The sequence below is a fragment of the Notamacropus eugenii genome, chromosome 3, assembly GCF_028372415.1.
Source record: "Notamacropus eugenii isolate mMacEug1 chromosome 3, mMacEug1.pri_v2, whole genome shotgun sequence".
Taxonomy (NCBI): Eukaryota; Metazoa; Chordata; class Mammalia; order Diprotodontia; family Macropodidae; genus Notamacropus; species Notamacropus eugenii.
This window is the reverse complement of record NC_092874.1, coordinates 397,997,600-398,263,123: the sequence shown is the minus strand read 5'-3', so window position 1 is coordinate 398,263,123 and position 265,524 is coordinate 397,997,600. Positions and strand designations below refer to the sequence as shown.

At 38.6% G+C, this 265,524-nt stretch overlaps 3 protein-coding genes, 2 long non-coding RNA genes and 1 other non-coding gene across 22 annotated transcripts; 3 read left to right on the top strand and 3 right to left on the bottom strand.

Annotated features, from left to right (window-relative positions):
* Positions 1-5,605: 5,605 nt before the first annotated feature.
* Positions 5,606-39,441, bottom strand: DCUN1D3 (defective in cullin neddylation 1 domain containing 3). 4 transcript variants are annotated; one of them, XM_072597947.1, is made up of 4 exons: positions 39,343-39,432; positions 31,453-31,589; positions 13,302-13,834; positions 5,606-10,948 (listed from the first exon to the last, which is right to left on the bottom strand). In XM_072597947.1, exons 3-4 carry the CDS (start codon positions 13,730-13,732, stop codon positions 10,453-10,455), a joined length of 927 nt encoding a protein of 308 aa, XP_072454048.1. In that variant the 5' UTR covers positions 13,733-13,834; positions 31,453-31,589; positions 39,343-39,432; the 3' UTR covers positions 5,606-10,452. The 4 variants fall into 4 exon arrangements, with proteins under 4 accessions (XP_072454048.1, XP_072454050.1, XP_072454051.1 ...); XM_072597949.1 differs by lacking the exon at positions 39,343-39,432 and adding an exon at positions 39,261-39,326; XM_072597950.1 differs by lacking the exon at positions 31,453-31,589 and having other exon boundaries at positions 39,343-39,441.
* On the top strand, positions 39,409-76,690 carry LYRM1 (LYR motif containing 1). 9 transcript variants are annotated; one of them, XM_072597958.1, is made up of 4 exons: positions 39,409-39,492; positions 53,741-53,899; positions 74,829-74,921; positions 75,508-76,690. In XM_072597958.1, the coding sequence occupies exons 2-4, from the start codon at positions 53,741-53,743 to the stop codon at positions 75,622-75,624; spliced, it is 369 nt and encodes a 122-aa protein (XP_072454059.1). In that variant the 5' UTR covers positions 39,409-39,492; the 3' UTR covers positions 75,625-76,690. The 9 variants fall into 9 exon arrangements, with proteins under 9 accessions (XP_072454059.1, XP_072454060.1, XP_072454061.1 ...); XM_072597959.1 differs by having other exon boundaries at positions 39,458-39,582; XM_072597960.1 differs by lacking the exon at positions 39,409-39,492 and adding an exon at positions 39,541-39,685.
* LOC140497242 (uncharacterized) lies at positions 53,906-71,916 on the top strand. The gene is made up of 2 exons (XR_011964587.1): positions 53,906-67,557; positions 67,908-71,916. It is a non-coding gene; the product is annotated as an uncharacterized lncRNA (long non-coding RNA).
* Positions 76,691-85,235: 8,545 nt separating the features above from the next.
* DNAH3 (dynein axonemal heavy chain 3) lies at positions 85,236-265,316 on the bottom strand. Of its 3 annotated transcripts, none has more exons than XM_072597924.1 (62): positions 264,959-265,310; positions 261,410-261,514; positions 260,117-260,339; positions 255,767-255,833; positions 254,374-254,424; positions 253,057-253,237; positions 252,370-252,559; positions 250,365-250,560; positions 245,750-245,875; positions 243,558-243,753; positions 241,078-241,257; positions 232,463-232,599; positions 232,158-232,263; positions 231,826-232,004; positions 229,390-229,574; positions 224,452-224,575; positions 213,257-213,410; positions 212,627-212,771; positions 209,056-209,267; positions 203,088-203,179; positions 198,161-198,275; positions 194,879-194,995; positions 189,120-189,299; positions 188,483-188,619; positions 187,322-187,523; positions 182,676-182,768; positions 180,883-180,993; positions 177,874-177,988; positions 174,204-174,402; positions 171,329-171,437; positions 170,768-170,881; positions 169,984-170,160; positions 164,606-164,697; positions 161,325-161,544; positions 157,928-158,062; positions 155,170-155,281; positions 152,034-152,275; positions 148,624-148,724; positions 147,600-147,705; positions 145,776-145,905; positions 143,021-143,263; positions 141,754-141,857; positions 134,383-134,677; positions 130,940-131,119; positions 124,295-124,418; positions 124,045-124,201; positions 123,166-123,309; positions 120,835-121,501; positions 120,117-120,282; positions 119,714-119,930; positions 118,891-119,073; positions 112,979-113,177; positions 109,885-112,026; positions 108,934-109,159; positions 104,710-104,954; positions 102,075-102,191; positions 94,396-94,550; positions 93,540-93,707; positions 91,897-92,039; positions 90,207-90,411; positions 89,548-89,685; positions 85,236-87,437 (listed from the first exon to the last, which is right to left on the bottom strand). In XM_072597924.1, exons 1-62 carry the CDS (start codon positions 264,992-264,994, stop codon positions 87,084-87,086), a joined length of 12,264 nt encoding a protein of 4,087 aa, XP_072454025.1. In that variant the 5' UTR covers positions 264,995-265,310; the 3' UTR covers positions 85,236-87,083. The 3 variants fall into 3 exon arrangements, with proteins under 3 accessions (XP_072454025.1, XP_072454026.1, XP_072454027.1); XM_072597925.1 differs by having other exon boundaries at positions 143,021-143,155; XM_072597926.1 differs by lacking the exons at positions 85,236-87,437; positions 89,548-89,685; positions 90,207-90,411; ... (18 more) ...; positions 143,021-143,263; positions 148,624-148,724 and having other exon boundaries at positions 145,817-145,905; positions 264,959-265,316.
* Positions 123,237-203,135, top strand: LOC140497241 (uncharacterized). 4 transcript variants are annotated; one of them, XR_011964586.1, is made up of 5 exons: positions 123,240-123,323; positions 130,967-131,131; positions 135,268-135,672; positions 178,042-178,164; positions 182,620-182,706. It is a non-coding gene; the product is annotated as an uncharacterized lncRNA (long non-coding RNA). The 4 variants fall into 4 exon arrangements; XR_011964585.1 differs by lacking the exons at positions 130,967-131,131; positions 182,620-182,706 and adding an exon at positions 201,963-203,135 and having other exon boundaries at positions 123,237-123,323; XR_011964584.1 differs by lacking the exon at positions 130,967-131,131 and having other exon boundaries at positions 123,237-123,323.
* LOC140497943 (U6atac minor spliceosomal RNA) lies at positions 181,240-181,369 on the bottom strand. The gene has a single exon (XR_011964943.1). It is a non-coding gene; the product is annotated as a U6atac minor spliceosomal RNA (small nuclear RNA).
* Positions 265,317-265,524: the final 208 nt, after the last annotated feature.

Below are 265,524 nucleotides of genomic sequence, written 5' to 3'. Positions count from 1 at the left end.
CAGGATAGACTAGAATGGAGAAAGATGAGGGTAGGAAGCTATTGCAGTAATCAAGGTGAGAGGTGGGAGGGGATGTACACACATAAAGGATAGTCCTGGACAGGAAGAAGGGTTGTCTGTCAGACTAAGGAAAAGAGAAGATGATGTCTTTAGAGATGAAGAGAAGAGGAGGAGAGGGCTCTTGTGCTAGGTATTCTTTTCCAGTAAAGGCAGGGGCACTCAAGGGAGGGAAGAAGCAGGAAGTTTGAGAGGAAGAAAACACTTAGGGTGGCTTCTGTGAAGAAGTCAGGTGTGATGTGATGGGGAAGATATCAAGGAGAGGTGGGAGGAAAGAGGTCTAGGTTGGTACGTACCATGTCGCCTAAAGAAGGGTGGTCCAGTGTCAATGGAGCAGACAGGGCAAGGAGGAGAAGGTTGGAGAACTAAGACAAAGTTTGTAGGATGTATCCATCCCACGGTTAGGGTAAGGGATGAAATATGAGAAACACAAAGGCAGAAGAGCAGGGACCAATGAGGAATGTGCTCATTGGGTTGGAGGGGCCATAAGGAAAGGTGGGAGAAGAGATGAGGAAAATCTAACCAGATCCATGATCAAGCAGGTCTAGGGAATATTGTGAGAAAACCATTGGACCAAGGTGTCCCTAGACCTACAGTTTTAATCAGGGAAACCTCAGAAAAGTAAGTGTTGGAATGCTTACTAACCATTCCTAACTGCGGTAAAAAACTGAGCTAACATTAAGAGTCAGAATGAAGGAGAAAAGGACTGGGGTAGGGGATGTTCTGGAGTTACTTCAAGTATTTATTATGACCTACTGTATATGAAACACTGTAGCCGGTGTGTAGATACAAAGACAAAAATTAAACTGCTTTCACCGTCAGGGTTTACAGAGAAACAACATGTAAACAACTAAGTAAGCATGAAGTAACTGCACTTGCAAGGCAATGCACTTCAATCAGGAAGGACTTGTAGTAGGTCATAGGTGAAGGATTCCAGAGGCTCTGGAAAGGGGAGGGGAAGGGAATTGCAGGTATATGGGACCACCTATGCAAAGGTATGGAAATGGCAGATAGACCATTGTATGCAGAGAAGAGCCAGGCCAGTTTTGAGTGTGAAGGGATGTAACCAGATTGGAAAAGATAGGTTGGACTGTGCTGTAAGATCCATTTATTTGAAACTGGAAGGCTATCTAGTCTAACCCCCTCTTTTTTATGGGTGAAGAGACATGGTCTCCCAGAGGATAAATGACTTGACCAAGGTCATACAAGTGGTGAGAGGCAGGATTCGAACTCATGTCCTCCATCTCTAATTCTGGTGTGCTTTTCCATTACCTTACTACAGGTCTTTAAATACAAACTAGGGGATTTGTATTTTATCCTGGAAGCAACTGAAGCTTCTTGGGTAGAGAAATGATGTCCGGCCTATGTTTAAGGAATGTCAGTTTGTCAGATGTGTGAAAAATGGATTGGAGAAGAGATGGTTGGTATGTCACATTAGGAATAACTCTTAAAAAACCTTTGTAGCACAAGTATCTTACTCCTTGCATTATGGTACTCTTGCCTCTTCTCCATTCCCACAAATTTCCCCCGTAGTGCTTATATTTCTTGTAACAAAACAAAAAATCCTCAGAGAGAAAAAGGAGATACTTTTGTGGAATGGGCAAAGAAAGGAACCTGTCTTTCTTACCCATGATTCCTGAGAGAAGCAAAAAAATTTGGAGAGCAGCAGCATACAGAGTCCTGGGGCAAACAAGGAGGCACCAGGAAAAAGTAAAAAGCCAGCAGTGATTTTTCTCATGCACCCTCAAAATCACAGTTGCAAAGTATCCAATCTTGTTTTACAACTCTAATTGTACAGACGGTTTAAAGAGGCAGCCTGGCATAGTGGACAGAGAACTGGGTTTGAAAGTTTGAGTTCCACTGGAGCTGCATGCTGTTGGAAAAGTTGGTTAATCTCTCTGAGTCCATTTCTTCATCTGTAAAATGAAATTAGTACCTGCCTCACAAGATTACGAGAAATTGCCCAAATAAAAGTATGTAAAGTACTTGGCTATAGAAATGTCAGCTTCTGTTTCTTATCATCACTGTTATTAGTCAGAAGAACTAAGTTCAAATCATCCATTTGCTACTTTTAATACCCATGTGACCTGGAACAAATCACCTCTTTTCTGTCTTCTCACTAAATGACTTTTTCTAGCTATTATTCTCTGAAAAGAGCTTCTAAGTGCTCGACCCACAGTTTAAGAAGTACTGAAGTGGTCATGAGTGGAAAAAGTTTTAAGAAGCCTTGAAAATACATTGTTTGAATCAGGGCCAAGACTAGAATCGAAGTCTCCAGATTTTCTAAATCGGTTTCCTCCCTCCAGTTTTATATTATGGGTACTAGCTTTCTTTGCCCAAAATAATCTGGATTTGCAGTAAAAGATCAGTCCTCTTCCCCTTAGCACCCCTTAAGCATTAAGTGGTCTTAATTTATGGACTGCAAAGTACTGAGATTTGGATTGCTTTTGGACTAGCAAGGACTTTTACACTGACTTTAGACAAGAGACTTTTACCTTGGACAGAAGCAAGGGGAAGCCTCCTGAAGGTTTTCACAAACCTTGTAATCATACCCATAGATGTCTGTCACCTACAAGATTTTAAACAACAGACACTCTGCCGGTCTTAGGGCCCTCTAGACTGGGACCTTGATATTATAGTCTGCAGCTCCCACCTTTTAGGAGCCAAAACTGCCATTTGGACTCTTCAAAAAGGCACATTCCATTCACAAATTAGTTGTGTTCCTTTTTCCCTCCCACGCCCTTTAAGCCAATTCAAAAAAGCCAAGACTGCAGTCAGTCGTAGCCAACACAGCTGCGATAGAAGCCGCTTCTTGTTTGGGTGGGGAGGTAGGGTGGGGGAGACAACTTTTGGAGGCACTGTGCATAAATATTTCTTCTCTATCTAGTCCCTTGTTCCCCAAGTTTGGCTAGAGAAACCAAATAACTTGGTATTTGATGTTGTTTTCCAAGTCTAGCATATGGCCTTGGGCATGTAAAGAGAAAGGTGCAGCTGGATTGTTTCTTTGGCACCTTGGCAGCAGAACCTCAATTAGTCAAAGCTGTACTCCTCTCCCCTACTCAGACCCCTACCATCAAAGTCAGTAGAGTGGCCAAGTTTGCTGTGATTTGCCCATTTGCTAAAGTACCTGGCAGAGTTACCTATGAGCTCATGGTCCCCACGGCAATCTTTCAACACAAAACAGTAAACAAAGTGGTTGTTGTTGGTTGTACCTCCTCCACAGCCAGATGCCATACAGGTAGAGCATTCACTGTGAAGGGGCACTTAACCAGGGACCCATTGACTGCGTGACTATTGCCTGAAAAGGTAAGTGGCAAGCTCCTGCCATAGCACCAAAATTACGGTCAAAGTCATGATACTTCAAGCTGTCTCCTCACCTAGAAAATGGAAATAACACCTGTACCAAGCTAAGGATGTTTAGAGGATCAAATGAGAATGTGAACAGTTCTTTGTAAGCTGTGAAGTGATGGACACATCAGCTGTTATCTAAGGAGTCAAAAAGACCCGGGTTCATATCCCACCTCAGACACATCACTTAATCTCTGTGCCTCAGTTTCCTCATCTGTATAATAAGTACTGTAGCCTATGATCTTATTACAGAAGGACCAATGATAACTCAAGACATGAATGTCATTCTCATGACAAAAATCTCATCCCTGAATCACTTGGTAACAAATGTGAAATTTATTGCACGTAGGACAAAGATTACTTCTTGCTTCACCTTCCACCCTAGACCAAGTGAGTACTGTTCAGAGACTGCTGAGCTATTTGCTTTGGAAAGCAAATCCCTGGATGCGGGGTTAGAGATTCTTTCCTTTCAGGGTGGGAAGCTTCTGATAATCAACATTTACCATCAGGCTATTTCTTGATAGCCTTGAAGTTACATTAAACTCCTGAGGGTCAGAAAAGGCAATTGCTTCTTTTCTCCCCGTGCCCTCCCCCCACCCCCATTTAAACGGGATTATGATTTGAAATCATCTGTACAGTATGGTAAGAAATCTTGGAATTCCCTCCATTGTGCTAATGGTATTTGCCACTTGAGCATGAAGCAGGCTTCAGCTTAGTCTAGTGAAGGCCTTGGGTTTTGTAGCTGTTACTCACAAATATTACAGGAACAGAAGTGCCAGAGATGAAACAGATTCAAGTCTAAAAGCCAGCTGAGAAAGTTTCCAGGCAACATCTTCAACTAGGGAGAAAATACTATAAACTATAAGAAATTGGTAGTTGATGCTGAATTTGGGTTATATAAGGGGACAGGGAACTAAGGTCGTATGGGGAAAAAGCAGCCCACTAATAATGTTCTCATGTTAGGGAACACTAATGCCAACCCTGTGGCTAAAGAGAAAATTTAGTCCCTAACTTCAGAGCCCATTAAAACTACATGATTTGTTTTATGAGAGATGAAGCACCATACAGGAAAGACAGTATTTAGGGGAAGGCAGGGGTCATTCGGTAAAGAGTAGAAATGCAATGTTCTCAATCCCCACCCCTCCCCTCCCCCCAAAAACCAAGCAAACTGGAGGAACTCAGCTGTTTCATATTAACAATCCAACAGAGGAAACTCCATGTACTTTTCCCTGTCTGGACCAGTGGTGTTAAACTCAAGTAGAAATAGGGACCACTAATCTGTAGAGAAGGCTCCCTGCAGGAAGCATATTGACTTAATTTTAAAATGTAATGTTTTCTATGTTTTCTTGTATTTTTATTTTGTTAACTATTTTCGGATTACATTTTAATCTGGTTTGGGCCAAGTCTGGCCTGGGAATGTTCAACATCCCTGATCTACAGAAACATATTCTCCCATCCAAAGAAAAATATTCCTCCCACCAAGACTATAGTGTTCCAAGAGTGACGCCCCATAGATCCACCACCCACCAGAAGTGACCAAGGTAGCTATAGATGGCTGGCCAGGGTGGTAAAATTTAAGAGTGATTTCATTCATTGTAAAGCGACCAAAAGGACCCCCCATAAATAGGACTATTTTTCATAAGTATATGAACTGCTAAGTCTCCCACAACAGTTTAGACTTCAATGACACATCATAGTACTGACTGAGGTGACCCTGGGTTTTTACTCTAAAATGATCTAAATTATCTAAATGATCTAAAATGATCACTTCTAAAATGGCCATAGGAAGATGAATTTTTCACTTAATAACAATTATCTAATCCTATCAACCAATTCAGAGAGGGACTGCAACATGTATCAATCCAGCAATGGTACAATGAATGGGAAGAAAACAGAATCTGTAGTCAAAGGATGTAAATTCAAATCCCAGCTTTATCACTTATTACTTCTATGACATTGATAAAATCATTTTACCTGAGGTTTTGGTTTCCTCTGTAAAATCAGAGAGCTGGACTAGGCAACCTCTAAGGTCCTTTCCCACTCTACATCTATGACCTTTGGAAATACCAACACACTAAAGCCAAAGAAACTTGAAATTAGAAGGATTTAACTGCTTCTAAGCCATTCCCCTTCTTCCCCCACAGGTTTCCTGTTTTTGTAAGTCCAGAATTCAAAAGACAACTTTACTGATTATTCTGCATTAATGGCAATAATCAAGTAAACAAATTTATTAAATTCAACAGCAGGTAACCTTCAAATAAAATACATTTAAGGGGAAAAATAGTGTAGACACCAAAGACAAAATGTGTAACAAGGTAACAAACATATTAAAAAGGGGCCATTTGAAGAGTGCAACAATGCAGAAAACACAAAAGGTAGCTTTTCAACAGTTTGTATAACCTTGAAGTAAAGGATACACTTATCAAAAAACCATTAAAAATACATAAAGGTGGAGGATTACAACATTAGTGATAAACTAATCAACCCAACAGATTAAGGCAAGTTGTTTGCAGGACTAATCTGTCCAAGCCCTGTTGCCTATTGCTTCAAATTTCCCTTTGAAACAAAACTGTGCCCATTAGTGCAACAGGTTAAGAAGTGAGTGACCATATAGACCCAAGGGATTTGTGTGGCAGGGCAAGGGTGAGTAAGATGACAATGGCTTTGGGAAGGATTTCTCAAAAAAAAATGTATTTATCAGGAATGAACTGCAGCAACTTCTAAGTAGTATCCTTTGGAAATTTCCAAGATTTGTGGGGGGGTTTTCTGAAGAGTTTTGTCTTCAAGGAGAGGAGAATGAGGGGGCAAAGAATATCATCTACGGAATGTAGGGTGGGCTTTAGAGGAACGGAGGAAGGCCTGTAAAAAGACCATGATAATCCAGCATCTGGATCAGAAACAGGACCCTAGAGTTACCTCAATTCTGTTCATACCTTTCTGCAACAACTGGTGCTCCAACATGAGGTTTTGTTCCAAACACACTCAAAGCAAAAGCTGCTATTCCTCAAAGAAAGGTGGCCCTGGAGGCCAGGACACCTTGAGAACCACTGACTGGATGCTCCAATTATAGCATAGCAAGGGAGATGAACAGTGGGAAAGCTTCCCCAGAGTTCACAAAAAAGATGGATAAAAAATGAATAATCTTTTGTTGGGATCCAGTGGATTCAGATGAACATATTTGAGCAGTCTAGTCTCATCATTCTTCTCAGTCAAAATACTGATGAACTCCCCTAAGGAAAGGCCTATGTCAGTTACTGAGAATCTAATTCAAAACACTACTGCCAGCAGCAACAGGGCAAACAGCAAAGCAAGGAATGGATCAAAAATCAGCTCCCGGCCTTTATCTTACATTTGGCTCTACCTGTGTGTTGTCCTTATCAATCTATACACCCAACTGTTAAATATGGCCAGTCAGTAATATTGCTCTTCTCCATGACACAGGATTGGTCCTGCTTTCAAGCAAAAAGCTTTCAGGATTGGTCACCACTCCCAGTAGACATTTTTGCTGTAACTAAAATGTACTATAAACTTTCCAACTTCAGAGTAGAAAAACTGAATATAAAACATAAGGTTGTAAAAACAAATCAACCAGGCCTCACACCTATGAGCACCCTGTACCCAGGGACAAATTTTGGCACCACCATCTGGGAGGTCAGCAACATTTCAGATAGCCTAATACTGCAGTTTAACCTTCCTTTTCAGGAGGTTAGAGTGTCCTTCTCCTAAGTAAGCATAACACTGAAAATACTGCACATCTCAAATGAGATTTTTCTGGGTCAAGGAATGTTGCACATTGGTATTTCCACTTAATTCCAATCTGTTTCCAACACAAGCATATCACCTTCCAACCACTAATGGTTAAAACATGTTCGTTTATCAGAATTAGTAGGTGTGGACTCCTGGTCTCAACTCACACACATGGACACAACTATCACAAGAAACGTGGGCAAGCCAGGATGCCTGGCCTAAAATAAGTAGTATTCTATTACCCAGGAGGCAATGTATTCCAATTGTGTCCCATTTCTTAGGAACAAAGAAGAGAGAATAATCGATGCCAAAGCTTCCTCTTACACTAGTGTCCTAATAAACTAAGGAAACACTAGCTCACAGATAGAAGCAATTTGCGAAAAGCAAGTTTCCCAATGTATATTAATTTGTTGTAATTGGCCACACTCAAAAGTTCCTAATGATTTCTAAATTACCCTGGTCTTACATCAACTTCTGGCTGTTGCTGTTAAACTACAAGGTTGTCTCAGTGTTTGCAGCATCCCAATGCTGTGCATATACACGCTCTATATAATTTTTCCTTATTCCATAGAAACAACTCAGCCATTACACAAGCTCATTTTCAGGTCAGAATTAATAGCAATGAACTTTTCATTTCCAAGAAGAGGTATCGTAACATAAAAGCCTATGCTTAACTTTATTCATGACCACAATCAATCCAGAGCTAATACAGACACATCTTAACCCCTTGCTTTACAACAGGGACACAAAGTGGGGAGGTAGGAACAGCATGTACTTAACACTCCATTTTCTGGCTCATTTGCAATCTGAACTGCTTTTGTGTTACATTTTTATAACGAATGGTTCATTAAAAATATTTTTTTTAAAAATGGCTCCTCTGAAAAATTTCTTTTTTTATTTAAAATAAAAACCAAACCCATAATACAGTACATCTATACGGAATGCCTTCTTCTTAGGCTAGTAAAGGAATCCAATGCCTCTAAGGTCTAGAGGATTCTTATGACTTCCCTCACCCCTTTTTTAACTGAACTGCTGTTTGTGGGATGTGCTGAGCTCTGCTCCCCTAGAAGCAACCATGTCTGCCTGCCCAAACAATGCCTGAGACTGCACTTCAAGAATTAGGAACTGTAAAACAAACTGAAATGAGAAGAGTCCTCTGGTCTTCACTCTAGCACTTTCAGGCAAAGGGAGTACTTTTTCAGTCTTTACGCTGCAATTAAACCTACCAAACCTGCTGGGGCAACCGAAGGCCTTCAGTGAAGCTGGCCTCAGCTAAGCATCTCAGCTGTGGCTAATCTAGGGAAATCAGCCAAATTCCCTTCAGTCTTACAATAGGCCTCCAATATCACCTATTCACTTTGTGGTAGTTTTAAAATGTAGATTTTTTTTCCCTCTCTCTTTTTTTGAAAGGGAAACTTGTCAAGTTCAGGGTTTTAAAAACTTACAATACAAAATGGGTTTAAGTTCAATAGAAAAACATTCACTGCAGAAACTCCACAAAACATTATTCCTGCAAAGATGTAAGTTCAAGCTCTCTATAGAGAGGGTGAGAGCTAGAAATGAACAGACCATGCCCAAGCCAAAGGATGTGCAGCACATGGGCAGAAAATGGGCTTAAATATTAAGAAATAAATTTTACTATAAAAGGGCATAAAAAAGTTTTCACTTGACAGATTCTCTTTTGAGTAAGTTCAAAAGCATTGGACACAGATCTGTACACTGTTAAGTCCCCAGTGCCATCCTCTTTTTCCTTATCAAATTAATTTATTAAAACATAAGAGATGATCCCTCCACTGGGATTAGGTTTGGACAAGAAACCAGTTCCTCATGGCCCAGTCTGGGAGATCAGTCACCCTAAGGTTTATCCCAATATATCATAAAGATCAAGCAGTACTATTTTCTGGGCAAGGAAAAAGCTAGAAGAATCCATCCCCTCTTTTATGAAAATGGTCCAGATTCTCATTCCAGAATTCAAAGGCTCCATCAACAGTGTTTAAAAAGCCTCCTTCATTCCACACTCCCACCTCCCCCCACACACTCTGCACCCTAAAGGCTGCTTTCCCTTTTACAAACCAGTTTAAACAGGCAATGAACCTAAGAAATTTCAGAGGAGAGGAAGGGAAATTTATGTAAACCTAAACAGTCATCACATCACCCCAAATGAGCCCAACATTAAAAAAAAAAAAAGATAATAAATAACTCACTGGGTCAGGTGACAACATTGCTGCAGCAAGAAGGGAGAGGGCATAAGAGTTTTAGCCATTAAACACACTTTCAAACATTTGTTTGGCAGCATTGAGGCCAACCTGGGCTTCCTGCACTTGCCAGACAAGTAAGCTGATGATACTTGAGAGATCAAAATAAAAATTCAAGCAGAGCTCCATACCACAGTTTTCCTTCAAGTCAGTTGGCCAGTGGGCACGGAGTTTGCCAACCATAGGGAACAGAACCTTTGGCTCCGAGTCAAATAAAAAAAAAGGTATTTCCACTTGGAACATGAAAATACAGCAACTTCATCAAAGACAGAAAACTATCAAAGAGGTCTACTTCCAGCAAAACTGAGGTAGCACTGCTTTCTCTGCATTTGACGCTTAAGTGGTTTTCAGTACAATGTATTAGAAACCGCTCACTTGAATGACAGGCACAGCATGTCGATGAATAAACTATGTAATGCAATGGGTGAAGGAAGGAATGAACAGGGAGAAAAACTTAGGGTTTCTAATGAATTAGTTTAAAACAGGATTTCACCAGACTGCAAACTGTTTTCCTTTGTTTTTAGAGCTTCAAATTGTCTGGGAATTAACAACGCACAGTGGTTAACAGTTAACACTGCTATTCAACTCTGTGTAAATCTTGTAAAATAATTATTACAACCTAAATTCAACCATGTAAACAGCACTACACACAGTACAGACCTGCCCTGAAAAATGTAGTATGCAAAACTGAGATCTGGCACTGTATCATTTTGTAATGTTAATTCAACCTAACCCTCTCCACCCCCCCCAAAAAAATCTAAATTGTGCAAGAAATGGCAGACTCATTCTATCTGAAGGCTTTAAAAAAATTACACAACATGTAGCCAGGGTCAAATATTTCAGGACCAAAAAAAAATGTTTAAAAAGAATAATCAAAAATGAAGAAAGTGCCTAAAACATGATACAGCATTTTAGAGCCCTTTCAAATACAAGGCAGAGAAAGGTGTAAAGTAGAAAATATCCGGATCCTCAGTAATTTCCAGAAAGTTCCAACTTCTCCACTGGCTGAAGGATGACAGACAGCAGGTGGTTCTGTCATGGCTGCTCACACATACTGGTAAGTCTGCTCCTCTTGACACAGGCTCTCTGTGTCTGAAGTTGTCAGACATTTTGATTCCTCTCCCTTTTTCCTTCGCTCCATCTCCCATTCCACAAAGGTATCAAAGAGACTAGGCCAGGCCTCATCTTCACTGTAGTTACTGAGGTCGGGTCCGATCACCTGAGTAAAGTTTAGGAACATGTTCCATGTGTCCCGGGAGATTCCCTTGACTCCTGAGGGATTCTCTGTTAGGAAGTGTAACCACTGGTCCAATACAGGGGGGTTGTTTTGGGTAAAGACGAGCTTCCAAAGGGCAATGGCTATTTCCCGATGCAGTGACCTCTGCCCTTCTTCAGAGTCCAGGCCAAACTGAAATGTAAAGCGGTAGAGATCCTTGAACTTATCCTCCTGCTTGGCTTCATTTAAGAGACTGGGAAAGCGAGCACAAATTCCATCAATGCTGTCTGCACTTATGGCTTTGCAGCCCTCAAAAAACTCCTTCCTATAAAGGGAAGTAGGAAAATAGGCATCAAAACACTTTCAGATTTTCCATTAATGGGTCAATTCAAGAAAGCTTATTTTAATTCAATGCATATTTGTTAAGCAAGCCAGAATGGGGACACAAAACCCAAACAAAACAATCCTTGCCTTCCATACTAGGCAAAAACAGCATATACGTAGATAATGAGCAAATACGAATTATATACAAAATACGTACAAAGTAATGAAGAAGGGGTAGGAAACATGAACAATGGGAGTCATCAAGAAAGCTAAACGCTGAATTACAGGCTTCTGCAAAGCACAAGTGAGAAAGAAATGCATTGCCAAAGTGCAGCTTAGTCTGATTGAGAGGGGAGATAGAATACTGTGTATGAGGAGTATCATGTAAGTTGGTTCATTTGGAATATCATGTGTTTGAGAGGGGGTAACATGAAATCAGCCTGGAAAGTCAGGTCGGAGTCAAATAGGGAAGGGCTTTAAAGGGCAAACCGAAGCTTTGCTTCATCTCAGAGACAATAAATTGCTGCAGCTTCTTCTGCAGAGCAATGACATGGTCACACTTGCGTTTTTAAGATCAGTTCAGCAGCTGTGTGGAGGATGGAGTGCAGAGAGGATGAAGTGAAAGCAGGAAGACAAATTAGGAGGGTATTGCATAGCTCAGGCAAGAAGTTATCAAGGGCTGTGATCTTGAAAGGAAAGACTATTATTTGCCTTTGTCTGAATCTCCAGTGCTTAGCACAATGCTTCACAGATGCTCAGACACTGACTGGCCAGCCAATTGAAGGCAGCGGTGTGAGTGGAAAGAAAAGGATATATATGACAGATGGGTTTTGTCAACTGATCAGACATGGGGATTGAGGGAGAGGGAAGAGCAAGGTTTCAAACCTAGGTGACAGTGGACACTCTTGACAGAAAAAGGAAAGTTAAAATTGAGTGGAAATGTCTGGAGATCAGGAGAAGATAAAGACTATCTATGCAGACTCAGAAGTCATCTAAATAGATATGCTAACTATCCATGGGTACTAATGAGGTCACCAAAATAATAGAGAGGGAGAAAGGAGCAAAGGAGAGAGTACATAGATGACAATTCTGGCTGAAGAAACTAGGAAGAAACAGTCAGGTAGATAATGGGTTTTCATCACAAGGAGACAGTCAGAAGAGTCACCATGGCCAAGATCTTGTTTGCTGGGTATTGGCTCCCTGGCAATTGAAAGATCAATTAATTCAGAGCCTCTGATGTGAAAAGGAATGATTCTTCATTTTCATTCAGATCTCCTGAAAGGTTAGGTGTGGAATTAGTATTGTGAATGAAGTCCTTCAGTACACTTTAATACAGGGAAGTATAATCTTTGAACAGTCCCATATCCCATAGGAATATTATGAATAGAGAGCACGGCAAATACTACTACGGATATCCTGGGGATGGAGGATGTCATTTTGCAGTTATCCCTACTCCTGAAGGGATATGAGGTTAGTCTACCACCACTGGTGACAGCTCTCAGGAGAAATAATCTCCAGGAACTAGAGAATAAAATATGGCCATTCTCCCTTTCAGAAACTACAAATAAGCTGCTCATTGTTGGACTGGAGATTTAAGAGTTGAAAGGGACCTTAGTCTGGGGAACTTGCCACCTAGTTTGAGGGAAGTAGGAAAGGACAGAAAGAAAGGGAGGCAGGGAGGTTGATTAAAAACTATTATATGCCAGGCACTGTACTAAGCACTTTACAATTATTATCTCATTTAATCCTCACAATAACCCTGGGAGAGAGGTGCTATTATTACTCCCATTTTATAGTTAAAAGAGACTTGCCATGGGACACATAGCTATTAAGTGTCTGAGGTCAGATCTGAATTCCAGTCTTCACGTCTCCAGGCCTGGCACTCTATCCACTGCACCACCTAGCTGCAGAGCTGATAGTGGATTGCTCAAAATTACAGAACATTAAATAAAAATTGTGTCCAGTTGGGAAAAATACCAGCACAGAACTGAGCACCATTCCATCTTTGTAGACCTGTGAGAAATTAGACTCTACTGGTTTAATTTTTGAGAATCTCTACTCTCTGAGGCACTTATGAATTATCATACTTTAAAAGGTAAGACGTGTATTTGCATTGGAGAGAATAGCATGAGTTCACTAACCTTCAGTCCTAAGCTTCTTCCCAATTTTAGGAAATCACTGAGACAAAATGATAAAATGACTTGCTCATGACCCTATGGCCAGGAAGTAAAAAACTAAACTTGAATCTAGATCAAACCCATCACATTCCTTCTGCCTCTCTATAGTAGCTCCCTTTAGTCCCTCCTCTCACCCTCCCCACCCTGTAACCCCAACAAAATGTACTTCTAACTAACCTTGTGAACTTGCACATGGTAGCAGCCTGAAACTTCCAAGCCAAGACCAGTACTTTAAATTCGGTGGGATCAACACACAGATCATTACAGAACCGCTCCATGCCTTCCTCCAAAATCGCCTCTTCCCGCTCATCCTTGTAACGCCTAAATAGTTCCTCCATCCTCTGCAGGGATGACTCCTCAGTGTTGGACTCAGGATCCCGCCTGGCATCTCCAGATGAGGTTGGAAATTGACATGACTCTGAGGCTGCCTCTGCCTTCTTGGTCCCATTGACAAGGATGTCACCACTGGGCTTCCCACAAGTTGGTGTGTGGTCATCTCGGTGGCTCCCACTGCGCTTACTGTGGGATTTGCCACTGGGATCCCGATCTCCATTTTTGCTGCCTAACGTAGACGATGGATTCTTGCATTTGGTGACACACTGGCCCATGGTGCAGGTGGCCCAGTCTTTATAGCGGCCGCCTTCTGATTGGACAGCCTCTCTGATGCTGGCCAGCGTGCCTCAACATTCCATCGACAGGAAACAAACCACCTGGAAACAATTTGAAAAGTCAGTTGTCTCTATGTATGGGAAAAACACAGCAGAAAATCTGAAAGACATAGAGTGTGCTAAGGACCATCCCACATGGAATCTCAACAGGTATATTGTTTCTCCTCAACAAGCTAACAAGCAACCAAATGAGATACTAACTGTTTATACCAATCACCACATCTATCTGCAGGCCAGTTTTGCTGCTTTACCTTGTAAGTTTTTCTCTCAGTGGCTACGGTACATTAGAAGAACTAATAAAGGAAATTCCCAAAATTCTTACTGTAACATAAGTTACAAAGACGTTGATTCATGTGTAGAATTCATCAAGGAAGTCTACTCCAACCTAGAAATATTCCAGAGGAAATAACCAATGTGCCAACTCTACAGTATGTATGGATATTATTTGGGCTTTAGTCTGCAAAGTAACAAAAAGTCCAAAAGATTTCAATTATTAGGATTATCTTGCAGGCTCTAACTCTTTAAATATTTTGTATTTCTTTCTTTTTGGGGGGGGGGGGAGGGTAAGCCTGAGAAGTAGGAGGAAAAAGGAACTGTCTACAGTCATAGAGAATACGGCTATTTATAAATTCAGACAGGTGAGATCATCATGTTCATTGGCATGAAGTCCCTGCCAGGGTACTGGGGAATATTAAAGTTAGTTGTCTGTCTTCTCCTTCCCACACAGTGCTCTCAACCACCCTGTTGCTCAAAGCCCCCCATTATAGGAATCTACCCAAGTCCAAAGAAACTCCTAGGCTTTATTTCTCTACCCCATCCCCCAATTCCTGTGCAGTGAATCCCTTCTAGGTGTTAAAGGATTTATATCTGTTTAAAGTAATACATACTAAAGTAGGCAGGGTAGATAGATTCATTCACCAGGCACATCAGGCATATTTCCTTTTTTTTTTTTAAAGGATACTAGCTAACCCATGTGTATTTATAACTGGTAAGATATGTGAGACAGGGGCAATTTCTCTATGCTCCTAGCCTACTTTGTCAAGAACAGGCACAAGTAATTGATACACCCCAGTTCTAAAAAGGTACCAACCTCTGTGCTAAATGCAACCACTCAAAACATCACTTTCAGAATGCCATATCTAGAACCTGCTCTTTTAAACTAGACAGGGAACAAACAGGTACTTGATGAAAAAGGAGGAAGCCCATTTAATTAGATCTAAATTAGTGTTTAAATTAGCTCAATCCTCTTCAGGGGTCAAAATGACTGTACCATTCATAAGCAAAAGCTCAAGGAGGATCCTAGTTGCCCTCAACTTCAACATGATTCAAAAACTGAAAACCTACTTTCTGTACAAGACTGTAACTTCATTGTTTCCTGGAAAGACAGCCTCCTCAAGAAGTGCCTGGATAAACACAGCTTTATTTGTATTCCTTATGGACAGCTTTCTTAAGTAAAATAAGTTTAAAATAAAGACTACAATAACTCCTTTTCCAAGTTAATCACATCAAAGTATCTTCCCCTATCCTCCTGCTATGACATTATAAGACCAGAAACATGGGTATATATGTCTTCTACCAGATGACTGAAAGAGCTCTATCTTTCCTATGTTTCTGAAGTCAGAGTAAAAAAACAATGTTTTTTTGATGTAGAAAGCCTTGTTTTTGTGGGGTGCAGGCATGGGGACAAGGTGGTTAAGTACAGTGTACAAACACTGTCAGACTGAAAACTTAGTACTTTTGAAATCTGAGGTTATTTAGTGGGAGCATATGGTTGGTGGTTGTTGTCCTTCATCTTCAAAGAGGACCAAAATGACATCAGCATTGTCAAGTGAAATTTCAATGTATCCAACTGTGGCTGATCAGACCAATACGAGCTCAGAATGCTCTACCATAGGTTGGGCACAGATAATCCTTATGAATGTTTGGGGTGGATATCCCAAATTATATCACACATGGGAAGCAACTGGTAGATCTTGTCAACGCTAAACACAAGAGATTAGACCATGTGGAGGGTCTGGTTGCCAGATTTGTGTTTCCAAAGACTGGAGTACTGCTGAAAGAAACAAAAGGAGTAAACTTACACAAATCCCACATGCTCACAAACTGACAACTCCAATTTTCAAGTCCTCTGACTCACCAGAATACACTGCTCTTCTTTCTGCTGCTGCAGCTAAGCATGTAGCACCCAAGAAGGGGTTTCCTGCCTTTATCTGACATACCCTAGGTCCCAATTTTCCCATCTGCCATCGGACAAAGAATATGGATTTCAGGTGGGCATTGAGAAAACTGGGCTCCAAAAATCCCTTCATCCTAACTGACCAAAAGGGCCTTGTGTAACAGCACCTTAGCTATGCAGCCCACTGCAATGGAAACACCGGAAACCTAGAGACTGTTTAGTTTGTTCAGAAAGATTAGGGGGAAAGGGACAACCAGTATATTTATATGCTGGCCAATTTGCTTATCTATAACTACATATCTCTCTCTCTTTATCCAAATCTACATATCCACGTAGGTATATCTATTATCTAGATATACCTATATAGATATCTATTCCTATCTATAGCTATTTATTGGCCAATAGAGATATCTCATGGAGAAAGAGGCACCAAGTTCTGTTACATAGCTAGAGATAGTCCCCATTTTATAAATACAGTTAGATATAAAGAGATTACATAAATTTCCTGAGGTCACATAGCTAAATTCTTAAGCATACCAATGACCATCACATCACTCCCACCATTCAAGTGAACTCTGCTTCCACAGGGGCAGACTCAGAAGGTCTCCCGGAACCTCTCCACTAAAAAACTCATCACCTTGGCAGCCAACCTGTGGATGAGCTTCTCCCATCTGGCTAGCTCTCAGATATCTGTCAAGTCTTCACTTCTCACCTAGCTGTTCTACTTTGGGAGTTCTCCAACTTTTCCACAACACTCCAAGCTGCTTATTATTGGGGAAAACGCATTATCTTGCAATATCTCAACAATTCTGGCACCCCAACTCATCATTACCTTCGGTCTCTAATGTTGGAGGGTCGAGCTCATGTGGAACGTCTCCAATTCTCACATGGCTGCACTATTTGGAACTTTTCCACCCTTCTCTACCCTGGCTTCCTCCGTGTGTTATTTTCCCCAATTAGATCATAAGTTCATGGTTGGAAGAGACTGGCTTCCTTTTTTTGTATTTGTACCCCTAGCTTAACACAGTACCTGAAACATAGTAGACAATAAATGTTTACTGATTGACTGATTAATTAACCAGGACTGAACTGGAAGCAATCCCAAGTTCTGCCTTTTCTTTCAAATGAAAAGTAACGTAGTCCAGAAAGATTCCACTGAACTATATTAGTGTAAATAAAGACACCTTTATACTAGAAGCATGATATTGGGCAAGTCACTTGACCTTCCTAAGTCTCAATTTCCTCACCTGTGAAATGGGAACAGTACATCCCCAGGGCTGTTGGCAAAAATCAAATATGATTATGTGAAAATGCTCTGCATGCTATAAAGTGATGTATAATCGCAATATAAATTTGCACCACTTGTTATTTAAACATCCCCAGCTTATTAATCCTACAAGTACCATTTGTATTGTCTTAAATAGAACACTATAATCATGAAGGCAGCCTGGTCACCATGGAGTTGCTTTTTTTTGCACCTCTACCCTGTTATCAGGTGATGGGGGGTATAGAAAAAAAAAGGTGGGAGGGAAGAAGAAAGAGATAAAAGTGAGAAAGGGAGAGGGCAATAGACATACTGCCATCTCTAATGGTTAAGCAAGACTACCTATGACTAAGTGAAAGTCTCCATTCTTATTTAATGTCCTCCAAGAAAATATCAAAAAAGTTCTTTTGATGCATAAAAAAATATATACCTATGTAAGAGTAACAGCCTAAATTATCCAACCCAAAGTGTAGCACCTAAATAAAGGAGATTGACAGCCAAGTAAGGACCAGGCCTATACCACAGGCAAATTTTTTTAAAAGGGACACAATAGATCACCTAGAAGGGAGCCATGCTCAGCAAAGGGCAGCTAGGTGGCACACAGGATAGAATGCTGGAGTCAGGAAGACATCTTCCTGAGTCCAAATCTGGCCTCAAACACTTAGTAGCTGTGTGACTCTGAGTAAGTCACTTCACCCTGTTTGCCTTAGTTTCCTCATCTATAAAATGAGCTGGAGAAGGAAATGGCAAACCACTAGTATCTCTGCAAAGAAAACTCTAAATGGGGTCATGAAGAGTCAGATACAACTAAAAGTGACTCAACAAAAACGAACTGCTCAGCAAGTGCTTTACGAAGAATGAAACTATTATTACTTCTAATTTAACACTCTATCCCACAAATAACAAGTTTAGGAGCTAGGAAACTTTTCCATACTTGCAAATCCAAAACCTCTAGATTTCTCTTCTACGTTTCTCCACTCAATACCCTCTTACTCTCTCCACCCACAGTTTTATCATATTCCTAAGACACAGACCCTGAGTATGTACTAGGCACCAATGCCAATTTAATAAATACCACCTTCTAACCCCACAGTATGTCCTATCTATATAGCTATAACTACATCTTTCTCTATATATCCAAATCTACATATCTATATAGATATATCTATCACCTAGATATATCTATATAAATATCTATTTCTATCTATAGCTATTTATTGGCTAATAGAGATAAATATTCCATAGAGAAAGAGGCAGAAAGTCCTAGGAAGATAGTCCCCATTTTATAAAGCAACTTAGATATAAAGAGATTATATAAATTCCCTGAGGTCACATAGCTAAATTCTAGAAAAGCCAGGTCTCCTGACTTCTAATCCAGTGCTCTTTTCAGCAGCAGTGAACCCAAATTCCCCTAGTACTATGGAGAAAAAGGCCTGGCAATCCCTTCTCATTCTATTAAGCCTCTGCACCAAGCTCACATCCCTTTTTTCTTTAGTTTTTCAGCCCAAGCTGCACCAATCAGCTGGATCATTATATGGCTTTCTAAATGGGGAGAAAAAAAATATTCAGCATACTCTGGAGCCACTGGCATATTCTAACAAGAAAAGTAGAAGAGCTGATAGGGATAAGTTGAAAGAAAAAAAACTTGTAAACAATTTCTATTATAGGTTATTGTTTAATTACATATTTGAAAACATAGCCCAGTGTAATAGAGCCAGCCTCAGAGCCAGAAAGTGTGTGTGTTCAGTTGTTTTCAGTCATGTCTTCGTGACCTCATTTGTGGTTTGCTTAGCAAAGACAGTGGAGTGGTCTGCCTGAGCTAACAGGGTAAAGTGACTTGCCCAGGGTCACACAGCTAGTAAGTGTGAGGTGAGATTAGAACTCAGAAAGATGAGTCTTCCTGACTCTAGGCCCAATACTCTATGTACTGAGCCTCCTAAATGCTCCAGAAGATCAGGCTCAAGTTACCTCTGAGACATTGTGGCTATCAGAACATGGGCAAGGCACTTACATTTTCCAGGCAACTCTAAAACTACAAGGTTTTAGAGCATTGGTAGAAGGAGTTGCCTTACTGAGGAGCTCCCTATTCTAATGAATTCACAGGTCCAGTCTCCATCTCCCTTACCTGAAAGACTAGTGACATACAGGTGAAGGTCAAATTACTTTCTCTCCCACAGTTTCTACCTCAACCCCAATGCCTGTGTTCTTCCCCTTACCATTCTCTTTTCTCTCACATCTCCCACCAACTGCCCTGCTGACAGTGGTGGCAGTTCCTGGGGAGATGATTGCTAGGTTTTTTTAAGCTAAGGCAGAAAGGCAGTCTGACTCTGTCACTGAACTCTAGTGTCCAGAGTTATATGATGGACCTCTCCCATGCTTTCAAACGACTATGCCATGTCCCAATCAGCGTATGGCATTATGGGAGGAGGGAGGGGACTGAGGATGGCATCTGAGGCCACAGCCATCTGGAGGTCCACACGCTATGATCCTTAAAGAGCAACTCGTATCCCATAAACTTCTCTCTTGACCAAACCTATCAGGGTGTAGGTAAAAGTTGTTTAGTTTTTTTAAGGAGAGAAAAAAGCTGCCCTAATCAAATCTAAACTATAGCTGATAGTACAGCAGTCTTACTTTCCCAAATATGTTTGATCTCTGCAGGGACAGAAGAAGAGCAGCATATGGGCTTGCCTCTGCAGTTAGATAGGTCAGGGTGCTGGTTTTGTGGAATGCTATTCTGGCTGATGATTAGTAGTATGTCACCCAAGAAATAACTTTATGAGACAAGGAACTAAGAAACTGGAGAATCTAATGTGCCAGTGCCAGCAAGGTATGTAAGAGTTATATCCTATCTATGACCTTGTTAAAAAGAGGCAAAGATGTGAGTAGTTATTGTGCTTGACTATGCATATGTTACAAGGGCTTCAGCTTTCATTTTTTTTTCTGACTGGGGGTGGGAGGGAGGTAGAAGGGAGGTGAGAAAAGTAAAACGAATGCTTGTTAATTGAAAAAAAAAAGTAAAAAGGCAACTACAAATCCAATCCCCTGAACCCCACAACTTTCTCTTATAGCTCTAGCTCCCATTTATGAAATGTACTCACCACTAATAAATTTCATGTTAAGTAAGAAAGTCATTGATGGACACATGTTGATGTCAATATTCTTTTGCCTACTGACCTTTCAGCCTTCAACTAAATAATCCACAGTGCTACTTAAATGTATGAGTATCATTGCAGGATTTTGTGCACATATTTTTATAGAGATGCCAGACACCAAAAAGCCAAAGAACATTAATGCATTAATTCCTTAAATAGCTTTTCTCCAGCTGCAGACAGGAACATTATATTGGCAGAGGATGGCTTCCAAGGGGAGGGAATCTATTCCTTCCAGGAAAACAGATAAAGCCACAAGAACATACATCTTTAGCTAAAGTCACTACACCACCTATTATACAACAATCTAAAATTGCTCCAATCACTCAGGATTCTGGAAATAAGAGGCATCAATCTAAAATATATTTCCTAGAAAGTAAGCTTTCATAAATAAGAAAGGAAACTGCTGTGAGAATAAATATCTTAACATTGAGAGTGATTGTTGGTGTTTATGCAGAAAAACGTTAGGCAGCTTTAGGATAAGGTCCCACAGCAAGCAACTTGAGAGAGAAAACTTTTCCTTTTTCCAAAGCAAACTAAACATGTCTGTCTCTATTTTCATACTTTTCCAAGACTTTTTGTCCTAAAATGTACTGCAGCAGAAGGCTAAAGCATCTTTAGCTTGGGTGAGGCCTGATCCCATGACTCCATCTCAGCCAATCATGAAAGCTCCCTTTAACTCCAAAAACCCAGAAAGATTCATCAGCAAGCATGTTAAAGTAAAATAAACTCAGGACACAAGAATAATCTTGGCCATCAGAACTGTGCTTGGCACAAAAATGATTTTGTGGGATTTTTTAAAAGTGTATTCTATTCATTTTTACTCTGCAACCCAATATACCAATACCTAAATTAGGGTCTGAAGACAGTGTTCCGTAGGCCGGCTCATATCACTCCTATTTGCCAAATTCAATTGAGCCAACAAACACACATTTTAAAACATGTCCAAATACCAAAAGTTCAAGCATTTTTTTTTTCTCTCCAGGTCTAGTTTAATTCCCTGTGGATCAAAATAACTAAAAAGGGCCACATATTTTATGTTGACTCACACTGGAAATTTTTTTCCACGTCACTAGTGATCTGGACAATTTTGCCTGACACTTTCCTAAACTCGAATTCTGTGTGTAGTATACACACATTAAAGAAGACTGGAAATTTTAGGCTGACCATCCATTTTTCTGTCTTTCTGCTTTACTCTTCTGAGTTACAAGAATAGCACATATATTTTTTGGGTTTGCAAACGCACTTTAAAAATATTAATTCATTTATCTTCACACAATAAACCTAGCTAAAAAACCTAGGTAAGCCTGAAGTAATTGGTGCTATCATTATCTCCATTTTTACAGATGAGGAAATTGAGGTAGAGTTTACCCACCTTCACATAGCTAATGTCTGATGCTGGATTTGAATTCAGACCTTCCTGACTCTCGGTCTAGTGCTCTAGTCACTGAACCACCTGACTACATAGCTGACAGTCATTTCCATTAACTGCTTAAAATTAGAGAGCCATCTTAGATATGCAATAGGGCCAAAAAAAGCAAGCTGCTCTGAAACATAGTGGACATCACACTTTTTCAACCTGTAGCTGTAGAGCAGCTTGCAGTTCCTTGTTTCTCTACCCTGAGGTTCAGCAATTGGGATTAAACTGTACTGAGGGTAAACTACTAATTCCCAGAGCTCCTGAAGCATCATATAGACACCAGCCACTTAGAGATCTATCTAATTATGGTTGATTAGAGCTCAGCACTCAATTACCATGGAAATCAATCACTTTTCACCCACCTTTCGAAGGATACAGAATATTCAGCAGCTGACAACAACAGCTAACTGCATATTAGGTTTTTGTTTCTAAGGAAAACAGGACACAAAGGAAACTATGGAAATAGCTAAAAGCCTACAGAAGGAACTCGATATAAAGATTACAAAGGGCTGACTTCAGTTGTATTAAAGCATACATAAATCCCCATATGTCTAATAATATTGCTTCTGGAGCCATACTTCCTCTAAGTAGCTACTGGTTCTATTATTAAATATCCTACATTTTTTTTTCTAAAACAAAGAAAAAGGCCAAATCCATTAAACCATACTTATCAATGTTTTTCTAGAGTCATTATGAACCCCAATTATTGAGAAAATAGTAAGGATGGAAGACGGGATCTCTGACACTCAAAATAAAGATCTGTTCTTAACTAGCATACCCTTTAAAACTCTCGACAAAGGTAGGCTCTCACTTTCACTTTACTTCCCCCTTCACTCACTTTCCATTCCTTTCAAACTGGTATCTGGCTATTATTGTCTGTATAAGATATTCCCTCATCTTTCTGTTTCCACAAGTGGTCCATCCCCTATGGCTGAAATGCACACCTTTCTCACTCAGAATTCCTAACTTCCTTCAAAGCACAGGTTTAATGCTACCTCCTTAGATGAGGCTCTTTTAGATTAGCCCTTTTTGACTCTTTCAAACTGTTAATATTCTCTTGAAATTACTTTGTATTTACTTATCTGTGTAAACGTTGTATCTCCCTGGAGGAAAGTAAACTTCTTGAGGTGAAGGGCTATTTATTTTTTGTTTTTACAGAGTAGGAATTTAACAAATATTTGTTGAACTAAATTGATTTTAACTGTCTCCATAATGTGCTAAATACTTCAAACTGAAGCCTCTATCTCATTCTGTCTCTGACAAAAGATCTTAAAATAATTAGATACATATGATCGCATACCTTTACAGACACATATGCCTCCCTCCATACAAAAACATTCATAGGAAAACTCTTGATCCCCTGCTTTATGAGCATGCATACACACCCATGAAAGGATCAAAAATTCTCTTTGCCACAAGTTCAATGAACAACAGACATACCCTGTGGCTTAATACCAGGGGGCAGCAAGCTCTGGTCCATGAGACAGACTTAGTCCAAATAGCATTTCCAGAAGGCCTATGATTTGACCACAAAAGCCAAAGCCTGAGCCAGATCCAAGGCTAAAGTGAGGAACATTTGAAAATATTCATGGGGCTAGTCAGTGGACTTGATGAACTCTAGCTAAAACTGTATGCATAACTTCTTTTCTTTAAATGGGCTCAAAGTACCATACAGACATCCCACTTAAGACTTACACATAATGTTTACTTTGGAAAGATTTTGTGGGGATACTCATAAAGGCTCCACTGAGAAAGGAAGACAGGTACCAAGGAGTTTATTTTACACAGTGGGGAGGACTGAAGTCCAAAAAAAGACATGCTTTTTAAAATCACTTAATCTTAATTTGAAGGGACACCATAGACCACCTAATCTCAGACATACCTAAATATAAGTACACCCTCTAAAACAAAACTGAAAAGGAGTCATCCAGCACTTGGCAACTCTATAAAGGATGGACTAGAGAAATGTTTGAGGAAGGAAAACCAATTGGGAGGTTGTTGCAATATTCTAGGAGAAGGGGAATGAGGGCCTAAGCTAAGATGGTGGCTACATGAGTAGAAAGGAGTAGTCTGGCACAAGAGATGCTGTGAAGGTAGAAGCGGTAAGCTTTGTCAACTACCTGGTTACAGGAGATGAAGGAGAATGAAGAGTCAAGGATAACACCAAGAAAAATGGGTGGTGCCTTAGAAACAGGAAGTTCAGGAGAGGAGAGCATGTGGGTGGAAAGATACCATATTCTGCTTTGGACATGTTGAGTTTGAGGTGTCTGACTGTGTGTGCATCCCTACTTGCATGTGCTCGTGTACGCGCACACACACAACTCTTATCTAGTGACTAGAGCATACCTCTGCCCTCAGCTTGGGATGTTTCCTAAACTTCTCATCTATTTTCTTTTACTCTAAGTAGTCTGTTATATATTCTAATGACAGTATTACTTCTATCTCCCCTTCCATCTTCACAAAAGTGTTCTCCACCATGCTTTCCTCCTGATTCCTAAAATATCCCACATGAATATAGCTTCTTCATATACAACACTATATACAATAGAGCTCTTTTCCCCCTACCCCTCTTTTTACCCTTTTTGTTTCTGTTGACTAACTTATTTCAGTCATGGGTATCATTCTAACAAATACCAGTGACACCAAAAAAAGGTCAATTCATACAGCACCTCAGTGTAGAATTAAAACTAACACCCAAAGTCTCCTGACTCACACATGACTCAATCACAGATTTATCCTAGCAAGCACAGAACCAATTCAGTCAAAGAGAAGAAATATACTCCCTAAAGTATAGCTTGGTCACTACTTACACGAACTGGTACCAGAAAGTATTTCTCTATAGTAGAGTTACCTATACCAGAAGAATGACACAACTACTGAATTAATAGGTCCTTTCCTGATTTAAATTTTTAAGAAGCTAGACCTCAATGAAATATATTGATAACATCATTTCTTCTCATAGGCACCTACTTCACAACTCCCAACATCTTTACACTTCCAGGTTAGAACTGTGTCAGCTTTTAGTTATACTAAAGTCTTTAAAAATATGAAGCCATAAAAATATATTGCATCAACTGAAACACAGTCCTTTTATCTAAGGTGTGTCCTATGAAAATCATCTATTTCTCACCTCATATCCATTGTGGCCTCTGTAAAAATTATTTAAAGTCCTATTCAAGTTTTTTGGATATTGAAGATATTGGTATCAAACACATTTGATTATTCTCGCTTTAGTGGAAAACATTTCTATTAGTTTTCAACTTGAGGTCAAGAAGTTTAGGTTCTGTTTTATGACATTTATTCTTTTAAATTCTTCATTATGTCATTAGACCTTAGGATAGAGGAACATAGTTTAAAATACACAGGTAATTATAGTGGAACTGCCCCTCCTCCCCCTCAGCAAGAATGTCTTTTAATTGATTAAAGTTATGGTGGTAGTTTATAAGGCATGTATGTGTAAAATAAAATTTGAATGGACTGTGACCAATTTCCATATTTAATTTCCCATTCTGACTTAACAGCCACTGATGGTCTGCCATCTAGTGGCCATTGCAATAATTGGGTTTTTTTTAGAACTTTCCCCCAATAGGTAAGTCTTACTTTAAGAAAAACCAGTATTACAAGCCCAACTTACATATATTCATAATATAAAATGATTTAGTACTCACCAAATATCACTCTCATCACTTAAGCAGTTTTTAAAAATTATTAATCTGTGAAAAGTTTTAAGAGAACTAAGTAAAGGAGACAGAAAAATTAAAAACTAAAATGGGGAGTCAAGTGTTTACTGACAACAAATCAAATGAGGATAAGGCATTAGCCAAGTTTAGACCCAATAAAGAGATATTAGAAGATACCTCCCCCCAAATTCTTTGCAGAGCTGGAAGTCAATAGATAGAAAACAATGGTTAGTTTCACTGAACTTTTTCTTCTTATTTTTTATTCTTTATTATAAGGGATGGGGGAGAGGGTGAGGAGAATTGTACAATGGGAAATGTAGGTGATGTAAAAACAACAGACAGCAATAAAAAAATTCTTAGAGCATTTCTGAAATTTTCTAACTCAAGGGTATGAGGAATTCCATTTACAAAAATTTATATGTAACTTTCTTGGAGAGTCTCTTGCTTAAAGCAAAGTAATATCATCAGTACTACATTAGCCACACCTACTCATTTCATCCAAGAATAAGCAGCAGAGATGTAGCTCATCAATGAGTAGTGCAGTAGTCATGCCAGCATTACTGCATATGCTCAGAAGACCCAGGGGAGAGGTTCCACAAGGGCATGATAACCAAATTTATTTCTTAAACTGATTCCAAAAGACTCATTTATACAGTAACTTTAGCCTTCACAATACTTTCAGAGAAGGACAAAGAAAAGCTAAAGAAATTTCTTCTTCATCTCTTATCCTGGAATCTACCCTGAAGTACTAATAACTTTGTAGTGTTCAGATTATTCTTTATCAGTTCCTAAGGTAATATGAAAAGAACACCACATTTATAAATTATCTCTCCCCTATCATCTTTAGTCAAACTAGGAAAATATCATTCTCTCTTCTCCAAGTGAGCTACATGGTCTTCTTGTAACTCAACGTTCCTGCCCTTTAAAAAAGGCCTACCAGCTTTACCTCTTCACCCCCTTTTAGTGCTAAGAAGCAAGATCCTAAAGTGTTCATCTGAGGCGAGATTATATTAAACAACAGAATGAGAGCTTCAGAAGTATGAGCAGGAGTGAGGATGGGGAGGCAAAGAGAAGGAAAGGGGAAGAGCTCAAGAAAAATTGGAATGGCACTCTGCTATTGAACCCATAAATGAGTCACATGTTTAACGCATTTGAAGATGAAGCACAAGAACAGAGGAAAAAGAGCATTGCTCTGCTTTAAAAAAAGATTTAAAACGTTAAAAGATGATTGATGAAAACAAAGTTAATGATAAGCACAGCAGGAATTATTCTTCTAATATTTCATCTTCTGCTTGTACACTATTTCATGGAACTATCTGATGACAAAGTAGCTTTTACCTCGGACTGAAACATGCATCTTGTCAAGAAGGTTAAAACAAGCTGACTGTCACACCTCTTCTAGGCAAGACCAAGAAGTGAAGGCAAACGACCTGAAATGCCAGCTTAATAAAATCTGGGCATAAAGCTGTCATTCAGGGCCCAGATACTCAGGCAGATGTAAACACCTGCCATGAAGATGCACAGAGAGGGTCACCTTGGAGGACCTACAGGATGATATTCTCTGCCTGTGCTTTTAAGCATCTCAAAAAACTAGCTACTGTTCCCCCAGCCCGAACCCTAGTTAAGGATTCAGAGTAGAGAACATGTGCAACTTTTCTACTCATGTAGGGCATTTTATAAATATCACTTCCAGTTTTAGGCTTAAAGTGAAAAGAAAAAAAAACAGACAAAATTAGAAACTTACTTTAACACAATACATTGAAGATTACAAGTTGAAGTGCTTGGGAGAATCAGGAGGTAGAGGGGAGAAAATAGACTACATGACTTCTCCATGAGGCACAAAACAGTGAAAGATTATTTAAACATGACCACCTTCTACTGATTTAAAAAGAAGTCCCCTTATTTGATGCCAAATGAAATTAAACGACCTCTCTTACACTATGTTTTAACTGTGGACAAAGTCAATAATCCTAGACAAGGGAACGTGCAGTAGTACTTCACAAAGTGGAAAAAGTAATAAACCTATTTTTGTGGCTATTCAAAGAAGTAACTTTGAAACTATGAACAAATCATTAACTGAAGTATCTCTAGATTTCAAACAGCAATTTCTGATTAACAAACCTTCACATGAAAGCAAGAACCAAAAAGACACACTGAGAAGTAGGCAACTTCCCTTCCTGAGATGTTAAACATCATGAAGAAACAAGATAGAAAGAAGGTTCAACGCAGATCAGTCATAAGGCTGAAGTGAATGATGATGATAACCAGGCTGAGAGGTTTAAGTTCTATGGCATACACTGCTAGGTGACAGGAACTAATTCTCTATTTCCAGTGAGCTATTCAATGCAACTAGACTTATCAAGGGAAACAGAATTATCAAGAAGGACTCAAGCAGAAAGGTAAAATCTTTTCATTTTACCATCTCACTTTTTTTAAAAACCAGACTAGGTATTTAAGGCAGAGGAAAAAAAATATTTAGAATGATTCAATGGAAAGAGAGCTGATTTGGAACCTGAGTCATTTCACTTCTCTAGGGTTCAGTTTCCTTATCTGTAAAATGATTCCCTTTGAGCTCTAAATCCTACCCCCCTTTAAAAAACAAAACAAAAAACCACCACCAAACTAAAACTTTAAAAATAAAAATCTAGAAATGAAAATTCTATCATCAATTTTTCTCCAGAGAGTTCTGACTTGGTTTTTAAAATTAATGGTATCTATGATTCCATTATAAAGTAGAAACCAAGCAAGTAGCACATTTATTCCACAGGCACATAAACATTTGTTTCACATGCAAAAAGATAATCATGACATCTATATAATAAAAATGCCATTTTCATGAAGTTTTTAAAATAAATTTTAATGAGCACAATTGAGAAGGAAAACATGATATTCTTTGGGGCTTAATGTCTATAGAAAGCTTGCTAGCTGTCCAGACTACAGGGTCATAACCAAGGCACCACTGTTTATATTCAACGGCAGCTTATCCTAATTGCAGGGCAACTCTCTAGAAGCTAAACAAACATCCTCATGGTTACTAGTTTTGCAAAACCAAAGTTATAAAATGATAACTGTCACACTCCCCACATTGGATAATTTATCCATTCTTAACAGCACTGACCTCACTCACATATGAACTAGAAAAGAACAATTTCATCAGCAAGTGCCACACTGAAGTGACCCAGCAATTCTAGTCTTCCCTGAAATTTCCAGTCAAATAAAAGTAGTAAAATTTGTTTGTTTCAACTGAAGAAGCTAATATCTTCAGAGCTGGCTACAGCTCAGGAAGTGCACAATTCAAACAGAAATATAAACAAAATTAGAAATGCAAAGCAGATCTTCAATTTTGCATAACAAGGCTTTGATCAAGAAATGCTTATCTATCAGTCCCCAACATTTCAAGAAACTTTTCTTAGCAGAATAGTTGATCTAAATGTCAGGTGACACTTGTATGAGATGACAAATCTTTAATTTTCAAACTTAACAAAAAGTATAGACTGCAATCTGGAAATGTACGAATTTCTCATTAAAAGATCATGTCTAGACATGACATTAAACAAAATGGAAGGGAAAAATTTTGGATTGTGCTACTGATAAGGTGTAACAGAGGCTAAGAGAAAAAAGACACTACTTTGTTCTTTTAAAAACTAATCTAAACAAAGACAACCACCACAATAAAAGTGGTACTAAGAAAAGAGAGATTTGAACTGCATTTTGGTAAACTGTATTTTTGTCACAAGAAAATGATTAGCTCTACAGTCTTTCGTGATGAGTTAATTACAGAACAAAATTAGCTGAAAAAAGATCAATAAACAAATACACACAGTGAAATACAATAGTTTAAGATCTGCAAAAAAATGTTAAAGGAGTAACAGTAATTAATGCTTTAATTAGCAAGCATATTTTCCATCTGGAAGCAGTTTTCTTGACTACTGTAATTCAGCTGAGATTCTGGTTTTTACACTCAGGGTTAACTAAAAAAGAAACCCTTTCTATCTTACATCAGTTCAACTACTACTCATGTTTATTATCTCCTCCACAGTTTTGGGCTACAAGAAATACAGTAGAAAATGAAAATATTAAATAGAATGAGCTTCAGTGCCCTTGGAAGTGGCATAGTGAGGGGCAACATGCTAGCCTGTATTGACCCTTGACTCTTCCATGATCCTCAAAAACACTGGATTAGGCTCATGATCACTAGCCACATGTTTCCTTCTCAGCACAGGCACTTTTTTTTGGTCTAAACTTGTGATTTCACTGGTGTAATGAATGAGAAAACCACCTGTACTAAGGCAGACTGGTACCTGCTCTGCAACTTAAAAGTCTGAGAGAGTTGCCTATGGCACTGAGAGGTTAAGGACCTAGCCTAAGATCACATAGGCAGTAGGAAGCAGGGGCTGGACTTGAACTCAGGTCTTCTTGACTCTGAAGCTGGCTCTCTATCCATGATGCAATAGTGCCTCTCTAACTGAGAGGAAGGACAATAATGACAAATGGAAGTTCTGTTGCAATGAACTTGGAACAGTACAAATTTTAATGAGTATCTCCAAAAATGATAGGACCTAGTGTTGGATGTCCCCTTTAATAACCTATTTACTGACATTTTTCCAAGAATGCAAATAAAAGAATAAAGTTTGGGTCATTTTGGGTTGGTTTAGGCAACAATATTTCATACATTCTGGAACTTTCCTTCTATTAATCATCATGAAAAAGACTAAGTGCTTACCTGGATGTGTCTCTATAGTATGTGTTTTACTAAGCATTAAACTAATGACACAGTTCTCTCTCACATGGCACTTTACAATATAAAGGGTACTCACAATAAGCATGAATTATTAACTATTCATATTTATATAGTGCATTAAAGTTTACAAAACATTTTTTTCACAAAAACTTGCGAGAAAGGTAGTTATCATCCACACTTTACAAAAGAGAAAACTGGGGCTCAGAGAGGTTAAATGACTTGCCTACGATCACTTGGTAAGTAGCAGAAACAGAATTCATACCCGAGTCTTTTCATTCTAAGGCCAGGGCTCATTCTACCACACAGGCCATCTGTCAAAAAACTCTTCTGTCCTCTGGGAATATATATTAATGACCTAACTTCATATGGAAGTAATCCTGTCCCTTTCAACTTACTTGGAGCCAGGCTCTTAACTTCCTCTGGAAGGGAGTAACAAAAATATGGTGCTTGCCAATTGAATCATTATGAGACTGTTTGAGCAGGTAAGATTGATGTTATAGAATCTGTCCAGTTATTTATTTCCCCAAATATCACATGGTTGCGTCCAACTAAGTAAGTCCCCTGGATCAATGTGTAGCAACCTATCTCCCAACATCCTTGTTCAAATTATATAAGGCCTTATAATTTAGGTTGTGTGAATTTTCTACCTCCACAAACAACTGAAAAAGCACAGTAAGTTTCAATTAGTCACTTACATATAATTAAGATACCTAGGGGCAGGATGTTACCTTCAAACCATTAACAACCTAAGCCCACTGGCTACATACTACTTTATCTTATAACTGTGAAACATAATAAAACACAAAGCCAGTAAAATACCTTCTAAAAGCTGATGACTGATGATATGTTACTGGGAACACTTCACCAAATTACTATACAACCAAGACCCTTTCAGAATTATTTAGAAGCAAAAGTATGTCTCTAATGCTTGTCTAAATAATGTTAGCTTCTAGGGTAGCAAAACATAGAGCTAGCACCTTTTTAAGCTCCACCAGAAGGCAAAGAAACAATCATATTTTGGGATACCTTTCCAACACTGATTTCAAGTTTTGAGGTTTGCTCTTGGGAATCTGAAGCTGTTCAATCGGTAGCATCTGGATGCTGAGGAGATTAAAACAGATCAGAGTAGATGCCCATCATCCAAACCAAATGTGAAGAGTATTAAGGACATTGAAAGAACAACTTCTTCCTTTCCCTGCTCCCCACCCTACCCTCTTAAAACCTACTTACTTTACTCTTAGAAGCCACTTTCTTGAATGATATCTAACCACTAATTATGGTCACTATGGCTGTCACCAGGTCAGCACATGCTGGGTGTCTGCAGCACTAGCAGGAGCTCTGACCCTACTGAGCAGAACCACGCACACCTGTTAAAGCAAAAATAAAGAGAGAGAGGGAAGTTATGACGGAGGAGTTAACTGATCCGAGTAGCTGTGCCCAGAAGTAAGACAAGCAATAAAAACGTCATTGTCTTAAATGTACTTCATATTCACAATAAAGCTATGATGTGGTAAATATTTAGTTCTCATATTCCAACATAATATAAGAATAGATGTATTTGTATACATATATGAGTAGATACATATTTCTAACAAGAAATAGCTAATTTCAAGAAGAGAGAAGTCAACAGCATTTTTTTGCTGTTTCAAAAGCTTGGGCAATCACAGATTATCTCATTTTTAAAAAGGTACTTTTCATTTAGGACAGGTCACATTAAACCAACAACAATAGTCATATCTAGTGTTAGCATCACAAAGTGCTCTCGAACCTAAGTTATAATTTAGATTCAGAAACATTTCATTCACTAATATTTACTGACTATTGCTTCAGACTAAGTAATAGAACCAAGAAACAAAGATCTCAGAAAAATTAGATGACCTCTCCTAACGATTAAGTCTTGATTAACCAGTCAATCTTGAAGATCAACCTAGTCAGCCACAAGACTAGAAGTTGCCTTTCCTCCCCATGGCTCAAAGGCATTTCAGATTGTGAAAGGAGACATAGTTTGTGTTCACTTACAAGTCCTACCCTCTGGACTCAGTTAAAAAGTATCCACCAACAATCACCTGACCCTCCCCAGTATCAGTTATCACATCCTCCTTCCACACTCCTAACTCTCAGTAATATTTTCAGCATTCTCCCTATTTACTGCTGACCTTAAGACTTGAGAGAAATAACAATAGGTTCTGCTGGAAGAGATTCTACTAAAAAAAAAAAGTCTGCTAGATTGTAAACTCCACATGAATAAGGATAATAATAACTCATTTTATTCACTTTTATAGTACCTTCCCAGCTCCATCATCCAGCATTGTTTAATAGATACATAATAAATATTTGTTGAATTGCAAAGACAGGCAACCCCTAAGTTAGGCTCTCTCCTACTGCGGGTAAAACATGCTGACTTCATCTTTTTAAAAAGACAGTACATATCTGATCAGGCAAGGAAAACCACTTTATGGGAAAGAAAGCCTGAGAAATCAAGCACTTAAAGATTCAGCCTACTTTGTCCAAGGAATATTATCCAGTGTCATTTCTTATTACCAAATTGTTCCTCTGCTTAAAAGGAGGACAACAGTACCATAGTTGAGAAAATGGTTATATCAAAGGCCTAGGTGGGGAACCCACAGCCTCGTGGTCATAGGCCTAGGCTGGCATCAGATGGCATAGAGAAGCTAAGTCTGAACAACATTCCCTGCTTTAAACCTACTCTAACTCTACAATGTCACATGTCTCTCCATTTAGACCATATTCATATAGCTACAGATATAATTCAGATAAAAGGGACAGTCACTGAGAAGAGACAACGTCAATTTGAGCATTTCAAAATAAGATTCTCTGTAGCTTTCTGATTAACATCACTTAAGAACCTGTAATAATACCTTAATTCCTAATTATTGTAATCTAGTTGTGCATCTTCCCCCCAAATTTTGTAAATATTTGGAACATTTCCCTCCTCATTTACAACCTAAACGTTCATTCACTGTCAAAGAAGATATATCGAATGAAATAATAAAAAAGTCCCTCTTTTTTTTTTTTTAAACATATTACATGAGACTTTTACCCTCAAAACATTTATGGGAACTGATAAACTCCAAAATAATCAAAATTTAGCAAAGTAGAAACAAAGAGGAAAGAAAGTTTAAGTAGCTATTTTTCCTTCTTCCTAAACTGTATATATAGGAACTGCAATCAACACTGTAAATGACGTGACTCAATGCCTGCACAGCTTCAAAATGATAGGTCACATACCACCCCAATTTAGGCAAACAATGTACACCCAGCCAAAAACATTCATTAATTGCACAAAATTGAAAGCTATGACAGCTCTGCTATCTTGACACAAAAATGATATACTACTAGATGAGGAGGTTAAAATACATTAACAATCAGTACATACAGTAGGTGGGCTAACTAGCAATACACAGGAGCAGTAAAATATTAAACACTAGTGAAAAATGTACAAATGCTAACTAAATACTAACTACATGAAAATGTTGTCTGGTCTCACTCATGTCTGGTACCAAGCTTGGAATAGACCTGCAACAGAAAATAGCAGAAGGAATTTCTAATCACAGTGGTTCTAAAGTTGGAACCTTGAAGAAAACAGATGAAATAATAGATGGATAACATTCACAGAGCTGTAAGATCAAGGTCCCTTAGGCAATGCTGTAATTCAATCTGAAATAACACAGTATGGCAAGGCTAAAACACTGGACACTGTAGCTAAATAAGTGAAATAAACCTTAAGAAGGAGAAATGGATCATTAACACAAGCTCAACCTTTTCAAGCAATCAGAGTGGCATCAGGGTGGTGGGAGGTGATGGTCACAAGCACTTTAATCAGTAACATCAAAAGAGTAGCTACATGCTTCATCTCTGCAGAATAACAAAACTTGGTGTGTTTCCTTTCAGCTAAACTCACATTTATGCACAAACCTAAACTCCTCCCAGTATCTTCTCCCTTAAGGATATATGATTCCAGGCAACTCAAATTTTGGGAACTTTCAAACTACCACTTCACCAATGAAATAAATTTGAGTGTAAGCCTTATTTTGTAATTAAGGACTAACTGGACCCAACTTGCGATTTCACTGGAATAAGGAACTCCCCAAAGTAAATGTCCTTATCAATGTATATAAGCCCTGCAAGTTATATAGCTTAGGGCACAGAGAAACTAAGCAATCTGCTCAAATCACACAGCCATTATGTGCCAGAGGTTGGTCTTTTCCATATTCCACACTACCTCAAAACTACTAATTAAGATATCAAATCATCTAAGGCAACCTACTTCCCTGCCCATCACTGCCTTCTTTTTTCAAGAGAAAAAAAGTGTTCTATCTACCTACCACTTGGGAAGAACAACATGAGAACTGATTGGTTCAAGTTTTGCACTGAAGAGATAGATGCTCATATAAGTATTCTGTTATGTTGTACAAAAGGCTATTGAACATTTTCCCGAATTTTATGGAAAACTGGTACCCAACTAGTTAGCTCAACATCAGTAAACAAGTACATAGAGGTAATTTTAAGTTATCAAGAGACAGAGTAACAGGAGTTACCATGTAATTACCATTGTTTCATCTGAGTTACCATGTCCCCACCTCAAAACAACCAGCAGTGAGTAAGCAATTAACTCTCCTTGCCACAGCATGTAAATCAAAAACAACATCAAAATCAGATTAAATTTTAAGTCATCTAATGAAATTTAAAACCCCTTAATCACAACTCCAATAGTCCAGTGGCCTCAATTGCCCTGTTGGGTCTCTCACTACTTCAAGAGGTTTTCTTTTTTTTTCTCCCAGAAGGCCCCCAGAATTTAAGAAATAAATCCACTGGCAACTTTGACAGAAAATCAAAACTTGGAATTAAAATTCATGTAGATAGGTGCAAGGTTCATTTCTGAAACACAACTAACCAATTTAGATACCACACTTCAGCATCTAAAACTTTTCTCTATTTTTTTAATGTGGAAGAAAAAAGCCACCAGTCTCTAAACTGGCTGATGAAATTTCAACCCACAGGATATTTTCATACTTGAGTTATAATAAACCATTGAAATAAGGATGAATAGTGGAAAGCCTGACAGCCCACTGGAAAGAGCATTTTAAGTGCATCATTAGCATATAGAGTAAGTCAAAATTCTTTACTGGGCCAAAGCCAAAAAAGCCATATCAATATAAATCCTCCACTTCTCTGAATGGCCTACTCTATGCAACAAGGGGAAAAAACTGAATTGTCTGCATAGTATTAATTGTTCACCTTTGTAATTTTCAAAGTAGTACGTGTATATATTTATGAGATTCAGCTACGACTCATACTCCTTATGTCATCCAAAAGGTTTTCATGGTTGGGACAACTGGGAGCTTCTGGCATATGATTAGTAAAACCTACCAAAATAATAACATTTGAAAATGGTAAACAATTTCTTAATACGTGATTCCATTTTCTGAAACACTAAAAGGTTTAAATTAACATTTGTGAAATTACGTGTGATGGTACAAGTACCTAAGCAATGTTTATACTTTCCAGCATTCTATAGGACAAGAGGCCATTTTGCCCCAGAATATTATTCACTGTTTTTTTTTAATATTTGAAAGATCCAATGAGGGAGATACTCCTGCTACAGAGGCATCAAAATCTCTCAATTCAGACATCTTTACAACTGATAGAAAAATCCATCATGTGAGAGCCAAGCTAGTAAGGAGTCTCTTTAAATCCAGCTATGCTGTTATTCTCAGGACAGAGAGTTAGTGGTGAGAGTCTCTACTTGAAGCCGTTTAGCTCTGCAGAAAATGACATAGTTCATGCTCCTATGGCACAGCCTTTGAGAAAGCTGAAGCTCCTCCACTGCATAACGTGTCAAGAGAAGGCCTCCAGTGAAGGTATGTTTCAAAGACAACAGATACTTAATTCCAAATACATCCTGTTGTGCTTTACTACAATAAGGATTATAGAAGCCTCTTTTTAATGAACTGTTATGTTGAGCCCAAAATATGAAGCTATTAGAAATTAGTGACCCCAAAAGCAAAAGGTAGATGGCTAATAGTTTAATGTGGCTGAGAGAATGGTACTCAAGAGGTAAAGAGTCATGAGTTCAATGATAACTAGTAATAATAGCTGGCTTGAAGGCCTACAAAATTCTTTATATATTATCTCATTTGTTCCTACAGCAAGTACAGTAGCTACTACAGGTATTATTAACACCATTTTACAAATGGGCTCAAAGGAGTTAAATAACTTGCCCACAATGACACAACTAGCAAGTGTAGCAGGCAGGATTCAAACTTAGATGTTCTTAACTCTTGAAGTCCCACACGCTATACCATGTTGTCTTTCCAGTTCAAGCCCCAAATTAGGCAATTAACTTTGCTCTTCCACTGACAGTATGGACCCCTAGCACAGGGGATTCATCTCCTAAAGGCTCTCCTTAGTCAGTGGTATGTCGGTAAATGTTTAACAACCATTTCTCTGGGGGGATGGAGGAAATGTATTCACAACACACTTTTAAATTTAATCTGCATTACTAACATTTTCTCCAGCACTTTCTTAAATCTAGACAATCAACAAAACAATAAATCAAGCCCTCATTTGTATCATTTGCCAATTTCTGAGGTGTAAATGTCATTGCATTGAGTCCAAGCTTGCTCCAACACACCCTGCCTTTAATCCAGTCAGAATACCAAAAGATACCTCTTGCCTAGGTATTATGTCCCTCAGTCACAAAAGAGACCAGTTAAGAATATGAGACCGTCAACACTGAACCATTCTCACTACAAAAAAAAGCCAATTCTTGGAGCACCAATCCTTCTGATGATAAGTCAGTAGTGTCATCTTTCTATACTTTATAAGAATAAAGCAGCATGTATTACTTGGCAAAATACAATTACAGAATTATACAGTAGCTGTCAACAGCGATTCCTATACTAGGAGGCATATAGGTTTTTCATAATTTAAAAGAGCAAATTCTATATAAACACTTGACTTAAGAAAAAGACTACATAAATTAACATCCTACTGAATTGTAATTATGAAGAATGGAAGACTCATCAGTTACAGAAAACCAAGGTGACTACTGCCTCTAACTTAGCCCTCATCACAGGATTAATTTCTGATAACAGTCCAACAGTAAAAGAAAAATTTAATTACAATTTTAAAAGCCTACTTGAGTAATGATGGAGTATAATGGAAATATAAGAGAACCCGTCATATTTCACCATCTTGACTACTTATTTTATCCAGGCTATCAAACAAAACACTATATTCATGTAAATTACAGCTGCAAAAAAACTTTGTAATCTGATTTGGGGGTAGGATCCAGGAAGTGTGTGCGTGACTTTCATTACTATTTTTTAAAACGACGCTGTTAGCCTGGTGCCAGTGGTCATCTTCTTTCAACTTTGATGTTTAGCCTTTGAGTTTAATCACTCAGAAATGCAAGCTTTGTACCAGTGGATCACAGGCTCTGTGACACTGAGAGCATCACTCAGTGCCTCACTGCTTCCTCAAGGAATACATACATGTAGATTTAAAAATACATATAGTGGCCAAACCTTATAACAGAAGAATGTAGTTCATGGATAAATGTTTCAATCAAGAAATAGCAAGAAATTTGGACACAGATTCTTAAAGTCTCCCAGAAATGCAGTTCATATTTCCAGATGAATAAAATGTTAGTGTCAAAACAGGAATTTTTACATAGTTGAGGCTGGCACCTTGCTCCAAAATCCAAATGATGATCTGTGAAGGCACTATATCTTCATTTATTTTCTCTTTAATACAGTAAGATACCAAAAGAAATGCCTTCTTTACAACTATTTTTAATTTTCCCATTAGTTATTGTTTTCCCTCTCCAAAACCAAACCAAAAAGATTTAAGATTAGCTATGTACACATCTAAATAAATAAAATGAAAAAAATCAGCATATGTTCTATAGGCCTTAAAAGTCTTGTGTGCCAAACACATTAAAAGAAAATAATAAAGAGCTGTTGTCCAATTGTGGAAACAAAAAAGTAATATGGGGTTTTCTGCTCTCTAAAGTGCATCATCAAGTGTGGGTGGAGAGAAAGAGAATCTAGAATTAGAAGAACACCAAATCATTCTAGAAATAATTGACAAGGTGTAAATTCCTCATACACAAAGTATTTAGAGCAGACTTTGATTACTAGGCTAGGATGCCATTTAAATCCTTGCAAGGGATAAGGGATCACCCTAACTCCGAAACCTTGAGGTCAGATTTTTTTCAAACGAATAAGTATTCATTATAATCTGAAGCAATTAGGCACTGAGTGATGCTCCCAGAGTGACAGAGCCTATGACCGCTGGTACAAAGCTTGCAGTTCTGAGTCAATTAAAACCCAAGGCTAAACATCAAATTTGAAAGACGGTGACCACCGGCACCAGGCTAATAGTGTCACTTTATAAAATAATAAGGATAGTCACCCAGACACATTAGCTGGGATCATGGGATCATAGTGGAAAAGAATGGGAATGGAAAAAAAAGCCAACATAATATTTGTCACCACATCTCATTTCCTACACAGGATATAGCCAAAGGCTCCAGCCCCATTACCCTAGGCACAGATGTTTATCATTTACTGCAAAGGTGCTGAGAGGCCTTCGGATCCGAGCTCCTGAACACTACAGTTTATGAATAGAGTTGGGGGGGGGGGGTGGTCGAGACTGGAGAATTCATCCACCCCACCCCCCACTGAGGCACGCACCCCAAAGCTCTTACCTGGGGCACATTATCCCAGTAGCTCCAGTTCCCTGACACACACCCAACCCCAAAGGGTCCCGGCCCCCTTTCCCCATCCCCCCACCCCCGCCCAAAGCCTTAGAGTGGGGGCTGGGGGGGTGGTCAGGACAAGGGGGGTGAGGAAAAGGTAAGTTTCCCGAGCACCAGGTGACTAGGCACAACGCTGTCCTCACAGCCACCTCCAGGGTGAACAGTTAGGACCAGCCGTCGACCCATTTCCCCCCCACAGCCGCCCCCCTCAGCTTTACCTCACTACTCCCCCTCCTCACTCCACCCAACTCACAGCTGCTCCCGAGGATCCTCCAGCCCAGCCAGCCAAACCCTTTCTGGAAACGACGGCAGCCCAGAGGGTCCAAACCACCTACCATCTCCGCTCGCGTTCTAGTTCCCTACACCACCGCCGCCGCCTCCTCCTCTTCCAACACCGCAGCCGCCTCCTCCTCATCTGCAACACCACCAGCGGCGGTCGCCCGGAGGCCCCGCCTCCTCCATCTCCTCCTGCATCATCACTTCCGGTAACCCCGCAGCTCTGGGAGGGAGGGCCGAGGGAGCAGGAGGGCAGACTGCGGAGTGACGCACGCAGAAACGTGCGAAGCTGTCGCCAAGTAAGGGCAACGACCCGACCTTCTCACCTCCTCCCCGTCGGGGGCGGGGTGGTGGAGGAGGAAATCGCCTGGGCGGAACTGGACCAAACCACAGCGTGGTTAGGTAGGGGGTGGGGTCAGACGCGAGATGGGTACTGGGAGGAAGAGAAGGAAGGTGAAAAGATCGATCGTATTTTTAGCGGATACGCCGAAAGGTAAATTTCGCGGCGGGTTGAGGTCTGAGACTCAAGCCTCCTCTTGTCTATGAATGATGCTCCCCACCTATGTTTCCTCAGATGGTTCGGTCCCACCTGGCCTAGAGGGCCAGACCCCGGTGTGTCCCCATCGGCTCCGGAGGACTGCCGACACGCCCTCCTCTCCTTCTCCGCACTGTGGGTGGGGGGGCAGGCGTGATGGACACAGCGTGAGTGTTAAGAAGTGAAGGTGGTCTACTCTGGGCGATGGAGATCGCGGTTGGCTCGCTAGGGCTGGAGGCAGGGGAGTGGGGTGGGAGCCGTGGCTTGGTGCCGCGTTGCTAGGATACATGGTGGCGTGTCCTGCCCCTCCCCCTAAAGCCCTCGTGGCCCGTGGGCTCGGGCGGCAGCCATTTCCCCGGGGTCATTTACCTGCGCGGATTTTATCCAACCGCCCTCTGCTGGTGAGGGTGGGGGTGGGGATGCGGGGGTCTCTGGGCCGGGCTCGGACCGCCAGTTATCCTCTTCCTTCTTGGCCTCGTAGCTGCTTGGACGCTAGGGCCTAGGGACGCCTGGGCGAAGGGCCGTGAGCCGCTGCCCTCCGGGAGCGTCCACTCTGCGGAGGCGTCGCTGCGCGGTGCTGTGTATACTGTCTGGCGGGAGTGGTGGGGGCGGGGATGACCCAGTCCGTGAAGGAAATGCGGCGCTGGAGGGATAGCTTGGAGCAGGTTTGGGGGAGCGAGTGGCGCGGGAGCTGAGCCCCATAGGGACAGAGGATTCCCGGGGTGCAGACTGGGAACCATCCCGACGATCCGCCTTCCTGGAGCTTACGGGCCGCGGCGGGGAGGGGGGTGTGGAGCGGTCCTAAGTGACGAGACTGGGAGTTGTGCCGAGTCGCTGAGCCGCTTCGGTCGTGTCCGACCCTTCGGGACCCCTGTTAGGGCTTTGTGGCCGTTTCCTTTCCCAGCTCATTTTATGGAAGAAGAGGCTGAGGTAAAGAGGGTTAAGTGACTCGTCCAGGGCCGCACAGCTAGTAAGTGTCCGAGGCTGGATATGAACTCGGTGCTGCCGGACCCTTGGGAGTGATGGAAGGTGAGGAGCCAAAGAAACCCAAGGCTAGCCAGGGGAGGGTTTGTGAAGGTCACATCGAAGGTATCGTACTGACGGGGGATGGGAGTGCGTCCCAATTGTGTGCAGTTTGGGAAGGACAGTCTCAGCCCTGCCCTCCAGGAGCTCACACCTGGGAAGTGGGGAAGGCAGCAGAGTAGACTTGTGTGTCACAAAATTGGAGGTGGGGGGATGGAGGGCGCCCAATGAAAGAAAGAGTGTTTTAGACCAGGTAAAGGTGTGTGAAGGACCACCTGAATTGAGCCTTGAGGGCAGGGAGAGAAAGAATTCATCTGGTTGGAGAATTACAGTTGGGTGGAATTTGGAAAGTGCTGTCTGTCTCCAAAGGCTGGTCAGGTTGACAAGCATTTGTCAAGCAGGTTTGCTGTGCTAAGTATTGGCAATACAAAGGAAAGAAAAAAAACAGTCCCTTTTCTCAGGAAGCTTGCAGTCTAATCAGGGGAAAATGTTCAAACAAGATATATACAGGATAAACTGGAGATGATGTACAGAGGGAAGGCACCAGCATTAAGGAGGATCAGAACAGGCTTCTTGTGAGATGTTGGGATTTTAGCTGGGACTTTAAAGAAGCCAGGGAAACCAGGAGAGGAGATGAGATGCGATGAGAAGGGAAAGCAATTCCAGGCTTGAGGGACAGCCAGTGAAAACGCACAGTCATGAGGTGGAATGTTTTGTGTGCAAGTAAGTGTAAGAAGACCACTGTGACTGGAGTGGAGTGTATAAAGAGTTGTAAGACTTGTGCATTAGAAAGACACATTTTGATGAACTTCAGTTGGAAGGGGGAGAATGGGAAAAGGAGGAATATTGCAGATTGGAAGAACAATAAGAGGCTGCTAAATAGTGTAATTAAAAAATGAGCACCCTAAAACTAGGATCCTAGAAGCTTAGTACTGTGAGAAGGACTTTGGAGACCATCCAGGCCAGGATGATCTTAACCTTTTTTGTTTCCTTGTACCCCTTTTGGCCATCAGGTGAAACTTGTAGAACCTTTCTCTCATATTTTTAAATGCATATAGTAAAAGATATAAGAATACAAAGGAAACCAATTATGTTGAAATATAATTATGACATTAAAAAAAGTTTAAAAGGGGGGTTAAACCCCTCTAGGGTGACCCCTTCATAAGGAAAATTAGACTTTGAGAGGGGATGTGACTTGCACCACATAGAAAATGAAAGAATCAGAATTTGAACCCAGGTCTTTTGACTACATATCCATAGAAAGGGTGAGTACAGAAGAGGGCATAAATGTGAGGAATGACTAGACAATATTTGGCAACTGATTGGAAATAGAAGATGAAAGAGATGAGAAGGAAAGATTTTTGGGTGACTCATCTTCAAAGGTTTCATTCTTCCAAAGTGACTGGAAGAGTAGGACCACACCAACAAAAATAGTAAAGTTAAGAGCAGGAGCAGTTTTGGGGAGAGAAGATAAGTTCAGTTTTGAGCATATAAAGTTTGAGGGGCCATGGTACAGCACATCCAAGGAGAGACATCCAAAAGGCATTTGTAAAGTATGAGAGCATGTCAAGAAAGTTACTGGTCTGGGTATTTAAGATGGTCTTGGCCAGAACCTTTAATCTGGTTCTCTTCCATCCCTAGTCATGGTTCTAGATCTCTCAAGTAGCTGAAACCAATATATACACTGAGGGAGATTGCAAGATTTCATCCTGTGGGCCTAGTTTAGCAATGGCCACATCGCTATTCCTAGAAGCAGAATAATTTAGTTTATCTGTCAACTAGAAATCAAGGAGCCAGTGCTGTTTTATGGATGTTGCTAAGTGCCTTAATTTTTGATCCTAGCAAAAATTGAAATCCTCCCTGTAGATTGAGAGTAGTGATAACAAGGTCCCAATTTTCCTGTTTGTTGGTGATGTAATGAACCTAAAGGAATAATAGGAAAAGCTATCTGTACTCATTGCTTGCTTCCTCACTCTTCATTCCTTAACTCCTTGGTAAGCTGGTTTCTAACTCCATTTTTGCGTAGTTCCCCTACACAGCCAATTTCTGGAATTCCTAGCTCCCTTCAAGCTTCAACCTGAGAGGCCCCTCTTCTCCAACACTTCCTAATTTTTTCCTCAGTTATAATTGCTCTTCCTTTCACCACTTCATAATTTGTATTTATCTAGAATTCATTTTGTATTTACTTGCTGTGTCTCTGTTATTTCTACTCCATAGAAAGTTCTTTGAAGGCGGGAAGTTTTTTCCTCCTTGTATACCCAGCGTAAGACTATGCCTTGCACATAGTAGGCACTTACATGTTTGTTTAGGGCAAACGTAGCACTTGGCACCTTAGGCCCCATAAAGAGAGAAGGTGACAGAAATCTCTCATTGAACAATTAAATTCAGGCTCATAGCCCACAAGAACAGTGTTGTCCTGTTTGTACCACCTATGACAACACATGAGAGTCCAGGAAAGACAGTTTGGCGTTTCCTGTAGGTCAGAGCACAGCTTATCATGTGGTGATTTATGGTCAGTCTGTATGTGGACATCCTTGTCGTCATGTGGCAGACAGAAATCACTTAAAATGCATTTAGTGAATCAAACATGTTTGGAATTTATAAGCTAATTTAAGGAATCTTTTTGAAATGACAGAAACTGTGTAATACCTTAGCTGTATTAGAAAGTTGAGTTGCATGCTAAAAAAGTCCCAACTCTAGTAATATAACTAAAGGCTTTTTGTCAGTTTCACACTTAACTTTGCTAGACAAATCATTACAAATGAAAGAATTATATTAGTGTTTGTACTTCCCATCTATATTTCCTAGATTTCAGAGAAGGCCTTTCTTATTTGACCAGTATTAATTATATCCTGTTTATTCACAGTACATTTCTTTAGTTCTAAAGCACGTGGATTTGATCTTTAACTTTGGGCTAGCTTTCATCTGTTGGTGGCTAGTTCCATATTCTATTCAGGATAACTGTTCACACCTGACTACTGCCTTTTCTTTCCTGTAATGTGCCATTATGGAAAATAACTACTCCATTTATTTTGAATCTGGGACCCAGGTTCTGTTTTAATGTAAATTTCTCTCTCTGGGAAAATCAACTACTATCCAGGTTACAGTAGCCTGATTGGAGAACTCCCCAATACATGCATAGTCTTGTGTGTGTAATAGAGAAATCCATAACATTTGAAACTGGTACATTTATTTGCTATGATTGAGATGTATCTTTTTGAGAAAATTCCCAGATAATAGTGTCCCCATTTGTATTTCGTGTTTGAGAACTGTTGTAAAGGACTTGTCTTTTTTAAAATTTGAATTAGAAAAGTAAACAGGTGTTTTTTTTCTTGTTTTTTTACATTGTGTTCCCAACATTTACACCTTCCATTTGCCTTTTACATATTTAGATATACTCTTACATAACAGTAATCGTTGTATAAACAGGGATATTATGCTTTTCCCCATTATTTGTACAGCAAGTATACAACATTAAATTTACTTTTTTAGTTTACGATAACCAAGATTTCTCTGCAGCTGTAAATAAAAAGTCCAGTCCCAAAGGTAGGAGAGAGTGGATGTATAGGTGGTGCAGATTAACAAAACTCACTGCTTTTTCTGTACCCATATCTGTGAGCATGTGTGTGCTCATACTCATAACACGTAAGGACTGAAATTAATGTGATCTCTCCGTTCACCAGAAAGAAGGGAACGGCATAAATTTAGAAAAAAAGGAACACACAAAAATGAATGGGGAGAAAGAGATAAAGAAAAAATAGGAAGGGAAGCATGGTGATAGATTTGGTTTTGGCAGATAGTGTAACATTTCCAATAAGAATCCGGACCTGTGGTATGTAGATAAGCTGGGTGTCCAGCTGAGAGTAATTTACTCACACTGAATAACAACAGAACTCTACTGTATGGGTATCATTAGTGATCAGAGAAAAACAGCTTTGGGAGAGCTTGGTAACCTCCACACAATAAATTCACTAGCAAGCAACAGATTTCCTCTTGTCCTAATCAGGAGTTAGAGAAACGTCTAGATAAAGAGGAGTTACCTAGTTCAACTAGCAGATACTTGCAGCAATTCCTTAAAATTGTGAAGAAATTGAGAAAGTGAGACACAGGGGGTCATCAATAAAATTTTTAATTTCTTTGACTAATATTTGAATTTGTGAAGGTTTGCAGAAATGCTTAAAAATTCAGCAGTTATCCTTGAATCTGTAAGTTGACCATACAGCTCAAAAGAATATCTTCTAAAAGAAATATATTCAAATCACACTTTTCTGTGGGGTATGCATTTATATTTGCTTCCAAGTAATGCATGTTATATAATCGTAAAAACACTATTTTTAGAATTTATGTTTAGTTTAAATCACCAACGGCAAGCAATATTTTCCCTAAGCACAGAAGGACATGTATTGCTGGTTATAGTATAGCTAACCCTTAATATGTAGGGCCTTCTTATGAAGCTAATTAAAACAATACTGAATCCGTAGCTCGTTATTCTGGGTCCTCATGTACAGGGAAGGCTTTGTAAGGCTTAATAAGTATTTAAAATATTTAGATTTTCTCTGACAACTAATGTTCCATCATCACCAGTCGTGAATATCCTATGATACAAATGTAATTGATCAGTTATTAGTGATTATTTTTAAAATTCTGAAAAATTATTCTGTATTTCTGAGTTTTCCTGATGGTAACTAAGTCATCTCAGTGCAGAAGAACCAAAAACCTAGGGGGATATCAGGGTCCAGAGACCTCTGAGAAATTGCTCATATGTATTACATCATTTTGGAACCCTTTCCTGCCCTTGTGGTTAATCTCACCCCATCTGTTGTACGTTGTAGGCCTCAGCAAAATGTAAAATGCTTGAGGGCAGGAACTTTTTATCTTTTTATCTTTTAAACTTTCTGGCTTTACACATAGGTGCTTAATAAATGGGGTTTTTTTTGTGTTTTTTTTTTTAGATAAGTTTTCATGGTGGAGTTCACACTATTTTCAGGATATCCAAAACCTAATTTGTTCTAAAACAAATTCGATAGAAATTTAGCTACATGGTAGTTTTGTCATAAACTATGAGGTAAAAAAAATCCCATCTTGGAGAAGAGCTCCCTAGTCTTTCATTTATAATTGTGAAGCAGCTTCTTAATTTTGTTTTGTCTAATGCACTATCAAAGGATCACCTTTTTACTCATTCGGAGTTAGGAAGCAGTGACTTACCCTTTTATCATGATTGCCTTTGGCTTTTTCTAATTTTCTTGGTAGTATTGTGTAACAGTTTCTCCACTAGATAGAAAAGCCTTAAGAGAGCTTTGTACTTGGAATTCTGGCATTCCAGAGACCAAAGTCATGTTTCTGTAAATCTCATCATTGAGAGGAATTTTTCCTCTGTACTCAGGACCAAGTTATTCATGCCAATAGGCTTTTATTTATTTTGGGGCATTTTAATTTTTTTTGTCATTCTGAATTTAATAAATGCAAACCTTTTCAATACAGAAAAAGAGGTTCATATATGAATCCCCAAATATGACATACAGCTTGTTTTTTCTTAGGTAATAAATTCAGTACATTAGTTAAAAAGTTGTTCTGTTTGCTTCTCTTTGAACTTCTTTCTGTCTTCTGTTCCTTTAAGAAAGTTTCATTGACACCTTTCTTTTCTAGGGACCCAGTATCATTAGCCCCTTTTCCCCCGCTGTCATATCAAACAAGCATTGCCAAGTAAAACAAATCCACACCTTGAAAGTATCTGAAAATATACATATTTTCATTTTGTCTAATGTCATTATGTCATTAGACATATTTTCAATATGCACTCTTAGTCCATTATATCTCTGTGAAGAGGTAGGAAGCATCCTCTCTCTATACCAGTCTTTGGGAGTTCTGGTTCAGATGTAGTGATCGAAGTTAATAAGTCTTTTGAAGTTGTTTTTCCTTATGACATTTTGGTAGTTGTGTAATTGCTCTCTGGAGGTAGCTGTTGGCATAGTGAATAAAGGGCTGGGCCTAGAGTCGAGGACCAAAGTTCAAGTGTAGCTTCAGACACTTGGCTATTTGTAACCCCTGGCAAGTCGCTTAACCTCTCTATGCCTTAGTTTCCTTATCTGTAAAATGGGGATAATAATAGCATCAATCTCACAGGGTTGTTATGGGGATCAAATGATATCGTATTTATAAAAGCACTTAGCACAGTGTCTGGCACGTAGTAAGTGCTATATAAATATCATTCCCTTCTAATCCCCCTAGATTCTGCTTTACTAAACATTCCATTAGTTTACACAGGTCTTCCCAGGTTTCTCTGAATCCATTCCTTTGTCATTTCTTACAACACACTAATAACCTAATACTTTCGTATATCATAATTTGTTTAGCACTTGCCCTCTTAATGGGCATGCCCATAGTTTCCAGTTGTTTGCTACAACAAATAGGTAATTGCAGAACAATCTTTGCAGCAAATTTCTTTACTACAGTTCTCATAAGATATATAAGGATATTTCAAAATTATGAGAATTAAGAGCCATTCCCTCAATTGATAAAATTTGTAAGGATGTAAACAGGCATTTTTCAGGAGAAGAAACTCTTGTGTTTCTCCTTGGGTCTTAGGAAAAAATACTCCAAATCAGCAATACTTAGAGAAATGTAAATTTAAGCAATTCTGAGATTCCACTTCACACCCATCAGATTGGCAAAGATGACCAGAGAACCCCCAAACAAAGGGAGGAGTTGCAAGAGAATAGTTGCATTGATACACTGTGGATGGAGCTGTGAATTGATCCATCTGTTCTGGAAAGCAATTTGGAATTATGCCCAAGAAGTTTCTGGGTCAACAGTGACCCAGCAATACCAGTATTAGGCCTGTACCCAAACAGATCAAAGAAAGAGAAAAAGGTTCTTTATAGGCAAACATTTTTACAACAGCTCTTTGTGGTGTCAAAACACTAGAAACTGGAGAGCTGGGTGAGGTGTGGAATCCTTATCCACTGGGAACTGATGAACAAATTGTGGTATATGAAGGTAACAGAATATTCTTGTGCTATAAGAAATGAAGAAAAAGATAGTTTCAAAAAAGACCTGGAAAGACTTGCATGAACTAATGCAGAGTGAAGCGAGCAGAACCAGAAGAACAATTTCTAATCAACAGGGAAAAAGTGAACAATTATGAAAAACTTATAAATTGAATGATTAACCTTAATTCCAGAGAACTGATAAAGAGCACTGCCCAACTCATGACAGAGAAATGATGGACTGACATACAGAATAAGAAATGTATTGTGGATGTGACCATCGTGGGATTTTGTTTCACTTGATTAAGTTTATGTGATACAGCAGTGCTGTACTTTTTTCTTTTTTAGTGGGTGGGGGAGGTGGGTGGAAGGAGAAAATGTTTGATAATTAAAAATATGACTTAAAAGAATTTTCTGCATCTGAGAGGTTTTCCCCTATGTTATCTTTTTAGAGATATAGGCCTATTAGTGGTATTACTGGGCCAAAGAGTTTTACAGTTTAATAACTTTTGGCACATGGTTCCAGATTACTTTCCGTTATGGTTCAATCCCTTCATAACTCCGCCTGTAGTGCATTTGTGTACTTGTCATATAAAGTCCCTTCTTGAACTGTTATTTTACTTTTTTGTCATCATTGCCAATCTGAGAGATAGTTGGAACCTCAGAGTTGTTTTAATTAGTGTATCTCATATTGGTAATTTGGAAATTTTTTTCATATGGCCTTTGATAGCTTGGATTTCTTCCTTTGAGAAGTGCCTATTCATACTGTTTGAATATTTTATCTATTAGAGAATCGCTCTTGTTCTTATTAAAGATATAGATATGTAGACCTGATATTCATGATATAAAAACTGACATGTATCAATTCAACATATCAACATATATTAATGTTACAAATATACCAATATAGCAGTTCTTTCTATATTGTGGATATTAGGCCTTTGTCAGAGAGTCTTACTGCAAAATTTTTTCCCAGTTAACTATTTTCCTTTCTGATTCTAACTGCACTGATTTTGTTTATGCAAAAAGCTTTTCAATTTTATGTAATCTAATTTTTCCATTTTATGTCTCGCAAACCTCTGTATCCCTTGCTTGGTCAACAACTCTTCTGCTATGTATATTTGTAAAAGATACCTCCTTTCCTGCTCTTCTATTTTTTTATGGTATGACCTTTTTGGTCTAGGTTATGCATCTATTTGGCACTTATTGTGGTACATGCTGTGAGATGTTGGTTTAAACCTAATTTCTGCAAGGCCATTTTCCAGTTTTTGCTAAACATTGTGTTCTTATCACCCTGGGATTTGGGATCTTTGGGTTTATTGGACACTGTGCAACTGTGTTCATTTACTTCTGGATCTTGTGTACCCAATCTGTTTCACCAATCCTCTTTTCAGTCTTTTTTACTGAATAGTTTTGATGTCTTCTGCTTTGTAATATAGTTTGAAATCTGGTATTGCAACCCCCCTTTCCTTCCCACTTTTTAAAAATAATTTATTTTCTATGAGGTTCTTGACATTTTGTTCCTCTAGGTACTGAATCGACATTTATTATGTTGGTAGAGTTTCAGTAACACAGTCCATAATGATTCTACAAGCTTAGATTAAATACTAGTTATTTGCATATCTGATCTTACAGAAGGTCCAGAAGTATCTACATAAGAAATACTATTTCCTTAAGAATCTTTCTCCAGTGATATAAAAAGGCAGTTCTCAAGGGATGAAAAAAGCTATCTAGAGTAAATTTTTTTGATGTTCCAAATCACAAATAAGAAAGAAATGCAAATTAAAGCCACTTATGAAGTTTGATTTCCCACTTCTCAAATTGGCAGAGATGACAAAAGAGGAAAATGACAGTATCAGAGGAGCCTCAGTTAAATAGGCAGACAATGGATTCACTTTTGGTGAAGCTGTGATATTGGCCAGTCATTCTCGAAAGCAGTTTGGAACAATGTCCAAAAGTTCATGTACATGCGCTTTGACCCAGATGTACATTATTAGGCCTCTACCTCCAAAGAGACAAAGAAGAAAAGGTCTTTTTTGTACAAAAAATATTTATAGTAGCTCTTTGTGCAGTGGCAAAAACAAACAAACAAAAAAACACCTCAAAAACTAAGCAGGAAGGGAGCAAGGGAAGGGAGTGCCCATCAGTTGGGTATTGGCATCTGTACAAGTTGTATGGTATGTGGAAGTAATAGAGTGTGGTTATGCCAAGCGTTGTGTTAGGTGCTGGTGATAGACAAAAATGAAATTTTATCAGGGGAGGTATTGTGCAGTGACCTTGTCAGCCACATCTTCCTTTTTCTCCAGGATGCACTCCTAACTCCAATGTTGTCTACTGTGGCATATTTCCAGCACTTAGCATGGTACACCTGGCACATTGTCAGTGCTTGTTGACTGGTTGGCTTGACTTTGTTGACATATTCAAAATATATACAAGGCAGTTTGGTGGGTATGAGTGCAATCTAAGCATAGTAGACAGCCTGTGCAAAGACATTAGAATGGGAGATGGAATATGGTGTGCAAGGAACATCAGAAAGGCCAGAAGAGTGAGATGTAATAAACCTGCAGAGGGAGGTGGTTTGTGAATGACTCTAAATAGTAAAAGGATCTGTATTTAATCCCGAGAAATAAGCAAGAGGGAGTCATGGGAGTTTATTGAGTGGGGAAATGACATGGTTAGACCTGTGCTTTTGGAACATTTCTGTGGCACGTGTGTGAAGGATGAATAGAAGAGGCAAGATACTTTAGTCAGGGAAGCCAATTAGATTATTGCAGTAATCCAGAAGAGACCAAGAAACTGTAGGAAGTGCTTAGTTTGATAAAAATATGAAACTGGTAACTACACTAGAGATAATTGGTAAAATAATAGTTTCAAACTTTTTGAGTGAGGATCCTTTTTAAAATTAAAACCAAAAGAATTGGTTTTGTGATTAGTATCTATTGGCTGAAAAGATCTTTAAATAGCAAAAAGTGCTTTGATTTCAGGAAGTTAATTTGTATTGTATTAATCACATAATATCTATAAAGAATGCTCTAGAAGTTTTAGTGCAATCTTTTAAGCTTTGGTAACCCAAAACTGCATTAATACTATTAGGACAACGTCTTCTTTCTAAAAGAATGGTATGAAACATGTTCATTCACCTACCATCAGATAGGTTCTCTAGTTACCTAATGAGCTGAACACCTAACAGAATCTTTGTAACCACTGACCCACAAGCTGGTAACCAGGATAGTAAGAGAAAATAAGATTTGTGCACAAGCTTGTCATTTCGTAAATTTTGAAATCAGCATAATAGACAGTAGAATGTGAACATAATGGGCAGGGCTAATACACAGGGCTAGAGAAGTTTGCAAAAAGAGAGATGGAACCCTTTTGATTGATTGTGGTGAGGTGGGATGTTGTGGTATTTGTGATATGAGAAACTGTATATATGGTAACTCCTTATACTTTTCCTCTGAATGTTTCAAACGTATTCCAAACTCAACGAACAGCTAAAGGGACAATGGTGATTTTTGCTATTGTAGAGATGCTGTCCAGTGCTTTTGAGTTTCTGTTGCTTACTTTCCAAAAAGACAAAGGGAGGAGCATGTGATTAGGACATGGGAATTGGAGTCAGCATTCATGGCTTCTAATCCTGGCTCTCTCATAGATTGATTCTGTGGAACTGAGTAAGCAGGGGTTTTGGTTAACAGTCTGCAAAATTTATGTAGGTATCCCTACCTTTACCAATACAGATTGGCATCTGCAACTTGTAATCTTTAAGAGAATTGCCTAAAACACTGATAAGTTCTGGGGCTTGCCTAGGGTCACAGTAGAGTCAAGAATGCTAGTATTCTTGGCTCTGAGGTCAGCTCTTGATCCAGAACACCAGAGCTGCCTTTCATGGATTTAGTAGGGACAGTTAATATGTATTCTTTAGTTGCTGATACTGGAGCTCTTGGGACATAGCTTTTTTCCAAATAATTGGGTGAGTGCTAAGCCTGACCTTATGGTGAGGCCATAAAATAGGGATTGAACTTTACTCAGTATTACCAGTGAGCCTTTTGACCCAGGACAAGCATATTTTCTTTCATGGTCTACTTTCCTATGTAGTCATATACTTATATTCATGCCCTCATACCTACATACATATAAGAGGAGGGGAATTGTGTCACTGTATCTTTATAAGGGACTTTTAAAATAGCTTTAAATACCATCTGTTAGTATTGCTATTAGCACCTTAGATATTTGGTGAAATTTAACTCTGTTTCAGACTTTCTCACTTCCATGCCTATGTGTCATGCAGTTAGGGAAGTTTTGTCTTTTAATCTCAGGGAAATGAAGCAATCACTAAGTAGAAGTCAGTTACACACTCCCTGTATTTCACATGAACTGACTCATACCTTTTCATATGAAACCTTGGAGTTTTGGGAGAGCCAGAAACTCAGAAACCAGTTTCTTTACCAAGGGAAAGAAGTGACATCATCTTTCTGGATTTGATTTGCAGTTGTGGGACCACAGACTATAAAGTTGCCTCTTGGCACTCCTACCTCTCCCTTCCCCCCAGCCTTCCCAGTCATCTAAGTATTTTGTTGCTTAGAATATCATGGAATTTTAGAGACTTTGAGTGTCTGTGTAGCAGGGTGTTTGCCTATTTATAGTATAAAACTGTTTTAAATTAACTGGTTAAGCATGGTTTATTCATCATAGGAAAGTGACTGAAGAAAAGTCACTGTAGTCAGGATCTATAGGTAGCCTAAAGAATCATTCTTGAAGTATGAGAGTTTCTTTAAGGGGAATGTCTTTAGCAGGTATCCTTTGAATTAAGAATATGTGTTTGGACTTGGGATTTCCAGCTCAAATATGCTTTCTTTGATAAATTCATGCAAGCTCAGTACCATCCCAGGTATCTGATTTCCAAATAGTAAAGCTTCTTCATGTATTAAGAGTGTGTCATGTTCCCTAACAGCAGTGATCAGTCTACTTCACAATCCTGATGATCCTGTTTAGGGAGGATTGGAGAGGGCATAGGAGGGACTCAGAAGTAGGTGTCATAGGTGTATTCCAGGACCTGCAACTCATTTACTGTGTGTGTCCCTGTTATTTGATTTAGTGGAGTGTGCATCTGTTAAAAGAGACTTAGTAAAACCTCTATTACCTGAAATCTGACCAACTGGAATCCTCTAATAACCAGAGTTAATTTTTTTTACAGAACTCTGCTTTGTGGATACAGAAGCAGATGCTGAGAACATAAACCCAAAGAAATTTTACCCAGCCTGCTATCACTTCCTCTCTTACCCCCTAAAATTAAAGTTCCTGATGTGCCCTAACTCCTTAGGTCAAGACACTTCCATTCCAATATCCTATGAACAGAGTATTTAAAAAGAAAAATTAAATGTTAAAGATAAAGACCCTGTAGGAGCCTTAGTCATTAAAGAAAATTTCATTTGTGTTCGCTAATTATTAGGGTAAAAAAATAAACTAATGTTAAGAAAAAATTTTTAAAAGGGTCGCTATGCTTAAAAGCTTAACTTTTCCTTAACAGGAAAATTCAGTTATCCAGAATACCCAAGACCTTAAGTATTCAAGTTAAAGGAAGTTTTAAGTAACCCACTAGGAAATGTATTAAGGAGTACAGATGTGACTCTCAAACCAACTGTTTCCCAAAGAGTTTAGGTTTCCAACATGGAAAATACACTGTCATTGAGCAACCTCTTCTTTTATAAGCAAAACATGAAGTAAAAATGGTTGAGAGGTAACTGGTGTTCTTGATTCTCCAATTCTGGGTAACTTTACCATGCAGATCTATTTAGAAAGAGTAATTATTTATGGACTAATTAAAGAGCTTGTGAAAAATGTACATCTGCCTGGCTGCCTACTATCAAATTGAATTTTTACACAAAATTTTCCTTTTCTATTTTGGTGATTCCAAAGATGACAGCAGCAACACGACAAGAGGTTCTCAGTCTGTACCGAAGGATTTTCAGGCTTGCAAGGAGGTGGCATGCAGCATCGGGGCAGATGGAGGACACTATCAGAGAAAAGCAGTACATTATAAATGAAGCCAGAATGTTGTTCCAGAAAAACAAAAATGTAAGTGGGATCCTCTGATACTTCTCAAGGAATTAAGCATTTCCTTGCGGTGTTTTCTTCATATCTTTTCATTCCTGAAAATGAGGAGAAGGAGGAGGAGCAGTTAATATTTTAGGATTAGGGGAGGTTAGACCAAAGTTGTAGCCTCAGCTATGGTTTTGTTGTTCAGTAATTTTTCAGTCATGTCCAATTCTTTGTAACCCCACTTGGGGTTTTCGAGGCAAAGATAGTCCAGCTCATTTTATAGATGAGGAAACTGAGGCAAACAGAGTTAAATGACTTCCTCAGTAAGAGTCTGAGGCCAGATTTGAACTCAGAAGATGAGTCTTCCTGACTCTGGATCTAGCACTCTATTCACTGCACCACCTAGCTGCCCTCATTTTTGTGGAAATGGGTTTTTGACAGGCCTTAGATTATAAATTGCCTGATGTGGCTTTCTCCTTTTGAAATATTTTTGTTATAAGATATGACTTGTTGGATTATAATTATCTGTGTATGTGTTATGTTCCTTACTAACCAGTAAGCACTAGGAGGGCAGAGGTCATGTATTATCTAAACTTTATGTTTCACCCGGCACTTAACACATTGTGCCCTGTATCTGTTTGCTTAATCAGTGTTGGCAGAATTGGATTAAAATATGGAATTAATTGAATCCTTCCCTACTGCCTCTCAGACAGATTCCATATTCCTTAAACTGACATCCAAGGCACACCATTACCTGCTAACCAATTTCTTACTACTTTACGATAAACCCTTTGTTTCTTTCAGTTTTATCACTGTTCCACATACTGCTCCCCTGTTAGGTCATGTCAATGACCTGTCTACCTTTGTTCATTCTCTCAAAGTTGACAATGTCTTACTTTTTCTCTATTTTTAAATTCTATCTTTCTTTCAAAACTCTACTCAAATAGCACCTTCTCCATGGCATATTTAACCATAGAGTCATAGAACATGAGAACTGTAAAGAACCAGAGAGAGGCCATCTAGTCCAACCATACCTGGAAAAAGAATCTCATATCCAGCCTTTGCTTTAAAAGACCTAAAGTGAAGGAGAGCATAATACATCCTGAGATAGACCATTCCATTTATGAATAAAATATTAAAAAGTTTTTTCATGCAGTAAACCTGAAATTAAATTTGGACTCTTATGGCTCTACCCGTTATCCTTGGTCTGCCTTCTGAGGCCAAATAGAACAGATCCCATCTTTCTTCTACTTGATAGCTCTTCAGATACTTGGAATCAGCTACATGGACCCCCTAAGTCTGTAATCTCTGATTCTTGCCTTCCATCAATCACTAAGCAATTATTTAGTCAGGAAGCATTTATTAAGCACCTGCAGTGTGCTGGGCATTGTGCTAAGTTCCAGGAATACAGAGAAAAGCAGAAGTCCCTGCCCTTAAAAGGGCTTACAGTCTGGCATAGAAGGTAACATGCAAACAAATATGCCGGTCACTTGTTTCAATCATGTCTAGCTCTTCTTGACCCCATTTGGGATTCTCTTGGCAAAGCTGTTGGAGTAGTTTGCCATTTCCTTTTCCAGCACATTTTACAGATGAGGAAACTGAGGCAAACAGGGTTAAGTGACTTGCCTAGGATCACACAACTAGTAAGTGTCTCTAGTCAGATCTGAATTTAGGAAGCGAAGTCTTTTTGATTGCAGGCCCAGCATTCTATCCATGGTGGCACTTAATTGCCCCAAACATATATGTACAGATAAAGTATATACAGGATAAATAGGAAATAATCAGCAGAAAGAAAGTACTAGAATTAAGAAGGATAGGGAAACACATCCTGGAGAAGGTGAGATTTAGCTGGGACCTCAGGAAAGCCAGGAAGTAAAGAGGGGCATGTATAGCATTCCAGGCATGGGAGATAGCCAGTGAAAATCCCTAGAACTGAGAGATGGAAAGTTTTGTTTTCTTTTGTTTGAGCAGTAGAAGGGAAAGGCCAGTGTCACTGACTGGATCTCAGAACACCCGGGCCAGTGGGTGGTGGTATAATACAAAAGTCTGCAGGAGGAGACTAAATTATGAAGGATTTTATATTTGTTTTTGAAGGTGATAGGGAGTCACTTGAGTTAAGTAGTGAGGAGTGACTTTATTAGATCTTTGTTAGCCACTTTGGTGGCTTAGCGAAAGATGGACTGGAGTGGGGAGAGGCTTGTGATAAGAAGACCAACCAGTAGGTTATTGACCATCAGGCATAAGGAGATGAGGGCCTGCAGCAGAATGGCGGTAATATCAAAGGAAACAAAGGGATATGTTCAAGAGATGCTGCAAAGGTGAAATAGACAGGAGCTGACAACCAATTGGTTACAAGAGGTGAAAGATAGTGAGGAATCAAAGATAACATCCAGGTTGTGAGTCTTGGGGATAGAAGGGGTGTAGGGTATGTTCAGGGAAGACTAGTACCTCTTATGTGAGGGCTGCTTTCCACCTTTGGTGTCCACCTGATCCACCTAACTCTCACCTGTGGCTTCAAGAAACTGTAACATGTACAATGGCCACACCCCAGTAAACCGTTTAGCAGATGGGATAAACCAGGTGGAGAGTAACTGAGGGATTTCAGACCCATCAATGAGTTAGTGGGGTGTCTACCCCCCAGTGGAATGGGTAGATGAGAACAATTTGTTCCAATTGCCATGAAAGTGGATGAAGCAGGTCCTGGGGAGCATTTAGAGCTTGATTAGATATTGAAGACACCAAGGTCATCCACTGCATCTCAAACCATCTCCCATCATGTTGATTCTGTCCTACCACTGGACTGTGATGACTTTGGAAGAGAGAGTCAGGCCGACTTTGCAACTCTACCTCACTTAAATCCAATTTACGCACAAAGGATATCACCTGTACCATTTTACCTGTCTCAGAATCCTGTGGCTACAGGCACGTGATAAAGCGGCAGGTACAGGTACACTAGGAGCTGTAGTCACAAATGTGTATATGGGTGGCTGAGGCCATAGGGTGGTCTTGTCCCTGGAAGCAGCAGTGGAATTCAGCAGCCCCCCTGGGTATCTGAACAGCCTTTTAAGGAACGCACTGCTCACCTCATGGTGTGAGGAAAGGGACTAGAAAAGGTGCCCTAAAAATTGTCTGCTTTCCCACCCCTGGCCTGATTACCATGGCAAATGGGGATCCCACCCTGTGGTCAAAACACCAAAAAATGTACAAAAACTCCTGCAAAGATGATACCATTCATCATTGGCACATGGAATGTTGTGTACACTTACAGACAACACAAAATCCAGTACACCTGAAAGATGAACAGCTCTTGTTCCAAGAGAACTCAGCAGGTATCACATCCAAATAGCGTCCCTGAGTCAAAAAAGGCTGGCAAATGAAAGCCAGCTTACTGAAGTTGGAGCTGTATACACTTTTTCTGGAGTAGCCACAAGTGAATGGGGAGCTTCATGAAGCTGGTGTAGGTTATGCAATCAAAACTAATTTAGTCATCAAGTTTGTATGCCTCTCAAAAGGAGCGACTCATAATAATGCAACTGCCACTTGCAGGAAAACGCCACACTACCATCATCGGTGCCTATGTTCCCACCATTACAAACTCTGATGAGGTCAATTAAAAATTTTATGAAGTCCTGGAGACTCTTGTCAGAAGAAGACAAGCTCATAATACTGGGGAACTTCAATGCTAAAGTAGACTCTGTCTACCAGACATGGCACAGAGTCCTAGGGAGGAATGGAGTTGGGAACAGCAATTGCAGTGGTCACCTACTACTGAAGACTTCTGCTTCTCATGACCTCATCACCAACACTCTTCCATTTACCTAAATGCAATAAAATTTCATGGATGCACCCTTGCAGCAAACGTTGACATTTAGTAGACTGTATGATTGTAAGAAGAAGAGACAGACAGGATATGAGAGTGAGGAAGGCAATTTGTGGCACAGTCACAGGACTGACCATAGACTTATCCTCTCCAAGCTAAATATTTGCATTCAACAAAAGTGGTAGCCCCCAAGGCAAAATGACTGCCAGAAAAATTAATGTCAACAGATTAGAGCTCTTCTCTGCGAGGGAACAGTTTGTTGCTAACTTGGAGGGGAAGTTGAGCCAATACACAGTTGGCAACCATGGAGCAGAAAACAAGTGGGTAGATTTCGGAGATTTGGTGTATAGCATTGTATTTGCTCATCTGAGTCAGAAAACTTACAAAACATCAAGACTGGTTTGATGAAAATGATGGAGAAATTCAGAAGCTGCTAAATGAAGTGAGGACTCCACAAGGTTTACTAGCAGGATAGTTTATCTATCTCTAAGAAGGCATTTAATTCCATCAAAAGTTAAAGTACAAGTGAACACTTACAGGGATGCAGGATTCTTGGCTCTCTGAAAGCAGATCAAATTCAGTTTTATGCTGATGGTAATGATCCAAAGTGCTTTTATGATGCCCAGAAAGCGATTTATGGGCCAAAGATCTATGGTGTATCTTAACTACTCAGTGGTGATGGAGCCACATCGAGTAGTGATAAGGACATGATCCTAGAGAGATGGGCTGAATGCTTCACTTCCATAGTGTTCTGAACAGACTATCATCAGTCAATCAAATCAGTCTCTCCTTAACTGATGTTCTAACTGAAGAAGAGGTTTTTAATGCCATTAGGCTTCTTTTGTGTGGCAAATCATTTGGTGCTGATTGTTTCTAACTGAGATTTACAAGGGGGGCGGGGCGGGGCGTCCATTACTTATACAAAAAATGACTGAAATCTTCCGGGTTATATGGCAAGGGGAGGTTCAAGGATACCTCCATTTTCCATCTCTATAAAGATAAAGAAAATAGATTGTTGGCTGTGACAATCACAGGGTGGGGCAGGGATCTCTGTCTTAGTCATTGCTGAAAAAATTCTTGCCAGAGTCCTTCTTAAAAGGTTGATCCTTCACCTGGAAGATGGTTATCTACCTGAGAGCCAGTGTAGCTTCAGAAAGGGCTGAGGAACGGTCAGTATGGTGGTTGCTGCCTGACAACTCCAGGAGAAATGCCAGGAGCAGAACAGAGGTTTTTACATAACATCTATAGATCTGACCAGTCATGAGGACTTATGGAAAATTATGTCAGAATTTGGTTGCCAAGAGAAGTTCATCAGTATTGTAGGTCAATTTCATGATGACATGCTAGCCCAGGTTCTGGATAATGGATGCTCTCAAGCTTTTTTAGTCACCAGTGGAGTGAAACAAGGCTATGTGCTTGCTCCCATGCTTTTTAGCATGATGTTTTCAGCCATGTTGTCCAACACTTTCAATGAGAATGAATAAGGGCATCCAGGTCAGCTACTACACTGATGGTAAATTCTTTAACTTGAAAAGGAATGTTGGTACATAATTTTCTGTTTGCAGATGGTTGTGCAGTCATTGTAGCCTCTGAAACTGAGATGCAACAAAGTATGGGTGGTTTCTCTGCTGCTTGTGCTAATTTTGACCTAACAACACCAAGAAAACATAGTTGCTTCATCAGCCAGCACCACACCATCCACGTATGGAACCATTGGTTATAGCAAATGAAGAAGTTTTGAATGCTGTGGATAAGTTAACTTACCTTGGCAGTGTACTTTCTAGGGATTGTACACATTGGTAATGAGATTGACACATGCATTGCCAGAACAAGCTAAGTGTTTGGGAGGCTCTGAAGGAAAGTGGGAGAGAAGAGGTATTAGATTACCTGTCAGACTAAAGGTCTGCAGAGCTGTTATCCTGATCTCATTGTTGTATGCCTGTGAAACCTGGACAGTATATCAGCACTATGCCCAGAAACTGAATTGCTTCCATTTGGAGTTGTCTTAGGAAGATTCTGAAGATCACCAGGTAAGACACGATACCAGGTACTGAGGTCCTTTCTTAAAGTAAACTGCCAAGCATTGAAAATTTACTGCAGAGGACACAACTCCGATAGGCTGGCCACATCATGGCTGGAAGAAGTAATACAAGGACACTCTTAAGGTTTCTCTTAAAAACTTTGGAATTGATTGTGTGACATGGGAGACACTGGCATAGGACCACCCAGCATGGCATACGCAGATTTAGAGAATCCACCCCAAATGTTCACATGGACTATTTGTGCCCGATCTGTGGTAGAGTATTCTGAACCCAGATTGGTCTGATCAGTCATAGTTGAATGCATTGTAACTTGACTCTAACATAGTGATGTCATTTTGGTCCTTTTGGAGAATAAAGGACAACAACTAACTAGTGCCCTTGATGGTAATAGGGAAGTTTGGACAGGGGGAAAATTTTAGGGGGAAAGATAATGAGTTTAGGTTTGAATCTGTTGAGTTTAATATATCTATGGGACATACAGTTTGAGATGTCTAACAGACAGTTGGAAACTGGAGGTCAGAAGAGAGATTAGGGCTGGATAAATAGATTTTGAGACTCATCAGCAAAGAAATAATTGATTCCATGGAAACTGATGAGGTCACTTTAACTGATGAATTCATCAAATAAAATAGTATTGATAGAGATAAGGGCCCACAGAGCCCTATGGGCCACCCAAGGTTAGTGAGTGTGACCGGGATGATGAAGATCCAGCAAAGCGCATTGAGAAGGAGTGGTCAGATAAGTAGGAGAACCAGGAGAGAGAAATTTTCAAAAAACCTGGAGAAAAGCTATTCTGTGCCAGACACTATTAGTCTCTGAGCTCTCAATACAAAAATTGATGTGATCTTTTGTCACTGTTCAGTTGTCGCCAGAGATCTAGCGTATTTTAACTTTTCTCAAATTCGGTCTGGGTCCTCCTTACATCTATTCCCTGTTCCATGTGACAGCCCTTCAAATACTCTTGTCTTCTGTGTGCTAAACATTCACCATTCCTTTAATTGATCCTCTTCTAGCATGTTCTCAAGGACCTTTAATATCCTGATTTCCACCAGCTTGTTAAATACCTTTTCTCAAATATATCCAGGGCTGAACACAAATTGTAGGAAAATGGTAGGAAAAGGACAGCATATAGAGACTGTCATCTCTTTAGTTCTGAACATTGTCTTTTAGTATAAACCTAATATCTGTCACGTTACTTTTTTTCTTTTTTGCTGCTGTTATCCTATTGTTGCCTTGCTTGAGCAACTAAACTCCCCAGATTTATGTCAGCTGAACTGTTATCCAGCTACACTCCCCCAGCCTTGTAACTGTGAGGCTGATTTTTTTCAACCTAAATGTAAGACTGCATATTTTTCTTTATCCCTGTGCATGTCTCCCTCATGTATCACCTAGCTGCCACAAGGCTCCTAGGTGGCTCAGTGGATAAGAGTGCTAGTCCTTGAATCAGGAAGAGTTCAGATTCACCCTCTGAGACACTTAGTTGTTGTATGAAACTGGGCAAGTCACTTAACCCCTGTTTACTTCAGTTCCCTAGACTGTAAAATGGAGATAATAATAACACCTACCTCCCAGCGTTGTGAGGATCAAATAAGATAATTATAAAGTGTTTATTAGCGTAGTACCTGGCACATGGTAAGCACTATATTAATGTTAGCTATCATCATCATCATTATCATTATGGTTTTAAAAAATAACCTGACCCTACCATTTCTTCAAGCTATTGTCTTATATCCCTTCTACCTTTCCACAACAAATTATCAGAAATAACTGTTTATACTTGTCTGTACTTTGTTTTCTGAAATCTAGATTATGACCCCTCCCACCAATTGAAACTGGTCTCTCTGAGGTCACCAATATTCTCTTTTTATTTTTTCTCCATTACATTTAAACAAAATTTTTAACATTTGTTTTTTAAATTTTAAGTTCTGAATTCTCTCCCTTCATCCTTTATCTTGACCTTCCTTGAGAGAAGGCAGGCAGTTTCATAGAAATTATACATATGTATTCGTGTAAAACATTTCCATATTAGCCATGTTGCAAAAGAAAGTGCAGACCTGAAGAAACAAGAATAATAAAGTAAATAAAGATATCCTTCAGTCTGTATTCAAATAATTCTTTCTGTTGAGGTAGGTAGCGTTAATTTGTGTTTCTGTAATCGGTATTGATTTAGAGCATTTTTTTATGACTATAACTTTTATTTCTTCTGAAAACAGTTCATATCCTTTGACCATTTATCAATTGATGAATGACTCATATTCTTATAAATTTAACTTAATTCTCTATATATTTGAGAAATGAGACCTTTATCAGAGAAACTTTGCATAAAAAATTGTTTCCAATTATTTTCCTTCTAATCTTGGCTGCAATTGCTGTGTTCATGCAAAAACTTTAATTTTTGATATAATCAAAATGATCTTTTACATTCTGTAATGCTCTGTATCTCTTTTTTAGTCATAGGTTCTTCTCTTATTCATAAATCTGACAGGTAAAATATTCCATGTTCCCCTAATTTGCTGGTATCACCCTTCGTGTCTAAATCATGTATCCATTTTGACCTATTTTGGTATACAGTGTGAGATACTGGTTTATACCTAATTTCTGTCAAACTGCTTTCCAGGTTTCTGATCAATTTTTTTTTTTCAAATAGTGATTTCTTGTCACAAAATCTTATACCTTTGGGTTTGTCAAGATTACTAAAGTCATTTACTATTGCATGTCGTGTATGGAACCTTTTCCGTTGATCCACCACTCTATTTCTTAGGCAGTACCAGATTGTTTTGATGATTATCTCTTTGAAATACAGTTTGAGGTCTGTTACTGCAAAACCACCTTCCCATTTTTAGCTCTATAAAATAATTTCTTGGTAATTTGATTAGTGTGGCATTGAATAAGTAAATTAACTTAGGTAGAAATGTCAGTTTGTTATATTGTCTCAGCCTACCCATGAACAATTTTTATTTTTCTAATTGTTTCATTCTGACCTTGTGTGAAAAGTCTTTTATAAATGTGTTCATATAGTTCTTGGATTTGTCATGACAGGTAGACCCCTAAGTATTTTATATTTTCTGCAGTTATATTAAATGGAATTTTTCTTTTTTATCTCTTTCTGCTGGACTTTGTTGGTAATATGTAGAAATGTTATTGATTTCATGAGTTTATTTTATTTCCTGCAGCTTTGCTTGTTAAGTATTTCAACTGATTTTTTAGTTGATTCTTTAGAATTCTCTAAGTATGCTGTCATGTCATCTGCAAAGACTGATATTTTGTTTCCTCATTGCCTATTCTAATTTCTTTCTTTCTTTCTTTCTTTTTTTTTGGTCTCATTGCTGTGGCTAGCATTTTTAGAACAATATTGAATAATAGTGGAGACAGTGGACATCCTTGGCTTTCCCTTAATCTTACTGGGAAGGATTCTAGCTTGTTCCCATTCCAGCAGTGCTTGCTGATAGTTCTAGATAGATACGACTTATTTTAAGTAAAGCTCCATTCATTCGTATGCTTGATAGTGTTTTTAGCAGGAATGAATGGTGTATTTTGTCAGAAGCTTTTTTTGCTTCTGTTGAGGTTTTTGTTGGTTTTGTTATTGACCAGTTACACTAAGAGTTTTCCTAATATTGAACCAGCCCTGCCTGCTCTTAGTGATCTTGGTGACATATTGCTGTAACTGCCTTCGCTAGTGTTTGATTGAAAATTTGTGCATCAATATTCATTAGGGAAATTGGTCTATAGTTTTCTTTCTCTGTTTTTACTCGTCTTGGTTTAGGTGTCAGCATCATATTTGTGTCATAAAAGAAATTTGGAAGAACTCCTTTATATGTTTTTCCAGGTAGTTTATATATTATTGAAATTAATTGGTCTTTAAATATTTGGTAGCATTCATTTGTGATCCATCTGTGCTGAGGATATTTTCTTGGAGAGTTCATTGATGGCTAATTCACTTTCTGTTTCTAAGATAAAGTTATTTAAATATTTGATTTCCTCTTCTGTTAATCTGGGCAGTTCATATTGTCTTTCACTTAGATTGTCAGATTTATTGGCATATAATTGGGCTAAATATTTAGTTCCTAGTAATTATTTTCATCTTCATTGGTAGTGAATGGAATTCACCCTTATCATTTTTGATACTGGTAATGTGGTTTTCTTCTTTTTCAAAAATACAGTTATCCAGTGGTTTATTTTATTATTTAAAACCTGCTCTTAATTTATTAGTTCAATTGTTTTCTTCCTTTCAATTTTATTAATCTCTTTTAATTTTCAGGATTTCCAATTTGATGTTTAATTGGGGATTTTTAATTTGTTCTTTTACTAGTTTTTTGTTGTGTGCACAGTTCATTAAGCTGTTTTCTCTATTTTTTTTTTGTATTGAAGTGTTTAGAGATAAAAATTTTCTCCAAAGTGTACGACTTTGACTGCATCCCATAAATTTTAGTATGTTGTCTCAAGTACTGTCATTCTCTTTAATGAAGTTATTTATTATTTCTATGATTTGTTCTTTGACCCACTCCTTCTTTAGGATTAGATTATTTAGTTTCCAATTAATTTTTAATATATGTTCCCACAGTCCTTTATTGAATACAATTTTCAATGCATTATGGTCTGAAAAGGTTGCATTTAATATTTCTGCTTTTCTGCATTTGTGAGGTTTTTATGCACAAATACCTTGTCAGTTTTTGTGAAGGTGCCATGTACAACTGGAAAAAAAGGTGCACTTCTTTCTATTCCCATTCACTTTTCTTCAGAGTTCTATCATATCTAACTTTTCCAAAATTCTGTTTATCTCTTTAGCTTCTTTACTGGTTTTTTTTTTTGGCTAGATTTATTAAGTTCTCAGAGAAGTTGAAGTCCCCCACTAGCATAGCTTTACTATTTACTCCTGTAACTCATTTAACTTCGCTTTTAAGAAATCAGATGCTATCCTATAGGGTACATGTATATTTGGTATTCATATTACTTCATTGTCTATGGTACCTTTTAGCAAAATGTAGTTTCCCTGCTTCTCTCTTTTAATTAAATCTATTTTTACTTTTTCTTTTTCTGAGAACATGATTGCTACTCCTGCTTTTTTTTTAATTTCCCCTGAAACATAATAGATTCTGCTCCAGCCCCTTATTTTTACCCTGTGTGTGTCCCTCTGTTTCAAGTGTGTTTCTTGTAAGCAACGTATTGTTGGATGCTGGTTTTTAATCCATCCTGCTATCCACTTCCATTTTATGGGTTAGTTCATCCCATTCACATTCACAGTTATGATTATTAAGGGGCAGCAAGGTGGTGCAGTGAAACAGAGCACCAGTGCAGGAGTCAGGAGGACCTGAGTTCAAATCTCACCTCAGACACTTGACACTCACTCACTCACCTTGGGCAAGTCACTTAACCCCAACGGTCTCATCCTGGGTTATCTCCAGTCATCCTGATGAATATCTGGTTACTGGATTCAGATGGCTCTGGAGGAGAAGTGAGGCTGGTGACCTGCACAGCCCTTCCTCACTCAAAACAAAGTCATGTGCAAGTCATGTCATTATTTCTCTGATGGCGTGGTCTTCTTTGGCAACGAAGGACGAACACACACACATATGATTATTAACTGTATTTCCCTCCATCCTATTTTTTCCTTATTTATTCTTCTCTCTCTTTTTACCCTCTCCTTCCTTAGGAGTCTGTTTGGCTTCTGACCACTGCCTCCCTTAATCCACCTTCCCCTTTATCAGCCTCTCTTCCTTTCTCTGTTCTCTTTCTCCTCATACTTCCCTATAGAATAAGATAGATTTTTCTACCCAAGTATGTATGTTATTCCCTCTTTGAGTCAATCCAGTGAGAGTAAGGTTTAAACTTTGCTGGTCACCCTCATTCCCACCATCTTCTTCTCCATTGTAAAAGCTCTTCCTTTTGCTCCTCTTTTATGTGAGATTATTTTCCCCATTCTTCTTCTTCCTTCCTCCTCCTTCCCATGCATCCCTTTCTCACCTCAGAATTTTACTTTTTTCTTTTTCTTGGAGACACCTATGCTTTCTGTCAATGTATAGTCTTCCAACTACCCTAATAACGATCAAGTTCTTAGGTGTTGCAATTTTCATCTTTCCATATAAGAATATAAACATTTTAGCCTCATGGATTACCTTAGGGTTTTTCTTTCATGCTTCCATTTTTATGCTTCTTTTGAGTATTATATTTGAAAGCCAGATTTTCTGTTCACCTCTGGTCTTTCATCAGAAATGCTTCAAAGTCTTCTATTCCATTAAATGACCATTTTCCCCCTGAATGATTATACTCAGTTTTGGTGCTGGATAGGTTGTTCTTGAATATAATCCTGGCTCCTTTGCCTTTTGGAATATCATATCCAAATTCTCCGATCCTTTAATGTAGAAGCTGCTAAATCGTGTGATCCTGACTGTGACTCCATGATACTTGAATTATTTCTTTCTGGCTGTTTATGGGCGTTTTCTCCTTGACCTGGGAGCTCTCGAATTTAGCTGTAATTTGCATGGGAATTTTCATGTTCCGAGCTTTTTCTGAAAATGATTGGTGGATTTTTGCAATTTCTATTTTACACTCTTGTTCTAGGATATGAGGGCAGCGTTCCTTGATAATTTCTTGAAATACGATGTCTACGCTAGTTTTCTTTTTTCATCATGGCTTTCAGGTAGTCCAGTAATTCTTAAATTATCTCTCTTCAATCTGTTTTTCAGGTCACTTGTTTTTTTTTTCTTCTGTGGTCTTTTGTAACTCATTTTTCGTTTGGTTGATTCTGCTTTTTAAGGCATTCTTCTCATCAGTGGACTTTTGTGCACTTTACCATTTGACCAATTCTATTTTTTAAGGTGTTATTTTCTTTGGGGGATATGTGTGTGGGTGTGGGTGTGTCTGTGTGTATGTGTGCGCGTGCTTCTTCTATCAAACTATAAATCAAGCTCTTTTTTCATAGTTTTCTTGCATCACTTTATTTTCCCAATTTTTTCTCTATTTCTCCTATTTGATTTTTAATATCATTTCTGAGCTCATCCAGGAATTCTGTATATCCATTTCACATTTTCTTGGAGGCCTTGCTTGTAGCTGCTTTGACATTGTCTTCTTGGTTTGTGTCTTGATCATTTTCCCTGTCACCATAGTGACTTATTATGTTAAATTCTTATTTTGTTGTTTGCTTATTTTTCCAGCCTATTTCTTGACTTTTAACACTATGTTAAAGTTGTGCTCTGCTTCTGACACTGTCCCAAGTTTCTTTCTTGCTCCTATTTTCAGAGCCAGCTCTCAGGTTCTTTAAGTCTTTGGTGCTTCCAAGTTGTTAAGCTCTAAGGAGAGGTGTCATCACTGCTCTCCTGGCCTGTGTTCTGGTCTTTTAACTATGAAGGGATCTTATTTCCTTGTAGTTACTAGTGTTATCACTCCTCCACCACAGCCCTAGGATTGTGACCATGTTCCCTTCTCTCATGCAGCAGCAATTACTAGTGCTCCCCTGTGTCTTAGAATTGAGACCAGAGTCCCTACTCCACTGTGGGTGACCACAAGCATTCCTCTCCATCCTGGAACTGGAACTAACTAACCTGCTTCCCTGAGGCTGCAAGTGCTTTTGCTTCTTTTGGCCTTTGGACTACAACCCGCAACTACGTGTGGACAAATGCAACAGGTTCCTGGACCCAGCACCCGCAAAGGGTCCCCTGCCATCTCTTTCCAACCAGTTGTCCAGCCCCCTAATCCTCCCCACAACTGTCCTTGGGCTAGGAGTTCCCAGAGCCGCTTCTGCCACCCTCTGCAACTACCTCCAAGGCCCACTGCTGGCACCACAGCATGGCTTGCACTACCAGGTCTGTGCTGCTCCAGTCCTGACCATTACTCTGGTAAGACAAACCTTTCCTAACAACCTCCTGAGATTTCTTGGGCTATAAATTTGCTTAGACTGACCTTTTGTTTAGTTCTGCCACTCCAGAATTCTATTTTAAGCATTATATTAGAACTCTTCGGAGGGGAATTTGAGAGAGCTCATCTGACTGCTTCTCTGCTCCACCTCTCTCAGTTTCAAAATCCATGTCCTTTTCTCTGTCCTTATCTTCTTGACTTCTCTGCAGTATATGACACTGATCTCACCTTTTCCTCCTGGTTACTCTTAACCACTCTTGTTTTCATGAGAGTGCTCTCTTTTGGTTCTCCCCATGCCTGATTGACCATTTCTTCTCATTCTTCTTTGCAGGATCATCAAGTCTCACCTCAGGCATCTCATAAGGTCCCGTGAATTCAGCTGTCATCTCCAAGCAGATAACTACTAAATGTATAGATTTAGCACCACATTCTCTCCTGAGCTCTAGTCCCATATCACCAACTGCCCCTTGGACATCTCTGTACAGATATCCCATATACATCTCAAATCAACAAGTCCAAAACAGAACTCACTAGCTTTTCCCAAAACTCCTTCTGACAGATTTTCCTGTTTCTGTTGAAGTCAACACCGTCTTTCCATTCACTCAGATTTGTAAACTTAGATTCATTCTCTACTCTTTATTCTCTCACCCAACATAGCCAAGGCTTGTCAGTTCTGCCTTCACATCTCCACATGTCTTCTCTTCATTGACATGGCCACCCAGGTCAAGCTCTCATCACTTGTTTAGTGTAAAAGCCTCCTAACTGATCTGCCACCTCTCTCTGCACCTTCTCCAATTCATCATCCACATAGTTGTTACACTGATACGATCAAATCTGTGTTTTAAATATGTCATTCCTCTCTTCACAAAAAGTTTAAGTGCCTTTCAGTTGCCTCTAAAATAAAATGCAAATGTTAATTTGGCATAGAAAGCCCTCCACTGTCTAGCTCCAGCCTTTGTTTCCATGCTAATTTCATAAGACTCCCTCTCATATATTCCAGCAAAACTGATCTACATGATGTTCCCCATAAAATTTCATTCAGTCTCCTTCTTCCATACCTTTGCAGAGACTTATCACCTCTGTCTGAAGTGCTCTACCAAGAGGTACCACTTCTGCTTTGACCTTACAAAAAGCCTAGATATCATTATTTCAAGAAATCATGAATGGAAACTTCTGAGACCCATTAGAACTGGAAGATAAAAATTGAAAGAATCCACTGGTCAGCTCCTTAAAGAACCACAAATGAAAGCTACCAGGAATGAACTTGTAGCTCAAATTCAGAACTTCTAGTCAGAGGAAAAATTCTGCAAACAACTCAAAGAAAGAGTTCAGATACTAAGAGGCCTTAATCAGATTCACACAAGACCTAGCAGCTATCACCGTAAAGGAGGAGAGGACTTTGAATACTTTCCAGAAGACAAAGCAAAATTATAATCAAAAATAACCTACATGGAAAAATTGAGTGTAATCTTGCAGCAGAAAATAATAGATCTTTAATGAAATAGGGTACTTTCAGGGATTCCTGATGAGAAGATCAAAGCTGAGAAGATAACTGTGGATCTATTTTCCAGGTCAATTGTTTTTCCAGTTAGATATTTTAACATTTTCTTCTGTCTTTTCATTCTTTAGATTTTGCTTGACTGATTCTTGATGTCTCATAGTTATTAGCTTCTACTTGCCCAATTCTAATTTTTATCCAGTTGTTTTCTTCAGTTAAATTTTGCATCTCCTTTTCTTTTTTTATTCCTTTTAAGGAATTATTTTCTCCAGTTAGTTTTTGTACTCCCTTTTCCATTTGTCCAGTTTTCCTTTTTAAGGAGCTGTTCTCAGTGAATTCCTTTTTCATACTTTTAAAATCATTGGCCAGTTTTTCTTCTATTTCTCTAATTTGGTTTTTAAAATCCTTATTCAGCTCTTCCAAGAGTGTTCTTTGTACTTGCGACCAGTTCATAGTCCCTTTGGAAGTTTCAGATGGGAGTACAGTCTCAATACTGACCTCTTTGGTATTCATGTTTTGGTCCTTGTCCCCATAGAAAGATTCTGTGGTCTTTTTTTTTCTTGCTTTACTTCTTACTCATGATGATGAGGCTTTGTGTATTGTGGCCTCTGGTTCTTTCAACTAGAAGCCAAAGAACCTGATGCTGAGCCAGCTGGTGTGAGAAAGCAGAGGCCAGGTGAAGTCTTTTTTTGTGTTTCCCCAGATTAGCCCTGGAGTTGGCTTGTTAAGTGTGGGGGAGGTGTGTTCTGGTCATGGGAGGTCTTCTCAGCTGAAGTAGAGCAAAGACAAGCTCAACAGTTGATGATCCTGGCTACCCTAGTGTCTTCCCCTTTCCCCTGAGGTGCTGAGGCATGCCTGGGGTCCTAGTGTTTGTGCTTGTGAGGCTCCACCCCCCTGGGGCTCTGGATCTCCTCCCGGTTCGCTGAGGTAGGGCTGTCTGGGACAGCTTGGGTCCTCTACCACAGCAAGAGGGACCCTGCTTAGGGATTTTCTTAGCCTCACATGCTACAAGACTGTTTGCCCCTTCTGCTGATCCCACTGATCCAGGATTTTTCTGGGGAAATATTTTACGGTTCTTTCAAGGTCAACAAGGGGAAGAGGGAGAGAGCATTTACTGATCACTCCACCATTTTGGCTCCTGGAAGTTCAAGTAGGTGACTGACAGACATTTAATCTGTAGGCTGATAGTCTCAGGAGTAGCCACTGCAGGTACCTGGGGCTCTGCAGCTCTAACTTCCTTTGTTCCACTGGGCTCCCCTCCTAGGCTGATATGCCCAAGATTCTGTGGTGTTGTTGCTGCCTCAGATCACCCCAGGGCTTCCTCCTGGGCCCTGCTGCAGTGGGGGTGCTCTGTGCTGTACACTGTGTGCTTCTCCACCCCCATGAAACACAACCTTCCCATCGACCTTGCAGTCTGTCCTGGGCTGTGAATCTGCTACAGTCTATCTCCTATTAGATTCTGCCCCTCCAGAATTTGTTCAGATTCTTATTTTAGAGGTATCTGAAGGAGTTTGTCTAAGAGCTTAGGTGAGTAGTTGTTGTCCACCATCTTGGCTGAGTAGATAACTCTGAATTGCAAACATATGAGTAGAAAAGTAAATGCATTTGGAAGGGGACATACGATGAGGAAGTATTTATATTTTAATAGGAGAGAAGAAAGTTTCCCTATTTTAAATGTCATAGAGGGTGTTTAAATAAGACAAAAAACCTGGGACCATTTTATAATTTGGCCATTTCAAGAGGAAAAAAGGAAGGAAAGGGGGTTAAAGTTGCAAAGAGGCAAATATGGACTGTATAAAAGGAAAAACCTTAATAACTAGTCATCCAATAGTTGAATGGTATTCCTCATGAGATAGTGGGCTCCCCTCACTAGTGTTCTTCAAGCAAAGCTGGATGTCCATTTGGCAGATGTGTTATAGAGAGAATTCTTGTTGGGATTGGACTCATAGGCGATGTCCTTTCCAATTGTGATTCTTTGTCTCCCATCAGTATATTTCTTCTTTAAATTCCTTTAGAATATAAAGTTTATGCCACATAATCTTATACTTAATTACACATCGACTTATTTTGTTCTCCAAGTGGACATATGTACATATTACCTTAACAGTTCTTCCTGTAGCTTAGAAAATAATCATTAGGTCAAAGATTTCATTTTCAGGTTTCTTTCATGAGGAGAGCAGTGGGTTCTTGCAGTTTTCTCTTTGCCCTCTGGGTGTTACAGATCTGGGTGGTCTCCATTCATGATTTCTTAAAATATGGTATCTAAATTTTTTTTATGCTCACTAACCATCAGGCTCCCTTACTGTGTCAAGGAAAAATACATAATCCTTATCCTAGCCTTTAAGACTCTCTACAGTCTGATTTCAGCATAACTTTCTAGCTTTATTTTACTTTATTCCCTTTTGCAAACTATGTTCCAACCAAAATTCACTTCTTTGGTGTAGACCATTCCTCATGCCTGGAATTCAGTCTTAATTTTTGCTTTTCAGAGTCATTCCTGTTCCTTCAAGCTTCCGCTCAGATTTTCCCAGAACACCTTGTATTGTCTTTTCTTCTCCCTTTCCCAACCTACTGAATACATGTATCCCCCATCCTTTAGAAGAACACAAGCTCCTGGAAGACAGAGTCTAGCTAAGTCATTTAAATCCCCATCACATTTTCTTGCATTTAGTATGTGCTTAGTAGTCGTTTGAATTAATTAGAAGGTAAACTACTTCAGGGAAGAGACTTTGATGTCTTAATATTTCTTTTTTATTACACAGTACCTATAATGTGCTTTGCAACATTGTTGCTACACACCTTTATTAAAAGAATTAAATTATATTAAATTGAATAACATTAATGTTGTGATATGAGAGTCATCATTGACTTACTGAGAAAATTCAGGTTTTAAGTTAATGCTTATTAAATTAAAATTAAAGTTGTTTTAAGTTAACCCTTCCATTTTCAGGAAGTGGTTTGTTTTTTTGGAGGGGGGGCGTTGTCCTAAATTGGATTGGTCCAAGGAGTCATTGACCTGATGGACTATTTCATTAGGAGGAGGAGCCATCAAGCCTTTTAGCACTAGGGAACCTCTTTTTACAATATATTTACTAGGTATATTTGCTATCTTTTTCCCCTCTGTGACCTCTTTCATTCATGTGAGAAGATTTGCCATTTCTCTTTGTGGAAACTTTTCTAGTTTTCATGAAATGCATAAAATCCCAAGGGAGAAATGAGAATTTTGCAATTTGTTGCTAAAATAGATGTCACGATAATAGTTTCTCATAATGGGGAGTCTGAGACTACCTGCCCTTTCCTTTGTGTTTCAAAAAAGGAATCCTGGCTCACTGAAGAAAATAGTTCTTTCAAAATTAGAATGGAACAGATGGAGGCTAATGACTTTATGAGAAACCAAGAAATCACAAAACAAAACCAAAAGAATGAAAAAATGGAAGATAAGGTGAAATATCTCATTGGAAAAACAACTGACCTGGAAAATAGAGCCAGGAGAGACAATTTAAAAATTATGGGCCTACCTGAAAGCCATGATCAGAAAGAGAGCCTAGACATCATCTTTCATGAAATTATCAAGGAAAACTGCCCTGAGATTCTAGAACCAGAGGGCAAAATAAATATTCAAGGAATCCACAGACCACCGCATGAAAGAGATCCAAAAAGAGAAACTCCTAGGAACATTGTGGCCAAATTCCAGAACTCCCAGGTGAAAGAGAAAATATTGCAAGCAGCTAGAAAGAAACAATTCAAGTATTGTGGAAATACAATCAGGATAACACAAGATCTAGCAGCTTTTACATTAAGGGATCGAAGGGCATGGAATAGGATATTCCAGAAGTCAAAGGAACTAGGACTAAAACCAAGAATCACCTACCCAGCAAAACTGAGTATAATACTTCAGGGGAAAAATTGGTCTTTCAATGAAATAGAGGATTTTCAAGCATTCTTGATGAAAAGACCAGAGCTGAAAAGAAAATCTGACTTCCAAACACAAGAATGAAGAGAACCATGAAAAGGTGAACAGCAAAGAGAAGTCATAAGGGACTTACTAAAGTTGAACTGTTTACATTCCTACATGGAAAGACAATATTTGTAACTCTTGAAACATTTCAGTATCTGGGTACTGGGTGGGATTACACACACACACACATGCACACACGCACACACACATAGAGACAGAGTGCACAGAGTGAATTGAAGAGGATGGGATCATATCTTAAAAAAAAAATGAAATCAAGCAGTGAGAGAGAAAGATATTGGGAGGAGAAAGGGAGAATTGAATGGGGCAAATTATCTCATAAAAGAGGCAAGCAAAAGACTCATTAGTGGAGGGATAAAGAGGGGAGGTGAGAGAAAAACATGAAGTCTACTCTCATCACATTCCACTAAAGGAAAGAATAAAATGCCTACTCATTTTGGTATGAAAACCTATCTTACAATACAGGAAAGTGGAGGATAAGGGGATAAGCAGAGTGGGGGGGGATGATAGAAGGGAGGGCATGGGGAGGAGAGTGCAATTTGAGGTCAACACTCATGGGGAGGGATAGGATCAAAAGAGAATAGAAGTAATGGGGGACAGGATAGGATGGAGGGAAATATAGTTAGTCCTATACAACACAACTATTATGGAAGTCATTTGCAAAACTACACAGATTTGGCCTATATTGAATTGCTTGCCTTCCAAAGGGAAGGGGTGGAGAGGGAGGGAGCTAAAGAAGTTGGAACTCAAAGTGTTAGGATCAACTGTAATGTTCTTACCACTAGGAAATAAGAAATACAGGTAAAGGGGTATAGAAAGCTATCTGGCCCTACAGGACAAAAGAGAAGACAGAGACAAGGGCAGAGAGGGATGATAGAAGAGAGAGCAGATTGGTCATAGGGGCAATTAGAATGCTTGGCATTTGGGGGGGGAGGGGAGAAAAGGGGAAAAATTTGTAACCCAAAATTTTGTGAAAATGAATGTTAAAAGCTAAATAAAAAAAAAAAAAAAAAAAAAAAGGAATCCTGAGTTTTTATCTTAGAACTTGTCAACCAATCCAGCCAGTACCAGAGCACAAGAGGACTTTTGGAATATCCAAGACAGACATAGGACACAAACTATACAGTTACTTTGAGGTTCTTTGGTAGGCTGATACAAATTGAATTCTTTTCAGAGTCTCAGTGTAAACTTTGAGTGAGCACCATAATCCTGGCCCCTTCTCCCTCTTTCCTTAGTTTTATATTTTTTAAACACCACCATTCATTACATTCCTTGAAATTGAATGGCCTTTGTGGACCACATAAAGACAATTTTTGGAATTCAAAATGTCCGTTTTTCAAGCCTCAGACTAGAATGCCTGGCAGAAATTTATTTCCTTTCTTTTTGATCATTCTCAGGTGGAATTTCTTTTTTATTACTATTATTAATTTGTTTTCAGTTTTCTACAATCACTTCCATAAGTCTTAGATTTTCTTCCGCTCTAAGTCTCTCCTCCCTCCCTGAGATGGCATGTAATCTATTATGAGTTCTACACGTACGTTCTTATTAAACACATTTTTACATTATTCATGTTGTATAGAAGAATTAGAATGAATGGGAGAAACCATGAACAGGTGGAATTTCTAAAACAGTAAAATTTAAGCTAAATTACTTTTCCATTATCAATATTGAATTTATTGGTTGCATCTGTGAGGAAATTTTTTTAAAAAGGCAGATATTTTATGTAACATTAAAATATGCTAACCCTTTTTTAAAATTCATTTTTCCCATTCTAACAGCTTACAGATTTGGAACTAATTAAACAATGTATAGATGAATGTACAGCAAGAATTGAAATAGGATTGCATTATCAGATCCCATATCCAAGGCCAGTAAGTTTCAATCCAATTTTCATATCTTGTTACTAATCCACTATATCACTCAAACCTAGTAATTTCTGAGCATTCCTACTCATGTGATTGGTAGTTTCTGGGAAGCATGATACAGCTGCAAAGGCATTTAACACAATTTAGTTTCTAGGTCTGGGGTTCTTAACTTTTTTTTGTGTCTTGGAATCTTTTGACAGTCTAGTAAAAACTATGTACTCCTTCTGAAATTGACTCTTTCCTGTGTTCATAAAAAAAAAAAATTAAATTTCACTTTCTTGTTTAATTCACTAACCCCTTGAAATCTACCTATGAACCCTTGGGTAGAGAGGTCCATGGACCCCAGATTAAGAACCCTGCTCTAGATTGAGATGGTCTAATAAGAAACTGGGGGAAGAGGAGGGAAGAAGGGCATCTGCAGAATGTTTTGAAATGGAAGTAGCATTACCACCATCCTCTTTAAAAAAGCTCATTTGTTTCTTTTGTTTTTCTCATGGTGGGCAGTCTGGCCCAAAACGCTGTTTTGTTTTGTTTAAACCCATCTCTGGGTTTTCACTCTACCATCTTACACAGGTGTTTTTACTTTGTGCAGATTCACCTGCCTCCGATGGCCCTCACTGCCCTGCAGAGTCGTGGACTTCAAACCCAGGAGAAGCTAAGGAAACTTTCCAAACCATTATATCTCAAGTCTCACAATGAAGTTTCTTAATCGAAGAAACAGGTTTTCTACATGAACTGTGAGCCAGGCAGGGCTTGAGCACAAACTAGATGATGAATCTTTTCTCCTTAAGTCCAGTCAGAAAAAAGAAAGGCAAAGAATATAGAGTCTTTGCTGTAATTTCTCTTGAACACACTCAAAGATTTGGGTCCTTAATCTCAATAAAACCAATTTAATGTCCTTGAATTTATCAGTATCAGTGTTTTCCTACTAGATAGCAATATGCTAACTCCCAGAGATTATTCCTAATCGTTATCTTTAGATGAAAGTTTGAACATAGCAAGAATTGGGTTTAAATTTAAATTTTAAAAATTAAAATTTTTTTTTGGAAATAATGTAGCTGTACACACAGAGAAAGCTGCAGAATAGAGACAGGACAGTATCTGTTAGCAGCTTTCTTGGAAGTTCTTAATTATTATGACAATCAGATACTAGCCTCAGACCTGTATATCTCTGTGGACTTTATTGTGTTTTGTGTTTAAGTTATGGATATATTTAAAATAAGACGTTTTATGTGTTATTCTCCTGATATCCTTTTTTGGCTCTCGACTCAAAGATATACTTTTCATTAATGTTCAAGTAGCTTAGTTTCTCCTTTACCACACTAGCAGAGTTCATCATATATACGGTACCATTAACCCCTTAAGTATTAGTGGAAGATATCATAGTATCTCAGGGAAATTTTGAGGAGGAAGGAAATAGCCCAGATTTTCAGGAACCGATGTAGTATATTTAATTCTGTCCATTAAATGCATATACTGTATTAACAGTTTCTAAAACATGTGACTTACAGTTCCTGGCCTCAAAGCCTCACTGCAAACTCATACTACAGTAGGTAAAAGTAATCACTATTTCTACTTGATAGCAAAATTGGAATATGCTGTATAAATTATAAGGCTAGGCTGATTTGAAATTTTGTACAAATAGGAAAAGGAAAATCTAAATCAAAAGGAGAAAGGACTGTGCCTTTGGGATAAGCCTCTAAAAGTCACTGTGCATCAGTGTTTTCTTTTGTTTTCAGAGATGATGAAAATCTCCAATAAAAATTGTTCATAAATGTTTGTTTTTACTATTTGTACCCGTTCCCAGAATTACTTTGCAGCAAGTTTGTAGTCTATTGATATTAGTTAGGTAATAGAAAGAGCACTACACTTGGAGTCAGGAAGCTTTCTAATTTGCATAGGGCTGTATGACTCATATCACAGCAAACCTTCATTATCCATTATTTTGGGAATAAAAGAGTATCCTCCCAGATGAGGATTATCATGAGATAGAAGTAGAAGTCTTATTTAGAATTAGAAGAGGAGAAGGAAGGAGAATAACAATTCATTCTCCAGTACTTTAAGTACTACAGAACACTTTCTTCACAGAGGTGGCTGGTGACAGAGTGATAGAGCATTGGACCTGGAGTCAAGAAGTACTTCTGTGACCCTGGGCAAGTCACTTAACCTCTTTGGATATCAGTTTCCTTATCTGTAAAATCCTTATCTGTAAAAGAGGTTGGGCACAGTATCCTCTATGACGTTTTCCAGCACTAAATTCATGATCACATAAATGATCAAAGGATATGAACAGGCAGTTTTCAGAGGAAGAAGTTAAAGCCATCTATAGTCATACGAATAAATGCTCTAAATCACTATTGATTAGAGAAATGTAAATCAGAACTGTATCACATCACACCTATCAGATTGGCTAACCTGATAAAAAAGGAAAATGATTAATATTGGAGAAGATATGGGAAAATTGGAACAACAATGCATTGTTGGTGGAGTTGTGAACTGATCCAGCCATTCTGGAGAGCAATTTGGAACTGTGCCCAAAGGACTATAAAAATATACATACCCTTTGACTCAGCAATACCACTTCTAGATCTGTATCCCAAAGAAATTATAAAAATGGGATAAGGACCCACCTATACAAAAATTATAGCACCTCTTTTTGTGGTGGCCAAGAATTAGAAATTGAATGGTTGAACAAGATGTGTTATATGAATGTAATAGAATACTATTGTGCCATAAGGATGATGAGCAGGCATACTTCAGAAAAACCTGGAAAGACTTTTATGAACTGATGTTGAGTGAAATGAGTAGAACCAGGAGAACATTGTATGCAGTAACAGCCACAGTGTGTGATGACTAACTTTAAGACTTGACTCTTCTCAGCAGTGCAAGGATCTGAGACAACTCCAGAAGACTCATGAAGGAAAATGATGTCCACATTTAAAGAAAGAACTATGGAGTCTGAATGCAGATCGAAGCATACTATTAGCTCTTTTTACGTTGTTGTTTTGTTTCTTCTTTTTCGTGGTTCCTCCCATTGGATACTTCTTTACGATGTGCTTCAAATGAAAATAAAAAATAAATAAATTCATGATCAGAGTCATCTGCTGGGATATTTGTAAAACAGACCCACAGCTTTTCACTAATCTAGTCTTTAACCAGTCATCTCAGAGATGCTAGCCTCTAATTCACCAAAGTTTCAAGAGAGCGTATTGCTCCTGTGCATGCGTAAGCACTCATGCTTTGTGGATACAAATGTGATATTGAATTTTCAAATTTTTAAAGACAAAATTTTTATTCATTGACCCCTGTGGTTTTAGGAAAGTAAGCAATAGGTGCCCCTCTCCCCTTTTACTTTTGAGTGGGAGTCTGAACTTTGTGCTTATTTTAGCAATTTTAATACAGTTGTTCACTTAGCAAATCCATAATAGCCTATTTGCTTTAAGGTACAAAACTCCTCAGAGCTTGCTCTTTGAATACATTCTTTACAACCAGTGGGTTTCATCACTATACCTTTCACCTGCCATTCTCATAACATCAACTTACGAAAGGCAAGGAGGACTTTTTGTCTCTATAGCCATAACTGCCAGTTTGTATATTTTGGGCAAATCTTGAAAATTACAAAATATTCCTTCTCCTTTTGGAAAATGAGCTCGTTCCATTATCCACTGAGGGCTTTGAATTTCACTATAACACATGCAAGCTGGTTTATCCCAAGGTACCATGGAGAGCAAAATTTTCTGACTTTTAAAATATTAGAAGATGGCAGAGTAAAGTGAGCAGTTTTGTGCAGCTCTCATAACATTCCCCTCTAAACACTTCTAAAAGTTTGTCAAGTTGAATTTTAGGTGACATAACCAACAAAAAAAATCAGTCATTGTTCTAGCCCAGAACAGCTTAGGAGTAGAGAAAAAGTTGTCTGCACACACTGGGGTTGGAGCCTGGCTGGGACCTTGGCATGGTGGAAAATACATCAGCTTTGGACCTTGGAGTTATCAGTAGCAATGGTATTGGGCCCAGCAACAGTAAGAGGATTGAATATCTGGTCAGAAAAATTACAGGAGACCCCTGTACTAGCACCAGACACCAGACTAGGTGCCATTTGGCAGCTCCATTCATTGCCCATTACTCAGTTCAAACAGAGGCCCTACATGAATATGCACTAGAATGCAGATCGAACAGGCAGTGACCACATCTCTCCTCAGATCATATTACCTTAGAAGCACCAAAACCATATAGGCCCCCCTGGACCTAGTTATGAAACCAGCACAACATAAAAGGATGAAGTTCTGGAACAGTCCCACTGTTACCTACAGATGTAAGCAGAACCCAAATAAAGTCCAAAGTCAAGAAACAGGAAAAATGAGCAAACAAGCAAAAACCAAAAATCTGCCAATAAAAAGCTACTACAGAGACAAAAGCTCAAGACACAAACATGAGACAGCAATGGCTTGAAAATATCCACAAGGAAAGCCTCAAAGGAAAAAAAAATGAGGACTGGACATATGCTTAACAATTTAGAGAAAAACTTAAGATTTAAAAAAAAAAAGAAAATTAGGAAAAGAAAGAGTAATGCAAGAATATTATGAAAAGAGGATTGGTAAAAGGTACTAAAAAATTCTGAAATAAATAACTTTTTTAAGATGAGAATTGACCAAATGGTAAAAGTGGTGCAAATCCTCCCTGAAGAAAATAATTCTTTAAAAATTAAACTTGGTCAAGTGGGAGATAATGGTTCTATGAGACAGCAAGAAATAATAAAACAGAGTCAAAAAACTGGGGGAAAAAATGTGAAATATCTCATTGTAAAAACACCTGATAGCTCATGGAGAGATCATTTAAGAATTACTTGACTACCTGAAAGCCACAATCAGAAAAAAAGTCTAAACATCACATTTCAAGAAATTATCAAGGAAAACTGCCTTGATATCTTAGAATCATGGCAAAGTAGAAACTGAAAGAATTCACTAAAATCCTGAAAGAAATCCCAAAATGAAAACTCCCAAGAATATTATAGCCACATTGTGGAAACTAGGCATAGACCCATGCCTGACACCATACACAAGAATAAAGTCCAAATGGGTACACGATCTAGGTATAAAGATTGATAACACGGACAAAATGGAGGAACAAGGAATAGTGTATTTATCAGATTTATGGAGAAGGGAAGAATTTTTGACTAAAGAAGAGATAGAAAGCATTATGAAGTGCAAGATGGATAATTTTGATTACATTAAACTGAGAAGTTTTTGCACAACCAAACCCAATGCAACCAAAATTTGGAGGGAAGTAGTATATTGGGAAAGAATTTTTACAGCCAATCTCAGGGATAAAGGCCTCATTTCTAGTGTATATATAGAGAACTGAGTCAAATGTACAACAATACAAGTCATTCTCTGATTGATAAATGGTCAAAGGATATGAACAGACAATTTTCAGAGGAAGAAATTAAATATTAATCATATGAAAAAATGCTCTAAATCACTTTTGATTAGAGAGATGCAAATCAAAACAACTCTGAGGTGCCACATCACACCTATCAGACTGGCAAACATGACAGAACAGGAAAATGATAAATGTTGGAGAGGATGTGGGAGAGTTGGAACTCTAATTCATTGTTGGTGGAGCTGTGAGAGTGGTGTGGAACTATACCCAAAGGGCTACAAAAAATGTGCATAGTCTTTGACCCAGCACTATTGTTTCTAGGACTGTATCCGCAAGAGATCATAAAAATGGGAAAGGGTCCCACATGTACAAAAATATTTATAGCAGCACTCTTTGTAGTTGCCAAAAACTGGAAATCAAAGGTATGCCCATCAATTGGGGAATGGCTGAATAAATTATGGTATATGAATGTAATGGAATACTATTGTGCCATAAGAAATGATGAACAAGAAGACTTTAGAGAGGCCTGGAAAGACTTATATGATCTGGTGCTGAGTGAAAGGAGCAGAACTAGGAGAACTTTGTGCATAGCAACAACCTGTGTGTGTGAGAGTTTTTTCTGGTAGACTTGGATCTTCATAGCAATACAAGGACATAAAAAAAAAATTCCCAGTGGTCTTCCAAGGCACAATGCCTTCCATGTTTGGAGAAAGAACTATGGAATTCAGACACAGAATGTAACAGATCATGTGTGTGTGTGTGTGTGTGTGTGTGTGTGTGTGTGTGTGTACTATGTTTTGGTTTGTTATATGATTTCTCCCATTTATTTTAGTTCTACACAGCATGACTATAGTGAAAGTGTATTCAATAGGAATGTATGTGTAGGCCCTGTATAGAATTGTATGTTGTCTTGGGGAGGGAGGGGGATGGTGGGGGCTAGGTGGAGGGGGGGAATCTAAGTTTTATGGTAGTGATTGTAGAACATTAAAAATAAATAAAATGGATATATTAAAAAAAAAAAGAATGTTATAGCCACATTGACGAGATCGCAGGTCAAGGAGAATATACTGCTAGCAGACAGAAAGCAACAATTCAAACACTGTGAAGACAGGATCACTTAAGATTTAGCAGCTTCCACATGAAAGGAGTGGAGAGCATGGAATGTGATATTCTATCCCAAGAATATTATAGCCAAATTGAGAAGCTCTTAGATCAAGGGGAAAATACAGCTAGCAGTCAGAAAGAAACAGTTCAAACACCATGGAGCCACAATTGGGATTAGATAAAATTTAGCAGCTTCTACATGAAAGGAGTAGAGACCATGGAATATGATAGTCTGAAAGAGGAATTACAACCAAGAATAACCTACCCGGCAAAATTGAGTATAATGCTATGGGGTGGGGGTGGGGAATGGATATTTAATGAAATAGAATACTTTCAAGCATTTCTGATGAAAAGACCAGAGCTGAATAGAATATCTGTCAGTCATTCGCAGATTTCAGCATAAAAAAGCAAACATTTGTGAGAAATCATAAGGAAATGAATAAGATTAAAGTGTGTACATTCCCCAAAGGGAAGATGATACATGTAACACCCTGAGAACTTTTATCATCCTTAGGACAGTTAGAAGGAATCTACTTAGAGAGCATGAATATCTATCATATTGAGTTGATCTCAAAACAAAGATGGGAGGGTGAGAAAGAGGAATGTACTGAAAGAGGAGGGAGAGGAAAGGAAGAATGTGGGAAATTATCTCACATAGAAGAGACAAGGAAATTTTACAATGAGATGAACAGACAAGACTAACTTTATTCTCATCTGAACTGATTTAAAGAGGGAAGAATGAATATGTGTGTGTCTGTGTTCACACTTGAGTTATAGAAATTGATCGTACCCAACAGGAAAGTAGGAGAGAAAGAGCTAAGAGAAGGATGATAAGAGGAAGGGTCAATTAAGCTGGGCAGTGGTCAGAAGTAAAATAGACATTTGAAAAGGGGACTGTTTTTAAAAAGGATAAGTAAAAGAACAGGATGGAGGAAAATACAGGTAGCCATCTTAACTAAATATGAATGAGATAAAACACCCATAAAATGGAAGCAGAGAGAATGGATTAGAAATCAAAATCGAACAATGTTTTTTACAGGAGACACTTAAACAGACAGATTTAAAGAGGCTAGAGCAGAATCTACTATGCTTCAGCTGAAGTAAAAAAAAAAAAGGCAAGGATGATAATCATTTCAGACAAAGAAAAGGCAATAATAAACTTGATTAAAAGGGATAATGAGCAGGGAAACTACATCTTATTCAAAGAAGCCATAGACAGTGAGTTAATATCAGTACTAAGTATAGGTACCACATTTCATAGCATCCAAATAAATTAATTACAGGAAAAAATAGTGAAAACTACACGTGGGGAACCTCAGATCTAGATACATCTAACAATAAAAGAAGATAAGGAGATGAACAGAATTTTAGAAAAGATAAATATGATAGACCTCTGGAGAATATTGAATGGGAGTAGAAAGTAGTGTTCCTCTTTCCCAGTTGTTCAGGGCACCTTTACAAAACTTGATTATTTGTTCAGGTATTGAAGCCTCATAAGACAAGCAGAAATATTAAATGTAACCTTTTTGAACCATGGTGCAGTAAATTCAATAAAAGACCTTTGAAGCATAGATTAAGAATTAATTGGAAATGAAGTAATCTAATTCTAAAGAATGAATGGCTCAAAGAACAAATCATAGAAACAATAATTTCAAGATAATAAGTGCAATAAGAACACATATCAAAATTTGTGGGATACAGGCAAAGTAATACGCAGGGGAAGTTATGTCTCTGAGTGCTTAAATCAGTAAAAAGAGGAGCAGATCGATGACTTAGGCATGCAACTAAAAAATTGGGGGGAAAAACCAATTAAACACCAAAAATGGAAATCCTGAAAATCAAAGAAGTTAATAAAATTGAAAAAAATGAACTAATAAAACTGGGAGCTGACTTTATGAAAAGAACTAATAAACGCATAAATCATTGGTTAAGTTGATAGAAAAGAAAAATCAAATTCCCCATATCAAAAACAATGAAGAAATTAAAGCAATTTTAAGGATCTATTTTGCCCAACTATATGCCAATAAAACTGACAATTTAAATGAAATGAATACTTATAACAATAAAAATTTCCCAGATTAATAGAAGGGAACATAGAATACTTAAATAACCCTATCTTAGATAAAGAAATTGAACAAGCCATAAATGAACTCCCAAAGAAAAAATTCCCCAAGTACAGATGAATTTACAAGCAAATTCAATGAAACATTTAAAGAACAATTAGGTCTAATATTATATAAACTATTTGAGGGGAAAAATGAGTCCTACCAAATTCCTTCTATGACATAGGTTTTGATACCTAAATCAGGGAGACCAAAACCAGATAACTATTGACCAATTTCCCTAATGAATATTGGTACAAAAATTTTAAATAAAATACAACCAAGGAGGCCATAGCAATATATCACAAAATTCATATACTATGAGCAGGTTGAATTTATACCAGGAATGCAGGGCTGGTTTCTAAATACTACCAACAAAAATTCAGCAGGAAGAGATTGAAAAATTCTGTTTAAAATAACTGCAGACAGTGTTAAGTACTTGGAAGTCTATCTGCCAAGACACACACGCACACATGGAACTATGTAAATACAATTACAAAACACTTTTCATACAAAGATCTAAGCAATTAGAGAATTATTAATTGTTCATGAGTAGACCAAGCCAATACCATAAAATGACAATTTGCCTAAATTAATTTATTCAGTGTCCTACCAAACTACCAAAGAATTACTTTATAACATTAGGGAAAATGATGAAACTCACTTGGAAGAAGAGAAAAGGTTAAGAATATTAAAGGAATCAATGAAAAAAAACAAAAAAACCCACCACCTTTCAAACTGTTTTACAAAAAGAAAATCACAAAAACAATCTGGTGCTGAATAAGAAATAGAGTGACAGATCAGTGAAATAGCCGACATATGTAATATACAGAAGTAAATGACAACAGTAGTTTGATAAACTCAGAAATCCAAGCTACTGGGGCAAGAATTTAGTTTGACAAAAACTGCTGGGAAAACTGGAAAGCAGGCTGGCAGAAACTAGGCACAGACCAGCATCTCACATCATATACCAAAATAGTCCTCCAAGTGGGTAAGTGATTTAGATATGAAGGATGACATAATAAGTAAATTAAAGGAGCATTAAAATAATTACTTGTCAGATCTATGGATAATGGGAGAATTCATGATTAAGCAAGAGAGGATCACAGGAGGTAAAACTGATCATTTTGATTACAATAGAAAGGTTTTACATTTTAAAAAAACAATATAACCAAAATTAGAAAGAAAGCACAAAATCGGAGAGAAATATTTTATCTCAAGTATCTTTGATAAAGTTCTCTTTTCTCAAACATATGGGAAACAGCCAAATTTATAAAAATAAGTCATTCCACAATTGATAAATGGTCAAAGGATTTGAATAGGTAGTTTTCAGAAGAGGAAATTAAAGCCATCGATAACCATATGAAGAAATGCTCTAAATCACTAAAATCAGAAAAATAGCCATTAAAATACCTCTAAGGTACCATCTTGCAGTCATCAGATTGGCTAACATAACAGAAAAGGAAAATGACAAAGTCAGCAGGATATGGAAAAAAAGGTAAATGAATGCATTGTTGGTGGAGCTGTGAACCCGTCCAACCATTCTAGAAAACAATTTGGAACTACGTATTTTATAGCCCAAAGGGCAATAAAGCTGTGCATACCATTTAACCCAGCAATACCATTACTAGGTTTTTACCCCAAAGAGATTAAATAAAAAGGAAAAAATATTTATAATAGCTCTTTTTGTAGTGGCAAAGAATTGGAAATTGAGGGGATACCTATAAATTTAGGAATGACTTGAACAAGTGGCATATGATTGTGATGGAATACTATTGTACTGTAAGAAATTACAAAGGGGATAGTTTCAGGAAAACCTGGAAAGATTTATATGAATTAATGCAAAGTGAAGAACTAGAACATTTTACGTATTTTACAATAGTAACAATATTGTAATGATAACTGTTCAGGATTTAAGTTAGATGAAAAATGCTGTCTGCTTCATAGAGAGAACTGATGATCTCTTAGTGTGATTAAACCTTGTGTTTTTTTTTTCCACTGTTTTTCTGGCTTTTTTTTTTGCAACATAGCTAAGCAGAAATATGTTTAGTATGACTTCACGTGTATAATGGATATTATTTTTCTTGCTTTCTCAATGAGTGGAGAGGTCAAAGGAGGAGAAAATTTGGAACTGAAAATAAATATTTAAATTTTTAAAAATCCCATATTATTTCTTACTGTGGACTGGTTCTGCCTTTGCTCATAACATCCACCAACATAAAGCAATTTTATTTTTAAAGTTTCATTTTCTAAAAAAAAGCTCATCTTGTATTCTTGGCAACATAGTATTAAAAAACCTTGTCCGTGGGCATGGAAAATTTGGCTGTTTTCTTTAAACCAGTCATTAAACAGTTCTCAAAGGAGCAGAATGATTCTTCTGTTTCTTCACTGGCCTTTTGAATAACTTAAGTAATTTTTCTTGCGCCTTCTCATCATTCCTTACTACTTTACTGATTTTATGTGTTAGAAGGATCTTGGGGTTTGTCAACCCATTCATGCTATTTCTCTTAAAGAAACTTATCTACCCATGGAGTAATTTTCTATATGTGTTCAGGAAGAATCAGTCACCCAAGTGAGGATATTTGTTGGCATGCCTGACTCTGTGTCATCTAACAAAGCAATCAGGCTTTATAAAGATTGTAAAGGGGAGAAAGGGCCACATTTTCTTCTTAGTTCCCAGTTCAACCCAGCAAGACAACTTGTTTCAAATATGAATTGATCAATGTAACTTTGGAAAATAAGGACTGGGAGTTGAAGTCAGAGGAGCTAAGTTTCAGATTCTGGTTCTACTGTTAACTATCTTGGTCACCTTGGAGAAGTCATATAATCATCCTCTTAGCGTGAGTTTCAATGTTAAATGATAGGGTCAGATTTGATGATCTTTAAAGTCTCTTTCAGTTCAAAAGCTATATCCGGTGATTGTATCCTCTGACTTTGGGGATGCCTCAGATGCATGAGGAAGGTTTGTCCCTATTCAGATTCCTACCCTTTTGGCTTTGGCATATGCATCAACATAAGGAGAAGTTAGAAACTAAGAGAGTATAAAAACATTCTGTTACAACACAACCCAGACTGACTGCTTTGTTTCCTCTCCTAACTCCATCTAAGCAGAACTGTAGAATAGCAGAGAGGTGAGTGGAACACAAGTATAGAAACAGCAAAACAATATACAAAAAAGTGAATATTAACATATTAGTAACCCAAGAGAAGCAACATGACAGTGGATTTGACATTTTCCAGACTTGGGAAGACTAGATCTCAAGTCCCACATCTGATAGGTATTAGCTGTGTGATACTGAGCAGGTCACATTAGCTCTGTCATTTAGACAACTCTTAATTAAGATGATATAGGACACTGCAAACTATTAGTAAAGGTATTTTCCTTATTTAGGCTCTCTGAGACTCAATTTCATGATCTATAAAATGGACTATGGGACTTCTGAAGTCCCCTATCAGTTCTAAAACTATGATCCTATAATCTCTACATTTATGAGATCACAGTCACTGACCTGAACCAATTTTTTTTAACTAAGGGAAGAAAAGTGAAGTGCATACTAGAGAGTAAGTAGTACATATTTTTTTAATCATCCAACTGGCACAGTGATGCCACTCCACGGTTTATCCAGTGCTTCTGGGGCAGGAGTGTAGGGAGCTCAATGGAAAGGACATAGTTGGTTGAGTGACCTGTGGTGGACAGGGTGCCTCTCCGGGCACTTGTTTTGTAGACAGGACACTGATAAATGTTCTGATGCAGGAATGTGGAACTTTCCCCTGGTTTAAGCCAAATAATGGGGAGAGGGTCATAAAGGATTTTAGGTAAAGACTCTCCAATCTCCATTGTAGTCCTGTCCCACCGAGCTCCTTCCAAAAAAAGGCCTTTGACAAAGGCCCCATCTTCTGGTTTCTTTTCTACAGTTGATTCCTGTGAGGTCACCTGGAAGAATATATAACATAGTTAGCATTTTTCCTCTGGGATGTTTATCTCATATGGTGTTGCATTCACATACCTGAAAATAGGCTAGGGTTATTTAATACTTCCTCTTTCCCTTACTTCTCACATCTATCAGTGACCAATTCTCATAAATTCTATAGCTACAACATTCTGGCTTCTATCCCCTCTTCTATTCCCAGGGCTGTAGCCATTAAAACAGGTCTTAATTGCCAGTTGCCAGGACTGTAGTCCCCTAGTAGGTCTTCCTAACCGCACCATCTGCCCCTAACAATCTATCTGATATCTACCAGAATAATCTTTTCTTATGCAAAATCTGATCATGTCATTCTTCTGCTCAAAAAATTTAAGTGTTCACAAAGTATTCAACCTAATGTGTTTGACCTTGAAAGAATACCATCTTGGCCCTGCCCAGCCATTTCAGATTTGTCTTATATGACTCCTCTCCTTGCACTCTCTACTCCAGACAAAATGAACTATTCTTTCCGCCATCAATCACTCTCAACATAACCAGTACTCTACGGTCTCTATGCATTTGCTCATATTGTTCTCTACCAGAACTGTCCTGCCTCTCCTTTTTTGCCTAATGAAATCCTACATATTCTTTAAGGCCCGACTCCTCCATGAAGCCTCCTCTAACAACCTACCCCTTTGGACCTCACATAGTGCTTTGTTTGTACCTTTAATGCACCTATTATGTCTTACTGTGTATTATAGTCATGTCTTTGTGTCTTTTTCTCTATATTAAAGACTATAATCTCCTTGAAGGCAGGAACTATGCTACATCTAAACTTTGTACCTTTTCCTGAACCACTAACAAAGCTCTTGCACACAGAAAGCATGTAAACATCTGTGAATGAGTAACTTCTCAGGAGCCCAGAAAGCTACTTCTCTGTATACCAACAAGTCTTCCTAGCTATAATGACCCTGGACTCATAAGTATCCCATACAGTACTACTTTGTATGGGTGGTTAAGTGGTAGACGTCTCCCCAATCACCTGGGAAGCCCAGGTTTAATCCTGGCCAATCTTTTATAATCCTGTTTGGTTTGTTTTTTTAATAAGGGTAATATGGTGTGACAAATACAGTACTGGACTGGAAGTCAGGACATCTTATTCTAAGAGAACTATATATAGCACAAAATGAACAAGACTTTTCCCAGGTCACTGACATGGAGGGAAATTAAGATGTTTCCTCCCAATGGTGAGCTCCCTCCATTCACCTCATCTTACCTCATAAAAATCCTCTACCTCACCTTGCTATGCAATACATCTGCAACCCACAGGTCCTGCTGTCCTGCCTACTTTCTAATAGGCACACTTCCTACCTTTATGGGTACCAGAGACAACCTGTCCTTTCTCCTGGCATGACTGCACCAGCTATCAAACCTTCTTCTGCAGCACTGCTACCCCTACTCAACTGGTTTTTTGTTTTGTTTTGTTTGTTTTTGCCCAGGTGGAAAAAAGTTCTAGTTACAACTGTAGGTTCTAGTTAGTCCTGATTTTGCCATTAACTCAGTGTGTGACTTTGGGTAAATTAATTCCCAAACCATCTCTTGGCCTAAGCTTCCCAGCCATGAAACAAATGAATTGAACTAGGTGATCTTTGAGACCTCTTCCAGCTCTAATATTCTATTATCATAAGATTATTATATGCTTTTTCTGCTTCCTTCCTCTATATGCTTTGTTAGGTCAGTGCTTGACCTGCAGTAATATATTCATTTGCCTTTACCATGTGCTTCAAAGGAACACTTTATTGTACTCAGATGCAAAGTTACATAGTAACATTCTTCAGGATGATGGGCCCCATCAGACCTAGAACTCGTGTCCAGACTACTGCTTTCACTTAGTTTGGAGGTGGCAGGATATTTCAGCTGCATTTCTCCCTTTGGAAATGCATACTCAGAATCTGAGAACAGTCAGATTCCAATGGAAATAGCAACCTGTGTCAGCTTTCAGGAAAATAGATGCCAAATCATCTATCCCTTTAAAGCTCAGTAAAGTGAAAGCAATGAAACAAGAGGAGATCCTAGGACCATCAGTGATTTTTGGTTTCACCTTGATCGTTGAACTGAGCTATCTGAACCCAACCTTACCTCAAATTGAAATCCAATGTGATCAATGGGAATAGTGTACTTCCTAGCAAAATTCTGGGAAACACCTGTCAAAAAGGACTGTGTGAAGTAGAATCCTGAGATCCAGAACACGTCCGGGGCTCCATTGTTGATCCACTCCTGAGGAAGCACAGGAACAAAATGAAATCAACCCACAGATAGAGAATGGCCTACATCAGGGAGAAGCTTGCTTATAGTGGTAAAATGGGACAAACACACACACCCTAAACTACTGCTCCTATTCTTAAAAAAAATTCTCCCCTTTTAAAACCTGGAAGTAGCAGAGCTTGGCTGTTCTGGATTCACCTCTTCTACAAAATATTTCCTTAACAAACCCACCAATCAATTCATTATTTCACCACCCATTCTGTGTTGATATTGTTGATGACATTTCTTTGGGCAATAATTCAAATTATATCTTTACCATGTGGATTTGTCCTATTATTTTGCCTTCTATTTCTTTATAAACTCTCTCCTTCTATCCTTAACCTCATTCTCCCTCAATCCACCTCATGAAAGATGGTCTGTAAATATTAGGCCTTGGGACCATATTGTTGGTTAGCTGGTTGCCAGTCCCAAGGCCATTCATCTAGTGTCTCATTATCTTCTTTTGCCCAAACAAAACTAGTGGATTTTATTACCTGGAAGAAGGCCAGGCGTGCTAGGAGATCAGCCACATAGCCACCTAGAGGCTTCAGTGATGGGTAGGACTTTGATGCCCACATGCCTGGTACTTTCCCCACTAACATACTGTTAAAGACATCTTCTAGCTCTGAAGACATCAGGACTTGGCCTTTGATGGCTTTACCTAGGTTGATCAAGCTGCTCCGAACCACTGTTGTCAGTCTGTGGGGAAGAGAAGCAAAACTCAGTGTATACTTCTAAATAGGGATCATTCCCTCCTCCTGTCCCACTTATATTAAGATAGATACCTTTTTATTGGCACAATAATAAACACAATAGGTGAGGTGACTGGAGGCTGAACTGAGAGAAATTAAAGAGTTTAGCTATTCTTCAGAGAGGTTTGCTAGAATCCACAGAAGAATTTTCTACTTCAAGGGACCCCAGACAACAAGGACCTCTTTGTCCCAAAATCTGTCCTCCAGACCTCAGCTTGACTGGAAATAAACTGAAAATGCTAAAGGATCGATCAACAGGCACAGTCTCTTGTATCCAAGGTCATGTGGAACCTTCACATTTGGCTTATATTTATATGTCAATTTCCTTAGCATCTCAAACCTGGAATCATCAGTAGGATAAAGCAAATTAGGGCCCTGAACCCTAGTGAAAGTGGTGCTGGGATAGGAAGAAGTATTGCTACCTTATGGTTAAAAAACTAACAAACGAAATAATGAATTGAGCCTCCTATGTCACAAACTAATCCATTATGTTTCTGCCTTATCACTGTTACCAAGAAAGAGGGGTACAACTTCCTTTTCCTTCCCTTCCATACACAGTCTTCAAGGCTGCTTTTGATGTTCACTTTAAGCTGATTCCACCAGGATACAAAAGTTGTGCGAAGTGTTTGAGGGAGAGATGCATAGTTTTTTATTTATCTACTAAGCTATGCTCTATCCAAAATGACTTGCTAGAGAATCATGCCAATGCAAAACAGACTTATGGAACTACATTCACTGGGTGAGCCAATCTTTGGATCAGACCAAAGGCTCCTTGTCAAACAGGATAGGCAATGACCTCCTATGGAGACCACTAGACAAAATAATTGCTGCTCTATCACTTCAACTTTTAAAGGGTAAATGCCTCTATATCCCCTGGAATAGTTTCCTGCTAAATTAAAGGTCCTTTTAAGATCTGGTCTGGACCTATGATTTGATTGGAATAGGGAATTACTGGGTGAAGAAAATCCTCTCTATCAATGCAGGCCATCACCTTCTCTACAACTTATAATTGTTGTTGTTGAGTCATTAAGTTGTGTCCAACACTTTGTGACCCCATGAACCATAGCACACTAGTACTGTTCACATTTTCTTGGCAAATATACTGGAGTGATTTGCCATTTCCTTCTTCAGTGGATTAAGGTAAAGAGAAGATAAGTGATTTGTCCAGGGTCACATAGCTAGTACATGTCTGAGGTCAGATTTTCACTTGAGTCTTCTTGATGCCAGGCCCAATGTTCTATCCACTGAGCCATCTAGCCATCAATTTATTGAGGACTGCCTAAATCACTGAGAGATTAAATAACTCCCATAGCTAGTATGGGTCAGAAACAGAACTTGGAACCCAGATCTATTTGTCTTCAAGGCCAGCTTTCCATATACTACATGCCACCTAGCAGCTCTTGTGACCACAGAGAAAAGGGATCAATCCTACCTGTTAAATCGAATGAGCTCTTGTCTCAGAACAGTGTTCATAGACTCTTCATAGAGCACAGGGTACATGTTCATGACCATTTCCAGGTCAAAGTCCTTAGGAAGTTTGGATAGGACATCTTTAGCCAGCTCTTCAACTACTTCCTTAAATTTCAGATTGGTAGAGAAACAAATATGAAATGAGCTTTTTGAGTGGTAGCTTTTTTTAAAGAAATTAAGATGTAATAAATGGTTTTTTAAAATATGCTTTGATGGAATTTCTCTGGAAATCATCTCCAGGTTATAAAATGTAAACCAATTGCCATATATGATCCCCTTCCATTCTTTAGGTAGCTTATTCCCTCCCCCCCTCCATTCTCTATGTGAATTCTATCCACACTAGCATCAAGGAAGCATATGTAGGAAAATCATAACCTTTTGGTTTACAGCTCGCAGTGAGATTCACAAATATGGCCCTAATATTAAAGACTATGATCTAGACACAAACTTGCTCCTTGGCAAAGTGGGTCAGTAAGGTGAGATTAGTACTGGTCATCAGAGAATTTTTCATGCTTCCAAGTGAATCATCTTTGAGTTACTATCTATGGGGTTCCCAGGGAGACTGACTAGTGCTAGCTTTCTGCAAGTGCATTTTTTGGTTGTGTTGGTTACCTTCCTCAGCAGTTCCTAAATCCTTCTTACTCAGTGACTCTGTTAGCTGCAAATTTGCCTGACTACTTCTCTTCCTTCCTCCCCCCATTTATTCGTTTGCAGTATCCCCTCTAGCAAACAGAAAAGTCCACTGATGGATAGTGTCTGCTGGGGAGGTGATTAAGCCTAGAGGAGAGAGAATGAGGATGGCCTCTTCAATGTTAGAACAGTCCTGAAAAGCAGAAAATCTGATCTCTATACTCTTTCTTCGGTGTTGAGGGAATCATCAGTACCTCCATACTGAGAAACAGTGATACAGTCCCTACTCTGTGCAGAATCGTATAGGAATGCTCTTATAGTCAATTATATGACATCTCTCAAAAACTGAATGAGACCTATGCAGTTAGAAATGATCAAACTGGGGATAAGAAAGGAGTCAGCATGTTGTAGAGCTGGAATTGAGAGTCAGGGGATATTGATTGTAAATCCCAATTCCTTCATGAACTCACTATGTTTCCTTAGGCTATTTGTTTCACCTTTCAGAGGTTTATTCTACATTCAAATGACCCAGTAAGTAAAAAGTGCATTGAAAAAATGAATTTTTTTCTATTTCTTTTGAAAAAAAAATTATAGCAAGGGATGATTTGCTAGGGAGGAAAGGGGATAGGAATATTTCAGAAATAAAAAATGACATAAAAGCAAAAGATAACAATAAAATTTTACAAAAGGAAAATATAAAGCACTAAAGGAATACAAGGCGTTATTATAATAAGAGGTTTGGATGAGATCATTTCTAAGGTCCCATTTCTAGTTCTTACATTCCATAATTAGAATTCTGAAGTCCTCAGCCTACAGATTGCAGGTCTTCCCTAGTCACAGAGCATATGTTAGATCATTTCTGTCCAATCCTCCAAGCTAGCCCCATCTAGAAACTGATGCTACCCAAAAATGTCATTCCTTTTGGGTGGAGGGGCATGAAACAGGGTTTTGATATCATCTCAAACCTGATGTTACCTGAGGAGACTTGCCAGCTCCCCCACTTTGCCTGGGGAGTGTCAATAATATCCCATTAAGCAATAGATTGGTCTCCTGGTTGTCCTTGGTGATATCTGCATTCTCATGAAGGCCAAAAACTTCAGGGTGGGTTGCTATGGGCAAGCCCCTTATGTAGTCAATGTAGTCCTGGAAATAAAACCTCAAATTAAGGAAGGGCAAATTTAGGGTCCATGTGGATCAGACAGGGCATGTTGGGTCAGATCCTCAAGAGGTACTGACCAGTGAGAGACTCTAATGACTGATAGGTAAGTTATTGAACTTATCTCCCACCAAAACATGGTAAACGTGGTAAACCAAAGATCTAGCTACAGTGTATTCAATTGACTGTAAAGTCATTTGCAACTGTCTAATATCCACATTTGTAATTTTGTAGAAAAGCTATGGAGATAATCCCCAGATATTTCTGCCTATTCTCAGTCTGCTGTTAACCTTGGAAAATTCACACAGTCAAATCCATATACCAAGCCTCTGTGAAGAAAACCAAACCAACCTTTGAAAGTGAGAATGATGGGGGGTAGCTGATGACATGGGTGCCAGTGAGGAAGAGCTGAGATAATTGTTGGGAGCCCTCTACCACATCCTTTTCTCTCTCTCTCTCCCTCCCTCCTACCTTATGTCCTTATTTCCTACCTCATTTTGTTTTCTCCCTTTCTCCCTTCTCCCATGCCTATATATTCAGGCTTCACAGGATCAGACATAAGAATACTCATCACTTTGTATGCTTCAGAGCTAAAGGGAGTCACTGAACTCTGTCTTAAAGTAGACTAAGAAAGTAATGAGAAATGTGGGATAAAATCCTGGAGCAATGTCTTACCGTGTACGTACTATCCGGTGGAACAAAGTAGACCCCCCCAGGAGCCAAGCTGTAATAGTCAGTTTCTATATCCTTATTGTAGAATATGGAAAGAAGGGATAGGAGAAGGCGTCTGTCTTTGTCATCAGTCACTCTGCCACCGTAATTACATTCACCTGGGGAAAGTCAACAGAAACTGGGCAGAAATGGGAACTTTGGTTTGGTTATCATTCATTCATTTATTGAGCATCACAGATATTCAATTGTGTTAGGTGTTGTAGGAGATACAAAACTGAATAAAGACAATTTCTGCTCTTGAAAGCAACATATAGTCTCCTAGAGGGGATGAGAAATATATGCAAATTATTATAACAAATTAGAATGTAATAAATGCTTAGGACAGGAATAAATAAAGTGATATGGGATAGCAGCAGAAATCAGAAGTAGGAGGGGTTGAGAGGTCAGGGAAAGCTTCAAAGGAGAAATGGTATTTAAGTTGGGTGTTCAAGGATTCGATAAAAATTAGATGGAACTAAAGAAGGCAGGTGTCCCAGAGAAAGGATATAACATAAGCTAAGGAAGAGGGGTGAGAAACCTAGGGGCAAGTTTGAAGAACAGCAACTTGTCTAGTTTGATCAAATCATAGGATCTAAAGAGTAGTAGGAGATATGGTTGGAATTGTATATTGATGCCAGATTATGGAGGGTCTTGAATATCAAGCTTGAACTTTATTTTGTTGGCAATGGGAAGCCATCAAAGTTTTTTGAACAAGAGGTGACATGATCAGAGTCATGCTTAAGAAAAATTAATCCCACAACTTCATATAGGTTGAATTGCAGGACAGTGTCTCTTGCATTTATGTATTTTTAAAAATTCTCTATCTTTAATGGATTTTGGTAGGAAACCTCAAGTATAACATTTCTTTTGTAATTAGCACTCAATTGTAGAGAAATGATAGAGTGAGATTTCATGGTGGCCCATAGTAGCTCCTGAAATCCATCTCTAAGATAGCTACAGTCAGTCAACTAGCATTTATTAAGCACTTAATACATACCAAGCATTGTGGTAAGTACTGAGAATACAAATATAATTATAACAAATATACATATTTATAATTAATATAATTAAAACAAAAGACAGTCCTTAAATTATGCCCAAAGGGCCATAAAAGTGTGCATACCCTTTGACCCAGCAATACCACTTCTAGGGCTGTAGCCCCAAAAGATCATAAAAATGGGAAAAGAACCCATATGTACAAAAATATTTGTAGCAGTTCTTTTTGTGGTGACCAAGAACTGCAAAATGAGGGAATGCCCATCAACTGGGAAATGATTAAAGAAGTTGTGGTATATGAATGTAATGGAATACTATTTTGATATAAGAAATGATGAATAGGTGGACTTCAGAAAATCCTGGAAAGACTTATATGGACTGATGCTGTGTGAACTGAGCAGAATCAGGAGTACATTATACAGAGTAATAGCAACAGTGTTCGAGGAGAATCAGGAGAACATTATACAGAGTAACAGCAACAGTGTTTGAGGACTGTTTTTGATAGACTTAACCCCGCACAGCAATGCAAGGACCTAAAACAATTCCAAAGGTCTTGTGATGGAAAGTGTCATCTACATGCAGAGAAAGAACTGTGATTTGAACTTCCAAAAGCCAAGATGGTGGAATGAACAGTAAATGCTCTCACCCTCTCCTTGTTAACCTTGAAAAACCCAGAAAATACTGCCCCAGGAAAAATGCTGAAATACCAGGAGCAGTGGAAGGGGCAAACAGTCTCTCAGGTTAGGAGGCTAGGGAGATCATCAAAGAGTCCCTCTTGCTTTGGGTGAAGGAGACCAGTGCAGGACCAGAGGTGTCCCAGACAGCCCCACCTCAGAGAACCAGGAGGAGCCCCTGAGCCCCGGGAGAGTGCACCCTATAAGCGCCAACATCAGGACCCCGGGCATGCCTTAGCACAACCAGGAGAATTGGACAGACACCAGCACAGATGGTGGTTCACCAGCCACAGAGCCTTCCTATACTCTAGCTCAGGGGAGGAGGAGACCTTCTGGTCTCCCACACCTCATGCAGAGAACTTCAGGATAATCTTCAGGATAAACTCAGAAATACTTTATCTGGTCTCTGCTTTGGCACACCAGCCACCTTAGCACCAGGTAAGCTGCAGCATTTTAGCTTCTAGATGAAAGAACCAGAGGCCACAACACACAAAGCCTCAAGTTCTCAGCACAAGAAACATAGGACAGAGCCCCCTCTGCCCCAGAAGCAGAGATCCACTTTAAAAGTCAGGAAAAAGGCAATCATCATAAGTAAAAAAACATATCAGAAAAGAAAAGACCATAGTATCTTACTATGGAGACAAAGATCAAAATACAAATACCAAAGAGGTCAGCACTGAGACTGTACTCACTTCTGAAACCTCAGAAAGGAATATGAACTGGTCTCAAGCCCAAAGAGCTCAAGAAATATTTTAAAAGCCAAATTAGAGAGGTAGAAGAAAAATTGGCCAATGATTTAAAAAATACGAAAAAAGAATTCACTGAAGAATTTAAAAGGAAAATTGAGCAAATGGATAAGGAGATACAAAACCCAACTAGGACAGCTGGACAAATGGAAAAAGAGATACAAAAGTTAACTAAAGAAAACAATATATTAAAAATCAGAATTGGGCAAGTAGAATCTAATGACCATATGAAACATCAAGAATCAGTCAAAAAGAATCTAAAGAATGAAAAAAAAATAAAAGAAAATGTAAAATATCTCACTGGAAAAACAACTGACCTGGAAAATAGATCCATGAGAAAAAATCTAAGAATTATTGGTCTACCAGAAAACCATGATGAAAAAAAGAGACTGGACAATATCTTCCAAGAAATCATCAAAGAAAACTACCCTAAGGTACTAGATCCAGAAAGCAAAATGGTCATCGAAAGAATCCACCAATCACCTCCCGAAAGAAGTCCCAAACTGAAAATGCCAAAGAATATTGTTGCCAAATTCCAGAACTATCAAATTGAGGAGAAAATACTGCAAGCAACCAGAAAGAAATAATTCAAATATCAAGGAACTACAGTAAGGATCACACAGGACCTTCTAGCTTCTACATTAAAAGACTGGAGGGATTGAAATATGATATTGTGTAAGACAAAGGAGCTTGCATTACAACTAAGGATCAATTACCCAGCAAAATTGAGCATAAGACTTCAGGCAAGAAGATGGACATTCATTGAAATAAGGGATTTACAGACCTTCCATATGAAAAGGCCAGAGTTCAATACAAAATTTGATCTTCAAATACAAATCTCAAGAGAAACATAAAAAGGTAAACAGGGGAAAAAAATAAAACAAACTTGTTATTCCATATGTGTAAACTGTTTACATCCCTATAAGGGAGGATGGTACTTGTGAATCTTGAGAATTATGTATTTATTATGATATTGAAAAAGGATATACATAGAGGGAGCAGGTATAAATTAACTGATGTGATGACAAACAATGTGATTTAAGGGTACAAAAGGATTGTAATGGAAGATGAGAAAAGGAGGAAGCAGAAAAAAGTAAATTATATCACAGGAAAAGGCACAAAAACTATAAAAGTAGAGGGAAAGAGGGGAGGGAGATGAGCACTGTTTGAGATTTACTCTCATCTGATTGGATTCAAGGAGGGAACAACATATTCAGTTAAGTATAGAAATCTAACTTGCCCTATAGGCAGAGGGGAAAAGGAAAAGAAAAGGGAGGGGAGCTTAAAAAGCAGGGAAGAAGTAGTAAGGGAAAAGGGGGAAAAGAGAAGGGGGCTTATAGAAGGGAGGGAAGACTGAGGGAGGTGGTGATCAAAAATAAAACTATTATGGAGGAGAAGGCAGAACTAAAAGCATAAATGGGGGAAATAGGATGGAGAGAAAGACACAGTAATCATAACTGAATGTGAATGGGATGAACTCTCCCATAAAACAAAGGCAGACATCAGAATGGATTAAAAATCACAATCCAACAATATGTTGTTTACAAGAAATACATTTGAAACGGGGATGCACACAGGGTAAAGGTAAAAAGTTGGAGCAGAATATATTATGCTACAGCTGAAGTAAAAAAAGTAGGGGTAGCAATTCTAATCTCAGACAAAGCAAAAGCAGAAATAGATCTAATCAAAAGAAATAAGGAAACTATATCCTTCTAAAAGGCACCATAGACAATGAAGCAATATCATTACTAAACATATGTGTTCCAAGTGGTATAGCATCCAAATTCTTAGAGGAGAAGTTAAGGGAGTTACAGGAAGAAATAGACAGCAAAACTATACTAGTGGGGGACCTCAAATTCCCCCTCTCTGAATTTGATAAATCTAATTCAATAATTCAAATATAACAATTCAAAATAAACAAGAAAGAAGTTAAGGAGGTGAACGGAACTCTGAATAAGGTAGATATGACAGATCCCTGGAGAAAATTAAATGGGGATAGAAAGGAATATACCTTTTTTCTCAGTGGTACATGGCACAAGGCATAAAAATCTCACATCCTCCTCAGATCATAATGCAGTAAAAATTATATGTAATAAAAGGCCATGAAAAGATAGACCAAAAATTAATTGGAAACAAAGAATGAGTGGGTTAAACAACAAAACATAGAAACAATAACTTCATTCAAGAGAATGACAATAATGAGACAACCTACCAAAACTTATGGAATGCTGCAAAAGCAGTTCTTAGGGGAAATTTTATATCATTGAATGCCTATATGAATAAAATAGAGAAAGAGGAGATCAATGAGTTGGGCATGCAACTGAAAAAGCTAGAAAAAGAACTGATTGAAAATCCTCAAGTAATATCAAATTAGAAATGTTGAAAACTGAAGGAGAGATTAATAAAAAATAAAACTAAGAACTGGTTTTATAAAAAACAAACAATAAAATTGATAAACCCTTGGTCAATTTGATTTAAAAAAAAAAGAAAGAAGAAAACCAAATTATCAATATCAAAAATTACCAAGATTCAACAAGGAGAAAATTAAAACAATTAAAAATTACTTTGCCCAACTGTCTGCCCATAAATTTGACAATCTAAGTGAAATGGATGAATATTTTAAAAGATAAATTGCCTAGATTAACAGAAGAGGAAGTTAAATACTTAAATAACTTCATCTCAGCAAAAGAAATTGAACAAGCCATCAATGAACTCTGTAGGAAAAAATCTCTAGGGCCAGATGGATTTACAAATGAATTCCATCAAACATTTAAAGAACAGTTAATTCCAATACTATATAGACTATTGGGGAAAACTGGTGAAGGAGTCCTACCAAAATCTTTTTATGATACAAATATGATTCTGACACCTAAACCAGGAAGAGCCAAAACAGAGAAAGAAAATTATAGACCAATTTCTCTAATGAATATAGATGCAAAAAATTTAAAAAAGATACTAGTAAAAGTAATACAGCAACCTATCATGAGAATAATACATTATGATCAGGTAGGATTCACACCTGGAATGCAGGACTGGATCAATATTAGGAAAACTATCAGCATAATTGATCATATCAACAACAAAACTAACAAAAAACCAATTATTATCTCAACAGATGCAGAAAAAGCTTTTGGCAAAATACAACACCCATTCCTATTGAAAACACTGGAGAGCAAGGAAATAATGGATCCTTCCTTAAAATAATAAGCAATATCTACCTAAAACCACCAGCAAGCATTGTATGCAATGGGGATAAGCTAGATACATTTCCAACAAGATCAGGGGTGAAACAAGGATGTCCATTATCATCACTTTATTCAATATGGTACTAGAAATATTAGTTTTAGCAATGAGAAGAAAAAGAAATTGAAGGAATTAGAATAGGCAAAGAAGAAACTAAATTATCACTCTTTGTAGATGATATGATGACATACTTACAGAATCCTAGAGAATCAAGTAAAAAACTACTGGAAAGAATAAACAACTTTGGCAAAGCTGCAGGTTACAAAATAAATCCACATAAATCATCTGCATTTCTCTATATATTACTAACAAAGCCTAATAGCAAGACATAGAAAGAGAAATCCTATTTAAATTACAGTAGACACTATAAAATATCTGGGAGTCTACTCACCAAAACAAACCCAGGGACTATATGAACACAATTACAAAACACTTCGCACAAATAAAATCAGATCTAAGTAACTGGAAAAACATCAGTTGCTCATGGATTCTATCAGGCAGAGCTAATATAATAAAAATGACAATTCTACCTAGATTAATTTAAAGAATACAGTCCAAATGGATACATGATCTAGATGTAAGGGCTGATACTATAAGCAAATTAGAGGAGCAAGGAATAGTGTTATTTGTCAGATTTATGGAGAATGGAGAAATGTATGACCAAATACGAGACAGAAAACATTATGAAGTGCAAAATGGATAATTTTGATTACATTAAATTGAAAAGATTTTGCACAAGCAAACCCAATGCAATCAAGATTAGGAGGGAAGCAGAAAACTAGGAAAGAATTTTTACAACTAGTGTCTCTGATAAAGGCCTCATTTCTAAAATATAGAGAGAACTGAGTCAAATGTACAAGAATACAAGTCATTCCCCAATTGATAAGTGGTCAAAGGATATGAACAGGCAGTTTTCAGAGGAAGAAATTAAAGCTATCTATAGTCATATGAAAAAATGCTCTATATCACTATTGATTAGAGAGATGCAAATCAAAACAACTCTGAGGTACCACATTACACCTATCAGATTGGCTAATATGACAAAACAGGAAGAGGATAAATGTGGGAGAGTTGGAACACTAATTCATTGCTGGTGGAGCTATGAGCTGCTCCAATCATTCTGGAGAGAAATTTGGAACTATGCCCAAAGGACTACAAAAATGTGCATACCCTTTGACACATCAATATCACTTCTAGGACTATATTCCAAGGAGATCATGAAAATGGGAAAAGGCCCCATATGTGCAAAAATATTTATAGCAACTCTCTTTGTGGTGGCCAAGAACTGGAAATTGGGGGGATAAGCATCAGTTGGGGAAAGACCAAACAAGCTGTAGTGTATCAATGTAATGGAATACTATTGGGCTATAAGAAATGATGAATAGGAAGACTTCAGAGAGTCCTGGAAAGACTTATATGAACTGATGCTGACTGAAATGCGCAGAACCAGAACACTGTACACAGTAACAGGCACAGTGTGCAAAGACTATTTCTGATAGACTTAGCCCTTCACAGCAATGCAAGGACCTAAAACATTCCCAAAGGACCCTTGAGACAAAATGCCATCCACATCCAGAGAAAGAACTATGGAACTGGAATGCAAAATGAAGCCTACTATTTTCTCTCGTGTTATGTTTTGTTTTGTTTTGATTTTTCTCACAGTTTCTTCCATTCATTTTAATTCTTCTATGCAACATGACTAATGTGAAAATGTGTTTAATAAGAATGTATGTGTAGAATCCATATAAGATTGCATTATGTCTTGGGGAGGGAGGGGAAGAAAATATTTACTGCTTACCTGATTTGTGGGAAAATATTAGGAACTGAAAGACACTTTTAATTTAAATATTTTTAAATGTCTTCCTTAATTGATTAAGTAACGAAGAAGCTTGCTCCCTCTTTGGGTGGTTGAAGGAAAAGAGAGAACAGGTGGATGTGGTATGGTAAAGAAATATTTGCCATAGCAGCTAAACTGTTTCAATACCTGTTAGATAGGTCAGAGCCTCAAATGGCACTTCCTCATATTCATTCAGGAACATCTGGATCTGCCGCATGCTGATTCTCAAGTCAGACTCATTGAATTCATAGGGGATATTCCAACCTGTCAAGAGTCAGAAAAGTATAGACATTAGAACTCCCATTCAGTGATCACATACAGGAGAGTGAAGCCCTATGGGATATATGGGGTATATCAGCATCTTTCTTCCAGAGGAAAAAAAAATCAAATCTGCATTGATGTTTATAGTCAGCGTGAGAACCATTCTCCCTTTGACCACATTGGTTCTAAGTTAATTTCTGTACCATTCCTTCAAGCAGTGTGGTAGATGTCAGAAAGCTGGAATTTGTGAAGGGAAGATTATTTATCTTGGTTGTAATACTTTCTTAGAGTAAAAAACTTCAAAATTAGTACAATGAAAAAGTTAGAGAAAGGCTCTTAGCTCTTCCCAGGGGCTCTTTTGGTTCCAAATTCACCCAACTCAGAGAAGGTAGCCTAGCAGTCACTTGGGGCATGAGAGTTTGAGAGCAGGGGCACAAGTCTGATCCAGTCTGTAGGAGCCAGGGCTGTGAGATAGTATGCACACCCACCATTCCCCTCTGCCTTCATGTCCCATCAATGCTTAGAAGTCTGGGCTGTTTATTTCCCCCCTCCTTTATAAAACTGACAAGGCCATTTCTTGGGCTTCTTTCAGCTCCAAAATTATGCAAGTTTAAGAGGTTTGTACTCCATCTAACTCTACCTCACCTTTACTTTCAGTAAGAGTTGAATGACCTTGAGCAAGTCATGTCTGTGTGTCTGTGCCCACATGTGATTTCAAGACCTCTTTCAGCCCCCTTCATTAAAACATCTGTTTATTTACTGTGTTACCACTTTCTTCCTTTCCTCCCCATCTCCCTCTCCTCCCTTAAGCAATTGGGCTTCTTGGATGCTATGTATGAATAAAAACACCGAACTTCATACCAAGTTAATGAGAGTAATTTGTTAAAATAGGAAGAACAGGTGTGCCTGTTCTCCCCTAGAGTGTCCTTCAGCAGTTTTCTTGTGGTACTCTCTCTCTCTCTCTGTACTCTGTCTCTGTCCAAGGTGTCCCAGGATCTCTGTCTCCCTCATGGAGTAGTCTGTGATACCTCCCAACCCCCACTTCCTACACATCCCTAAAATAAAGTTAGTCTGGCTCATAGGGATCACTAGTATCCCTTTTCAAAATGCTGTCAAACAATCCCTATAATAATACCTTCTAGCATTTTGCCAAGAAACAAAGTCCAGTTCATTGGTATACAATTTGAAGAATATGTAGCCTTTTCCATTTTGGGATAACTGATTTATTTGGCTATCTTCCGTCTTATGACATCTCTCCTGTTATGAATTTAAATTTTTTTCAAATAATAATGTTAATGACTTTTAAGAGACCACTAATAGTAATTTGCAGTTTAGTTTATCTGGAACTAGTGACTCTGAGTCACTAGTCACTAGTTCATTGAGAACAGCCAGGTGCTTTCTATTTCTTTCTATTTGATATCAGTTTCCTGTTAAATACCATTTTCATTCTGTCCTTAGTTTGAAGCTCGCTCATAGAATCAAAATAAGAGTTGAATTCTTCTATCTTTTCTATATCATCTATTGGCACCATCCCTTCCACCCCAAGAAGCAAATATATGTCCTTTCTGGACCCCAACAGAGTGTTTTTAAAGCCTCATTTATTGCCATCTATGTGACCAGGATTACCTTAGGCCTCAGTTTCTTTATCTGTAAAATGAGGAATATCCTCTAATAGATATCTAAGGTCCTTTCTATAAAGAGCCTATGTTCCTGTTTAATTGGATAGTGACTAAAAAAATTGTGGTATGTGGATGCAATAGAATCCCATTATGTTGTAAGAAACAAGGAGCATGATCAATACAGAGAAGCAGGAAAAGACTTACATGAACTTACACAAAGTAAAGCTAGCAGAGCCAGAAAAACAATATGCACAATATAAATGGGAAGAACAAAACCACAAAACAATAAAAAATGAATGTTGCCAAATTTCAAAGAAAAAGATATATGTAGAATGCAGGGGAGAGAATGTTCTGTGGTTATGGAATGTTGCATGTAATGTAGATTTTTTTTCAGTGTATTGATCAGTATTACTAACTTTATTTTCTCTTTTTGTTTCTCTTTTAAAAAACCCTTTGTAACCGGGGTTGTTTGTCATGGTAGTCGGGAGGGATAAAGTGTGTAATCTAGGCAGTGTAAAAACCAAAGATATCAATGAAAATGTATTTGTTATAACTGATAGCTCTCTCTCTCTCTCTCTCTCCTCTCTCTCTCTCTCTCTCTCTCTCTCTCTCTCTCTTTCTCTCTCTCTCTTTCTCTCTCTCTCGGAGGGGAAGAGGAAGGACAATTGAGGAAATATAAAAAGAAAAATGTCAATAAAATTCTATTTTTAAAAGATCCTGTGCTCATCTGATCTTTAGCATTCATTGCTTTATCACTTCTGACACTGTTCTTATAGAAGGATGCCACTTTTTAATTTATCTCCTGTTGTCCCAACATATATAAATATAATGTATGTATGTATGTATATGTATTTTAAAGATCCTCTTTTCAAAAGAAGTTCATGAAGACTCCCAGAATTTACCTAGGGGTCCAAAGTTTCTTCTCTCTTGAACAATGGCATGGAAGAAACAGAGGCCAAACAGCAATTTGTGCCACATCTTGGCTTTCTCACAACTGTTGAAGAAGGCAGGATCTGAAATAGGGTCATTGAGGTAAGAGCGCAAGAGGTTGGCTCGGACACCTTTGGGAGGCTCATTGGTCATTTTGATTCCATTCTGGAGGATGCTGACTGGAAACTTCTCTGATGGATAACTAGTTAGCCACAGCCTAGAAGGAAAAAAATGTAATTCATTTGCTTAGCTGAAAACCAGTTTATCACTTAAAGACAAAAAAAAAAAATTCCTAGAAATCCCCAGACCTCTGCAAAAAACAAAACAAAACAAAAAAAACAAAACTGTTTTAAATAATCTGAGAACTGATACAAATTACTTATGGCCTAAACTAGACTTGATTACCTATTGATGTTTGATAATTATAATAATTGCTAGCATTTAGATAGCACTTTAAGGGTTGCAAAGCCTTTTCATATATTAGTTACTCCTTTGCTCCTCACAACAATCTTGTGAGGTAGGCGCTATTATTAGACCCATTTTGCAGTGAGGAAACTGAGACTGAGAGAGGTCAAGTGACTTGCTTAAGGCCTTACCTTGCAACATCCTTCCACTGCGCAAGTCCTCTTCTCCCCATTGGTGAGTGCCTCCCAGAAGCCTCCATTTTGGGGAAGGACTCTTACCAGACACCCTTCATTCCCCTCCCAGCTCTGCTTCAGACTCTCCAGACTTTGTGTGGGTACTTACCCTATCCCCCTGCTTGTCAGCTCATTTCTTCTTGATATCTTCCCTCATTAGAAAATAGGCTATTTGAAGGCAGGGATTGTCTTTCTTTTTGCTTGCTTGTCTCCCCATGCTTAGACCAGCATCTTGCACATATTAAGCTCCTAATAAATGTTTGTTGCCATACTGTTTGACTGCCTACCTTCTATCCTGCCCAGGGTCACACAGTTTGTAAATTTAACAATAGGTTCTCATTCTCAAGAGGTATGTAAATAGCAAAAATGCATAGAATTTACTTTCTTTTTTAAATTTTTTACTTCAGAGCCAATGATATTTTGAGGTGAGAACTAAGAGAATATTTATTTAAATGCCCTCATTTTACAGATGAAAGAAAGTGACTTATCTTTACAAATGTAAATTCATTCTAAACCAGAACTGAACAAAAACTTTTTCTGAGGCTGCTGTGAACATACTGCATTTGACATGGATGCAGAGACTGATTTCTGTGTGACATAAGGAAATGCTTTATAACAATTAGAAAGAACTATCCTAAATCAGAATGGTCTCTCAGGAAGCAGGGGCTCTTAACCTTTTTTTGTGCCATAGAACCACTGGGCAGCCTGGTGAATTCTACGAATCCCTTTTTGGAAGAATGTTTTTAAATGTATAAAATGAAATACATAGGATTACAAATGAAGTTAATTATATTGAATACAGTTATAAAATACTAAAAAAAAACACCCAGCAACAAATTCATGGACAATAGGGACAGCGCCTGATCATTGATGGTCTCAAGGAGAGACTAGACCACTACTTCTTGGAGATATCAGAGAGGAAATTTGTGTTTCAGGATTGCACTGGATTAGATCAATATTTTCCAATCCGTGGGCCTTGGACTGTTTTTTTTTTTTTTTGGTTTTTTTTGGTTTTTTTGGTGGAGGGAAGCAAAAGGTGGGGTAGGGATACTTATTATTGCATGAATTTTTATGATTGAAGAATTAACCCACTAAGTGACTGGTCTACTGTTCATGGACTTCTCTGCCCTTAGCTAGGCTTATCTTTAGAAAATAGTTTTGTTTTTAAAGATTGTACTCAATGCTTTTTCAGCCTTCTAGAATTTATGAGTGCAGTGGTGTAGACTTTATGAACCCAGGCTCACCTCCAGGCTCTGATAAGGCATAGGAGCAGGACAGCATAGAAAACAGTATATATACTTTCTATAGACTGAACTAATGATGTCCCGCACTTATATGTTCACTATTTCTCACAAGCCTGTAGGTACTATTATGATAAAATATAAATTCATGTAAATGCAACAATTAAACTCATAGGAGCTTATCATTATGCATTTTCTTAATTAATGGATACTAATAGTACAACTACTATCATATAGAGATTCATGAAAATTTTTGACACAAAAAATGGGTCCTTATACTTGAAAAGGTTAGAAACCACCAGATTAGAAGTTCTTTAATAATAATAGATAGTAGAAAGCGATGATCAAAAAAAGAGCCTAGACATCATCTTTCATGAAATTATCAAGAAAAACTGCCCTGATATTCTAGAAGCAAAGGGCAAAATAAATAATGAAAGAATCCACCAATCACCTCCTGAAAGAGATCTGAAAAGAAAAACTCCTAGGAATATTATAGCCAAATTCCAAAGTTCTAGGTCAAGGAGAAAATATTGCAAGCAGCCAGAAAGAAACAATTCAAGTACAGTGGAAACACAATCAGGATAATACAAGATCTAGCAGCTTCTACATTATGGGATTTAAGGACTTGGAATATGATATTTCAGAAGACAAAGAAACTAGGATTAAAGCCAAGAATCACTTACTCAACAAAACTGAATATAATACTTCAGGGGGAAAAATGGTCATTCAATGAAATAGAGGACTTTCGAGCATTCTTGATGAAAAGACCAGAGCTGAATAGAAAATCTGACTTTCAAACACAAGAATCAAGAGAAACATGAAAAGGTAAACAGGAAAGAGAAATCATAAGGGACTTACTAAAGTTGAACTGTTTACATTCCTACAAGGAAAGATAATATTTGTAAGTCTTGAGACTTTTCTCAGTATTTGGGTAGCTGGAGGGATTACACACACACACACACACACACACACACACACACACACACACACATATATATACACAGAGGGTACAGGGTGAGTTGAATAGGAAGAGATGATATCTAAAGAAATAAAATTAAGGAGTGAGAGAGGAATGTATTGGGAGGAGAAAGGGAGAAATGGAATGAGGTAAATTATCTCTCATAAAAGAGGCAAGAAAAAGCTTTCTCAATGTAGGGGAAAGGGGGGAGGTGAGAGGGAAAAAGTGAAGCTTACTCTCATCACATTTGGCTTAAGGAGGGAATAACATGCACACTCAATCTGGTATGAAAATCTATTTTACATACAGGAAAGTAGGGGAGAAGGGGATAAGTGGGGTGGGGGGGATGACAGAAGGGAGGGCAAATGGGAGGAGGGAGTAATTCGAAGTAAACACTTTTGGAAAAGTACAAGGTCAAAAGAGAGAATAGAATAAATAGGGAGAAGGATAGGATCTAGGGAAATATAGTTAGTCTTTTACAACATGACTATTATGGAAGTCTTTTGCAAAACTGCACATATATAGCCTATATTGAATTGCTTGCCCTCTCGGTGGGGATGGGTGGGGAGGGAGGAAGGGAGAGAAGTTGGAACTCAGTGTATTAGGAATGAGTATTGAGAATTGTTTTTACATGCAACTGGGAAATAAGAAATACAGACAATGAGGTATAGAACTCTATCTTGCCCTACAAGAAAAGAGAGAAGATGGGGATAAAGGAAAAGAGGAGTGTGATAAAAGGGAAGGCAGATTGGGGGAAGGGGTAATCAGGATACACAGTGTTTTGGGGTGGGGGAGGAGAGAGATAGGGAGAAAATTTGGAACTCAAAATCTTGTGGAAATGAATGTTGAAAACTAAAGATAAATAAATTTAAAAATAATAATGATAATATTTATATAATGCTTTAAGGTTTGTTTTATATGCATAATCTCATTTGTTCCTTACAACAATGCTGTGAGGTAAATGGCTGTTATTATTCATATTTTTCTAATTGAAACTGAGGCAGTGGAGGTTAAGTGACTTGCCTAGGATCATAAAATTAGCAAATGTCTGAGATACGATTTGAACTCAGGTCTACCTAACTCCAAGTCTAACACGAGCTACTGTACTACCTACCTGCCTCAAAGAAGAGGAAACATAGGTATTTCTAGCTCTGGGCTCTTAAGATTGTATGATTCTAACATGCAGAAAGTGGACAAAAAAATGATAGTAGGAACTGACCAGTTGGATTATTTATATGAATCAACGTTTTATTTTCTTTCATTTTTACTTCATGGCATTTCAAAAATTAAAATTAAAAAGGGACCTGCACAAATTAGGGTTAAACAAAGAATTAAGGAACTGTCTAGGTAGCCTCTTACCGGAAAGCTGGATTGGTGTTCTCCGGAATAATCACTTCCTCACATATCTTCTCCAAAGCAGGCATCCAGCTGGTGGCTAGATGACAGTTCTGTAAAACCACCCAGGTCCCCTCACTGATGGCTCTGTTAATCATGTTGGCAGCAATGGGACCCTGGCCCTGGCCAAGGGAGATCGTTTGAATGCTGTTACCTCCCATACCAAGATCATCTGCAAACTTGAGCAGACCTGTGAGCAGAGCCAATGGAGTTTTTAGAAAAGACCAAGATGACTCTTCTGAATTTACAATGATCCCACGAAAGCAATGAGGTAAATTAAAATTCCAGACTCTTGTAAAAAGAGTTCAAAAAAATTCTTCCCATGGTTTCAGCAAGAAAAAAGTTCTTCAGAAGACTGGTAGTTTCAACTAACTCTCACAGAGAAAGCTGCTCTTGGCCTGATCATCTCAAGGGCTAAAGTCAACAGTTCCCTCTATCTTTTGATAACTATGTACTATATAACGATATATATATACATATATAATTTATCTAGTATTCAAAAGTAATTAATAATAAGCCTTCATGCTAAGATATCAGCACTATATTTAATGCTAAAGGCTTTGTTGTTCCTCCTATACATAGAGATGTTCAGATTTTGTTTTCCCTCTTCTGAGTGCTCAGTAGAGCACATGTGTAATTGTAATAATTCAATCCAGCCTCTGTGACTATAATTTGTATAATTACATTGAATACTCTGACCCTGACCTAATTCTCTTTATTATTCCTTGCTTTTCCTCTTGAATTTCTTTCCCAAATATCTCACTTAGAGATATAAAAGGAAAACTAAAATATCCTGAAAATAAAGCATAACTATCTAGAACCCTCTTCTAATGATATGTGCAAATGAATTAGTTTTTTGTTATTAATTTGAATGCAGTTTGTTTTTTTTTTACCACTTAATGTTGGTTTCCTCACCTGCCATTGGGTCAGCACCCGGAGACAGCACAAAAATCAATGGAGCACAGCTGTTAGAATCACTGTAGGATCCCTGTAGGTCAAATGTAGGTGGTTCAATGTATGTCCTTCCCATGTTATCAACAATGAAGTCCTGAGCAGCTGGAACAATTTTGTCAGGTCTCAGACATCGGAGAACCACCAAACGATCTAATCCATAAAGAACTTCCCAGTTCCTAGGGAATGCTTCTTCATGGGGTTTAGCAGAATCATAGATCTCTTTCCAATCCAAAACATGGCTTTCCACATCCTCTCTCAGACCTCCAAGACTGGGCAGCTGGGATGCACGGACGATCTCAGCCCATGACTTTTCAGATAACCATTCAGGAGCGGGATTGGGATAGGGGTTATCAAGAGCTATACCTCCTGTCAGAAGAAAGCGCCAGACTTCATCATTAATTTCACCCTTCCCTTTCATGATCCCAATAGTAAGGAGGAGAGAGAAAAGTAGCTTGTCCTTCTCAAACAGGGAACGACAGACATTGTTGTAAATACTTATTGTGAAGTGGTCAATGATGTTCTCTATACGCTGTTCCAAGTCCTCACTCTTCCGGCTATGAGCCAGGGAGTGTACATATAAGTTGATGAACCAGATCAGAGAATACTGGTACATTGGTTCAATGTTAGCTAAGTCAGAAATACAAAAGAAGACAGTGGAAGAATGAACAGCCACTGGCTTGTAGCCCATCCTTGTATCATCGATCTGTGTTTCTGTCATGGAGGCAATTTTCTGTTTCTCAGAAATTTCCTCAGATAGCACTTTAGAAGAAGATAGAATTTTAATGGCAGTTTCATCCTCTAAAATGTTGCCTTCAGACTTGGAGAGGACCTCTAAGATCTTATCTTCTATCTCTTTCAGCTGCTTCTTATTGTCAGCACTTTCAATTATCAGCTTGTTCTTCTTCTCTTCTAGCTCTGGCTTTTCCTTGGCAGCAACAATACCGAGAAGTTGATCTTGGAGACCCAGAGGAGTGATCATAAAGTTGAGGAGACAGACTTTCACAGCTATTTCAGGGAGATAATGGGGATTTCTCAAACGGGTTGTAATATAAAGTTTAAAATCTTTTGAGTATTCAATAATATTTTCACCTAATCTCATATACTCTACCCCTTGCTGTTTGAATGTTGACTTAAGTAAGATGGGCTCAATGAAAGCATCCAGTTCTTCTCCAATGTTTTCTAGTAAGACTGGAGTGCCAAATTGAATAGCATTTTCCAGTACCCTCACATAGTTGCTATCAGAAAGCTTGATTACAGAGAGTTTATTGTATTTCTCCATATTTTTGACCCACTTGTTGGCCTGCCCCTGTGGGTCAATCATTAAAGCCCATCGTCTTGAATTGGACACAATGATGCCATTATCAATAGAAAAAGAGTCTATGGGCAGTCCAGCAATCTGCCAGGCTCGGATTTTCACAGGATCTCCTAAGGTGTTACTGAGACTGAAGTCATTAGAACCTGGGATCTGTTTTGCCTTGCAATACTCTAGCCATTGGTTTTGGCAGTAAGTGCGATAATCTACTGTAAAGGCCCCCAGATAGGCCACAGTGCCTGAGGACAGCAACACATCCCCTGTTAGGTTATTATAACGAATTCCCAACAGCCTGGCAGCTTCTGTCCATCGGTCTTTTTCTCCCCCAAGGCCACTGATCAGTTTCTCTGCTCGGATTAACTTCTGGGAGCAAAGTTCAATATTGTCTTCTAATGCCTTTTTTTTCAAATTCATGGCCTCAAATTCATCATTCAGGGCTTGGAGACGATCTTCCACCAGTTTCAACTCTCCCCGTTTTTGATTCAACTTTGCCATCTGTTCATCCAGCTTCCCTTCTGCCTCTTTCAGTCTTTCCTTCTTGGGGGCCACTACTTTGGCCACTCGATCATATACTTCCATGGCCCTCACCCACTTGCACAAGCCTTCACAAGCCGATGATACATTCTTAATGACTGCTGGTTGGAAGTCTGGGTGGTCAATGAATCTTTCTCGGATCCTCTTCATGATCAGAGCAGGGATGTTATCTTTATCATAACTTTTCAAACTATCTAAGAATTTCAGATCCCCAAGAACCTTCCTAGATGTACCCCAGTAGTCTTCTATCATCTTACCTGTTTAATACAAGAAGTATTTATTGAGTACCTATTAGTAAGTCATTCATAGTCAGTGAAAAGTTAAGAGTCAGTTTGATTGACAGTGATGTAAATACTTTTTAAGTTTGGCTAAAAATAAAAAGTTTAAAACATTTTATTATGTAAAGTCCTATTATTTCAACATTCAACGACATAGCAGATGACCACTGAGAGTTACTGCAGCCAAAAGAAATTTCTTATAGTATTGAATCTTTGTTAACTCAAAGAGAAGAAATCTCAAAAAGGTTTGAGAAGAGACCACAAAATGACAATTCAGTGTAATCAAAGTCTTAGATATTATGTGAATAAGAGGAATTGTTCAGATTTCCTATGGAGGTGACAAGAGACTTTTGATGCTACTTTTCAAAGATTCCATATAAAAGAGATATTACTAGCTTTGGTTGGACCTGTTACCTGTTCTATTCTTTAGGTGCATACTCAACTCCAAGAAACTGGTCTTAATATTTAAACTGAAAGTTAATCTAGTTTTTTAATAGAATGACAATAAGGACCTTAATACTGCTATGCTTCTAGAACTATTCAGATGTGGTCTATCTCCGTTCTCTCACATACTTTTTAATCTTTGTGCTTGTCCTGTTGTCTACAAGCAGTATTATTTCTGTCTGTACTTATCCTCCCTGTCTTAATTTTAAGCTCCTCAGAAGCTATATCTCCCTTGGTAAAATTCTTGCTTTTAGAAATTGAATGTTTTTTGATTAGTTAAATGACTGAGTGACTAAAAGGGAGAACTGGTTTCAAGATCAGCCTTTCTGTTTCTATGCAATTAAAGCCTTAGTTTCTTGGCTCTATTAATGTGCTGTTAAACAAGTCCTTCCCTGGAGGTGATTTGATTGTTGTGTGTTCATGCCATGTGGGTTATAGAACCTACAGGTCTTTTCAGAGGTACAGGGAGGAAGAATAGGGAGCTTACCGCTACCACTTGGGTCAGGTTTCCTCTCTGGTTTCAGCCCTTTCATGACACAGATACTCTCCATGACAAGTTTGACAGGGCCAGGAGGGTTCTGCATTGACTTAACCATGGTGATATCGGAGGCATTCAGGGTATCCAGTGCCGAGAGGGCAGCCTCCAGAGCTGGCATGGCCTCTGCCAGGTCACTCTCACATTCATCCTGTAGGCAGAGGATTAGAAATGGTTAGCACTACAGGAGTGATGCCAAACTATACCATCCTCATAGCAAGAGGTTCTTTACCTGTTTATGTCAGTATACTTTTAGCAATCCAAAGGAGCCTATGGATCCCTCTTCAGAATAATGTCTTTAAATTCATGAAACTCAAATGGGGTTATAAAGGAAACCAAATACAGTTATTAAAATATTTAAAAAAATAAAAGTTCATCAAAAAAAAATAAAATGACTCCAGCTTAAAACTTAAAAGTACTCTCAGTAGGAATGAGTACCCTCACATAGTTGCTATCAAAAAGCTTGATTTTATTAAAGTTTGAGTTTATTGAATTTCTCCATATTTTTGACCCATTTGTTGGCCTGCCTCTGTGGGTCAATCATTAAAGCCTTGAACTGGATACAGTGATGTTATTATCACTCCAATGATGCTACTCTCAAGAAGAGGGGATTACTGTTCAGGTATTCATGGTGAAAATCAGCCAGAGATCTTCTCTGCCAAGGGACACTCCTGCCAGAGCATGGGCCATCTAGTGCTTGTTCAGTTAATATATGTCATGAAAAGGGGACTACGCAGTTGCAGTTATTTCCGGGGCTAATCATCCAGTGGGTAGATAGTACAAGTTTTTCTACTCCTCTTCTTTTTCTGCCTTCCTTGAGAATTCTAATACTTTTCAGTATGTCCTCCAGAAGGTAAACAGCAGGAAGAGGTAGATATCATATTACTCTTGTGGGCAGCCCTGGCAAAGTGTTCGGTAGGGGAGGAGGTCAAAACTATTGGCTACAACAAAGCTTTTGGATTACAGTGGCCTTAACTTGTCCCAGTCCTCCATGTGCACCAAACAAACAAAAATCTGGCTGTACCATCTTCCTCTGAAAATAAGCAAATACTAGACAATGGACAGATTAAACCTCTGCTCCATTTCTAAAAGGGAAAGGATTAGAGACAATCCTAGTCTCAGTTCAACCTTACTTTCTTTTTTTTTTCTTTCTTTTTAAAAAACCCTTTTATTGATACATTTAGTTTTTACATAATCTATGTTTTCTAATTTAGCCCTTCCATGCTCTGCCTCCTGAGAGCCATCTCTTCTTTTTTTTTAATTTTAAATTATTTTATTTGTTTTCAGTTTTCTACGATCACGTCCATATATCTTTTTTTAATAATTATTTTATTTGTTTTCAGGGTTCTATAATCACTTCTATATATCTTAGATTGTTTCCCCTCCTTCCCCACACCCTCCCTGAGATGGCTTGCAAACTTATATAGGTTCTACACATACATTTCTATTAAATACAATTTCACCATAGTCATGTTGAATAGAAGAATTAAAATGAATGGGAGAAATCATAAAACAAAACAAAACATAACACAAAAGAAAATGGTCTGCTTCATTCTGCAATCCAATTCCATAGTTCTTTCTCTGCATGTGGAATTTTGCCTCAAAAGTACATTGGGAATTTTTTAGGTCGTTGCATTGCTATGAAGGACTAAGTCTACCAGAAAAATTCCTCACACACTGTGGTTGTTGCTGTGTACAAATTTCTCCTGGTTCTGCTCCTTTCACTCAGCATCAGTTCATATAAGTCTTTCCAGGACTCTCTGAAGTCTTCCTGTTCACCATTTGTTATAGCACAATAGTATTCCATTACATTCATATACCACAACTTGTTCAGCCATTCCCCAGTTGATGGGCATCCCCTTGATTTCCAGTTTTTGGCCACCACAAAGAGAGCTGCTATAAATATTTTTGTACATGTGAGACCCTTTCCCATTTTTAGGATCTCTTTGGGATACAGTCCTAGAAGTGGTATTGCTGGATCAAAGGGTATGCACATTTTTGTAGCCCTTTGGGCATAAGTTCCAAATTGCTCTCCATAATGATTAGAGCAGCTCACAGCTCCACCAACAATTAATTAGTGTTCCAATTCTCCCACATCTTCTCCAACATGGATCATTTTCCTGTTTTGCCATGTTAGTCAATCTGATAGGTATGATGTGGTATCTCAGAGTTGTTTTGATTTGCATCTTTCTAATCAAAAGTGATTTAGAGCATTTTTTCGTATCACTATAGATATCTCTAATTTCTTCCTCTGAAGAATGCCTGTTCATATCCCTTGACCATTTATCCATTGGGGAATAATATGTATTCTTGTAAATTTGACTCAGTTCTCTATATATTTTAGAAATGAGGTCTTTATCACAGCTACTAGTTGCAAAAATTCCTTCCTAGTTTTCTGCTTCCCTCCTAATTTTGGTTGCATTAGGTTTCCTTGTGCAAAATCTTTTCAATTTAATATAATCAAAATCATCCATTTTGCACTTCATAATGTTTTCTGTCTCTTGTTTAGTAAAAAATTTCTCCATTCTCCATAAATCTGACAAATACACTACTCTTTGCTCCACTAATTTGTTTATAGTATCAATCTTTGTACTTAGATCATGTACCCATTTGGACTTTATTCCTGTATACGGTGTCAGGCATTGGTCTATGCCTGAGAGCCATCTCTTCTAATAAAAAATACAAATGAGGAGGAAAAATAGTTCACCAGAACTAAGCACATATTGGAAAAAGCCTGACACTATATGCTGTGTTTCACACTCAAAGATCCTTACCTCTGCAAAGAGTGTGAGCAGAGAAAAATGTTGGGCTTACTTTCTACATGATTTTAAAAGGACCCTCTCTTTGAGCCAGAGATGCAAAAAAACAATGAGGATAAACCCAAAAGGTCCAGTGTTTCTTTCAAAATGGTTGACTCCTAGAAGTGATGCCAGTCCCATTGCAGATCATGATTATGGACTACTAATATAGTGCTTTAAATTTTGCAACATGCTCTTTATATTGACTTTCTCATTATAGAATCACAACAACCCTGTGATGTCAGAGGTGTATTTGAATCCAGTTCTTTGCTGACTTTAAAGTTCATCATTCTTTGCTAGACATGTAATTTGCTTACTGATTGTCACTCCCCAAATCTCGTTTACATCGGTAGTTTTCTATTTCATCCTTTGTACTGAAAACTAAAAGCCTGTGTTGAATGCACAGGGAGTGGGAGAAGTAGAGAGGCATACTTTGTGCCATGGTTTAAATCCACTGTGAGAGCCAGCTCCACCCTTTAATTGGTATGTCCTTTTTTGCCCCATTCACCACAATTGCCCTAGCTTTGTGAAAGGATATTTATCTTGCATAAAACCCCTCTAATATCAAGTTGTGTCCCCCAAAGCTCTGTCCTAGATCCTCTTTTAGACTCCTTCTAAACTTTCTACCTTGGTGCTTTTATCTGGGCTCAATTATCATCTCTCTTTATATAGTTGACTCCTAACTCTATCTTGCCCTAATATCTCTCCTGAATTTCAGTCTGCTAAAATTTCTATTTGTCTTTCCTACTAGCAATTTAATTACAACATGTTCAAAAACAGAAATAATCTTCTTTCCCAAACTTATCTAAGTCTAAGCAGATAAGTGGGATAATAGAGAGCTGGGCCTGGAGTCAGCAATATCTGAGTACAGATTTGGTCGAAGATACTTCCTAGCTTTCTGATCCTGGGCAAATCACTTAACCTCTATCTGCCTCAGTTTCCTCAACTATAAAATGGGGACAATAACAGCATCTATAGCCTTGCAGTGTTGTTGTGAACATCAAATAAGGTAATATTTGTAAAGGGCTTATCGCAGTGCCTGGCCCATAGTAGATGCTGTTAAATACCAAAGAGGATTGAGATCATCACTATCCTTCCAGTTACTCAAATCCGTAAGTGTAGAGTCATCCTTGGTACTTCTCTCTTCTATGCCCCCATATCGAATCAATTGTTAAATCTTATTTATACTGTCTCTATAAGGTCAACAATAACAACAACAACAGATGAGGTCACTCTTCTCTATATTCCCTTAACCACACCCAATTCAAATCCTTTTCAATTGATAAATTTTATCAATTTATCAATCAATAAATCAAATTTATCAATCAATTTATCAATAAAATTTCAGTTTATCCAAATTACAAAATACAAATTACAGAGATGACAGTAATAGCTTCCTAACTGGTTTCTTTACTTCTCATCTCTCCTTTCTCTAATCTACCCTCCACAAATTTGCAGAAATAATCTGTCTTCCTAAAAGAAGGATCTAGCCATTGGTTTCACCTTTCATATTCAAAGATCTTGCACATTCCCTTCAAGAGAAAATGCAAACTCTTTAGCCATATACTTGTGATTTTCTAAAACCTAACTCCAGCCTATAATTTTCACAATTATTTCCTATTGCTGCCTCACTTATGAAATGAAATGCCCATCACATTTTGCCTTTATAAGACCTCCACATTAAAGATATCAATCAAGTCTTCTTTCATTACAATGAAAGGAACATCGAGCTGAATATTAGGAGACCACTGTTCTAGTCCAGTGTTCACCCTTTTATTAGCTGTGTGACTCTAAGTTAATCCTTTCTATTTTTGAGCCTGTTTCTTCATCTAAAGAAAGATAGGGACTTGACCTGTGGTTTCATTGCTATAGGGAACTCCCAGATGTGGAAATTCCCTACAGTCTTAGTTTTAGTCCTAGAGAATTGTCTAGAAGAGTGATGTCAAACTTGGTTGTCCATAGGCCTGTGTGAGACCCACAGTACCCCTTAATGTTGCCTGTATCAGGTTAAAATCTAATTGGGAAATATTTACCAAAGTAAATAAAAATACACTAAAATATAGATCATGTTAATTTGTGTTTTTCGAAGTCAATATGTGGTCTACAGTGATCCTTATGTATGATATAGTGGCCCCCATTTCTACTTGAGTTTGACACCACTGATTGAGACACTGAGGGGTTAAATGACTTGCCCAGGGTGACAAAGTCAGTATGTGTCAGAGGAGGAACTTGACCCTGGGTCTTCCAGGCTACAAGGCTCTCCATCCACTACAACACACTGCCTCAAGGGATTGTTACAGAAATTAGAGGATAGCCTATATTTAAAAGTGTCTCAAAAATATGTAAGGCATTATAAAGCTCAAAATATTATCATAACTAGTATTTGCTTTCTGTTATTTGAGAAGTATAAAGGAGATGATCACAGAAATGGATGGCCAGAAGAAAACATAGGCTGATTACACAGCAAGGCGGGGATTCCCATGGTGTGCTTGTAAATGTTTAACAACTGATTCTCTGAAGAAAATGTGTATACTATACACTTTTAAATTTTATCTGCATTATTAATATTTTCTCCCTCACTTTCTTAAGTATAGACATCCAACAGAACAATAAATCAAGCTTTGATTTGTTAATTCCTGAGATGTAAATGCTCACACTGAAAATATAACAGATCAAGCTGGCTGTAGCACACTCCTTTTCTAGAGGTTTTTCTAGTCAACCAGTGGAATCCATCACAGACAAATACATACACACACACAAGATGAAGACTCTCTTCTCTAGAGGAAGGTAACTTCGTGTGTTAGGTGGATTCCCTTTGTCATATTTATGGAAGAACATGGGACAAGAGTTCTGTAGGTATAGATTGGTCATGATCTGTATCCATGGGAGAAAATGTTCCTATATCAAGGAGATCAATGACGGACCTATCCAAGTATCCAAATATAAGGATGTGACTGAGAGAAACCCAGCCTCTAAGGTAGCCTGTTGTCTGCCTACATCTTGTGTCATAATAGAGACTTCCATGAGGGATTTGGTCTTCACAACTATTCAATGGAAAACGTGTACCTTAATAGCCTGTGAAATGGCAGCAGCAGCATTAGCCTTTTGTTCATCTGCCTGAACCAACAGCTTCTTAGCATCTGCTTCCACTGTCTCTGCTTCAATTTTTACCATCATCTTCTCAGTCTCTTCAGAGGTCTTGATCAGCTCGGGTTGAAGGGCAGTTAGTTCTACCTGCATTACAGCCACCTAATAGAGAAACAGAGAGTAAGGGAAAGCAGCAGATTGACAGAGGGTATTTTTCAGAACTGGAATTTTGTTCAGCAGAAAGCTGTGGAGATAGATATGGTTGAATAAATATGGTTTTAAAAATATGGTTTAAAAGGACAGTTTACCTACCACTTGAACAAAAAAATAGAGAACAGCTATCAAGTTCAACAAGGCTCTAGTTATAAGTAAATGCATTGGTCAGGAATATTTGTCTTTCTGATCAAAGATGCCTAGAGTCTATCCTTATTTTTAGATTAACTATATATGGCCACATCCTATATCTTTTAAACAGCAGGTTTAAGTATCTCCACTTTCAACAATTCTGAAAAGCCAGATTGGTCTGGAATTTTACCTCCTGACTTCAGAGCTAGTGCTCTATCCACTGTACCATCAAGCTCCCCCTGTACTCAGCATTTTTTTAAAGCAAATATTATCTCATTTGATTTGGTAAGGATCAAATAGCAAATACTATATGCTCTAAGTCATGGGAAAGTTATTGTTGTTTGTGTTTTTTGTTTGTTTGCTTTTACCGATTATATGCCAGCTGTTTACATTTGAAGGCTAGACACATACTAAGATGTTGAAAGCCTATGTTTATTTCTTTTCAGTGTCAACTCACCTGTGATGATGCAAAGTCAAGTTTCTGAAGCCCCACCAGGTAACGATTCCTCATCTTATCCACTTCATGTCTTTTGCTATTTAGTAGTGTTTTGAAGGTCAGAATTAATTCAAGATAAGATGTTGGAGTCACATAGTTATGTCTTCGTAGTGTACCATAAAACTCCTCTGAGAGATGCCTCACACTTTCCTGGAAATATTTGCACATGGATACAACCCTACAGAGAATAAATGGCAATCCAATTGTCTATCTTTCTCCAAATAATTATGATAATGATGACTATTAGAATCTGTAATTCTAATTGACTCCACTGGCTTCGGTTAACTCAAGTCAAAAAGAAATCTATTGAGGGAAACATTGGCCATACTCCCAATCCTCCATAGATGGCCATCCCACTACTTACTGTATTCGAACTTCATCATCGAGCTCCACATCTTCTAAAAATTTATTGGCCACCATTTCTAATGCATCTGTTGGCCAAGTTTGGAACCAGTCAATGGTACAGCAGTTGATCAAAGAAGGGAACATTCGTAGGCGGTTCCGGAAAGCATCTCCAATTGGACTCATGGCTTTTAGAAAGAATAGATTTTGTTAGTTCCTTTCCATCTAGTTCCAGACAGGATGGGACTGATTTCCTTAGGGATTAATTTAGAATTTTGAAGGCATTCACGGGGTGATACCTATCTTTGGTACTTTTGGAAAGGTTCAGAAGCAATTAACAACCTAATCCCTTGGAAACTCTGGAGTGATTATGGGAAGGGACCACTCAAAATTTTGGAAATTATCCCACCTATCAGAGATGCTTGAGTTCCATTAAAATGTCAAAATACAGAGGTGTACATAGCTAAGAGGCAGTGTGTGCCTGTGAATGTGTGTGTGTGTATGTGTGTGTGTGCGTGTGTGTGTGTGTATGACACAATGGAATGAGTGTTGGATTTGGGATCAAAGAACTGGGATTAAAATCCTGGCTCTCTATTTTACTACTTACTTGATCTTGAACATATCCCTTAACCACTCTGAGCCTCAGTTCTCTTATTTGAAAAATGAGGGGTTGACCTCTAAAATTCCTTTTGGTTCTAAATCTGTGACTCTATGTGGGGGATGTGTTTGTTTCTTCTTACCTAGGACAATATGTAGATTTTTTTTCACCTTCTCAATAAAGAAGGTATACATAGCAAGAGGTGTGGCATCAATTTTCCTGCCCTCAGTCCTGGCTGCTGTTTGCATCTTTTCCACAATGTCAGCCTTTTCGTCAGCAGGAAAGATATTGGGCACATCGCCTGTGTTCAGGAGCATATTGATGTCCTCAACAAATGATTCATCCTTGATTTGATTATCAGCAAACAAGAATACTGTGCTCTTGCTGACTACTCCAACCTGAAGCATAATCTTCTTTATATCATCCCGCCAGTCGTTGTTGGTGTAGTTCTTGGTGATCTCAATCTGGTACAACTCATAGGAGTTCATGAATGTGGACAGCTTGGAGGCACTCTGTCGCCCACTCCCCCCAATGCCCACTAGCAGTAGATGGCCATTGTCCTGCTTTAGAACTCGGCAGATCCGAGAAATGTGCTCAATGGCAAATCTGAACATGACCAATGACATTGGGGCCTTGCTGATGTTATTAAACTCTTCTAGGTAATATTCCATGACTGAAGTGAGAGTTTTCAGGTCTGTAATCTCATCATAGACTTTTACATCAGCCTCAGGCTTAAAAAAGTCTCCAAAGAACAGACTACGGATATTATCATCCACAATCTTCCCAGTGGGTGATAAATGAATCAGGACCTGGAGTAAATTCAATTTAATGAGTATTTAGGGTTAGGGTTATTTTGTATAAGTGCACTGGAGATACAAAGAGTAAAAGTCTCTGTACTTAAGGAACTTACATTTATTGAGTGGGGGCAGAGGAAGTCATGTGTATTCAGATGAATAAATACAAAGTACATACAAATTTAAAGTAATTTAGCAGTAACCCCTACTTCTGCTTATCATTCATATACTATAATACAAAGTACCTTGTTTTTATCCTTTCCTGAGAATTCTAAGCATCTTAGTTTCATTTATAAAGGATTTGCTGCTGACAAATATGCCTAGTAAAGATAGGAATTTGGGTTAGGTCAATGGGGAACAGTGAGTATGCCTCCATTAGCCTACATTTCTTTTCTGGCTCAAATTCATCTGTACCTAATCCAGAGAGGATATTGGGATTATGAAAGAATTTCAATCCTAAATTAGACAACTATTTGTAGCGGAAAGTTTTTTCCTCTGCCCAGACACAGAATTCAAAAATGAATGACCTAATCTTGGTCTGATTGTACTGTTTAGTACTCTTGAACTCTGCCTGGCCTTTGTTAGTTGAGCGTAGTGGCCATGACTGAACAACAGCCTTTATGGAGTAAAAGGTATAGCCACTCACTATACCCAAGCAGACTGCCTGTAAGATGGTTTGACTAGTCCTGAAGAAATGAACTCAGACGACTCCATGGCAGTGCCAGCACTGATAGCCCAGCCTAGTGAAAAACAGACCCAGTGAACTTAGCAGAACTATATGCCCAGTAGAAACACTGAGAGTAGTGTGGAGCAATGTGAGCATGTCATCCCCGCAAAAGAAAAACACTAGGGGCCTGGTAGTATTGGAGGTATGAATTACCCTTTCACACATATTCCCCAGGTGTGGATCTCTCAAATGTAAGCACTGTGCTTGCTTATTCTCCTCAGTGGTGGGGTGTTTATTTGTGGGAGAGTGTACCTTTACTTTATGGAAGAAATGTTTTATCACAAATCTTATGGTACTATTTCATTAAAAATGCCTCTTTTTTTTAAAAAGCCAATTGTGTCATCTGGCTAACTAAAGAAAAACAAACACATTTATGGGAATTTGTGAGCTATTTTTTTATGTAAAAAATGGAAATGTTTAGTGGGAGAAGGGAAAACCTGGGGCCAGCCAGGGTGAGGCCATGATAGATGTCTTCAAGTCTATAAGTTTTTATTTTCAAAAGGTATGGACTCAGAGAGTACCTGGAACCTAGGACAGCTATTCTGGGAGTCCCATGTGTGAGAAGGGAGTGCCACATGTATTACATACATATGAGGAAACTGAAGCCCAGATAGATCAGGTGATTAGCCCAAGGTCATATGGGCTGGTAGGAAGTAGAGCTGGAATTTGAACCCAAGTCCAGAGTTCTTTTCACTGTCTCATTGATCCAGAACACCAAAATATTCTCTGAATCAAACCAATAAGTCTGCTTAAAGTCTCTAGGTGTCATAGGACATAGATGGAGCATTCTTTTAGGGATTTTATGAGTATTCTTAAGGGATCTGCAATTATCATCAGTCTTAGGAAATTCAAAGTGTAAGAACTCTTCTACATCATGGCTGCTTATAACAAATTGACTGAGGTACACTGAGATTAAATAACTCACAGCTAGACTACATGAAATTTAGCATACCTTTTCAACAGTCTGTTTGAAACAATTAGATGTTGTCTCCTTTACCATAGCAAAGAACACCTCTCTGTCCACATGATCAATTAAACGATCATAGAAGACTCGATAAACTTCATGAATCCAGAGTCGAATCAGTTTTTCTCCATCCTGCAAATTCAAAAGTGAGTATCTGAATTATTTGGAGGCATAGCCTACAAAGTTAGTAGCCTCTTCCTCCATCAGATCAATAATAATTATGGTGACTCTGTAATCAGTACAATGACATGATTCAAATGGAGCAGGATATATAGTTCATGCCTTTAGAAGCTTACTGTTTAATGAAGGAACTCAGACAAATTTGATATAAAAAGATATTATTTACAAAGAAATAGCCAAAGGTCAACTACATATGACAATAAAAATATAAATTAAGCACTGAGTAAATTTATACATGGAAATAATGATCAAAATAGTAGGGATTAATTCCTGGAAGAGGTGAGATTTGATACTAATTGAACATCAGCCAAGTCACTTAAATGTCATCAATTCTGGGTTATGGATGAGGAATGATACTGAAAATGGTAGATAATTACTGGTAATTTTGCTTATCTGACATAGTATATACACATCAGACATGTTCTGTATCTCAAATAAAATTATAATCAATAGCATCCTGAGAATCTATTCATTTATTCAAAGAGTTATGTTTCCTGCCCTCAAAACACTTATAATCCACTAGGAAACAGAAAACACATAGAAAAATAATCCTGTCAACTTGATATACCCATACACCTAATTTACCTAGTATTGTACTCTTTAGAGACAAGGTATGTCTCAACCCCAGATAATAAACAATAGTATTTAGTTATTTTAAAGACAATATTTATAAAAACAAAAGCTAACCTGCAAGTGGGTGTGAGGACACAGCAACACCCCTTGAATAACCCGTGAAAAATCTCGTAAATTAAAGACATAATGAGATTTGGAGGGAGTTGGCAGGAAATTCTCCACTGCAGCTTTGTAAATGGTCATTGTTGCTTGAATCAACATCTTTCCAAACCTTGGAGAACAGCAAAGCCAGTAGAGATGTTGTGAAAAATTTGGAAAGCAACATCCCCTCTACTGCATCCCTTTCAGTTCATGGTTTTCTTACCTTAAGAATTGTACATCAAACCCTTTCCCAAAGTGCCAGTCAACAATGGAGCTGAAAATCCTGCTCAAAATTTCATCCTCAAAAGCATCAATGGAAATGATATTCAGATGGCGGGTGAAGCGTCCTGAAAAACAGACAGACAGACAGACACACACACACATAGTTACCCTTTGGACCTAATGACAGAGCCAGTATTCCCTCCCACCAAATGCAAAGGAGGGTCTGATATTTGACTTCTTTCTAAGATATGTGTTGAAAATGGAGATTTCTGTCAAAATAGTGAGATCTTATGTGTGGGATCATTTCCAGAATTTTTTCTCTGGGTATATCCATAAGACCCTGACTCCACAGAGCCTGAAGATCTGAGATCCCACCTCATACAAACTCTGAAATGTTACTTATTATCTCTATATTTAATAGTATGCTAACCTAAGTCTAGAAAATGCCCTGAAAGGTTATCTGATGCCTTCATATCTTTGTCTTCAGGCAATATGACACAAAAACTATCATTAAGGCATAGAACGTTGAATCTTACATTTGGAAGGTACCTTACAAGTCATCTATTATTTAAAAGCCATCTGCTTCAAGCTTCAATGAGGGAGAGTTAGAGCAAGAGAAGACTTGATCTAAAGAAGAAAGAGAAGGAACTGCAGAGATTTGAAGATTTCATGAACTGTGAAAAAAACCAGTGAATGTGGTAGCTACGTGGTACAGTGGATAGAACATTGGCCTTGGAGAACCTGAGTTCCAGGAGGACCTGAGTTCAAATCTGACTTCAGACACATACTAGCTATGTAACCCTGGACAAGAAACTTAAACCTCTTCAGAAAAAAAAAAAGACCAGAGATTGCTTTTGGTGCAGTGGAACAGGAATTTGAAAGGTTTTGAAGAGAAGAGGAGAAAGATATGAAGGACATGAACTAAAGAAGAAAGGCTAAGGAAATGCTAGAAAGTGGAGAAATCAAGTCAAAAGGGAATTTGAGGAAAAGGAACACTAGTAGAAGAATCTAAAAAGAGAGCACAGTAGAAGTACCTTAAGGAAGAGAAATAAAAAGAGGAGGAAGAGAAATAAAAGGGGGAAAGTCCTCCAGGAAAATGATGAAAAATAAGGAGGAGGAAAAGAAAGTTGGTAAAAACAAGTTGGTGAGGCAAGGCAAGGGATTATTAAATCAAAAGAAAAGAAGGACAGTGTGGCCATCAAGACATTATTGAAGTGAGGAGGAAAATGGCACCTCAGAAACTGAAGACTTCATTGAGTAATTTGATAATTCAATTTTATTTATTTTCAGTTCCAAATTCTTCCCCCTCTATTGAGAAGGCAAGAAAAATAAAACCCATTAAAAATGCATATAGTCCATAAGTAGTTTACTATCTAGTTCTCCAGAAAACCTAACTAGCAAAGACAACAAAGCTCCCTGGATCTCACTTCCAGCACATATAGAGAGCAGGAAGAATTTTGCAATGATTTACAAAATGGTTGCAATGTTTGTATTCATGCCATAATGTGATCTTTTGTTATCTATTCTAAAAGTATAGGTCAGTCTCCCAACTAGAAGAGAAGACAAGGGAACTTCAGGAACCTCTCCACTCCAGGTTATTCATAAGAGTGAAGTCTTCCAAGCAATGAGCAAAGCAACAGAATAAAGGCTCTGTGTAAAAATCAAAAAGAAACATGATTGAACAGATAGAGGGAGAATCCTGAACCACCAAACCAAGAGGTTGTGGAGGGGTCTAGAAGAATGTGACACAGAAAAGGAAGAACAACCAATGAATACCATTATCTCTTCCACATTGAAGGGGCTAGGGGCGCAGCATGTAAAATATGTTGACCTTTCCTTCATAGGTCATTGCAACTTCTTCAAAATTCTCCCCAAATTTTCCTTTAATTTCTTATGCCAACCCATGATATATCACAACCATGGCAGGGAAAGTCATGATGTGGAAAGAATAACTGTATTTAAAGCCAAATAACAGATATAAGACTCTTTCTTTTCTGAAGAGGTGGGAAGGAGATGTTTGATCTACAGAGGAATGATGACAGTGATTCACAGGTGAGAGATAATCCTTCCAATATGGATAAGAAGAAGAAGAGACAAGTAGTGGAGGTTGGGGTCTCCCAGCTGAGGTTAACAAGGCACATACTTAAAATGGTCATGTATAGAGAGTAACCCAGGCATGTGGGAATATCCAGCCCATGTTCAATGTACTTCTATGATTATTTGTCAACATGATGACAATAGAGAAGTCTGTTATCTTTCAGGGACCATTTATCAAGAAACATACATTAGGACAAATACCAAGAATCTCCCAAGACTTTTTGAACCAGAAAATTTTGGCCCACTTATGATGATTAACATGGACACAAATGACACTGCCAGGAGTCTTTTTTTTAAGAAAGTTTTGTTAAAGATTGTAAAATCTTGGGGAAGAAACTGAAGACTTTTAGGTCAGAGGTGGTGATTTTTTTTTTCTGTTTCCAGTCAAAAACATGGATGTCTGAAGAAAAAGGTAGATTTGAGAAATGAACAGCTGATCTGAGAATAAGATTTGGATATCTGGAGTACGGCATGAAATACAGAAATGACAATCTCCTAGACATCAATAAAGTTTTCCTTAAAAAGTTAACAGCATTTCAAAGTTAGAATGAGCACTAAATATCAAAACTTCAACTTCTATCAAGTCAGACTCTCATGTATATAGACAGAGAAAAGATCCTGGAAATGACTCCTCACCAATGGTAGGAAGAGGGCTGACACATTTCTTTGTATAAGACCTCACAAAATATAATCAAAAGAACCTTAAACTAAAAAGGAAAAGAGGAGGAGGGAGGAACAACTAATATTTTCCCACTAAGCTAAATTCCATAGAAAATAACTATGAAGTAGAAAGAAAATAGCAATACTGCCACCCAGAAATTCACAGGAGAGTAAACTCAAGAAAGAAGTCGACAATAAATCCATGTCCTCTAACATTTACCAATAAATGCACAAAGTCTGAACAACAAGCAAAGTAAACTAGAGATGTCAATGTAAGGAGGCTGATTTGACCTCACAGTTATACTTGATGGGGTAAGATTCATGACTGGAATATGATTATACAAACAAACTTTGTTCAAAAGAAAGCATAGGACCTGGCGTCAGGAAGGCCTGAGTTCAAATCCAGCCTCAGACACTTACTAGCTGTGTGACTGTTGGCAAGTCATTTTACCTTCACCAGCCTCAGTTTCCTCATCTGCAAAATAAGAATAGCACCTACCTCCCAAGGTTGTTGTGAAGATTAAGTGAGATAATATTTGTAAAGTGCTTTGCAAACTTTCGAGTGCTATATAAATGCTAACTGTATAGCTAGCTATATTAATTGCTATATATAAATGGAAATGATATTCAGACGGCAGGTGAAGCATCCTGAAAAACAGACAGATAGACAGACAAACAGACACACACACACACATGCACCTGCCTGTTGTTATTGTTATTTTAGGCAGACATTTGATCAAATAGAGAAAAACATGGTGGAGAGTTCTTGAATTAAAAATAACAGAGGCAGAAACAAAATCCATACTATTATCAGAGAATACTACAGACCACCTGGGCATAAGGAAGAACTAGAACTTGAGCAAGTTTACAAACCTGTCATGGTAGCATAACATATGAATAGTCATACCTATGATTTTTTGGTAGAAGAATTTTCTTTTACCAATGCAGAACGGACTTCCTGCAACTTTAGAGAAGTGAGTAGAGTCCTGAGGAGTGAAGGAACTTGAAGAAGATCATGCAATCAGTATGTATCAGAAGCAAGGCTTGAACCAAAGTCTTCCTACACTATTGCTGTAGTGGCTAAAGGACTGGCTTCTGAGCCAGGAAGACCTGTCTCTTCTTAGCCTTAGACTTATGGTGTCTATGATCTTTGTCCTAGAAAGGACAGAACAAAAATAACTACTAGACAGTTTATATCCAAAATAAATTGGGAAATAGTAAGAGAACACTGAGCTTCTTTTTTGTGATGTGCTCAAGTCATGAACTAAATTACATCCTAAGATGCTAAAAGAATTTATGTGACTGATGAACTATTATCAGTGGCTTTTGAAAGATTATGGAGAACAGAAAAAGTATGGATTAGATTGAAGAAAATGCTGTCCAAATGTTCAAAACTGGAAGCAAATGGAGTTTTTAAAGTGAATAAGCTTTACTTCAATTCCTGATCAAACTTTTAAAGCACTTTAAAAGGATGGTTAGTGAACACCTTGAAAAGGAAATAGTAATCATAAAGAACTTGAATGGTTTTATCAAGAATAAGTCATGTAGTCTTTCCTCAATAGATTAGTAGTCAAAAGATATGAACAAACAACTCTCAAAAGAAGAATTGCAAACTATTAGTAACCTTATGAGAGAATACTCCAAGTCACTAATAGTAACGGCACTGAGATTTTTATCTCACACCCAGTAACATACTGGCAAAAATGACAAAATATGGGAATAGTCAATATAGGAGAAGTTGTAGAAAAATGGACTCACAGTTGGTAGAGGTGTGAATTGGTCCATACATTCTGGAAAACAATTTGGAATTATGCAAATAAGGTTACTATAATGGTCATACCTTTTGACTTAGAGATTTTGTAGTGAGAGATATACCTCGAAGAGGTCAATAATAGAAAAAAAAGGGTCCTTATGTGTCAAGATATACATTACATACATACATACATACATACATACATACATATATATATATATATATCAGCATTTTTTTTAATAGCAAAGAACTGGAAACCAAGTAGATGCCCATTGATCAGGAAATGGCTAAAAATGTCATGATCCATGAATGCATTAGGATATTAAACTGTTGTAAGAAATGAATATGATGAAGATAGAAAAGCATAGAAAGAACTGATGGAAATGAAGTGAGAAGGACCAGGAAAACAATATGCGTAGTGAATGTAACAATGGAAATGGTAAGAACAGCAACAAAACAATGGAAACGGAATGATACCAAAGTATGATGACTAAACTTGGTCCTAAAGAAAGAGATATCAGAGGGCAACTTCATCACTTCTGGGGCCAAGCAGGACAAGTTTCAAATTCTTCCATGTGATATCCCTTCAAATATTCAAAAGCAGCTCTCCTGTCCTCCTCAGTGGTAGGGGGGCTGTGGTGTGGAATACTCATATAATATTAGAATTTTCTAATTTCTTTTCCTCTTTTTAAATTCTGTACTATAAGGGATGGCTTCCTGGAAAGGGAAAGGACTACATTAGTAAATATATGTAAAAACAAAAGAAATCAGTACAATGAAATTTTTTAAAAGAATGAGTCATATCAATTTAACTTCATTTTCTTTGTGACAAAGCTACTACACTGGTAGATCATGGGAATAGTTTATCAAGATTTTAGCAAAACATTTCACAAAATTTATCATATGATTTTTATTGAAAAATGGAGAGATGTAGGATAGATGACAGTACAATTAGGTTCTTTTGGTTCTAGTTAGATTAAGAAATGACTGAATGAACACAAAGGGTAGTTATTAATGGTTCTATCTCAAATTGGAAAGAAGTCTTTAGCAGACAGCTTCACAATCATGCTAAAAAATTGAATTTTTCTTATGACTTAAAGATATAGGTGGCTTACCTATCAAAATTTCAGATGACACAAATATGACAAAACAATCAGGAGCCAAAATTAGCTTGATAAGTGAGAATGATGGGTTCAATTGAATAAGATGAAATTTATAGGGATGTGAAGTCTTACAGAGATTGAAAGAAAGCAACCTGAGAAATACAAGGTAAGACATGTGTAGCTACTGAGCAATTTAAAAAAAAAAAAAAGATAAGGACTACAAGTTCAATATGGTTCAATATTGTGATCCTGGAGCCAAAATACTAATGTGATCATTACTAGAGGCACAGTGTAGGTGACAATCCCACCATACTCTGTGCTAGGTCAGACCCATGTGAGTATCATGTTCAGTTCTGAGTCACCACAGTTTAAGAAGGACATTAAGCTAGAGAGTACCCAGAGGAGGACAACTTTGATGTAAAACTTCTTGAGGTTATTCCATATGAGGATTGATAGTAAGGACTATAAACCTGAAAAAAGTTTAGCTTGAAAAAGAGAATATTGGGGAAAGGGGAGGAGGAGGGAAGGAGAGCTGCTTTCAAGTATTTGAAGAAATACAACATGGAAGAAGATCAGACATTGCCAGAAGCAATGAGAGAAAATTGCAAAGAGGCAAGTTTAGGCTTCATGGAAAGAAATAATTTCCAATTTGAGCTATACAGAAATATAATGGACCACTTATAGGAGATCATGGATTCCTTAGCACTGGAGGTCTTCTTGAAGTGGACCACTTGTCAAATTTGTAGTAGAGGGGATTCCTATTCAAGTATAGATAACCTTTGGGGTTCCGTCTAAGGTTCTAAGGGATCAGGTCCAACTACCTCTTGTTTCAAGTTTTCCTTGATTGCCTATTCTAGTGTCCCATAATTCTCTGTTGTGAAATTCTTCTTTACATCTAACCCAGATTCCTACTGTTCCAGTTTGTTCTACCTTGGGTTAATATGGAAATAATTGTTCATGAGAGTCTCGTTGCTCTGCTAATGCTGAAACAATGGCTAGATTTTTGCTTTTGTTTCTTTTTCCCTTTACATACCTGTAATGTTGTTCCTTCCCCCACCAGGAGGGCCCATAGCTGACACGAATAGTACATCCACTATGTCCAGCCTGGATGTGTCCTTCTTGTCATACCAGTGGCCATGGTCGATCCACTGCCTCAGGAGTTCAATGGGAGGCTGAGCCCCATATATCTCCTTGGCTGGCATGTTGAGGTCATCTGAGGAAAGCAGTTAAGTCATTAATGAGGGAGCTGGGAGCATGTTTGGGGACCTGATGCCTCCCTTCTGCCTTTGTGCTTCCTTTCCTTGTTGCCTAGCAGGGCAAAGAGACCCTCAGCCCAAGAATCCAATCTCAGGTGTTCCAGTTTCCATTTCAAATCCTGACCCAATTAGTTTGCCCTCTGAATAGACTGGGGCAAGGGAACAGGCAATTTAGTTCCATGGTTATAAAAGCAGGATGGAAAGAAAAAGAGCTGGCATTTGTTCTTGATCCTCTCCTTTGGATCTCTGTCTCCTACAATTTTTAATGTGAGTATTCAGTGTTATTAAAGGGGTTCTCTCTCTCCCCCAAAAGATATTAATAAAAAATAATCAAAATGAATCAATTAGACCTCACACAGTATATTATTTTACACCTCTGTGATGTACTTATTTGGTAATACTTGGGTATTATAATGATGTGAGTTTGTGTTTTGCCCCATACAAGATTCCGTGTGGGAAGGTACTGTGTCTTATAACAACTGCATTACCCCTAGTGCCTAGCATAGTGCCCTACACACAATGAACACTTAATATGTCTGTTGAATGAGTGCACAGAACTTTGTTAAGTGCTGTGGGAAAACCAAAAAAGTATTAGACATGACCATCATCCTCAAGAAGATTATAGTCAATTGGGGAAGACATATAGAACATGCAAAAGATTTATAACTTGGTCAGCATAAGGAACTCTGGTTCTAGGAACTCCCTTTGCCAGTTGTCCTAAATCTTGTAAATAAATCCTGGGAAGTTGTCTGAGGCACACAATGGGTAAATGACTTGTCCAAGGTCACATAGCAAATAAGGATTTGAGGCAGAATTTGAACTTGGATCTTCCAGACTCCAAACCCAGTACTTTATGGCTATTGTCCCCATAAGAAGGCATAAATGCATAGGATCACACACTAAGAGTTGGAAGAGATCATTTAGTCTGATCTCCTCATTTTATACTCGATTTGCTCAAGATTCCACAGAAATTTTTCAATTCAAAATAAACTCAGTATGTGGAAGGTGAATAGTACATTCCACCTTGTATGACATTTCTTAATGTAATTCATATCTCCCCTATTAAATTATGATGCTTTGACATCAGGGACCATGTTGTTTACACACTTTTGTATCCCCAACACACTTACAGTGCCTTGAACATAGTAGGCACCTAAAAGTTTGTTCTAAAAGGATGGTGATATCCTGATCTCTGTATTTACTAAAGAACAAAAAACAGGTTTAAATTTCATTAGGAATATAAGGATTTTTTTCTTAGAAAACCCTGAGGTATCACAAGACAGTAAATAATTAGTTGTTGAATGAGTACTACAGAAAATGAGACTATGCAAATGCGTGACATAAGTTCAGATGCAGTAGGAATGTACTAAATGCCATCATTTTCATTGACTAATTTTTTAGGTACTTAATGAGCACCTTCTATATACAAGGTCACAGGATTACAGACCTAGAACTAAACAAAACCTCAGAAACTTATCTAGTACATCACCCTATAACAGTAAGCACCCCAACATGCACAGTGGGGCCTGCTATCACTGTTTCTTAGATCTGCATTCATAAAAGGAAAACAACTTTCAAGGGGTTAACAATCACTTTAATCAAGTACATGTATCATTCCTTTAACCAAGCACATATATATTTTAGTTAGTTCAGGGAGTCAGCACCTTGAATTTCAAAGAAAATATAGAGAAATCAAAAGATCAACAGACGTGGCTTCCTCTGCCTGAACTCAATAGACAATTGGACCCCACCTGTCCAACCAGAATTACAGGAGAGGAAACGCACATCTGGGTTCTCAAAGCTAAGTGGGTCTCCCTAGCAGCTTCCCAGAGTCCTCATCTGGCACTCAAATCTTCTTGCAAAAACTAAGCCCCAAAGCAAAACCTCAACTAAGAGTATTTATGCCTGTTTTAGAGCCAGAGGACATCACAACCCTTTGACACAGTGCCTCAATAGAAAAAACAAAAGGTACTTGAGACCATCCTACAGAACAACTCCCCTAATCAAGCTTCCCACAATGGGGAGACCCATCAATGGATGGGAAAGATCTTTAATCACGTTAAAATAATTAACCACACAAATAAATAAACTGTTTCTAGTTAAAGAAACTCTTGTTTCTATACTTTACTCCTTGTTTAAGGAGTAAAGACTCTTGATTGATAAAGGCAAGAGTCAATCTGAGGCACTTGATTATACTAAAAGCAAAAGATGCTATTTTGATTGCCATCACACACTCCCATTCTACAGACTGGGAGCTGAGACTCAGAACAGTTAATGTCACAGAGCTAGGAAATGTTTGAGGTAGGATCTGAGCTTTTAAGCCTTTAAGTCAAGTTCTGTATTTACTATGCCATGCTGCCTCCCTGAAAGCTTCCTAATCCAACTCCCTCAGTTTACAGATGAGAAAAACAAAACCCAGAAAGGAGAAATGACCTGCCTGAGATCACAGAGGTAGAAAGAGTGGAGTTGAGGTTCCAAATGAGGTTCTCTGACTTTGTCTAATATTCCTTCCACTGCATTATACTGTCTCTTATCATTTCCTCATAATATCATCTGTTCATCAAACAGAATGTAAAAAGTATTATCAAAATGGACAATTCATAATCTTTTTTCAGGAGTATGTGATACAACTCTAAGCAGGCAAAAACTACAACTACTTTCATCAAGGAGGTGTCTTGGAGCAATCTTTTTTGATCTGGAGGATCTTTGCTCCTTTCGCACAGGGTTCCCTGTCCTGCTGTTGTTGAGAAATACTGAAAGGGTAGCAGGGACAGTAACAACCTGAATCTTTCCCATGGTCATAAGCTATTTAACCAGAGACTGCGCTAATAATAAAATAAAATAAAAACAATAACTAGCATTTACATAATGTTTTAAGGTTTGCAAAGCACTTAACGTATACTTACTTTTAATCTTCACAACAACATGAGTTAGGTGCTATGGCTATCCTCATTTTACAGATGAGGAAACTGTGGTTGACAGACATTAAATAACTTGCCCTGGGTCACACAGCTAGTTATTGTTTGAGGCTGGATTTGAACTCAGGTTTTCTTGACTCTCAGTCTTTAATTTTACTCACTATGTCATCTAGCTGGTTAGTTCTTTGAAAAAGAAGAAACCTTCTTCTTAGGACTCTTCTCTTTCTGAGAAAGCACTTCATTTTCAAAGAACCTGATGAAATAGTGTAATAAAAGAGAAGCGAGGGGAAGGGACAACTTACCCACAAATACCACAGCTTTTTTCCCCACAGGTGGGCCAAAGAGACCTTTCCTTCGCCGATCCAGCTTTGACATGATAATGTCCTGAGTCTGATTGGCTGAGGTTCTGGCAGAGAAGTTGATGCAGTTGGGCAAAAACAAGTTCTTGGGAAGGTGGACCAGGAAGTTGTTTGTGATAGCTGACTTGCCAGTTCCTGTAGGGCCCACAAAAAGCATGGGGATCCCATGGTTCAAGTAGACCCTCAGGAAGAAAGACTGCCGGGCTGTTTCCATGGTTGGGATAATGAGCTCAGAGACCTGTTCAGAATTCAGAGAAAAGGCAAACCTTAGGGCCAAACATAAAAAGGTTATATCTTCAGGCTCTGCCAAGGCCTGAGGTTGTTGGCTTCAAAGTGGAAGTAGATTGCAAAGACAGGTATATGGAAAAGCAGACATCAGAAGGAGTCATGTTCAGGGTTTCTAGAATCAGAAAGTGAAGAAAACTACATGTTATGCATAATAATAGCTAGAATTCATATACTTTAATGTCGGCAAAAGTGTTTTAAAAATATCATTTCATTTCATCCTCACAATAACCCGGTTGATGCTTTTATTATCCCCATTTACAGATGAGGAAACTGAAACAGACAGAGGTCACTTGACTTGCCCAGGGACATAGAGCTACTAAGTGCATGGGGTTAGATTTGAATGCAAGTCTTCCCCGATTCCATATCTGTGCTCTATCAATGAGTCACTTAGCTGCCTCTGGTCATCATCATTGCAGACACTCACTTTCCTCCTTATAGTGACTTTCTCCTAAAAGCTTCAGTACACTTTCATTGATGTTATCTTCTACAACCTCTCCACTACTTCTGAGAGTTAGTAATTTTATTCTCTCCATTTTGTAGAGCTGAAAACTGGAGAAGTCAATGAACATCTCAGAAAACATGCAATGAGCCAATGGCAGAGCTGAGAGAGGAAACCAGGTCTCCTTCCAGCCCAGGGGAGACCTTGGTCTAAAGGGGCCAAGGTCTCCTCTTGCATCCTGTGTTATCTCCAGTCATCCTGGTGAATATCTGGTCGCTGGATTCAGATGACTCCAGAGAAGTGAAGCTATGACCTTGCACAGCACACTCTCACTCAAAACAAAGTCAAGTGCAAGTCATGCCATCATTTCTTTGATGGCATGGTCTTCTTCAGCAACGAAGGACGAACACCACAACAACTTATTCCACTGGCTGTTTTATGGAGTGCTCACACAGAGCAAGGGTTCACATGGCAGTCAGAAGAAGTCATACAAGAATGCTCTCAAGGTGCCTCTTTTTATTAATTAATTAACTTTTAGTTTTCAACATTCACTTCCACAAGATTTTGAGTTTCAAATTTTCTCCTCATCTCTCCCCTCCCCCCTCCTCAAGATAGTGTGAGTTCTGATCACCCTTTCCCCCTTTTGCCCTCCCTTCTGTCACCCCCCCCCCCCCACTTCTCTTATCTCCTTCCCTCCATTTTCTTGTAGGGTAAGATAGATTTCTATGTCCCATGCCTATATGTTCAACGTTTCTCTTAAGAACTTTGGAATTGATTGTTTGACATGGGAGACATTGGCACAGGACCATTCAGCATGGTGTGCCTACAGCAGAGAAGATGCTGTGCTCTATGAACAAAGCAGAATTGAGATAGCTCAAAGGAAACAAAGGATATGCAAATTTAAAGTATTCACCCCAAATGTGGGTGCCCAACCTGTGGCAGAGCATTCCGAGTTCATATTGGTTGATCAGTCACAGTCTGGCACATTGAAACCTGACACTAGAGCATAGTGATATCATTTTGGTCCTCTGAGAATGAAGGATTGATTTTGGTTGTTCTTTGAGAACAACCAACCAACCAACTTATTCTACTCTCCTAGTGGCAATATGCCTTTCTCAGATCATAGGTAAGATGAGAGAATTCCTTCTCTCACCTCCCCAACACCTATTCTCCCAATCACCATTTTAGGGAACCCATGACTTGTGACAGAAAAAATTCTAGATTGAGAATCAAAAGATATTGATTCCAATAATCTCAGTTCTGCTACTTACTACTTTTATGACCTTGGGCCAATAATTTCATTTCTATAGGCCTTAGTTTCCTCATCTGTAAAGCAAGGGAGTTGGAAAGAGTGATATCTAAGATACCTTCAAACTCTAAATTCCATATTTCCCCATGAGGAATTGTTGGGGATGGAAGCTCAATTCCATGTGGACAGTCTCGGGCGGGTAAAGGTGGGAACTTCTAAATCTTAGAGTTCTCATGAGGCCCCCCAGAAAACAGCAGGGAATCGAGGAGTGAGACCGAGCTATCTCGTGTATTTCCGCCTCTTCCCGTGAGAAACGTGATGGGAGGAGCATCCCCGCCCTCGAGAGTGACCCAGGTCTGAGCACACCTATTGTTATCTAACAGGCACGGTATTCAGGTGCAAACTACGAGGCTGGAGAGCTTAATTAGGGTCAGGAAAGCCTGAAGGCACTCTTAGCGCGTGAGGGGCCCTTACAGGACAGAAGGCGCCTCTTCCCTTTTCCTCTCTTCGCTCTCCCTTCCCCCTCTCTCCCCACTTACACTTCTGCTTCCAATCTTTTACTGTAAGATCTTTGCCTCCTTGGGAGATTCCCCTCTCTCCTAAGGAAGAGTTCCCCCTGCACATGTAACCAAGACCCTGAATAAAGCCTAACCCTTGTTCGACTCTGGAAAGTCTCTTCTCTCATACGTTTATCCGGTTTGGCCAGCCGAAGACCTACGATAGGTAAGGTAAGACTCGGGTAGCCCTCAGGCCTCTAGGCCTGGCAAGGAATGGTGTGTGTGCTATTGCTTTTAATGAAGTCTCTATGAAGCAAAGTCTTTTTAAATCAACATCAAAGTAATTTTTAAAAATTTATTAAATTCAGCTAAAAATTTGAAAGTCCCTACTATGTTCAAGGTATTATATTAGGCACAAAGACAAACATGTGAGCATGTCTGACCTGAAGAAGCTTACAATCTACATTTTAGAATCCCTATCTCCATTCAAAGCTGAGTTCAAGTGCCACTCACTATGTGGGACATTTCCTGATCTGCAACTCTCCTTTTGTAGCCAGTCAATCAATCAGTCAGTCATTCAGTAAGCATTTATTAAGTTCCTTCTATGTGCAAGACACCATACTGGGGTTAGAAAAAGAGGCAAAAGACAGTTCCTGTTCTCAAGGAGCTTATAATCTAATTGAGGAGATGAGCAAATTCATAGTTACAAACAAGCTATAAACAGTAAATAATTAACAGAGGGAAGGTGTGAGAATTAAGAGGAATTGGGAAAGGCTTCCTGTAAAGATGGCATTTTAGTTGGGCCTTGAAGGAAACTAGGGAAGGCAGGAGGTGGAGATGAGGAGGAAAGGCATTCTAGGCATGGAGGATAGCCAGAGAAAATGCCCAGAACTGAAGAATGGATGTAAAAACGTGGAAAGGGGATGGAGTTGTTCATTAAGGGCTTTGAATATCAGACAGAGGGTTTTCTATTTGATTCTGAAAGTGAACCAATGAAACTGATTGAGTAGGAGGGCGACATGGCCAAACCTAAATTAGGAGAATCACTTTGGCAGCTGAATGGAGGACAGATTGGAGTAAGGAGAGACTTAAGGCAAGTTGGCTCACCATCAGGCTCTTGAAGTAGTCCTGCACCAATGGTATCACTGTCAGAGGAGAGAAGGGGGTATATTGGAGAGATGCTGCAAATGTGAAATCAACAGGCCATGGCAACAGCTTCGATGTGGGGAATGAGAGAGATAGTGAATGAATGAGAGTCCAGAATGACTCTTAGGTTGCAAACCTTGGGGACTAGGAAGATGGTGGTGCCCTCAACAATTATAGGGAACTTTGGAAGGGGGAAGAGTTTTGGGGAAACATAATGCATTTCATTATGAAATGTTGATTTTTTTTTTTCATGAAAGACTAAGTTTATTATTTAAAAACAAATTTTAATTATATGATATTAACATATGGGTTAACATACCCCAATCCCCATTTTAAATGACTAAAATTGTTGGATAGATCTACTAGGCACATATAATAAAGATCAACAAAGAATTATTAATGATCAATTTTTAATTATAATTGATTAACTATCAAATATTATATCAATAATTATCAAAGAATTATGTCTCAATGACATGTTGATTTACAATGTCTACTGGACATTCAATTCAAGATACCTGAAAAGCTGTAGGAGATGTAGGAGGTCAGCACAGAATTTGGGGCTGCAAAGGTGGATTTGAGAATTATCAGTGTAGAAATGGAAATTAAATCCATGGGAGCTGATGAGATCACCAAGTGAACTGATATAAAGGGCCCAGAACAGAGCCTTTTGGGATATCTATGGTTATAGGGTATGACTTAGAAAAGGTTACCTCCCTCTCCCAAATTACCTTGCATTCATTTTCTCTATATTTTGTATTTTGCCACATGAAAGGAACTTAATGGCCCTCAAAACCTCTTCTTCAGTTGAAAAGTCAGCTAAGGAGGAGTTGACTTCAACCTGAGGTAAACAATCAATGGCCTCAGCATTAATTGATAATGGTCTGTTGAGAACACTACAGAAGTGTTCAGCTCATCTCTCTAGGAACATGTTCTTATCACTAATCAATGTGGCTCCATCAGCGCTGAGTAGTTGTGATGCACCATAGGTTTTTGGTCTATAAATAGCTTTCAGGGAATCATAAGAGCACTTTGGATTGTTACTATCAGCATAAAACTGAATTTCATCTGCCTTCTTACTGAGCCAGGAATCCTGCATCTCTCTAAGCTTTGCTTGTACTTTGCTTTTGATGGAATTAAATGCTGCCTTCTTAGAAGTGATTGAACTATCCTGTTGATAAATCCTGTGGAGTTCTCGTTTTTCATTTAGCAGCTTCTGAATTTCCCCATCTGCTAACCAACCAACCAGTACTAGCTAGCATTAATATCGTAGTTTTAACATTTGTGAAGCACTTTATAAATATTATCTCACAACAATCCCAGGAGGTCAGTGCTATTATGCCCACTATAGCAAAGAGGAAACTGAAGCACACAGAGGTAAAGTGACTTGCCCAGGGTCATACAGTAAATCCATTGTATGGTGGATTTGAACTCAGGTCTTCCTGAATCCAGGTCCAGCACTCCATCCACTGTTCCATCTCTTTGTAAGCTCCTTGAAGGCAGGGGCTATTTCACTTTTGTCTTAGTATTACTCAGGACCTAGCACAATGCCTGGCACATGATAACAGCTCAGTAAAGGTTTGTTGATTGCTTAAAGATATAACTCAATCACAGATAACAACATATAAATCGTATTGAGAGGGAGAGAACAATAGCAGTCAAAGTGAGGGATATATAAGGAATGGCTCCCTGTAGGATGTGGCACTTGTGATGAAGCCTTAGGAGGGGGAAGGAGGGAGAAGAAGTAAGGTCCAGACCTGGGAGACAGTCTGTGCAAAGGCACAGAGATAGATGTCATGTCAAGTTTGTGGAACAGCTAGCAGGCCAGTTAGCCTGGAAATGTTGAGTGCATTGTAAGGGAGTGATGTGAAATGAGTCTGGAAAGTTAGGCAAGTGCCAGATTATGGTGTGATTTAAATGGAGATTCTCATGTCATAGTATAATCCCTGATGCCCAAAAAAGTCAATGCATAGATCACATAGGGGATTCTTTTAGGTCCCTCTGAGGTCTGGCACTCAAGAATGTGCCATCTGCTTACTGCGTCTGCAGTGATTGGAATCCTGAGTGATTGGAATGACCAGTCTTGGTTCCTTAGAACAGATGATGCCTCCTTCTTGGTTGACTGGTTGCCCTTCATTCTTAAAGAGGACCAAAATGACATCATTATGTTAGAGGCAAGTTACAGCATATCTGACTCTGACTGATCAGACCATTAGGAACTCAGAATGCTCTCAGGCACAAATAGTCCATATGAACATTTGGGGTGGATTCTCTAAATTTGCACATCTCATGTTTCTTTTGAGCTACTTCAGTTCTGTTTTGCTCGTAGAGGATAGAACCTTCTCTGATGTCGGTGCACATGCTAGGTGATCCTGTGCCAGGTCTCCCATGTTCTTATAAGAGATCTTGAGAGTGTCCTTGCTTGGTAGAGAGGAACATTGCATATGATGATTGTTGGACGTAGTCACTGTCATTTGGTTTTGCTTAACTGTTTTTCTTTGTATGAGGGAGAGTTGGGGTGGGGCTGGGATGTGACTTGAGATGTTATATCCAGGAATGACTGAATTAGAAAACAAAGGACTTTAAGAACACTTTTAAAAATTACTGTCTTCCACAATAAGACCAAGGTGGTGATTTTATATTATGGAAACAAAGCTGTGATTTGGGGGGCATGGGATTTGGCACAAGTAATACTAAGAATTCACAATGAATTTGGTTTTATGTAAATTCTGGAGGCTCAGATAATTATGTGATGAGATTAAAACAAATGTTCAAATGCTGCCCACACATATGGAGAAAACTAGTGGGCAGTCTTCATCCAGAACAACTTCAGTGTACAAATTCAACAAGTACCTTTTAAGGACAAAAAGTGAAATCACAGGAAATAAACCAATAGTAGGGATATATTTAAAACATGGACCTGCTGGGACACACCCTCTTACCACATAGACAGAACTGGAGTGTATCCTAAGCAAAGAATGAATTCATCACAATGTCATGTCCCTTTCCCTACTGCCATTCACAGTTCTAGATATCAACATGGCACAGTGAAAAGAGCACTGGTCCTAGAGGCAGAGGATCTGGGTTCAAATCCCTTTTCTGATACTTTACTACCTGTGTGACCTTGAGCATCACTCTTTGGTCTCAGTTTCTTCATCTGTAAAATGATGGGGTTAGACTAGATAGCCTCTGAGGTCCCTTCAAACTCCATATCTGTGATCCAAAATTATGGTCCTGAAGCCCTTTAAAGTCCCACAAAGATTTGGCTATTTTCATTTGACTCTGCTTACAAAGGCAGGGAAATAGACATTTTAGAAACATTTTCAAAAATGTTTATGACCAAACAAAATTAGAATATCCTATGAAACAAACCTCTTTCCTCCCTTTCCCTGAGTATTCTGCCTAATTAGGTCTTTACTAATTTCCATTAGGTAATAGGAAATCATCCTTTAGGGTTTTCTCTAGGAAAAATCAGATACCTTTTTGGCTGGATTGGTTTTAATACAGCCTTGCTGCAGGGATGTACCTCTTGAAGATCCCTCACAGCCCAATATGATTCTATGACGTACAGAAAAAGTACTTAATCATGCTGATTTATAGCCCTGAGATTGCCGCATGAGATTATCTGTTCATCTTGAAAGATTTTTCTGAAATCTCCAAGTTAGAATGCCTGTGAAGGTTGTCTCTACTCTTACCTTTGCAGTAGCTGGGATTGTCTGCTCTTCCTTGGTGATGTAGTCTGTCCACAAATTCCACTGTCCACTGCCATGCTTAAGGAAATAAAAGTCATAGATGCTCCCTAGGCCAAGGGAATAGAGAAGACCATTAGGATACATAAAGATCAAAGAGTATATTCATCACATCTAACTCCTTTGCTTAATAGAAGTCATGGGAACTAATAAAAGAGTCCTGGCTCTGGAGTCAATAGGTCAGTGTTTGATTTCCAGTTCTACTATTACACATATGATACCCTGAACTGGTCACTACCTCTCAGGGCCTGCTTCTTTCTCTGTACAAGTGAGGGGACAGTCTAGACCAGTGGTGTCAAAGTCAAGTAGAAATAGGGGACAGTAAGCTATACATAAAGATGTCTTCATGCAGTATACTGAGCTAGAACATCACATGTTTACATGTTTCTTTTTATTAATTTTATTTTGTTAAATATTTTCCAATTGCATTTTAATCTGATTCAGGTTGCACTCAAAAGTGTTATGGGCCACAAGTGATTGATGCCTCTAGGCTAATTCCCCACAACATCCCTTTCAGCTCTAGATTCTATGATAAAAGCCAATGGGAGCTTAAAAAGGGTTCATTCTCTTATATTTATTAATGAAGAAACAAATCCATTTGGGGCTTATTAGGGGATCCCACAGGTCAGAAAGAACAATACTGACTCTGTACAAGGTAGGGGGTGTGTGTGTGTATGTGTGTATGTGTGTGTGTGTGTGTGTGTGTGTGTGTGTGTGTGTGTGTGTGTGTGTGTTCTATACTATGCCTGATCCATTAGGACTGCTATCATTCATCCCTCTTGGGTTGTGTGTCTATCCCAGCACCTAGAGAAGAGGTGAGAGAGAGGTGAGGTTCTTTATCTGGGGTCCAGGACCCATGTGGCAAAAGCATTTCATAAAGTAGTTCCTAAATCTGATCTCATGACAGATCCAGAAATCAGCTTTGTTTGAGGTCAGGTCAGATGTATCATCCCGAGAATATTTGTTGAAGAGATCTAGAAAAAGAGCCTGGAAGATTATCCATAGTTTCCTTTTCATTTTGCCCCATCAGTTTTTTCCCCTGTAGAGCTGTCATACAGAGGAGACACTACCCATTAGCATAAAACCTCCTCCACCTACTTTGTGATTATCATACTTATTGTACCTTATTTTTTTTACATATCCTGGAACCTCCAACATTCCTCATTCTCTTGGACACAGGGTCCAAACTAGTAGAAAGCAATAAACAAGTTACCTTTTTCTGGGAATATGTTGTTTTTGGTGATTTTGACGCTTTTGGGACGAGGGTTGGCATTATCTGTGCCCATCAGTAGGTTGCGAAAAAAAACATCAAATTTCTTTCTGCTGTCTGCATTGATGGTCCCTGCCACTGTCCACACCAGAGAAAAGAGGAAGAGGCCTTGAAGCCAGAGGAATATCTGCTGGCTTGTCAGGCTTTCTCCATTATAGTCTGGGTCATTCACTTCTCTGATTTCATCTAAAAAAGAATAGCCCAGAACTTTAGACCCACAGTTGGTATCACAAACCTGTCTTTTCCCTAACATTTCTGAAAGTCATGAGAGTTTTGAGAGCTGAAGAAGGTGGCCAAAACAATAAACCTGAGACACTGGGACAACAGGGTTTCTGGGAAAAGGAACTAGCTTAGTCAACATTGTGAAGTAGACAAAGTTCTTTTTCTTTACCCTCAATCTTCTTCCCCCTTTTTGCTGTTTTCCCCTTTGAAACTCTGAGCTACTTCTCAGTTCTCTATCCCCTTTCCCCTCTCCACTTTTACTACATTCTCTAGATGAACAGCCCCTGCCAGGGCACTACTTTGATCAGGGACTTTGTCTGAAACCTTTGCTCTGCTACTTGTTATGAGTATTGTCCATTAGGGCTCTGTACCAAATCAACTAATCTGATAAACAAATTTGTGCTGATAATGGCTTACTGCTTAATTTTTTTGTTTGTTTTGCTTTTGCCTTAAACATTATAGACCTGAATTAAATATTTGCTGAACTAAACTGACATTTTAATGAGGGTCTTCAGTGGCTGAAGTCAGAGGAGTAAACAAATGGTAAGGTTTGGCGACTATGGGGAAGGAACTTTTGAATTCGGGAGAACAGGATTTACCTCTGTCACACTTTCTTGGTGCCATCTTTGCCCAAACCTTTGGACATTTATATCTATGGATTTGAGAAGGGAAGAGCTACTTCTCAGCACATTCTTCTCAAGGTGAAAAGTGGCATCAGAAAAAGCTTAGCTTAAGGAGTGATTACTTATATATAGGTATCCCTTATTTTACACAAGGAATGCATTCTTGAAAAGTAGTGTGCATACTGAGTTTTGAAAAATTGAATCACATTTGACTAAGTGAAATAAACTGCTTCAATTCAATAGCTCAGAATTTTGGATTTGTCAGTTTTCTTACTCAAAAATAGCTTGAAAAGTTGACTAAGAAAATTTGGAAGACATTAACTTAAGTTTGATGTGTGCTCTGGTCTACCACCTTGTAACAAAATGGCAGCCAATACAACTTTTCAAATGGATATATATCTTCTGTCCACTAAAGTCCTACTCTGATGCCTCCTCGTGGAATGATGACTCTGAGTTTTTGAAGGCTATGTCCATGGAATGCCAAATCTGGCAGGTCTTTTCAAGATGGAAAGATCTCATAGACAATTCTAGCAACAGCCTGTCATCCAGAAGACCAGTCTAGCTAAACTCAGAGGCTCTCATTTGCAGATAGGTCACAGGGTGATGAATTTTTCCAACATAGCAATTCATGAAGACCATCAACTAAAACCTAGAGAAGTTTCAGTTTATCTTAGTGGATAAAATAAGATCAATAAGTCACAGATTCCTACAGAAGTGAAGTAACTGTCTTAGGTTACCTTTAACAAATTTCAGTGAACTGAATGAGGTTCACAGATTAATGAACCACTTGTTTAAATGCATTAGAGGGACTCTTTACTTAAAAATTCCTAGGACTACTGTAATCCTCTTGTAATTCATTATTTATTTATTCTTTCCATGAATCTGGGCTTTTTTGAATAGCAGTAAGCTTTCATAAAATGAGCATGTCTATACTTCACATTTATCCAGTCTTTGTTTTTTAAAGCTCTTTCACATTTGGCATTTCATTTCATCTCCTCAACATCCATTTGATCTAATGGTGTTCATGAGGAAGAGTTGAGGCATGGCTGGAAACATTGTATGTCTTGCCCCAAATCACCTAGGATGTCAAAAATTGAACCAAGATTAAAACTACAGCACAATGATTAATTTATAACCTTTGTTAGAAAAGATGGCTTGCTAGCTGAGAGAGTAGGGAAGCATATATTCAGAAGTAAAGGTGATATACAGATAGTGATGTGGAAGGCCCTCATCAGAGGCTGTCTAGTCCAAGTCCTTTATTTTATAATTGAAGAAACTAAGGCCTAAAGAAGTTAAAATACTTGCCTAAGATCACTCAGGTAATAAGCTCAAGGTAAGACTTAAACTAAAGTCCTCTGACTCCACTGCCAATGTTTTTCCTACTCTTTTGTTGTGACTGTTACTGTTCAGTCTTTTCAGTCAAATCTCACTCTTCATGACTCCATTTGGGGTTTTCTTGGCAAAGATGCTGGAGTGGTTTGCCATTTCCTTTTCCAGCTCATTTTTACAGATAAAGAACTAAGGCAAACAGGGTTAAGTGACTTGCCCATGGTCACATGGCTAGTAGGTGTCTGGGGCTGGATTTGAACTCAGGAAGATGAATCTTCCTGACTTAAGGACCTGCACTCTATGCCACAATTATCAATGAAATGAGGTTTCTTTGTTTGCTTGTTTAAAGAAAAACCCTAATACGATTTAGTAGTATGAATTACATTGTCTATGATTTCACTTTTTATCTGCAGTAATCTTATGGATCTCTAAGCTGTTTCTCAGGAAAATGGTGAAGGGAGCAGGTTGGAGCAAAAATATCAGTCTACTCTTTATTTGCCTTAGGGAAAGAGACCAATATTTACCAAACAGACAGCTGTATAGCTTCATCATAGAGTAGGCAAGATGGATGGGTGATGTCTGGACCACACATTTACAATGGAGACGGACAAATTCTAAGGAGGGCTGGACTAGCCACATGAACATATCATTAACCTGAAAATTTAAATTCATATAATTAGAATATGTTAACAAAGATAGGAGGCTGGATATTTCTGAAGATGGTCAAATCTCCTGAAATATTCTGCTCTTCCTAGAAGGAGAAACCAGCAGTAATTCAGGAAGTTTTTCACTTATGAACTTTTCACTGGTTAAATACCCATAACTATGAATAGCTATACCCAGCTAGCACCTTACCATAAGACTTCCCTCATTCCACAATGCTACAAAAACTTCCCAGGTCCTTAAGTCCTGCCCTCCTCCCCAACCCCCAAACTCTCTTTTTAGCTCCATCTTCTCCTTCCATTGTCTGAAAAGGATTTGGGACTGAGGTCTTAGAAGGCTTCTAGGCTCAAGACTCAGAGCTATTATTAATTCTGAAGTACAGCCATCTTATGAGCTAAACAGATATTTACGGGCTATCCTGAGAACCTAACCACCATTTATAGCAGAGGTTCTTAAATTTTTTTGTGTGTCCTGGGTCCTTTGGCAGTCTGATAAAGCCTGTGGATCCTTTCTAAGAGAAATGTTTTTAAATACGTAAAATAAAATATTAAGATTATGAAGTGAGTAAATCAATAATATTTTATTAAGTACCTACTATGTTCCAGGCATTGTGCTATGTGCTGGGGATACAGAAGAGGCAAGAAAACACTTATATTGAGATGTAATTAATTATTAAAATCTTTTTCTTTTTTAAAGTTCAAGACTCCCAGGATAAAAACCTCTGATTCTTAATATTGTATTTATGGGAAAATCAATTAATCAATCAATAAGCATTTGAAATAAGCACTTGCTCTGTGCCACCCCCATGCCAAGCATTGGAGATGCAATTGCAATAGCAAAGCCATGCCTGCTCCAGGTTCCAAATTTCAACAACCGATAAAAAATAAAGTCTTGAAACACAGCATCTGTAGAAGGCTGACTGCATGACACACAATGACATTAATGAGTCTGTTAGAATGAACCTATCTTTACTGTTTCCACTTGTGGAAATGTACAACCTGGATGCTTTTCCCATTTAATGGCATTTCAAGTGAATTTTGGTTGGTTTGATGAAAATAGGGAAGTTTTCCCCCACTTGTTGTTTCAGATGTCAAAGGCCTTCAACTTATGTTCTCCAGGCCTGCGCTAGGGACCATGTGTTTGGTCCATGGCCAGAGTCTAAGAATCTGGAAGAGCAAAGGCTTAGTCCAGAGCTGGAAACTTTGGAAGAATGGAAACTAGCAAAATGGAAGCACCTTGAGGGCAAGGACTGCCTTTGTTAGTTGGTTGGGTGCTTGCATTTTTTGTCTCTACATCTGGCACAATACCTTGTAATGACAGTTAGCATCCCAAAGTAAGCCATATATGTGTGTGTGTATTATATATGTATATGTAGATATAACATATATGTAGATATAATCATATGTAACACATACATGTATGTATATATACATACACATGTACACATACATGCACATACATATGTACATACATATATTCACATTTATTTATCTATTCATTCATTTATTGATTTGTTTGCTTTCATTCAGTCCTCACAATCTACCTCTATGATGTTGGTGCTGTTTTTATCCCCATTTTACAGATAAGGAAACTGAGGCTGACAGAGGTTAAGTGACTTGTCCAGGGTCACATAGCTAGTAAGTATCTGAAACAGGATTTTCATGAAGAGGAACTAAAGCTCTCACCAGTTCAGTGTGTTCTTCAGTGAGGTTGGGGGGCAGTGTTTCCATGTATGAGTCCTTCAAGGGCTTCCAGCCCAGCTGGTGCGGTTCCATGTAGATCATCCCACATCTGCCAAGAATAAACAGAGGATCACCTAGTCCAGGGGTGGGAAACTTGTAGCTTCAAGGCCACATGTAACCCTCTAGGTCCTCAGTGCAGCCCTTTGACTGAATCCCAACTTCACAGAACAAATCCCCTTAATAAAAGGATTTATTCTGTAAAACGTGGACTCAGTCAAAAGACCACACCCAAGGACCAAGAAGGCCACATGTGACCCTGAGGCTGCAAGCTCCTCACCCCTGACCTAGTCGTCATGTCCTATTTAATAGCCCTGGATCCCATTCCATTGGGAGCCCCAGAGAGTATGTGGGGGCAGGGTTGACTAGAGTGAGAAATAGAAAGGAGCAGTTCTAGAGGTTGGGAGGGTGGGGCAGGGAGGAGTCAATCTCTAGGTTTGGAAGGTCAGGTTAATGGCTCTCTCTGTGATTTTCTGTAGCAAGTTTTTAATCCTAGCACATCTGGCCTGCCTTCTCACTACCATTTGCTGCTGTTCATTCTGGGAATACAGACTAATTTTAAGATTCACCAAAGCAAAATATAATTAGGAAAGCAGCAGGAATAGGGAACATCAGATAATTCACTCCAAAGCCTTAATTTTGGGGTTATCTGCTATTGGAGATTAACCAATATCAAGGAAAAGTTATTTATGTACTCTAGGCCCTCTGCACATTACTGTCTACAACAAACTTATAACTTTTGCTGTAATATATGCAATTTGACAGCAAAAAATAAAAAGTGTATACTTTGGAAAGGAGAACTTTCTGGCATGAAACACATGTGCATTTATATAAAAATAACTTTTTAGCATGAATATAAAAGGGTATCACTCAACCTTCCCCCTTCCTTCTGTTGTGCCCTTTGAGGCTACCTCACTTGCCCACCCCTAGGCCCAGTTTTGGATTAATGCTCCATTAGCGGATCAACTACCTGCTGACGGTGGCTGGGGAGGCCTGCTCTAAATCTGCTGGCTCAAAGATCAGACTCATCTTGGTACTCATCTGGATGATCTCTCCACTCATTAAACACAGCTGGGAGCACAAGGGAGGGGAGGCAGAAGGAATGAAGGAAAATTTTAAAAGAAGAAGAAGAAGAAGGGGTTAAGTTCTGTTTTGCCATTTGTACAGCTTCTGGGAAAAGCCAGTCAAGCCAACACAGTTTTGAAACACAGCCACTTGCAGGCTTGACAAAGACATCTGAATCACCATAATACAGATTTTAGCTACTCATGCCAGCATTCCAACAGCTGGCCTTCTCTCTCTGCCCTGACTCGGCACTTTCTTGTATATTGGTTTGTTTTATTCAGATTATTTCAGGTGCATAGGTTTTACTTCTCTCTCAAAAGACTATGCTATTCATTGATGGCAAGGAACATGTCATATGCTCTTCTTGTAGCACTCTCAGCATTTAGTAAAACCCTGGACCTGTCTCTTTACCCTCATTTATTAATCTCCTACTATGTGCCAGGCTAGGCACTGGTATACAAAGACAAAAGTGAAACAGCTGCTTACCTCAAGGAGCTTACATTCTATGGGGTTGGGATGGGGAGAGAACATGACCACAGTCAAGTATGGGGGCCCCAAAAGTCTTTTGTGGTTGTTGTTTTATCGTGTCTGACTCTTCATGACCCTGTGGACCATATGGTACACAGTGTTTTCTTGGTTAGGATACTGGAGTGGTTTATCTTTTCTTTCTCCAGTGGATTAAGGCAAACAGAGGTTAAGTGACTAGTCTTGAACTCAGGTCTTCCTGATTCCAAACCCAGGGCTCCATCCACCTTGCCACCTAACTGTAGCTTAAAAATTCATCAAAACTTTTGGGACAGCTTATATAGATAAAGTCAGTCTATACAAACAAAACATATGCAAAAGGAATGCATGGTAATTTTGGAGGGAAGTACTAGTAGTTCAGAGAATCTGGAAAGGTCTCATGTAGGAGGGGATGTTTAAGCTGAGCTTTGAAGGAAACTTGGGATTTATAGAGGGAGAACAGAAGCAAGATTGCACTGTAGGCATGGAGCCTGGGGATAGAATGTCTCGGCTAAAGGAAAACATCAAGGTCAGTTTGGCTGGACTGGAGAGCACATGAAGGGAATGATGCTTTAAGTCTGGAAAAGCAAATTTCACAGGTTGTGAAAGACTTTAAATGAACATGGAATAGTTGCTCATTAAGGATCTGTGGAAGAGAATTTGAGTGACTGTCACCCTCCCTCGTCCCTACTCATAAAGCATAAATTGCCCAAAGTGTATGAGTGAGAGTGGACTTTTAGGTAGAAATTCAGACCTCTTTCCAAGTACAACATGGTTGTGGTAAATTCTTTCAATACTCCTAAACAATCCAAGACTAATTTGTGTGCCTGAAGGTGAGACCAAAACTTCTCTGGTCTCACTCTTCTCTACATCTATAAACTGAGGGCTCCTTTCCAGAACTAACATCTTGTGGATTAAACATCATTCATTCAGTTATGAGGCAACACTACAATTTAGACCTAATTAAGACTGTTCTGCTCGCTGTAACTTGGGAATAAAAAGGGGGTAGCTAGATGGAGTAAGAAAGAGAAACTGGGCCTGTAGTCAGGAAGAGCAGAGTTCAAATTCAGACCCAGACACTTACTGGCAAGACATTTCATCTCTGTTTGCCTCAGTTTCCTCATCTGTAAAATAGGGGTAATAAGGATAGGGTTGATGTGAGAATCAGAGATGATCACTGTAAAGCATTTAACACAGTTCCTGGCGCATATTAAGTGCTATATAAATGTTAGCTATTATTATCACTATCAAACATTATCACTCAGTTATGATGCAACACTACTATCCAGCCTTAACTAAGACCATTTTTCATATTGTAATTTGGAAAGGTACCTTGGAGAAGAAACTCAAAAGATATGAAAATACACTATGAAGAAAAACTAGAGATCAGATCTGAATTGTGAAAAGAAGACACAAAACACCATGTATATATGTGTACATATAAGTATACATATGTACACATACATATATGTACCATGAAGAAAATCTTGTGTAAGGGTATTGCTGGACAGGAGAAAACTGAAGAATTTATTGTTGGTAATCAGAAAACAGCAACATTGAGTAACCTGATCACTCATTGGCATGTAGAGAAAGCTCCTTCATGGTAGGAACTGTCTTGTTCTGGTCTTTGTTTCTTCACCTCCTAACATAGTGCCTTGAACACAGTAGGCGCTTAGTAAGTGTTGGCTGAATTGAGTTGAATTAAACTGTAGTGGAAATAACACTGGCTTGGGAGCTAAGAGAACTGTTTTCTGTTCCTAGCCCCAACGCTGTTAGTGTATCACTGAACACTCCAGAGCCAGTTTGCTCATTCTTACAAGGGGGATGTGGATTACCAGTATACCTGAGATCCTTTTGAGCTAAAACATTCTGTGAATCTGTGATTCACTATCACATGCCTTATACCAAAGTTCTCCACATCACTGCATATCTCTTGTGGTATAATTCATAACTCTTGTTGAACAAACACAAATAAATCAATTTTATTGTGTCATTTCCAGATATTCAGGTTAATAAAATAGATGCGACTGTTCCAGTCTTTTGGCTAATGTTCTCAAGCAGGAAAGGACAAATGGGACATTCACTAACTTTTATATATGCTTCTGTTCTCAATCATAAGCAGACATTTGTTACAGTTAAAGCCTTCTGCTTTGATCAGAGGTTTCCACACATGAATGTATTTTCTGAGTCTGATTCATGGGAGGCGAACATTGACCTTTAAGGAGACGGGCCCAGCACAGCCACAGCCGCAGTATAGATAGATATCCAGAAGTAGGGGCCAGCCTAGACAGGCTATGCATAGAAGAGAAGAAAATAAATAAAACATTGAGCAATAGCTATTTTACTCACTCCCTCTTGAAACATACCTTGGAATCCAGACTAAACTTGGCTTTGATTCTTGGACTTTTCCTGTCAGCACACTTACCTTGTTTCTACGGACTGCCTTTCATGACAAGTACCTGTCTTTGAGCTCATCTACCATAACGAAACCCCACAAACCACGTTCAACAGTCCTAGAGCCTGGGAAGGCTGCTACCATCCATGTGTGGCTAGCATAAAAGACAGATGAACTATAATGAAGACTCTTTTAAAATGGTTAACTTAGGGGAAAGACATCAAACAGAAGCATAATTCATTAATTTCCTTATTGTTTTTACCCCCTTTGAGCATTAGCTTTTCTGTTTGTGTTTGGAGGGTGGGCATTAACTTAATGTGACAAGTGTATAATATGTAAAAGGATATATCATTCGTACCAACCAAGGAGATTTAATTTGCCAATAATATGAAGGTGTTACTGGATCTAAGAACTACCTTCTTGTTGTCATCCAGCACAGTGTTCATATTTTCAATCCAAACAGCATCCACTGGGCCATCAAATATAATCCACTTCCGGTCTTCGGTTATTGATGATGCTTGTTCTCGAAAGGAGGTGGCGAGGACCCCATCAGTCCACTCATGACTTACTGGGTCAAAGTAACCATACAGCTGACCCATGGTGATGGCTTTGGGATTGATGATTTTATACTCAACAGCAAATTCATCTCCCTGGTTGGCTGGGCAAGAATAACCAAGTAGAGAAATTACAAAATCACTGAAACGAGGACAGTGGCAATGAAACTATGCTCCATCATCAAGATCTGCCACATTTACTTAATGTTCTGCTGTTTACAAAATGCTTTATATACAGAAGCTACTTAGATCTTTATATGTTCCCATTGTATGCTCTCAAAGCCCAATAGATTCTGATAAATCTCCACAAACACCCTGAAAAAAAACAGGCACCATTCATGCCTTCTTTCACTTAAGGCAGAATGTAAAAATGAGGGCATTAGGATGGGATGCACCTTAAATAGGAATCCCAGCTATTCTCTTGGTCTAGGCCCCAAGCTTTCTCTTCTTCAAGGCTTAACATAACCAAAATAACACATCTATGGGCATGGGTAGCTTTATGTTACAATGGAAAGAACCCTGGATTAGGAATCACAGGACAAGGATTTAAATACCAGGTCTATTACTTATTTCCTGTGTGCAAATCGATTTCTCTCTCTGGGCCTCAATTTCTACATCAATAAAAAGAGGGGGTTAGATTAAATGAACTCTCAGGGTGTTTCTAACTCCAAATCTATGGAACCAGAATGGGTCAAATGGTGTAATTAAAAGACCATTGGATTTAGAGTTGGAAAACCTGAGTTCAAATATTAGCTCTATAACTTTGCAGCTATGTGACCTTGGGCAAATCACTTTCTGAGGGCTTCCATTTCCTCCACTTGTGAGTGAGGGCAAACACAAAGATGATGTCTAGAGTATTTCTCAGCTTTAGCGTTCTATGAGTCTAAATCGTTCAGAAGGAACCCCCCACCCAAAAAAATAACATATTCATTTCAACATGTCAGGGATGAAACCATCAGGGTGGCAACACCTTCTACTAATGCAGATCACAACCTGTCTACAACTTAATAGATGATCTTTGAGAGTTGTTGCAACCTCCAAACTGATCAGCATGAGGATGGGCCTTTTCCAATGGACTGGATGACAAGCATACTGTCCATCACCAAGTCATGCTTGAAGCAATTTCCAGCTAGGCCAGAACTTGTGCTTCACTCTCATGGAGCTCTCTGATGCAGGGTCTTCTCTAGGCCAAGATCATTGGATCATAGGACTAGAGCTTTTAAGGGCCTCAGAAATCATCCTGTTCATTTCCCCTCATTTTTACAGATGAGAAATTTGAGGCACAAGAGGAGGACAAAAGTACTTGCCCAAGGTCACAAAGGTAGAAATCATCCCAGGCAAAATCTGAATCCAAATCTTCTGAGTCCAGCATCAGCATTTTTCCCACTGGACCAAGAACAAACTTTATGAGGAAGAACTTTAGTGGAGCATAATTTAAGAAAGATGAGAAATAGGAGCCAGGGCTTGAGTCTTTGAGTCTTTGGTCCTTTCACGCTTACAATGTCATGACTTCAACACTCACTAGTTGGATGATTCAGCAGTATGCATTTGTATAGTCCTTTAAATTTAAAAGGTACTCTACCTGCATCATCTCTTTGCTCATAATTCTTGCAATGCCTACTTTGCAGGGTGATTGAGAGGAAACTTTAAACAGTAACACAAAAATAACAGTTCACGTTTGTGTACATAAACTCTTTGTTGTTCAATTGTTTCAATTGCATCCTACTTTTTGTGCCCAATTTGAGGTTTTCTTAGCAAAAAGACTGGAGTGGATTGCCGTTTTCTTCTCCAGTTCATTTTACAGATGTTAAATAACTTGCTCAGGGTCACCCACCAATAATGTGTCTGAAATAGGATTTGAACTCAGGTCTTCCTGACTCTATCCACTGCTGCCACTTAGTGGTCCTAAATTGACTCTTTAAGACTAATGAAAATGCTCTCCTCACAGCAATCCTATCAGTCAATCAACAAGTATTTATTAAAGCACCTACTATGTATCAGGAACTGTGATGAGCACTAGAGATACAAATAGTCCAAGCTCTCAGGGTGTAGTGCAAGTATTATAGTATCTCATTTTGAGGCTAAGGAAACAGTCTCAGAGACACTTCCTGGCCATCACAAAGATAGTATAAATGTGAGTTATTATTACTGCACGCTCCCCCCACCCCCAATTTAGAGCTGAAAGGGATTCATCTAATCCAATTCCCTCCATTTACAAAGCAGGAAACTGAGGCTCAAGTGACTTGCTAATTGTCACTCATCTGGAGAGCAACAGATCTATGACTTGAAACTAAATATATCTTCAAGTGAGAAGGAAGGGGAAGGGGAAGTAAAAGGAGGGGGAAGGGAAAGAGAAGGGAAGAGAGAGGAAACAAGGAAGAGAAAAAGAGGGGAAGTGGAGGAGGAGTGGGGGAAGGAAAGGGAGGGAGGGTAGGGGAAGAGAGAGACAAGAAGGGAGGAAAAAGAGGAAGAGGAGAGGAGAGAAGAAAGCACGGAAAGGGGAGGCGAGAGGAAGGGCAGGAGAATAAAAGGGAAAGGGAGGAAGAAGGGGGAAGAAATGGGAAAGAAAGGAGAGAAAGGAGAAGAGAGGGGGAAGGGAGAAGGAGAGGAGAAGAAGGAGGGGAAATAAAAATGACCTTTTTTTACAATAAAATCCAACTATTTGCTTTTATAACATTTCTATTTAGGTCAATTGCTTAATTCAAAGTGGTTTCTCCCACCCCCAAACTCCAAAGCTTCCTGTAAACCCTCTCTCCATCTGTGAGCTACCCTGGGTTTAATGACACCACAAGCAGTTCCCCTGTGCCATCATGGAATTCTACTTAAGATAGCAGGTTTTTTGTGTTTTTGCCCACAGAGGGAAGCCTGCACGCTGTTCTATTTCTGGCTACTACACAGCAATCCAATGACTGCAAAACGCCCAACACTGCCTCTTCAAAGCCAGTTTGTGGAATGAAATGAGTTCTTCCTCTTAAAGCTGTGGAGTTTTAATCTTTACCTGCATACATATCACCCAGAGCTGCAGCCAGGACTTTGTAAGCACAGGTCTTCCCGCCCAAGGGGTCTCCAACAATCATGTAACCGTGTCTCACCAGCATCATCTCATAAATCTAAGAAAGCAACATCAGATGAGGAATTACAGCAGATTCCCTCAAAGCTCAAGTTTGGGCATATGACTAATAACACATTATGAATTAGATGACCAAGGAATTTTTATTATTCCCATTTTCCTGATAAGACTGGGAGACTGTAAGTAACTAGCCTGGGATCTCAGAGGTAGTAAGTGTGTGAGGCAAGATTTGAATCTAAGTTGAGACTCTAGGTCCATCACACCATTTACTACATCATAGTCTTTCTCTAGGAGCATGGGTCAAAAGTGAATGTGTGTACTTACCTACCTCTGAACACCAATTTATGATTCTCAGCTATCTTTAACTTTAGTTTACAGTGGTTATAAATATATATATCAAAAATTCTTCAGCCAGCTGTCTAGAATGAATATATAAATTCACAAATTGTGTTTCTGCTCACTCTTCTGTTCCCAAGGCTGATAGGTTATAGGCTTTTGCTTTGACTGGCACTTATAGGAAAGGAAAGGTAAAGTGCTGAGCATGGCCCCCTAACTGTGCAATTCAAATGCATTTTAATATAATAGGGGCTAAAATAAAGCACAAATCTTCACTTAAACAATTGACTATGGAAGTAGAAAGTTAAACAGAAAGACAATTCTTGAATTTTCCATTTGTTCTTTCACTGAATACATTAATCCATGTTTAGTCTCTTGTGGTGGGATATATATTTTTAATGATTTTGTCATTTATGCTTTGTTCAATCTTGTGAATTTTCTTTCCTTCTGTTAGATTATGAATTTCTCAGAAACAATACTCTTCCTCTTCTCCTCTCTCTCTCTTTCTCTCTCTCTCTCTCTCTCTCTCTCTCGCGCACACACACACACACACACACACACACACAACTATACATACAGAGAAACACACATAAACCTCAGGTTTATATAGGGTGTTCCAAAAGTCCAAGTGCAATAAAATTACACTAGGACTTTTGGGACAACCAGTATAATGACTATTTAATCCATGACACTGACATCAGAGCAGAGGAACACAGCCAGTAGCAATCCACCAGCCTGCCCAAAGGGGGATAATCAAGAATGAATGACATCTGCATTGTCTAGATTTCTGTGCTATTGTCCGTACATGGATTATTTTGGTTACCAATTGGGAAGGAGCCCAAAAGATGACAATAATGATGATGATGATAGTAAGCATTTATATACAGCTGTAAAGTTTACAAAGCACTTTATATATTATTAGCTCATTTGATCTCTGTTACAACCCTGTGAGCTAGATGTTGTTATTATCCCCATTTTACAGATCACAAAACCGAACCTGAGAGGTTAAGTGACTTGCCCAATATCTTAATAAATGTTTGAAATGGGATTCAAACTCAGGTCTTCCTAACTCCAGGTCCAGAGCTCTACTAAATCAGTTGGCTGAGTGAGAAATATCATGCATATAACAGTAGCTTTCCAAGTGTCACTCATGTTCTTCAAGGGAGTTTTTGCCATACTTCATAGTATTGTATAGTATTCATTGCTACAGCAATGACTGAAAACTTAGGAGCTTCCCTAACATTATTTGCTATAAATGGTGTTTATTTTAAGATGTTAAGATAAAGAGTCAGGAAATCCAGGTTTTACCTTTGTCTCTACTTGCCAATAATTGATTACGTGGCTTTGGACAAATTGTTTCAACCTTGATTTTCTCATCTGTGAAGTCAAGGGACTGGACTAGATAAAGTCTCTTTCTACTCTAAAACTCTATGATTTTTTGAGGTGGGTTCATCTTAGACCTATCTCACCAGAGTATCCAAAAGACTGTAGTTTCACCTAGAAGATATAATTTCATCTTTGAAGTAGCATAGCCCAACAGATGGTGCACAGATCTTAGAGTCAGGAAGATGTGGGTTCATATCCTGCTTCTGACACTTATTAACTGTGTAACTCTGGGCATGTCACTTAATTTCTCTAAGTCTTAATAAAATGAGGAGGTTTCAGCTTTAAATCAATAATCCAATAACTTAATGCTGTATCATGGGTTTAGAGGAAGACATGATCATAAAACATGAATGTATCAACTAATTCATCTTGTTCAGTTGTTTCAGTTGGTCTGACTCTCTGTGACCCCATTTTTGAGGTTTTCTTGACAAATACTAGAGTCGTTTGCCATTTCCTTCTCCAGTTCGTTTTGCAGATGAGAAACTGAGACAAACAGGGTTCGGTAACTTGTCCAGGGTCACACAGTTAGTGTTTGAGGCCAGATTTGAATTCATGAAGCTGAGTCTTCCTGATTCCAAACTCAGTGTTCTATCCACTGTGCCACGTAGCTACCCTTGTCCTGCCAAATTCTTGCATCCAATGCTCAAGATAGATTCTTAGCTCTCACATTAGAAACATAACTCATGGGAGGTTTCATAAAGAAACTGAAGGAGAGCTTAAATTTGGACTCTTGGTAACAAATTTGGATGGCATCCAGGGTTGCTGAATGATTTTTTTTTTTCACTTGTCAGTGTAGGCGCCTCTAATTGTGGTGGTTTTCAAGATGCCTCATGAAATCTTTCTGAATCCCTAACCTTAGCTTAGTAATTTAAAGTTATTTTGAGATGATCTTGAATGAAAGAAGACGATGACTGAGACTCACAAGTAAGACAGCTACGTTGCCATGGGCATATGACAAACCAACCTGGATGATCTTTCCGATAAACCATGGTACTGATTGGAGTTTCATTTTTTTAATGTTTTCATTTAGTGCTGCAATGAAAAGCTCATAGTCTGGCTTAGGAAGAATGACTCCTGGGAACAAATCTGATATGATCCCCTGTTAACATAAAATAGAGAAGAATATTGAGAGCTTGGAGGAATCCAATTTGATACATATTTATCAAGATCTAAGTGCAAGGCATTGAGCTGGGGATTCAAAGACAAAAAAATGACACAGTCCCTGCTCTCAAGTTTACAATTCAGCAAGCATTTAACAAAAATCTAATAAGTACCAGGCCTTGGAGCAAGATTTCTTTACCTGGGGTCCATGAACTTTTTTTTTTAATTTTAAAAAAAATTTATAACTGTATTTCAACATAATTGGTTTTCTTTGTAATGTATACTATTTTATGCATTTAAATACATTCTCCTGAAAACCTGGAAAGACATATAAACTGATGCTAAGTGACATGAGGAGAACCAGGAGAATGTTGTACATGGTAACAGCCGTAGCGTGCAAGGACAGTTTCTGATAGATGCAGCCCTTCACAGCAATGCAGGGACCTAGAACATTCCCAAAAGACTTGAGGCAAAATGCCATCCACATCCAGAGAAAGAACTATAGAATCAGAACACAGAATGAGGCAGACTATGTTCTCTTTTGTTATGTTTTGTTTTGGTTTTTCTCATGGTTTCTCCCATTCATTTTAATTCTTCCATGCAACATGGCTAATGTGAAAATGTGTTTAATAAGAATGTATGTGTAGAAACCATATAGGATTGCATACAGTCTTGGGGAGGGAGTGGGGAGAGAGAGGGAGAAAATTTTAAATATATGGAAGTGATTATTGAAAACTGAAAACAAATAAATTGATAAAAAATAATGAAAAAAAATTTTCTGAGAAGGGGTCTGTAGGCTTCATCCATGGGTGCTAGAGCCAGCTCTAACTGGACTCTAGTAAATTGTTAACTTTTCAGAGGAAGCATTTACATCTCAGAATTTGGCAAATGCTAAAAATCAGGGTTTGATTTATTGTTTTGTTGATAGTCTAGTCTTAAGAAAGCAATAAATAAAATGTTAATAATACAGATTAAAAATTTTTTTTCAGAGAGCTGGTTGTTAAAATTTACCAGTAGACCTCTGGTTTTATGAAACTGTCCAGGGGATCCATAACACAAACAAGTGTAAGAACCCCTGCCTTTGAGAGTTCCCTAGAGCACTAGGAGGCTAAGTGATTTGCAAAGATCAAATAGCCAGGATTTTGATAGAAGTCAGATTTGAGCCCACGTCCCCTTGATTCCAAGATCAGTTCTTTATCCACTATGTGGCATCGCCTAGCTAAGAGAACTCTTTAAATCTAAATAGCCAATGTGCTTTAGTAGAGGAAGTTTCCCTACTGGGAATTCCTTGTACCACTGAAATCATAGATCTGGCTTAAAAAAAAAGTGTCAGCACAGAGTCTGGTGCTAGGGAAAGAAAGACAAAATGAAATAGTATCTGTTTCAAGAAGCTTACCCTGAATATGCATGCTAATACAGTTAGTAAAGAGAATAAGATGTGTGTAGTTTTCCTTTTCTACCTACTCCTACTACCTAGAGCTCAGAGGACCCACTAGCAAGGGCTGATTTTACCAGTAAGCAGGCAGCCCCTTTGACCTTCTGCTCATAATTATCTTCCCTGTAGTACCTATGGTCAATGGTACCTGAAATCCCACAATCAAAGATACAGTTCTTAAGACCTTGAAAGCTTTTCCAGCTTCCAAAATGCCCTATTAAAATTTAAATACACATTCAGATTACATATTAAGCAACTATTTTATGGGGGTGATTATGACCACACTTGTAATAATCATAATGTCTTAGATTTATATGGTGATTTTTACAGAGCACTTTCCTTGCCACATTATGAAAGGGCATTGTGGCAGTGGAGGTATTATTATCCCTCTTTACAAATGAGGAAACTGAGACTTAAAGAAATTAAGTGACTTACCCATTGTTGCATGGTTAGTATTGACTATATAAGAATAAAGCTCTACCACTCCCCACCTGATAAATGATCAAAAGATATGATCAGTTTTCAGATGAAGTTATTAAAGCTCTCTATACTCATATGAAAAAATACTCTCACTATTGATTGGAGAAATGCAAATTAAAACAATTCTGAGGTATCACCTCATACCTATTAGATTGTCTAATAGGTCAGAAAAGGTAAATGACAAATGTTGGAGGGAATGTGGGAAAAAATGAGACTTTAATGCACTGTTGGTGGAGTTGTGAATTGATAGAGCAATTTGGAACTATGCCCAAAGGGCTATAAAACCATGCATACCCTTTGACCTAACAATACCACTACTAGATAGATCTGTATCTCAAAAGAGATTTAAAAAAACCAAAAAGGAGAAGGACCTATTTGTACAAATGTATTTATAGCACCTCTTTTCTGGGGATAAAGAATTAGAAGTTGAGGGGATGCCCATCAATTGGGCAATGGCCGAACAAGTTGTGCTGTGTGGTTATAATGGAATACTGTTGTATTATAAGCGATGATGAGCAGGAGGCTCTCAGAAAAACCTGGGAACACTTGCATGAGCTGATGCAAAGTGAAATGTACTGGGTACAAAGAAACAATAATATTGTATGACGATCAGCCATCAATGACTTAGCTGTTCTCAGCAACACAATGATCCAAGACAACTCTGAAGGACTTATGATGAAAAATGCTATCTGTCCCTAGGGAAAGAAGTGTTTGTGTCTGAATACAGATTGAAGCAGACTTTTTTACTCTATTTTTTTGAGTTTTTTTCTTGTCCATGTTTTCTTTCACAACATGACTATTATGAGTATGTTTTGCATGACTACACATGTATAACCTATATGGAATTGCCTATGTTCTCAAAGTGGGAAGAGGGAAAAGGGAGAGAATTTGGAACTCAAAGTTTTAAAAATGAATGTTAAAAATTATTTTTACATGTAACTGGGGAAAAGTAAACTACTGAATAAAAGCTTAAAGAAAAAGCATAATTCCATGAGAATGGGACAGGGGCAAGAGCCTAAGTATATAGAAGCTGGAAGAGCAGTGGACCAGGAAGGAAAGTTCTGAAATAGAAAACTAGAGAGGAGAATTAAAGATTTTGTATGATTCACAATGTCGCCTAACCTTGGCCCTGCAGCTGGGTCAGTATACTTTCTTCAGTCTCTGAAAGAAATATATTTGAAATGGACTTATGGGAAACCTAGATGGGGGTCCAGGTGCCCCACAGAACTCTAATCTGTTGTCAATTGAAAGACATCTAAGCTGGGTTGCCTTTAACCCATCAGCTTCATTTCTACCCAGTAGGGATGAATCCAGGAGCTCAGGTCCATTATGATCTGTTGCTTACCTGAAACAGAGGCACATCCTGGGCCAAAAACTTGGCCAAGTTAACATCCAGTAAGGCCCGGAGCAATAGGACACTCTCATTTTCCTCTGGATATTTCAACTTCAGGTTCCCAGCAGCTGTAAGGACAGACTTCACTGCCCGCATCCCATAGTCATAGTGATGCTGAGATGATAGCTGCTCAGAGCATAAACGGTAGGTAGCGACAATTTTCTGGGCAAGACTGTGAAAGCCAAAAAGAAAAAAGTGTGTGGAGACCACTGGGTTAGATTTCAGGCTTCTTGTAAAATGAACTGACTGGTGGAGTAGTGAGTTCTCTATGGCTAGTTGGAGGTTTTTAAGCAGAGTGCCCTGTTCGAGCATTGTGTTAGATCCTCCACTTATCTAGGATGTTGTAGAGACTTACCAGGGATGGGGAATCTGCAGCCTCAAGGTGACACGCAGCCTTCTAGGCTTGGGTGTGGCCTTTTGATTGAGTCCAGGTTTTACAGAATAAATCCTTTTATTAAGGGGATTTGTTCTGTGAAGTTTGGATTCAGTCAAAGGGCAGCACTTGAGGACCTAGAGGGCCACAGGTGGCTTTGAGGCTGCAGGTTCCCCACCCTGGGCTACACTAAATGACCTCCGGAGACCTTGAAACTTTAAGATCCTATTCTTTAGATAAATAGGCATCAAACGACTGTTTTCTTCTCTCCATCTGTTAGTCTGGTTTCCTTGACAATTATGAGTCAAATCACTTCAAAGTCCACTCAAAAAGTGATATTTGAAGAATCTCGTTTAGTTCACCAGTCCTTAAATAGGACTCCTCAACACACTCGTATACTTAGATTCTCCCAAATAATAATAATTAGAATTTATTTAGGGTTTTAAGGTTGGCAAAGTGCTTTTACAAATATGAGCTCACTTGATTCTCAAAGCAACCCGAGGAGGCAGATGCTATTATTATTGTCCGAATTTTACAGTTGATGAAACTGAGGCAGAAGTTAAATGACTTGCTCAGGGTCCCATAGCTAGGAATTGTCTGAGGACATGATTTGGACCCAGGTCTTTCTGACTCCAGGTTCAGTGTTCTATCCACTGTACCACCTAGCTACCTGACAAATGATACCTTCTTATGAATTACAAGATTTCTGATAATGTATCTGAATGCTTCAGTAATGATTAATACTCAGATGTCCTTTTTCACAGAATTTAATAATAGTTAACATTTATATGATACAATGTGCCAGGCACTGTGCTAGGTGCTTTACAATTATTATCTTATTTGACCCTCAAAACTTTGAGAGACAGAGACTATTATTATCTTCATTTTACAGATAAGGAAACTGAGACAAACAGAGTTTAAGTGATTTGTCCAAAGTTACACTACTGGTCAGTGTCTGAGGTTGGATTTGAATTCAAATATTCCTGACTCTAGACCTGGTGCTCTATCCATTGTGCTGCTTAATTGTTTGCCAAATGATACCTTACTATGTATTATAGGACTTCTGGTAATATAATTGTATACTTTGAGTATACTGTACTTTTATAATATAATTGTATATGTCAGTAATGATTAACACTCAAATGTCATTTTTCAGAGAATCTAAGTCAGAAGAGATCTTGGAGGCCATCCAATCCAGCCTTTGTTTCTTCTTCCAGTGAGGTAGAATTCATGACTTCCCTAAGCAGTCTGTTCCACTTTTTTGTTGTTCAGTCCTGTCTGAACTTCAGACTTCATAGACCATGGAATGCCAGCCCTTCTTTCTTCCATTATCTCCTGAAGTTTGTCCAAGTTTCTATTCCTGGCTTCCGTGACACTATCTATCTGTCTATCTCATATTTACCATCCCTTTCTCCTTTTGCCTTCAATCTTTCCCAGCATCATGGTCTTATTCCACTTTTGGAAAGCTCTCCTTCTTAGGCAGTTTTTCTTTATGTGGAGCTTAAATCTGCCTCTCTACATCTTCTTCCCCCCCCCCCCCCGCCCTCCCCACTGTTCTTTTGTTTTGCTATCTGGCGTTAAGTAGAATAAGCTGAGTTCTCTCTGCCACATAACATCCCTTAAAATTCTTGCAGACAGCTATTCTATTCCTTCTCCTCTCTAGGCTAATAAGCCCTAGTTCTCTTAATTGATTTTTGTGTGGCATGAACTTGAGACCCTTCCCCATCCTGGTTATCCTACTCTGGATGCTCTCCAGCTCATCAAGATGCTTCCTAAAATGTTGCACTCAGAACTGATTGTGACATTCTAGTTATGAATTGACCGGGGAATAGTAGATTTGGCCTTTCCTTATCCCTGGATGCTAGACGTCTTGTAATTATAGCCTAAAATGGAATTGACCATCTTGGCTGCCCTATCACACTTCAATTTAATCAAAATCAGCCAAGTGCCAAAGAAAGTCTTCTAGGGCACAATTGTGATTGCCTGGCTAAGCTTTTTAGAACATAATGTTAATGAAGTTGGCTTCTAGACTTTCATCCCCACATGACCCACTTAGCTCCATAAAAACAATAACCCAAAAAGAGTTTCAAAGCTACAGACATCACCCCTAAATTTCCCCAGATATCTTAAATATGGGTCATTGATCCCAAAGGGTACCAATAAAAGAGTGTGGATGACTCAGAGTAGCCCTTCCCTACTAAGGAATTTGTTGTTGTTGTTCAGTCCTGTCTAGCTTTATGTGACCTTATTTAGGGTTATCTTGGCAAAGATACTGGAATAGTTTGCCAGAAACTGAGGCAAATAAGACTGAGTGACTTGTCCAGAGTCACAAAGTTAGTGTCTGAGGCTGAATTTGAACTCAGGAAGATGAGTCTTCCTGAATCTAGGTCTGGTATTCTATCCACTGAATCACATAGCTGCTCAACAATAACAAATCTACCTTAGGCCTAGGCTTCTGGGAGAGAAGTAGGCACATGCCTGGAATATGAACTTCCCTACAACATCTCTCAATAAGTGATAAAAACTGAAGATCCTTAGACTGGCTGGTTTATAAGAAAAGACTCAATATGATTCAGCACTGAATCTAGAGTCAGAGGGGCTGGGTTCAAATCCTACTTCTGGCAGTATCTATCTGACCTCAGGGAAGTCATTTAACTTCTCTTAGGATCAGACTAGATAATCTCTGAGGTCCATTCCAGCTATCTATGATTGTACAATCCCAGTTTTCTGATCTGCCACATGGAATCCAGGTAGTGTAGACTAAATCCTGAACCCTAAACTAGCTACGCCTGGTAAACTTTGCCAGTCATTGTGGACCTTTTAGAATCTATCAGAAAGTGAAAGATCCAAAGCAACTTACCTACGGGAGTCCAGAAACCCCATGGAATATAAGGAGATTTCTCCAATTAATGCATAATCAGGTACCATCATGGCAACTGTTCGGAACAAGGCCTAGGAAAGAAAAAAAACCCAGTTAATCAGAAGATTAACAGAAATATACACATAAATGTCTATATTGGCAAAGTGAAAAATAATAATAAAGACTGTTCCTATAAAGAGATAAGATGGCAAAATGGATAGAGAATGAATTTTGGAATCAGGAAGACTCTTATGTTGCCAGACTGTATTTGTAGACAGCAGCTCCTCACTGGGAATCCTCTATATCAATGTGGAAAGACTTTGATTGGTCAGGGCTTTTACACAAATACTGTCTCATTTGATACTTATGTCAATCCTATGAAGTATGTAGTTTGAGTTATATTGTCCTCATTTTACATATGCGGAAACCGAGACTTGAAAAATCTAAGTAACTTGGCCAAAGAGATATATAGGAAATAGTGGAACTGGGAATTGAACCTATGTCATTGTTGTTCAGTCATGTCTGACTCTTTTTGACCTCATTTGAAATTTTTCTAGGCAAAGATACTGAAGTGATTTACCATCTCCTCATTTTACAAATGAGGAAACTGAGGCAAACAGGGTTTAGTGACTTAGCTCACATAGCTAGTGAGGCTGGATTTGAACTCACAAAGAGAAGTCTTCCTGAGTCCAGTCCTAGTACTCCATCCACTGAGACACTGAGCTGCCTGGGATTCAATCCGGAGTAATGCAAATCTTATTTTTTATAGAAAATAATTTCCATATTAGCCATATTTCAAAAGATCAAGAAAAATAGAGAAAGTGAGAAAGTTATACTTCAGTTTGCACTCAGAGTTCATCAGTTTTCTCTCCAGTGGTGAATAACATTTTTTTCATTATGAGTCCTTTTAGAATTGTGCTGGATCTTTGTATTGATCAGAGTAGCCAAGTCTTTCACAGCTGATCAACATTACAACTTTGCTGTTATTGTACACAATGATCTCTCAGTTGTTCTCACTACACTTGGCATCATTTCATATGGGTCTTGTCATGTTTTGCTGAAAGTCCTTCCCAAAAGAAATTGTAATTTTCCACAGCACAATAGTATTCCATCACAATCATATGCCACAACTTGTGCAGCCATTCCCCAAATGATGAGCATCTCCTCAATTTCCAATTCTTTGGAAATAGCTGCTATAGATATTTTTGTATATATAGGTCTTTTTCCTTTTTCTTTGATCTCTTTGGGATACAGTCCTAGTAGTGGTCTTGCTGGGTCAAAAGGTATGCACAGTTTTCTAGAACAAGAGTTCACTACTTCATCAACAATTCATTAATATACCTATTTCCCTGACATCCTCTCCAGTGCTTGTTATTTCTAATAGGGATGAAGTGGTACCTCAGAGTTATTGTAATGTTCACTTATTTAATCAATAATAATTTAGAACACTTTTATATGACTATAAATAGCTTTAATTTCTTCTTCTGAAAATTGACTATATCCTTTGATCATTTTTCAATTGGGAATGGCTCTTATTTTTAGAAATTTGACTCAATTCTGTATGCAATATATATTTGAGAAAGGGGGCCTTTATCAGAGAAAATTGCTGTAAAATTTTTTTTATATTATTTCACTCTCTATGGTACCTTTTAGAAAAATGTAGTTTCCTGATTCTCTCTTTTAATTAGGTCTGTTTTTGCTTTGCACTGTCTGAGATAATGATTGCTATCTTTGCCTTTTTTTTTTAGCTTTGCTGAAGCATACTGCTCCAGTCTTTTATTTTAATTTGATTCTAGGGGTAAGCTCATGTGATTCACATTCACAGTTATGATTATTAACTGTGTTTTTTTTTCCCTACATCCCCTTTTCTTCTATTTCTTCTCTCTCTTTTTAACCTGTCCTTTCTCAAAAATCTTTTCATAATTTTCTTGCATCACTCTTTTTTTAAGTTAATTCATTCATTTTTAGTTCTCAACATTCACCTCCATAAGCTTTAAACCCTCTCCCTTTCCCACCTCTGCCCCTCCCAAAGATGGCATGCAATCCTATATAGACTCCACACATACACCCCTACTAAACCATGTTGCACAGAAGAAATAGAACAAATGGGAGGAACCATGGGAAAGAAAAAAACAAAACAAAACAAAGAAAATAGTCTGCTTTGCTCTGCATTCAGATTCCATAGTTCTTTCTCTGAATGTGGATGGCATTTTCCATCATGAGTCCTTTGGAATTGTTTTAGGTCCTTGCATTTCTGAGAAGGGCTATCGAAGTCCGTCATCACACACTGTAGCTGTTACTGTGTACAATGTTCTCCTAGTTCTGCTCACTTCATCCAGCATCAGTTAATGTAAGTCTTTCTAGGTTTTTCTAAAATCTTCCTGCTCATCATTTCTTATAGCATAATAGTATTCCATAACTTGTTTAGCCATTTGTTAATTGATGGGCATCCCCCTCAATTTTCAGTTCTTGGCTACCACAAGATCCCATTTTTAGGATCTTTTTAGGATATAGCCCTAGAAGTGGTATTATTGGGTCAAAGGGTATGCATATTTTTATAGTCCTTTAGGCATAGTTCCAAATTGCTCTCCAGAATGACTGGATCAGTTCACAACTCTATCAACAATGCATTACTGCTCCAACTTTCCCACATCTCCAACATTTATCATTTTCCTGTTTTGTCATGTTAGCCAATCTGATAGGTGTGATGTGGTACCTCAGAGTTATTTTGATTTGCATTTCTCTAATCAATAGTGATTCAGAGCATTTTTTTATATGACTATAGATAACTTTCATTTCTTCCTCAGAAAACTGCTTGTTTATATCCTTTGACCACTTATCAATTGGGGAATGACTTGTATTCTTGCAAATTTGACTCAGTTCTCTATATATTTTAGAAATGAGGCCTTTATTAGAAATACTAATTGTAAAAATTCTTTCCCATCTGCTTCTCTCCTAATCTTGGTTGCATTGGCTTTGTTTGTGCAAAAACTTTTCAATTTAATGTAATCAAAATTATGCATTTTGCATTTCATAATGTTCTCTATCTCTTGTTTGGTCATAAATTCCTCCATTCTCCATAAAGCTGACAGATAAACTATTCCTTGCTCCCCTAATTTGCTTATAGTATACACCTTCACATCTAAATAGTGTAGCCATTTAGACTTTATTTTAGTATATGGCATCAGACGTTGGTCTATGCCCAGTTTCTGCCACGCTATTTTCCAGTTTTCCCAGAAGTTTTTATCAAAATAGTGTATTCTTATCCCAGAAGCTGGGGTCTTTGAGTTTATCAAACAGTAGATTACTCTAGTCATTGACTATTGTGTCTTGACTATCTAACCTATTCCACTGATCTACCCCTCTATTTCTTAGCCAGTACCTGATGGTTTGGTGATTGCTACTTTATAATACAATTTAAAATCTGGTATGGCTAGGCCACCTTCCCTAGCATTTCTGATCTTTAATTCCCTTGATATTCGGTACCTTTTGTTCTTCCAGATGAATTTTGTTCTGCTTACCTGGGTGTGGGAAGGCATCATGCCAGGCTTTAGGTTTTTTGTGCTGCTATTTTCAGAGCTAGTTCTGGAGACCTGCAAGGTTTTTGGCATTTCCAAGGTGGTATGATGTGGGGAGAGGTGTGGTCACTGCTTTCCTGGGTTGTGCTCTGATCTTTACCCAGAAAAGGCTCCTGGTCCCCTGCAGCCACAAGGGCTATCACTCCTCTTTGCCTTGGAATTATAAGAATCCCTACTCTCTTGTGACTGCATTCTAGCTTCACTCTGATTGCTTATGGGCAGCAGTGTTACCATTCAGTGCCAGCTGTCCCTAGTGCCAGCAAAGGGTCTCCCATAATCTCTTTCTTATCAGTTGTCTGACTCCTTTACGATTTTTAAGCTGAGACCTCCTGTAACCACAGCTATTGTTGCTATTGTCTTGTGTGTGGGTCCCAGATAGGCCTCTACCATGGTGTCACAAAGTTCTCCTGCTGACATTTTAAGTTTTCTTAGGCCAGAAAAATATTGACTTTTTGTTGGCTCCTCCAATTTTGATTTGAGGCATTATTTTAAAGACAGTCTTCAACATTCATTTTTTAAAAATTATGAGTGCCAAATATCTTCATCTCCCTCCCCTTCTGTAAGAAGATCATCAGTTTGATATAAGTTATACATGTACAATCATGCAAAACATTTTCATATTAGTCAGACATAGTTGTTTAAATCATAAAATGCTTATATCAGTAGTCAATCTCATAGTTGTTTAAATCATAAAATGCTTATGATACCCTTTAAGGTATTACATAAAAGTGAATTGTCATTACTATTCAGCCATGTACCATTCCATTAAATAAAATACAGTTATAGGAGCTCTTTTTGTAGTGGCAAAGAATTGGAAACTGAGGAGATACCTGTTAATTGGGGAATAGATGAACAAGTTATGATTTATGAATGTGATGGGATATAATGTGTAAGAGACAATGAAGGAGAAGGTTTAACAGAAACCGTAGAAGATTTGTGTGAACTGATGCAAAGTAATGAGCAGAACCAGGAGGAAAATTATGTGACAACAATATTATAAAGGCAAACAATAGAAAGACTTCAGAACTCTGATCAGCACAATGACCAACCATGATTCCAGTAGACTCATAATGAAACGTGCTATCCATCTCCTGATAAAGATGTGATGTGCTCAGAGTGCAGACTGAGACATATTTTAGAGGGAAGGGGAACTTGGCCAATGCAAGAGTTTGTTTTTATTGATTATACCTGTTTGTAACAGGTGTGTGTGTGTCTATGTGTGGTGTGTAGGGAGACTTAGGAGAGAAGGAGAAAATGAGGACCTGAAATTAAATAAAATTGAATTTAAAAAAAAAGATAATAATCACAGAATCTTCCCAGAAATACTGACAGGTCAAGGGAGGGTATCAATATTATTCAAGGGATGATAGGAGTTACAAAATATGAAAATAATATTTTATAATTGTACTGTATTTTAAACCTCCCAAAGTACTTTCACACCTATGTTCTCCTTTGGTTCTCAGAAGGCATGTCTGGGAGGTGAGTAGGACATTTGTTACTATCATTCTTTTATAGATGAAGAGACTTTCACAGAGCTATTTAGTGGAAAGGTCTGTCTGAGAACCCTGGTTGTCTGTCTCCTAAGCCCAGGTTCTACCTACCATACTACACTGCCTCACAGAGATGCTCAGGCAAGTGTAATTGTAAGCAGCAAAAAATAAACAACGGACAGTGATACAACTTACACCTGGTATCAAATATTTTAAAACTCCACTTCTACAGTCACTGTCTGATAATGCCACCTGATACCATGAATAGCTGTCTCTGGGATGCCCCAATTCCATACCACTTAGTACTTACCTTGAGGTTATCAGGAAGCTCTGCCCGGCCAGCATACCCAGGATTCATGGTAATGAAGACAGCACAGGTTGGATTCAGAGAGATTTCAGTACCTTCAAATATGAAAGTCTTCAGCTTTCGGATGATAGCCTGTTGAATGCTGAGGATCTGCTGGGCCACCACAGACAGCACCTCCACCTAGGGTGAGAAGAATTTCTTGCTACAGAGGCCAGAACCTCTCACTGCCATCACAATATGACAAAGTATTTTCCAGGTAGGATTATTTAGATATCTAAAGCAACACTTTAATCACTTAAGAAATATTGTTCATTGAGAACTGGATCTCAAGGTTATTAAGGAATGCCAAAATTAAGCTGTCAAATTCTCCATGAAAAAAACTAGAAGGTTGACTTGGCCATTGACAGAGAATAAGATAGAATTTAACACTGGAAGGGACCCTGGAAATCCAACTTCTCAAGACCCAGAGAGAGGTGGCTTGTCCATGTGTGTATATAGGTATGTGTGCTCATATTTGTGTACATGTTACTGTTTGTATTTGTATATGTACTTTGTATATGTGCATTTATGAGATGAGGGAGAGAGAAAATATAATGAGAGTTCAACATGGTTTCTTCAGTGATAGTTTCATTTTGAAATTAACTCAAATCTATAAATATTTACTTATATCCTGGTTGCTTTGCAGGATAGATTAAAAATATAAGGCTCTCTCTAGTAATAGAGCTCAGATTCTCTAACTCCTCTTCCCTTTTTTCCTGCACTCCCATGTCTTGGCACCAAGAGTTACCTCAATCCTGTTGAATTCATCAAAGCAGGCCCATGCTCCAGCTTGGGCCAAGCCCTTGAAGAACTTTCCCATGGCTTTGTAATCCAGACCATCAGAGCAATTGAAGACCACACACTAAAGACAAGAGGGAAAAAGTGCCACAAATGTTATCACTTCCCCAGTCAATTTTGACTCTCCATTCTTCCCTCAAAATGCTAGAATATCATAAGTGTAAGGCTCATAGGATTGCAGATTTAGATCTGGAATAGATCTAAGAGGTCACATAGGCCAATCCCTTTACTTTAAAATGGAGGAAATGGTTGTCCAGAAAGTTCACATGATTTGCCCAAAGTCACAGTTAGTTAAGCATCAGAAAAATTGAACCCAGAGCTTTGGCTCCTGAATCAGTATGCTCTTTTCCCTATAGCTTGATGCTTTCTACTTCAACCTTCTATGCAGTGTATGATTTCCAACCCTTCTCCCCCTTACAATTCTGTTGTCATTTTGAGTCTCATTCTATATAGAGTTCCTCAAAGGGACAGGAAGTAACCTTTAGGGTCAGGGCAATATTGTTTTAATTACCTGCTTAGCCAAGGCCTTGGCCAGATCTTTTGTAGTTTCTGTTTTGCCTGTCCCAGCAGGGCCCTCTGGGGCACCCCCAAGATTCAGTTTCAAAGCTCCCATTAAAGTCCTAAAGAGGAGAGAAAAAGACCCTAGGTCATTCATTGAGTCTTAGAGTTTACAGGACAGGGAGAGTTTCCAATGAAGCTGTTATGTTATTCAATAATAGACCTTCCCTATTCTACATAATGATTTTCTCGAGGGATATTATGGGCCATTAACTGGACCAAATGGCTCACTACGTGTTGGGGTCAATAGAGTTCCCTAGCTTTTATCAATATCCAAAGATGTTGTCACTGCCCCTGCCATATCCTGTTCAAATTAGGACACAACCATCTTCCAGATGATTACAGATGCCAGGAAGATGGGACAGAAGGTAGACACTGGCTAGGAGAACAGTTGCTGAGCTAAGCTATCCTTGTTCAACATTGAAGGGCACCTAACTGGGCACATTATTATTATAGCATAATATTATTATTATATTATATTATTATAATTATATAGTATAATTACAAATAAATATATTATGATATATTATTCTATTGTAATATATTAATATTCTAAAATAATATTATTATCAGTACTATAGAATAATGACAATAATAATAGCAACTAGCATTTATATAGCCTTTAAGGATCACAAAGCACTGTATATATGTTAACTCATTTGATCTTCACAATAACCCTATGGAAGTAGATGCTATTATCCCCATTTTACAGATTAGGAAATTGAGACTGAAAGAGGTTAACTTGACCAGTCACACAGCCAGTGAGTGTCTGAGGCAGGATCTGAACTTGGGTCTTCCTGACTTTAAGTCCTACACTCTATCTGCTGTACCACCTACCTACTTCAAATTTCTCAAAACAAAGGTAATCATGGTATGCTCCTGGATCCTAGCCTCAGCTTTCTTACATTAAATGACTTCTTTGTGCCTCAGTTTCCCTTCTGTACAATGTAGTTCTTCCCTTCATCTATTTCCAGGAATGATAAATATCATTATGGAGAGAAATAAGTTGTACTATCTAGACAAAATATTTAACTGTCTCCCTACTGTGCACCTTATGATCTTGGGCAAGAAACTCATCCTGGTTCCAGTTTCTTCATTTGTAAATGAAGAAGTTGGACTAGTTGATCTCTAAGGTCCTTTCAAGCTTGAAATCCTCTCCTCTTGAGAGAATAGATAGTAGCAATGGTTCTCAGCATCATACCTCTCCATTTTGCACAGATGAGGAATTAGAATTGGTTAATACACCAGGTGCTTTCTCTTGCTGCCATGAAATGATGCCCTTTCTCAAAGAGTGTCATCGTAATAGACTTACAGAAGCAAGGTAGGTCTAAGGTGCTGTTGCATCAGTTTCCTCCAGTGGTCTTGGATCAGAATGACTTTATAATAGTAGATTGAGAAGGGTGGGCAGAGTCACAAGATGGAAAACACCTGAACGGTATCTCTTGGGATTCATTTTTGTCCTCTCACATGGGATGAGTGAGGAAAGCTTAGAGTGTATTGAGAAGCAAGGTAGCAGGGACAAGGAGGACTCATAACTCTACTGTGTCTGTTCTAGTTGGATAAAGTCTTGAATATTTTGTTCCATTTTGGATGCCTTATTGTAGGGAGGACATTATGGATCATAGGACATTCAGAAGAGGTATGTCCAGCATGGTTAGACCTTGAACTTATGCCATATGAGGCTCAGTGGAAAGGGCTGGGGGCAATTATCCTGAAGAAGAGAAAAGTTAAAGAATACATGATAGCTGTCTTCTAGCTATTTGAAGGCTGTCATGTGGAAGTGGGAATGAACTCCCATTTTGGTTGGCTCCAAAGGACCAAACTAAAAACAGTGGGTGAAAGTTTTAAAAAGAAAGATTTAAGCTTGATGTAAGGGAAAACAAACAAACAAAAAACTTAATCAAAATAGTCCAAAATTAGAATGAGCTGACTTTGGAAAAAGCATGTTTCCTCTGACTAGATGTCTCTAAGTCTAAAGCTGCTTCCAACTGAAATATTATGAAAGAGGAAAGTACGTGGAGTTACAGAATCTCAGAACTGGGAGGGACTTCAGCAACTATCTGGTCCGGTGCTGTCAAACTCAGATAGAAATGGACCCATAAAACCACACAGAAGAATCCCTGAGGGCCTCATATTGACTTAGGGAATCACATATTAACATTGTCTATGTTCCATTATATTTTTATTTATTTTATAAATATTTCCCAATTACATTTTAATCTGATTCAGGTCACACTTGGGAGTGTTGGGCCAAATACTTCTGATTTGGTCCAACTCAAGCTTGAACAGGAATATCTAGAACTTCCCTACTTAAAGTTTCTGCTTGCAGCCTCCTAGTAATGGGGGACTCACTATCTACTGATTTCACTCATTCTGCTTTTGGAAAGCTTTGATTGTTTAGAAGTTTGTTTTTTTTTTCATCAAGCTGAAATTTTTATCTTTGTAATCTCCATGTACTGCCTAGTTCTGCCTCCTGAGGCCAAACAGATTAAGTCAAGTCTCTTTACTGTTCTACAAAAGGCCCCCTTTCCCACTCAATACTTGAGCTTTCATTCAGTTCAACTGATCATTATTGGTGTGGTTTTGAATCTCTTCACCATCTTGGCTAACTGAACAATGACAATGTCCTTCATGAAATGTGATACCCAGAGCTAAACTGTGGGATTCTCCCACATGCCACTGGGTCCATATCAAATTCCAGTTATATTCCACTTCTTCTCTAGAAGAGTCCTATGAGGGATGTACAGCAGAGGAAGAGGCAGCAAATGGGAGGTTTTAGATCTCATTTTGAAAGGTAAAACCATGCCATAGGGATTAACCAAGTTTACCTGTAACATCGGTCAGTGAGGGGGGTAATCACCAGCCGTAGGGAGTTGCCCAGGTATTCATAGCCATACAAAGCTTCTGTAGTGATCATTCTCACAATCACATCCCCATTTTCCCAAGTATAGCGAAGCTGGGAGATCCACTGAAAGTCATTCAGATCTCCGACTTTGTCACTGGCTAATTTGGCAACCACATCACGAGCTGTCCAGATATGAAAATACACATATAAGGATGAACAGTGTTTCTCTCTCTCTCTCTCTCTTCTTCTTCTTCTTCTTCTTCTTCCACTGAAAACTCAGAGTAAATACCATCCACCTGTAGTTCCTAGACACTTCAGGCAGAAAGGAAATTCCAAAGGTCAACTAAACCACCCCCCTACCTTCAAGTAGCTTTTAATTAAACCATGCCTAACAAATTAACTTGTCTATTAGTGAATAAGGGAGATCCTTCACCTTCCACCAACCTCTGGTCATTACACGGAGAGCAGTTTCCCCCAGCTGCTATGTTTCACTTCTTTTCAGGTACCAGGGGAGAAAGTCAACCTTTCTACAGGATTTTATACATGGATCTCCAAACATGTTTGGCAGTATTAAATAGATGTGATGTGGTAAGCAAGGTTGTTCTGCCACTGCTATTGGACCCTTTCTCAACTGACTCATTGTTCAAATGGGTTTCTTGGGTACAAACCACTTTGGAAAGTAGTATCAAAGGAACTGTAATTTTTATTATTGTGTTAGCTCTAAGTCCCCAGCCAGAAATAGCACTTCTGGTCAAATACCTTGGTGTATCTCTTCCCTGGGAATGATCCACCTCTCAGTCAAAACTATCGAAACTATCTTTGTAATAAGTATACCCAGACTAACAATGATCATAAAGACAAAAATCAACATTTAAAACAAAGAAATTCCTCTGAGATTACCTCCAGTTTATCCCGTATATGCCTTGTTCAGGCATAGCTGTTTGCATGTTGTCCCCATTAGACTGTGTATTACTTGAAGGCAGGGTCTATTTTTTCATTTTATGGTATTGTTAGTGCTTAGCAGAGTGACTGACACATATCATATGCTTAATAAATGCTTTTTGACTTGGCTTGAAGGAAGGTAAATAGCCTTCCTCTGTACCCAGAGGAAAAGGCTTCAGGATCCTGTAAAGATGCTCAAGGGGAAAGAGAAGATACAAACTGTTGTGTTGGTCTGTTGTTGTGTTTGTTGGGGGGAGGGGGGAAGAGGATGGTCCAGCAACATAGCTTCTATCCCCACACATCTCAGGTTCAGCCCCTAAGTAGCCTCACTTCTAAAGATCAGGCTACTTTTTTTATGGTGGCAGCCTTTCCCTATACTTTCACTCTCTCAGCACTGTTACTTTTTACAGGTTTCCCAGCTTCATGTGTCTTCTACCCATCCCCAATCTGATCTGTCCCCTGGACTCATTGAATAGACTTTTTAAAAATTCACCTTGAGTGAGTGAGGCATGGTCTATCATTCTTCACAATTATTGCTTCCTTTCTAATTCACTCAAAGGACTAATCTCATAAAGAGATCTAATGGTCTCGCTGTATCTTTTAAAGTTAGTGAAACAGGTTGGTGCTAGCCCCTTTTGGGGTGATGACTAGGTCCCATGCTTTCAAAGTTTACTCCCTTACACGGGTAAGGGAGACTTTACGTAGTCCATTATGGAATCAGACCATAGTGATTTTGTGATTAAAATTCCACACCAAGCTCCCAACACCCTTTCTCCCTTCCTCCAACCTTCCTTTTTTCTCCCCAGAAAATCAGAAAACCTCAGTCTTTCCTCACAATCCCATGACAATGGGACAGATGATGAGGCTCTCGCCTGAGTGGATAGGCTTAATGAAATTCATCATAAAATGGATCTTTAGGCATAGAGTTCACTCTTATTTTCAAATTTGGGGATCCTAAACAAAAAAAAAACAGCTGAAAGCTATACTTCTTGTAAGCAGTAGGCTTTTTAATTAAATTTACTCTTTCCTTTCACAGGTAGTGGTTGGTTTTTTCGGGGGGGGGGGGGGCAGGAAAGAGTCACATGACCTTTGGTCATTAATCTTCTCCAGAAAGCTCATAGAATTGGTATGAGACATCAGGAGTGGTGCCAAAAATTCAAATTATTTGGCCTGTGAGCAAGGTTTTGCAAAATAACTCTCCCTCAAGGCTTTACTATATGCTTTGAGTCAGGACAGTTTCTGAAATTGGCTGCTAGACAGTAGGTCCATCTCTGTCTGTGGTCATCAGAAGAGATATCTCTAAAGAGATACAGAAAGGTTGGATGGGTCCCACTCATTCTTTCCTCTGCCCACCTGTTAACATTTTATGCAGGTAAAAGGGGATTTATATGAACACCAAGAGTAACTTTGGAGGGGAAAAGGATAAAGTATAATCTGAAGGAAGTATGTATAAGAGGGAAGGCAGTAGTTGCTGTTTCAGAATTAGAGATGTTTAGGTGTGAGGGGACAGTTTGTATTGATTGTATGTGAACACATTAGAATATTTTCTCCCAAAGTAGTCTGACCATATCACTCCCTTATTCAATAAATTCCACTGGCTCTCTATTACCTTCAGGACTAAATATAATATTTTCTTGTTTGGCTTTTAAAGCCTTCACAATCTGACTCCTTTCTATCTTTCTGGTCATCTTACCTGTCCATGTACTTTAATGATTCAATGATAAGTCCCTTTTCATTATCCCTCAAACACAAAACTCCACTTTCAGAGTGGAAAAACAGACAATCCCACATTACTATAATACTCTCCTTTTTCACTTCTGCCTCCTGGTCTCCCTGCCTTCCTTCAAGACATGGCATAAATCCCATGGCCTTTCCCAGGCCCCACCCTTCACATAAGTTCTATTAATACTGTATATATCTTGTATGTACATTAGTTATTTGCATGTCATCTCCCCAATAGAATGTGAGTTTCATGAGGGTATGAACTATTTTTATTTTTTGCCTTTCTTTGTATCTCCAACACTTAGCACAATGCCTAGGCACATAGTAAGTGCTTAATAAATGCTTGTTGTCAATTGCCTTCCTGAGTTGTCTCTGAAGATGAGGACTCAGGAGAGCTTACTCTTAGGGAAAATTCAGGTTTTTGTTTCAAGTTCCAGTAACCCCATGGGCAGGACCTTTGTGGGGAGGGGAGCAGGGAATTAGAGGTGGGGTAGAAACTTAGCCTGCAAAACAAATACACAAGGATACAGATTGTTTTCTGGGAGATGCCTTCCTCCCCTCTGGAAGGGAACCTCAGGCTGCTGGTCTTCTTTTGGCCCATAGTAACTCAGGTTTATGGTCCATTCATTGAATGAGTATATCTCACTTAAAGTGAGAAGCTGTTAAGAACTTAGCCTAAAATGGCCAGGGTCCCACATTGCATCATGGGCCATCTCCAGTTGTCCTGAAGAATATCATATCATTGGACCCAGATGGCTCTGGAGGAGAAAATGAGGCTGGTGACCTTGCACAGCCCTCCCTCATTCAAATCAAAGTCAACTGCAAGTCATATCATTATCTTGATGTCATGGTCCTCTTCAAGAATGAAAGACAAACACAACTTCTTTTGACCCATAGGAACTCAGGTCTGTGGACTGCAGGAGCCTCTCCTGTTGAGCTTTGGGGGATGCACAATGACTGGCCAGACTAGAAGAGAACCCCATGCTTACCATGAACATCAATGACTGTGAGGGCTCCCAGTGTCAGCCGAGCTCCACTGCTTAATTTACCCCGAACCAGCTCAACAATTTCCGCAATCTGCATGTTATTTTTTTCCAGAAATTCCTATGAGGGGCACATATGGGAAGAGCTATTTATTCTTTTTCATATTTTCCTAGGTTCTTTCTCTGAGACCCAAGAGACACCTACCAAGCACCCCTGGACTATGAGAAGAAGCAGGGCAGGAGAATATATTTGTGATTGACTTCACAGGAGGGCAAAATGAATCATGGAGAGTCTGGGTAAGCAGGGTATTTGGGGACAACTTCTTAAAGTTACAGAATGTTTATTTTTTTTTTAAATTACAGAACCATGGTCAAACATTGAAATTGTAATGATATGAATAAAACAAATGTCATAGCATCTAAAACTGGAAGAGACCTTAGAGTCACCTAGTCTAACCCTTTCCTGTTACAGCTAAGAAATCTGAGCCATAGAGAGCTGGTGAAATGTCTTGCCCCAGTGTCATACAGTTCATACAAAGAGGAAAGCTAGGATTCAATTTGAGGTCCTCTGAGAGACAGTATGACATAGTAGATAGTGTTGGACTTGGAGTCAGGAAGACCTCAATCAGGAAGACTTCTAGCCTTTAATTCTTCACTTATAAAATGAGGGGGGTGGTATCTGATGACCTCTAAAGTTCTTCTAATTCTAAATCTATGACTATATAACTCCAAATTTAGGGCTTTTTGTACCATAGGATATTAATTAGTAATTAATTTAATGATGAATAATTATTGCCATGAAGCAAAATGTATACCAGATTTTGACCTGCAAACCATGTTAACAGGAGATAGAGTCTGAGATCATCAGTGTGCTGGTAAAGGTTTAACAACTGGCTCTTGGGGAAAAAAATTTACTCATCACATTTTTAAGTTTAATTTATATCATTAGCATTTTCTCCATACTTTCCTAAGTCTAAAAAATTTTTAAAAACAAACAATAAATCAAGCTCTAATTTGTAATACTTGCCAATTTATGGGATATAAATGCCTATACTGAAAATTTAACAATCAGTTTTCCTGAGCCAGTTCAAAGTGTTTCCATCATACCCTTAGATGTAAACAGGTTTGAAGTTATAATCAAAGGTTTGAAGTTATAATCAAATTTCTCTCTTTTCTTTTTATATGTTTCATCTATGTCATGCTAAAATAAAAGTAATATGTTTTCTTTCTATAAAATATGCTGTATTTGGAGTCTGAGGACCAGAATTAGAATCTCAGTGCTGCTACTTACTACCTACGTAGTAATAATTTGCCTAGGGCAAGTCACTTCCCCTTTCTAGGACTCTGTTTCCTCGTCTATCAAATGAGAGGGTTGGACTGGATGACCTCTAAGTCATACTGGGTCTGTTTCATATTCCTTGCAGCTCTATATAGATGATTCTGTGTACGTTTGTACTATTTACTCTCTGGTACTGTCCTTGGTTGTGGTAGAAGAAGTGCTTCATCTCTAGATGTGCAGATGAAAGTCTCTCCAGGGCCAAGCAAAAAAGCTGCACTTAATAAATGCTTGCCAGCCATGACAGAAGAAGAATAGTCAATTGGATTCAGAAAGAATATGTTTTCACATAAAGGAAATATTTTCAAAATGTGCTAATTTTACCCCATTCTGAGGACTTAAAACCACCTATCTACTTGTGAAATACCCTACAGAGAATGCTAGTGGTGCCATGGGCCTAGAGTTGGGAAGACCTGAGTTGAAATCCAAATCCAAATCCAAATCCATCCATCCATCCATCCATCCATCCATCCATCCATCCATCCATCCATCCATCCATCCTTCCTTCCTTCCTTCCTCCCCTACTTCAGAACTTCTACTACTATAAATACAAAAGAGAAAAGAAACTCTATTGAGTACAAACAATAACATTGCATGAATTACAAAAGTGGTTACTCCATGACTGTTCTCTTCAAATCCATTTTACAAATCCTAGTGTAAGAATATTTCTATGCCCCTTTGCAAAAAAAAAAAAAATGCATTTGCTATAAGTTAACCTCTCCCCCCCTCCCCGTTTTTTTCACTTATACAGCAGAAGCATAGCACAGGTATGAAAGAAAGAAACATGAGAAAGTCAGGTTCTGTGTGAACTTAGGCAAAACACAACATCTCCGGGCCTCAGTGACTTCCTCTTCACAATGAGGAAGTTGAACTTTACTATTGTTGAGTCATTTTTCAGTCAACTCTTCATAATCCCATTTGGGACTTTCTTGGCAAAGGTGCTGGAGGGGTTTGCCATTTCCTTATCCAGGTCACTTTATAGATGAGGCAAACAAGGATGGCATAGCTAGTAAGTTAGATTTGAACTCATGAAGATGAATCTCTTTGGTTCCAAGTCCAGTTCCCTATCTTCTGCACCACCTAGCTGCCTGAGATTGAACTGATGGTCACTAAAGTCCCTTTCAAATCTTAACATTCTATGATTTAGAATCAGTTGCCTTGGCCTTGCATCTTCAATGAAATAAGCCCTGTCCATGAAATCAGCCAGATCAAGAGTGTTTTAGCCCATTATATATATGGAGCAAAGAGGAAAAGAGAGACAAAATTACAGGACTCAGCTCTCCTGAGTCCTGTCTATTAGTGAGAACAACATCCCTGCTGCTTTAGCTGGCTGTACAAATGAATTATTGTACCATGCATTCATCCAGGGCTGAAGAGAATATCAGGTAGGGGAAATAAAATGAATTAGGTAAATTCTACTTCTCTGTCTCATTACTCTATGAAGAGCTTTCCTGGCTTATGAATGGGCTTGACTGCTGATATAGGGAAAAAGAAGGAGAATTATGGGGTAGATAAGATGGGAGAAGAAGAATATCAGTCCAAGATTTTTGGAGCTGCCTGGGAAGTAGGGAAGACTGTCAGGAAATTCCATGGGTCTCTGGGAACCCATGAGTCTTAGGTTTACCACTAGGGGCTACAGTGTACCTAGAAAGGGCAGAAGTGATTCATGCTGGGCTTACCAGTAAGGTTTTATTTACTATAGCTTCAGCCATCTCCGTTGTCCAGTAGATAGATGAGACACAGATTACGACTTGGCCAGGCCACTCCAGAACCCACTGCTTTCGAGGAACCTATAAAAACTCAAAGATCAAATAGGTTCAGAGCTGGAGGAGACATCTTAGAGGCCACTGAATCCAAACCCCTCATTTTACAGATGAGGGAAGAGGAGGAATGTCTTGACCATGGTTGAACAAAATCTGTCAGAGGATTTGAACTCAGGTACTTTTGTCTTCAAGTTCAGCTCTCTATCATTCTATCACTCAGCTGACTCCCCTCAATGCCCCCTCCAAAAAACAAATTACAACAACTAAACAAACAAAAACTCAAACATGAGAGGATGCCACAGAGTAAATGGAAATACTTTAATTTTATGTATTGTAAAGGTCACTAGGACCTCTTCCATCTTTATGAAAAGGAGAGTTAATCCCTTGTCCTTTCACACAATAGAAGTCACACTGACCTTATTCCTAGGGAAAGTAAGAGGTCCCTAAAAGGGTATAATCTCTCTGAAGAATGTACAAAAGAGACTTTTTAACAACTGTTTTTCATCTCACTCAGACATTATTGTAGGAGGTCTGAAATTCTACCACTGGTGATTAATTTATTTGGGTTATAAGTTGTGCACTCTAGTTTCCTTTTTCGCAGATCAAATGCCCTGGAGGGGTGACCCATCATATCCTCAATATCTTAGGGTGGGTGGAATTTCTCAGATACTTAGCTGATGGCAGGAGAATATTCCTTAATAATCTATTTTGATCTGGGACAATATAGAAATAAGAACAGGGAACTCCAAAAGAGACTGTATTTGTATTCATTCCAATATCCAGCTGGAATCTAGATGACCTGAGAGGCATAACAATCCTAATTATTGTTATTGAGAGACATCTTGTCAGTTTTGTCTTCCTTAATACTTATACTAGTTGTTCGTACGCAAGCAAAATGTATGTTTGCCAAAAAGATATTTTATGGAGAACTCATACAGGGCAAGTGATTGCATGGTGGTCAGAAGAAACAATACAAGGACACTCTCAAGGTCTCTCTTAAGAACTTTAGGATTGATTGTGTCAAGCACAGGACTGCTCAGCATGGCTTGCCCACATCAGAGAAGATGCTGTGCTCTATGAGCAAAGCAAAATTGAGACAGCTGAAAGGAAACGCAGGATGTGCAGATCTAGAGAATCCACCCCAAATGTTCTTATGGACTATTTGTGCCTGATCTGTGGTAGAGCATTCTGAGCTCATATTGGTCTGATCAGTCACAGTTGGACATATTGAAACTTGACTTTATCATAGTGATGTCATTTTAGTCCTCTTCAAGAACAATGGATAACAGCCAGTAAAGATTTCACTATCAACTTCATTGGTTAACCCTCCCATGAACCCCAGTATTCATGGGAAAGGAAAGCAAGACAAAGAAAGGCTAGATGACCTGTCCTAAGTCACATGACAAAACAGGAGAAAATAGAATTAATACCAAATCCCTTCTCTGAGCCCTTGTCAACTCTCAGTGATGTGAGATGGAAAGAGTACCATGTTTGGAGTTAGAGAATATGGCTTAGAGTCCTGGCTGTGCCACCCAATCCTGGGTAACTGGGTCAGTTACTAAATTTCTTAATTAGACTTCCCTTTCCTTGACTGTAAAATGAGTGGGCTGGATTAGATGACCTTTAAAGTTCCTTCCATTTCTAAATCTACAGATCCCACTGAAAGTTTAACTCCACCAGCTTGAGGCAGGCGCTGAACTGGACTCTACCTCGGCATAAGCATCGATCCCTTTTCTAAGCACATCTCGGATACTGGAGAGCATCATCTGTTCCACCTGAAGAAGCCATTTTTCGACCATGCCCTGGAAGGGAGGAAACACAAACAGAAATGGGCAGTGGACACAGCATAATCAGCAGAGACTCCAGGAAAGACTTTGGAAATGAACTTAACTTTAGAACATCAGATATTAAACCCAAACCAGCTCTTCCCTTCCTATTAACTGGAACTGCTTGTTATTGATTCCATTTACATTTTCAAAGTCCTCATTGTCTTCCTTTCTTAAGCATGACTGTAATCCTAAAGTGAAAATATAAGGCTGACCTAGCAACACATATTCATTTTTGTGACAGGTGGATGCTTTTAGACCTAGATCATTGTTTAGGGGCAGCTAAGTGGTACAGTGGATACAGCACTTGGTCTGGAGTTCCTAAGTTCAAATCTAGCCTCAGATACTTATTAGCTGTGTGACTATATTTGTAAGCCACTTAACCCTTTTGCAGCTAAGTTTTTTTCATCAGCACAATGAGTTAGAAAAGAAAATAGCAAACCACTCCAGTATCTTTGCCAAGAAAACCCCAAATGGACTCATGAAGAATCAGACAAAACCGAAATGACCAAACAACACATTGTCTCCCTGTTAACTCAAGGGCAGATGAGGTCTATATTCCAGAGGTGTGTCTGTCCCTGGGACTAGAGGAGTCAGGTAGTGCAGAAAATAGAGTGATGGACTAGGGTCAGGAAAAGCTGAGTTTGGACCCTGCCTCAAATAGTTTACAGCTCCATGACCCCTAGGCAAGTTCATTTGGTGTCTTGCAGACTCAGTTTCCTCATCTGGAAAATGAATATATTAACCACTGAAACAGCCTCACAGGGTTGTTGTGACAAAAATGAGATACTAGTTATTATTGTTACTAGCCAAGTACATATGGAAAATAAGCAGCAGAAAAAATTCTGCTCTCTGATAAGAGGAGGCTTATTTCACTGGTTTGGCTCTTCTGAGTGTCTCCTTAACAGTGAAAGGGAAGAGGTCTCTGATCTAACCAGTAGGTTATACCTCTGGTAACTGGAAAATGAAATCTACATTGTCTTGATTCCAAGGGGGTGGTTGTTCTTTGTAGAATATCTCTATCAATTCATCTTCTGTAATCATATATAAGCTGCAATAATTTTCATGGTGACCTTACAAATCCTTTAGGCAGCTGGTTGGTCAGAGGGGAAGGGGTAAGGGATACGGAGACAGAAAGACCCAAGTCTGAATTTGACCCTAGAAAAGTCACTAAAGCTCTTGAAACCTCCATTTCTTAATCTGTAAAATGGTATAATAATATCACCTACCTCCTGGGGCTATTGTGAAGATTAAATGATATGACAGATACAAAGCATTGTGTAAACCTTAAAGCAAAATATAGATGCTTTTATTAATTATTAGCAGCAGTAGTACTTATCATTAGTACTACAGAACATGATGATGGGATGCCCTATAAAATAATGTTTCTTACTGCTTTGGGTATATAATAAAATCAATTCTAATGCCATCTTTTTTCTTTCTTTCTTTCTTTTTCCCTTTCTTAGATGTACCTGTGAGCCATTCCTTCTATTTAGTTTCTTTCCTCTGGTGCCATTTTTCACAAGAACATCAAGATGGCTGTAATTTATTTCTCTTTCCGTAGGAGGTCCACTTGTTAGTCATTGACAAGGACCTCACATTTAGAGTACATATAGTCAAATTAAAGTTTGTTGATATGATATTGCTGTGGTTTGTAATACCCTCTGCTCCATTTCCTAATACTCTGTCATCATCAGTGCAGAAATGGAAGGGGGCCACGTAAGACTAAAGGCAAGTTTTTATTTTTCCCTGTTTCATGGGTTGTCATGGCTACAGTAATTGATCACCATGTGGCCAGCCTAGTTAGCTAGCCTGACACCTCACATAATAGACTATTTCTGGGGTCCTACCCAAAGCCTTTCCATTCAGCTTACACTCTACTTCTGCATAGCCTTTGAGAGCCTGTATGCCATGATGAGACATTAGGGCAGGATTTTGTGGAGTTGAAAAATATGAAGAGAAATATATGGGAAGGCAAGATTCAGGAGGAAGGAATGAGACTTGAAGATTATACGGGAACTTTATGTCTCTATATCGTGAATACTTTAATAAAGAAAAGGATTCGTAGATACTAGAAGTAGTACACATGTAAAGAATGGAAGAGATTCCATTTTAACAGACAGGAAAAGACTTGCTATTGATGTGGGCATTATTCCTGAATCAGCCATCGAAGCTAAGATCAGAACTAGTAAAAAGCAAGAAAAAAAGTGAGGAAAAAGATATGGTGTACAATTGAAACAACTTAATGCTGAGTGATTTAAATAAATAACTGAAAATTTAAAAATGGGAAATGAACACAAGAAATGCCATTGACACCAAATAGAGTATGTTTCCCCCCAGAAGTTTAACTAATATAAATTAATTGCCACAATAAAGAGACCAAAAGAGCTCAAAAAACTTCTTAGCAAACAATCAATTAATTTGCCAGATATAGACAGATGGCTGCCAAAGGCAGTAATGGGTTAGAATGTAAAGTTATCTGTACTATCTTATTTTTTTAAAAAGTATGCTGGATGATTATCAGTGGTTTTGCCTATAAAGCAGAGAGAAGCAGTAGAGGGCAAAATGAGTCTAATGAAAGTGTGGTAAAATATCCCAATGACATGACGTCATCTCAAGGGCATTTAAGGACAAAAATGGAAGGAGAATCATAAACAGAAGAAAATGGAAAAAAATTTGCAAAATTCATTATGACAAAATATGCTATAATGTTTTCTCCATCAAGGGCAATGGAACCATCATCATTGGATCCTAACTCTACTGTTCTGCTTATAGAGGAGGGGAAAATGATCCAAAGAAAATAAAGATGAGAAAAGCAGCAGGACTGAATCAAGTGGATATAAAAGAAATTTGCATTGGAGCCAACACAATTATGAGGGAACTGAAGGATAATATCTGAAAGAGGAGATAACAAAAGGTGTAGAAAAATGATGTACCCTATTGAAAAAGGTGACAGAGAAACCTCTGACCTACATCCCTACTCTACTGTCTCTACAAAATGAGAGTTATCTCATAAAGGTGCCTACATCTGAGAAAAGATGAAAAAGGAGTAGAAAAAAAAATACTGAAAAATACTGAAAAAAGTGACCAAGAAAATGCCAGTAACTATTGACAGACGCTGAGTTTCCTGCTTATGTAAAACCTTTGTTAGAGTCATCTGTATATGAATCAAATGCATCTTTGATCAGGTTATTAGTAAAAAACTTTCACAAGTGGTACTCAGTAGGGGACCATGTCTTTACTATTTCACAAAGATCATAGAGAATATAAGATCCTTTTGGGCTTCTTGTTAGTTAATCATGAAAAATAATTGATAAGATAAATGCCACCTTCCAAATTATCTGGATTTATAAGATTTAATTGCATGTAAAGATACTGTGCCATTTAAGAAACCCCCAAATCCTCCAATTCTATTTAAGAGAAGCTGATTTGTGCAATGAAAGAAGGAAAGGGCAAAACCTCTTTTCCACCACTTTCTTCTTAGAGAACAAAACTAGTGGTTTTTATTTTATTTTTAGTGGGTCATTATCTGACTGATATCTGACTGATGCAATCTGAATACAAAGATATATAAACAATCGTTCCTAGCACCTGGCTTTTGCCAGGGCTTTCTTATCTAGTCCAGGGGCCTGTAGGAGCAAACTAGAGATAGGGAAAGAAAAAACTGTCTGAGATGCTATTGTCCTATTGCAGAACGAAAACTTTGAACTTCATCAATATAGACTCAACCTAGAATTTGAGTATCTCCTCCTTTCCCCTCACCCCCAGCTTCCCAGTTTCAGTGTAACAGTCTGTAGAGTAGGGAGAGATTGTGGCCCAGAGGTTAGAGGAACTGAGATGATACTGGTCCTTAACTCACAAAGAGTTGAAACTCCTTCCCAAATTTGATATCTGACCCAGGAGTTTGGAATTTTTTTTATAACAGCCTTATACTTAAGGACCTTAAGGACCTAAATTTTCCCAGTTCATTCATGAGTCTGATCTCCAGCCTATATTACAGACAAAAAAAAAATAATAAAAATCCTTGGTGATTGACATTTTCTCTTATCTCTCATGTCTGGAATACTCTCCCTCCTCATCTGTGCCTCTTGGCTTCCCTACCTTCCTTCAAGTCCCAGCTAAAACCCTATCTTCTAGAGGAAGCCTTTCCCAACTTTGAATTCTAGTGCCTTCCCTCTGCTAATTTACTATTTATTCTGTATATAGTTCATTGTTTATATCTGCTTGTTGTTTCCCCCATTGGATAGTAAACTCCTTAAGGTCAAGGATTGTCTTTTGCCTTTTTTTGTACCCCAGGGCTTGGCAAAGTGCCTGACTTACAGTACATATAATACAGATGTACAAATAGTGCATTTATATAATACACAATTGTAACCCAAATAGTACAAAACCAAATTTTTTTCTGACGACTGACTCCTTCTCAATTACTATTGACTCCTCACATGTGGTTTTTGACAGTTATTATGAAAGTGCAACTGTTTATAAGCTCTTTTCCTTCCTCCTATAGTCTAGGGAGGGGGAAATGTTACCTTGGCTTGAACTGGGTAGATTTTGCCAATGAAAGGAACTATTTCCTTCTCGGAGCTGATCATGCCCAAAATTTCCAGTTCTTCATTAAACTCAAGTCTTGCAATTCCCTCAAAACACTTCTTTAAATGTGGCTGGACTCGGAGGGGATCCTTTGTTTCTGATAAGATCTCTAGCAGCTCATCATTTGATAGGAAAAAGAACCTGTTACCAAAGAAGAAAAATGGAAAGTGAAATCTCGCTTCAGGGCCAGAAGTTCCACAGAGGTTTTACTCCCCAAACAGGGGGTAGTACTTTGGTGCATCACGAAGACATGATATATAGTATATAGTGGCAACCTGGGTTTCCTCACTCCTTCCCTTTGTCAATTTTTAGATGGGTATCAAATATGGACATGGCATTGCCCAAAATGGTAACCATGAGTAATGTGATTGGGGTGCTTGTTGTGGATTGAGAGATAACTGTATGGAAGGTGAAAGAGAAATCAAGTTTATGGATATTTACGGATATTCTAATAACTGAACAATGTTGAGAAACAACATAGTTAAATATTCGTTTGAACAGAGATGAGCTTGCCATCTTATAAAATGGCCAACAAGACTGCCTGATTCATCTTTTGAGTTCTGCAAGAACCTAAAATGTAGCCTTAAAGCTGCTCATGTGACAGTTGTCCAAGGGGCACAGTGATCATGGAGAGGCCAATTTTCCCACCTCCATATAAAGATGAAAAAAGTTAGGTTTATACCCCCAACTTCTAAATCATGCATTGAATCATCATGTGTGATGTAAATATAATAATAGAGAATATACAGAGAATATAATAAATACAATAATAGAGAAAAATAGTGAATAGAGAGCCAGCTTTCAGAGTTAGATACACCTGAGTTCAAGTTCTCACCACAGATATATGCTTGGGGTAAGGGAAGTTCATTTCACTTCTTGGTGTCCCAAGAAGTACCTAAGACTCTAAGTTTACCAGAGCACATGGCAACATACTCAACAAGTGTGTGTTCCATGAACTACAAGGGGAACTGAAAAAGTGCATATGAATGTTGTAGTATAAACCCTCCTCTTTCCTGGAAATTATGATTCAAATGTAGTGACCTCTTTACTAACAGTGAATGGGAGCATGGGCTTCTTGTGGGCTGGACCACATGGTATACCTGGGGAAAAACAATCTTTTCTTCTCCAAATACTCATTCAGTCCCTTCTGAATGTCCTCCAACAGAATGTTGGCTTCTCTGAGTTTCTCTAACATCTGTGGCTGATCTGTTGCTACAAGTACTCTGGCATCTTTCACCTAGAAAGAAGGGCCCCAAAAAATCAAGAATCAAAGAAATGCCACTTCCCAGCCTAACATCAAAGTTACCATAACTATTCAGTATCTTTAGTTTCCAAAGCTGGTCGGGAAGTCTCACTCAGTATATGGGTCCAACTGGCCTGCTAACCCAGGGAAATTTATTTCAACTGTTGAACAGAGGTCTTCCAATCCAGAATATAACTTCCCAGATAATTTATCTTGTGTCAGCAAACTGGGTAGGTAAATTCCCTCAGGGCTAATCCCATACACATGCATACCCAGTTTAAGAAAGTACTTGATAAAATCTGTACTTGATTGGCAGGGTGGGGGAAAGAGCTTTCCACATTACAACAGGATTTACCACATTATTTTTGCCCAAGTTTTTCTTGTCCAAAATTATCAAATATATTTATAAAGCTGGGTTTACAGAAATTCAGTCAACCTACAACATTTCAGGGACAAGTTGCTATTAATAAACCTGATGAAGGGCAAGTGCTTACCGCTTGGACCATAATACCCTTCCAATAACCATCGACAATTCCAAATTTCCTTCCCTCTTCTGGCATTTGTGCTATGATGTCCTCAGAACTGAAGATAGGCTCCAGGTACAACCATGTAGCCTGGCATTTCAACCAGGCATCTAAAATGTCCTGCATTTGGACCAGCTTCTCTTCCCATTTCTGTGAATACAATAGCCATTCTGAGTCATGAACCCAGAAGCAGACCAAACAAGTTTCCAAGAAATGACCATGCTCAGATATGATACTATACCAGGAAGCATACTTAAAAAAACACAACAGCACATTCTTCTTTTGATGCATTTAAAGTTGTTTCCCCATTCCCTGCATTGTCTGTCTGCAGCGTTAAGCATCCAGAAGAATTAATTCCCTATCTTCATAGGAATTTCACGAAGCTAGAAGGGACCTCAGAGATTGTCCCATCCAACACTCTAGATGGGTACATCTGTTTGGTTAAGTAAAAAAGGTGCAGGAGTAGCGGAAGGAAGGAAGGAAGGAAGGAAGGAAGGAAGGAAGGAAGGAAGGAAGGAAGGAAGGAAGGAAGGGAGGAAGGGAGGAAGGGAGGAAGGGAGGAAGGGAGGAAGGGAGGAAGGGAGGAAGGGAGGAAGGGAGGGAGGGAGGGAGGGAGGGAGGAAGGAAGGAAGGAAGGAAGGAAGGAAGGAAGGAAGGAAGGAAGGAAGGAAGAAAGGAAGGAAGGAAGAAGGAAAGAAGCAAGGAAAGTGCATCCTATTTATTGCATCACTCAGCTGCTTCTATTAAGAAGGTATACTTGCTGAAGTATGATGGAAAGAAAGTATTTTAGTAAATATCAATGGAGGGATAAACTATGGACCATCTAAAAAGAAGGAGGAAATAGAAAAGAATTTGGGAAATAGGTCACAAGCCTGGTACAGAAACTTTCTCTCTTGCCTCAGTGATCATTTCATCTCCAAAAGGTATGAGAACCAACAAGCAGGAAATCCTATTAAGGATATCTCCCTAACAGAGAAGAATTGGTTGCAGATGTGGAAATGATGAGACCTGAGGTGGGGTAGGAGGGAATGGTCACTCTCTCCTAGAGTTTATAAAAGGAGAGAATTTCCAGGCATAGTCTGATGGATATTCAAGATTTTTTTGGAAAGCAGAATTCAGGGAAAGAATAGGCAGTACTCCCTGGACTTCTAAAGTGCTTCAGAAATCAGCTGAGGAATTTGCTCAAGAATAAAATTTTGAAGACAAAAATGGAAACAATTCCAATAAGGAGGAGAAAAAAGGGATTTGTCAATCAGTCAATTAACGTTTATTAAGTGCCTACTACGTGTAGGCACTGTGCTAAGTGCTAGGGATACAGAAAAGTGCAAAAGACAGTCCAGTCCCTGCCCTCAAGGAGCTCACAATCTGATGGAGGAGACAACATGCAAACAATGGACAAAGAGAGCACCAATCAAATTAGATTTTTTTAAAAATTAAAGAAACTAGACACATAACTAAGGATAAATGTAATAATGTGGTAAAATTCTATAAAAATAATGTCAGGAGTACTAAGGCTGGCAATGAGCTGAGACTGCTGAAGGACAAGAAGTGGTTGTTGTTTTTTTTTAAGTTCATTAGGAGGAAAAGAAAGAGCAAAGAAGGGATAGAACCTTTGCTCTGGGGTGGATGGGCTGATAAGTGACAACAGAGAGAAGGCAGAGCTGCTCATTTCTAATTTTGCTTCTGTTTTCTCTGCCAAACGGAAAGACAGTTGCACTGAAAATGACTCAACAACAATGACTAACAGGGAGTTGAAATTCAAGATAAGTATGGAGAGAGGAAAAAGGTCAGCTAGTTGCCTTTGAGAAGTAACCTAGCCCATGTAAGCCACATCCTTGGTAGTGAAAGAATTGGCAGATATGACCCACTGAGCCCCTATCAGGGATATTATAAAGGTCATAGAAATGGAAAGTAGGAAAGGAATGACAAGATTGGAAGGGGGCTGGGGAGTGGGGGAGAAAACAATTCTGTACATTATAGGTGACTTTGATTCCAGGAAAAATTCAGAACAGATCCATAAAGAGATGATTGGCAAATCATTAGAAAAGGAATAGGGGATTACAAAGAGACAGCACAGCTTCATCAATAATAGGTCATGGCAGACCAACTTTATTTCCTTTTTTTTGGCAGGATTACTAAACTAGCAGATGAAGGGAAGGCCATGGATATTGTTTACTCTAGATTTTGGCAAAGCTTTTAAAGTGTCTCATACTATTCTTTTGGAGCAAATGGAGAGATGTGGATAAAATATTTAGATGGTTTCAGAATTGATGGGATGAATGGATTCTAAGAGTAATTGTTAAGGGTTCCATATAAATGTGTCAGGAGGTCTCCCATAGGGGAATGTACTTGACCCTGTTCTGTTCAACATTTTTATCAGTGGCTCAGACCAAGACAGCATGTTCATCATTTTTGTAGATGACACTAAGTTGGGAACCTGGATAATGATGCTAGAATCCAAAAAGACTTTTGACAGGTTGAATCTGATGAGAAAAAAATGTAGCGGGGATAAATGTAAACTTGTATGGTTAGTTACACAAAATCAACTCCCCAGTGACAAGATAAGAAAAGCAATGGTTAGACAGCAATAAATATCTGGGGGTTTTCATATACTTCAAGATGCATGTGAGTCAGCAGTATTATGTGGCAACCAAAAAGTTTTGGGCTGCATTAAAAAAAGCACAGCTTCCAGGAATAGGGAAGTGATAGTCCCATTGAACCTTGCCCTCATAAAACTCCTCCTTCATATTCAGTTCTGGGGATCAGAGCTTTGAAGGACATTAATAATCCAGAGGATGTCCAAAGAAAGGGAAACCTAGATGACCAAAGGCCTCAGAATTATGCTACATGATAATCAGTTGGGGAAACTAAAGATATTTACCCTAAAGAAGAGAAAAGTGGGGGAGTGATGACAGTGGGGAAGTGGAATATGACAGTTGTCTTTAAGTATTTGAAGGGTTATCTGGAGGAGGAGGTTATCTGGTTATCCGGAGGAGAAAGGCTCAGACTTGTTTTGTTCTTTTTGGCTACAGAGGGCAGAGACAGAAATGAATGAAAGTTGCCAAGAGGAAAGTTTAGGCTCAAGGTCAGGAAAAATGTCCTGGAGATTTTCTTCTGTGTCGGTTAGACTGGAGGGTCTCTTCCAACTCCCAAATTATGTGATACTGTGGAAACTCCCTATATAGATGCAGTTTAGCAATTCATCTGTAGCTTAAATTTAAAAGAGTTTCTTGAGGCCTTGTTAGGTTAAATAACTTTGACATCATCACCAAACTAGTATGAGTCAAAGGCAGAACTTTAACCTTTATCCTCAGGACTCAAAGACTCTAAGGGTAGGATCAGATGAAATCAACTGTAATTTTGTTCTTCAGTCATGTCCAATGCTTCATGGCCCCATTTAGGTTTTCTTGGCAAAGATACTAAAGTATCTTTTAGCTCATTTTACAGATGAGGAAACTGAGACAAGCAGGGTTAAGTGACTTGCCCAGAGTCACGCAGCTAGTAAGGGTCTAAAATCAGATTTGAACTCAGGACAAGGAAGAAGTCTTTCTGACCCCAGGCCTGGTGCTCTCTCCAGTGCACCATCTAGTTGTGGTACAGTGTAAAATGCTTTGCACACCTTAACAGATAAAATTAAAAACTTTAGGGAAAAAAAACCTTAATAAATAAAAGTTAACTATTGTTATTCCTGGGAGGGGGCAACATTTTAATTTCCCCCTATAATACAAATCTATAGCTATTCTATAACTGATGCTATCCTTAGAGAGTTGCCTGGGGACACTGAGACCTTAAATAACTCAACCATGGTCCCATAGTTATGTAAAAGAGGCAAAACTTAAAGTCATCAAATCTTCTTGACTATTCCATTATACTAATGAGGGGCATGGGTGCTTGTGCTTGGACCCCAGTTCCAAGATCACATTTCTCCCTAGCTTCAAAACACTATCCCTGACAGTTTTCTCCCCAGCCGAAGGATACTATACCTAGGAATAACTCATGAGTGGGCCCCAGTAAAACAAACTGTCTTTTCCCATCACAAGAACAAGCTGACCTCTGAAGAAATTCTCTTGTAAAAACAGTACTATCTTCTAACCAGAGAATTATCATGTATTGATTCCTAAAGTTATCATTATTCAATCCAGAAATCAAGCTGTAGATATCAGCTCTCAAAGGTGTCTTGCTACAGACGTAACAGACCAAAAATACTCCCCTGGGAAACCCTTTCCCTGGTTTCCATTAGTGAATGATGCCTGTGACCAAGGTTGTAAGTTATCACCTAATTAGAATATCTGCCAGGTAATCCACTACTTTTCCTATATAAGCTTTAGCATCACTTCTGTTAAGTTGCAAGTTCCTTAAGGAATGCAAGTTCCTTAAGGAATTCTGCCCACCATATTGGCATTACAATAAACCTTTGCCAACTTGACTTGAAGAATTCTTAGAGTCCATTGAATTCATTCCAGACAACCCTCTTTAGTATTCTGGTCTTTAGGGGATCCCTGAACCCCTCCAACCACATCAATACCATACTACTTCCTATTTATGATTAATTTCAAGTTTTCCCCTAAAGACAAGCAAAGATTTTGGTCAGTGCTAGATGAGCCTCCCCACCTCTAACTTTCCCTTCTGTGTGCATATATATGTACTTTATGCCTTGGTTTGGGGGAAAAAAAGGAGAGGATGGAAAGACACCATATCCTGCTTTCCAATAGTTTTGGGGAGGTCTTGAACCATCATACTGATTTAGCATAGTGCCTGACACACAGTAGGTACTTCGCTGTTTAGCTACTGATTCTATGATGGGAATTTTTTTCTTTCCTTTTATTAATTTTTATTATTCAGGATTCAGTACCATTCCTTCTGCAACTTTTGGTTCACTGAAAGCCTATTTTCTGTTAATATTAACCTCACCTGACTCATGGAATCATAGTTTTAGGAGAAAGCTTTTGACATTCCAGAGATAAGGAACCAAATGAGAGGAATACTGGAATGCAGCATCTTTAAAGCCTCCCCAAAGAGATTTTTATTTGTGGAAAATTTCTTTGACTCCAAGTCTTTGTGAAATATAAATCTCTTTCTCTCAATTAGCGCACTGTAACTTTTGAAAAATGTAGTCTGGTAATGTAGGATTTTGCAAGCTTAGTGTTTAATCTGAAACCTTAACTTAGTTTACCCATAGAGTCTATTTAACTAGATTTGTTTCTTTAGGGAATGTGTGAGATTATGATTCTGTTTAACTATATATTTTTTCAACTTCTATGACTGAAGGAAACATGGAATTATGAATCTTTTAATGAATTTTTTGTGAATTACGATTCTTTAAAAAAAACTTTTATAGACTAAAAAAATGTACAATGTTCCAACATGTAAAAGAATTATCCTTCTGCCATGATTTTGTTTATAAAAAGCCTCTTTAGAATCCTATTCTTTGTTCAGGGTTAATTTTCCTGAACCCTGAATCTGCTCTTAAGCATAACCTAGCTTTTTACGTCTATAATTTGTGTGTTGTGGTAGATTTATTTGGGAGCAGCAACTACTACATAAATTCCAAAAGGAGATTATTTCTCCCACGATGATTGGTTAGTTTGGTTTTCACAGGAAACCATAATTCTTGGAAGGGACAGAGAGCAGGAAGACAGTTCAACTCAAACAGTTGAGTCTATGGGAATTTTGTACCTTGAAGGAAGAACTCAGATTACCTAAAAAAAATCCAACCTACATCCTCTTACCCGAGCTTCAGCTTCTATCGGCTTGATGAAAGGTGACCCACACATGGTCTGTGTCTTTATCACGTGATCATCAAGTAATAGCTGAATGTCATCAATTGCGCACAGGATATTCATGTCCTGCAAATACAGAGATCCCCCCCCCCCCATTGTAATTAAGAATATTGCAAGAACAAAATGTTTAATATGGACATTCGTGATAATAATAACAACAAAAATAATGTCAAAAGTATTTTGGGCAGAACATAATTGACTCCATTTTGTGCTATATTTGCCATTATTGTATAAATTCTTGGTATCTCCCTTCCCCTAATCACTTTCATATTTCAAAAGAAAACTCATAGGATTTTGAATAGTTCCCAGAAAATCACTCATTTTTATTAATCCTATCTAATAAGACACATGAAGGCACACACCCACTCAAGCTGGCACTATAGGAGTTTACTCAACAAATGCAAACAACTTACTGATAAAGAAGATACAGTTTTTCAACATTTTACAAAAGTGAGTATTGAAGACTATCTTTACATGTAATGAGAAAAAATAAAACACTATTAAATGGTAGGAAAAAAAGAAAATACAGTTTTCTTTTTTTCTGGTGTAAGTGGCTATGCTAAAAGACTTACAAAAATTTAAGCATGCTTTTTTCTTTTGCTAAAAATATACCTTTTCCCCACCTAGATGTCCTATCTGGTCTTACCCAAAACTCTCTGAGTCACGTAGCTCAGGAGAAGAGATTCTATATGTCATTTGTAGAATTCTGAGGCACACCTATCACCTACTGATGTGGTATATCACACTCTTGAGTGGATAAATAAACTACAGTGTGCCTGGTTTTCTGTAACCTGCACTGGCTTTATTCATGCAGTGATGAATAAGGACTGAAAATTTTTGCAACAATAATAATAGCTAACATTTATATAGCGCTTATGATGTGCTAGGCAGTCTGCTTAGCACTTAACAATTCTCTCATTTTTTTCCTCACAACAACCATGCAAGGTTGGTGCTATTATTATTTCATTTTACAGATGAGGAAACTGAAGCAGAGAGCTATGAGATGACTTGCCCAGGGTCATACAGCTAAGGAAGCAACCAAGGTAGATTTTGAACTGAGTTTTTCCTGATTGGGCCTGGTGCTTTATTTGCTGTGTCACCTAGCTGATAAATGCTCTGGGCCTGTTTCTGTATCAGTGGGATAAGAACCTATTTCTGTTGCATGCAATCAGTATTTCCAGGTATAATGGAATTTTTATTCTCCTAGAAAATAGATTTCAAATGATTAATTTTTCCACCCCTACCCCCACTATGATCATAGCATAAATAGCACAGAGGTCACAACTAATCCAATGAGATATAATGCATCTGAAAGCACATGGAAAAATACAAGTGCTATAAAAATACAAGGGATTATCACTATCATTAATCTTCTGTTCTAGCACTCAACAAATGAGAATTTTAAAAGATGAGTATGCAGACACAGGAACATCCTTAGTTAGGTGGGAAGCCAGGAAAAATCAACTATTTGCTCCACCCTCCTTTCCTCCCAATACTTGTTTGCAGGTAAAATCAACTCAATTAAATTCCACAAACATTTATTCAGCACTTGTTGTATACTGAGTACTTTGGATAGGCAATAGGAAGATACACAGACCAAAAAAAAGACATTGCCTTCAGGAAATTTACATTCTAGTATAAAGTTCAAATGAACATCAAGGGCATTTTAAAAGTAGAAAACAGCACAAAAAGGCAAAACCATGGCATTTGGGGGTATTTTTGAAGGGAAGGGGAGAATTCTCCATCCCTGTCTTTCTCACCCCTCCCCTACAACTTTGCCTTGGTAAGGGTGGAAAATTCAGGGGTCAATTACATGTGTATATGCACACACAGACATAAATACATGAACCTCAGCCTATAATGAAGTTCCCCAATGGTGATAACCAGTCCTCATCTGCCACAAACTAGTGATGACCCTGAATGTCTAGAATATAGTATATTTACCTTTAAATGAAATGATAATGATGATAGCTAATATTTATTTAAATAGTACCTACTATGTGCCAGGCACTGTGCCAATTTACAAATATTATGAGATGGACCTTTGTTGGAGGAATAAGCTCAGTTTCATGTGGACAGTCTCGGGCAGGTAAAGGTGAGGACTTCAAAACCTCAGAGTTCTCATGAGGCCCCCCAGGGAACAGCTGGGAATTGAGGCGTGAGACCTGGGCTATCTCATGCATTTCCACCTCTTCCCCGTGGGAAACTTGCTGGGGAGAGCATCCCACCCTTGAGATTAACCCATGCTCTGAGCACACCTGTTGTTGACTAGCTAAAGGCTGAGAGCAGGCACGGTATTCAGGTGCAAACTATGTGGCAGGAGAGCTTAAGTAGGGTCAGGAAAGCCTGAAGACACTCTTCGAGCTGAAGGGCCCTTAGAGGGCAGAAGGTCCCTCCCCTCTCCCACTCCCATTCTCTTGCTGTATGATCTTTGCCTCCTTGGGAGGAGGAAGATTCCTCTCTCCTGAGGAAGAATTTCCCCTGCACATGTAACCAAGACCCTGAATAAAGCCTAACCCTTGTTCGACTCTGGAAAGTCTCTTCTCTCAATACGTTTATCTGGTCTGGCCGCCGAAGACCTGCGACAGGTGAAAGGTAAGACTCGGGTAGCCTTTCTGCCTCAAGGCTGAACAGACCTTGGATAAACCTAAGTACTAGAAGATTATAGATTTCAGATATGTCAATCTAGACATAGAACAGAAGTGGCCCAGAAGAAAGCTAATCCAACTACTTATTTTATAGGTGAGTGACTTGCCCAAGGTCATACAATTATCAAGTAGTAGATCAAAGATTAGAACTCAAGTCCACTGACTCTACATCTAGAGCTCTTTCTGCTGTGAGGTCCCTCAGTATAGGAAATTTTTTTTCAATTTTGTTTTTTATAATCCTAGAACAATGTCTGGCATGTAGTAGGTGGGTACTTGATAGATACTTGTTGATCCATTGATTGCACCATGCTCCGTCTGGTTCCCTATATCCAATAAGTTTCCTGTTCTTTTTCCACAGACCTTCTGGTTTAGCAATTCACCCCTTATATCTGATAAGTTTATTGGCTTTTTTTCTACAAACTTTCAGGTTTTTAGCAATTCATCCCTTGACAGTTGGATGGTCAGAATATGAAATTAGATGGGCATTGATGTTCAAAACATAGTAATGGAGTTCCCTCTCCCTTCTTTGCCTCCCCCAACATCTCTATAAAAACATTATGGTCAGAATGTATGACTAGCTCACCGTATCCCTGTATTTTGAAAAGTTGAAAACCATGTTGGCCCACTCAGATTTCATTTTATCCATGTTTTTCTCCAGGGAATATTCCTTACTGGCTGCTGCGCTAATAGGCTCAAGTCTAAATGGAAACAAGAAAAAGAAAACAACTCAGGAGAGGTGTTTTAACACAGCTTTGAAGAAATTCAGAAAGCCCTTGGCCTTATTAACACCTTTTTTGACCCGCCAGGGAGCACAAGTCTTGTACAGGATCTATCAGGGTCATTAAAATGATGCATCTCCTGGCAGAGAAAATATAAGGTTCTAAAGAAATAACAGGTCTTGGGACCATTTTCTATTTTTATTTCCTGCCCATTTACCCATGACCTGGTTTCTTTTAGGGTCTGTCTAATTTGCTGCAAACAACCTTTTCTGTCCCCTCTCTACTATTCTTATCATTTATCTTTTATTACACTCATATGTGCCTAAAATTGACATTCTCCACAAAATTCTAAGCTCTGTGAAGTCAGGGAGCCTTTGTGGCTCCCCCTTCTGGCCTAGCACACAGAGTATAGGTAATGTTTAGTTGGATTGAATTCAGCCAGAAGGCCTATGTTTATTCTCTGTTGCTTTAACCATATCCAATACCCCTTATTCATTTGTTGCCTTTCAGTTTTTTCAGTTGTGTCTGACTCTTCATCATCCCGTTTGGGATTTTCCTGGCAAAAATACTACTGGTTTGCTGTTTCCTTCTCCAGCTCATTTTACAGATAAGGAAACTGAGGCAAACAGGGTTAAGTAACTTGTCCAGGGTCACACAGCTGATAAGTATCTGAGACCAGGTTAGAACTCAGTGCATCCTGATTCCAGGGCTGGCACTCTATGCACTGCACCACCTGGCTACTCCTTCTTTCCCCCACCCCCTAGTCACTTACACATTTTAAAATGCTATCTACCTCCAGAGAAAGAACTGATGCTGTCTTGGTACAGATGGAAGTATAACTCTTTTTACTTTATTTTTCTTGTTTTTTTGGTACAACGTGGCTAATGTGGAAATATGTTTTGCATGATTTCATTTGTATAATTGATATCACATTTCTTGCCTTCTCAATGGGTGGGAGAGGAGTTAGAAGGAGAAAGAATTCAGAAGTCAAAAGAATTTTAAATGAATGTTAATAAATAAATAATAGAATTTTTAAAAGTTGCTCTTTTTTTCTTCCATCAACATTATTAAGAACAAATGATTTAATCCTTTGGAATCTTTCATTTTATTGAAAGAGGTGAGAACAGAACCAGTCCTAGGTCTTGAGCTATGGAAATGAACTCTTTGTGACTAAAAATGAGTCAAGGCTGAACTAAAAAAATATATATTTAAGACTGGGTCTCCCTGTCTCACCCAGGTAGTGCAGAAGCTACTCATGTCATGAGACTGGCCCTATTACTGTTCAGCAAGAGAGCTTTGAGTTGTTCTGTCTCCACCTTGGGCTAATTCCACCTTCCTTAGGCAACCTGGTAGCCCTCTGCTTCTAGGGGTTCACCTTATGAAATTCTTCATTTAGTCAGGATCAGCTTTAGCCCTATGGCAGCTCAGAACTAGTGAACTCAAGAGAGCCATCAGTCTCAACTTCCCCATTATCTGGGATTACAGGTGTGAGGGAATGCCTAGGGAAGGGTAAAAGAAGGGACATTTTGATATTTTCTGTTTTGATAATTTAATTAATTAATTAGTTTTGATAATTAATTATCTGTTTTGATAAGGCCAAATAAATCATATCTTATAGAGAATTGGAGCTGAATAGGTCCATGAGATACATATAGATAGATCTATCTATATAGATAGATATATATATAGAGAGAGAGCACAATACTGTCATTTTACAGATGAGGAAATAAAGGCATTAGGATGGTAAGAGAAGTAACTTGGTCAAGCTCAAAAAGCTGATTAATGGTAGACCTAGAACCAAAACCCACATGCCCTAAATCCAACCATTGCTCTTTCTTTTATTTTACTTTGCATTCCCAAACTTTGCTGGGGAAAAAATCATTTCTGTTTCTGTAGCTTACAATGGAATTATGAATGGCAGGCATCAAGGTTCTAGGGTGAGACTTGGGACAACCGTTTTATGTTAAAACAGTTAAAAGTGTTTTATGTCCAAAAATAGAATTCTCAATGATCCGTAAATGGAATCAGGGGTGCAGAGAACTTCAAACAATTGTTAATCCAAAAGACATCATCGGATTTCCTTTTCTAATTATGACTTAGTAAGGATAATACCAAAATGAGTTTTCATTCCCTGAGCACACTTGGATTAAGAGAGGGTGGCAACCAGCCCAGGAGAAAAGCCAGAGCAAGCCAGTTTGGGATAAAAATTGTCACCACAAAGAATTAATAAGGCAGATATTTCCCAAACAGATAACCGCATTAATTACATGCAAATGAACAAAAGAAATCTCATGGGGAGGGCAGAAATGTTGCCATTGTCTTTTTAATAAAGGAGAAAACAGAAGGCTCAGAGTTCAAGGCTTTCTCAATCTGTGCACATAGGAGATGTTTAATGTGTCTTGACTTACAAGAAGACTTACAAACAATAATGATTATAGTTAGCATTTATCTAGCTCTTTAAGGTTTGCAAAGTATTTTACATAGATTATTTGGTCTTCACAACAATCTTGAAGGTAGATGTAATTATTAAGTCTTATTTTTTGTTGTTGTTCAGTGGTTTTTTCAGTTGTGTCTGACTCTTTGTGACCCCATTAGGGGTTTTCTTGACAAAGATACTGGTGTGGGTTGCCATTTCTTCCTATAGCTCATATTACAGATGAGTAATTGAGGTAATTTGGATTAAGTGACTTGCCCAGGGTCACTTTGCTAGTAAGTGTCTGAGACAGTATTTGAACTCAGGTCTTCCTGACTCCAGATCCAGCACTCTATCTACTATTTTACCTAGCTACCAGAGCCTCATTTTACAGATGAGGAATCAGAAACTAAGAGTTGTTATTTGACCTGCCCAAGTTCAAGATGTGAATTTAGGTCTTCCTGAGAACAAATCTGCCATTCTTGTTGCTATACCTGATTCTGAGACCACACACTTACCAGACCTGGCAAGCCTAAGGAAATGGGCTAAATTTGTGTACTCATAATCAAACTTTCTACCACACCCTTTTTCTTCAAGAGCCCAACTCCTCATTTTGCCCTAGGCCTCTCCCTATGTTGAAGGCCTAAACTACTAGGGTGGCTCAGCATCCAAACGTAACAGCTTGGTGCCCCATTCTGTCAGGACCTGTTTATTGGGCTAGTCAAGTAACACAAATTGTGCTAAAGTCTTATCCCTCCCAGTTAGCAAAGTTCCTTTACTTACTGTCTTTCCAAAGGAGTTGATTATCCTATATACTTTTAAAGATCATTAAGGATGGGAATTTCAAATTCTATGATAGACAAAGAGCATAGGGGAGTAAGGGAAAACTCAGAAGGGGCAGATAGTTTTGAGTAATACTCTGGAGAAGTATGTGGCGAGCCCTGAATCTGACCTCTAGGACCATGGTCTACAATTCACTTCCTAAATTTTTTGCCATTCATACCCTTGAGTAATACATAGTAGAAAAACCAAGAGAATAACAAGAATTATGGAGAAAAGTCAATATTTAAAAATACCAGAAGCATTGGGAAGAACATTGGACTTAAAAGTCAGAAAAGTGAGTTTCAGGTCCCAATTCAACCAACTGTTCTGAATACCTTCCTCTTTAAAATAATATAATAATATAATATTATATGTATTATATATAATACATAATATAATAAACTAATAAATAATAACTATTTAACTCATAGGTTTGTTGTGGTGATCAGTAGGATTCTGGACACCTGCAAAGACTTACATGAACTGATGCATAGTGAAGTGAACAGAATGAGGAGAACATTGTACCCAGTAACAGCAATATTGTGTGATGAAGAATCATGAATGACTTAGACCTTCTCAGCAATACGATGATCCAAGACAATTCAAAGGACAAGGGATGAAGTATACTATCCAGCTCCAGAGAAAGAACTGGCATTGATTGAATACAGACTGAAGTATGCCATTTTTCACTCTTGTATTTTTTTCTTTTATTGAAGTCTTCTTGTACAAAATTACTAATATGGAAATGTTTTATATGAGTGCACCTGTATAACCTAAATCTGATAGCTTACTGTCTCAAAGAGGAGGCAGGGGAGGGAGGAAAAAAATTTGGAACTCAAAACTTTAAAGAATAACGTTATAGAAAAAAAGATTCTGGACAATGTTCCCTAATTACAAAGTGCAACAGGACTATGGATCTGGGGGTCAGAAGACAGGGTACCAACTTATCTAGTAGCATATGACCTTGGGTCTCCTTTGAGCCTCAGTTTCATAATTTATATAATGGAATAATCACGCTTTGGCTACCCTACCTTACAGCTTTGTTGTAAGAAAGATGCTTCATAAACTCCCTGGTGCCATATTGGAGCTCAGGACAACATTTCAGGGAGAGGTAAATTCAAAGACGTGTTTCCTCCCTAGCCTTCAGTTTCCTTATTTGCACAGTGAATTTGGTTCAATCAAATAATCTAGAAGGTTCTTTTCAACTCAAAATTCTATGATTTATTATTTCATTCTCTGAAAGAGGTGGCATGGGGTATTTGAAGGCAGAAGGGAAACTCAGTAATATCATTTTAAAGGATTTCTGTTTCAGTTGGTTTTTTTTGGGAGGGGTGATTGTCCATTTGTCTCATCTGAATTTCCTAATTTCAATCATACATATGCAGCTGGGAATGAATACTTTAAGAGTCAATGATACAATGTGAGTCTTATTAAGAAATATGATGGAACTTTAAATGAAAGAAAGAAAAAGGCAGGGAAATGCACAGATATATGACATTTCATTATTCTCTTTGATCCATGAAAAAATCATCTAAAGGAACAGTTCAATCACTTACTTATCAATAAACTTGCCAAGTCCAAATTCCAGCATGTTTAAAAGACAAGTTGTTTCATCTGGCTTTATTTCGATTCCCACTATTTCACTGATCTAAAGCAAAGGAAGAAAATAGATTAGATTATAGTGACAAGAGTGAACACTTCTTATAATACTTTTAAGGTTTGCAGCATGAAACTTAGTTGTGTCTGACTTTTCAGGACCCCATTCAGGGTTTTCTTGGCAAAGATACTGGAGTGGTTTGCCACTTGCTTCTCCAACTCATTTTCCACATGAGGAAACTGAGGTCAACAGGTTTAAGTGCCCAGGGTCACACAGCTAGTTGGTTGGTTGTTGTCCTTCATCCTCGAAGAGGACCAAAATAATGTCACTATACTGGGACCAAGGTAGTGTGTTTGACGGTGGCTAATCAGACAAATATGAGCTCAGAAGGCTCTACCACAGGTCAGGCACAAATAGTCCATGTGGCCATTTGGAGTGGAGATGTCTCTAAATTTGCATATAAGTACCTGAGGTCAGATTTGAACTCAGGAAGATGAGACTTACTGATGCCAAAACTGTTACGCTGTCCACTGTGCCATCTACCTACCTTGCAGCATGAAGACCTAGATTCAAATCTCACCTCTGAGGCTAATTAGCTCTATGACTTTGGACAAATCAATTAACTTCTCTGTGTCTCTGGAAGCTCCTTAAAAGTTATCTCAATTTAGGAGAAGTGGAAATCTTCTACCTCTTCTGGTAACAGAATGGTATGTTTAAGGTTTGGAAAGTTATCTATATTATCTCATCTGACTATCATGACAACCTTTTAAGGTTGGTCCTACAGGTATTATTATCCCCATTTTACAGATGAAAACACTGGGGTCAACAGTTTAAATGACTTGACCATGACTGTGTATTTAGTAAATGTTAGAGACAAAATTCAAGCCCATTTCTTTCCTGATCCCAAGTCCAGTACTATTCTCCATACAACAAAAGGATTTTTCATGCCAGAAGGTTACCCATATGGGAGCTGCACCAACACTCCTCCAAGTTCCACAGCTTGGAATCCTGCTATTAGAGGTTTGCAATGGTGGTTTAAGTACTGTCTTCTTCAGGCCCTTCTTTTACAAGGTAAGTTCTGCTGTGAGGGACATCATACTGTCACTTATACAGTGACAGGAGTCACTGGAGGAGTCAAAGTTCAGTGAGAGTAGGGACTTGGAGAAACATGACTTGCAACAGGTAGGAAAGGAGGGAAAGGATATACGTCACAGCATGATGAAAGAGGGGACAGGGTGAAAGACCATAACAAAGCAATCACCAAAGACACACATCAAGACTTCACAATTTTGCCTCCTGGTTAGATATGGTAGAACCAAAGTGTTGGGGGTGTAAGCTCAGTTCCATGTGGACAGTCTCGGGCGGGTAAAGGTGAGAGCTTCTAAACCTTAGAGTTCTCATGAGGCCCCCCAGGAAACAGCAGAGAATTGAGGAGTGAGATCTCGTGTATTTCCGCCTCTTCCCGTGAGAACGTGATGGGAGAGGCATCCCTGCCCTCGAGACTGGCCCGGATCTGGGCACACCTATTGTTATCTAACAGGCACGGTATTGAGGTGCAAACGATACGGCAGGAGAGCTTAAGTAGGGTCAGGAAAGCCCGAAGGCGCTCTTAGCGCTGAGGGGCCCTTACAGGACAGAAGGCCCCTTTTCCTCTCTTCGCTCTTCCCTCCCCCCTCTCTCCCCACTTCCACTTCTGCTTTCATTCTCTTACTGTAAGATCTTTGCCTCCTTGGGAGATTTGTCTCTCTCTCCTAAGGAAGAGTTCCCCCTGCACATGTAACCAGGACCCTGAATAAAGCCTAACCCTTGTTCGACTCTGGAAAGTCTCTTCTCTCATATGTTTATCCGGTTTGGCCAGCCGAAGACCTGCGATAGGTAAGGTAAGACTCGGGTAGCCCTCAGGCCTCTAGGCCTGGCACCAAAGAAAGTTAGATATGGTAGAACCAAAGAAACCTCTTTCTTGCACCTTCCTCATTTTATAAGAAAACTGGGGCCTAGAAAGACTTGACTTGCCCCAAATTACCTAGTACCAAATGTCAAAATATTTTTGAAGTGCTTGAGAACATGAAATCAGGTTGCCTTAGAATTTCTCATTCCTTGTGTCTCATGTTTAACTATCTCCAGGAATGTTAATTAAAATGTATAAGGAACTTTAAGATTTGCCAAGGGATTTTTGCACATTACTGATTTGATCCTTATAATAACTGTGTAAGACAAATACTCTTATTCCCATTTTACAAATAAGGAAACTGAAACTCAGAGGGATTAAGTGTATTGGTCACACATCTAATAAATGTCTGAAGCAGGATTGTTTGGTTATTGGCTCCAAGTCCAGAACTCCATACTGGCATGGGTAACCTGAGGCCTTGAGGCCGCATGTGGCCTTCTAGGTCCTTGGTTGCAACCTTTTGACTGAGACCAAGTTTTACAGAACAAATCCTTTCATTAAAGGAATTTTTTCTGTGAAGTTTGGATTCAGTCAAAATGCCACACTTGAGGAACTAGAGGACAACATGTGGCCTTGAGGCCACGGGTTCCCCACCCCTGCACTATACCACCTAAGTCTTTTCTTTTCTCAAACCAGAGTAAGATGGAAACAATATAGTGACTTCTGTTAGTCACATATGAAGTTTTCCTCTGCTCTGCTCCACTCCCAGACTAAATTCTTTCCAGGAACAAAGAGGAAAATTAAGCTAGAACCCACCCCTCACAACCTCAGCACATCCTTGCTCTTCTGACAACCAGATGAGGATGCCATGGAAATCCCCAAGCACTTCCCACATTAGCTAGGGTCTGCACCAGGCATGGATTCAAGATAGTTATTATAGGAGGTAGCCAATCATCAGAAAGGATCTGTAGTTGAATGAGACCTCAAGAGGTCATGGAGTCCAACCCCTTTATTTTACTTAATTAAGAGAGAAATTAAGTGACTTAAGGTCATACAGATAGTAAGCCCCAGATGTGGGATTTGAATCTATGCACTCTGATACCAGTCAATGCTTTTTGCACTTGTCAACAAACATTTATTGACTACTATGGCTACCAGAAGACTGGCTAAGTCATGCCATAGTGCAAAGAGTACCAGGCGTGGAGTCAGGAAGACCTGAGTTCAAAATTGGACTTAAATACTTACTAGCTGTGATACCTTGAACAAGTCATTTAACCCTGTTTGCTTCAATTTCCTCATCTGTAAATTGAACCGGAGAAGAAAATAGCAAGCCAAGAAAACCCCTAGTGGGGTCACTAAAGAATCAGAGATGACTGAAACTACTGAGCAACAACAACAAAAAATGTCTACAGGAAACTTACATTCAATTTGGGGGAAAACAATATGTACCCATGGGATATATTTAAACTAGTAAAACTTAAAACTTGCAGTAAGACTTTTGTGGCATCCTATACAACATCATCACCATCACTAAGACTTATATAGCATGCACTATGTGCCAGGCACTGTGCTGATTGTGCCACGTAAAATATATACAAAGTAATCAGGGGAAAATGGTAGAGATGGACAGGTGATCAGAGAAGGATTCATTTAGGAAATGACACTTGAACTGAGTTTCAGATCAAATTTTCACCTTTTCTACTGGTACCCTGTAACATTTTCATCCTATGAAAAAACCAAGGTGCCAATTTCTAAGCAAGATTGTTCTGGAATATTGTTCTCCTGAACTATGCAGCTAAAACCAACCATTTCTCTGCAGTACAGAGAATATATCTGCAGTATAGATAGAATTTATCTATCTATGCATACGTACATATACTACATCTATATGTGTATATTCTGTATGTGAGAGAGATAGAAAGGGAAAGAGAGAGGGAGAAAGTATAGATAGCTTTGTGATTACAACCCCACCTATAAGATGGATGGATTAAATATAGCACTTGCTCTGGGCAAAATCCTAAAGTATGCAGAATTTGTCTATGATACCCTCCTTTCAGTGACTTTTTCACTGCCTGCTCATCCCACCCTCCAGGCATCCAGGTGGCCTATCAGGGAGAATATCAGTTCTCTCCTCCCCCATGTTCCTCAGTGCCAGACATTCCACCATTCTGGTTCATTCTGGTGGCTTAAGTATTTCTCTCTGGATCCCTCTTTCACAATATAAGTACCCCTTGAAGTGGCACTGCATTGTCACTAACATTTCAGTTAGTGACCCAGGGCTTGTTGATCTTATGTTTTTTTAACTTTCTAGAACAATATTTCCCTGACTGTAACTCATCCCCTCAGCGCTAGACTCTCTGTGCCTTATGGAGGAATAGTTAGCTAATCAAGCAACTAAAACATGTTGATATACTTGGAAAACAGTGGGAAAGGAGAGACATGGGCCAGCCTGCCTGCCTCCCTCCCTTGCACCCTCTCCTTCCTTTCTTCCTTCCTTCCTTCCTTCCTTCCTTCCTTCCTTCCTTCCTTCCTTCCTTCCTTCCTTCCTTCCCAGATAATATGTAATATATGTACATTCTGTTCAGATCCAAATATCATCCCTATATTTGAAGTACAGCCCATTACTGATTCCTATTGTGGTGATTCCAGGTCAGATGAAAACAGAGGGTAAGTCGTGGTGGTCTATTAGGATCCTTTTCAAGACCCTCACATCACAACACTATCAACACATAGGGTCAGTCCTTCAGAATGATCTTTCAAAGGACTTTTCTCTCTAACTCTTAGGGTCTATGATTCCAGTCACCAAACAGTGATTTATTTCAGTCTGTTTTCACACCACTCATCACCCTCACACTTCAGTGTATATAAAAATCTCAACTATTTTTAGGTAGAATATTTGTTATTTGTATTTATAGTTTCCAAAGGTTGGAAGGAAAATCAAAAGAAGTTTTCCAGTGGAGAAGGACAGTACTTAGGCCAACTCAAATAGGTGGTTATCCGCACTCCTTTATAAAAACCTGGGCAGGGGCCCCTAGTCTAGGGAGCTAGGGTTATTTATTCCCTTTCATGGAGATATTTTCCTCTGCATCTAACCTAATCACTTTCTGTTATTTAAGTCTCTCATTCCCATTTTGGCCATTCTCTATATAGCTTTCATCTGAGAGGCACCTTGGTGTAGTGGACTGAGTGTGGAATATGGAGTCAGAAAGATATGTGTTCAGATCTTGAGAAACATTAGCAAGATAACCCTGCCTAAGTCAGTCATTCCACCTCAGTTAGCCTCAGTTTCCTTGTGAATAAAATGAGGATACTAATAGAATCCATCCCACAAAATTGTTGTGAGGAGCAAAGGAGTTAATATATAAGTAATATACTTGGCAAATCTTAAAGTACACTATGTGGTACCTATTATTATACTGTTATATTATCATCTATTTGGAAAAGGTGACAAGATGACCTATCAGACTAAACCATAGTTCTGGTCTAGCAGAGTGGTTCTTAAACCTTTGTCTCAGGAGCTCTTCACAATCTTAACTATTACTAAAGACCCCAAAGAGCTTTTGTTTATACGGATTATATTGATCAACCTGAAAACAGCTTGCTATTATTATGAAAAGAGTCTAATCTCTATGGACTCCTTGAGAGGGTTTTGGAAACAACCAAGCATCCCCAAACCATGAGAAGCATTGCTTCTATATAATCATTCCTAGTTGGCAAAATTATGAAGCCCAGGCTGGTTGATTATATGATGGTAGCTGTTACCATTGCTCTCTGTTTTCCCCATGATCCCTGGGAAATAATAGCAGGGGCAAGGATGGCATGAGTAATGGAAAATACCATTTCTCATCACCTGCTTTGTGATCCCCTTCAACCTAATCTACTCCTGTCCCATGATCTCAAAGCCTCAGTAAGAGAAAAAGGCACTCCTTTCTAAAAAGTCTGGGGACCTCTTTTCCATAAGGCTACAAGAACTTTAGAAATTAGTTTTAGGTTGAGGGGAGGGAGGCTACTGAATGCTTAGGAGGATTGTAGAAGGGACCTGCTTCCAGTGCCTCTCCTTCATCCCTTTATTGCAGGCAACAGCCAGGATAGGGAGATGATTCTTGAATTTGTCAATCTTGAATTTGACATTTTCAGCTACACGCTTGGGTCCAGGAAGGTCACTCAAAGTCTTGGTCAGTTTGTACATTGTCCTCCACATATTGCTCACTTCTTCAGTGATTTCTTCTGCATTTAGAGTGTACAGAGGCCCTACAAGGGTAGAGATGGGGAGTTTCAGGTTATAGATATATAAATATAGAGATATAAGGAAGGAGAATTTCAGATTGTAGAGATACAAGTCACATGTTATAATCCCAAATTCTTTGGCCAATGCCCACCTCAGAAAGAAACAATAATAATAAACATTTGCAGGGACAGAGGGGCTGGACCTATGATTTAGTTGGAATACAGAATTCCCTCTATCAATGCAGGTCCATCCCCTTCTCTGTAACTTAAAAGTCTCAGTTGTTCAGAGTACTGAAAAGTTAAGAAAACCTGCACCAGGTCCACAAAGTCATTTTGTGTCACAGGTAGAACTTGCCTCTGATTGGTTCTCCATCACTACCTCACATTATATGGCACTTTAATGTTTACAAAGCACCATATACCTTGTCATTTGAGTCCCACAACAATCTTGTGATGTAGATGTTACAGATACTATTCTCATTTTACAGATCATATAGCTAGTAAATATCAGGCAGAATTTGAACCCAGATCTGTCTGACTCCAATTCCAGGGCTCTGTCTACTAAAGTATTTGAATTTCCTGTTCAGCCATATTCTCCCTGTGCTTCAGCTGTTCTTTAGTGGCACAAAAAAATCAATTCATCAATTAATAAACATTTGTTAAGCATTCATTCTTATCTAGGCATTGTGCTAAGTGTCAGGGATGCAAAAAGAGGCAAAAGACAATCCTAGCTACAAAGAGCCTACGATCCAATGGAAAAGGTAAATAAATCCTTTCAAGTTTTAACGGAACAGTATTATTGAGCAGCTGATGATTTTCAGTGCTGCCAATGGTTAATGCAGATTCCAAAAGGTGCCTCAGTCACAAGAAATTACCTTCCAACCAGGAAGAAGCTGACTCAGTCATCACCTAGAGATTCCCTCAAGCTTCATTGTCTCAGCTCTATAGATATGGAGACTGAGGTACCAACAGGTAAAGAGATCTGCCCCAGGTCATACAGTGAATCCAAGTGAATGAACAGGCAAGGAAGAAACCCTCTGCCTCTTAGTCCCAGGCTCTTTATGCTGGCTGTAGAACCACCATTTGAGGTTGGGTGGTGTTAACAAGAGCTGTGAAATGATGTCCTTTAGAGAGAGAAATAGTGATGCCTAGAATGGTAGTTGCCAAGTGAAAGTGTGTTCACTTTATTCTGTCTGTCTGCCATGTCTGCCAGAGCAATAATGACCCCATTCTGGAAACCTGAGTTTGCCCTTAAAGGAGCTCAAATAACAGCTATGCCAAAACACAATCAATTCAGTCTATAATTAAATGAAGGATTCGATTAAAGCAGTGGTTCTTGACTTCTCATTGTCAGGGACCCCTTTGACAGTCTAGCAAAGCCCTTGGGCCCCTTCTCAGGGAAATGTTTTTAAATAATTGGAGGAAATGCTAAACTTCAGTTAGAGGTGAATAAAAATAAAGATATAGGCCCCTCCAAATCTATCCAAAGACTACCCCCCAGGCTCAGAAGCCCCAGATTAGATGATCTCTAAGGTTTCCCCAAAGAGGGAAGAGAAGGAAGGTAGGTCAGGCTAGGGGGATATCCATAAAACTTTTATTACATCTGTCTGATAGGAATCTTTGAAGGATTTTCGCATAATGCCAATAAGTTTGAATAGACCCAGTAGGACTCTTGGTCAGAGTAAGGTTGACTCAAAAACAATCCCATTTATACCTCTTACCAGAAATGCTGGCCTTAAGGTGGTGGTTTTGGTTGGAGAAATATGTTTCCCTGGGATGTGGGTTTACAGGCTGACTCTATGTACCAAAGTTTAGCATAATGGTGTGTGATATAGTGGAGGGAACATTAGACTGAGCCCTGGGTTCAGATTCTGACTCAGACACTAGTCAAGTCACTTAAATCTCAGTTTCTTCATTGGTACAATACAATAGGGAACTCCATGGCATTTTCTAGGTGGTGTAGTGGATAGGAATATGTTGGGATTGGAAGCTCAATTCCGTGTGGACGGTCTCGGGCGGGTAAAAGTGGGACTTCTAAATCTTAGAGTCTTACGAGGCCCTCCATGAACAGCGGGGATTCAAGAAGGTCAGACTGAGCTAGCTCGGCTAGCTCGGGTATTTCCGCCTCTCCCCGGGAGATACGTGATGGGTGGAGTCTCCCTGCCCTCGAGATTGTCCCGGATTGGAGCACACCTAGTTACCTAACAGCACGGTACTGAGATGCAAACTGTGCGGCTGAAGGTTAAGTAGGATTGAGGAAGCCTGAAAGCTCTCTTAGCACGTGTGGAGCCAAGAGGACAGTAGGCTCCGCTCCTCTTCTTTCCTCTCTCCCCTCCCCCTCTCTCCCCGCTTGTACTTCTACTTCCAACCCCTTAAGATCTTAGCCTCCTTAGGAAATCTCCCCCTCTTCCTCCTAAGGAAGACCCCCCTGCACTTGTAACTAGACCCTGAAATAAAGCTCAACCCTTGTTCGACTCTGGAACGTCCTTTCTCTCATATGTGCACCCGGTTTTGGCCAGCCGAAGACCTCGGAGGTGAGTTAAGAAAGACTCGGGTAGCCCACACAGGCCTCTAGGCCTGGCAGGAATAGAATATTGAACTCGAGATCAGAAAGACCCGAGTTCAGACACTTAGTAGCCATGTGACCTTGAGCAAGTTACTTAATATCTCTCAGTGTGTTTCCTCATCTGTAAAATGAGAATAATTATAGCACTTACATAACAGCGTAGTTGTGAGGATCAACTGAGATAATATATATGTAAAGTACTCTCCAATTTTAAAGTTATATAAATAAAGTGATTATTATGGAACGAATGTGGAATGTGGAGCCAGAGATCCGAGGCTCTACTGCCTGCTACCTGTATGATCTTGGGGAATACATGTCATGTCTTTGATACTCAGTTTTCTCACCTACAGAAATAAGTGGGTTAGAATAGATGATGTCTAAGACCTCTCAATACTATTAAAGGTTTGTGTGAATATGTGTCTGTATTTTATAGCAAGAGTTGATGGAACCTCTCTCCTTTCTGAAGGATCAGGCTGAGGAAGTTACCCTAATTTGTGACACCCTAAAAATAGTCCTGCTGTTTCCACCTTAGCCCCTCAGTCTCAGTCTCTATTTCTTATTATTCTGTCTCGCGCAATCTCTCAATCTGCATGTGTGTGTGTGTGTGTGTGTATGTGTGTGTGTGTGTACATTTCTTTGTCTTTCTCTGTCTCTCGCTGCGTATGTCTGTCCCTTTATCTTTCTCAGTCTGTCTCTCTGTGGGTCTTTCTCTCTGTCTCTGTCTCTGCTGCCCCTGCCTTATTCTCTCCCCTCTCTCTATCTTCATCTTCCAGATCTGCCCAGTTCAGCATCACTTGCCCTAGCCCATCCTCCTCACCATTCATCCACTCTTCTGATTTGGTGAAGAAATTGTAAGCTGTCATCCAGAGCTGTTCAAACGGTGCCTTGTTGGTCATCACCACTTGCAGAAGGGGGAATTTACTCTTTTCCTTATCTAACAGCTCCTCCTCTTTGTTGATTGCCTGTGAAAAGCAAACAGCACTATCAACCATTTGACCATGGGAGCCCTCTGCCCAGACTCCTAAACCACCTGGTCCAGACTCAGCCCAGAGGTTGTCTAGTGACTGGGAGTGCTGAGATTCTGCTACATTGAAATCCCCAGTCTCTCACTTTCCCCCCTCCCATCATGACACAATCATAGAGAGCCTAGATCTAGAGTTGGAAGAGGTAACTAAGGTGATGTCATTCAACTCCCTCCTGTTACAGATGGGAAAACTGAGGTCCAGAGAGGTTAAGTCACTTATCTAAAGTCACAAAGGCAGTAAGCATCCTATGTACTCTCCAACCCTCCTTGAGGCAAGAGTCACAGTTTCAACTTTTAGTCGTGACATTCACAGGTATCAGAAAGTACAAGAAGTCATTTAACTGGTTCTTAGTTGCAAGCAACAAACAGACTCAGGTCACTTTCACCCAGTGCCTTTCCCTCCCACATCCCAGAATCACAAACCTCAAATTCCACTAGGGCTGTTTCCAGGTTTTTAGTCAACTCGGTAAGTTTTTCAACATTGTTCTTCATTTCCTCCATGTTTACCACTTCTTTCCTTCTAAAGCTCTCCACTTCTTTGAAGTAGTTCTCAAGTCTCCCCTCAAATTCGGCACACCTGAATCAAAGACAGTTCCAGTCATTTAATGAGTTTCAGTTGGGTCCATTTGCAATTGACAATAGCTAGAGGGAGTCTTCCCACAGTTAGGACTGGTGAGAATTTTCCTCTGGGGAGCCCCCTGATATTTGGAAAGAGATAACTGCAAAGGTGAATAATTTAAAGAGATAAGGGAAGGGAGGGGAGGGAAGGGAAGGAAAGGGAAAGGAAGGGATAGGAAAGGAATGGAAGGGTATCAAGAGGCCCACCACTGACTTGCTGTGACTTCTTGCAAGTGACTTAATGTGTTTCAGTTTCTCAATCAGTAAATATAGAATTTAAAATGTGTCTTAATTCTCTCCCACTATTATTGGGAAGATAAAATGGGGTGTTTAATCTATGTGAAAAATATGAAGTGATATAGAAATGTAGAGAGAATGATGGATAGAGAGTCATCCTTGAATTGAGGACCACCAGGGTTCAGCATCTACCTCTGGCACATCCAGGTTGGGTGACCTAGGCCAGTAATGTCAGACTCAGATAGAAACAGGGTCACTAAATCTTATATAGAGATCCCTGTAGACTGCAGACTGCTTGGACAGGTTTAGAAAACCACTTAATAACATTATCCGTGTTTTATTGTGGGCAGTTAGGTGGTGCAGTGGATAGAGTGTCAGGCCTGGAATCAAGAACACCTGAGTTCAAATTTAGCCTTAGACACTTATTAGCTGTATGACCCTGGGCAAGGCACTTAACCCTGTTTGTCTCAGTTTCCTCATTTTTAAAATGAGCTGGAGGAGGAAATGGCAAACCATTCCAGTATCTTTACCAAGAAAACCCCAAATGGAGGTCACAGAGTCCAACATGACTGAACGACATATGTATTGTCAATCAATAAACATTTATTAAGAACTGCGTATGTGCCAGGTACTATCCTATACCTCCTGATTCTCCTATTCACTCCATCCATCTTGATTATCTTAGATGAGAAATAATTCTAGAATTTCTTATTGTACTTCTAGGACCAGAGCACACCACAGGGATTTATGCCTATAGCCCTATGGCAAAAGGGCTAGGTACATCTCCAAGATGCCAGATTTCACCTTCCAATTCTGACAAGTAGGTTCCAGTCTTTATGGACAACACCCCTAACAGGTATGCTTAGATCCCAAGTACAACGAAACCCACAGATGATTGAGTCCCATGCAGGGAGTGGTATTAGGATCCAGACTCTGGTCTCCTCAGAAACATGGCTGTTACTTTTAATACCCACCTAGCTGTGAGCCGCTTTATTCTGAGTGCTTTTCAAAATTCAATTCAATTCAGTATAAATATATACATGCCTATAATGAGCAAGGCATTGTGTTAGGCCTTGGAAATTCAAAGAAAAGAAAGGAAAACATTCATTCATAGGTCCTGAGCTAGAAGGCCCTCAGAGGCCTAGATCTAGAACTCCTCTCCTTTGAGAGATGAGGAAATGGAAACCTAGGGAGCTTACGGAATTTTCCTCAGGCCATGAAAGTTTAATTGAGAGAGCTGGGTTCTTTGACTCTGGGGCTCCCTCCAAGTTCTGTTCTCAAGGAGTTCATGTTCTATGAGATGGGGGGTGGGGTGGGGTGGGGCATACAGTCAGAACACAGATAAACATAGTGGGGGGTGGGGGGGTGGAGAAGAAGGGAATGATAGGCAGCTAGGTGGCACAGTGAATAGAATTCCAGACCTGGAGTCAAGAAGACTCATCTTTCGGAGTTCAAATCTGACCTCAGATACTTACTAGCTGTGTGACCCTGGGTAAGACACTTCACCTTGTTTGCCTCAGTCTCCTCATCTGCAAAATGAACTGGAGAAGGAAATGACAAACCATTATAGTATCTCTGCCAAGAAAACACCAAATGGGGTCAAGAAGAGCCAGACACAACTGAAAAGAATGACTAAATAGCAGCAACAGGGAATGATAAGGACAACAGAAAAATCCAAAATATTTCAGGAATATTCGAATCCTGGAGAAGGCACCTGAGGGGAAGATGAAAACCTGAAAGGTAAAAGTGAGGAGGGAATTCATTCTAGTCATTGAGTGTAAATTCATAGAGAGAGAGAGGAGAGGGTCTATGGAGTTAGGGGGGAACTTTAGCTGAAACAGCATGAATGAAGAGGCACGATGTGAACTAAGGCTAGAAAGGTAGGTTGGTATCAGACTGTGGAAAGACTGAAATGCTGAAATAAGAAGGAACTATAGGAGACATTTGAGTAGGGGGTGAGTATGCCTTAGGAAGATTTTTTTTTTTTTTGGCAGTTAAGAAAGGAATCTATCAATCAACACCAATTCTCCTGTTCATGCTAGAAGATTAAGAATCAAAACTAGGAAGAACTAAAAAAGAACAAAGTAGAAAGAACTAAAATTATAGGTCACCCAAAAGACAATAAAGAAAAACACTGGGGCATCTATATACAATAGACTGGAGCACATGAGTAACATAGAACTGTCCATAAGATAGGATACACAAAAAATAGAACGAAAAAGATTTATTTCCAGAAAAGGATATCAGACATACAGCCTATATGCTGCATTGGGACCTTCAAAATGTTGAGCCATCCTCTGATGGACTCCCCATTTCTATGAAAAACTTATGGGGGAATGTAGACATGAGTTACACAAGATGAGGAGGTATGAAGTAGCTTGAATCTGTATCATTAGAAGGAACGGTCTCTGAAGAAATCAACAACCCACTGATGTATTGAAGATAGATGGAATGGAGAACAGTAGGGATAGAGACAGGGAGATCAATTAGGAAGCTTGTCCAATAGTCCAGATATGGGATGATGTGGTTTTAAATTGAGGGTGTGGCAGTATGAAAAGAGCTATTGGGCAGGTAGGGTCTATGGGACCTGAGGACTAACTAGATATGCCTGGTAATAGTGAAGGAAAGATCAAGATGGATCTGAGCTTATGAATCTGGGTGACTGGGAGGGCAGCTGTGCCCTTTACAGAAATAGTTGTTTGGAGCAAGGGTAGAATTAGAGGAAAAGGTGATGAGTTCCATTTTGGGTATGTTGAATTGTAGTACTGGTGAGATATCCAGGGGGAAATAACCACTGGCATTTGGAGAAATGGGACTACAGTTCAGGAGAGGGTATGTAAAGATCTGGGAGCAGTTTCTGTAGGGATAATGGAAGCCATGAGGGATAATGAGATCACCAAGGGAGGAGAAAGAAAGAAAAGCACCAGGACAGAACCTCTTCTACATGAGATTGGGAGACAGATGATGATGATACAGGAAAAGAGAATGAGAAGAAACATCCAAGCAAATAGGAAAATCACGAGAGAACAGTGTCATGGAAGCGAAAGAGTATAAATATTCAGAAGGAGGGAGTCTAGACTATTGAAAGACAATTGTTCGAGATAATAATAATAGTAATCCTAATGACAGCTAGCATTTATGTAATACTTTAGAGTTTGCACAGTGCTTTACAAATATTATCTCGTTTGATATTCCAACTACCCTGTCAGGGAGGTGCTATTATTATCTCCATTTTACAGATGCAGAAACTGAAACAGATAGGATAAGAATCTTTCCCAAGGTCACGTTGCTAGTAATGTTTGAATTTAGGTCTTCCAGACTCCGGATCCGTTGCTCTATCCATTGTGTCACCTACCTGCCTCATATGAATATGATGGAGTAACATTGGACTGTAAGAAACAATGAAAGGGATGAATTTGGAAAAAACTTGAGATTTGTATTAATCTTAAAAGGTAACATTTTTGTAGAGCCTTCTACAGACACTGTGCTAAGTGCTTTACAAATATTATCTCAACTGATCCTCACAACAACCCTTTAAGGTAGTGCCATCATGACCGTTGCTCCACCCCCAACCCCCCCCACTCCTCCCCGGTCACTTTTATAGAAGAAATTGAAGCAGAGGTTAAGTGATTTGCCCAGATTCATTCATGTAGCTAGTAAATATCTAAGGCTGGATTTGAGCTCAGATCTTCCTGCAGGAAGACTGTAACAATGTGAAGAAAACAGAATTATGAAATGACCAACCACAACTCCAGAAAATCAATGATGAAAGGAGCTTCTCAACTCTTGAAATATTACTAAAAGCTGAGGAATGAGTAGGTGGTGAGTAAGTAGAGGATATAGAATGATTCTGTTGAGGAATTGAATATTGAAAGTGTAGCCCATGACTCAGGGGGTCCCAATAAGGAAGGTTTGGCACTTAAAGGGACCTAGATCCATCCTAGGGGCATTTGACCCCAAAGAGTTGGTAAAGTTCTCTCTCTGGCTGTACCTCTACCTGGATTTCTGTCAGTCAATAATTTAAGCACCTACTGTGTGTGCCAGGCACTTCATTATGTGCTAAGAATACAAAAAGAGATAAAAGACAGTCCTTGTCCTCAAGGAGCTCACAATCTAATGATTTTTCCAGGAAAACCTCTAACACAAAGGATAGGTATGGATCTAGTCTTGGGTTTCCCAAAAAGCTGGAAACAAGGTCCCCTCCCACAAAAGTATTCAATGTACAATATGGGCATGAAATATGGGACAGCTTTTATTGTACTCCACATGAAATTCACAAGTTTCAAGATACTTAAAGGCATGCATGAACAAATACAGGAAACATAAAATGCTCAATTAGCTAATTATACTCATTATATTCCTCCTGGAAGGCAAAGTCCCTCTGTAGAATTGGCAAATAGATATTCCACATTCACTTCTAGCCTGCATTGTCTAAGTAAGTCATAACAGCTGCTACAAAACTTTGGCTAATTTTAAATCTCCCACCCAGATAGTATAAGACTTTCTTTAGTCTTTCAGGCATAGAACTGACTTCCTATGAGAAGTATGTTGTTAAGGAAATCCTCTCTGCCTGTGTGGCTAACACTTGCTCTCCAGCTCAGGACCTAACCCAGGACATAACTTCTAAGACTGGGAATGTCCCAGACTCCAAAGAATGAGAGAGAAATCCCTTCCACCCCACCTTTGATGAATTCCAGTCTAGGAACCCATGAGAAAGAGAGAAAAAGTGTGGAACCTCACTCATAGAGATTATAGAGAGAGAGGAAGTTATGAAGCAAAAACCATCTCCTTTAATTCACAGTTATCAATCATCTTAAAGGGAACTCCAGTGACTGTGGAGACCAGCTAGGAATTCTCTATGTCATTTCAGTAAGGCCTTCCTGGTTACCCCTGCTATAAAAGGGAGGAGAAATATGGGATGACAGCTTAATGGAATGGGAGGGTCAAGAGAAGATATTTTAAAGATAGAAGGCATCTGAAAGGAGGCAGTACATAGGCGAGAGAGAGAGAGAGAGAGAAAGAGAGAAAGAGAGAGAGAGAGAGAGACAGAGAGAGAGAGAGAGAGAGAGAAAGAGAGAACACACATCTAAAGAATACTGGAAAGTATAAGTAAATTTAGCTTTGATAAGGAGAACAGATGATGTTGAGCAGTTTTGAGAGGTAAAGTATTGGGGATGATGAAGCTAACAATGGATAGATTTGATTTTCTCCCAAAAGCAGAGAGTTAAGTCATCTCCTGAGAAAAGTGGAATTGGTGACTTCATAAGAGAAAAGTCTGGAACAATTTCTTCAGGGAGTGATAGCAAATCAAGGATGAATAAAAGGATTACAGTGCATCACTGAGGACCTAGTTAAGGTCAGAGACCCTGAATTTGTTATGAAATCCAACAATGTCATTGTATGACTTTCTCTTTCTTCAGAGGCATAGGAGTAGGAGGGAAGTAGGAAGGTAACAGGGATGGCTTGAGGTTGAACAAAAGTAGGGTATGAACACTGGAAGGACTATGGAAGAGAGAACAGTGGAAAGAGAAAATTACTCAAAGATGAAACATTGTGCTTTGGTGAAGTGGTTAAGTATGGGGTAAAGACAATGATGGGAAGAAAATAAGGCCAAAATTGGAGTGACAGGCTAGAATAGCAGAAAGGAATGAAGGAATTGAAAGTGAAAATGGAACATAAGTTTAGGAAGAATGAGGCAGAGAGAGATGATCAGAGAGGAGAATTTCTAATTCAAGATCATTAAGTGGAAACCATTTTGGTAAGGTTTAACGTATGTCCACTTCTGCCTATGGCTGAAATACAGTGGAGATGTAAGTCAATGGGAATGAAGAGATTTGGTGAATTGGGAAGATATTCAAAGAGACACCACTATACCTATTGGAGTCATCACAGAGGGAAGGGGACTGGAACAGAGAGGGAGACTTTAAGCTACTTACTGAAGGAAGGAAAATAAGGTAGAGATGAGAGGATGATAATGAGAATTCAGACAAGGTAATATACACACTTGGAATATACTTCAAAGTAGGAGAAAGTAGTGAATGATGGTGGGAGGAGTATTCTTTTGGCTTAACAGGTTGTCTTCAGGAAAAAGTCAGGTTATGGGTGACAGAAATGAGAAAGATTGTTAGAAAAAGGATGTAGGTGAACTTAATAGCAGCATAGCAGGTGTTCCAGAAAATACAGTGAAAGAGGAGGGCAGAAGAGAATAAAGACTGAGAAAGGCCAGAGCTGACTGGATACAAGTGGCAGTGCAAGAGTAAGCAGGGGAAAGAGCTTTGCATCTGAGCAGAAGGCAAATGAATCACAGGGATCAGGGAAGCTAGAGGTAAGCATCTGTGAGCCACTGACATACCAAGCATGGTAAAGTTTGTAGATACAATTGGCCATCAGGATCTAATTAAAAATTATTAAGATCCTGAGAATCATTAACCTTTACCCTCTCTACAAGGTTTGTAGAGAAACGGTAGATTTAGGCCATTGGCAAAATAGCAAGTAATGAGAATGTTCAAAGTATAACCCCCTCCAGGTCAAACAACTCTCTTCTAAGAATCTCAGAGTCACTTGTATGGATTATATCTCCTCTATCTACATACCCCTTCCAGAGACCAAAGAAGAGAGAAGAAATAGACTATTTTACCTATTTCAAGTCATCACATATTTGTGAGTGCTTATTATTTTTCTCCTCCTGTCAGTACTGACTGATCTTAGCTAGATGTCTGTTGCTGTGGAGTTAGCTTTCACATATGTTGTGTTAAAATTGTAACTTGTTTTGGTTACTCCTGACCACCACCAAGTTTATAAGTAGATGGTATAATGGGGGCAATAGCAGGAAATAAGATTGCAAAGAGGAAGTCATACACAAATTATCCCAAAGATCAAAGGAGCATAATTTACAAATTGGATTTTGTGTGTGTGTGTGTCTGTGTATTTATATGTGCGTGTATAAATATAAACATATACACACACATATACATACATATATACATATACGTAAGTGACTTGCCCAGGGTCAAACAGGTAGTAAGTGACAAGTGTCTGAGATTTCATTTGAACTCAGTTTCTCCTGACTCCAGAGATTCACTGCACCACCTAGCTGCCCCAAATTGTATCCTATATTATTATTAACCAAAAATCACGTCTTGGTAATAAATGTGGGATGAGGGAAAAATATCTAGACTCTGTTGTCAAGGTTTTTGATCCTATGATATGTAAATCTCAGACAAGTTCCAGACATCTGCAGAATACCAAAAGGTGCTGGTAATTTTGAGATGATGTGGACATGTTAATTTGAAAGCTTTATGACAGCTTTGAGATCATTTAGATTATGTTAATGAACTAACACCAAAGTGACACAGATTAGACTTAGTCTGTTCCTTCTAAAATCCCATTTTAAAAAATGAGACTCAAACTCCTGCCTCTCCCCAACCCTCTTCCATCTTGGATTGCTCCCAACTCTAATCCATGGTTATGTATTACCCTCTACCTCTCCTTGTCCCCACCCCAGCCTGCCTTCCTTCACCACTCCACCTCCTATCCACATGCCATCTGCCTCTGTTTACCTGTCTCCATACTTTATGGACTGTTTACCCCTACTGTGCCTTATTAAAGCATGATTACAGTCTCATTTTCCACTACCATCTTGGTCTTTCCCAGAGAGTACCCAAAGAACTGGGAATACTTGCTCCATTCCATAATTTTATAATTTTCTAAATGAATTCCTAAATTAATTATCAATTCACATATGGATACTCATTAAATATCAAAATAATAATTAAATTATATGTATGAGTTGCTGTGCACCACTCATGTAAGACATTCATATACTATGACCTGGTAATTATATTCACTTTTTCACATGCCATACGTACCCCTACCTCTATAAGTTCTCTTGTATACTTCTTGAAGTGCCTGATATAATTTTGGGCACACACTAAGTTCCTGAATAAATACTCATTGGACAAATAAAACCATTTCAGTACTACTGGTCAAGACCACTTGTAAAATCAGGCAGTTGTACAGCAGCCTAGCACAACTAGGATGGTTTTCCCCAAGCTCACATTATTATGTGAGCTTATTATGTGAATGACATTATTTATATTATGCTTACTCTGTATTAGGCACTGTGCTAACCATTTTACAAGTATGACCTCATTTGATCCTCACAACCACCCTGGGAAGTGGTAATCTCTTTATTGTTATTATCTCCATTTTACAGATGAGGAAACTAAGACAGAGAGTAGTGAGGTGACTTGCCCAGGTCATGCAGGTAGTAAGTGTCTGAGGTTGGATTTCAACTCCTGTCTTTCCATCGTGCTGCCTGGCTGCCCCATATCAATATTAGCTATAATTATTTGCTGTTATATCCTCACTGAAGAATTCCATATACTAATGACTTTACAGGTCCAGTCCCTATCGATTGCTTTCATGGTGGGTTAAGGCATTTGTCCAACTCTGCAGTGAAGGCATGCATATATGGTCTTTCCTCCCTCCAAGCCTTAGCAACACCTAGTACTCTACTGACCTCTACTGAACAGAAGCTAACATAGCCTGAAAGATGAAGTTAAGTAAAGTAAAATTCAAAGGACCACACCTAGCCAGGCATCACTGATCACCATCAACATCGCTGATGGCTAAAGAGCTGTTGGGCTGTAGAAACAGGATTCCCTATAGGAGTGGAGGAGGAGTTGGAGATGGAGGAAAGACAAGATAATTTCCTCCTTCTTCAGGACACACGGCTTGACAAAGTAATGATTGTACACAAAAGAAGCTGGTGAATGAAATTCTGGAAAAGGTCAAGTTTGTCTTTGGTACTCTCCTCTCTCCCAGGATCTCTTTCATTACACAGCCTATCACTGCTTCTTGCTGCCCTAAGTCTCTAATAGGTGGGTCTATTCTTCTCCTCAGTACTGGGTAATTTCAGCTAACTTGTTGGGAAGTCAGCCTTTCTATACATGAATCTTTTCCTTAGTCTAATGATTGTAAATTAAAGACAACCATTCTCATGAGATGGTTGTATACTAGGGGTATACATACACACAGACACACACATACATATATATATATATATATATATATATATATATATACATATATATATATATATATGTATATATGGGGGGTATTTAATTTTTCCCCTGTATCGATCATAACCTCCTCAATTGTTGAGTTCTTTTAGCATCACCATTATAATTCCTAGAGCAATATTGGGAACATTAAAAATCTTTAATAGTTGTTCCATAGCTTTTTCTGTCATCACGACTGTGTGACCCCATTTGGAGCTTGGAACTTTGCCATTTCCTTCTCCAGCTCACTTTTACAGATGAGAAAACTGAGGCAAACAGGGTTAAGTAATTTGCCCAGGGTCATACAGCTAAGAAATATCTAAGGTATGATTTGAACTTAGTTCCTCCTGACTCCAGGGTTGGTGTTTTCTCCATTGCACCACCTAGCTGTCTAAAGGTTCTTAATAACTATTTGTTGAATGAATAAGACCAATTTTGGCAAAAATTTCTGAAACCACTGCAGAATCAGGCAATTGCTTTGCTTTACGTGTGCTATGTCTTCCAAGGTTTTCTCCACATTCAGAATACAGATTTAGAGCTGGAAGAGATTTTGATGGCCATCCAGTCCAACCCCCTTATTTTAAAGACGAAGAAACTGACGACCAGGGAGGGTAAATGACTTACCTAAAGTCTCACAGGTTACCAGGAAGCTATAGAACAGGAGCACTTAACTTTTTTATATCCTGAATCCCTTTGGAACTTATGGACTCCTCAGAATGGTGTTTTTAAATGCATAAAATAGATGGAATAATAAAAAAACCCAATTATATTACAATACAGTTATAAAAATATATTCTTTTAAGCTCCTAGACCCCAGATTAAGAACTCCTATATTAGAGGCAGGATTTGAACCCAGCTTTTCAGACTCCATAATCAGTCCTGTTTTCATTTCCATCTGTTCTATTTCCATACCACACTGTCTTCTTACCCTGGTATCTGGTGGGGAGGGGGGAGAAGGATACTTCTTCCTGAAGTTGATGATTTAATTATAGTTGATAGAACTACATTTCTTCCTACATACAATCAAATGTTTTTTTTTCAAGGCTATGAGAAAAAGCATTGACATGGTAACCCACTGTACATGACCAACATACCTATATGCAATAGTGTGCTATTAATGTTTAATAACTGGCTTTCCAGGACACACTTTTAAGTTTAATATGTATTATTAACATTCTTTCTACCACTTTAAGTCTAGGCAATCAACAAAACAAAAATCTATCCCTGATTTGTACCATTTGTCAATTTCTGAGGTGGAAATTTATCAGCTCCCAGGAGCCCGTTCGAGCTCGAGCTGGCTGCAGCACACCACAGACTCTATGGAGGTATCTTGTCTCCCTTTGGACTATAAACTCCTACAACACAGGGACTTTTTTGCATTTTTGTCGTCTTTGTATTCCCAGTACCTCACACATAGTAGGTGTTTAATTGATAAATAGGAGTTAATTGATTCATACTGAATTGACATCTTTTCCCTCTTGTCAGAGAAAAAAGAAATTCCTTCTCTGTTCATTGTCTCTAGTGCTTGGCATCTCAAAACTCCACGAGACAGGAAAATAAAACTGAGAGAGGAAAATGAAATGGAGAGCTAAGCCCCTGGGGAAGTTAGGAGTAGGGAGAACAGAGCCTCTTCCTGACACCAGCAAGCAAGAGCCGGGAAGTTCTCAATTTTCCAGACATCTCCTTGGGCTATACAAGTACCTTTTTATTAGGTTCATCTCTGCCTGTTCCCTCTTGGTGTATAGCAGAGTTCGGCTGTTGTCAAAGATATCTTCGATCTGTTCAGGCCAGAGGAACAATGTACTGTTCAACTTTATATCGTCCACTGCAAAACACAGAAACAAATATATATTTATATAAACTCTAAGAATTTAGGTCCCACAAAGCCAGAAACTGAATACACACCCACACCCACACACCTTAATAAAGTTTAAAACTGTACCAAGACTTTGGAGTATTGTGTATGTTTGCAGTGTGTGTGTGTGTGTGTGTGTGTGTGTGTGTGTGTGTGGCAACTTATGGTCTTACAAACTGAAGTGTCAAACTCAGGGTGGGAGGACTGCAAGCCAACAGCAAAATTTGTCAGTGTGGTCCAACCCAGATTAAAACGTGCTTGAGTAATATTTAACAAAATAAAAATACAATTTTATTGTTGAATTGTTTTTCCAGTTGTATTGGATTCTTCATGACCCCATTTGGAATTTTCTTGGCAAAGCTACTGGAATGCTTTGCCATTTTATACTCCAGCCCATTTTATAGATAAGGAAACTAAGGCAAATAGGGTTAAGTGACTTGCCCAGGGTTATACAACTAGTAACTGTCTTGAGGCCACATTTGAACTACGACATATGAGTCTTCCTGACTGCAGGCCAGATCCTCTAGTTACTGCACCACCTAACTTCCCGAAAAATATAATGCAACACAGATAATGTTGTTTTGAGGTTTTCCAAGTGAATTTTCCACTCCACAGGGATACATTTCTATTTGAGAGCACTGAAAGGCCCAACGTCACACAGCCACTATATGTCAGAGTTGAGACTTGAAGCCAAAATTTCTTGACACTAAGGCCAAGCTCTTCATCCACTGCACCATTCTGCCCCTTGATAGAACTATAGATAATAAATGTGATAGAATATGAGGCCATTGCAAGGAACTAATGAAGCGATGATGTTGTGGGTTAGCATTTCAGAACAAACTCATGAGGGTGTACCCGCTGTTCTCATTTCAACAAAGATCATCACATAAAGCTCCTGGGCTATATTCTATTTAACAGGTGAGAAAAGCAGAACCTAGAATTACTGAATTAAGAATGTCAGGGACTTCAAAGGTGATATACTCTAACCCTCATTTTATAGGTGAGGAAAATGAGGCCCAGAGCTGAAGTGACTTGTCCAAGGACGTTGCTCCTCTAACCCCAAATGCAGGCCTCTTTTCTTAGAGATTCCTTAGAACAGAGGTATCACATAGCCAGCGTAAAGAGCCAGCACAACTCTGGAATGTAGCCTGAACCAGATAAAAATGTAAATATTTAACAAAATAAAAAAAATACAGTACAATATAGATAATGTTAATTTGTGGTTTTCTAAGTCAATATGAGACCCACAGGGACCTGTTTCTATTTGAGTTCAACACCACTGCTTTTGCAGAACAAGCTGCATAATTTCATAGACAAGAAATATTCTAGAGGACCTTGCTTCTCAAATAGTAAGCTACCATGCGTTCACACATTACAAAGATAGAAAGACATTAGTTACAATGTCCTGGGTTCCCTCACTGACCATTTCCAATTTTGAACTAAGTGGGAGAAATAGAAGTGATGATGAGGGGGAAAGATTAGGGAGGAAGGTTGATATGTGTTCATATACATGTGAAACCCTGGACATACCCTTTTCCATAGGCATTGCTATGAAATCTGGTGGCATATGCAAAAAACCCTGCCTCTGGGTAGACAGATATTACCTAGAATTATTAAATGCTCATTGACTGGTTGCCAAGACGATCTCTATAGCCCTTTCTGGGGCAGCTAGGTGATACAATGAATAGAGTGCCGGCCCTGGAGTCAGAGGGACCTGAGTTCAAATCTGACTTCAGACACTTACTAGCTATGTGACCCTGGGCAAATCACTTAACCTGGTTTGCCATAATTGCCACAAATCTGTAAAAATGAACTGGACAAGGATATGGCAAAACCACTTCAGTATCTTTGCCAGGAAAACCTCAAAAGAGTCAGAAACAACTGAACAGCAATATTTTATATATAGGTATATATATGCGTTCATTTATATATGCACATATACACACATGCATATACATATGTACAATATATATATACATACACATGTGTGTTTATATATAATTGTGTATGTGTGTCTGTATGTGACTTGGAGGAGATTAAGCAGACTCTTGATTATGTGATCTGTTGTAAGAATAGCCTATTCCATTACATAAAGAACTCCTGCTTTGGAAGTGACTTCTCTGCCTCTCCTCCACTCTGGTCCCAAGTGGTGTAGCCAGGTTAAAAGAAGAGAAAAATATTCATTTGAATCTTCAGTTTTCTTCCTTTTTGTTTTAATAGCCAAGAGTTATAGAATATAAGGCCTAGGATGATGGCAATAGTGTTGTGATGACATTTGTGAACGGCCATGTGACACAGTGAATAAAGCGCTGGCCCTGGCATCAGGAAGAAATAAGTTCAAGTCTTGTCTCTGACATAGACACACACATACATGTCAGAAACAGTACACAGTAAACATGTGTATATGTACAATACATATATACAGACACACAGGCACAAGCATGCAAATATGTACATATGTGCATATGTAGGTATGTGCACATACATACATAGACATATATACATGCATGCATACAAACATACATACCTGAAGCACCAAAAGATAAGAGACGTCTAGTTTCTTAGCAGTCTGGTACTTCAGGTAATAATAATAACAACAATTAATAATAATAGCTAACAGTTATATAACATTAAGTACTATAAATTTAAATTATTATCTAATTTGATTCCCCACAACAAGGGGAATCAGGTGTTATTATGATCCTCATTATTACAGATGAAGAAAAGGCAAAGGGCAAAAAAGTGATTTGGCGAAGTTCACGCGACTAGTGAGTGTCTGAAAATGATGCTCCCCAATTTCCCTCTATCCATTGCACCACTTAGCTGATAACTGTGTTCTGCATTGGTAGAGGAAACAGAAGAAGCTGCCTCATAGGAATCTTTAAACCAATGAAATCACAGGTCTGGACCAAAATGACAGTAACACTAAAACAAGAAAAACAATAACTAGCGTTTTTATGGTGCTTTAAGATTTGCAAAGCATTCTACCTCTATGATCTTGATTAGTTGTCTGTGAGATATTTAGTACTACTAGACCCATTTTACAGGTGAGGAAACTGAAGTTGAAAACTTAAAAACCTTGTCTGGGATCTCACAGTCAATAAGTATGTGAATCCGGTTTTAAACCCAAGACTTTCTGATTCTAAGTCACATCCTCTATTGTGGAGTCAGCAAACTACTGCCAAAGGGCCAAATCTGGGCACCTGTTTGTTTGTGTACGGTCTGACAGCTAGGCCTGTTTGGGTTTTTTTAAATTTTTTTTGTTCTTTTTTTTGTTTATAATCTAAAATACTTTATTTTAATAAACTTTATTTAAAAATATAAAAAACAAACATCCTAGCTTGCTGTATAAATACAGATGTTGGTCAGGATTTGACCAACGCTATAGTACTGGTTAGTGTGGTATACTGATGGTCCCCAGACTCTTTTTACGGATTACTGAGAGGTCAAAACTATTTTTGTAAAAATATTAAAACATTATTTGCCTGATAAAATACTTTCTCCTTTTCCAACTACATATCTGTTTGGGGCTGGATTCTCTTCGTAGAGTTCAACCAAAACAACATATTGCAACAGAATGAATACAGAAGCAGATTGAGCATCCAGCTGTCTAATATTATGCCTATTAAATCTATTAAAGAGATTTGCAAAAACATATAAAGCAATGTCACTCTTCTCACTAATTCTTTGTTTGGGGAAATAAAAATATTTATTAAATAATATTTCATATTATTAAATAATATTTCATAAAAATATTTAAGGTAATCCCAAATGGGTTTATTATTTTTCAGTGGATACATTAAAATTTAAAATCTAATCCATTTTAATATCTAACATAGCAAACATCAGTGCATATAATCCACATGAACAAAAACTCTTTGAGGTCCTCGCTAATTTTTAAGTGTCAAGAGGTCCTCCAAACCAAAAAAGTTGAGAATGGTTACTCTGCATTCCTTCAGATCCCATCTAAAATTTCACCTTCTTTCAGAAATCTGTCCTGTTTCTCCTTGGTGCTACTGCCTTTCATTTGGTTGTTATCTCCAATTTATCTGGTATATATCTTTTTTGTAAATATCTGTTTGCATGTTGTCTCTTCCATTAGACTATAAGCTCCTTGAGAGCAAGGACTGGCTTTTTTTTTAAAACTTCCTTTGAATTCCCCATTAATGGGCACAATGCCTGGCCGATAAAAGGTGCTGAATTAATGTTTCTTAACTGCTGCTAGGTGGATAGAGTGCTGGGCCTGAAGTCAAGAAGACTCATTGTCCTCAGTTCAAATATAGCCTCAGGCATTTCCTAGCTTTGTGACTCTGGGCAAGTCACTTTTTGCCTGTTTGCCTCCGTTTCCTCTTCTGTAAAATGAGCCAGAGAAGGAAATGGGAAAATATTCCAGTATCTTTGCCAAGAAAACCCCAGATAGGGTCACAAAGAGTCAGGAAAATGACGGAACAATGAGGAGTCAATTGAAAGATAAAGGAACAGAGAATTAGTTCTATAGAGCCTGTTATATAGAGATGACTATCATATCATGATATCACATCACTGCCTCCGATTCTATCAGTGATCACTGGCTGCACAGTCTCTTGACTCCCAATGGATCGTTCTTCTACTGTTCCCGGGGATTTCCCTTTGATTTCAGTGAGTCTTAGCTCCCTTGGGACAGTACGGGTTGAGTTAGACTCCCCAGTACAGGTTTGACAAAAAGCATCTCTGCTATGATTCAGCCATGGGCTCTCTATCCCTTAAAAAAAAAAAAAAATGTGTTGAGTATTGATTGGACCTACTGGGAAGATCAGCATAGTTCATTAGGAACTCCAGCCTCCAAGCAGCATTGGAGATCTGCTTCCTGAGCCTGAATACTGTGACCTCACTGGCCTTCTTTAAGAACGCAGTGAGAAACACCAGCTCCTCCGTGTTGGCAGGGATCTCGCTGACTTTGTCTGCGATCATGTTGTACTGGTTGCAGAGGCTAGAAAGGAGAAAGCAGAGAGGGATGTCACTGGCAGCAGTAGCTCCTAAAAGTGCTATTGAAGATCTATTTACTTTACTGGGGAATAAATATACTGTTCTGACTCCATTCGTTAGAGGATTTATTTGTTAATTCTACCCCCCTCCCCAGGTGATTTCATTGGGTTAGGGAACTCATGATTAAAAAAAAAATATCTCCACCAAATCATATCAATACCTGTTCTACAGAAAATACAGTTAGCTTCCTAAGGCACTGGGGAGAAGGGGGAGGAGGAGGGAGAGAGGGAAAGGAACGAGCTTTTATTAATCACCTCTTGCTCTGTGCTAAGCCCTTTACAAATACGATCTCATCTGATCACTAGGAAACCAAGTGACTTGTCCAAAGTCGTAGTCAGTATGTGTCAAAGGTAGCCAAGGTTTTCTGACTCTAAGGTCAGCTCTTTATCTACTTCATCACACTGCCTAACCTCTAAGAGGTGTGTGTGTGTGTGTGTGTGTGTGTGTGTGTGTGTATACATATATATATATAAAATGTTTATAAATACATATTAAATATGCTACTGAAAGGAGGCTTTTCATAAATGCCGTTGACTGAGCCAAACAAAAATCATTAAGCATCTTCTGCACAGATAGTGTGCCTTACTTGGGGTCTCTGATACTATGAAATTGCTTCCCTTAACTGCTTTGCATTTAAATCGTACAAACAATGCATTCAGTCAGATTCCCTTCCCTTGTTTCCTTGTTGGAGTATACTGTGAGCTCAACTTCTATAAGGCCTCCCTTTATGCAAACAACAGCCATCAGGAATGTATTTACAACCAAACCAGTAAGAAAAGGAAAATTCCAGAGCCCAACCTTTTCCAAATAATCGAGGTCAATGACTAACCCCATGGATTGTTAGATATTGAGTGGAGATAACAAAAACCACACACACACACACACACACACACACACACACACACACAATCTTAGCTTTCTACCTCAGAGGCATTTACAACCCTAATAGAGAACAAGAAGATGGCATTATAACACTTCTAGTGAAGACATCGAAAATGGCCCAAACCAATAAGGTGAAGACCAGTCCTGCAAGAGTTTTGGCAGGGTTGTGTAAGGTGAAAATCTAAGCCTGCTCTCTGAGCCTAAATGAAGTGAATCAAAAATATACAATGCCTAGTTAAATTTGGATTATTCTCCACTAAAAATAAATATGCCAGACAGATTGTATGACATCACTCTCCTGGTTAGTTCCTGAATCCTAGTTGGTGGTACAGGAGAAAAACACATGTGAGAACCCAACTTCCTAAATGCTATGCATTGAAAAGTCTTTATGCATGGAAATTTCAACCCAAAAGATTACTTGGGCTTCCTTTGAAAGCACTGCCAGGGGAAGATAGGGGACACAATGGATAGAGTGACAGCCTTGTAGTCGGGTGGGGGGGGGAACCTGAGTTCAAATCTGTCCTCAGATACTTACTAGCTTATGACCTTAGACAAGTCACTTAACTCTGATTGCCTAAAAAAATACAGATTGACACCAAAGTGGGTAATTTGGGTTAAGAAAAGGACTATAGACTTAGAAGGGATCCTAGAAGTCACTGATCTAAGTTTTCTCATTTTATAGATGAGGACACTAAATCACAGAGAAGTTAAATGACTTTCCCAGAGTCATACAGGTAGCCAGTATCTGAGGAAGGATTTGAACTTGGATCTTTCTGACTCCAAGTCCAGAATTTTATTCATTGTACCATCTAGCTAATGTGGAATTCTTACTATTTTTCCTTCTCCCTGTCCCTATTCAAAATAGAAAATCTCAACACATTCTCCCCCTACATGTAAGTTTTATCCTGGATCTTTGAGTTTCCCTGATATTTTATCATGGGGGCAGAAGCCAAAAGAATTCTAAGTCCAATATGAATAATAATAATTAACATTTATGTGATGCTTACTATGTTCCAAGCACTGTATAATTATCATCTCATTTTTGATCCTCATGAAAACTCTGGGAGTGCTATTATTTTCCCTATTTTACAGATGAGAAAACTGAGGGCAAATAAAGTTGAAGTGACTGGTCTAGGGTCACAAAGTACCTGAGATTGAATTTGAACTGAGGTCGTCGTGACTGCAAGGCCAGCACTTTAGCCACTGAGCCCCCAAGCTGCCCTGGTCACATCATTCCCCTTGCCCCTCACTCCTAATTAATCCGTCTGTACAAATCTTCACAATAATTTCTCTTCAAAGAATAAAAACTGTACCTGGTATTCTCTTCTCGGTTTTCATCAACTTGGAATTGAATCAGCTGATCTTTAAGCACTTGAGTCCGATCACAGAGATTCTCATTTAGTGCTAAAGCATCAAGACAGAACAGGGCCAAAGGTACCGTGATGTGCATGGATGCAATTTCTTCTTTCAGTTTCTTCATTCTGTCAATGTACTGTGGGGAAGAGGAAGCATTCCATAGCTTAGCAGGGCCTCCAGGAATAACAAACAAAGTGCTGGTCATTTGGCAGACCTTACAAAAGTATTTACTGCTGGGTCAATTGGAGTCGGTGCCATTAAAATGCTTAAGGTAAAGTAAGGTTCTTACCTCCACGAAATCATCAAGGTCATGGGCTTTGGAGAGAAAAGAATCGACATCTTGTTTTGCAGTGCCATCTAACAGATTGCTGTATTTTTGGTACACATCTAAGTATCTTCCAGGTTGAATAAGAAAGAAACAAACACACATTCAACACACACACCTCAAGGTCAGCAGGGATTTACTCCCAACCAAAGCTATCCACCCTCAAGAAAAGAAAGAAACCATCAAAAACTAGCAAAAAGAAATTCTTTGATAAGTAGAATTGATGGATCCAAACTAGGTTACAGGATTCAAGACCAAAGGCAACTTACTTTCTGGGGCCTATTTGGTTTTTTTTAAAAACCTCTTCCGTTTGTTTCACAAAATCCGAAACTAGCATTTCATCCGGGTCGACGGTCCCAAGAGTCAGATTATCTCCTTGGAGCTCTGGGAAAAGGTTTAATTCTACCTAAAGAACATAAATGAGACTGTGTTTTCACAGAGAAAGGGAAGTAATCCTTACTTTGAAATGTTATCTCCTATAATGCACTGCCTCGCTAGGAATGATCTCTGCTTTTTTAAATCATTTTACCCTCTTTGGAAATGTCTAGACACCAACCTTCCTTGAAAGAAATCTTCCCAAAAGAAAATGAGGTCAAACCCAGCAGCTGATTGTGGACAAAGGGGAAGGGGAGAAGGGAATGAGCATTTATTAAGTGCCTACTGTAATACATACATTACACATATCTCATTTGATCCTCACAGTAACCTTGGGAGGTCATAATAATAGCTAACATTTATATAGTGCTTACTATGTGCCAGGCACAGGGCTAAGCAGTTTACAAATATCACCTCTTTTGATCCTCACAGCAACCTTCGGAGGTACATACTATTATTATCTCTATTCTACGTTTGAAGCAACTGAGACAGGCAGAGATTAATTGACTTGTCTGGGGGTCCTAAGACTATGAAGTGTCAGAGGCTGGACATGGGAGGCAACAGTTTAACATCTGTTAGAAATTGGAAGATATATTCTAGGAAAATATATGTTCCAGGAAATAATTACAAACTAAAAATGTAAAATCAGTTCATATGGGATAATGCTCAGAGACAGGACCAAAGACCATGTTAGAACTTAATCATGCAGATTTTATCAGGCTACCCTTTATTTTGGGAGATATTGTTTGAGGAGAATCTGAACTTTGAAATAAGAAGATTATTATGTTTTGTGGTATAGTGAAAAAGAGATAATTAAACCTTTTTTGATTCAAAGGAAAAATAACATTCTTGTATGGTGATCTGAGAACCAAACTTAGCCAAATTGTGAGTGATAAGTAACTGAGAAGGGTTGCTTACATGGAAGGAATGGCATACCTTGAATAACATTAATCCAATAAACATTCGCTCAACAGACATTTATTAAAGGTCTACTTTGCAGGTTAGATGAGGATAAATAAAATGAAGACCCTACCCTTGAAAAATTTATAATCTAGTATTGAAGATAAGATAGGTATACAAATAATCACTAAAAATTAGAATTTGATAAAAATGCATAGGAGAAATCCAAATAAGGTGGAGAGAGGGAGAGATCACTTTGAATTTTGCTTAGAGTGAGGATAAACCAGACTCCCTGGGAGAGTTAATATCTGAATTTCTAGTTTGCCCAGAAAAAAACCAAACCCTGGTGTGTGAAAGAAATAGTATGGGCTGAGGCTGGAGAGGTAGCTTGGAGGCAGATCATAGGGAGCCTTGAATGTCAGGTTGAGGAGTTCATATTGTATTGGGAAATAGCAATGTCCACAAGAAGTGAAATAATAGATATATTATCTGATCAGCAGAGAAAACAGAGAAGAGAAAGAGGTGAGAAGTTTCTAAAAGTTGTACTTCTACTTAAGATTTTCCCACAGACAACAGCTGGAGAAAGCTTCTATTTGTATTTCTGCAACAGTTTCCAAACTTTTTAAGAAGGACTCTTCCTTTTAAAGATCTCCTTTGGCATAGCCCCACCTCCCCAACATGACTGTGGTTATGATATTAATAAATATCGATTGAGAAAATCCATAATGACAAAAAGCAACTAATATTTTAAACGAATTTATATATTAGTTATAACAGTAAAAGAAAGGACATATTTTATCCCAGAAAGGCAAGAAAATTAGTTCTTATTAAAAGGAACAAATAAGACAACTTGGACACAAAATCCCTTATTCATATTTCATTTTACTGTAGCTAAATGAACTTAGAGGATGATCAGAAGAACCTGGTCTTCATTAGATTACAAAGAAGGTAACCATTATTTGGGACTTTGCATTTGCCTTGTGAGGACAGATAGGGTCATTGTTGTTAGGCTTAAGGACATCTAGACTTAGAAATTTGTCACACATTTATATTTCATTAAGACTGGTCCTGGGCAGCCTCATAGAGATAATAGAATGACGATATTGTCCTGGAGTTGGAGAAAACTAGGAACTGAGCTATGCTTTGAAGGAGCAAACATCTGGACTTTCTCCTCTGCCACTTCCATAAGCTATTTGGGAAACAGGGTTGACTCCATAGTAACTTCAAGTTTATTTTCCTGCAGGGAAAATAATACCAGGGAACCACCATTTCCTAGTAGTAGTTATAGTAAGTATTACTTATAGTAATTACTATTGTGTGTGTGTGTATATATATATATACACATATATACACACATATATATGTATATATATACATACACACACATATATAGTATAGGAAAGTGTATGTGTGTATATGTGTGTGTGTTTTCATGTACAGTAATATTATAGTATTACTTATAGTAATAAGACTGGAGACTTTCACTCTTGACTTTCCAGACTTTTCTACCTCCTGTCTAGCAGCTCTGTCCAGATGCTTCCATCCCTGTGGTCCTCTCCTCTAAGTAGTGAGTCCACTATTTCCACAGGTGGCCAGGCCAACCCATGTTTACTTCTCTCCCAAATCTACTCTTGACTCTCTGGACTTTTTCCACCTTCTTGACTCTATAAGGATACCCTTCCCCTCCCCTGCTTCTAGTTCCCTTCCATTAGAATTCAAGGTCCTTGAGGGTAGGGACTGTCTTTTTTGTTTGTTGTATGCCTTGAGCTTAGCACAGTGCTTAGCATGCAGTAAGTATTTAATAAATGTTCTATCTAATCTAATATAATCTGACTCTCTGTCTAGGTCTTTTGAGGTAGAAGATAAAATTTCTCAGAAAGAGGAAGGGAATTTTATGTACTACTATAAGTTCTTTGGGATATTTTGCTTTTTCAGTGCAATAAAATAAAAATTATCCTGAATCTGATGTACATAGTTATCTTTAGGGTCTGCACAGGACCACGGGGCTGTTTATTCATATAAGGGAAACATAAACATGAGCCATATTCTGAGTTTCACAGGGGAAATTCTTGTTGGGGGCAAAACAAACCATTCATTTGAATGGCAACCCTCCAAGATTGGACCTGATCCATGAAAGCCTAGAGATTGGGTTCTAGGATACAGGTTAAATAAAGATGAAAATGGCAATGCTTGGTAAATTTATAGACCCCTTAAAATAACTCCAAAGACAGTCCAGGAATGTGTGGGTTGGAGTCACATCCATGCGTTGGCATAAATCTGTTAGTTATAGAACAACTTTAGCTGAGCAAACTATTACCATATTGAAAGAACTGGCTGAGAAAACCCCATAAAATGACTGGAAGCCTCCTAAAAAAAAATTCTCATTTAGTTACCAAACAGGTTGCTTGCAATGGCAGGTCACCACTTTGGTTTCCACCAATAAGAATGCCAGAACTCAAAGTATTGCTTCTAAGTAAATATAAAGAGAAAAGGGAATTTTGCAATAACATGCAATGAGTACATTAAGTTTAAGTACATGAAGTATGAATGAACAAAATACAAGTTGCCCTCCCTAATAGAGAAGGAGGTAAAATGGTTGGAGAAGTATCTCCCTGCTCTCCATGTATGAGGTCCCAATTGGGGAAAAGCCATAAAAGACAGTAATGAATGAAAAGTCATAAAAACTTAAACTCTGTGAAAAGTGGAAGCCCAGACATGGTGACCTGTTAAAAATCATAACTTAGATGCTGAATAATAACTTAATAATAACTTAAGATATTATGATCAACTTACATTTGGGCGTAACATTGGGTTAACTCCCAAGCTAATTACTAAGCAGAAACCCCAAAATATCCACCAATCAGTAATGAGGCACTCCTCCTTCCTTTGTCTGTTTTCTATAATTACCATGGGGATTTTTGGGGGTTTGTTAGGGGGGATCCACTGAACTGTCTGGCAGCTGCCCCTGATTGTCCTTGTTTTGTAAGTATTCCTAATGATTGATTAAACTACTACTTATAATCAGTCTGGAGCTCCTTGGCCTGTTCCTTTGGTATCAAAAAGAATACCCCATAGTTATGGGGGAGGTACAGGGTTCCCCAGCCAGAGGAATTCCAGACCTCATACTATGTTATCAGGAAGAAAGCAGTACTTCTTAAAAGACTGGAAATACTTTGAAGGGAAAAAAAAGAAAGAATTTGAAGAGACAGAAGCAAATCCTAAAGAATAAATATTGACTTAATTTACAAAAAAGGAAAGAAGACAGAACCTTTAGATTATAGATCAGAAAGCTTTGCTTTAATTCCTGGCAAAAATATGGAATATATTGTGAAAGAAATGGCTTGTGAGCATTTAGGAAAGGAAGTGGTGATCACTAATAGAAGTCTATCTCCATCAAGAACATTTCATGCCTGAGTAATGCAATTTTCCTTTTTGACAGGATTACTTGGCTTGTATGTCAAAGGAATGCCATGAACACAGTACCTCTGAATGCAGAAGAACATTTGACAAAGTTATTTCATATTCTTTTCTACAAAATGCGAAGAATTGTGTTAGATGATAGTAGAGTTTGGTGAATTAAGAACTGGTTGAATGAGTGGACCTAAAGGGGGGTCATATAATGATCCAGTGTCAACCTGGAATGACCTAGGGATCTGTTTTTGATACTATGCTGTGCAACACTTTCATCAAAAACTTAAAGGCATAAATGAAAGTCTTATATTTGCAGATGACACAAAGTGGAAACATATTATGGATGAAGAATCAGTATTCATAAAAGATTTCAAAAAGCTAGACCTTTTGGACAAATCTAATGACAAAATTTAATAGAAATAAATGCGCTCTCTCTCTCTCTCTCTCTCTCTCTCTCTCTCTCTCTCTCTCTCTCTCTCTCTCTTTTTCTATTTGTATATCACATCCAGGGTTCTCTATGTTCTTTCTAAATTTTTGTTTGATGATTACCTCCCATGGATTCAGTTATGAACTTCAGCAGTTGATTTCTGAATCTATTAAGCCCTCATTTTTTTTTGAGGTCCAACTACTTGCCTGCTAGACATCATAATGCAGACATCCCATAAACATTTCAAACTCAATATGTCTGAAACAGAATTCATTATCCCTGAACCCACTCCTTTTCCTGACTTCACTATTTCTGTTAAGGGCATCACTATTCTTCTTGTCCTTTAGATTCACGACCTTGGAGTCAGTCTCCAATCTTTAACCTCCCATACTCTCTTTATCCAATCCAATCAGTTGTGAAATGTTGTCAATTCTGTCTCCATGGCATCTCTTGCTTCTACCCTCTTCTTTCTACTCATATTCTCCAGGTTCTCCTTACTTCTTTCTTGAACTATACTAGCAGACTTCTTTTTAAAAAACAGAATATTTATTTTATTTTTTAATTAACAATTTATTAATTGTTTATCAATTATTTAATTAACAAACAAATTAACAATTTATTTTCTTTCCCTGCTTCTACCACCAGGGGGAAAAAGAAAATTAAAACAAAATCTTTGTAACAAATATGCATAGTCAAACAAAACAAATTCCCACATTGGCCATGTGAAAAATGTGTGTCTCATTCTGCATCTCAAGTCTATCTCCTCTCTGTCTGAAAGCAAGATCTATCCTTATTAGTCCTCTGAAATTATGGTCAGTAATTACTGCAATGGTCTTCTAATTGGTCTCTCTGCCTTCAGTATCTCCCCTCCCTGATCCATCTTCCAGCCAGATGTCAAACTGACATTACTAGAACCTATATCCAACTGTCATTTCCCTGCTTGGAAAACTTCAATGTTTCCTTAGGATAAAATATGAACTCTTTTGTTTGGAATTTAAAGCCCTTCCCACTTCATCTCTAAATTGTATTTCTAGACTGACTTCGTGAAGAACAAAGAAATACAATGAGAAACTATAGAAAGTAATTACTTATACCTTGGAGTAGCATAAAAAGTAAACCAGAAACCCAGGGCAATAGGAAAGGGGGTCCCTCACAAAGTCATCACAGACAAATAAGCCAGTAGTCTAGCAATACGACCAGAGATGAATGGATAAGCTTATATTCAAGTTAATAGATAATGAATTTTATTTCAGTTATGTTGAGTTTGACATGCTCTTATAGGATATCCAGGTTGAAATGCCCAGTGGGGCTCTGTTTAGGAGGCAGGAAAACGGGGACTTTTAAGAGAAAATGGGGGTGGTGATATTGAAAATTCTTTGGGAAGAGGGTGTAGGGGAAGCTAGATGTCCCTGAGAGCATCATTGACCAGTGCAGCATGGCAGCAATCAGCCAAGATAACCCAGGTACCTAGGGCCAAAAAATTCCCAACCCTTTATCCTGAGATGCCACAGAGGGATTTGAAAACCTAGTATTCTGAACTTCAAGCATTAGGTGGGTCTGACCTCCAGAGATAGGAGTCAGTGAAAGAATCCAGGTGATCCAGGGTGAGACCTAAAAGTTGGAGTGGAGCCCAGCCCTAGAACAAAGCTGTCATTCAGGAACTAAAGCTAGAGAGATGAGTAAACCAAAGAAAACAGTAACCAGGTTACTATTAGGTCTAGAGATGCTCCAAAATCCAGTACAAAAAGGAGAATATAATTCCATAACTATGGTAAGCAGAGACTGGGGGGGACATGGATTTTTTTTTAAATAAGGACTACATGAATAGCTAGAAGAACTGAAACAGATAAAAGTAAAATATTCTAGAGAAAGAATTGGAAGGAGAATATATAGAACAGAAGGAAAAATAGTAAACTTTAATAAATAGACTCCTTGAAAACTAGAATAGACCAAATAGAAATCAATGACTACACAAGACAGCTCAAAATATTAGAACAAAATCAAAGACTGAAAAAGTTGAAGAAAATGTGCATTATCTGACATTAAAAAAAATTACCCCAAAAAACAGGCTGAGAGGTAATCTAAGAATCATGAGTTGTGGTGCTAACATTTAAATAAGGCCAGAGGAAAAAAGTGACTGTTTGGATTCTTGATGTACCGAAAGGGTATTAGGGGAGATAAATAAGAAAAATAGAGAACCTAAAGATGGATGGGTTCTGTTTTGAGGGCTTTAAGAGGGGAAAGAAAATGGAAGATAAAAGGAATACACTTCTAGGAAGAAGGGATAGAACTTGCTACTTTTCAAAATTGAGGCACATAAAATGATGCACTCCATCTCATCTAATAAACATGGAGGAAGAGGTAAAAGGAGTGGACATCAGACAAAACCTTGCCCTTTGTCTCTGGAACAGATAAAGTAGGAATGAATACATGCACAAATAAATGATCTGAGGCAACTCAACAGGAAAACAAGCAGACATGAGCTTTTAAGAGAAGGAAAATATTTGTAAGCAAGACAAATGTCCTTATCCTGAAAAGAGTAAGATTAAAAGGGGGAAAAAGGAGTAGTTATTATCTGTTGGAGGTGAAATACAAAGGAAAAAAAGAAAATAAGTAGAATCTAAGGGGATTAAGGAGTTGAAAAGGGAAAAAAGAAAAGGAGTAGAGTCCAAGGATTCCTATCTAGTGGAAATGACTGAACAATATTCTAGATGAATGCAATGGAAAATTATTGCACTATTTGATAAATTCAGACAATTTCAAAGAATCCCGGGTAATAAGAGGTAAGGTAGAATGAAATGAACAGAACCAGGAAAAGAGTTTATATAAGAACAACAATAAGGTAAAGGAAAACGACTTTGTAAGATGTAAGAGCTCTGATCAATGGTGAAACCAATGTCTCCCTCCAGAGGACCTATATGGTACCCATTCCTCATAGCTGAGATATATTCTACTACAAATTGGTCTTCATTAACTCTGGTCATAAGAAAAGTGACTATTTAAAGACAATTTTTCATATCTCTCCTACATCTTTCTTTCTCAGATTAAACACCCCTTGCTCCTCCATTTAATCCTCATTGGCATGATTTCCAGACTTCTCACTGTCTGGTCACATCATCTGAGCCTGCTTCTAACAGGAAAGAACAAGGTAATGAGGGAAACAGCAGTCATAGAATTTTATAAAAGGAGGAAGTTCAGAGTGTATGGTCCAGGAAAGCAAAGAACTTCCTCTACCACTTCACAAAATAAAGCAGATAAGCGTGAAGTAGTGGGGAGAACGTTGGAATTGGAGTCAGGAAGACCTGGGATCAAGTCCCTCTTCTGACACTTGCTATCTATTTGACTCTGACAAGACACCTAACTTCTCTGAGCCTCAGTTTCCTAATCTGTAAAATGAGAATGTTGGACTAGATGGTCTATTACGGCCCCTTCTAGCTTTAGATCTATAATCTATACATTCTTAATTTAAGAGATTTAGCATAGACCAAAAGTATTAGACCAAATATATTAATTTAAGAAAGACTTTAATTCATGAAGTCTATATCCATAGTGGATAATTAAAGGAAATTAATCCTCTGAAAGGTTGTCTCTCTTAATCATTTCTAACTTCCTTTCTAATTTTCTTAGATCAGCCTTGGGCTTTATGTGCATAGGGCAACTATGTACCCCACTAGACATCCATTGTTGCCATTACAACGTTTATTTCTTAGGTTCTTTTATGTTCTAAGAAGTCTTTCACCTTAGGTCCCCTCTCTAAGAGTCACACTGTACCTTAGGAATATTTTCAGAGTTCTTAATGATTTCCATGAAGCAGCTGTATATTAACTCCCAGCATTCCTCAAAAGGTGGATCAAAGATAATCTTTGGTTCTTCCACTTGGAGTTTTATGACAATTACCTGAGGGGTAAAAAACTCCATCTCTTGATAAGGGGGTTCAAAATCATTCCCATCCTCAAAGGAGAAAAAAAAGGAATAACAATTAGAAAGTGAGAAACCCTGGAATTAAGGCTAAGAGAATAGTAACCATTGGCTTATGCTTCTTGAACCCAATAAGGAGGTGATCACCTCAGTTTAGGCAGGAAATTCACATTGGCATGGCAAGTGATAAGGAATACTTGTGGCTAATCTCAAGACACTGTACAGTAAAAACTTTGCAAATGATTTTTTTGGAGGACAAGGGAAGAAGGCTACCAATTACTCCTATATTCCACTTAAAAGTTATACTTTTCAGTGAACTACTATATTAAAGTATGCCTGCCATATTTCTGTGTCGCAGTTAGAAAGTATTTATGAAATAGATTTAGAGAAACCTCTATATCTGCGTCTTCGAGTCTCTTATGTTAACAGGGAGTTTCCAGTTGCCTCCATTCTTTTCAGAATTACCTGCAGCCAATTCTAATAATCCAATCCACGTATATTTGATTCAGGGAAAAATTTTCAGAGACTCTTTAAAGGGCGTTTTGAATGAGTCAATGGACTGCAACTGAGTTTCAGTAGCCTTGGTCTTACTTAGGTAAGGATCAGAAATGCTGGTTTCTATAGCCTTCTCTAAAGTACTAATTAACCGCCTGTGATAATATTTGGGTCTCAGAGTCATAGATCTAGAGTTGGAAGTGATCCCCAAACCATCTATGCCAATCCCTTCATTTTATAGATGAAGAAACTGAGAATCAAGGAGATTAAGTTGCCCCTAGTCACACAAATGGTAAGCATTAGGGATGGTATTTGAACTTGGATGTCCAAGCCTAGAACAAATGCTCACCCCTTGTGGGCTAAGACTGTTTTCTTTTTTTTTTTCTTTTTACCTCTTGTTCCTAGCATAATGCTTAACATATATTGAGGATGAGTAAATGCTTAATGATTGTTTGAACAATTGCTTGATGACCTCTGTGATTTTTAATTTAAATAATAATAGCTAACATACAGCACACTAAGATTTGCAAAGCATTTTACAAAAATTATTCATTTTATCCTCACAATCATCCTGGGAGGTATGTTTATTTTGGAGTTGAGGAAACTAAAGCGATAGTAGTTAAGTGATTTGCTCCTACTCACATAGCTAATAAGTGTCTAAGGCAAGATTTGAACTCAGGTCTTCCTGACTTGAGGCCCAGCACTATATTAGTAACAATACATCAGCCCTAGTTAGATACTTCAAGGTCCAATTTAAAACTCCAGTCATACACAACCAATTATAATCAGAACTGATGAGGGTCACTATGTTGTAGAGACTTATTTTGCTTTATGCAATGCTTCCTAAAAGGTTGTATGTATAAACTGGATTATTATAAATAAAATCATTATTTTAAATGTAGCAGGAATGCTTGCCATTTAAAAAATTCCTATTGTGAAGTGCTTTTGAAAATGAATAGTTTTAAATTTGCCTTTTGTTTAGACCCAGATCTTCATGTATTAGCTGCACATAAAAGAAAATACTTTTAAGCAAGTTGAAATGTGTAAATATCATAGAATATTTTATGCAATAAAAAAGAAAAAGACACAGCAAATGACAGTGGTCAGAGGGCTAGCCTGGGACTCAGAAAGACCTGAGTTCACATCCTGCCTCTGAAAAAAATTGGTTGTGTGGCCATCAGCAAATCCCTTGACTGCTCAATGTCCTGAACACCTCTTTAAAACTGTACATTGTAAAGGAGTGACTGGTGTGCATTAGTGGAGTTTCTAGGATTCTCACACAAGAATGAAATCATAGATCCAGCCTCCCCCACCAGTATATAAATATACATGCATGTATATATGTACATATACATATATGCTGAATACGAGGCATTCAGAGACACATTGGAAAGATTTGTAGGAAGGAACTGATGCAGGGTAAAGAAAGCTGAAGCAAAAGAAAGAGTTCCATTATGACTATAATAACAAAAATGAAAATTTACTAAAAGAGTCATTGCAATGAGAAATCTTGGATTCAGAGAACAGAATACATTCCTCCTCTCAAGAGAGCAAAGTGGGGAGACGGGAAGGAAGAGGGAGGAGGAAGGAAGGTAAGGACAGGCACAAAATGGTGCATACCCTGCCAGATAGGGTTGCTATGTCAGCCAGTTTTGCCCAATTATTTCTTTAAATCTTTATTACAAGAGAGGATTGGAGGTGCGGGTGAGGAGGGCAAAAATCCCCAAAACCAGAGGCACAAATTAAATTTTCTAAATCCAGAAATTATACACCTATCATTAAATGATGTTCTTACTACTTTATCATATCCAAAAGATCAGCTCACTGTACACTTGTACCTTGTGAATCATAAAAAATTCGACAAGGTCCTTCAGTGAATTAATCACTAACTCCCGGAGCTGTAGGGACATGAAGGAAGCCACTGAAGCAAAATACTCCTCAATGATTCGAGAGGATTCATAGTCACTCTTGGGGGCAAAACGAAGCCAGTGATCCTTATGTGAGATAAAATGCTGGGCACAGGTAGGAATCCACCTGCAAGGAAATAGGCAACCTGGGGTCAGATAGATATTTGAGCTCTGGGGACCTGTCTTATTCTCTGCTGACTCTTCCGCCAAGGAAGATGGTGGAGGGGATCCTAGAGAATCGATTAGAGCAGGTGGACCTCAGCAATCAGTTATCTCCAAGTTTCTTCAAGATGTGGCTCAGGTGCTATCTCCTACAGGAGACTTTTCCTCAATCCCCACCCCCCAGTTGTTAATCTTCTTTCCTTCTTGAAATCAGCAGTTTAATTAATATTACCATTATTAATTCTCTGTGGAGAATACAACAGATGCATAAGATGTGAATAAATCTCAAGGACCTCCAGGAGCTTATAACCTTGTTGGAAAGATTTGCTTATTTGTATATATGCTGCCTCCTTCCAATAGAATATAAAGTTCTTTAAAGGACAGAGACAACTTTGTAATTCCTAGTGCCTTGCATGTACCCACGGATAGGCAGTGGGCCTCTGATTTCATTGGCATAGGGAACTTCCAGGTGGCTCTCAATGTGGGGACCTTCTCTCATCTCCTTAGAGAGTAACCTGGAACAAATAAACTGCCTGCACCTGCATTTACTGGCAGACTTCAATGCTCCCAAGTGCAAGGGAACTCCATGAAAACGCAATTGGGAAATATTTAGTAAAATAAATAAAAATACAATAGAACATAATGTTAATATGTGGTTTTTAAATTAAATATGTAATCTGCAGGGATCTGCTTTACAGTCAGCTTTCTATCCACCTCATCATGCTACCTCTCTCAGGCGCATAGTGGACACATGAGAAATGTTTTTGAATTGAACCTTCTGACCAACTTTACCCATTTCCCCTTTCCCAAGAAAATATATGAGATAAATATTAAAAAGATACTTTCCTACAGTATCACCCACATGGTCAGGACTATTGGGTAAAGTACACTGAATAAGAAATGTAATTTTCTTTTTTTCCTGATCATCAGATATGTTATACCACCTCACTTCCCTTTCACTCTTCGATCCAGTGACGCTGACCTTCTGGCTGTTCCTCAAACAAGACACTTCACCTCTTGGCTCAGAACATTCTCTCTCGCTGTCCTCCATCCTCTCTATCTCTTCACTTCCCTAGTTTCCTTCAAATTCCAGCTAAAATCCCATATTCTACTTTCCCAATTTCTCTTAATTCTAGTGACCTCCCTCCATTGATTACATCTACTGTATCCTGTATGTAACTTGTTTGTATAATTACTCCCATGTTGTTCCTCTCAATAGACTGTGAGCTTCTAGAGAGCAGGGACTGTCTTTTACCCTTCTTGGTATCCCCCATGCTTAGCATATAGTACCTGACATACAGTAGGTGCTTAATAAATATTTATTGATTGACTGAAAAAGAGGGAATTGAAGTAGGGGTCCCTGCTCAGGAAGGGAGAAAGCAGAATTGAAGGTGAAGCACTGCTCTCCTTTACTTCAAGCTCTTGCCCCCAGCCAACACATGCCTCCAGTGCTAATTTTCCAGGGAAATCACTAATCTAACCTCTTCTGGCCATTCAGTAGATATTATTTTTCTTGGTTCTGAATGCAACTACATACATATTCTTATAATGACTAAAAATGAATTGTCCTAAATGTTGGAAGCCTCCCTCTCCTTAGGATTCTCAGGTTAATTAGCGGGGTGACCAAAATGCAAGAATGTTAAATCTTCTGCATCACCAAGAAAGAACTCACAAGTTTGAAAGTCAGTGATGGGAAGTGGGTACTACAATAGGGAACAAATGGCGGGAAAGTTTCCAGGAGAAAGAACCTTTGTGAAAGCAAAGGAATAATTGGAAGGAAAAATGCAAGGGCGGGGGGAAGCAGTGAGAAGTGCAAAGATATGAATGATAAATGTGAGGGTCAATCAATGTAAGTACAAATAGAGACTAGGATTTTGCTGCTCATTATTGAGGACCAATGTAAACTTTGGCTGAATCCCAATTTTAATTCCAATTGCTTCTGTCTCATTAATAATACTGACCTGTCAAGAAGAATTTCCCGAGCTTCAATGCAGTGCTGTTGAATGACATTGAAAAACTCACTGGGTAATAGTGGCAATGGTCCTGCAAGCAATTCTGCTGTTCGCACAAACCTGATGCTAGAAAATCTGCAAGAGAGAGGTTTTTGGAAAACCTGTGTAAGTTAAATTATATTTTATAATCAAATTCATAGATCACTAAGGAAATGAATTTTTCCCCAGTTTTTCATTAAATGAAACTTAATGGAACTTTGATATTAATGATGCCTATGTATCTTATTTGAAAAATATTTTGTTTAATTAGAAAAAAAAAATCTGCTTTTTTCACTTTCTTGCCCCAACCTCTCCTCCCAGGTGAGAAAAATAGAAAAACAGAACTTATCGCACAAGGTATAGCGAATCAAAAAATTTCTACATTGGTCATGTCATAAGAAATCTGTCTTGGTCTGCACTCTTCATCTTTCATCTCTCTATCGAAAGGTAGGGAGTATATTGAATCATTAGCCCTCTGGAATTGTAATTGTATGCTGATCTGAGTTCTTAATTCTTTTACAATTTTTGTCTTTATTATATTGTTGTCATTGTATAATGTTCTCTTGGGTCTGCTCATTTCACTCTGCTTAACTTCATACAAATCTTTCTAGGTTTCCCTGAAACCACCCCTTCTCTCATTTCTTATAGCACAATAGCAATTCATCATATTTACATACCACAAATGGTTCATCAATTCCCCAAATTTATGGATACTCCTTCAGATTTCCATTTTTTTCTTACCTCAAAAAGATCTATAAATATTTCTGTACATTCTTAGAATTTGTTTTGCTTAGGACTAATCAATACCTTAATCTACTATCCTTGTAATTTCTCCTCTTCCTTTTCCCCCTTTCCCTACTATTTCCCTGTTAAGTGAAACATATTTCTGTACTCAACTGTGCATCTGTGTTTGTATCTATCCTTCTTTTCACCAATTCAGATGAGAGTGAGGCTTAAGTGTTAGCCATTCCCTCATCTTCTATCCTTTGTTTCTGTTGATATCTACTTGTACACCCTTATTATGGAAAATAAAGGAAGTTAACTTTCCTTTCCCTTTCCTTTCTTTTTCTTTCCTAAATCTTGTGTGTTCCTAACCATAGTTCCCCAGTATTTGAATTCTTTCTGACTGCTTGTAGTTCTTTTAATTTAACCTTGAAACTCTGGATTTTGGCTAAAATGTTCCTGGGAATTATAATTTGAGAATTTCTTTCAGGAAGTGACTGGTGGATCCACTTTGCCCTCTTGTTCCAAGAGATCTGCACAGTTTTCTTTTAAGATTTCTTGAAATAAGATGTCTGAACTCTTTTTGTTGTTCTTGCTCATGGTATTCAGGTAGTCCAATGATTCCAATGTTTCTTATTCTTTTTCTCCTTTATCTATTTTCCAGGTAAGTTATTTTTGCTATGAAATTTTCTTCTAAATTTCTTTTCAAGTTTTTTACTTTGTTGTAATATTTCTTTTTGCCTCATGGAATTGTTGATTTCTACTTAATTCACCCTAATTTTCTAGGAGCTTTTTATTTGGATAAGGTTTTGCACCTCTTATGCCAAGCTGTTAATTCCCTTTCCAATTCTTTCTTTCATAGCTCCCATTTCTTTTCCATTTCTTTCCTCAAATATTCTCCTTTGATTCAAAAAAATTTTTTAAACTCTCTTTTAAACTTTTGCTTAATCTCTTTTAAGAAATATAGTTGAATTTTTGCCTAGGGTGTATTTTTCTCTGAGACTCTGCTTGTAGGTGTTTTGGAGTCATTTTCTTCTGGATTTGTGTCTTAAGCTTCCCTGCCCCAATAATAGCTCTTTATGGAGGAATTCTTTTTTTATTTGCTCATTAATTTGGTCTACCTCCTGACTTCAGACTTGATGTTAGGATTTGGCTCCACCACACTTTTGGAGAGGTTTGGGTTTCTCCTATTGCTGCTTTCTCAAGGTATCTATTGACTGTTGTTTTATTTCAGCATCTCAGGGACAACTGGGAACCTACAAGCTTTCAGCACTCCCAAAGAGGGTCAAAGTCTAATAGCTGACCCTGTGGTCTAAACTCTTCAAATTCCAAAACTGGGTTTGGGTCTGACCAGAAGCAGAATACTTCTAGACTCAGCCCCTATAAGCAAGTTGGAAAGCTCTGTTGGTTTAGTGTGATGAAACTGTAGATTTCCCTAAAGTCTGGGATTCCTGCCTTGATTATTACTCCAGGGACTGGGCTATATGCTATAAATGAAACTCCAACCTACTCCTGGGATCTTAGCTGCTTACTTATGAATGTCCTCCTTTCTTGATATGTAGTCTAGGGCCTTGTATTGTTAATGGAATGGGAAGACCTTTCCCATCCATTAATAGGCTTATGTGAATGCTTAAGTCACATGGAACCCTGGGTGACATGAGTCTAAGTCATATGGAGCAGGAAGGGTAGAGCAGAGCTCAGAGGAAGTGAGACAGAACAGATAGAGCTGAGAAAGAGAGAGGAAGTAAGGAAGGACTCTGTGAGTGGGAGAGGGAGTGATTTTGCTTGAGGGAACTGGTTTGTCAGAAGGTCTGATAATGTGTATAGACTTCTTGGTCATTATGATAGATTTGGCTTTTTGGTGTTTGAATAAATGCCTTGATTCTATCCTCAATCAGATTCAAGAGGGTCTGTTATATCTTGTGATTCAAACCTGGAAATACGCCAGCATATTCATAGCTGCCTCTGTGGGTATCACCTCGGTGATATAGGCCTCCCTACCAGGGGTGCTAACCCCGCAGACAAGTCCCTGTTTCAGTTTACTCTGGATCTATGAACCAGAACTGGGTAGTAGCAACAAAGCTGCCAAGGGGCTCCTGTCCCCAAATCAGTGCTCCAGTATGGGTCAGGTCATTCAAGGTATGCATCTGGGTCCTCTTCTTGCCCTCATATAAATCTTCTCTCTGGATGTTAGTGTGCTCTACTTAGGCCAACACAATCTGCAGTGTCACAAAACCTCTTAGTCCGTCAACCTGTACCAAGCTGGACTGGACAAATGACTCTCTGTGATATTTCCCCCTTGAATTTTCCATCAGGATTCCACCTGGCTTATTTTCTAGATTTGGAAGAATTTTTGTGGAGGAGAGACTGGTTGTATTGCTACTAGTCCACCATCTTGGTTCTGCCTCCCACTTATATATTTTATATCCTCTGCTAAAATTCTATTTTGATACCATATTATGGAGTGGAGATGATACTAGGTTCTCAGAGGCTACGCCCAATGGACTATGGGCTCTGGTAGGTTTTACTAAGCTGAAAAGGCTTTGAGCTCAGGTTTAGTTCATATCTCTTTTCAGTTCACATATCTTTTGTCCAAGGATCAGCCTTGCTAAGTTCAGAGAGACTCATCCTCTGAGGATTATTTGTATTACCTTGTAGTGTATATTTACATATATGTATATTTTCTCCTTTGATAGAATGTAAGCTCCTTGAGGGCAGGGATTAATTTTTGTCTTTATATACTCAATGTCTAGTACAGATTGAGGCTACGCAGCTTGATTTTCCTCATTCCTCCCTCCCCCCAATCATCTCAACAAATTACTGTCCATTATGTCATATATCCCAACATATTACTATCCACTCATTCTTCTCTCTGGTCCCCGAGGAAAGGCTCTTGGTTTTTCTCTCTAAAGTTAATCATGATACCAGCTCTCCAGGTCTTATGCCCTCCTGGCTTCTGAGAGATCTTTCTCAAACACATATACCCTAGGCAGCTAGGTGGTACAGTGGATAGAGTGTTGGGCCTTGAGTCAGGAAAACCCAAGTTCAAATATGACTTCAGATTGTTACTACTTATGTAACCCTGGGAAGTCATTTAATGTCTGTTTGCTCCAATTGCCTCATCTGTAGAACGTGGTCAATGAGAGCACCTATCTCTCAGGGTTGTTATCAAATAGGATAATAATTGCAAAGTGCTTAGCACAGCGCCTTACCCATAGTAAGCACACTATAAATGCCAGCTATCATCATTATCATCATCATTATAATATTCCCTCTCTTTTCAACCTTTGTCCTCCCATTGGATCTTTCTTCCTTGCCTTCAAACTTGCATGGGTCTTCCACTCTCAATCTTACTCCCTCAAACTATGATCCTATTTCTCTCCCTCTCTGAGCATCATATTTCTCATCTATAAAATGGACATTACAAGACTTGCCTTAATTCCCTTGTAAGGTACAAATGTAAACTGATTTGGAAACTTTATGGTGTTAATAAATGTCCCATGCAGCAGTATAATGGAAAGACCACCTGGGAGTTAGGAAGATCTGGGTTCAAGTCCTGTCTGTCCCTTCCTACATGTTGACTGTGTGACCGTTGGTAAGTCTCTTAGTCCCTTAGTGACCCAAGAAGATCTTCAAGATATATAAATTGTAGAGCAAGAGATGATCTTTAATGATCGAATTCCCTAAACCAATCTCATATCAGTTATGAAGATGAAATCAAATATTGTTTATACTTGCTACTTCTGCTTCACCCCTTGTACGTTGCTTCCTAAACCTCTTATAATCTGACTCCCATTACTACTTCTTCCTGTGTTTAGCACATGGTAGACACATAATAAGTATACAATGAATGGGTTCTTACTCTGAAAACCACAACTCATTCAGGATCAACATCATGGGATTCACTATAAATAGATGCTCTTCATTCCACATCTTTGCAGCCTTGTATTCTTTGTTCCATGGCACTGGTGCTCGAATTATTCTTTGAGGAAACATGCGAGGGATGCTGGCAATAAAGAGTCTTTCTTTCTCTAGTGGATCCATCAGGATATAATCAACTATAACCAAGAGAATAAATACAACACTCTGTCAGAAACGCCCAAGTCCACATCGCCATCTTCAACAAGAAATTCTCATTGCTTGCCCTCTTTGCTGCTAAAAATTTCTTCCTTTTCTTCCTCCATAATTGGTGTATTGGCTTATATCCCCTAGTATTGGCTAAGCTGAGACATTCATCCGGGCCAGAGGGAGCTCAGTACAAGCAGGAGCAGATCTTTAGGGCTTAGAGTAGAGTGTACTTAAGGCTGAACCATATTATAGAACCTGGAATACAGTATGTTAAATATAGGAGGATGAAATATATTAGGGATAAAAAAATACCTATTGGGGATGAAAAATATATCTGTTGATTGAGTAGAACCCTTGGAACCAATTAGATGAATATTTTATAAAAGGAGTAAAATTTTGCATGGAATAAGCTGGATGGCTACTATTTTGCCTGCCTTAAAAGGGTGGGGAAAGTTTACATGAAATAATATAGTAGAATGGAAAGACACTGACTTTAGAGTGGGGGCTTCTCAATCTGAGTTCCATGAACTTCAAAAAATGTATGTCTTTATTACTGTATTTCAATACAAAATACCCCCAAAGTCTTGGTTCAGCCTTTATGGCTTAAACTTTAAGCCATAAAGGCTTAAAATTGTACTGAAACTTTTGGGACAAACTATATTTTATAGCTTAAGGTATAATGGGCATAATAATAACACTTCAAAAAGTCATAGGAAGATTAAATGAGATAATATTTGTTAAAAGCACTTATGACAATGCCTGGTACATAGTAGGCTTGATAGAAATGTCTGTTCGCTAGCTTATTCACCCTAGGTAAACTGTGTAATACAATGTATTTTGGTTTGTGATTTTAAAAGCATTATTTTGAGGAGGGATTCATAGACTTCACTAGATTGCCAAGGGGGTCCATCATACAAAAGGATATTAAGAACCCCTGTTCTAGAGTCAGACAACCTGGGATGAAATCCTACCTCTGTCTCTTGTTACCTTTGTAACCTTGGGCAGGTTATTTTATGTTACAGAACCATAGTTTTCTCCCCTCAGAAAGAAAGGATGCCAGACTACATGCCCTTTAAAGTTCCTTTCCAACCCCAAATCCATGATCTATGTATTTATTCATTTTACAATAAGTTATGCTCTTCAGGTTGACAAGCATTTATTAAATGCCTGTTATGTGCTAAGCATTGTACCTAGCCACTAGTGACACAAAGGAATGAAAGAAAATCAGTCCCTGCTGTTAAGGAGTTTATGGTTTACTCAGTAGAAGTAACATATACACAGAGAAGTAAATAAAAAGTTATTGTTGTGTTTGTCCTTCATTCTCGAAGAGGACCATGACGTCAAGATGATGAAATGACTTTCATTTGAGTGAGGGAGGGCTGTGCAAGATCACTGGCCTCAGAGCCATCTGGGTCTAGTGGCCAGATGTTCATCACGACAATTGGAGATGACCTGGGATGCAATGGGAGATCCAGGCCATTTTTGGCTAAGGTCTTCTCAGACTCTCACTTTGAGTGAGATGCACTCATTTAATGAATAGGCCTCTTTAAGTAGTTACTCAAAGGATGGACCCTTTAATCAAAATATGTGTGACCCTGGGCAAGTCACTTAACCTCTGATTGCCTCAGATACCTCAACTGTAAATAGAAACAATAATAATATCTATCTAGAAGGGTTGTTGTGAGGCTCAAATGAGATAATATTTGTCAAGTGATTAGCACACTGTAAACACTTAATAAATGCTCATTTCCTTCCTATTGAATATACTAATCTATGACCTTATTTGTCCTATGATTTACCAATACTCTTCATGAGACTATAATAGTAGTCTTGGTCATTCTCCTCCACAAGACTTCTTAATAAGGTCTCCAGGTTGGGATTCCTTATCAAGTGTGATGGAATAAGTTTTAGAATTTGTTCAAGTACATCCTCATCCTGTTGGGCAATCATGTCTTTCCGAATTCCATGAGCCACATAATAATAGTATCTCTGCCAAAGACAAAAGAACAAAACCAAACAGAAACAACAAAAACAGCTTTAAAAAGGAAACAAGTGATTGGAAAGATTTATTGAAATTGTACTGCATAGCTTAACTGAAACCATTGATGATCTTTCTAGGGACATTTGCCCTTAGACTTGGAACTCCATAGCTTTTAACTTATTCCCTCTTTATGACGCTCCTTCCCTTCTCCAGGGTCACACAGCTAGTAAGTATCTGAGGCCAGATTTGAAATCAGGGAGATGAGTTTTCCCGACTCCAGGCCCAGCCCAGTTAAGTGTCAAGGGAGCAGCCATTTCTTACTGTTGTGAGAAAGAGGCTGATCAGCTTTGTCTGCAGAGTACCAACCTCTCCTTGTCTGCAGATCAACTAAAAGTCAAGGGTCTTAAACAAAAGCAAAGAAGCTTTTGGTTAGATTCGAAGAAACACTTCTTGGACAATGGGGGATGATAATCAATGAAGGGAAAGGGAACAAAATGGAGCCCACCTCCAAGTCTAACTTTGAGGGCTCAGATTCTTTTTTTGCCATATCCTTTTCTCCTTGTTTCATCACTTCAATCTGTTCTTCTGGACTCATTGGCCGGCTCCCAGGCAAATCAGAAATATCCATTTTTGAGACCATCGAATTTGAGCAGATGGGAGTCAAAGTCTTAATGGATAGTATGCCTCTGAAATAAACACATCCTCTCTTAGTGATCTGGTTTTTTTTCTGAGTATTTTATTTTTCCCCAGTTACATGTAAAAAAATTTTTAACTTTTATTTTTAAAACTTCAAACTCCAAATTCTCTCCCTTCCTCCTTTCCCATCCCTACCCCCTATTGAGAAGGTAAGCAATTCGATAAAGGTTATATATGTGTAGTCATGCAAAACATGTCTATAACAGTCATGTTGTGAAAGAAAACACAGACAAATACATCTCAAGAAAAATAAAGAAAATAAAAAAGTGTGCTTCCATCCATATTCAGTCACCATCAGCTCTTTGTCTGGGGATGGATAACATTTTTCATCATAAGTCCCTCAGAGTTGTCTTAGATCATGCATTGCTGAGAATAGCCAAATTATTCATAGCTGATTGTGTTAAAATGTTGCTGTTAGTTTGTATACAACACATTTCATTTTGTATGAACCCATTAAAGTCTTTCCAGGATTTTCTGAGAGCATCCTGCTCATCATTTCTTATAGTACAATAGTAATCTATCATAAGTGATCTGTTTTTACACCAAGATATTCTGTTATCACATCCTAATTTCTGCAGACTGACTAGGGTAATTCTGTAAAAATTGCTATGCAAGCTGCCTCTGCAGAATATTTGTCCACATTTATTCCCTATGTTGTATATTCTTGTATAATAGATTATTGAATGTCTACTAGGTATCCATGTCAATGACTTGTTAGCTCAGTTGCTTAGGGTATGCACCAACAAAACTGAGGACATAAGACTAAGCCAGCTCATTTCCCTCTACCCTGTATCAATAGAAAGCAACTCCTAATTCTAGCTTATCTATCTCCCAAATGCATATAATGTAGTTGATCATAAGGAGAAAGTGTAGATGAGTCAGTGCAAATCAGTCTCTACTAATAGAAAATAGTAAAGAGCGTACTTCAGTTAGCTACCATCATCTTCCTACATGAAGAGAAATACATGCAGCCTACATAAAGACATATCAGGCCAGGCTTGGGTAAGTACAATGATGTTGAGACTATGAAAAAGTCATTCATTATGTCTAATCTATATTCTTTCCACTATTGTCCAAGAAACTCATTTGCTCCACCACTTAGGGAATACTAGAGAATGGTAATTACCTGGCTGGAAAAGGTGCCTCATTCTCTCTATCTGAGAATTCTGGTGCCTTCCTAGAAAAATAGGAAAAGGAAATAAATTGTTTGAGTGGACATGTAAGGAACATTTCATCTCTGGTTTCTAGATGGCCCAGGGACCCTGGCCAGGGTTAACCTTATGGCTAGGAGGAATAAGCAGCCACCAGCATGATCTGAGGCATTGTTCCTCCCACCCTGACTTTCCCCCCAAATTCCCTCTTCCTGTCTGTCATTGAGGACTAAAATCCCACTATGATGGGATTTCTCTTATGCTATTCTCTGATAAAATAATGCAAATAACGGTAGGAAAGGTAACACATCAAGGCATTTGTTAGTAATTTATATGCCTTAATGTGCATGAGCATGTTAGTTCCTTCCTACTGTCAGAAATAATGGCAAAAGAAAAATTGGAAGTATATGAAGTGTTGGATATTTGAGGCTAGTTCTAGAGGGTGAGTTGTACTTATTTCAATAATTTAAAATAGCAGTTATCAAACTGTTGTTTGAGGAGTCCCGATATCCTCTCAGTGGATTTGAGAGGTCATTCTTGTTTTCCTAGTAATGCTGTTTTAATTTCTAACAAGAGTATCCAGAGATATGACCCACATTAATAAAAGTTCTTTTGGGAAGAGGGTCCTCAAAATTATTTGCAAGTGTCAGTGGCTCCTGAGACCAAAAAGTTTGAGAACTACTACTTTGAAACACTGGTAAGAATATATCCTATGCAGAGAAAAGTTAATATTTATTTAGCTTTCTAACATTTTCATAGTGCTGTACTCACAACCTTATGAAGTATAGAGCATGAGTAACATTATCATGTTACAAACTGGGGTTCAGAGAATGTTCACCCCTCTGGGGAATAAAATCCACTAATTAGGAAGTATCAGAGCCAGGATCCAACCCCATCCTCTTCTGACCCTAAGTCTATCACTTTACCCATTACTGCCACATTCTACCCTGCAACACCACCAGGGTATGGCTTAGTGGACAGTTATCTTCTGAGTCTGAAAGACTTGAGATCAAATCCCATCTCTGATATAGACTGACTGTGGGATGCTGGGGAAAAGTCACTTAGCTTTTTGGTGGCCTAGGAAAATCTCTAAGACTATAAATTGCAGAGAAGATGCTAATATGCATGATAGAGCAAGTTTCCTCATTGAGAATGCCCCATACCAATGAAATCACAATGAAAGCCAGTCAAATTTGTATCTACATTTATAATTATATCACTAATATTTATAGTGATGGCTATAATGAGGCTGATAAAGGAGAAAGAGACCTCCTAAAAGGTGAGGTAGGAAGGTAAGCTTCACCTATTTTACAATTGAACCTGAGATCAATTCTATCCCAATCTGGAATGCCCAACGTGGTAGATTACCTGAAATTATCAGTTTTGCTTCTGGGTGAAAACTTGAGTCTCTTAGCATGGGGCCCATCTCTTGAAGCTGAAAGTAGAAATGACAAAGCAATGATGACAATGAAGTGACTTGGGGCCATATCACTTTCTCCCTCTCTTCTGAATTTTCAGATCCACGAACAATACAATGTCCAGGAATTTGAAGGTGCAGCATGACTGAGGAAATAAAGAGCTGTCCCGGGAATCAGGAAGGCCTGTGTTTCAGTCCCATCTTTGATACATAGTGACTGGAACCATAGCAAGTAAACAAACTTCTCAGTGCCCAAGGCAACTCTTTTTTTAATATGTCTTTTTTAAAATAATATTTTATCTTTTTCCTCAAATTAAATGTAAAAACAATTTTAAATATTCACTTTTTAAAGTTTTGAGTTCCAAAATTATATCGTTTTCTTTCTCCCTTCCTCTCTCCCTGAGAATAAACATTCTGACATAGCTTATACACATGCAATCATGCAGAATATATTTCCATGTTGGTCATTAGTCAATTAGTCATTAGTCAAATCCCCCAAAAAATGAAAGTGAAAAATATGCTTCATTCTATATTCAGATGCCACCATCTGAGGTGGATAGCATGTTCATCACGAGTCCTTTGGAATTGTCTTGGATAGAGGCAACTCTTAAATTGTAGTTCCTCAATCCCAGAATTCCCTTTACCAATGAGATGACAGCTATCATACCTAGCCCCTGATACCTACTGAGTAAACTTGGATAATCCACTTCACCTAGTGTTGATATGCTCCACTAAAGGGAATTTCCTCAAGTTTCTTACGACAATGATGTCATAGGTCAGGAGAAAAATCACAAGAAAGATAGCATAATGTGAGATGATGTCCATAGTCTGTCCTGGAGGATAGACAGGATGCTTGAGGATTAACCAGAAGGTATGGTGGTATGTGAGGAAGCCAAACTCAGAGTCAGCAGAAGGGAGTAATAGTGCCAAGCCCACCATTTTCCTGACTGAACATATTATCCAACTCCCCCAGATCACAGCTTCCTGCTCAGTAACCCAGGGACTATAATACCTACCATGACTACCTCACTGGCGTACTGATGGAATCAGGTGATATGTATATTACAAACTGGCCAAGTACAAAATACTCTATAAATAAGAGAAATTATAATGAACTACTAATCACTCCAATCCATCCTCTAGTTAGTTATCAAATTGATCTTCCTAAAGTTCAGGTCTGATCATGTCACTAACATCTCCTCCTCTATTCCCAAATCTTCTCCCATTCAATAAACTCCAGTGGTTTGCATTACTGCCTGGATCAGGTTATATAAAGTCGTCTATATGGTTTCTTCAGTCCTTTATAACCTGGTCCCTTCCTACCTTCTCCAGGCTTCTTACACTGACCTCTTTTCCATTTACTCTGCTATACAGTGACACTTGTCTCCACGCTGTTTCTCAAATAGACACTCCATTGCTTTTCCTAGTGTCTGGAATTCTCTTCCTCATCTGTATCTCTTGCCTTCCTGTCTTCAAGTCTCCGCTAAGGTCCCACTTCCTACAAAAGACTTTTCCCAGTTCTCCTTTACCTTAGTGACTTCCCTTTGAAAGTACCTTTAGTTTATCTATATATATCTTGATTGTACAAAGTTGTATTTTGTCTCTCCCATTAAGCTGTGAGTCCTTGAGTATTGTTTTTTGCCTTTATTTGGAAAACTTTATTGGCAAAATTTATTTGCCTACTGTTTGGCACAGTACCTGGCACTTAATTAAATGTCTGGCAATTAATAAATGCTAGTAAACTGACTGAAGCAGGACTGGATTTAGGAGAATTTAGAGCTGTATGTATTGTCCTTTGTATGGGCCTGAGCTGTACTTTCCTAGTATTCTAACACACACTCATACTTTATTCCAGTCTCTAAATTTGAGCCTGAGCCTTTACTTCCACTTCTCCCAAAGCTGATTTTACCTTGTCCCAAACTTTGGCCAGGACATAACTCTAACTTTCTGGTGTCCTTAAGTCCACAGTTAACTTTTGCTACAGCAGAGAAAAAAGGGAAACCCTTAACTCTGCCCAGAAACATTAAGGATAACAACTTAATACATTATTTTTTTTTACCTCTCACTTCCTAGAATGCAAAATCTCAATTCTTTTTCCACTCTAGCACATCCTCATTCTTCACTCTGCTGCTCAAGTGATTTTCCTTAAAAGCAGATCTGACTATATCATTCCGCTACTCAATAAGCTCAATTACCCTAATGCCTTTAGTGTACAATATAAATCTTTCTGTTTGGCTTTAAGAACTACAACTTTTATACATTTCCTTGTGTAAAGGTAAAGATCCACCTCAACCCCAATTAATCACAGAAGGCACAGACATCTTGATTAAATTAACTAAGCAAAAGTAAACTAGCTTTTAAAAAAAGTAAGCTAGGTATGATTAAGTCCTTAATTGGATGTGATTGGTTGCAGAAGATGACGGCATGCGTCTTGGGTTACATAGCAAAAGCAGCAACCTAGTTTAGACCTAGTCAGTCAAATGGGAGAGGACTCCATACATGGTGCTGAGGATTACAGGCCTGTGAAAGTGAATTGCTGCTTTTTCTCTAATATCCACGCTGCCGGAGAGATTGGACTACTAGGAGATGACACAACCAGTTGCTGCAACTGGTTGTGATTAGAGAGCCACAGTCAAAGATCTCTTACGAAAAAGCACCGGAGTATATAGAGATAGAACTGATAAGGTTATAACTTTGTATTACTTCCAAATGTTTAGAAGGCCTGGAGGCCTCATTTGTAGCAGTATCCACTGAAGGTAGTGGCAATGTCTGATATCGTATTTGCATCAGGAGCCAAAAGATATATTGGGAACAAGCTTGACACCTCAGGAAAGGTAACACGACTTTGAGGGCACTGACCCTGAGAACCCAGCAGAGTTACACAAAATACCCTTATCCCTACCATGAGAATGTAAATTCCTTGAGAGTAGGGATTGTTTCAGTCTCTGTCCTTGTATCCTTGGCACCCGTCATAGTGCCCAGCACATAGTAGGTACTTAATAAATGTGTTGGTTAATTGATGAACCCACACTGAAAATCCAGTCGAAGTTCCAGCTCTTCCAAGAGTCTATCCTTGACTACTCTAGAGCTCATGAATACTTTTTCCTTGCAATAAATTATGTGCATGTGTGTACGTAGTTCTTGATTGTTTTGAATTGTAACTATCTTGCGTTGTTACCTTATTATTTTAAATGTACATTTTTTTTCTTCCTAGTAACTTGAGAGAGGGGACTAGCTTCTTTTGTATCTTTCACCAGGCAAGTACTGAGTACTTATATGCTCAACAAATATTGTTATATTAATGTTACACTACGTATTTTAAGTGTTTGAAATTTTAAAGCAAAATGAATAAACCTGATTTTCTCCCATCGTTTCAAAATATTACTCGTCTCATTATTTCTAGAACACTGGCCAATTTTAGCTGAATGTGTGGATTTTTTTAAACAAACATTTATTAATTCCAAAAGGTATAAACTAGTCAACAAAAAGGCAACCTAACACACTGGAGGATAATGATTATGAAATTAAAATGATAAATTATGAAATTCATTTAGGATCAAAAGCCAACAGATGGATTTCATGCTTCTAGACTAACTGAAAAATGTTTCTGTATGTTTTGTAACCATTAAAAAGTAAATAAAGCTGACTTTCCATCATCAAGAATCAATGAGGACCGAAAAATCAGGAAATTAGAAATTTTCAAAATAAAATGTATTTTAGCCTGGATTTTAATGTTTTTCCTTCTACCTAACCTCTCATCAAAACTGCTCTGAAATGCTGATTAACTTTTCTCCTCCTCTCCATACCCCTAATCAACAAAATAGTCAAGGGAAATAAAACAGTAAGAAAAATAAAGGGTCTAGATAACCCACAAACTGGATAATAATTCCTCAAATAATTGGGAATTGCCAATACTAAGAGACTAGATTCCTTTCTTTCTCCTTGAGAAGTAATCCCACTAAACGGTGAATGCTAGATCACATGTATAATCATAGGATCCAAGATTTAGAGTTACAAAGAATTTTTAGAGGTCATCAAGCCCAAACCTCTCATTTCACAGATAGGGAAACTGAGGCTCAGTCATTTGTCCACACAGTTTCATAAGGAGGATTTGAACCCAGATCTTTCTGACTAATGTATAGTGCATTTTCAGGAGTAGAAATGAGGAGAAAAGAAGCAAAGTCTCTTTGGGTAAGACCAGTCTAAGGAAAGAGGATATAACTCGTGCCTTCTCCCTGTACTCTCCCTCCTTTAATGAAAATACTAGCACCAACCAATTTTATTCTGAAGCTAAAATATACCCATTTTTGTTTTCTGATACTCCATTCCAAACGGGGTGATGATTGTGACAGGCTGATAGATCTTCAGCATGTCCCTCAATTTCAGGTCTCGAGCTGTCATGGAATAGTTGTTAGCAATGGAATCACTGGGACCACGATAGTGGATTTGGTCCTTGAATGGCACAGCCTTAGTCCATGAAGTCCTTTGCATCAAGGGAGGATAAAAGCTGTGTGACATGACTGTCTAGATTTGGAGAAAGCCAGAAAAAAACATAATAGTAACAACTCAAATTTACATAGCACTTTACATAGTATGTGATATCCTTGAGAACAGAGACTGTTTAATTTTTCTATTTAAATGGCTAGTGCTTAGCTTAGTGCTTTGCACATAGAAAGCATTTAATAAATGTTTCTTTTCATTCATTCATTCATTCATTCATTCATTCATTCATTCATTCAACACTCTGGTTGTCCATCAGTTATCCTTTCTCCAACCATTCATGTTCTTTCTTTGACTTTCCTTTCCTACTGCAAACCAGTCTGCTTAACAAGGTCCACACTGTAGGTCTTAACGCATCAAATACTGAAATGAAACACCTCTTGTAAGAATCATTTTGCTCACAGGAAATATCAATTCCATCTTTTCTAGTAGGGTTAGGGGGAAAGAGTGGTAGATTAGGAGTCAGAAGCATTAACTACATTGACAAATTAGCTATTTATCAAAAGGATACTGTGTAAATAAAATGGAAATTAGTTGTGAAAGAGCTTAGAAAGTCAAGAACTATGTAAATAAAAGTTATTACTGTAGCATATTATACAGTGCAACTAGATCTGGTCTTAATTAGATATATCAAAACAAATATATTGTCCAATGTCTCAGTACCCAAGTGTCTAGCCCAATGCTTAATCAATGTTTGTTGAATTTAGGAGTTGAATGGTTGGCCCCATTAGAATATAAATTATTTTAGAGCAGGGATTGCTTATTACTTTTCTACTCCCACCCAGTACCTAGTATCGTAGCTTATCCATTTCAGGCATTTAACAAATATTTATTCAAATGGATGGGATAGAAATCTTTGATCATGTGACAAGTATCCATGGATGTCATTTCTGAATTGACAACAAAGCTGTTCAGACAACTATCTCTGAAAACAGCATTGATAAGTGAGTGTGACTAGTGATGTGTGTGAACTCTTGTTGTATTGCTAGTGGGTCTAGCTTGACATCTAAGAAGAATAAAAACAACTTCTAGGTCCCAGGACATCATCTCATGGAATGGGGAGAGGGAGGAAAGCAGAATTTCTACAAACAGACCTTGTAGAGGTCAGATGGCTCTTCATTGGCAGATGCAGGCAGAGGTGGCAACTCAGGTCGCATCTTAGAGTGGCTCATGTGATGTATGGAGTCATTTCTGGTAGACTGCAGAAAATAAGAACAAAGATTCTTTTAAAGGACTAGGATATGGTTGTAGCACTCTGGCTGGTGGGGGGGACAGGGGAGTAGGAGGAAGACACACAAACACATTACCATTAGGAATTATGAACATTCAACTCAGTATACATGTTTATTTTTTAAATCCCCTCTTTCAGGGTTCTTCCTAGAAGATCTTTCCGACCTCTATTTAGTTTGTATAGTCATATTGGTTCATGGAAGTTATTGCAAGAAAGAACCTAAATTTAGAAGCACCTTCCAGGTTTGAAAAGCAAAGTCTGGAGCTGACCCTGTTTATTTCATTCCTCCCAAACTCATGCCCGCTGGGCAAAAGGTAAACTCAATTATCTCCTCCAGCTATTATCTTAGGACTCAACTTCCCTTTTCAGTCAAACTTCTTAGAAAAATCTATCTATACTCATTGCCTCTATTTCCTTTTCTCCTCAACTGGTTACTGACAAAACTGGTTGCTGACTTAATCATACAGCTGAAACTCAACAATATCTTTTTTTAAAAAATAGATTGTTATTTATATCTTTTATTTGTACATCATCTGCAATTTCCCCTGTATCCCTTACTATTTCCAGAGATCCTATCTTTTAAGAAAAAGAAGAGAAAATAAATTCAGCAAAATCCAATCACTGCATGGGGGGAAAAATATGACATTATGTTCATTGTTCCACACTCGTGGACACCTTCCCCCTCCCCTCAACTTATGCAAAGGAATAAAAGATGTCTTTTTATTTGGAAGTTAAAGGAAATCAGAGAAGTCAGTAGGTGGAGATGAAGAAAGAGGACACTCTAGCATCCACCACTATTCTTTCAGTCTTTCAGATTTGTAAACTTGGCATTATTTTCAACTTTTAATTCTCCTTTACCCCACATATCTAATTAGCTGCTAAGTCTTGCCATTTATCTACAATATCTCTTGTATCTGATGCTCTCTCTTCACCCAACCATCACCTTAGTTTAGGCCTCACTCCAATGTCCTCCTAATTGATCTCTCTGCCTTATTCCCTCCCCACTCCAACTCAGCTTCCACTTGAACAGCTAAGTGATTTTTCCTTAAACATAAATCTGACCATGTCACACTCTTATTCAATAGACTTGAATAGTTCCCTATTACCTCTAGTACCAAATATAAATTCCTTAATTTGGCCTTTAAAGCTTTTTCACAACTAAGACCTATTTTTTTCACTTAATTCTACATTACTTTTTTCCTGCACTGTACAGTATACCCAAATTAGCTTTTTCTTCATACTCCATCTCCCATCTCCATGCCTTTGCATTAGTCATCTCTTATTTCAGACACATACTTGCTCTTTATAGAATTCCTCTCCTTTTTTAAGACCCACTTCAAACATTATCTTCTACAGGAAGTATTTTCTTTACTCTCTAGTATTCCATTTCCTCCTTTTCAGCTAGTTTGTATTATGTTGGCTTTATTCTGTATCAATTATATATGTTATTTATTTATATATGCATATCTTCTCTCCCCTGTTAGAATGAAAGCTCTTTGAAAGTAAAGAAAATTTCTTTTTTCTTTTAATCCTCAGTGTCTAGCACAGTACATGGCACATAGTAGGTGGTTTACAAATGTCTGTTGATTTAACAAGAGCTGAACACACCTCTCCCAAATAATTCCCTCTATAACAAACTCTAATTGGGGCTGACTGTATCTCTGTCTCTTAATCTGAAATGTGACTAAATGGATTGGCTTTTAAATCTATTATTGTGTTTCACCCATGGGATGGATCTAATACTTGGCTTTGTCATTTTGTCAATGTGGATCGTAGATTCACTAACACAGATTTCACTCAAAGTATGACTTAATAGGCTGTCTTTAATATTTCCTGGGAATAAAAAAATTCATCATCCTGCAGTCAACCTGTTCATAGAATTGTCATCAGATGACAGGCATGTAGCTTCTCTCCAGGTCCATCTGGAAGTCATAGCTCAACAGGAACAATCAGATCAGATCAGTCATCAAGGTTCCAACGTAGTAGCTAGTTTATGATAAGACTATAAGAAAAATATTCCAAACCTAATGGAAATACTAGTAGGATCTCTTAGGATTTATGCTATTCTGGCATAACATTTGAGAATGCAGAACCACCTTTGTACCACCTTGAATTCTGAGTAGCACAGTCATGGAAAATATCTCTGAGTTTGAATACCTTTGCTTTAGGGCATTTTAACTTTGCTTTATACATCTGAAGGGGTAGGGCCTCATGAATTACACCAAGTCATCCAAGCCACATGTGCCAGGATGGCATGCTGCACATGGACCAACCCTGCTGCCTAGGAGAGTAGGCAACTATTATCTTAACTCCTCAAGAAGAGTTGGTTCAAGTTCACCATCAATGCTGTTGTAGATCCAAAACCTCCCAAACCCCCATAATGAAGCTGATATATCACTTCTAAAAGATTGCTGACCCTGTAATTCCTTAAGCAAAACCATGCAAATGGTTTGCAGTTTTAAAAGCTCTTGAGCCTTGGAGTTTTTCCTAACAAAATGGAAATGGTACTGTTCATCCAGCCTAGGTCTTTCCATTCTGAGTGTAGGGACCTCATAGATGGACTAAAAACCTGTTTCTCTGGTACTATCCCCAAGGCCAGGCAACTGAGTATACAGTATCTCACGGTCTCTCTGTCTGTCTCTCTCTGTCTCTCTGTCTCTGTCTCTCTCTCTCTCCCTCCTGAAAATAAATATGCCTCTCAGATAAAGAGGCATGAAATATCCCCAGCTAAACTAAAGGCCCCTACTACTATAGTGGCTGCACGAAAACAAAAGACAGGCAGCAAAAGCAGATACTGTACCATTCAAGGAAAATTTTTAAAATGCATCTTCAGTGCCCTAAACTCACAAGTGACTTCTTTCAGGATCTCAGAAGTGAGGCATCTATTGTTAGATGTTATATGTTAGAACAGTCTCCCTCATTACCCTTTCTTCCTCCTACCTCCCTGGTGAGAGTTTTCCATCAATAGCAGTCTATCCCTTGGCCTAGATTTAAATCTAATTCAAAGATCCTGATTGAAAGAAGGGTTCACAAATATCACACAATTAGGATATCTGCTTCACTTCCAACAATTGCACCTTGTGCTAATAGCACCATCATAACGTCAGTTAGCCACCTCAGAATGGAAGCTTTCAAAGAACAATTAATTTTCAATCTATCCCTGTATCTTTCATGGCAAGCCCTAAAGAAATCTGGCTATGTACTAGGGATCTAAAAACCCAAGTCCAAAAGGCAGCAACAAATCATGGTAGTCATAGCTCAACAGGAACAATCAGGCCAGTCATCAAGGTTCCAACATGGTAGCCAGTTTATGACAAAGCCATAAGAAAAATGTTCCAAACCCAAAGGAAATAGAATTAAGGGTCATAGAGCAGGATGAATAAGCATCCTTTAACATCCACACAGCACTCACCTTTGCAGAAAGATCTTTACAAGTTGAAAAATTCATGATGTCCAAAGAAATGGGGTACCTATCCTGAGTCAACAGACAACCCTTAGTATCTGAAGGCAATTATCCAGGAGGCAACTCCAAAATGCCCCAGTGCATGCATCATAATGGAAGCATCACAGACAATGGATTTTTCAGGAAATTCTGCCCATTAAGGAGGTCATAGGTCTTGGAAAGTTGAATAAATCCCTAGGAGGAGAAATAGGAAAATTGAGAGAGAAAGTAAAGAAACTAAGAGTTCGTCAAACTTTCTTTTTCTTGATGTCCACAATTCTTTTCCTTCCCCTCAGGCTATCTTAATAAGTCCACATTCAGTATAGTCCCAAGTTTGGTGGAAAAGTATGAAGCAGTTTCCTCTGGCACCTCAGTCAGCCTCCCTTCCCTCCCTCCACACCCTTCTCCTCCCTCAGCTTTTTAAAAGCTAGAGTTTCATTTTCCCTTGTCTTAGGGCTGGTAACCAAGACTACAGCGTCTGTTACTAAGGGAAAGAGAAGCTGTTTCCCTCCTTTTTAAGGGACACTGGAGAACTT

Excerpts from the sequence above, each read along its gene's own strand:
- DCUN1D3 (XM_072597950.1), bottom strand. The coding sequence starts at position 13,732 with ATGGGCCAGTGTGTCACCAAATGCAAGAATCCATCGTCTACGTTAGGC. Across the intron at positions 10,949-13,301 it reads ACCATGTGCAAGTTCACAAG|GAAGGAGTTTTTTGAGGGCT; the intron begins GTTAGTTAGAAG and ends TTCCCTTTATAG.
- LYRM1 (XM_072597951.1), top strand. The coding sequence starts at position 39,830 with ATGATGCTCCCCACCTATGTTTCCTCAGATGGTTCGGTCCCACCTGGC. Across the intron at positions 39,986-53,740 it reads GCAGGCGTGATGGACACAGC|ATGACAGCAGCAACACGACA; the intron begins GTGAGTGTTAAG and ends GTGATTCCAAAG. Across the intron at positions 74,922-75,507 it reads AGATCCCATATCCAAGGCCA|ATTCACCTGCCTCCGATGGC; the intron begins GTAAGTTTCAAT and ends TACTTTGTGCAG.
- DNAH3 (XM_072597924.1), bottom strand. The coding sequence starts at position 264,994 with ATGAATTTTTCAACTTGTAAAGATCTTTCTGCAAAG. Across the intron at positions 254,425-255,766 it reads AGCAAAACTGATAATTTCAG|GAAGGCACCAGAATTCTCAG; the intron begins GTAATCTACCAC and ends CTATTTTTCTAG. Across the intron at positions 93,708-94,395 it reads CACCGGATAGTACGTACACG|GACTACATTGACTACATAAG; the intron begins GTAAGACATTGC and ends TTTTATTTCCAG.